The 275,511-nt window shown below is 46.4% G+C and overlaps 12 protein-coding genes, 2 long non-coding RNA genes and 1 pseudogene across 23 annotated transcripts; 9 read left to right on the forward strand and 6 right to left on the reverse strand.

Annotated features, from left to right (window-relative positions):
- The first annotated feature begins 217 nt into the window (after positions 1-217).
- LOC123588002 (cytochrome c oxidase subunit 6A1, mitochondrial) lies at positions 218-2,177 on the forward strand. Its single transcript, XM_045458182.1, has 3 exons — positions 218-470; positions 621-763; positions 1,900-2,177. The coding sequence occupies exons 1-3, from the start codon at positions 368-370 to the stop codon at positions 1,981-1,983; spliced, it is 330 nt and encodes a 109-aa protein (XP_045314138.1). The 5' UTR covers positions 218-367; the 3' UTR covers positions 1,984-2,177.
- A 469-nt stretch (positions 2,178-2,646) lies between these two features.
- TRIAP1 (TP53 regulated inhibitor of apoptosis 1) lies at positions 2,647-5,760 on the reverse strand. Its single transcript, XM_045458185.1, has 2 exons — positions 5,614-5,760; positions 2,647-4,662 (listed from the first exon to the last, which is right to left on the reverse strand). Exons 1-2 carry the CDS (start codon positions 5,758-5,760, stop codon positions 4,579-4,581), a joined length of 231 nt encoding a protein of 76 aa, XP_045314141.1. The 3' UTR covers positions 2,647-4,578.
- Positions 5,761-5,836: 76 nt separating this feature from the next.
- GATC (glutamyl-tRNA amidotransferase subunit C) lies at positions 5,837-14,903 on the forward strand. Its single transcript, XM_045458180.1, has 4 exons — positions 5,837-5,937; positions 6,032-6,204; positions 12,570-12,673; positions 14,618-14,903. Exons 1-4 carry the CDS (start codon positions 5,857-5,859, stop codon positions 14,668-14,670), a joined length of 411 nt encoding a protein of 136 aa, XP_045314136.1. The 5' UTR covers positions 5,837-5,856; the 3' UTR covers positions 14,671-14,903.
- Positions 13,043-13,950, reverse strand: LOC123588005. Its single transcript, XR_006707648.1, has 2 exons — positions 13,420-13,950; positions 13,043-13,158 (listed from the first exon to the last, which is right to left on the reverse strand). It is a non-coding gene; the product is annotated as an uncharacterized LOC123588005 (long non-coding RNA).
- A 1,633-nt stretch (positions 14,904-16,536) lies between the features above and the next one.
- On the reverse strand, positions 16,537-24,143 carry SRSF9 (serine and arginine rich splicing factor 9). The gene is made up of 4 exons (XM_045458179.1): positions 23,831-24,143; positions 20,721-20,881; positions 18,782-18,954; positions 16,537-17,026 (listed from the first exon to the last, which is right to left on the reverse strand). Exons 1-4 carry the CDS (start codon positions 24,016-24,018, stop codon positions 16,883-16,885), a joined length of 666 nt encoding a protein of 221 aa, XP_045314135.1. The 5' UTR covers positions 24,019-24,143; the 3' UTR covers positions 16,537-16,882.
- A 328-nt stretch (positions 24,144-24,471) lies between these two features.
- On the forward strand, positions 24,472-52,080 carry DYNLL1 (dynein light chain LC8-type 1). Of its 2 annotated transcripts, none has more exons than XM_045458184.1 (3): positions 24,472-24,588; positions 49,959-50,096; positions 51,655-52,080. In XM_045458184.1, exons 2-3 carry the CDS (start codon positions 49,965-49,967, stop codon positions 51,790-51,792), a joined length of 270 nt encoding a protein of 89 aa, XP_045314140.1. In that variant the 5' UTR covers positions 24,472-24,588; positions 49,959-49,964; the 3' UTR covers positions 51,793-52,080. The 2 variants fall into 2 exon arrangements, with proteins under 2 accessions (XP_045314140.1, XP_045314139.1); XM_045458183.1 differs by lacking the exon at positions 24,472-24,588 and adding an exon at positions 49,624-49,760 and having other exon boundaries at positions 51,655-51,984.
- Positions 52,081-54,761: 2,681 nt separating this feature from the next.
- On the reverse strand, positions 54,762-72,883 carry COQ5 (coenzyme Q5, methyltransferase). Its single transcript, XM_045458186.1, has 7 exons — positions 72,645-72,883; positions 68,002-68,151; positions 63,425-63,646; positions 59,087-59,193; positions 56,487-56,575; positions 55,614-55,725; positions 54,762-55,533 (listed from the first exon to the last, which is right to left on the reverse strand). Exons 1-7 carry the CDS (start codon positions 72,844-72,846, stop codon positions 55,432-55,434), a joined length of 984 nt encoding a protein of 327 aa, XP_045314142.1. The 5' UTR covers positions 72,847-72,883; the 3' UTR covers positions 54,762-55,431.
- A 3,895-nt stretch (positions 72,884-76,778) lies between these two features.
- On the forward strand, positions 76,779-112,435 carry RNF10 (ring finger protein 10). Of its 4 annotated transcripts, none has more exons than XM_045458187.1 (17): positions 76,779-76,938; positions 88,033-88,229; positions 93,426-93,625; positions 94,567-94,657; positions 96,166-96,350; positions 96,430-96,566; positions 99,619-99,779; positions 101,273-101,398; positions 101,655-101,916; positions 102,130-102,263; positions 103,222-103,339; positions 103,566-103,667; positions 105,460-105,615; positions 107,122-107,222; positions 110,572-110,629; positions 110,702-110,919; positions 111,484-112,435. In XM_045458187.1, exons 1-17 carry the CDS (start codon positions 76,782-76,784, stop codon positions 111,832-111,834), a joined length of 2,754 nt encoding a protein of 917 aa, XP_045314143.1. In that variant the 5' UTR covers positions 76,779-76,781; the 3' UTR covers positions 111,835-112,435. The 4 variants fall into 4 exon arrangements, with proteins under 4 accessions (XP_045314143.1, XP_045314145.1, XP_045314144.1 ...); XM_045458189.1 differs by having other exon boundaries at positions 110,702-110,860; XM_045458188.1 differs by having other exon boundaries at positions 103,566-103,661.
- On the reverse strand, positions 107,661-108,039 carry LOC123588010 (annotated as a pseudogene).
- Positions 112,436-112,596: 161 nt separating the features above from the next.
- On the reverse strand, positions 112,597-115,847 carry POP5 (POP5 homolog, ribonuclease P/MRP subunit). Of its 2 annotated transcripts, none has more exons than XM_045458197.1 (5): positions 115,759-115,847; positions 115,531-115,673; positions 114,228-114,377; positions 113,964-114,047; positions 112,597-112,879 (listed from the first exon to the last, which is right to left on the reverse strand). In XM_045458197.1, exons 1-5 carry the CDS (start codon positions 115,776-115,778, stop codon positions 112,800-112,802), a joined length of 477 nt encoding a protein of 158 aa, XP_045314153.1. In that variant the 5' UTR covers positions 115,779-115,847; the 3' UTR covers positions 112,597-112,799. The 2 variants fall into 2 exon arrangements, with proteins under 2 accessions (XP_045314153.1, XP_045314152.1); XM_045458196.1 differs by lacking the exon at positions 112,597-112,879 and adding an exon at positions 112,935-113,870 and having other exon boundaries at positions 115,759-115,840.
- A 112-nt stretch (positions 115,848-115,959) lies between these two features.
- Positions 115,960-142,877, forward strand: LOC123588011. Its single transcript, XR_006707650.1, has 4 exons — positions 115,960-116,266; positions 135,126-135,211; positions 136,685-136,782; positions 142,461-142,877. It is a non-coding gene; the product is annotated as an uncharacterized LOC123588011 (long non-coding RNA).
- Positions 142,878-151,991: 9,114 nt separating this feature from the next.
- On the forward strand, positions 151,992-172,958 carry CABP1 (calcium binding protein 1). Of its 4 annotated transcripts, none has more exons than XM_045458191.1 (7): positions 151,992-152,745; positions 164,813-164,992; positions 168,019-168,049; positions 168,324-168,467; positions 169,497-169,606; positions 169,832-169,979; positions 172,498-172,958. In XM_045458191.1, exons 1-7 carry the CDS (start codon positions 152,098-152,100, stop codon positions 172,521-172,523), a joined length of 1,287 nt encoding a protein of 428 aa, XP_045314147.1. In that variant the 5' UTR covers positions 151,992-152,097; the 3' UTR covers positions 172,524-172,958. The 4 variants fall into 4 exon arrangements, with proteins under 4 accessions (XP_045314147.1, XP_045314148.1, XP_045314151.1 ...); XM_045458194.1 differs by lacking the exon at positions 151,992-152,745 and adding an exon at positions 157,087-160,230; XM_045458192.1 differs by lacking the exon at positions 164,813-164,992 and having other exon boundaries at positions 151,998-152,745.
- A 13,756-nt stretch (positions 172,959-186,714) lies between these two features.
- Positions 186,715-201,969, forward strand: MLEC (malectin). 2 transcript variants are annotated; one of them, XM_045458199.1, is made up of 5 exons: positions 186,715-186,988; positions 193,846-194,024; positions 194,612-194,788; positions 194,895-194,952; positions 196,363-201,969. In XM_045458199.1, the coding sequence occupies exons 1-5, from the start codon at positions 186,985-186,987 to the stop codon at positions 196,590-196,592; spliced, it is 648 nt and encodes a 215-aa protein (XP_045314155.1). In that variant the 5' UTR covers positions 186,715-186,984; the 3' UTR covers positions 196,593-201,969. The 2 variants fall into 2 exon arrangements, with proteins under 2 accessions (XP_045314155.1, XP_045314154.1); XM_045458198.1 differs by lacking the exon at positions 186,715-186,988 and adding an exon at positions 187,010-187,453.
- Positions 201,970-207,873: 5,904 nt separating this feature from the next.
- UNC119B (unc-119 lipid binding chaperone B) lies at positions 207,874-219,669 on the forward strand. The gene is made up of 5 exons (XM_045458201.1): positions 207,874-208,165; positions 210,607-210,720; positions 213,288-213,399; positions 213,525-213,697; positions 215,861-219,669. Exons 1-5 carry the CDS (start codon positions 207,922-207,924, stop codon positions 215,971-215,973), a joined length of 756 nt encoding a protein of 251 aa, XP_045314157.1. The 5' UTR covers positions 207,874-207,921; the 3' UTR covers positions 215,974-219,669.
- Positions 219,670-221,568: 1,899 nt separating this feature from the next.
- Positions 221,569-233,855, forward strand: ACADS (acyl-CoA dehydrogenase short chain). The gene is made up of 10 exons (XM_045458202.1): positions 221,569-221,698; positions 223,219-223,382; positions 230,582-230,731; positions 230,970-231,081; positions 231,543-231,694; positions 231,995-232,165; positions 232,237-232,374; positions 232,550-232,645; positions 232,846-232,902; positions 233,063-233,855. Exons 1-10 carry the CDS (start codon positions 221,653-221,655, stop codon positions 233,213-233,215), a joined length of 1,239 nt encoding a protein of 412 aa, XP_045314158.1. The 5' UTR covers positions 221,569-221,652; the 3' UTR covers positions 233,216-233,855.
- The last annotated feature ends 41,656 nt before the right edge of the window (positions 233,856-275,511 follow it).

The following is a 275,511-nucleotide window of genomic DNA, read 5'->3' on the forward strand; positions in this document are numbered from 1 at the left end:
CAGGACGGGGAGGAATGGGAACGGCATTTGAGATGGGATGTTCTGAGCTCAGAACTTCCAGTTGCTGTCTACGGACTCCAACGAAGACAGCGCTCCCGGATGCCAGAGCGCGCTTCATAAACCTCTCCCACTTCGCCTCGCTCAGCCTCACCAGGGTGGGGACTGTCGGGAGAGGGGCGTGCACACGGAAAGGTCAGAGCGCATGCTCTCTCAAGATCGGTGGCTCTGAGGATTTTGATAGTACGCAGGCTCCTCCAGTTAAGGCGAGAAGGCTCCGCCCAATAGGTGTTTGCTTTTGAGGTTGTGGTCCCGCCCTCCGGCCCATTTTCTACTTCCGCTTCCGGCTCTGAGGCTGTGCAGGTTGAAAATGGCGGTGGCGGCTGCGTCCCGGTTTTCGCGGCTGCTAGGTCGGTCCGGGGCACAGCTGGGGCGGTCCATGTCGAGTGCCGCCCACGGCGAGGAGGGCTCAGGTACTGGAGTTGCGGTCGGCGTGGGGGGCCTCAGCCCCACTCGAGCGAGGCGGGGCCGGACTGTGACCTTGGCCTGGGGCCTTGGGGGAGGGGGGTGAGAACCGGGGCGGGCGCCACACCAGGCCTGAGCGGTCGTACCCCCTTCTGCAGCTCGCATGTGGAAGGCCCTCACCTACTTCGTAGCTCTTCCTGGCGTGGGAGTGAGCATGCTGAACGTCTTCCTGAAGTCGCATCACGGAGAGCACGAGAGACCCGAGTTCGTCGCCTACCCCCATCTCCGCATCAGGTCCAAGGTACGCTCTTGTAGGCTCTTCGAGTGGCCGTTCTCCTTTTATTATAAATGCCTAGTGCAGGTTCTTCATTCTCTAAAATCCTGTGTGCCTGGCGTGTGCAACAATTTCTCATTGAATGCTCACAAATAAATTTGTATTTTCTCTGGTTTTATGTAAGGGTAACTGAGACTCGGGGGGGCCACATCTGTTTTTCTTCAAGGTCATACAAAAGTGCCCTTAAGTTTTCCTTTTTTTTTTTTTTTTTTTTCTGATTCATCCCACCTCTGTCTTCTATACTGTTCTGAAACTGTGGGTTGTATAAGACTTGGAGGTTTGGGAATCTCCCTTACGGAGGCAAAGTCAGAAGGTGATTCACCTTTCTAGGACCTGGGCATTTGGCAGGGTACTAGCTGCATAATGAAGAGACTAACAGCTTTTCTTATTCTTATTTCTGCTAGTTATCTTCTCAACTGTTTTGTCCTTTGCTATTGATGTAGATGTAATCATTTGTTTTCCATTGTTTGTTGTAAATATTCTTAAAAAAGACCCTTCTGGCACTTTAATAACTGTTACATCACTTAGCCCAGGTAGGGCTGGCTTTATAGAAACTTAAGCTAGAGTCTTACATTCAGAATTTTTGAGTCTGAGCCCCACTCCCACCCGTGTACAGTAGAAGCCATATAGCAGGATTTCTCAACCTCAGTACTGTTGACATTTGGGGCTGGATAGTTCTTGTTGGGGCGAGGGACTATCCTTTGAGACTTAGGATGTTTAACAGCATCCTTGACCTCTACCCACTAGATGCCCTACCCCAGATGTCTCCAGATATTGCCCAATGTCCCTGGAGGGGCAAAATCATCCAGGGTTGGAAACCATGCTTTTCAAAGGGAGCATGCAAAATAATTGAGGAAGGTAGGTTGCAGTTTCCAGTCCAGGGATTTGTTTTATATCTGGAATGAAGCCCAGAAGTCTGCATTTAAATAAGCATCTCCTCCCTCATACTCCTCTTCCATTCTGATACAGGTGATGTGATTCGTAAAGACAGCACTGATAGACTAGTTGCCAGGTATTGTCTGTCACATACCCTGTATCTTAAGCAGTTCATGGCAGTCTCAACTCTTCTCTGGAATTGCCTAATTGACATCTTCACTCCACAGCCCTTTCCCTGGGGAGATGGTAATCATACTCTATTCCATAACTCTCACGTGAATCCACTTCCGACCGGCTATGAAGATGAATAAAGAGAACCTGGACCATAACCCATTGGGGACCACAGCACTGGTTTGGACCATGACTCTGCACCCGGACCAGAAAAGTATATGGGACCTTAAGCTCACCTTCCTTACCTGTATCAAATGATGACCAGTATACTGATCTTCCATCCCTTTGCTATGGCAGGAGATGGCTTAAATAAATAACTTAGATTGGTCCATGAGCTGGAGTTGCATTCTTTGGTGGTGTTTTTCCCTCGGAAATCAGCATTAATGTTATTTCTGTTTCTGCCGTGAAGGTTTATGGCCACCATTTATAGGCCTGTAGAAAGTGTTTATATCAGACTTGTCCTTGGTTTCTTATGCCTGGGGTGGGTAAAGCAAAGGGACCGTGAATGGAGCTGATTTAAGAATTGAGATTGGGTCTTGACAGATTTTGGGTGGCAAAGATACTGAGTGGCCAGTAGAATACCTGCAATTAATATCTGAAAGCAGTATCTTTGATTCTCTAGAGAAAGTGCTTCCTGTGTCCTAGCCTTCTCTTGTCCCATTCCACCAGCATTTGTTGAAGAATACTCCCAATGGATAATTTTCTCCAATGGTGTCAAGTTCTCATCTTGGGGTCATCTCTCAGCACCCTGAAGGCTGAAATGGTCAAACTTTTGGAGAAATGAAGGCAGTATGACACATTTCTGCATATACCATTGGCTTTATTTGTTTCTGGAATTAAAACCTTCTTATAGCACTAAGAATTAAGGAGAAACAATAGTAATAGTAACAAAGTCACCCTTAAAGAGCCATTCATTCTTCCTCAAAATTTAAAATCTCTGAAGTAGCTGAGATAGTTGGAGTCACTTTATGGGGAGGATGAAGTCAAAAAAGAATGAAGAACAATCAGAAAAAAATATTCCCTCAGTAGCAACTACAGTGGAAGAACATGGTTGGCTTGGAGCTGGTTTTATTCTTGAGGCTCAATCAGACAGTTGGGTAGTAAAGAGCAAGAGGCTACCAGGTTTTGGTATTGCACAGTACACATAGTAAACTAGTACTGCAGAGGTGAGGCAAATGGAAACACGAGGCATGAAAGCCATTTACAGTAAGGAAAAAAAGGATCCCTGCTGTCTTTACCATTTTGTGATCTAACCACAGCCTGTGCTTGTGCTTCCAAGTCACTATGGAACTGTTGTACTTGTGGCCAGTCTGAGGTCAGAACAGATGTACTTAACTTTGGCTTGCTGCCTGGCATCCCTCAACCGGGCTCCAATGATCTCTTCTAATCCTTGTATAATGGACTGTAACCAGTCAAAAATATAAATGTAGGATGTCTTGAAATGACATTAAGGACTGGCCATGTTAAATATGAAGTAGTCATTGGTAAATTGGAGAGGATAATAGAATTCTTGCCTTCTGTAAACTGTTTCATACTATATTGGGTATATATGTGTGAACCAAATTACTCAATATATGCAGTTTTGGTGATTACCTGACATTCCAAAGTGTGTAAGTGCTCACCTGATCCTGGCATTTTTTTTTTTTTTTTGTGCAGTTATATAAGCATATTATTTGTGTAGCTTACTGTGGGAATAAACGTCAGAAATCAGTGAGATTTCTAATTGTTATAGCACACTATTTCACTTAGATAAATCTTCACTTTTCACCTTTAAGTTATAAAACAAAACTCTCCCTTAGTGTGCATATGGGATATGTGGGGTAACAGTGTAATAGCTGTTCCCTAAAGTGCACTGAGTTCTCCAGGGGCAAATAATGAAACTAGATGTTACAATTTATTCCATCTTCATGATTACAGACATTCCAGGGCAGGGTGGATACATGAGGCAAATAAAGCAAACTCTTTAACCTTTTAACCAGATGCAGCATTTTGGCAGTTTTAAGATAATACGGGTTGGCTTAATTGACTTGGGTTGAAAACTGGCAACAGCAGATCTTTGCAATTTAGGATGTTCCTCCATAGTTACTCCATGAAATCTTAATTCCTAAACTACACTGTGAGCTCTGAAATGGTTTTTACTGCAATATTCTTCAAGCTTTCACATCTTAATCTGAAATCTGACACCTCTTCTTAAGGCAGGGAACTCTGTTAAAGCTGTTTTCCTATTGGCTAACCCAGTCCACCAGCAATCTTAACAGTTCTATAGAAATAAAGCCATGCTCCCAAGCATTGATTAAAACTTGTGCTGGGATCCCTTTTTCAGAGCATTAGCTCCCTGAGAGAAGAGATCCTAACCAATCGCTTCCATGAATAATCCCAGTACAATGTACCTCATGTCCTTCAGAGCAAAACGTAAGAGGTTAGGCAACCCTGATCATCCTGACAAGTCTATCAGTGTTCACATACAAAGGATACTTAAAGCTTATCCCAGATCATAATCCTAAGAAATCATTCAGTTTTAGCACATGGAGTTCCTGCAAGATGCCAGAGTAAGAAATCCTCAAAGCAAAGAGTGATGGTTCATCCTCTTACACAATTGAGAGGAAATTAAGGAGGAAAGAAAACTCCCTCCTAAACTCATCAAATCGATGGCTATTTTAACAGCCTTAACTGACGAAATCCAGTGTCCTCTATTTCCTGATTCGAGGAGTCCATTTTCAAGGAGACTGTCAAGGTCAAGAAGAGCTTTCAGGCTTTTCTTTGCCATGGCCCATGAATTCCAGTCCTTCAATGGGGATCTCCTTCTCCTTTATTGCTTTCTGATGGAAGGAAAAACACATGAAACAGATCTATATGAAGCTTGAGAACCAAACTTTGTAAATACGATGGCACAAAACTAATAAATCAGATTGGACCAAAACAAAAAACAAACAAAAAAAAACCATGATTCAAGACCTGTACTTTTTAAAACCTGAGTACCATTACGAAGAAATTAAATGTAAGACCAGAGACAGATTGGAAAGGTGGTGTGAGGAATCGTCAAAATTCAAACATGGAATTTAAACAGTATCTCCACTCTACTGTGATGGACACAAACTCAAATCTGCGTTCCAGGACTTATTGGCTATGTGACCTTAAGGAAGCCTCACTTTCCCATCTGTAAATAGGACAAAGATAGCAACTTGGAATTACCCTGTGGACGTTTTAAATTAACTGGGAGTGCTGTGCCCAGTGCCGTGCTTACAATCTAAGTCATTGAACTGGAATGAACATTTCCTAGCTGGCTGGCAGTTCAGAAATCAAACAGGCCAATGAAGGAATTAGAACAACAAAATCAGTCCAGAGACTGACGTCTAACAGGCCAGAGATACTTAACACCGCGCTTCCCCCTCTAACGTAATAGTGGAATAGTGCACTACCGCAAAAATCAGGGAAACGATTCTGGTGAACTTGCACTAATCACTTCCTGTTTGGGGGCGTAAGTGTTCCATGTATAAAATAAGAACTATGCCCACTTTGCAAGTTTAGGATGAGGACCAAATGAACCAAAGGATGCTACTGTGCTCCGTAAGACGTAAAGCACTGCAAAAATACTTAACTTTGTCATTCAGAGAGATACCAGGCAGCCTGGTAGTGATGATGGGGAGACAGCTCCTGCCACTGCCCTCACTGCGGCTTTTCTTCACCCTCCCAACTCCCGCAAGATACTACGCGTGTGGCCCGGGACACCGCAGAGAGGACGAGAGGGCCCTGGCCAACTGAGCGCTCACCTGAACACACTGCTGGTAGCGCTTGAAGAGGTCGGTGCACGGGTCCCCGGAGCCGTCCCCCTTGAGGAACTTCTCGGCAAACCAGCGATTAAAGCACTGGTCGTACTCGCGCTTCATGTCAGTGCAGGCCTCCCCTACGCTGTTCATGGCGGCGGCAGCAGTGGCGGCGCGCTCTGATGTCGTCACTCTTAAGCGCGTCGCTCGACTTTACGTGTGGACGCATTACGGCGGCCGAGGAGAGAAATGTGGGCGCGTGCGGTGTTGCTGGGCCATCGGTCCTGGATGGGCTGGCACCGGGGCTTCACCTCCAAGACGGATCCTCAGGTAAAGGCCGGGGGTGTCTAGGCGGGTGGTGAAGCAGGTCGGGACACGGAGCAGGTCTCACCCATGACCCCCATTCTCCGCCTCATCCGCCCAGGGTAGTGGCCGTGTCACGGCTGAGGTGATCGAGCATCTGGAGCGTCTAGCGCTTGTGGACTTCGGCAGCCAAGAGGCCGTGGCACGACTGGAGAAAGCCATCGCCTTTGCCGACCGGCTCCGCGCCGTGGACACGGACGGGGTGGAGCCCATGGAATCAGTATTGGAGGACAGGTAAAACACTCGAGGCCGCGTACCCCGAAGCCTTGTCTGTTGCGCCTTCGCAGCCATTTGAGGTGGCGATTAGTGTGTCCTTTCACGGAAGGGAAAAAGGCCTTAAGCGAGGTGCAAGAACTTGCCCACGGTCACCCCGCGGGGTAAGTGGTTTCATTCCTTCCCTTGTTCGTTATGGATCCTATCACTCTCGTTTAAAATCCTCCAGGCCTCCCAGTGTAGCAAGAACAGTGTTCGAATTGATAACCACCTTCAAGGCCCTACTTCAGAGTCTCTGCCTACCCCTTGGACATACTGCTCTACTCCAGCTATATTACCTTTCTTACTGTTCCTCCAACATTCCAAATGCGTTCCTTGTGTAGGATCTTTGCGTTTGCTGTTATCTTTTTCTTGGATAGCCTGTCTCTTTGGCATCTCTCCTCTGTAAGTCCTCTCCTTCTCCAAATGTCCTCTCCCTTTCCAATCACTGACTTCCTTGTTGGATTTTCTTCTCTTTCTTGATTATCTTATTTTTGTTGATTTGTCCCTTGTTAGTAGAATGTGAGCCCATATTTGACTTGCTTACTTATTGGATCCCTGTCTCAAAATATGTCCTGTACATATTTTCTGGCCTAGTGATCCCTATGGACATATCTGTAAAAGTGCATCCAGTGTTCAGGGTGTCCAGATCTGTTTATAATACAAAACAACAACAACAAAAGCCAAGAAGAGGCCCCTGGCTGGCTCTATCTGTAGAGTATATGACTCTTGATCTCTGGGGTCGTCAGTTCCAGCCCTATGCTGGGGGTAGAGTTTACTTAAAATAGGTAAATGAATTTTTAAAAAATGTGAGGAGTTCTTGGGTAGCTCAGTTGTTTGGGCATCCGACTTCATCTCCGGTCATGATCTTGTAGTTCATGAGTTCAAGCCCCACATTGGGTTCTCTGCTGTCAGCACAGAGCCCACTTCAGATCCTCTGTCTCCCTCTCTCTCTGCCCCTCCCCCCCCAAAATAAACATTTTTTTAAAAAGTATAAGTTTTTTAAGTTCAAGAAACAAAAAGACAGTCTCTAAGTGTACTTCATGGCTAAATACATCATCATACAATGGGATATTTGACAAATAGTGAAACAGCTATATATACTGACATGGAAAGGTCCCAAGATATATTTAATAAAAAAGGCAAAATTCAGAACATTGTGTATGGGATTATCAATACTTTAATGTGTAATCTATTTGGTATGTTCTGGTATATGCATTAAGTCATGTTTTGTTCCCTCAAAGAGCATGCAAGAAACTTAACAATGATTAGTTTTAAAGAAGGTGGAAATGCAGAGGGAAGTTCTAACTTTTCATTTTATACTGAGGTCCAGGACGTTTACAAATGCATAAAGAAATGGGATAATAACACAAATAGTGAGGTAGTATAGTGTAATGCAATACAGGGGCAGGTCTTTGACAAAGTAGTTTTTATTATATAAAAGGGTACAGCCTCTCTCCACTTCTACCAGTTGTTACCAAATCTTAATATATTTTAAAGATTTAAAAATATATTTAAAAGAAACTGCTCTTTTTTGAAAAGCAGACTTGTTTTGCTGTTTGGGACTACAGTTTCTTGGGAAGGGTGGGTATGTAGCTCATAAAAAGCAGGGAAGTCTACAGTTCTGCCCTCCCCCCGCCCTTTTTTTTTTTTTTTTTTTTTTCAACGTTTATTTATTTTTGGGACAGAGAGAGACAGAGCATGAACGGGGGAGGGGCAGAGAGAGAGGGAGACACAGAATCGGAAACAGGCTCCAGGCTCTGAGCCATCAGCCCAGAGCCTGACGCGGGGCTCGAACTCACGGACCGCGAGATCGTGACCTGGCTGAAGTCGGACGCTTAACCGACTGCGCCACCCAGGCGCCCCATCCCCCCGCCCTTTTTTAAGTTTATTTATTTTGAGGGAGAGAGAGAGAATCCCAAGGAGGCTCCGCACTGTCAACACAGAGCCCAACACAGGGCTTGAACTCATGAGCCATGAGATCATGACCTGAGCCAAAACCACGAGTCGGACCCTTAACTGACTGAGCCACCCAGGTGCCCCTGTCTTACCCTTTTCTTGATGGGATTAAAAAAAATACATTCCTAGTATAGGTGAGAGCAAAAAATGATTAGCTGCCATTAGTGCCAATAGAGAGAGACAGACCTTTTTGTAACCATAACCTCTGTGTAAAGTGCTTGCTAGGCTCCTGTTTTCTCCTCCCACCTTTGTTTCTTTCACATCCTTTCTCTTATTTTGTAATCTGATGATCAGGTCTACAGAAGTCAAACAATTTGCCCACAATTACATAACACTTCAAAATAGTAATCTGATGTCATTCTCTTACCCAAGATTTCAGGCTCTCCAGTGTTCTTTAGGATAAAGACAAAGCTTCACCAGAGCCTACAATGCATCATTTAACCTAGCCCCTGCCTACCTCCAGACAGGGCTGTCACCTTCAGTTCCTTGAGCTTTCCATTCTTTTTCCTTCTTGGAATTCTGGGCCCTTGCCTTTATCCTTACCTCATCCCTCCTACGACTTTCTTTTGCTTAACTTCATTTCCTTTCTTCTTGAGATTTCAACTGCCTCTTCCTCAGGGAGATTTTTCATTTTTCTCTATCAAGTCAGGTTCCCTTTCAGCACCTGTCTCTCATGGTATTCAGTACAGCTATAATTTTACATGTGTTTATACATCCGTTTGAGTAATATTTATTTACTTACTTTAATCTCTACACCCAACATAGGATTTGAACTCATGACACTGAGATCAAGAGTCACGTGCTCTACCAACTGGTCCAGTCAGGCACCCGAATTTGTAATATTTGATTCTCTGCCCCTCTCCTATTGCTTATCCATGTTCCAGGGAGCTTATCTATTATTGCTCATCATATTCTCAGTGTCTAGCACCAAGCACTCAGTAAATATTTGTTGAATGTTCTTTATTAGTATCTTTAGGAAAGGAGCAAATAGAAGAACAAAGAGGAGTCAGAATTTCCCCAATCATCTAAAGGGGAACTATAGAGAAGTGCAACTATTACTCAGGGAAGAATTAATGAAAAGGGGATTTGGATCTGGTAGGTGGAATAGTGACTTGGTATTCAGTGGTCTGCAGTCTTGCCATAAACTTGGAAACCAGTTTGGGTTTGTGATTCCATTTTAGAGATGTAGCACTTGTAAGACTTTCATGTTTTTGAACATAGTGCCTCACTGATGTTTGAAATGGAACCCAGTTAAGGCAAGTATTACACCATTTTACACTAGGTGTAAAAGCACTGAGGCTATTAGAAATCTCTTGGCACATTAATACCTTACCCTATCATTCGAATTGAGCTAAAAAGCATTAGCACGCTTACATGCCAGGTGCTAAGATTTTTTGTGTTATCTCAGTTGTCACATACCAACCTGGAAGGTAAATACTAGTATATGCTTTATAGATGAAGAAACCAAGGCTCAGAAAGCTTATGTAATATGCCCCAGAGTTTCACAGGTTTAGTAAGAGAATCCAGGACTTGGAACTCAGAGCCTCAGCTCTCAAATACTGTTCTAGATACGCCGTCTAGGGGCGCCTGGGTGGCTCAGTCGGTTAAGCGGCCGACTTCGGCTCAGGTCATGATCTCTCGGTCCATGAGTTCGAGCCCCGCGTCAGGCTCTGTGCTGACAGCTCAGAGCCTGGAGCCTGTTTCAGATTCTGTGTCTCCCTCTCTCTGACCATCCCCCGTTCATGCTCGGTCTCTGTCTCAAAAATAAACGTTAAAAAAAAAAAAAAAAAACAGATATGCCATCTAAAGTCAGCCTCTAGAACCTTAATTCTCTCTTATCTCAAGAGGGACTCAGATGATGACAGCTCTGACTGCAGCCAAATACTTCAGTACTTAGGCTGTCCCTCAGAGTCTTATTCAAACTGAAAATTCTTAGCCAAATTGATTAACTCTCATTCCAGTCTGCATCAAATTAGAAATTGATTAGGCAGGAGGGAAAAGACTTATTATAGATGGAAATAGAGTGATGCCCAGAAAAAGGACTTGTGGCAGCCCAACACCAGCAGCAGAACTCTTATCTGGTCAGTCCAAGGGCCGATAGAGGTACTTCTTCGTCAGTGCTGCCATAGTGCTTTCCATTAAACTTTTTATTAGCATCTTCCAGTTACTGGTTAATGTGCCATGTCTATAAACTTTAGAGGGCAAGGATTTCTAGTTCACAGAAGCCTTTCTCAACCAGGATTTTTCATCTGAACCAGAACGCATAAAGATTCAAGTGGCTTTTTTCAGTGCTTCCAAGGAGTACATAATTCATACTAGCCCAGAGACATAGTTGATTTATTATCACATTGGGTGCCCTATAGCATTTGGGCTTAATCCTCTTGTCAAACCCTGAGAAATGAGGTCAGGTAGACATTTAGTCGATCAGTAATTTAGAGGCACCTAAAAATTTCATTGGGTCCCATTTGGATTTTGTGTGTGATTCTGAGATCAAGAAAAGTTAGGTGACTTGCCAAGTGAACTACTGAGGTGCCACCCTCACAGAGACCCTGGGTTCAGTAGTCTAGGATTATGGAAATAGGAAGGTGTGGATTTCTTCTGGAAACAACTCCATCATAATCAGTATTTAGGTAAAAATGGTATTTAAAGGAGTGAATTTCTTCTGGAAACATCACTTACATAGAAAACTGGATTACCAAATGAGCGAATAAATCCATTGCTATTACATCTGTGGGGAAGCAGTAGCTTTTCACCACCTGTTGGTGGTACCAGAGGCTTACTTCATCAGACTCTTTAAGTGCCCCGGGACAATTCAGTCTTCAGTCTGTAGGGACTAGGCAGGCAATGCATGATTACAGCAGGTGAAGTGCATAGGTGTACTGAGTGGTGGGGACTGAGGTGTGCCTGTGTGCACTAACTTTTTCTGAAAGGAGCAGGTGCTATTCGGCACCCACCTCTTACCGTGGTGAAAATGCAGGCCCAGCATTATCAGATCTTCTTTAATATTTACTCTTCCCAGCAACTCTATGAAGCATTCCACAAATAAGGAAACAGGTACATGGAGAGGGTAACTTGCCCATGTGCCATGTGTGGCACTAAGATTTGAATTCAGCTGACTCAGGAGCCCTGAGTCATTTTGTTATACCACCCAACAGAAATATAAACTCCAGAAGGTCCAGTGGTTACCTTTACAGATAATTTTTATTTTGTTCTCCAAGTTTTCTTCAGCCCCTGTATGGTTTAAAAAAAAAAAAAAAAAAATCAAGTGCAACCTTCATTTTTCTGGCAAGAAAGTGAAGGTCTGGAAAGATCATTCTTATTCAAGGCCACACAGTTAAGATAGTGCCAGATCCCGGAACAGACTCCAGCTCTGTCCGGTCCATACCATGTTTATTGTGTCTAGCCCTAGGGTAAGTGCCACAAAAGAAACATAACTAGGCCTTTCCTAGAAGAACCTTATCATGACAACTTAGCCCTCTGCAGCCTTTGCCTGGATGTTCATGTAATGTCCTTGCCCTTTTGTCCTGTTAGGCTTAGCCCTCAATCTACGTCTGGCTCAAAGTGGAACGAGTTTGCCTGCTCCCCTATCAGTGATTGAGCAGAGAGACTGCTTATTTTTCAGCTCAAGTATCTAGAAGCAGACTCAGACATTTTGCCATGCACTTGTAAACCTTCAAACGGCAGCGAAGCCCCATAGATATGTTCAATTCCAGTTTGGTTTCACTAGCTTGCCATTTGGATACTTTAATGAAGCCATGAGGCCCAGAGAACAGTGGGAGATTCTTGAGCTATGTAAGGGCAGATACTTTCATATTCATAAAGGTGGCTACAGTGAAAAAACAACTCATCTTATGGGTACAAGGGGTACAGAACTGTGCTCAGACTCCATCCTGTCACTTAGGAGCTAATATCCTTAAACCACTAATAACCACTCTTGAACAAGTTTCACCTGCCTGGAAGCCCATTTCCCATCCCAACAACCCAGTGGTTTCTTGCCCATCCTTTAGCAGTGACATCACCTATTCTGAATGTCTGTTCCTCACCCAGGCTAGATTAGGTGCCCCTTTCTATTCCCTTGGCAAGCTTTGCTTACCTGTTAGATTTAACACATTTTATTGTAATTGCCTTACCTGTCTTCACCAAAAGCAACTTACCCATGGTTGAACAGATCAGTCCTGAGGAAGAATTATCACTTACCTCACTGAATGGTTGAGAGAATCTATCAACTGCAGATTGTTATTTGGTCTACTGTTGACAAGTCCTCTATCTTTGAACAGTAACCACAACTCAAGAATATGCTGCTCCATTTTTTCCATTCTTGACCCTCTCCACCCATGCTCTAGAAGCCTATTCTCTGAGAAGGTAACCTTGAGCTTCTGGTTTTGTAGATGTCTGTACTTGAGATCTGACAATGTGGTAGAAGGAAACTGTGTTGAAGAACTACTACAAAATGCCCATCGAGTTGTGGAGGAGTATTTTGTGGCTCCCCCAGGTATGTTTTGCCCAAAGTGGTTTAACTGTCTCTCAGTGAACTAAGAACACAGTGGTAGCTGTGAGGCCCAAATTTTGCTACATGAAAGTGTTTTGAAAAGTATAAAGTAGGAACTAGGTGAAGGTGGTCAAAAGATACAAACTTCACTGTAGAACAGAATGACTGTAGTTTACAGTACTGTACTCTGTATTTGAAAGTTGCTAGAGAGTAGATCTTAAAAGTTCTCACCACAAGAAAAAAATCAGAACTATGTGAGATATTAACTAATCTTGTGGTAATCATTCTGCAGTATATACATATATTAAATCATTGTGTTGTACACCTTAAACTTACAGTGTTATGTCAATTATTTCTCAATAAAACTGGAACTAATGAAAAAAACCCGTATTTATTAATAGTGAAAAAAAAAAAAGCATAAATCAAATACAGGTGGTGGCATTAAGGTGGCAGTAGAGTCCAGGGGTCATGTTTCCTTCTAGGGAAGTCTGTAACAGGAATGAACAAAACAGCCCTGTGGCGGGGAGAGGTGTATACAGTGGCACATTTGGAGCTCAAGCTCTGCCTAAAAGGGCATTCACTGCTCCTCATTCAGTGCCAGGCAGTAATGTGAGCCCATATTCCCAGAGAACCTAGACATCTGGCATTTTTGTTGGGGCACCGGGGGGTATTTCCCAAATTTTAAGTATGGGAGCTAATTCAAAGATTTAAAAAACAAACAAACAAAAAAAAAACCACATAAAACATACCTGCAAGCCAGATGCATCCTGGGAACCATCAGTTTGCAACCCTGGTGTTGAGATTTGCATCTTTAAAATTTGCTGTGACTATTATAAATGAAAACTTAAAAATAACTCTGGGCCAATAATAAAATCCAGAATCCTGGGTGGGTTGAACTTTTTAGCTCCTCTACAGATTGGTGGGTCTTCAGAATGCAGAACTGCTGCACCCGTCTGGACATGTGGGAATGTGAGCTTGAGCACTCAGGTAGATGGTTTTCCAAATGCCAGCTTCACAGTCAGGAGATCACCTCAGAGGAGAACCATTCTAAGCAGTCTCAGAGACAAACATCAGTCCCCCAGTGCAAGGATTACCTCTTTGATCAAGACTAGTCAGTCAAGACCAGTCAGTCAAAGGAAAGCGCTGCTTGAAGCCCGTATGGGAAAGAAAGCTTAAAAACTTGTGGGCTTGGGCTTGGAGTGCCTGGCTGGCTCAGTTAGTAGAGCATGTGGCTTTTTTTTTTTTTTTTTTTTTTTTTTTTTGAGAGGGAGAGAATCTTAAGCAGGCTCCACACCCAGTGTGGAGCCCAACATAGGGCCTGATCTCATGACCATGAGATCATGACCTGAGCCAAAATTAAGAGTTGGACACCCAACTGACTGAGCCACTCAGGCACCCTGAGCACATGTGACTCTCGATCTCAGGGTCTTGAGTTCAAACCTCTCATCCAGCGCGGAGCCTACTTAAAAATAATAAAAATTAAAAAAAAAAAAGGTGTGGGCTCAACTCTTAATCAGGCCCCTGGTTCACTACACTACCTCAGATTAACTGAAGAGAAAAAAGATTTTATAATTTATCTCAGAGCCTGATAGTTGTCACTATTTTAACAGACATAGCCATTGATCACATATGTTATTTCTCAAATAGAACTTTGTGTCAGACTTTGCTTTTTGGGAAAGTGAATTTACAATTATTAATGTCCTTCCTTCCACTCCTATGTGCATATTAGCTGGCTAACCTGTCTCTGCTCCTTATTGAAAAGTGTGCATTTATTAGGATTCACTTGTAACTGTTATTCTTTCAGACACTCAGAAATAACAGGGTAGTAGCTACACTTATTTGCATTGCTTATTTTTCATGACAAACCAAGTGATAAGTTAGCTCAGTTGAGTCAGTTGGGAAACAGGCTCAGCTATAACATCCTTTTTTGTTATTGTTTTCAAACAGGTAATATCTCTTTGCCAAAGCAGGATGAACAACAGCCCTTTTCACACAACTGACTAGCTATTCATGGAGGCCCAAAGATAGTGTTTTGTTACCACGAACACAAATATTTCCACTTTCTTCGGTTACCTGAAAAAAAACTGATGTTTAAGTGATTTTTAGTAACTAACTCTCTGAAGACAACATTGGGAAATATCTAGTCAAAACAAGGCAATGAGTTTCTGCTTCTACTGGAAGTAAAAGGTACTGTCACTTTCTGAGGAAATGAATCAAATATTTATTCACACACTGTTCAGTATAGGTTATTCTCCTTTATCTCCTCCCAAAACGGTGGTCTACCGAACTGTACGTAAATCGGTTTTTCTATTTACGTAACTATGAGACAATGTATCTGATCGCCATATGACAACCTGTGTTGTACTTTTCAGTTACTGTTTCTGTCATCTAAGAAACCTTGTATCTTTACCAAACAAACTCAAATTTGTTCCTGGGTACCCACTTTATTCAGAGCAGAAGGCTAACTTTCTCCTAATGTCTGAAGAGTGTTCAAAGTAGATTCTACAGCTTGGGAACTCCTAACCTACAATCATCCACCATCCCACAAAGTCATTACACTCAAAATGGATACTAGCCATAGCTATAGTTTTTCTGAAAAGAACTTACAATAAAAATAGCCCTGGAGGGGCGCCTGGGTGGCGCAGTCGGTTAAGCGTCCGACTTCAGCCAGGTCACGATCTCGCGGTCCGTGAGTTTGAGCCCCGCATCAGGCTCTGGCCTGATGGCTCGGAGCCTGGAGCCTGTTTCCGATTCTGTGTCTCCCTCTCTCTCTGCCCCTCCACGGTTCATGCTCTGTCTCTCTCTGTCCCAAAAATGAATAAACGTTGAAAAAAAAAAAATTAAAAAAAAAAAAATAGCCCTGGAATAGCTAACAGTACTATATCGAACACTAAAAATTTGCTAAGAGGGTAGATACTATATTAAATGTTCTTACCACAAATAAATCTTAAAGAAGTAGGGAGGAGACTTGGGGAGGTGATGGATATGGTTATAGCTTTGACGGTGATCGGTATGCGCTTAACCCCAAACTCATTGATTCGTATACATTAAATAAGTACAGCCTTTTACATATCAATCATACTTCAATAAAGTGGCTTTTTAACAAAAAGACCCAGGTCTGGAACAAAGTAGCCTCCCTGTCCCCACCAGGATTACTGAATTGAGCAGAATCCAAGATACTGGAGTTTTTTGATTTTGTGTTTTAAGAAGGCTCAGATACCAAAGTTAAGTAAAACAGATTGAGGGATAAAAGTGATAGAAGCAAAAATTAAAGAGATTTTTTCCCCCCTCCAAACCGCCAGAGTTGGTTTTAAGAATTTTCCAGTGATCTTTATGCTGCTTCCAACTTTAAAAGGTCTGTTTTATTCTTCTCATTCCTTTGCCCTATCTTAAATGCTCCTTTTTTCTTTAAAGTGGCTTCATTTAGGGGCACCTAAGTGGCTCAGTTGGTTAAGCATCCGATTCTTGGTTTCGGCTCAGGTCGTGATCTCACAGCTTTGTGGTTCAAGCCCCGCATCGGGCTCTGCACTGGCAGCACAGAGCCTGCTTGGGATTCTCTCTCCCTCTTCCACTCACGCTGTGTGCCTCTCTCTCAAAATAAATAAACTTAAAAAAAAATTTTTTTAAATAATAAAGCACCTTCATTTATAAACTTGGCCTTCAATTATAAGCCTGAACCAACTCTTGGGATTGAAATTTTCAAAACCACCATCATAGCAACTATCTTTGTGCCCAAATAAAGTTATCCATTCCTGCTCCTTACCAACTGGGTGCAGCTGCCACTACAACTCAATGACTTTTTTTTTTTTAAAACAGTGTGCCTATTTGGTGAAATCTATTAACTTAATCAAGGACAACCACACATGTCAATTACTAAACGTTTAAAATATATTTCTAAACAGAATGGGCCGACTCAGTCACAGTAACTGCTGATCTCCATAGTAGAGCAACCCACAAAGACACAGCACTGATTTTTTTCCCATAATCAGGGGTGAAAAATATACAACTTATTTCTGAACCAAAACCACAATTTCTGCAGTTTATAATGTTTCACTGCCAATATGGCCCTGGTAGAAATTATGTATTTTATTTCCTTAAAAAAAAAATTAAAAAAATTTCCTAAGACACTAAATCATCAATCTGGAATGTAGATTCTGAGCACAAAGAGCTCAGTTCACCTAAAAAATAAAGAAAAATTTCCCATCACCTGTCTCAGTAGGGCCTGAAAGGAGAGAAGTAGTGTGGGGAACCCCTGCTTTGGTATGGAGAGTCACGGCCCCTTGACCCAGAACGAGACCGTGAGTAGCCATAGCTGGTGCTTCTCTCTGGATAAACTCGGATGTAGGAAGTTTCACCCTGAAATTCAAACAAAGAGTGAAGGAAAAAATAAGACTCGGAGAAATACAGCACACTAAAACTTAACATGGCTGCCTAACAATAATAGTTAAGTACCGAGCACTTACTGTTTGTCTGGCATGATGTCATCTCATTAAACCCTCACAACAATGCTATGCCCTAGGTAGGTTTACCAGCACATTTCAACAATGAGGAAAACAATGTTATAATCTATTCCAGGGTGACACATACAATAAATGACAACTTCACATGTTGTAAATGAGCTGAAATACTAGCTACTACGATTAACATATCTGAATTACTACCACTGACTCCTGAATCTACGAACTGGAAAGGATCTCAGAGGTCATTCAGTTCAATTCCCTGCCACCTCATATATGCGTTTGAGGGTGGGTTCCTATGGAAGAAGCTAACCAGTATTCAACACCTCTCAGGTGTCAGGACCAGGGTTACATACTCGTAAGTTAGCTTCCTGGCAAGTCTTATGAGACAGTGCTATTAATTGTTCCTGTTTTGCATATCGAGGGACCAAAGTTCAGAGAATAACTCTGCTAAGAAATAAATGAGTGAGTGGCAGAGGAGTCATGTCTAGGCTGGTCTGTGTTCAGGCCCTTTGCCCTCAACCAACACTCTCAAAGGATCTAAAGATGCTAAGATGAAAGAAGTCAGATGTGGAATTCCCTAGGTAAAGTCAGTAATTGGATTTATCCTTACTGAGACCGTGCTTTGCACTGTAACTAAGGACCAGATGTTTTGTTTCTGCTCCAAATTCAGTCTGAGTAAAAGCAATGTTAAGCTGTGTACTTTCCAAGCCATAAAATTAGGGAATTATATGAATCCTTAGAAAAAGAAATAGATCCTTGGGGCTCCTGGGTGACTCAGTCAGTTGAGCGGCCAACTCTTGATTTCAGCTTAGGTCATGATGCCAGGGTTGTGGGCTCAAGCCCCAAGTCCATGCTCAGTTTGGAGCCTGCTTAAGATTCTCTCTGCCCCTCTCCCTCACTCGTACTCACTCGCTCTCTCTAAAAAAAGGAAGGAAGGAAGAAAGGAAAGAAAGAAGGAAGGAAAAGGAAATGGACCCAGAAATTCCTATCTCCAGACATCTAAATCCCATAAGTCAGGACAATATAACCAGTAAAAAAAGAATGTCCAGTTGTTCTGCTCTCTGGTCTCAGTGGTATCAAAAGGACAGTCAACATGTGAATCAGATAGAAAGATCCAAAGTAGCAGCTGCCTTCTTGAAAGACATCAAGAACTAAGTCTTGAGGGTAAGGCCATTATAAGAAAATGCCAAGATGGCTAAGGTTTCAAAGAGGATCCTGCACTACTTTGGGAAAGGAAAAATTAAGTGTACAACTTGGCCCAACAGCAGTACCTAGAAAAGCTGAGATGCTGAGGCTGGCTTGCAGAACCCAGACTAGACCCAGAGGAGGGACAACCATAATGATCAGGTTCACAGAGGTACACTGCAGATTAAACCAGCTGTGAAGGGAATGGTATCACAGAATAGCTCACAACATTATGACAGACTGCACCAGTATTCTCTCCGGGTTAAAAATACTATGACTGCAGATTTCTCTGTTATGACCCTGCAGGACTCAGGCATGATGAATTCCTTGGCTTTTCCACTTAAGACAGATCTTTAATGGTACTGTGAGGTCCTCAAATGGCAAATGCATGGTCTGTTGCTACTTCTCTAGATCAGCTTCAGGTGGAGTGGCCTGGGTGCAAGCTCAAAAGAAGGTGGGAACCCACCTCATGAGAGCGGAATTTGGTGTCATCCAGTTTACGGAGGGCATATTCCATGTCTTCTTTTCGGAGATATTCCACCATCCCCATTCCATCCTTCTGCACATCTGCATAACAGACGTCCCCAGCTTCTCTCATGTGATCCTTCAGATCCTGCCAGCTGCCTGATGGAGGAAGTCCTAGGCATGGACAACATAAGAGGCCATATCCTTCAGCCATGTTAACTGACCTGTTAAGAGCCAGCAATACCTAGGGTCCCTTTCCCATCAATCACTCACTACTTTTAAATCCTGAGGATCCCCAAATCATAAACCGTAGGGACATAAATCCAGAAAAGAGTACTAAAGTATGTGTAGTAAACCACTGTAAGAAGCTGGTCCTAGGCTAATTTTCCAGAGACCAAGCCTTTCCAATGGAGCAAGAAGTCTACCCTATTATAGGTTTGATATCTCTGAGAGTCACAGCCTGCCTTTCTTTATCCTTCATATTTAATATCAAACTCCCAAGACTTTGAGTTCTAATTTTTTTCCATTATGAAATTTATCAGTACCAACTGTTTCTTGCTTACTGGGTTCTCAGAACATAGGAATTTTGAAAGTATCCAATGAAGTAATAACCAAGGTGTAGCTGAAGGTAACAACACACCAAAAAATCTAAAGTTTTTCTTGTAGTAGTGAATGACTGACAAATTAAACAAAGTACCTTTTAAAAGATCACCAACATTCTTCAATACAGTGGGGGAAAAAGGTAAGACTCAGACGCTAAAACTAGTCGGGAATTATACAACCCTACCTGATGTCATGAAAGGGAAATGTGCTCCTGCTCTCAAAGGCTGTGTTTACCGCTCACAGCTCAGGACTGCAGCCATTTCCTAATAGTTTTCTAAGCAGGATTTCAGAGCAGCATGGAGAGAAAAAAAGATATGTATGACATCCTGAAGGAGGGAATAGAGTTCTGGGGTTAAATTACAAAGGGACACAAGATAGGCAGATACTGAGGATCACTGTTAAGCACCACGGGAGTCTGTTGTGACAGTGTGAAATTCCTATCTAAGAAAGTGCCAAGTTCTTCAATACATTTCACTCCACCATGGTCTTAAAATGCCCCTGTAATGTGTGGAGGGCCCCAGGTCTTCACCACTGTATTAATATTTTGAAAAGATGCATACACCTCTAAGCTTGCCTCAGATGCATACACCTCTGAGTTTCATCACTTGTGAACATTTCATTTAGACATTTCATTCTATATCATTCTATATTCTGCAAAACAATCCCTAAAACTTAAAGTTGTTTTGTTTTCTCTTTTGTATAATTCCAAAGCCACCACCAAAATCTGGTGTTTTTCACGATCCAAGGCTGAACAGTTATTCAAATCTGGCTCCTGGAATGTCTAGCAAATCTGAAACCTAGTACATTCCAAAAGAAAACATCTATAGAATTCTAGCTCCGGGGTTTTGCCATCATCTTCCCTCTCAACAGTAGGAAACTCCTTTATAAAAAGCAAATTTATGGGGACGCCTGGGTGCCTCAGTTAGTTGAGTGTCTGACTTCAGCTCAGGCCACGATCCCACAGTTCATGACTTCAGGCCCCGCATCAGGCTTTGTACTGAGAGCACAGAGCCTGGAGCCTGCTTTGAGTTCTGTGTCTCCCTCTCTCTCTGCCCCTCCCCTTCATGCTGTCTCTCTCTTAAAAATAAAAATGAACATTAAAAAAAAAAAAAAAAAAAGGCAAATTTATGTTCTACCAAGGCTGTACTACCAATGCAGTTTCATTTGCAAGATACCTGCCTGCCTCACTGGCAAGACTGCGGGGCTTCAGACTGTGCACAGTCTACTGAAAAGAAAGCCTGTGTTCCATGCAAAGTAACAGCTAACATTTCCTGGAGGCCAGACTGTGTGCTAAGTATTTTACATGCATCACCTTATTCGGTTTGAAAAGAACATACCTGACACAAGAACTCGGAAATCAGATCTTCTTGTAGGAGGCCCATTCCTCCCACCGCGGGGCCACCCACCCCGACTGCCATAAGTCCTGGGGAACTCCACACGAAGCCGACACTGGCCATAATCATAACCATTCCTTCCATAAATTGCATCCTCAGCATCTCTGCAAAGAAAAGTTTGTGGAGTTAGTGCTGCTCAGGAGGCTGACTGACTTCCCAGTGAGGGGCATGAGTAACAAGTATAAAAGGGAAACCTAGAATTGAGAAAAACAATCTTGATGCACTACTGCTTTGAAGATACTTCATGGTATTAGATTTAAACTTTACAGCTGTCCCACACAGGGTTTTCTAGATATGAAATGATAATGAAACAGTAAACAGATTACTTATAAGAGGATTCATTCAGAAAAAAGAATTGGCAGATAAGTGATTTCATCAGTATATTTCTCTAACCCTGTTAGCAGTTTCTTAAAATGCCCTCCACACACTAGTCCTTTAACAATTAACAAGGATTGGTACCATCAAATCTATAGAAAGAAAAATCATTTAGGGGCGCCTGGGTGGCTCAGTCGGTTGAACATCCGACTTCGGCTCAGGTCATGATCTCACCGTCTGTGGGTTTGAACCCCGCGTCGGGCTCTGTGCTGACAGCTCAGAGCCTTGGAGCCTGCTTCGGATCCTGTGTCTTCCCCCTCTCTCTGCCCCTCCCCCGCTCTCACTTTGTCTTACTCTGTCTCTCAAAAATAGGGGCGCCTGGGTGGCGCGGTCGGTTGAGCGTCCGACTTCAGCCAGGTCACGATCTCGCGGTCCGTGAGTTCGAGCCCCGCGTCGGGCTCTGGGCTGATGGCTCAGAGCCTGGAGCCTGTTTCCGATTCTGTGTCTCCCTCTCTCTCTGCCCCTCCCCCGTTCATGCTCTGTCTCTCTCTGTCCCAAAAATAAATAAACGTTGAAAAAAAAAAAATTTTTTTTAAAATAAATAAATGTCAAAAAAAAAAAAAAGAAAAAGAAAAATCATTTAAAAAGTAATCAGGCTCTGGGGAGGAGCCTGGGTGGCTCAGTTAAGTGTCTGATTCTTGATTTCGGCTCAGGTCATGATCTCACAGTTGTGGGATTGAGCCCTGTATCCAGCTCTGTCATGAGCGTGTTGCCTGCTTGAGATTCTCTCTCTGCCCCTCTATCCCACTCGGACTCTCTCCCTCTCTCAAAAATAAATTCATAAACTTAAAAAATCAGACTGAAATTAGTATTTTGTGAGGAATATGGAACTCTCTCATGTGTACCTTTTCAGCATGGTTTGGAAAACTAAGTTGTGGAGACCACTCTCTGGGTACAGTTTTGCCAGAGAGGTAAATATTCAATGAAGTCACTTCCAGTCTTCCCTAGGGCTCTAGTAGAACCAAGCTGGTTCTCCAGCACTGGATTGGAGAAAGAATGGCCTCAGTGCTTGGAAGGACAAGCAGAGCCGAAGATGTACTAATGAAGGCATCATTCAGTTGTCACAGCACATAATTGCTTACCACAATTCTAGTCACCGGGCTAAAAGCAAGGACCACAACCAGTGCAAACCTGGCTATATTTATAATGAAGTGAAGGAGAGGCAGAACTGCTAGGGTTGAAGAGCGGATTTCAAAGCAGACTGACCAGTTCCAATCATTACCCTACTTACTAATAGCTGTCTTTGGGTAAGTGCTTTTATCAAGTTTTCATGTCTCTTAAATGTGAACAACATGCCTCCCTCACAGAGTTGTCATAAGGATTAAAGAAGGTACTATGTGTGCAGTGCTCTAATGATATCAAAAGATAGCTTTTCTATTATGAAAGGAGGGAAGAGATGACAATGTAGCACATCACACAGGAAGTTTGTGTTCTAAAGGGCAGCACGGGGGGGGGGGGGTTCAAATCCTACCTTGATCCCTTACTAGCATTCTCTTTTATCAGCAACTCTAAATCCCCAGTTTCTTCATTCATAAGATGTGGCTAACACTACCTCTTTTATAGGTTGTTGAAAACGCTGAAGTGGTACTTGACACATAGTGACTTCAAAAAACACACCGGAACAGTTACAGAGGTGCAACCTCCAGTTTCAGTGTGAAAATGCCCAGTTCCGTTTTTGAGGCAAATGGCAGCTCTGTGGGGATCATCAAAGCCTCAGAGTGCTTCCTACCTCCTCCACAGATGCCCTCCTGGCCCTATACCACTACACCAGGTAGGCAAGACACCCTAAAGACAGTCCTTGCAGCAAAGCCCGCCCGGCGCACACTAGGTAAAGCATTCCCTGGGTCAATGCTGGGAAACACTGGGCTCTCATTTACCCCGGGTGGAGAGACCAGTCCAATGCGGTGGCTTCTGGGAACCACCAACCGCCGTTCTGAAAGTTCCCAGACCTTTTCTGGCCATCAGGCCTACAAAGTTTGCAAAATCAGAAAGACCCCTTTGAGCCAGTTTAGGGATCAAATGCTTGGGGCCCTAAGCATCTAGCGGTGTCTCCCTCAGAGGACTGGAGTGAAATCAGACACTCCCCACCTCCGACCATTTTGGAAGTTCTTCCAAAGCCCTGGTGCTTTTAGAAGGACAAGGCCGGGACCTTGTGAGGAGGGGCGCGCGCAGATGGAGATCTGGGCCATCACAGAGACCCCCTCTCACCCTCCAAAGGCAACCACATCCCCGCAGTCTGTTCCCCGCTAACGGCGAGTTCTGGCTGGGGGGAGGGGTGGGCAGGGAGGGCGCCTGGCCACTTCTGCTCTTCACCGAGTCCGAGTCCTCTCCCGGCTGGTTCCGGGCCCAAGGTGCCCTGGGCCGCTTCCCCTGAAGGCTGCCCCTCCAGCCATGAGGGAGAGAACGGTCGCGTGTACCATCCCCGAGGCCTGTCTGGGCGGGCCTGGGCCCTCCACAGGCCCAGCTTTTGTTTTTTAAATAAAGTAAAAAAATAATCCTAGAGGAAGTGACGACGGAGCAAAGGACGGCCAGAGCGGGCGGTGAGAGGCCTCATCCTCCACCCGGGGGCGCCGTGAGGGGTCTGCGCTGAGGGGGGAGGGGAGGCCCCACAGGGGAGGAGGGAAGGCGGGGGCCCGGGGTCTCGGGCTGGCGGGCGGGCGGGCGGAGCGGGGCCTCACCGGGGGTCCTCGAAGCGCACGAAGGCGAAGGGCACGAGGCCGTGCCGGTTCTTGAGCTCGATCTCGCGGATGCGGCCGTACTTGTAGAACAGGTCCTCCAGGTCCTTCTCGCGCACGTCGGTCGGAAGGTTCCCCACGTAGATGCGCCCGTCTCCCTCGCCGCCGCGCTCGTCCGCCCAGCCCGACATCCGCACCGCCCGACGCCGCGGGCCCGCCGCAGCCCACGTCGCCGCCGCCGCCTCAGCCGGGGTCCCCCCGCAGCGTCCCCGCGGGCTCGGAGGCGCTCAGCCGCACTGCATTGTGGGAACGGCGGAGCGGAAGCGAAGGGGTCGACGGAGGCAAAAAGAATCGTCTTAAAGGGGACGCGCTGCGATGACCGCGCGTGCGCGCAGGCGCCCCCTGTAGGCGCGTGCGGGCTCGAGGGCGACTAGAGAGAGAGATTGGAGTCCCGTGAATTGGGTTCGATTCCCAGAATTCCTTGAAAGCAATTCACTCGCCTAATTAGTGCACTTGGGCAAGTGACTCAGGCTTCCTAGGCCTCAGTTTTCTGCCTCTGTAGCGCCGCCTGCCTCACAGGCTTTTGTGAGCATTCCCTGTGGCGACGCGGGAAGCGGTCGGAAGGGACCCCGCGGACTGTCACTCTGCTTGCGGGGCGCCGGAGGGAGGGAGCCAGGTCCGGGCCGCAGGCCGACCACGCTGCGGTCTGAAGGAGTCCCGGACGGTGGGCTGGGTGGGGCTGTCGCGGCCCTCAGACTCAGGTCAGTAGCCCTCTGGGTGACCCTACCCCCATTTAACACTTGATTAGAACTGAGGTCTAAGAACTGACGGGGAACTAAAGTGGGTGTGAGAGCTGAGATGGCCTCCGGAGCTTGGGCTGTGACATTCAAGGGAGACACGGAGGGAGTATCTCAGCTGTCGTTATAGAGTGCTTTAATCCTCACCGGGGATGGAGGGATTCCAGTGTTACAGGTGAGAAAACTGAGGGGATCAGGATTAGAAGCCGAAGCCGTGCCCCCCACCTGTGGGCCGAGCCTTTCAGGAGCTCGGGTAGACACTCACCTCGGCACTTTTTCACATTTACTTCCCATAGTTCAGGGCACTGAACGTGGGGACGCTCCAGAAATAGAGGCCTTGCATCACAAGAGTCTTGATCGAAAAAGAGCTTTCATATTAAAAACGAAACCTCTGTGGATTGATGCATAATGGACAGATAGGCAAAAGCAAACACAGCGGAATGTTAACTGTGGAATCTAGACGGTGGATGCGTTCAGTCTGTTCAGTGCACCATTCTTTAAACCTTTTTGTATGTCTGGAAATTTGCATAATAAATGGGGCAGGTATGAAACTTGTTAAAAACAAACTCTGGTGTTCGTGTTCTGCCCCGGTCGCCAAAAAAACCAAAACCAAAATAAACCCAACTCTGTTAATGTTAGCAATGAATGGCAACGGAATAAAACCAAACATTTAGGGGCGCCTGGGTGGCTTAGTTGGTTAAGTGTCCGTCTTTGGCTCAGGTCATGATCTCACAGTTGGTGAGTTCCTGCAAGCATCAGGCTATTGCTTTCAGCACAGAGCCTGCTTAAGATCCTCTATCCTCCGACTTCCTCTGCCCTTACCCCACTCTCTCTCAAAAATAAACATTTAAAAAAATTTAATATGAAGGTACAGTAGTTGATTTGTAGTTATACCACCTCTGAGCCTTTTAAAATCAAAACAGAAATTAGGCACTCACGCATAACTACTGAGTGTATATCCTTTTTGAAAGGCAGATTGTGATGGTATACATCAGTCCCTGATAATATACATATACCTTTTGGTCCAGTAATTTCACTTGTAGGATTTCATCATAAGGAAATATGAAAATGTTACAGTAAATTATGTTCATTGCATTTTGTGCAGTTAAAAAAATGGAATGCTTGATAATAAGGGAGTGGTCCAACATAATAATATTGAATGTTACACAATTTTTAAATGATATTTTGAAGGATGCTAAGGTCATGCTAATTTAGTTATAATTAAAATGAATTTAAAATGGTGTTTGGGGCGTCTGGGTGGCTCAGTCAGTTAAACACCCAACTCTTTTTTTTTTTTTTTTTTTTAATTTTTTTTTCAACGTTTATTTATTTTTGGGACAGAGAGAGACAGAGCATGAACGGGGGAGGGGCAGAGAGAGGGAGACACAGAATCAGAAACAGGCTCCAGGCTCTGAGCCATCAGCCCAGAGCCCGACGCGGGGCTCGAACTCACGGACCGTGAGATCGTGACCTGGCTGAAGTCGGACGCTTAACCGACTGCGCCACCCAGGCGCCCCAAGCACCCAACTCTTGATTTCGGCTCAGGTCATGATCTCATAGTTCGGGAGTTTGAGCCCCACATCAGGCTCTGCACTGACGGTGCAGAGCCTGCTTGGGATTCTCTCTCTCTTTCTCTCTCTGCCCCTCCCCTGCTTGCACTCTCTCTCAAAATAAATAAATAAATTTTATTTAAAAAATAAAAATAAAATGGTGTTTAATATGTATGTTATACACATGTAAATATATATTCTCAAGGAATCTATTAAACTGGTTGACACCAGTTGTTTCTAAAGAATGCAATTGTGGGCATTTTCACTTTAGACCTTACACATTTCTGTAAAGCTGAATATAATTACTGCAACTCTGTTTCATTTTTATATTCTGGGAAAAAAAAGTAAACAAAAATTTAAGCAGTGTTGCCCAGTTCTGTTCAAGGGAATACACACACACACACACACACACACACACTGGAGAGGGGAAAAAACATATATGTGTGTGTGTGTGTGTGTGTGTGTGTGTGTATACATATATATACATATATTATATTATACATATTATATTGTATTATATATATATAATGTATATATATGTGTGTGTGTGTGTGTATAATATATGTATACACACACACACACACATATATATATATATATATACATTACTTGGGGTTTTTTTTTTGTTTTTTCTTTAATTTTTTTTTTAAACGTTTATTTATTTTTTGGGACAGAGAGAGACAGGGCATGAACAGGGGAGGGGCAGAGAGAGAGGGAGACACAGAATCGGAAACAGGCTCCAGGCTCTGAGCCATCAGCCCAGAGCCTGACGCGGGGCTCGAAATATATACATTACTTGTAACAAAAAAGCATGGAAGAAAATAACTCCAAATGTTTGTGGAGATACCTTCTTGTTGGAAATGATTTCTATATTTTTATTTATGCTTTTCCGTATTTATCAAATTTGTATTTGGCATGTACTACTTTTATAATTGGAACAAAGCACAATAAATTATTTCTAAAATAAAACAGAACCATCTGTTGTATTCTGGATTATGTAAAGCTTCTAGTTGTTCTTTGCTAGCCTTCAGAAGTCAAGCAGGAAAGAGCCCTGGCCAAATATGATCTTGAGTCTAAGTACAAAGCCTTACTTATAGGAGCTTACATATCCTAAAGGCATCCACAAGTCCAGATGCCTTCCCATTTTGGGGGTATGTTTAGGTGTGTTAATACCTCTTTCTGAGTCCTGCCACTCCTACATGGTTGTTGCCTGGAAAGACCAAACCAAAAAAAAAAAAAAAAAAAAAAAAAGCTATTGGAGTCAGCTAAGTAGCCTACTAGTACTCTAGGTGGAAGATTGCTTATGAATAGTAATGATTCAGCATATATTGTACAAAGTCCTAAGGCATGCAATTCCCAGAGGGATTCATACCTAGCCTAGAAAATGTGCCCTTATGTGGAGATATGGCAACTACAGCCTTCCTAGATTAGAAGGAACACAGCTAAATTTCTAGGGGTCGTTTATGATCATCCATGGAACCCCAAAGGGTAGAGTTTTTTTTCTGTGAATTCAGGTACTAACCTTTGCAGTTTAGAACACAAACGAGGCCAGAATTATAGCTTAATGCTTAAAGGGCTCATGGGTTCAGTTCTCTACTAAGGCCACAGACCCTAGGCAGGGATGCGCTTTTGAGCTTTTGCTTATTTAGTTATTCAGCACCATTGAGTCCATTGCTATAGTTTAGGCCCTGTAGGAGGCCCATGGCATGTGGTAATACAATTCTGTCCTCAAAGTATATTTCAAGTTGTTATTCAAACAGCCATTGAGAGCCCAGTTGCAATAAAGGTAAACTGCTGTGAGACCGCCTAACACAGTCTTCAAGATTATAAGAAAGGCTTGCAGGAGATGTTTAGGTTGAGCCCTGAAAGACAGTAAGAGTTAATCGTAGGGAAAAAGGGGTGGATTTTTCAGGAAAAAAGGACAGCATGACAGATCACCTCCACAGAAGAGAGAACACCACAGGAGTGCCTGTGTGGCTCAGTTGGTTAAGCATGCAACCTAGGCTCAGGTCATGATCTCACATTTCTTCGGTTCAAGCCCTGCATCAGCCTCTGCACTGACAGCACAGAGCCTGTTTCAGATCCTCAATCTCCCTCTTTCTCTGCGCCTCCTCTGCTCACTCTCTCTCAAAAATAAGTAAACATTAAGAACAGAGCACATCAGACCAGGGGCAATCCCCACTGCCCTACGGTATAGCTGAGCAGAGGGTTCAAGTGGGGAAGATGGGGACAAGGAGCTGGCTGGGGCTTGCAAAGCCTAGTAGACCATGTTATAGAGTGTGGACTCTACTGAAAGCAGCGAGTAGCCATGAAGGGTTTTAAGGAGTTATGCTGGGATGAGATCTTTTCAGAAGGAAGTGGCAGTTGAGCAGATTAGAGATATGGAGTAGGAGTTACAGAGTCTCTGGGAGGAGACCAAGAGTTAATTTGACTAGAGGGCAGCTGCAGGATAGTAGGGAAAGGAAAGGGAGTGAAGGAGAGGTGTGGCAATAGCTGCCATAATGGGGGGTGGGGGGAGGAGGAGAATCTTGGGCAGAGATGAGAGACCAGAAGTCTCTGTAGGAAGTATTGCTATGTAATTGCAGTGTAAGCCCCCTCCTGTGACTTCATAGATTCCTTCATTTAAAGCTACATTGTCCACTAATGATTTTGGAGTTGGATTTTTATTGTTCTGGGAAGATATGACAATGTAGTCAGATTAGCCTAAAGGTGAGTATAGGCAAGAACAGGGATAGCCCCAAATGGCCCATTGACTAGCAGGTTACACAGAGAAGTAACATGGGAGACACCAGTTGGGAGACTGTGGCAGTCCTCCAAGCAAGAGATGTCAGTGGCCTGATGTAAGGTGATAGATACTAAGGAGATGGGTTATCTCAAGGAAAAGATATCATAAGGACATGGGAGATGAGATAGGTTGGGTGTGGGGCCTGAGAGAAGAGGAGTCCAGGTTGATTTCCAAGTCTCTGGCTTAGAGAACTGGTTATGCAATAGTAGCATTCTAAAATGGGAATAAAGCAGGAGGTGATCTATAGGGGATGGACGATGATGATGAGTTCAGATGTGTATGGAAAACATAAAGAAGGATAAGAAATGTGATGGCTCTAGGCTCTATGTGTCCACTGAAAACAGAATTCGAGGTGCATGACCTAATGATGGTGGATGGGCATCAGAGTCCTCAGATACATGGGATAGGACTGCTGTTCCCACAGGGATAAGCTTTCACCTAAAATACATAGGAGCTCAATAATGTCAATCATTTGTACCATGAAGATAAGAATGGCACCAATGGAATTATCTTCATCTCGAAGACTTTCATCTTGGCAGACTATGAAGAGTTAATGTATTTCCCACAGCAAGCCGTTCACTCCCTACTAGCGAGTAGGGCAGTGCACCCCAAAAAATAATAAAACAATTATCAGTAGGGATAAAACATTCTGCGAACCAGCCCATCTGGTTTTCTCCCTTTCCCTATGACATCAGTTCCCTCTGGCATGCCAACAAAATGTTTTCTTCTGTGTCAGGCTCAGTCATGAGTTTCTCCCAGACTCTGGTCCTTGGGAGCAGTGGACTGAAGAAGTGATGGGGGAGTAGACCATTGGTGGGAAAATGAGTCATCTGAGAAAAACTGGTCCAAGCTGCCAGGAAGAGCTGTGGGTTGTGTCACTGTGGAACATGTGCCTAGTCACATCACCCAGGGAGCCTTCTCTTTGTTATTCTTTGCCACTGTATTTGTGTGATGGAGTAAAATAAAACATATTCTGCAGAGGTCGCTAATAGAGAAATTTGCTGTGCAGGGGAGGAAGGGGAGAAGCAGCAGCAGACTAGGTTTGGAGAGGGTTTGGATGGGGGTGCAGAGAGCTTTCAGGAAGCAAGTGCCACGTGTGGGAGGATGAGAAGAGGAAAAAGATAGGAAAGATAATTCAAGAAGATTTGCAGTGTGTTGTGAATATTATTCCCCTTTGTTGTCTCCTTAAGAGACTGCAGAAAATCCTTAGTATTTGTTTTTCAATTATTTTTGGATAAGCTGATGTTTCTTTGAATGTGACCATCCAGGTAGGAACCCTGGTTTTACATGAGGAGGTACATTTAAAGCAGTGAGCATGCTGAATTTGTAACAGCTTTGTTGCTTTATTTTTGTCAGCTTGCTCTATTCTGAGATGGAGTGTTCAAATAGCTTATCATATCAGGGCTTCTTTGTCTTGGATTCAGGGGCATCAATGACGACTGCCCCCCCCCACACACACATACACTCAACTCCCACCCCAATCTTTCAACATTGTAAAAGTTGTAAAGTCAGATGTAAAGGATTGCACATTGAAAGAAGAGTCTTTTTTTCTGGGGAGAATAGCCATGTGATGCTGTCCAATCGAACTTTGTATGATGATGGGAACATTTTATATCTAAGTTCTGTGTGGTAACCATTAGCCACATTTGGCTATTGAGCACTTGAAATGTAAGAACTCCAAGTAAGATACTGAACTTTTCATTGTGTTTAATTGTAATTAGTTAATATGACTTTAAATAGCCAAATGTGGCCAGTGGCTACCATATAGGATGGTGCAGTTCATCGTTCTCAAAGGTCACACCCCCCAGAAAAGGTTAAGAACCACTGAGACCAATCACTTCCCTTTACAGCCATGTTATGTTGGCACATAGTAGGTGCTGTTAAATAACAACACAAAAACAAATGTTAAAGATCTAAATGACTTTATTTTTTTAAATTTTTGGTTTTTTAAATTTTATTTTTGAGGGGGGGGGGAGAGAGAGAGAGAGAGAGAGAGAATGAGAGAGAGAATGAGTGGGGAAGGGGCAGAGAGAGAGGGAGACACAGAATCCGAAGCAGACTCCAGGCTCTGAGCTGTCCACACAGAGCCTGACACAGGGCTTGAATCCATGAACTGTGAGATCATGACCAGAGCTGAAGTTGGATGCTTAACCAGCTGAGCCACCCAGGTGCCCCTGACTTTAGTTTTTTAACTTTATTTATTTTTTAGTAATCTCTGCACCCAACGTGGGTCAAACTCAAGACCCCAAGATCAAGAGTCACATGCCACTCTGAGGCAGCCAGACACCTCTCTAATTGGCTTTATTAATCAATTCATGAATCAGGCAGCATCCAGTCTAGCTAGTAAACAAGAATTCCAAAGGGCTATAGAAGAGGAAACATTTTTAAAGGTAGAGAGGGAGTGGAAAAAAGCAAATTATTAGCAAAGAATCCATTGTTTTTAAGCAAAGTCATCCTCCTGAGGGGAACTGAAGGGGGCCTATCAGTAAATTTCCTTGTGTTAACCAGAAAATTCACATGTTGACTGGTTAAAGGTTCCATTTCTGGGGGGGTTGAAACTGCAGTTAGGTTAGGTGTTAAGTCTTGGTTTACTGACTTGGAGCCTTAACCTCAGTGACACTATTTTGGGCCTGTGGTTTTCTTTTTAACAGTGCTTAATAAACACCTGTTGACTTTATTAACTAGTACTTAAAAAAGATTTATTCTAGCTCCAGAAAAGGGGTACTAAGGTACAAAATGACAGACAGACTCTTCAAGTTCACCAAGTTTTGTTTTCTCAGCCCCAAATTCCTTACCCTCAACCCAGAAAATTTCCCTAAACATTCTCCACCCTATCACGTACCTTTGAAACTTATTTCACAGCCGAATTAAACCAGAAACACAAGCAAAGGGTTGAAAGGGTGTGAAATGATTAATGAGAGTGCTAATGATTTTTTTTTGATGCAGCAAGAAGATACATTTATTTAATAGAATCTTTTTTTTTTTAATTTTTTTTTTTTCTTCAACGTTTATTTATTTTTGGGACAGAGAGAGACAGAGCATGAACGGGGGAGGGGCAGAGAGAGAGGGAGACACAGAATCGGAAACAGGCTCCAGGCTCTGAGCCATCAGCCCAGAGCCCGATGCGGGGCTCGAACTCACAGACAGCGAGATCGTGACCTGGCTGAAGTCGGACACTTAACCGACTGCGCCACCCAGGCGCCCCTATTTAATAGAATCTTAATGTTTTTGGACTCAAATCAGTTTTTTACTAAGCAGATTTCTAATGAGCTGTGTCAATATAATTTGGTAATGGCACCTCAAAAATAAAAACACTCCTTAAAGCTAAACAAACAAACAAACAAACAAACAAACAAATATGGGAAATATCTGGAGATTTTATTTAATTTTTATTTATTTATTTTCAATATATGAAATTTATTGTCAAATTGGTTTCCATACAACACCCAGTGCTCATCCCAAAAGGTGCCCTCCTCAATACCCATCACCCACCCTCCCCTCCCTCCCACCCCCCATCAACCCTCAGTTTGTTCTCAGTTTTAAGAGTCTCTTATGCTGGAGATTTTATTTAAGTAAAAAAAAAAAAAAAGAAGAAGGAAGAGCCAAGAAGCCACACATCCCTCTGTGCTAACACATGCACAGTAGCTGAACCTGCTTCTGTCTGGCTGAGGCTGGCTCTCCCCCTCAGTCAGCACATGTGCAGGGCTTCTGTCAATGTCACACTGACAAACATTCCCTGAAGCTAGGCAGCTGGGGACCAGTTTCTTTTGTTATTCCATCCTTTCTCTTGGGTTGCCAGACACACTCCTTGAAGGTACCTGCAGGAAACCAGATTTTTGTCCCATTTTGTCCAGATTTTTGCTTCTTCCCCAGCTCTAAGAGCCTACAGTGGTGCATGTAGCATCTGGGACATTGGTGGCTTCCCCACTGCTTGCCCACTTGACATTTGTTCATTCATTCAACTGATATTTATTGAGCCACAGAACCGCCTGGTCCTGTCATGGGTGCCAGGGACAAAACAGTGAACAAGACCCAAACTTGGGGCTCTTGGCTGGCTCAGTAGAGCGTGCGACTCTTGATCCGGGGGTTGTAAATTCAAACCCTGCGTTGGGTATAGAGATTACTTACAAATAAAATCTTGGGGCACCTGGGTGGTTCGGTCGGTTAAGCATCTGACTTCGGCTCAGGTCATAATCCTGCGGTTCATGACTTCGAGCCCCGTGTCAGGCTCTGTGCTAACAGCTTGGAGCCTGGAGCCTGCTTCAGATTCTGTGTCTCCTTCACTCCCTGCCCTTCCCCCGCTCTCTCTGTCTCTCTGGTGTCTCTCTGTCTTTCTCTCTCAAAAATAAACAAACGATGGGGTGCCTGGGTGGCTCAGTTGGTTGAGCGTCTGACTTCGGCTCAGGTCATGATATCGAGGTCCGTGAGTTTGAGTCCTGCGTCGGGCTCTGTGCTGACAGCTTAGAGCCTGGAGCCTGCTTCGGATTCTGTCTGTCTCTCTCTCTCTCTCTCTCTGCCCCTCCCCGCTCATGCTCTGTCTCTCTCTCTCTCTGTCAAAAATAAATAAACTTTAAATAAATAAATAAATAAACATTAAAAATAGTAAAAAATAAAATAAAATCTTCAAAATAAAACAAAACCGACCAAAAACCGCCAAACTCTGCCCTCACACTGTTCACAAACTACTAAAAAGGAAATTACAGTGAAGTGGGATATGTGCTACAAGAAGTACAGGGTGCTTCTGTAGCTCTTAACCCAGACTGGAGTGGGGTGTTCAGGGAAGGCTTCCGGTGGGGGCAAGGGGCTTGGGAATGGCTTCTAGGACCTGAAGAAGAAGCTGGTGTTAGCCAGACACAAGAGGAGAGGAAAAGGAAAAGCATGTGCAAAGAAAGCTGGGAGGGTCGGAAGAGAGCTGGGTGCTCTGGGGGAAACTAAATAGTTCAGCACAATAAGGCCAAGGGTTGAGGGTGAGGGGTGTTCTTTCTCCTTCTAGAACCACAGGTGACTTAGGGTGAGAAGCCCTAAAGTAAATCAGAGCCAAGCTGGGTTAGAGTATACATTAAGTCCTAAGTATTTCAGCGCTCAATGGAAATCAGTGTGAGTTGCCTTTACCATACAAATGTTTATTGTATATCCCTGAATAGCATGATTGTAAAGGGGAGTTGATGTGCGGGCTGGGGGGAGGAGAAGGCCTGAGGGGAATACAGTCTCACAGTCTCAGAGGGGACCATGAATAGCAAAAGGGTGCTTGTTTGGGAACCAGAAGGAGAGCAGAACAGGACCAAGCAAAAAAAAATCCAATGATCCCTCTTGGCCCTGGGGAGGAAAGGCCACAGGAGGAATCACTGAATACAGGGATCCTGAATACAGGAGAGCTGTATTCAAAATGCTAGGATATTTCTTAATAATAACTATGATTCCCAGGGCGCCTGGGTGGCTCAGTCGGTTAAGTGTCCAACTTCGGCTCAGGTCATGATCTCATGGTTTGTGAGTTCAAGCTCTGGGCTCTGGGCCGAGAGCTTGGAGCCTGGATCCTGCTTCAGATTCTGTGTCTCCCTCTCTCTCCGTGCCCCTCCCCCACTCACACTCTGTTTCTCTCTCTCTCTCTCTCTCTCTCTCTCCCTCTCTCTCTCTCTCTCTCAAAAATAAATAATAATAATAATAATAATAATAATAATAATAAGATTCCCTAATAATAACTGGAAGCAATCTCAAGGTCTATCCAGAGGGGACCTGTCGACCTGTCACATGGGAAATGTGGAAGCCTGAACACTATGCAGAAGTTACAAAAAACAAGTCTGTTTATACAGGTATGAAGAGATCTCCAAGATATTTATAGAACACCTACTGTGTGCACTGGGTTAGTTGCTAGGGACTCAGCAGTGGAGGAGACAAAGTGACTGCCCCCTGGAGAGATACCCTATTTCCACATCCTTATCTTGGCTCTTCATGATGTGCCTCCCCCAGCTTCTCTTCACCTCCCACTGCTCCTCAGCCAGCTTCTCTAGGATCTGCTGTGTCTGAAAGCATACACTTGTTCTTTGTAGGGGCTACCTCTTGAAACACTGATTTCTCCACCTCTGCCTCCCCAGTCTTTTGCCTGGCCAAACCCTCCGCGGCCTCCAGGTCCCTGATTTGGTGACTTGGTATTCAGTGGTGGCAAGAACAGTGTGACCCCAGTCTAGAACTTTCCTCCTAATTTGTACCTCTGGAAGGCTTAGTTCTGTTGCCAATCTGTCTAAGCATAATCTAGCATCTTTCTATCAAGTTCTGTACATCTTATTGGTATTTTAATTGGAATGGTGTTAAATCTACAAATATACACGTGGAAAATTTTTTCATTCATGCTATATTTGGCCTTCCCATCTAGAACCTTGATGTTACTTTCCATTTATTCACATCTTTTTTTTTTAATTCTCTATTTGTGGCTTATAATTTTTATATCAGTTGAAGTCCGTGTATCTAACACTGTGCTAATACTCAGTGATTTCCTCTGGTGTCTTTTTTTTTTTTTTTTTTTTTTTTTGATACGTAATGTGTCATTTTTCCATATCAATTCTCCAATTCTCCCACACCAACTCTGTGTCCAACAATTCAATTCAATTCTGACACTACCCAGAGTTAGTGCAGAACCCCACAGGTTAAGGGCTCAGCCCTGTAAGACTTATCTTTACTTTAGGAGAGGGCTGCAAATGGGGTTCTCAGTTTACCCACAATTTTTTTTCTGGCTGACTACAAATTTGAAGGCTCCAGCAGACTGAATGTTTATGTACCCCCCAAATTCATATGTTGAAACCTGTCCCCCAGTGTGATAGGATTAGGAGGTGGGGCTTTGGAGAAATATTAGGTCATAAGGGTAGAACTCTCATGAATAGGAATATTCTCATGAATAGGCCCTTATAAGAGAGACCTCAGGAAGATCCCCCTACTCCTTCCACCATGTGAGGACACAGGGACGGCCGGCTCTAAACCAGGAAGTGGGCTCTCACCAGAACCTAACTGTGTCAGCATCCTGATCTTGGACTTCCAGCCTCCAGAACTGTGAGAAATGAATTTTGGTTGTTTAGAAGCCATCCAGGTTCTGGTGTTCTGTTATGGCAGCCCAAGCAGACTGAAACAGGAGTCCCAGACATGGAGATGGTTTTTAGAGCCAGGAAAATAGAGACTATGAGAAGTGGCCCAAAGAGTGAAACCGGGGACACTCCTTCCTTCAGAGGTCAGGGACAAGGGGTGGAACAAATAGGTGAAGCTGAGGAGGAGCACCCAGGGAGATAAGAGAACTGTCAGAGTCCAGGGGGTCCTGGAACCTAAGCAAAGAATGAACTTCAGAAAGAAAGAAAGCAGGAGCGCCTGGGTGGCTCAGTCGGTTGAGCCTCTGACTTCGGCTCAGGTCATGATCTCGTGGTTTGTGGGTTTGAGCCCCGCGTCGGGCTCTGTGCTGACAGCTCAGAGCCTGGAGCCTGCTTCAGATTCTGCGTCTCCCTCTCTCTCTGCCCCTCCCCCACTCATGCTCTGTCTCTGTCAAAAAAAGAAATAAAAATTAAAAAAAAAAAAGAAAGGAAGAAAGCAACTGTGACGAATACATCAATGAAAATGCTAAGAACGAGTCACCGGATTTAGCACATGGCGGTCACTGGGCACCTTGATGAGCCGTTTTGGTGCAATGAATGGAGGAGACAATGGACAATGGCAGATGGCTCAGTCCTTTCAGGTTGCTATAACAAAATACCACTCACTGGGTGGCATGTAAACAACCAAAATTCATTTCTCATAGTTCCGAATAGGAGATATTGAGAGAATAATCCTCCAGCCTTATCCGCGGTTCCACTTTCCACCATCTCTGTTACCCGCGGTCTCAGTTACCCACGGTTAACTGAGGTCTGGAAGCAGATGATCCTCCTTCTAACTATGCTCAGAAGGTCACTAGTAGCCTAACACTGTGTCACAATGCCTATGCCATCACCTCAATTCATCCCATCACGTAGGCATTTTATCATATTATCCTCTCACATCGTCACAAGAAGGGGAGTCCAGTACAATAAGGTATTTCGAGAGAGATCATATTGACCCAACTTTTACTACAGTATATTGTTATAATCGTTCTATTTTATTATTGTTGTTAATTGTTGGGCGGAGTCATTGTTGTTAATCTCTTACTCTGCCTGATTAAAAAATTAAACTTTATCATAGGCATGTCCGTATAGTAAAAACATAGTATCTATCTAGGATTCTGTACCATCTGCAGTTTCAGGCATCCACTGGGGTCTTGGAATGCATCCCCCACAGATAAGGGGGGACTAATTATATAGGTAACTCTTTGGAGCTGAATGGGGTGGTAGCTAGAGGAGAATGTATAGTTAAGATAAAGGCATTTATGAAAGATGGAAAATGCTGCAGGATGTGTGTACACTAATAGGAATAATCTAGTAGATGGGAGAAATTAAATGATGTAGAATTTGACCAACTAGCAATCACAGGAGTGAGAGAAGATGGGCTCAGTGCCAGGGAGATGACTTTAGATAGGAGCACTCATGCTTCATGCCTGGTACCTGGAGGGGAGGCAGTAGGTGCATACACCTGAGCGTGGGCAGGTGGAAATGGTGGGAATGTAGGGAAGTTAATTAAAAGAATGAAGCAGATTTATATGTCATGACATGGAAAACTCAGAAGCACCCCATTTTGGTAAAAAGAAGAAAAAAGGCTATTAAATACTTTATAAAAATCTAACTTTAACAGCTGTTATCTTTGAATTGCAAGATTACCAGGAATGTTCTTTTCCAGATTCTAAATTGCTGCGGTGTTTGACTTTCATACAATGAGTACCTATTGCTTCTGAAAGTAGAATAAAACAAAGATTATTTTTAACTTTGAAGGATGTTCATCAGAACAAAGCATTGTTACAATGCTGAGGAATTGAAACAACCCGAGTGTTCAATGATAAGAGCTTGTTTCAAAAAGTTATGGATGGAAAATAGTTACGGATGGATTATTGAGGATCTATGAAAAATTATGTTGTAGAAGTCTTCCAAGGGCATAAATAGCCTTTCAGAGAGAATGGTGGCCTCAGGACAGTCCATGTGTCTTCACCAGGCTCACAAGATGCCAAAGGTCTGGCTGCTGCCCCCTCTTCCAGCTTCATGTCTCCCACTCCCCAGATCACTGCTCTGTAGCCATGTTGGCCTTCCTTCAGTTGCCAGTCTCCTTCGAGCCTTCAGGCCTTTGACTGTGCTATTCCTTCCACCTGAGAAGCTTCTGTACATCCCCTTCTGCACGTTCCTGTTCCTTTAGATTGCTCCTCAACTGTGACTTCCCAGGAAAGCCTTCCTTGCCTCCCAGGCTTGGTCACAGCCCTCATTAACAGAACTCATACTAGCCTACCTTCTCCGTCTTTGCATTTGTCACAACTACACTCACATTATCACATGCATCTTGTTCAACGCCCACCTCCTCCACATATAAAATGTGAACACCATTAGGATGGAGTGATATCTGACTTACTTCCTTTCATGTCCCTAGTGCCTAGATGGGAAACTTGTACAAGTAGGTATTCAATAAGTATCTGTTGAAAAAAGTGAATAAATGACTAAGGGCATGACAGGAACTCTCAATGTTTATCCTTTAAATGGCCAAAGCACTTAGGAAAAATTAATAGAGCGTCTCTTGGGCAGGTGCCTAGGGATATACATCTTTATACCTAGCACCTACCTTAGGGCCTGGCCCATGTTAAAAGCTCAGATAATGTGGCTAGCTGAATAAGCATAACCTCTTCCATCTTCAAGTACTTCTCCCTCAGTGGTGATCTCATCCAGTCCCATGGCTTTAAATGTCATCTATAAGCTGATGACTCCCCAAATTACAGCACCAGCCTGGACCTCTTCCCAGAACTTATATATCCAACTACTTATTTATCCAACTCTCCACTTATATATCCAACTACTTACTTATCCAACTCTCCACTTGGAATGTCTAATAGGCATCTCAAACTTAACATGGCCAAAACAACTTTTTGTTCCTGATTTGGCCAGCCTTCCCCAACCCAATCTATTCTTCTGGTTGCTTAAGCCACAAGTCTTAGAGTCATGCTTGACTCCTCTCTTCCCTCACACCTTGCATTAAATTAATCAGCAAATCTGTCAGCTCCACCCTCAGAATACATCCAGAAGTCAACCACCTCTCATCCTAACTCCTGCCTGGTTCAAGCCATCTGATGCCTGGCCTCTCTGCCTCCACTGGCTTCTGTACACTCTATCCTCCACCCAGTAGCCAGGTCATCAAATCTTGGCTCAAATTGCACCTTATCAGAGAGTCCTTCCCAGAAACCTCTATTTAAAATAAGACTCCTGGGGTGCCTGGGTGGCTCAGTCGGTTGAGCATCCGACTTTGGCTGAGGTCATGATCTCACTGTTCCCGAGTTCGAGCCCCGTGTCGGGCTCTGTGCTGACAGCTCAGAGCCTGGAGCCTGCTTTGGATTCTGTGTCTCCCTCTCTCTCTGCCCCTCCCCCACTCATGCTCTGTCTCTCTCTGTCTCAGAAATAAATAAACATTTAAAAAAATAAATAAAATAAGACTCCTCATCCTGTCACCCTTGGTTCTCTTGTTCTACTATATTATCATCCATTGCACTTATCAGGGTATGACGTATTTTTGCTTGTTTATTATCTTTATTCTCCTGTTAGAATATAAGTTCCATGAAGAAGGGACTTTGTCCATTTTGTTCTCTTGTACATTCCTAATAGGGTTCTGGTCACCAATCACTATATATGGGGAGGATGTTTTCCCTCACACCAACAAGCAATTCTCTGGACACCAGCTGGATGTTCTGTAGTTCAACTCAATTCTGACACTATCTACTTGGAGATAGCATTAGAACCCACAGGTTAAGGGCTCAGTCCTCTAAGACTGCCGCACCCACCCCACTTCAGAAGCCAGTCTCAAGCCCAGGTTGTTACCTGTACTTCTGACTAACTGGCTATAAATCAGAGATTTCCATGCCCCTCTCCTTGGGTTTGATTAATTTGCTCAAGCAACTCGCAGAAACCAGAGAAACATTTTATTTACTAGATCACCAGTTTATTATGAAAGGATATAACTCAGGAACAGCCAGATGGATGAGACACATAGGGCAAGGTATGGGGAGAGGGCTCAGAGCTTCCATGCCCTCTCCCGGCATGTCATTCTCCCCGCATCTCCCCGCACCAACCCAGAAACTCTCCAAACCCTGTCCTTCTAGGGTTTTATGGAGGCTTCATAACATAGGCATGATTGACTAAATCACTGCCCATTAGTGATTGAACTCAACTTCCAGCCCCTCACCCCTCCCCTGGAGGTCAGAGTGGAGCTGAAAGTTCCAACCTTCTGATCACGTGGTTGGCTCCACTGGCAATCAACTCTCCTTAAGTACTTTCCAAAAGTCACTTTATTAACATAAACAGTAGAGAAGGACTTCTTATGATAACAAGACACCCATTTCACCCATTTCAGGAACTGAGACTAGAGACCAAATGTCATGACAAAAATGCTGCCATAGAGATGCAAACTGATTATTTACAAATAAAATGACAGAATAGCTGAGATTTGTTTAAAAAGAAAGAAAAAGCTACTGCCATTTCTGTAACTGCTCAGGAAATTCCAAGATTTTGGGAGCTGTGAGCCAGGAACCTGGTTGAAATATATATTTATATATTATTTATTTATATATATAAAATATACATATATATATAATTTATATATTATATATATATTTCTCATTATAAATCACAATATCATAATTCTCAGCACCCTGAACAATGACTGACATCTAGTTCTCTCAAAAATCTCTCAGCAGTCAGGAATGAAGGTCTGAATGAACTCTTGAGTTCTAGAGAATCAACTTTTCTCCCAGTCAGTGAAAAAGAATGCAGATGCCAGAAATCAGATACCAGCTACCTGTCCCTTTATCTGGGCACTAGAATAATTGAGATTTAACTCAGGCCACTTTGCATAGAATTAAAGAGTAACACTGAGGTCACTAGTGAGTCAGAGGGGGCTGTTAGCTCCTAAAGCAAACCTAGGTCCAGCTTCTTAGTGTTCTCTGGAGGGAACCTGTTCTGTAATTGTTGGATGTCTCATCCTTTCATCTGTAGTAGGCCTACCTGCCTTGTCTTTACACGGGGCTGTGAGTTTGGGATTTGTGACATTTGGACTCAGTCTAGGTTGTTTAGAAGAATAGTTCTCAACTGGGGCCGTGTCACCCACCAGAGGACATTTGGTGCTGTCTACAGACATTTTTGGTTGACAGTGGGTATGAAGTGCACTTGGCATCCAGTAGGTAGAGGCTATGGATGCTGATAACATCCTCCAATGCACAGGATGGCCCCCTAACAAAAAAACTTTCTGGTCCAAAATGTTAGTGGAAAAATCCTGGTTTAGGGTAACAATGATAATTGGTAGCTGGCATTGTTGACTTCTGCCGTGTGCCAAGTCTTGCACTGTATACTTTACACACACCATCTCAATCTCCAAATTGTTCCTAAGAAACAAGGACTATTGCAATCCCCATTTTACAAATGAGAAAACTGAAGCTCAGAGAGGTGGACTTACCTAAGATTACACACCTTAGAAAGGGTAGAGGAAGTTGAGGTGGGCTACTAGTCTTCTCTGGCTGGATGTTCCTGAATTTATCTGCTGCCACCATGGACAGGAGACTGAGCAGTAAGCCTTCAGAGGGGTCTGTCCACTCAGTCAAGGCTTGGCTATTGGCCAGAGAGGAGATTTTTCTTCCCTGAGTTGTCCTAGCCTGCATGGCCTCACTCTCCCTGCACTGCAGTACAGTACTTGGCTCTAAACCTCAGTTCCCCTGCCAGCCCCAGGCTAGTGCCAGCCCTTCTCCATGGGGAAGAAGCTTCTGGATTCAAACCTAGGCCTTATGCATTCTCCCATGAAGCCCATCCTTTCTGGGCAGGAGTCCTTGAATCAACTCTGGGGGCTGCTGCAAGGCCATATCTCACATGTCCTTTCAGGTAGGGAGGGCTAGGGCTGCTAGGTTGGTGACAGAACTGATCCAAGAAAGGGCTTGAGGTCCCAGAAAACCTCGGAAAGTAATTGCTGGACAGGACTGGGGACGGCGTAATCCTGGACAAGTGGTGAGTGGAGGTGGAGCAGGTAGTCACCCTTTCTAGCCTGTTTGTGTGAGGGTAGAGCTCCAAGCCCTGCAAGGAATCCCGCAACCTGCTTATGAACAATCCCAAAGGGCTTTCTGAAGGCCCTGGGAAAGTGTGGTGGCTAAAATATAAAGGTAGTTTTTCCAGAGAAGATCAAGACAGTCAAGGATCAATCTAGGGTCAAGTGTGAGAGGAAGCAATGCTGAATCAGTTTGAAATATCCATCCCTTCTATCCATCCATCCATCCATCCATCCAACATATATGTAGGGGGCTTCTGCCAGGAGCCAGGGATGCTTAAAAGTCTCCAGGAACACCCATCAGCTCATTTTGTCTGGGGAGGTGGGACAGCTCAGAGGTTCCATCTACCATATGTGACTGTGGAGTCAGACCCAGCTCTTTCATTTCTGAGCAGGGTGACTTCTGGCAAGGGACCTCACCTCTCTGACCCTCTTTCCTCCTATGTGTAATGGAGAGACCAGCAGTTCTTGATATCCTTGTCATAGAGTTGTGAAAACTCAGTGAGACAATGTGTCCCAAATGCCTGGCATATAGTAGGGTCTCAATACACAACAGCAATAGCTACCTTTTTTTGTTTTTGTTTTTGTTTTTGTTTTTGTTTTGGACCTTGGTTGGGTCTTTAGACACTTTATTTATTTATTTATTTATTTATTTATTTATTTATTTAAATGTTTATTTAGAGGGGGAGAGAGAGCAAGCAAAAATGAGCAGGGAAGGGGAAGGGAGAGAGGGAGAGAATCACAAGCAGGCTCCACGCTGTCTGCAGAGCCTGACTAGAGGCTTGATCTCACCAACCATGAGATCATGACCTGAAATCAAGAGTCAAGAGTTGAACACTTAACTGAGCTACCTCTGTATGAATTATTTAATACAATCCTTACCACCACCTTATCATGAAGGTATTAACTCCATTTAAAAATCGGGAATGTGCCCCTCTAGAGGTTAACTAACTTGTAGGAGGATGCACAACTTAGGTTTTTCCTAGGCAGATCTGTCTGATCCCAAAGCCTATGTTTGTAGAAATTTTGCCTCCTGTTAATTGTGATTTCCCATGGTAGGAATAGAAAATGCATGTTTTCAGGTTTAGAAGGTTTTTCAAGCAAATTTAGCACCTAGAAGTGGAGTAGAGTGAGTTGCCCAGACTGGTGAAGCTCTGGAACGCCAGGTGGGCCAATTCAGTGGGATCTGGTGAGGGAATTGTGACATTCATTCCAGGAGTTTGGGTTATTCTAGGGCAATTGTTCTTTATCTTCTTTGGGTTCTAAATCCCTTCATACATCTGATGGAAACGATAGATCCTCTCGCTGGAAAATGCCTATGAGCACAACACACATTTTGTGCATAATTCTAGGGGGATTGTAAAACCCAACCATGGACCCCTTCTAAGAACCCTCCTCCACTAGGGCAGCATATCCCAAGTGTGGGACCATATCACTAGTGGTCTCCAAGATCAGTTAAGCAATATGAGGACAAAATGTTTTATATTCAAATATTTATTTTATAGTTACTTACCTTACATTTATAACAAATGAGAGTGGTTTTCCATTTATGGTCATAACATACATTTGCCTTTTAAAACATACTTATTTAAGAAAATAAAAGTTTAATTAAAGAAAAATATGGAATAAATAGTAGTAGAGGTAGGGTGCAGGTTTGGCAAAAATCATGAAGGATGATTTCGGAAACTTCTCTGAGGTTTCTATTTGGTGGCGTCATAGTGGTTTTACTCTGGTGTCATCTGAACTTCCAGAGGACCCTGGAAATGACCTATTCTCAGGCTTTCTAAATCTGATCAGATGGTTCTGATCAGACAAGAATGTGGTTTGTTGAGTCTCTGCTATAATGAGTTGTCCCCTTCCTGCTGCCAATCAAAACTACACCAGATATCATCTTTGTGGGGCTCTAAGTGTAGGCATTTTGGTGCTATATCCATTCATTTATTCAGCATTCATTTAGCAAACCTTATGTGCCAATTAGCAAGCATACACCACACTCCACTCACTCCCAGAAAATATAAAATCCCCAGCACCCAAGGACAAGCCAGTCTGTATGATGTGACAGAATACCAGATTTGGAGTCAGACCAGGTTCCATAAGTAGCTCGCTATGTAATCATGAGCAGGTCCCTTTACTTCTGTAGTATCTTTTTTCCTGACACTGTTTTTCCCCTCACCCCCAACACTAAGTACTTATTTTTCCATACCAATTCTTCAATTCTCCAACATCAACTGGGGGTCCAACAATTCAATTCTGACACTGACTCCCAGAGTTAGCACAGACCCCACAGGCTAAGGGCTCAGTCCCATAAGACTGCCCCCACTTCAGATGTCCCTGCCCATGGGCTTCCCAGGCTACCTTCACTTCACCCAGGAGACTAAAAATTTGGGGATTCTCATGACAGTTTCCTCAGGTGTGATAATTCTCTGGAACAACTCACAAAATTCAAGAAAGCACTCTACTTACAGGAATAGCCAAATGGAGGAGAAGCATATTGGGGGTGGGGGTATTGCAGATTTCCACACCCTCTCCAGGGGCACCACCCTCACAGCACTTCAAGGTTTTGGAGCTTTTATGGAGATCTCATTATATAACATGGACACTGGAGATTCAATGTAATCTCCAGCCCCTCTCCCTTCCCAGGTGAGGAGATGGGGAGGGTCGGGGAAGGGGACATGACTGGGGTGGGAGCAGAAAGTTTCAAACCTCTAATAACAGGGTTATTAGGTTCCTCTTGTGACTAGCTATCTAGATATTTGAAGCTATCCAGCACCCTCCTCACAAAGAGTCCTCATTGGCATCAACTCAGGTATCAGTAGTTAAGAGGGGCTCATTATGAGTAACAAAAGATGCTCTTATCACTCAAAAAATTCTAAGGGTATTTAGAGCTCTGTGTCAGGAATTCTAGACAAAGACTATATGTTTATATATTATACCTTCTCTGAGTCTCCTGAATACAAAAAGAGAGTATTCAACTAGATGAGAAGACCATAGGCCATATCTAGACTGCACTGTATTTTATTTTATTTTTTAATGTATATTTTGAGAGAGAGTGAGCAGGGAATGGGCAGAGTGAGAGAGAGAATGAATCCCAAGCAGGCTCCATGCTGTCAGTATAGAGCCCAAAAAATATTTAAAAAAATTTTTTTTAATATTTTTTAAAATTTTATTTTAGGGAGAGAGAGCACAAGTGAGGGAAAGGGGGAGGGGGAGAGAGAGAGAGACTGACTCCTAAGCAGGCTCATGCTGAGCCTGGAGCCCAAAGTGGAGCTCGATCCCATGACCCTGGGATTATGACCTGAGCCAAAATCAAGAGTGGGACGCTCAACTGACTGAGCCACCCAGGTACACTAAAAACAATATTTATCACAAAAATAATCCAGATCTCTGATCTCTCTTGAAAATCAGAAGATTTTAGGGCGCCTGGGTGGCTCAGTCGGTTAAGCGTCCGACTTCAGCTCAGGTCACGATCTCGCGGTCCGCGAGTTCGAGCCCCGCGTCGGGCTCTGGGCTGATGGCTCAGAGCCTGGAGCCTGTTTCTGATTCTGTGTCTCCCTCTCTCTCTGCCCCTCCCCCGTTCATGCTGTGTCTCTCTCTGTCTCAAAAATAAATAAACGGAAAAAAAAAAAAAAAGAAAATCAGAAGATTTAGCATCACTGGGGCAGCATTCCCAAATGGCAGTATCTGCCTCACACCTTTGAAAGCGTTTTTCTATTTGTCATAGTTCCTACCACTCCCACCTACCTCACCTCACTAAGAGTTAGTGGCTGGGCCCCTGCATTCTGAAGTCCCTTCAAACCCCAAACCTATGATACTAGAAGGTTTAGGTTACTATTGACTAGAAGCTCCTTGAGGATGGGAGTGTAACTGATTCTAGGCACATATTTGAAGCATCCTTACTGCACAGTACATTTCTCTGATAATTAGGGGATACCTCACTGTGGGATGAATAGATAGGAAATAAGAAATAACTGCAAAAGTAAGTGCTAAAGGAATGAAAAAGGCAGCAAGGTTTTTGGTTCCTAGAAACCTAGGAGTTTCCAGGGGTTAAGCATAGCCCAGGAAGGCAAGGGTCTCTGGTAGTACCCTACTTTCCAATTTAAAATAATTAGAGTCGGGGCGCCTGGGTGGCGCAGTCGGTTAAGCGTCCGACTTCAGCCAGGTCACGATCTCGCGGTCCGTGAGTTCGAGCCCCGCGTCGGGCTCTGGGCTGATGGCTCAGAGCCTGGAGCCTGTTTCCGATTCTGTGTCTCCCTCTCTCTGCCCCTCCCCCGTTCATGCTCTGTCTCTCTCTGTCCCAAAAATAAATAAACGTTGAAAAAAAAAAAATTAAAATAATTAGAGTCAAGAGCTGGTTGAGATGAGTGGTACAAACACAGGAGATGCTAGGGAAGGCAGGTGCTACAAATGGAGGGAAAGTTATAGGCATTTATTAAAGAAAATCCTACTCTCTGTTAGAAAACTTTAGGAACACCTGTGTGACTCAGTCGGTTAAGTGTCCGGCTCTTGATTTAGGCTCAGGTCATGATCTTATGGTTTGTGGGATTGAGCCCCTAGTCAGACTCCTTGCTGACAGTGTGGAGCCTGCTTGGGATTCTCTCTCTTCCTCTCTCTTTCTCAAAATAAAAAAATAAGCTTAAAAAAAATAAAATTTTAACATTATCCCATTTTATTTTTAAAAATTTTTTTTCAACGTTTGTTTATTTTTGGGACAGAGAGAGACAAAGCATGAACGGGGGAGGGGCAGAGAGAGAGGGAGACACAGAATCGGAAATAGGCTCCAGGCTCTGAGCCATCAGCCCAGAGCCCGACGCGGGGCTCGAACTCACGGACCGCGAGATCGTGACCTGGCTGAAGTCGGATGCTTAACTGACTGCGCCACCCAGGCGCCCCAACATTATCCCATTTTAAACTCCCTATCTTCAAAGTTATAAATAAGAAAAAGGCAGATTGTCTACTCAGCTAACTATAATAACACTGAAGTTAAAAGAATAGATTTTAGGTCATCCAGACCTAGAACTTATTAACAATGTGACCTTGAGAAAATCAACTTCCTAATCTATTAAATGGGGATATAAGACCTGGTAATTTTAATTCCACACATATTTAATTCAATGCATACTATATATTCAATGCAGACATTGAATTAGATGCTGAAGATACAGCAGTGAACAAGACAGGGATGGAGAGACAATAACCAAGCAAATAAATACATGAGATAATTCTTCTGAAGGAATAAATGCAACAAGTACAATGGAGTAAAAATAAGCGTTGTAGAAAGTCACTGAAGCGTGGTGGTAGAGGGCAGGTAGAGATGGGATGTCAGGGAAGGTGGCATTTGGGCTGTAATCTAAATGAGCAAAGAGGGGGGTGCCTGGGTGGCTCAGTCAGCGAAGCGTCCGACTTCGGCTCAGGTCATGATCTCACAGTCCGTGGGTTTGAGCCCCGCATGGGGCTCCTGTGCTGACAGCTCAGAGCTCAGAGCCTGTTTCAGATTCTTTGTCTCCCTATCTCTCTGCCCCTCCCCAGCTTGTGCTCTCTCTCGCTCTCAAAAATAAATATTAAAAAAAAAAAAAAAAAAGCAAAGAGGAAAACAGGAGGAAAGGGGTCCTAGGTCCAGCTGTTGTGAGGAATAACTGAATGAATGAAAGCACTTGGTGGTAAACAACCACTCAATAAACAGTTGCTATTCTTATTATGGCATATACTTTACTCTCAGCTCCTTCTGTTCAAACAGAAGCTCGCCAAGCCATAGATCAGAGAGATAAATACATATATTTGAAAAAATATATAAGAAAAGTGTGTGTGTGTATATATATATATATATATATATATATATATATATATATATATATATATATACAGGCCCCCAAGACAGATACAGGCTCTGGCATCATGAGATTCCACAGCTCTGAATCATGCACCCAAGTCAGGTAGAAGCAGCAACCCAGCCTCACCCCTATTTCCAGCCCAACTTCTTCCTCAGGAGCAACACCATACAGAATTATTTTAACTCCTGAGACTCATAATCCCTCCATTGGAAACCTGGAACTTGGAAAAGCCTCTTAATTTTACTTAATTGATACGCACATGTGATACCTGAGGCGCTCATTATTCCCATCTGTTTCTCTTTAGAGTTATGTGCCTGTCAGGTCCAACTGTTTTAAGGGGTTCGGGGTTAATGAGAGTGAGTGGTCAAGAAGAAAAACGCAGAAATGTAAACAGAAAGCTTCTGGTTGCACGATGAGTCTGGTAACTTGCTTATGGAAGTTCAAAAACACATCATAGGCATTTAAGGGTTGGTCAAAATCTTGCTTGACTCTTGGGACAGTTCCATCAGCTGATAGTCTTTGATAAGATTCATTGAGCACCTAGTACATGTCACACATTGTGTTGAAGAACTTCAAAGGCATTATTAGTTCCTTCAATATTCCCAACATGCCTATGAAGTGGTTTCCTTTTATATTTAGTCCCCCTTCACAGATAAGAAAACTGACATTCAAACAGCTAGTAAATAACAACGCTGGGATTTAAATCCAGATCTGACCCTGCTCCCCAACCCCCCAAGATCTAGCTTTTTTAACCACATAGTGGTTGGTCTCCCAAAGCCAGAGGAAAATACCTCTGAGGGATGCCTTTCTATCGATTTGGGCACCTCCGCCCTGGAGAAAATCCTCAACCAAGAAACTCCCACACTGGAAAGACTGCCTCATCAAAGCAAGAAGCCCCACCCCAGACACACACACCTGGGATCAGCACTCCCAAATCCACCCAGATGGCCCCCTAGCCCCTTAAAGGAAGTCTCCATTGCCCAGCAGGATAAAGAAACCCTCTCCCATTCCTGAAGACCTCCCCACCTCCCTTGGCCCACTACCCAAATTTCAGAAGAGGAACGGCTATAGAATTTGCAGGACCTACTGCAAAATGAAAATGTGGGATCCCTTGTTAAAAAAAAAAAAAATCAATAATTTCAAGAATTCGAGAGTAGAGCATTAAACCAAACCCTGGGTCCCTTCTTCTGCGACTGCACTGGTCACTTCCTCATAAAGCCGGCCCTGCTTCAGAGATACACTTCCAGTGAAGGGACTGGCTACCTCAGTCAGAATCCCCAAATCCTTGGGACCTGGGGTGGAGGTGAGACACACGTAGGACACCCAACTTCCCAAGATATTCGAGAACACCTTCGCAAATTTGGGACAAACTTCGAAAATTTGAAGGCACTTCTCCTGGCTTGGGCACAAAGCTTCCTCGCACCCCTCTGGTCTCTGGGTGGTCCTTACGACCCCGCCCCAGCTCCACCTTCGGGGTGTGTGGGCCTCAACGCGTGCAGCCCATTGCCGGGGCAACCGACGCCGCGAGAGATGCATTGTGGTCCGCAACAAAATGCAGGAGAAAGATCCTGAGGGAACCATTGAGGTCATGGGCCAATGGGAGAGTCCTGGGGGCTGCGTCAAGCCAATGGGGACGTTCGATGGGGGGCGGGGCCGGCGGGAGCAGGGCGGGGCCTAGGCACTAGGCGGCGGCGGCTGGCGTGGGGCTCCTTAGATGCGCCACGGCTTCGGTAGCGACGGTAGCTCCAGCCGGCTGTGAGCGTCGCCAGCCCCTCCCCCAGGAGACCGTTGCAGTTGGCCACCCCCTGCTCCTCGGTGAGGGACTCGGGGGCTGCGGTCGGCTTCTTCGCCTGGTTACATCCCCCGACAGACTTCTCCCGCCGTTCGGTCCGCGCGGCCCGCGCTTTCTGAGAAGTGGGGTGGGGGGCGGGAGGAGCGGGCTGGGGGAGCTGGCGCCTCAGGCACAACCTGCACCCCAACTTCTTACCCCTTGCCGGGGCCTCGCCCCCCCAGGTAACCATGTGTGACCGAAAGGCCGTGATCAAAAACGCCGACATGTCGGAGGAGATGCAACAGGACTCGGTGGAGTGTGCGACTCAGGCGTTGGAGAAATACAACATAGAGAAGGACATTGCGGCCCATATTAAGAAGGTGAGGACGGGGTGCGGGTGGGGGGCTCGAGCCGTTTGCGCACAGCTGGGGCGAATCACAACTTAGTCCTTCTACCCGATGCTGCGTCCCCAGGGCGCTTGGCAGAGGTCCTTGGAGGCACGCAGGGCGGCTGGGGTGTAGAGGATTCCAGAAAGGACGCAGATGAATTTTGCGCTCCTGATGAGAAGACCAGACCCTCGGCTCCTGAAGTTTTTTTATTACCCAGCTCCGCGGGGGGAAAGCGCCACCTAGCAACGGTTTCTAGGATCATGGAGCAGCGATTCCCCCTTCTGCAGGATTCCTGCGCGGAGGATCCATCTGGGTGTTCCGGAGGGGCGGGGGGGTGCTGCGTGGGTGTTTCCAGCCGGGCCGGAGGGAGATGTTGCCAGCCTTTCAGTGGGGAGTTTAGTCGGCAGTTGAGGGAAAGTGGGTGGTGGTGGTGGTTAGGGGGCTGGGGTGAGGGCTTGGTAAATAGCATTCTGTAGAAAGCTGGCAGGACTGCCAATTTCTCCGAGCTGTGTTTTCTGGAAGGGAAGGAAGCTGGCAGCCTAAGCCGTGGGAGGGTTCCCAGTTGAGAATAGGGAGATGAAAGACTTCAGATGGAACAGAAATACCTTTTTTGACCAACGCAGCAGTGCGTTCATCTAGCTTGTAAGAATGTTATACCAATAGGTCTGAAAGATGTTCATGCTGCATACACTGTATAAGAGCTGACTTTTGTGTAACTCCTCACAGAGACTTGTAAGAATTTTATAGAGAAAGGTTAGCTTTGATCCCTGCCCTACAGTCGCCTAAGTGAAGAAATCACCGGCGTTTTGGTCCTCAGAGCCCCTTTGGGTAAGGAAAACAGGGAAAGTTGTTTCTGCAATTTGCTGTCCTTGTGTACCAGGTGGTAGATGGGCATCATCAGGATAGATGTGGAAGAGAGGGCTACTGAAATTACAATTAAGGATAAAATCTGACCAGGTGGCTGTCGGATTCTGCTGCTAGCATTCTTTCTGTAGGAACAGTGGATTGCTGTGCCCCTTTCAAATTTTCACACAGTGGTTTAGATGTTAATTGAGGCTTTGCCCTTTTGGACATCTTTTTGTTTTCATTGATACTGGAGTGCGCTAAGGAATGGGGTATTTTCGGCTAAATAGTGACCATTTTGGATTTTGTGGTGCATGATCCACAGGAGGATAATTTTGACTTGTTCTGTTTACACATGACTTGATAGACTGACACTGTTATCACCTGCTGTTAATTAACAATATCATAAAAGATACGGAGGTGAAATTACCATGATAACAAAGCGCCCTTTGAGGCTGCCCTTTCTGCCTTTTACCTCCCCAACCCCCATTCTCAGCTTAGCTCAGACTGCAAGTATGTTTGCATTAATGCACTATGTAGGCGACTTGGAGCTGGGGAACATTCTTTCATGCTAAGAATTTGCAGATGCTAACGTTCCTCCTTTCTGCCCCTACAGGCTCTACTTATCTAGGAGGCAAACTCTGACCTCTGGTTTAGCACTGAAATTCTAGTGTTCTCTTTTTCTTCCTCCCTCTCCCCCCACCAGGAGTTTGACAAGAAGTACAACCCCACCTGGCACTGCATCGTGGGGAGGAACTTCGGTAGTTATGTGACACATGAAACCAAACACTTCATCTACTTCTACCTGGGCCAAGTGGCCATTCTTCTGTTCAAATCTGGTTAATCGCATGGACTGTGTCACACACCCAGTGATCCATCCAAAAACAAGGACTGCAGCCTAAATTCCAAATACCAGAGACTGAAATCTTCAGCCTTGCCTAGGGGAACACCTCGATCTTTGAACCTTTATTGTGTTGTTTTGTACAGGGCATTCTCTGTACGAATTTGTTGTGGTTATAAAACAATTAGCAAAACAGCTTACATTTGTATTTATTTTCTATTCCATATCTCTACCCCGTGTTTTTCCTCCTCAAAATCCATTCCTTTCAAAAATAAATCTGTTGGAGAAGTGTGTGTTAGTTACGATTTGTTCAAATCTAGGTTTGAAGATGGCCCATCACTTGATCTTGACTAGGTTAGTGGGAGTCAGTCTTCGAAGTTGGTTTCTGTGGGATTTAATAGACTGGCCTGTGCCTCGTGCTCTTGAGTCTTTCATCTCTCCCATCCTGCAGCTGTTCTGCATGGAAGACCTACTCAGAAGTGCATGTTGAGAAATACATGGCAGAGAAACTTTCGGATTAAATATTATGGCTAATCTGATAAATATTATCCTTAAGTGCTCATTTTGTTAAAAGATGTAGAATGTTCTGGGCCTTGGGAGGTGATGAATGAATGTGTAGAACTTCACCAAAGCTTTCTATGGCTGTAAAATAAGCCAATTACAAAGTTGAGCTAATGAGAAATTTTCTGGGGTGTGGGCTATCCGCGCCCCCCCCACCCTTTTCCTGCCTTGTCCCAAAAGGACACTCAAGATTAAAAGTGGTCTTAAAAAGGAAAATGAAAGTTTCTGAGCAGCAGCCGTCCATGTGATTCTAATAAAGTCTTTGCAGGAATTTAAACGTGTAAGCCTGCTGTGCTGTGCTTTAACTAGCTGTACTTAGAAACCCCATTAACAATTAAATGTGAATTGAGGCTTTCATTAAAAGACCCAATTAAAGCTGTGGATAAGTAACTTTCATTAAAGGTTTCCTGCTATCAATTTTAAGAAGACTTAAGTCGTTTCTATGAAGAAAAACAAATATAGCAGACTTGACTTTTGTAGGTATAAAGGAAATCTGCTGGAGGCTGAAACAACCCACACTCATCTTGGGAAGCTGCAAGGAAAGTCCTGGCTTTCTGGTTTCCCTATATTACTTTTCAGTGTTCACGTGAAGTCAGGCTTTTTATTTTACTTTGGATCTGTGAGATGCAATTAGGATTTCTGAGCAGCTGAGCTGTTGCTAGCACAGAGGGGAGGATAGAGTTGAGAGGACTCCAGCTTAAGAATAGCATTAGGTTGTAATATCTTTGGGAGATTATTATTACCAGAACTTGGGGGTTTTAGGAATTGTAGTGAAATTGAGCTGTGTTAGGATTGGGAAAGTTTCAGGGTAAAGAGGCAAAGCATTGTTTTTCCTGTTTATTACAGTAGTTAAAATGGGAGGATTTTCCCCTTGCTTGCTGCAGGGAAGAATGATGAGGTTCTGTGGAACAATACAACTGAGTTGATTTAGGTTTGTATTTATATAAACAGACTGAAGATGTTCCCATAGTTCATTTTTCTTTTTCTCCTCTTTCTATATTTCCTCTTTTTTCTCCTCTTTCTATATTTCGATTTGAAGCTTTGAAAGCTGTATCAGTCCTGTTCAGTTATCTCTGCTTCCAAATAGTCTGCCGGCAATAGATCCTAGAGCTGGTAGAAGTCCACAAATGGCTGGACACTGGGGAGTTCTAATTTGATCAGGCCCATATCTACTGTCTGAAAGTGGCAGTTTTTAATTATTTTATTTTTAAATGTTTGAGAGAGTATGCAGGTTCAGGGGAGGGGCAGAGAGAGAATCTTAAGCAGTCTCTGGGCTGTCAGCACAGAGCTGCCCAATGTAGGGTCTGATCCCATCAATGGAAAGATCATGACCCAAGCCAAAAATCACGAGTCATGCTTAACTGACTGAGCCACCCAGGTACCCCTATGTTTTTGATTCAGATGTGAGAAAACCACTTTGCCAGGGAGATAGAACTGGGCTGATGGTTTATGAAATTCCTTCCAGTGTCTGCTGCTTGTTAATTGTAATTTCAAAGGCCAGCTGGCTGAGAAAATGTAAGCTAAAAGTTTTTCTAAGGGTTAAGGCTTGTCAAATGTTCTTTTGCTATTCTTTGAGATAGTTGTATATAGATAGCTGTGTGTCTGAAAACTTTATTTATTTTTAATATTAGAGAATGTATACTTGTGAGCCGGGAAGAGGAAGAGAGAGAGAATCGCAAGCAGGCTCCACGCTGTCAGCTTGGAATCCAACATGGGGCTTGATTTCACGAACCGTGAGATCATGACCTGAGCCAAAATGCTGAACTGATTAAGCCACCCAGGTGCCCCTGAAAGCTTTTCAATGACAGGGCAAGATCTTGTGAGTGAAGGTACATAACTGACCCCCACTGTGCTGGATGAAGACGCAGCATGTACCTGAAGGCTTCTGAAATGCCCTTGAACTAAGTTCACCACAATTAATACATGGCCAGCCAAGTCACAGGTTGCTTTCTGCAGTTTCTTACTAAAATCCCTTAAAAACCATAAGCTTCATTCACTTCGCAATATTTATGGCCTCACTTTAACATCAAACAGTAGACTGTACTGAGGAGATGAGTGCTCTGCCCAGCTCTGCCCCTTAGTACTGGGGCGGAGAGGGTGGGTAGGCTAGATAGTTTTCAAACTTTTATAATTTTTTTGGCTATAGAACCCTTCAAATGTATTCTGATAAAGAAGCTCTCGAGGGGTGCCTGGGTGGCTCAGTTAAGTGTCCAACTCTTGATTTTGGCTCTGGTCAAGATCTCAAGGTTGTGAGATTGAGCCCCATGTTGGGCTTGATGCCGGGAGTGGAACCTGCTTGGAATTTTCTCCCTGCTCCTCCCCTTCCTGCTCTCCTGCTTGTGCGCGCGCCCTCTCTCTCAAAAAAAAAAAAAAAAAAAAAAAGCTCTCCATATAAAACACAAAAGCAGGAGTTGGCTGGTACATTTATTCTTTCAACAAGGATTTATTGTTTTCTTCATGACAGGCACTGAGGATACAGTAGTCGTTTTTGGTGGAAGAGGAATGAGTGAGTGTTGACAAAAATGTATTTCCCCTCACTGATCCCTCCCCAAGAAGAAATAACAAATAGTGCACAAATTGTAAACTCCTTTAGTGGTTCAGTTCATAATTCTAGTTGTGATTGTTAACCCTCTGACTTGGGCCCTGGTTTTTGGCCCCGGACTTAGTCCTAGGCTGAAAGGCTGACTCAGGTACAGCTAGGACATTTTCTAGTTCACATAATCATTGGGTTCAAATGATTCATTATCCCTCTGGAAGGCAGCACCAGCAGAGAAGCTACAAATACACTTAAAAAATGAGAAGTTTTACCTCAACTACACACTGCACGGCCAAGAAAAATTAGCAGGAGTTGAGCACAAAAGATAGACCAAATACCTCTGGGAGAAGGCCTGAAGCAGCTCCCAATGAAAGTTGCAACAAAGTGACAGGAATCTGGGTCTTCCACTTGGAGATTGGTCACATCAGAACATGAGTCCAAGGCCCACCTCCTTAAGAGGGGATGTTCTGCTACTGGTCTCACTTCCTTTACTTCCAGGCTTTCGACAGGATGTGACTGGTACACACTCCAGAACAGCAAAGGAGTTACAGTTTGAAGCCAGAATGAATGGCCACGATGCCTGACGTGAGACTTTCGTAAGTCACTTTCTCAAAACCCGCATCCTCTATCATCTCTTTGAACTCCTCCTAAAACACAAAGAAAGATACAGCAAGGATCACCTGGATTTAAACTCTAGGCCCCTTGTTGTAAAATTATGGTTTTGTACCTGAGGTGGGAACTGTCGGATACTCTCTACAAGGTATTGGTAGGACTTCCAATCTCCTGCGATGACTTCTCCCAGGACAGGAATGACCTGGAAGCTATACAGATCATAAAGCCTAAAGAAAAGGATGAAAGATTAAGATTAGAACATGACCCCTGATAAGAAGTTTTAGGCCTGGAGTCATAAATCCAAATGCCTTGTAGGGTCAGTACCTGAAATAAGTGATGCGGGCCAGGTGCAAGACCAATAGGGAGTAACAAGGTACAATTAGGAAGTAGCGTAAAAGTGGAGAAGGCGTGGGGCGCCTGGGTGGCTCAGTTGGTCGAGTGTCTGACTTCGGCTCAGGTCATGATCTTGCAGGTTCATGGGTTCGAGCCCCTGCATTGGGCTCTCTGCTATCAGCGTGGAGCCCACTTTGGATCCTCTGTCCCCATCTCTCTCTGCCCTTTCCCCACTTGTGCTCTGTCTCTCTCAAAATAAGTAAATCTAAAAAAAAGTGGAGAAGGGACAAGCACTACTCAGCTCTGACTACTGCCATGTGGGAATAAGTGCTTTCTCAGTGTTGCCATACATCCGATTTCTCAATTGAAGCTGGAAATTTTCATGTAAAACTTCCTGATTTTTAAATATGAACACCTAAGTCAATGTCTTAAAAATTGATGAGTCAAAATACATCTGTGGGCCAACTTGAGCCTTTGAAATTCTTCTGGCTTAGGTGTTGTCGTTAGAACTGGCTGACCTGAGGTGGCACTGTGTCCCCTAGAGACTCTGAACTATGAGGTTCATGCTTCTAGCTTACTGGCTATTTTCTGTCCATTTGGGGATGGAAAGCCCTTGGCTAGACAAGGAGAATAAAGCCCTGTTAACAGTGCCAACCTGGAAATGAGGGGATTGTTCACTTGGCTAAACTCCAGACAGAGAAACCGTCCTCCTGGCTTCAGGACTCGATGGGCTTCCTGGAGTGCCTGAGCAAGACAAGGAACAAGAGAACATACTCCTCAGCAGAACTCACTCAATTCCATGAGGCCAAGATAGCTCGAGCTTCGGTGGGCATTATAAAAGTTAGCATTTCCCATAGCTCCCTTGTGCATTCTTAGCTGGAAAGCTGTAGTAGCAGAGATAACCCTACACTATTCTAAATTTTATAGGCACGAAGAGAAGGTTACTTGGAGCATTCAGACTGGTATAACCACATGGTGGCCAATTTCACAATTATTATTTATTAAAAGCTTATTTCAGGATTTTTTTTCTTTATTTTTTAATGTTTGTTTATTTTTGAGAGAGACAGAGTATGAGTAGGGGAGGGGCAGAAAGAGAGGGAGACACAGAATCCGAAGCAGGCTCCAGCCTGAGCTGTCAGCACACAGCCCGACATGGGGCTTGAACTCACGGACCTTGAGATTATGACCTGAGCCAAAGTCAGATGCTGAACTGACTGAGCCACCCAGGCACCCCTTTTTTCTTTATTTTTAAAAGTAAACTCTTGGGCACCTGGGTGGTTCGGGTGGTTCAGTTGGTTCAGTGTCCTACTTCGGCTCAGGTCATGATCTCATGGTTCATGGGTTTAAGTCTGGAATCGGGCTTGGTGCTGTCAGCACAGAGCCTGCTTTGGATCCTCTGTATCTCCCCACCTCTCCTCTGCTGCGCTCTCTGTCTCAAAAATAAACATTAAAAAAAAAAAAGTAAACTCTGCCCAACGTGGGGTTCAAACTTACAACCCCAAGATCAAGGGTTACATGCTTTACCAACAGAGCCAGCCAGGCATCCCTACAATTACTTATTTAAATCACAGTGGATATCCTTTTTGATCTAGCAATTTTACTTCAAGGAACCTATCTTATAGAAATGCATCTATTGGGATATGCATAAAATAAATGTTTATTTTTAAGAGAGAGAGAGAGAAAAGAGAGAGAATGTGTGTATGTGAGCAGGGGAGGAGGAGAGGGCGAGAGAGGGGGTCAGAGGATCCGAAGTGGGCTCTGTGCTGATATCAGCTAGCCCAATGCGGGGCTTGAACTCCTGAACCACGAGATCATGACCACGAGTTGAAGTAGGACACTCAACTGACTGAACCACCCAGGTGCCCCTCCAAGATACATATTTAATGGAAAAAAAGCAATGAGCAAAATGTTTCATGTGCTAATATTTGTATAAAAAAAGAAAAAAACAATAAAGACATTGACACAAGTAATTGGTGATTGTCTGGAGGGAGAGGATGCACTGAATGGTTGGGACACATGGATAGGAGGCATACTTTCACTGATACACCTTTTTGTACTTTGAACCTATTCAAAAACATTTTTTTAAATTAAAATAATAAACTGGCTACATACACAAGCAGGTCATAAAAACCAAGCTGAAGTGCATCATAAAGATGTCCCACCAAGGTGGCTGAGTGGCTCAGTCGGTTAAGAGTCCAACTTCAGCTCAGGTCATGATCTTACGGTTCATGAGTTCAAGCCCCATGTCAGGCTCTGTGCTGACAGGTGAGAGCCTGTGTCTTCCTCTCTCTCTGCCCTTCCCCCGCCCACACTGTCTCTCTCTCTCTCAAAAATAAATAAACATTAAAAAAAAAAAAAAAAGTCCCACCGAAAGCAGAGAAACCAGATAACTAGAGCCCCCATTATAGAACCAAAACGTGGCACCTTGCCTATCACCTTCAAATGCTTTGGGATAGAATGTTGAAGTAGAAATAAAGAAGAACTACATCAGGTGGTGCCTGGCTGGCTCAGTCAGTGGAGCATGGGACTCTTGATCTCAGGGTTTTGAGTTTGAGCCCCAAGTTGGGTGCAGAAATTACTTAAAAATAGGGGCGCCTGGGTGGCTCAGTCAGTTAAGCATCTGACTTCGGCTCAGGTGATGATCTCATGGTTTGTGGGTTTGAGCCCAGCATCAGGCTCTGTGCTGGCAGAATGGAGGCTCCTTGGGATTCTCTTCTTCTTCTCTGCCCCTCCCCAAGTCATGCTGTCTCTCCCTCTCTCAAAATAAAAAAACAAATTACTTTAAAATCTTAAAAAAAAGAACAAAAAGCTGTGTCAGATTACAAGCTGAATGTTCCCTTCTCCCTATAGAGGAACCCATTACTCTAGCTACCTTCTGCCAAAATAGTGTTTGCCTTTTTCTGTGTTGGCCTTGGAAATGCCACTGATCTGCAAACTCACAGAGTCAGACAACTTCTCAAATGAGAGGAAACAGATGGAATGCCAGAGCAAGACAGACAGCTCAAAGATGTGAATACCAACCCAAGCAACAAAGGCTTCTATGAGGATCTGCTCTGTGGTCTTGGTCTTTTTCAATTTTGTGAGTAGGAAAATTGGCAACTTCAAGGATTGAAGCCCCTAAGCCTGACATGGTCATTCCACTCAAGAGCTGGTTCGAGTGAAGAATCTCTCCCTCCTTCCTCCTTTTCCGTGGGGCCATCCCAGGAGATCTAATATCGTGAGAGTCACTCAAGCTGAGGATGCAGCCATTCATACCTGATCAATGTGTGTGACATTCCGGATCCCAAAGGCAATAGTGTAAACATCAAACTTGTCATCATCAAAGGGCAGTTCTTCAGCATCTCCCAATACCCAAGCAAGTCCTGAAAGAGAAAATCATTTCTGGTCTCAGTCTGGGTAGCCGTCTCTTCTGCACCCAGTGAATTGTCAAACCTGAGGAGGGCATCATGGGAACCCCCCAATTTGTGTAGTCAGCCAGGCAGAATCATGGGCAGCCTGGACACCCCCTAGATGGCTGACTTCTCAAGTGGGGGGAGTCTTACAGTATGGAGCCTCTAAATCTGTGGAATCTGAGACTAACTCTGGATTAGTCTCAGAATTGAACTGAATCATTGGACACCTACCTAGTTGGTGTGGGAGAAATGGAGAACAGTTTGATGCTGGCAAATACCATACATGTGGTATCAGCAACCATCACACGCCTGCCTTCATCACTGGGTTCCTGGCCACTGTCTTCAAGGTGTCCTATCCCCCTGAGGATTTGATTTCTTGAAGTCAGCAGGAAGTTCTTTCCCCAAGGGTCTCAGAGTAAAACCTGATGAATACTTAGTTATGCCCACCCTCAAGCAACCTTTACCCAACTAAGTGTTTTGTGTAAAGCACCGTGGTTAAGATCCCGGGTCCTGGGGTTAGACTGCCCGGGTTCTAACTCCAGTGTCACCATTTATTAGCTATATAATCTTGAATAAACTACTTTGACTTGGTTTCCTCATCTGTAAAGTGGAGTTAATAAGAGTATCAGAGGAAATGAAACATTAAAAAAAATGTTTTTAAAGGGCACCTGGGTGGCTTAGTCGGTTAAGTGTCTGACTTTGGCTCAAGCCATGATCTCATAGTTCATGGGTTCGGGCCCCAGGTTGGGCTCCATGCTGACAGCTCAGAGCCTGGAGCCTGCTTCGTGGATTCTGTCTCCCTCTCTCTCTGCCCCTCCCCCACTCATATTCTGTCTCTCTCTTGAAAATAAAATGTTAAAAATAATTTTAAAAAATAAAAAAATAAGAGTATCAGAGTGTCATTGGAAGTATTCTAAGTACACAATTTAGCCTAGTTATATTGGTTCTATTGGAGAATTAAAGGGTCAAGACCCAAGTCTGGTCACAAATTCAGAAAACACCCAAGGGAACCCTATAAGGGTGGCTATGTCCTCTAAGGATACTGATTCGGCTTTAGTATTACCCAACTTGCAGTGAATTAGACATAAAATGCGATATAGAAGGAAAGCTCTGTAGAGGACGGTAAATGAAAATAACCTTCCTGGAAAGCAAACTAGCAGTAGTTAACAAGCATAAATAAAATAAAAATAAGCATACCCTTTGACCCAGCTACTTGATTTTTAGGAGGAGGACATTGATGACATCATCATCATCATCATCATCATCATCATTGCAACTGCTCCGACCCCTTGGTGGCAGGGTCTGTATTATCACTTTAAATACATTATCTTATCACATTCTCATACCAACTCCATGGGATAGCTCTTATTATCATCCTCACGTTTTAGATGAGCAAAGCTGAGTATCAGAAAGGTTAAAGCAGCTTACCCAAGGTCATATGGAGGGACTGGAACTCAGGTTGTTTTATCCCAGAGCCTGTGTTTTTCAACAGCTATGGTATATTACCTCCTACTATAAGGTGGTTTTTATTCTCTTTATTTAAAATTTTTTTTTAAGTTTATTTATTTTTGAGAGAGACAGAGACACAGTGTGAGTGAATGAGAGGGTGAGAGAGAGGGAGACACAGAATCCAAAGCAGGCTCCAGGCTCTAACCTGTTAGCACAGCGCTCGATGCAGGGCTTGAACTTACGAACCGCGAGATCATGACCTGAGCTGAAGTCGGCCGCTTAACTGACTGAGCCACCCAGGCGTCCCTATTCTCTCCATTTTATAGATAAAGTAATTGAAATGTAAAGAGTTTAAACAATTGTCCAAGGTTATATAGAAGGTAAAAACATTAACAAATGCATGCAAAAATTTACAAATATGGATGTTACAATGCTGTGCAATGTGCAAAAACACTAGAAAAAAAATGAAAGATCAGTTGGTTATTGGTTATGTAAATTGGTTATGCGAAATCTTCATGATTCACATCCATACAGGAGAATATAATAAATAATGATTTTAAGGAATTTTTAATGACATAGAAAAATCTCATGATACAATGCTGAATTAGGGCAGGATACTAAATTTGTATATACAGGAAGGCTTTAATTTCATAAAAAGGAAATGAAAATGATTTGCAATTATAGGTAACATTTACTTTCTTCTTAATACTTTTCCAAAATCCAAAAGTTCTCCCAAATATACCACTTTTATAACCTATGAAATAATTTGTTTAAAGCTCCAGCCCACAGAGCTTACATTTGGGGAAGAAGTGCTCCACATAAAATACAAATAAACAGCGCTACACATAAATATGCCTTTCACATTAACTTTTACTATTACAAAATAATTTCTAGGATCCTCCTTAGTTTCAACTCTTTTTGCATGAGAGTTTTTACAAAGACATCATTATCGGAGACTGACAAAGCCAGGAGGAAAGATAAAAAACTGTCCTATGCAGCACTTGGTAATTCCTATGCCAGTGGATTTGTCTTGGCAGTTGGGAGAGGCTGAAGGGCAAGCTATGGTATGGAAGAGGTGAATCCAGAAAGGGAACACTGCCTATCATTTCTTTCGTTGTTCTCCATTCTTTACGGCTAAGCACCAGAGGGAAGGGAAACACGTTTTTCAGTAGGAGTAAGGAAACATAGTGCCTTTGTCTAAAAACACTAGGGACTGTCTGCTTTCTGGGCAGCGTTGATGGTTAACAAAAGAGCCCTTCATCTTGTAGGCCAAGTGGGTTGTTCGTCTAGGCAGCTTGTTCTGGGGGTGGGAGGAGGAGGAGGAGGAAGAATTGAACTAAAATAACCATAGATACTCCTGGTGGGGGAAGGGGAGGCCAGGAACGCTGATGTTGACCTGAGGGACTTTATTTTCTTTGTCCTATCTCACTGTCTCACACAGTGGCTGCCTGCAGTGCTTGGCGAGCTGGGAAGAGGGCAGTGCAGCAGCTGTGAAAAGTGAGCTAAACGGTGGTGTGGCTGCCGGATCCTCACTTCTACTTGGAAAAAACTGGGGGAAAGTATTTTAAAATATGAAAACAAACAGAAAGCGAAATGTGAAATCTAGGTCTTTAAGCCAGGGCACAAACTGTCCATTTTCAGGTTGCAGTGGGTTCCCAGAGATGTGCAGTCACTCTCCTGTCTGCTGCTGAGAGTACTGTTTACGGGTGTTTCTTTAACTCTATCAGCTGCGGCCTCTGAAAAGCAGATGCTGATAAAATAATTAAAAAAAAAAAAAGCAAGAAACATGCTGAGATGATGGAGGAGTGCAAATGTTTTGTTTGTTTGTTTGTTTGTTTTGGAGGGGGAGTGCAGAGAACACCCAGGGAAGATAAAAGGAAGAGGAAGCAAGACTGAGCAGAGAAAGCCTACAGATCAATGCAGATCTGATAAAGCCTTAGCCAAGCCAATAGGGAGCTCTGGAGCCCTGCCAGAAAAGAGCCCAACTTGGAAGCTGAGGCAGAGCCTAAAAGTTGTAAGAGCTGGAGGCTGTCAGCTGCTTGCACTCCTTGTGTCTGAAGGACAAGTTTCTGCTTTAGGGGCAAAGCACCTTCTCAGCTACCACATCTGTCAACCCCTTTGAGTACTGATGGGATATGATATGGCTCAAAAACAGGACACTGGGGTCAGCAGGGAGTTGCCGGGAATTGAAAGCAAAACTATCTCAGGGCCTAAGGGCTAAGATGAGAAGATTCAGCTCCAAATTGGGGTCTGCCTATTTAAAAGTTGTGTGACTTGAGTAGGACACTTCAACTTTTTGGGCTTTGGTCCCATGGGGCTGATAATCTAACTCCCTGGGTTGCTGAAATAATGTACATAACAGCATACAAACTGGATTCATGCAAATTATCGTTGATTCCTGCCTATCTGTACGTTTTTGGAAGCTGAAAAATAAAGCTCTTCAACATTTTATATATCTCATTTCATAAACATACAAAAATGGGGCGCCTAGTTGACTCAGTTGGTTAAGTGTCTGACTTCGGCTCAGGTCATAATCTCCTGGTTTGTGGGTTCCAGCCCTGCGTTGGTCTCTGTGCTGACAGCTCAGAGCCTGGAGCTTACTTTGGTTTCTGTGTCTCCCTCTCTGTCTGCCCCTCCTCTGCTCGTGCTCTGTCTCTTTCTGTCTCTCAAAAATAAATGTTAAAAAAAAACCCAAAAAACAAAAAGGACACAAACATTTCTGCAGTGTCTACTTTCTGTAGGACTGACTTACCAGCTTTGTATCCCCAAGCATGGGCTTTCTGCTTTCCAATCTTTAGCATCTCCTTGTTGATGTCACAGACCACAACCCGGGAACCGCCCAAGGGGTCCTCTTCGTTTTGGTACTTTTTGGCAATTTCTTCCCAGGATAAATTTTGCTGGGCCCGTAACTGCCTCTTCTGCTTTCCCTTATGCTGTGCCTGAACATAATTAAGGAACCGGAATGCAATGTCACCTGTGGAAAGCCAACAGGAGGAAAGATGCAAACACAAATACAAACAAAACCCCAGCATTTCCAAAACCCAAACAGAGATACAAAGGGACAAGATTTGAGGAGTGTGCAAAAATTGAAGTTTCTCTTCATTTATATAGTAACTACTAACATCAATTTTTAAAAACTTCATATATATATATATATATATATATATATATATATATATACATTTAAAGCTTACTTATTTAATTTTGAGAGAGAGAAAAAGCAAGCACAAACAGGGGAGGGAGGAGAGAGAGGATCCCAAGCAGGCTCTGTGCTGCCAGAGCAGAGCCTGACATGGGGCTCGAACCCACAAACTGTGAGAACTTGACCTGAACTGGAACCAAGAGTTAGCTGGATGCTTAACCAACTGAACCACCCAGGTGTCCCTTCTAATATATTTTTTAAGATTTCATTTTTTTTTTATTTTTTATTTAAAAAAAAATTTTTTTTTCAACGTTTATTTATTTTTGGGACAGAGAGAGACAGAGCATGAACGGGGGAGGGGCAGAGAGAGAGGGAGACACAGAATCGGAAACAGGCTCCAGGCTCTGAGCCATCAGCCCAGAGCCCGACGCGGGGCTCGAACTCACGGACCGCGAGATCGTGACCTGGCTGAAGTCGGACGCTTAACCGACTGCGCCACCCAGGCGCCCCTCATTTTATTTTTTAATGTTTATTTTATTTATTTTGAGAAAGAGAGCACACACATACACAGGAGTGGCAGAGGGGCAGAGAGAGAGAGAGAGAGAGAGAGAGAGAGAGAGAGACCCAAGCAGGTTCCGTGCTGTCAGCGCAAAGCTCGACATGTCCATCCCATGAACCATGAGATCATGACCTGGGCTGAAATCAAGAGTCAGACACTTGGGACACCTGGGTGGCCCAGTTGTTGAACATCCAACTCTTGATTTTGGCTTAGGTCATGATCCCAGGGTCGTGGGATTGAGTCCCGAGTCGGGTTCTGCGCTGAGTGTAGAGGCTGCTTACGATTCTCTCTCTCTTTCTCTCTCTCTCTCTCTCTCTCTCTCTCTCTCCCTCTGCCTCTCCCCTGCTTGTGCTCTCTCACTCTCTCTCTCTCTAAAATAAAAAATTGAGAAAAAAAGAGTTGCATGTTCTATCAACTGAACCAGCCAGGTTCCCTGTTTACTTCTAATATTCTTAAAAACCTTTTAGGGCGCCTGGGTGGCTCAGTTGGTTGAGCATCCAACTCTTAATTTTAGCTCAGGTCTTGATCTCAGCATCGTGAGTTCAAGCCCCCCACTGGGTTCCACGCTGGGCATCGAGCCTACTTAAAGAAAAACAAAAAACGAAAAACAAAACTTAAAAAAAAAATAGCATAAATAATGCATGGATACGTTCTCACTACAAAAGACTCATCTAAATATTTAGAAGAAAACATAAAAGTTCCATTCTTTCTCCATACCCTCTCCAGACACAACCAGCGTCAAGTGCTTAGTGCGAAGCCCTTCTAGTCTCTAATAATTGTTAGGAAAGCAACATAAGGGTATAGTTACCAGCAATGGTTCCCTGCCCTACCACTTCCCATGCCCAGTTCAGCTCCCCAGAGACCATCTTTCTCCTCTTTCAGCTGTTCCTTCTGTTGGTTCCAGCTCTTTACTTACCGTGCTTATAATGATACCCCGCCCCTCTTCTCTGGTTGCCTCCATCTTCCCAATATATTTGTATCACATTTCATAGTTCCTCACAGATCCCTTTGTAAACTAGAGTAACAGACTAATTAATATTTTATTTCTATTTCATCAGCTACAGATGGTACCTCTTGAACCCCTTCAGCCTTCTATTGTGTGAAGTTTAATGCCGTTGTGACTGGTGACATACATTGTTTGTTCTACCGCTATAATTATGTCTCCTCTGCTTTGTTGGTTAGAGTCTAAAAGCTGAAAATCAAAAGTGTTTATGTTATCGTGACCAGGTAAATACTGTTTGGGCCAAAACAGTGCTTTCTAGGATCGCATTTCCTTTGTTATAAAGTTGTCTTTGTTATCCTTACACTATTTGCAAGAAATATATCTTCTTAAGTTTTTCCAGTCTCTGCAACAAATTAGTCATTCTCTGGTCACTTTTCTATATATTTAAGTACTTTATACGTACTCCTATAAAACAACTTAAAACCTACACAGGGATATTCTACACATAGTTACACAACTTGTTTTCTTTCTCTTCCCACTGAATATGTCCTTGAGAACTTTCCACCAGTATTTATAGCATTCATTTAAATAGCTACATAATATTTCGTAGAAGGGATGTATCTTAATTTAAAACAATTTCTTTACTGAGGCAGAAATAGGTTACTTCCAATTTTTCACTACTACTAAAAATGATGCAGTGAGCATATTTGTAGCTATATATTTTTAAAATGTCTTTTTTAATATATGGGATTACCTCCTAATTACATTTTCTAAATGGGCAGTTGCCAGTATGCAGTAATGTTATGGGTTAAGCCACAGATGTAAGCAGCTCTGACTGAACCCTTTCTATATCTGTATCTTTGTGCAAGTTATTTTTTTCTTTTTTTTAGACTACACATGGAGAATTGGAATTGTAGGATCCTAGACTATAAAGATTCTAGATTTTTAAAAAAGTTTTATTTATTTTTGAGAAAGAGAGCGCACAGGAGCAGGGAACAGGGGGAGAGGGAGAGAAAGAATCCCAAGTAGGCTCCGCACTATCAGTGTGGAGCCTGATGAAGAGCTGGGTCTCATAAGCCTTGAGATCATGACCTGAGCTGAAACCACAAGTCAGATGCTTAACCAACTGAGCCACCCAGGAGCCCCTAAAGATTCTAAATTTTAATAGATTCTGTTAAATTGTCTTCCACTGAACAAGGTGTCTTACTGCTTTCTGAGTTTCCATTGAGGAGAGGACCAGACATAAACATGTTTCACACATGGAAACTGTTCTGTAATTTGTTATTCCATATTATTCAATTGGTATAGATTATGACATTATTACATTGTATGACACATTATTCTAATGTAATTTAACATGTAAATTAACCATTTGATAACATCCCAAGATGCATTTTAGAAACCCGTGACATTTTCTCCCCAAATGCCTAGTGTGCACCAAGTAACAAAGAACCACATATAAACAATTGAGCTTTTGGGGCATTCACTTTCAAACGTCCCCTGTCTGTAAAGAGAGTTTTCCTACAATTCTTTCTAATCTTATATTCTAATAAACTTTTGTCTGCTGCTCAAAAAAAAAAACAAAACACAATTGAGCTTTTGATTTCTGATGTGATAGTGGATTGAGAAAAGGTTGTCTAGAGAGCTTATGAAATATTGTAAAGGGCATCCCCCCCAAAGAAAAAGGGAAAGTGGATTAAAGGTTAAACAGAAAATAAAATGGTCGGGTGCCTGGGTGGCTCAGTCGGTTAAGCATCCGACTTTGGCTGAGGTCGTGATCTCACAGCTTGTGAGTTCGAGCCGCACATCGGGCTCTGTGCTGACAGCTCACAGCTTGGAGCCTGCAGTCTGCTTCAGATTCTGTGTCTCCCTATCTCTATGCCACTTGCCCTGCTCGTGCTCTCTCTCTCAGAAATAAATAAAAAAAGAAAAGAAAATGGTCAAGTAGAGGGTGAGATGTTGCTGGAGTAAAAAGTAATCTATTTACTTTGTAACCTGTGCATTTTCGAAAAATGAGAGGCATAAAGTTGATATTTTGTGCTTTTGAGTGATATTTAGTAAAACGTTTCTTAGAAGTATATTGATTTTGGGGGTGCCTAAGTGGCTCAGTGGGCTAAGCATCCAACTCTTGATCTAGACTCAATTTATGATCTCACAGTTTCATGAATTTGAGCCCTACATCAGGCTCTGTGCTGACAGTGATGTCGATTCTCTCTCTCCTCTCTCTGTGCCCCTCCCCCACTCTCTCTCCTCTCTCTGCCCCTCCCCCATGCACACTGTCTCTCTCTCTCTCTCAAAATAAATAAACATTAAAAAAATTTAAAGTGGGGCGCCTGGGTGGCGCAGTCGGTTAAGCGTCCGACTTCAGCCAGGTCACGATCTCGCGGTCCGCGAGTTCGAGCCCCGCGTCGGGCTCTGGGCTGACGGCTTGGAGCCTGGAGCCTGCTTCCGATTCTGTGTCTCCCTCTCTCTCTGCCCCTCCCCCGTTCATGCTCTGTCTCTCTCTGTCCCAAAAATAAATAAACGTTGAAAAAAAAAAAAAAAAAAAATTTAAAGAAAGAAGTATATTGATTTTCAATTACCATCTTCAGCCTAATGGTAGTTAAGCTAGCTCATTCCAACAAGAAACACTAACTTCCGTAAAATAATGCTCAGGATACTCAAGGATTCTCAACTGGACATTACCTGTGCCTCCAGCAACATCGAGCAGCTGGGTCCCAGGAAACGGGCGCATCTTCCAGAGCAGCAAATCCTTCCAAATACGGTGGATACCAAGGCTCATCATATCATTCATCACATCATACTTCTTGGCCACACTTTCAAACACATGATAGACTGACATAGGAGAAATACAACACAATTAATTGTGCTATTAACAAGATTAACTTGGGGAAGTCCTAAATGAAAGAGGATGAAGCTTTTCTCCCCTGAAGTTGCCTGTCTTTGTTGAAGTTAAGCTATAATGCTTGATGCCCAAATCTACCCCCCCCCTTTTTTTAATGTTTATTTATTTTTGAGAGAGCGCAGCGGGTGCAGAAAGAGGGAGACAGAAAATCCGAAGTGGCTCTGTGTGCTGACAGCAGCAAGCCCAATGTGGGGCTCGAACTCACAAACCGCAAGATCATGACCTGAGCCGAATTCAGACGCTCAACAAACTGAGCCACCCAGGTGCCCCCCTCAATCTACCCCTTAACCTCTTTTTAAAAAGGCTTAAATTATTCTAGGTAGGAAACCAACCTCTTTTCTGCTGTCTTAGTTACCTTTATCTAGGACCAATGCCTCAATAATGCCACACACCTACTTGGGACTAAATAGGTTTCCAGTTCTTAGAGGATGGGGTGGGGGGGGGGGTATGGAATTTTTCTAACGGTTATTATAGTAGAAAAACAACAAAACCATTGGAAAGACATGGCTAATAGATGGGAAGGTCTCAGTTCATCTCTGCTGGGATCACAGAAAAACAACAGGTACAATTTGGGGCCAAGCCACACTGCAGAGGGCCCTCCTAAATTTTCTCCTCATTAATCTAATAGGATCAAGGGTGAATGTGGAATCTGAGCTAACTGGAAAAGGAATTTACTATCCAAAACACTTTAAAGCACAGGCTACATTTAACTGCTTTACACCTGTTTCTCTGCCCATAACATGAAAAACTCAGTGTCAGCTCCCTATCACCCTGCCATAAGGCTAAATTAGGTAATGAAGGAGACACGCTTTGAGTTTCAGATGAAATGTGCTGCATAGATCCAAACCATCACTGTCCTCTGCTGAATCAGCACACTACAGAGCTCCTCCTTTAACTCCACCTTGAGCTCCTTTCTCAACCCCAGGATCTCCAAGCTTGCTTTTTTCTTTTGAACATCTTTTGGGGTACTGAGGGACACTAAGGCTCAACCCCCTCAGTATAAGCAATTTTTGCTTTGCATGGTTCTGATATACATGAATTTCAGTTATGGCGGCTTAGTTAAATAACACCAGTCCCCAAGCAACATCATTCAGTTCCAATGGTATATAAACTGTGAGTAACTGCATACAGTGCAAACTCCGCTGGTAGTTCTTCAGTTCATAAATCAATCTGTAAATAACAGACATATCATGATCAGTAACCAATCTTGTCACTTCTTTAAGTTTGTGGTTGCTAGGTCACTGCACATCAGTCATTCAGTTCACACACAGACAGCAAAGCATGTAGTTGTGTTACCTCCTTATCTCTCAGTTGTAAACACATGCGGCATTTTACAAAACTAGGTAATTCAAAGAGGAAATTGGCCGGGGCGCCTGCATGGCTCAGTCAGTTAAGCGTCTGACTTCAACTCAGGTCTAATCTCACTGTTGTTGAGTCTGAGCCCCATGTTGGGCTCTGTGCTGACAGCTGGGAGCCTGGAGCCTGCTTCAGGTTCTGCGTCTCCCTCTCTCTCTGCCCCACCCCCGCTCATGCCCTGTCTCTCTCTGTCTCTCAAAAATGAATAAATGTTAAAAAAAAAATATTTAAAAAAAAGAGGAAATTGGCCAACGAAAATGAAAGCACCGCAAAGAAGTGAAAAGTGGTAATACTGGAAGCGAAACGTCCACGAGATTATAGGAGAAACAGCTGACAACGTTGATACTCGAGAGACTCTAGCTACGCAGCTGGAAAAACTTTGTGAAGATCAACTTATGGACATAAATGAGGATGTGGTTGTGACAAAAGGTTGAAGATGTCCCAGAGGAAATGATGCCAGTGAAAAAAAATCTCACACTAAAGGAATTCCTGGAGATATTTCATGACCCTTGAAAGTGAAAAGATAAAATGTTACAAGCTGATTGAAACTGAGAAAGGAGTATGGCAATTTGCCAAGGCATAGAGAGGATGCTTGCTCCCTATTGTAAATATATGACCAGAAGGTAGCAAACACCGTTCAAACTACTCTTCATTCATTTTTTTATGAAGGAATAAAACAGCTTAGTGTTTCTAATTTTATTAGAATTTTAACTCAATTGAAAAATTTTAAATTTGAAAATCCTAACTATATTAAATAAGATTTTTTTATGTGTTACATCTTTATAATATTTTTAAATGTTTATTTATTTTTGAGAGAGAGACAGAGTGTGAGCAGGGTAGGGGCAGAGAGCAAGGGAGACACAGAATCCAAAGCAGGCTCCAGGTTCTGAGTTGTCCGCACAGAGCCCGACATGGCGCTCAAGTTCACAAACCGTGAGATTATGACCTGAGCCAAAGTCGGATGCTCAACCCACTGAGCCACCCAGGCGCCCCTACATTAAATAAGTTAAAATTAAACCTAATCTGGGGGCATTTGGCTGGCTCAGTCAGTAGAGCATCTGACTCTTTATCTCAGGGTTGTGTGTTCAAGCCCCAGGTTGGGTGTGTAGCCCACTTAAAAAAAAAAAAAAAAGAATAAAACAAATTAAACCTAATTTTAAATTATAGTGTGTTAAGTAAATATTGACTTTACTATTTGTTTCATTGGCCCTCTACATTTATAATTAACAGTGAGGAAGTTTTTGATGTTCAATAATTAAAAAAAATTTTTTTACATATATTTATTTTTGAGAAACAGAGTGAGACAAAGCATGAGCGGGAGAGGGGCAGAGAGAGAGAAGGAGACACAGAATCTGAAGCAGGCTCCAGGCTCTGAGCAAGCGGTCAGCACAAAGCCTGATGCGGGGCACGAACCCACGAACTGTGAGATCATGACCTGAGCTAAAGTCAGACGCTCAACAGACTGAGCCACCCAGGCGCCCCAGCAATTTTTTTTTAAGTAAGCTCTATGCCCTCATGACCCTGAGGTCAAGAGTCACATGCTCCACCAACTGGGCCAGCCAGGTGACCCTGATGTTCAATAATTTTTAGAGGCCATGGAACAGTTGCAATTTTTCTCATTGATAATTAAGATCATTGTACATGATTTCAGCGTGCATGGTCATTTTTATAGTCCTGCAATAGTGTGCAAGAGGAAGACTGCCTGCACTTCAATGTTGGCTCCCAAGGTGGGAGATCTAGATTTAGCTCAGTGGGTAATTTCTTCCTTGCTTGTCATTGTGTGCGATGTTGTTTATATGTTGTAAAGTACAATACAGAGGTTAGGCATTATCATTTCGGAAGCAACCCACCTGAATTCAAATCCCCAATTTTGCCACTTATTAGCAGAACCTTGGGCAAGTGACGTAACATCTCTGTTTCAACAGTTTCTCCATCTATAATATCCGGCTACTAATCCCTACCTCATAAGGTGGTATTTGTAAGAATTAATGCGAAGTATGTAAAAATGTTTCAAGTCCTTAATAAAAGTTTACTGTCATTTTACTTGGCTCCTCTTATTTCACAAGCAGTTATCAAGCTTTTAATGTGCATCAAGCACTAAGATATAGACATGAATGAGCCACTGTACTAGCTTTCTGGGGATTCACAGTTCTGTGAAATAAATGTTAATTTAAAATAAATATTCAAAGAGTTACTACAGTAAAGCTATGTATTTAGTAAGGCGGAGGTGAGAGGTAAGACAACGAAGTGGTCTTTAGAAGGATGGGACATTCCATTGTGAATTCTTTCTCTTTATTTCCTGGGTGACCATAGGCCAAGTGAAGGAAACTCTCAGAGCCTCACCATACCCATCTGTAAAATGGGCACAATACCTTCCCCATTATAAGTGGTACAGATGGGAGTTTTAAAATAGTTCTTTTCCTTTCCCATGCCTATAGCACAATGGACACAAAGAAAGTGCTCAACAATACCTAACCTTTAGCAGTTATGAAGTGCCAGGCGTTGTTCAAAATACTTTAACTTATGAAGTAATCTAATCCTTATTATAACTCTAAGAGAAAGGTTACTATTATTCCTACATGTAAAACTTGGAAGCTGAGGTCCAGAGAAGTTAGTTTCCTTCTTCCTTTCTAGAAAAAATGGTCCATCCCTTTAGCAAGAGGTGAAAAACATGAGCTGTGTGGTCACACCAAACTGAGTTGGAATGCTGGTTCCACCATGTTAAATTGGGCAAATTGTTGTTTGATCTTTAAGTCTCAGTTTCCTCATGTGTTAACTTGGGCATAACAAAACCCACTGTCGGGAGGTTGAAATGAGAAGTGGAAATAATATCTGCATGGTGCCTGGCACATCATAAACATCCAACTGATGGGATTTAGTGAGAATTATTGTGTTCAATAAGAGGAGGCATCTAAGCTCTGAGGAGTCAGGCTGAGGTGACTCCTTGAAGGTCAGGACTGCACAGGCCACGGCATACGGGTCAACAGGACGTAAAACCAACTCCTAGCTGAGCAGAAGAAACTAGATCGCAAATAGATCCCTCCATCCGCCCTCTCGCCCCTTTCACCTTTGCCCCCCTTCTCCTCCTCCGACACAGTCTCAAATCCGAAGTGTGTTTCCGTTGCCTGCTTCTCTTGGGATAATTGCCGCGCACCCAGCGGACCCCCAGGCCAGGAGCTACGAAGCCCGGGGAGCTCGCAGCACCGCATCAGCCGCGACCACCTACGACCGCAATAGCTCCAGAGAGCGCAGCTCCTGGGGGCCGCCATCTTGGCAGTAGGGTGACAGCAGCCGGACCGTACGTCATGTTGCATCACTAGAGGGTCGACGGCGGCCGGTAGGAGACAGTAGTGATCGAACGCGCCCTGAAACCCTTTACTAGAGAGCTATGCATGATCTCTGGGATCCAGAGGCTAGTCTTTGAGCACCCGAAATCCTTTTTCTTTCTTCCCACGTTGAATATAGAATTTACCAGAAATGAAGGGACCTTAGGAAGAGCCCCCAGTCGCGTCTCAGCGGCCATGTCTCTGAATCTTGTCAACCAGTAGTGTGAATGCTACCTCACAAGATATACAGTAACTCTGGTTTTCTGATGCAGAAGGAGGAAATTGAGATACGGTGTGGTTTCCAAGTAGATTACAAGGTCAATTCTCTAAAACTTTGATGTGCCTAGGAATCACCTGGTTTGATGTTTAAAATGCAGATTCCTGGGCCCCCAATACCAGAGATTTTGAATCTGTAAATCTGGGATGGGTATTGGGAATCTTTATTGAACAAGCTTCTCTGATGATTCTGATGCAAAGAATTCGCAGACCTTTCTTGAGAAACATATGCTAGACTACTCTGAAAAATAAACATATGAAAGGCTGTTCTTTGGTCATTCCATTTTTTGAACTTGGGAAGTTCATAAATGGGAAGGAAAGCTCTGGTGACTGTTTAGCGAGTCAGACACAATCACCACTCACCCTCCCTCTTCTGCTGTCACAAAGCTACACTTTTAGCACCAACTGGCAGAGCGTGGATGTTTACTTCAACCCCAGATTTTCCTGTTCTTTTTTTATGGAAAGGGTAATGTAGACCATCTTGCTCAAAAGAGGATGGAGGTGGTGAGTTTTGCTTGGATTTCTATATGTTTCTGCTTTGATTCTCTTTTTAAATGTATGTTTCCTGTAAATATTTCACAAGGAGAAAGCGCCAAGGACCCTAAGAAACTATTTTGAAAATGAAAAATCTCTTCCTGGTTTAATGTGTAGCCTGACAGATGGACACCCACTGCTTTCTTTTGGAAGAACTGCACAGACTTTTCCTCTTTCCCTCTCTTTTATTTTTAAGAGTGATAGAAGGAATGATTCATCCATGTAATCAGAGTTCTCACATTGTTGTTAAAGGAAATAAAAATTCATCAAGGAACCGTAGTATATCTTCCTTATCTAGTCATATATAAGGATGGAGCTCAGGATTTGGGATTGTTCCTTCTAGACATCAAAGTAAGTTTTCAGACCAACATTATGTACCTGTTCTCTCATTTCAATATGATTTGTGGGGAAAAAACTGCAAAGAGTGAAGCAAGACAAGCATTTTAAGGAAACTTAAAAATATGAGATCAGTACCTAATTTTCTTAATTTCAGTTAAAACTTAATTTCAAGAAATTGATTGATTTATATATACAGTACTTACTAATGTTTTGTATCACATGTGATGATAAATAAGGAGCCAAAAAGGATCCAATTAGGGGAATTCCAGAATTTTGTCTATTTATTTGTTCATATATGACTGCTGAAATTCCACTCATCCTTCCATGCTCAGCTCAAGTGACACCTCTCTGGGAAGCCTTCTTCTACCTGCCCTCACCTCTTTGTACTTCTCTCCTTGGAGCCTTTGCTACAGTCAGCATTTTGTATTAACTTTACTATAGCTCTTTTCTTTTTTAAAGGAATTAGAGGGGTTTTTTTTCTTCAGTTTATTTATTTATTTAGAGAGAGAGCATGCGCATGCGTGCATGTGCAATTTGGGGAGGGGCAGAGAGAGGGAGAGAGAGAATCCCAGGCAGGCACTGTTAGCCTGATGATGCGGGGCTCACAAACCATGAGATCATGACCTAAGCCAAAGTCAGACGCTTAACCCACTGAGCCACCCAGGTGCCCCTATTATAGCTCTTACTACCATTTTCCATTGTAGTTTGCTGGCTGGCTTGCTTGCTTGCTTTCTGTGAATGATATGTTTTTCAGTTAGTTTTGTTTACAAGTGAAACTCGGGGAATTCAAAATTAACATCCTTGCCAGTGAGCTTGTTATAGACAGGAAAAGTTTTACCTTTGTGTTCCACATTGTTCTGCTATGCTTTATCCAAATGAACCTTTATGAGCTGGCTGCCATCCAGTTTCATGTGGACTCTCTTGTGCACGATTTTACTTGGGAAGACTAAGCTCTCCAGGATTGCATCGTGCACAGCTGCCAGAGTGTGGAACACTTGCTTATTTTTTGTACAGCGTTTTTTGAGTTGGCTCAGGCAACTCTGGGCAATAAAGATATCATACTTCCCACTGAACTTTTTCTCCAGTTTACTTACTAGCTGGACTTGGATTTTCTGGAAAGATTTAAGTTGAGGAATGCAAACAAAGATTATAATAGCTTTCTGACCACCACTAACTTAAGTTTTCTTGGCTGTTGTTACATTTGGCTCCCTTAGCTGGGCCTTGAACACGTGCTCATCTGCAGCTCAAATAGAGCCTCGAAGGTGCTGGACTCATCCATAGCCATTCGGCTTCATGATATTTGGGTGCGAACTGAACATGGCCTTGCCCTTGATGAGCACTGGCCTAGCCACTGTAGTTTCTTATTTGCTTAATTCACTTAGGAAACTGTGAATATATTAAAGACCTCAATATGAATATATTTTGGCGTTCCTTGTGCTCAGCACAGTGCCGGGCGTATAATAGGTTTCTAACTAGTTGAGGTTAGTCTGAAAAATTATTTGTTCATCTCTTTAATGATGTTTGTATGTGATCCTTCGAATCTCACTGCTATGGCTGGAAGGAATCATTTATAATTTTCCAAAGTACAGATGGATGTGACAAGATTTTCTAAGTCGCAGTGTCCATATCTGTAAAATAGAGAACCGCTTATCTCATAGGTAGTTGAGAACATCATTTATTAGCCGTGTGATCGTGGGTAATCGATGGAAGCTTTTTAAGCCAGTTTCCTTGTCTTTATATTTGCGTTAATGTGAGGATTAAGTGTGATGATTCATATAACCCACAGTGCAATGCCTGTTAATGACAAGCACTCATAATGTTATTAACAATGAAATGTAATATTAACAATGACTTATATTAATAAATGACTTGTTAACAGTGAAATGAAATTTTGTATGAAGTGTTGTAAAATGATATTACATGTAAGGTTTTGTCATTATTATTATTATTAGGTAAAATAAGGACCATGAATAAATTGATATTAATACTAGAATAAGAACTACAAATTAAATAATGAGTAAATAAAAGGATTTCACAGGTATTCCAATGTTTGGATTCGTTATTAGTAGTGCATATTATTATACACATTCTTAGCGTTCTAAAGCTAAAACCTGAACTACAAGTCCCATCATCTTTTCAGTGGGGGGGGGGGGGGGAAGGGGGGAGGGGGTGGAATCTCTGGGCCCGGATGTAGACAGAAAACTACATTTCCCAGAGGGCTTCACTCCCACATCGCCATTATATATATAGTCCATCCGGGTTCTTCGAGATGCTGTTTGGCGACTCGTCGCCATTCCCGGAGCACCTCGGCCTCGGCCCAGAGGCGAGTGTCGGTCGCTGTGTCGGAGACACCGGTCCCCGACACCAAGACAGCCAGCCCTCTCCCCTGCCCCGCGGCGGGAGAGCGTGTCCGGCCGGCCGGCGGGGCTCGCACACCTTCCCTCGACTCCCCTTCCCCTGTAGCCTCCGCCCCGCCAGGCCCGGCCCGGACCTCCGAGCCCCGGCCTCCTCCTTCTCTGTCACTGCCGCCGCTGCCCCCGGGCTCGACAGCCCCGCCCGCTGCTTCTCTTTCCAGTTTGAGAAGCCGAGGAAGGAAACAGGGAAAAATGTCGCCATGAAGGCCGAGAACCGCTGCCGCCGCCGACCCCCGCCGGCCCCGAACGCCATGAGCCTGGGTCCCCGCCGCGCCCGCTCCGCTCCGACCGCCGCCGCCGCCGAGGCCCCCGTTGATGCCGCAGAGCTCCCCCAACGCCGCCGCCACCGCTTCCGACATGGACAAGAACAGCGGCTCCAGCAGCTCCTCCGCCTCTTCGGGCAGCAGCAAAGGGCAACAGCCGCCCCGCTCCGCCTCGGCGGGGCCGGCCGGCGAGTCTAAACCCAAGAGTGGTAAGGGCGGGCTCCCAGGGCGGTGGGCGGGGGGTGGGGGTGACTGTCCCGAAGGCTGGGGAGGATCCTCGCTCTGGTGTCTGGGTCACCCAGGTACAGCTCCGCTTTCCACTGTCGTTCTTCCCTTGCTCCCGTTTCCTATAGCTCCCATTATTTAAAAATTAACACTAAGAATACTGTACAGCGTGGTTTATGTGAATCCTTGCATTATCCTTGCTTTACTACTCGAAAGAGATTGGTGAACTAAGTGCTACTTTTATCCCCATTTTGCGGATGAGGAAGCTGAGGTTCACAAAAGGTAAGGTCACCCAGCTAGTATGTGCCTCACAGCAGGCCTTACTTAAAACCTGCTTTGTCTGACTCGCCAGTCCACACTCCTAAACCACTAAGTTGTCTTACCCTTTAATGTTGAATTAGCATTGGATAGTGTTCAAGTTTAAACAGGGGAGGGTGGGGCCCAAGGACTTTTGAAACTCAAATTTCATGTTTAATAACCTGGCCCAAGATCCATCCCTCTGTTGAAGAGGAGTCATCCTTGAATGGTTTTGTTCAGTGTGGAGTTGTGGTTACGAGCAGTAGCTGTGATTCAGTTTTTTTAGATTTGCCAGACCTTGAGTGTCTGAATTTCCTTTTTTGTAAAGGTGGAGATAATCAGAATTAAGTAAATTATCTTAGAAAACAAATGAGCTAAGAGCTTGGAAGAGTATCTGACAGCTATTATGCAGCAAACACACATCATGCCTATTTCCTTGTGTTAAGGGAGTGCTAACACTCTAGTGCTAACACACTAGAGTGTGTCCTTTTACAGGGAAGATTCTGTCATTTTTGTAGTCCTGCCTCTCATTATTAAATTATGACCGTCATGATAATAGTTACCATTTATTGAGGGCTCACCATGTGCCAGGTACTGGCTTAGGTTTGTACATCTCTTATCCATACTCCAGTTATTAACCTGTCCAGCAAGGTGGAATTGTTCATCTCTAAAGAAGGAAAACGCTGAGAAGCCAAGAGTTTAGGAGTTGGCAGAGTCGAGTGGAATGTTCTCCATGTGACTTCAAAGCCCGTGTACTAGTCTCTGCTATTTCATGCTATAATGTTATTAGCAGTAATAGGAAGATGTTTTCGGTGGGAGTGGGGATATGTGGCAGACAGGGGAACATTTGGAGTCCCATATGTAGAGTTCCAGTTTAAAACTTTTTAAGATTAAAAAACTGTAAGGCTGACTTGAGTTCAGAGTTGATCTACTGGATAGAGCAAACTTGTTTACCTGGTATGCTGAGGACTTCTAGAAATTGCTTATAGAATTCCGGGTGGAGGCCAGGTGTCTCGATAATAAACGAATGCTTTAAATACCTAAGCAGGGATTAGTGTGGACTTTCAGGCAGTATTATGTAGATTAATTTTGGGGTTTTGTACCCGTGTAGCTTTATCACAGATCCCTCTAGAGAGAGAGAGGGTAGCCAGGCCTCTTGGCTAGTGTTGGAACTACTGGTTTAGTGTAGTCTGAATAGTTCTCAATGTAGTTGATAAAGAACTTTACTTTTGCACTCAATTCCCAGTTGTAAAGTTAAAGATTGTGATTTTCTAGCTATTTGAATTCTCAAGTAGTTTTTCTGGGGCTCCTGTTTAAGCCACTAACATGCAATCATGAGTCTGTTGCAATAAATGCCTTCAGTTTATTCTGTAATGAGGCAGTAGTGAAAGTTGGTGACAATCCAAACAAGGAAACTGAGGTATTTAAGGCATTTACTCATTTTGTCCTCTGAATGTTGATTAGTAGACCTAACTCTGATTATCCAACAGGATGATATAGAATTCTGTTGTAATTTGACCAAGAAAATATTTGTCAGTGTTAAGGTTTCAGATAGATTTGTATAGAATACTTATTGTTGGGTTCATTCTGACTAAAATGATTTTTTTAAACAGTTAAATACTATAACATACTCTTAAAAGCATTTGTTTACCTTCTTAATTGAAAGCTTCTGAGGAAGGAAATAAAAGCTCTTATAAAGGATTTTTGCTAGGTTTTGTAAAATACACAGGGTGCCTCTGGTAACAGTAGTTTTTAATATGTTTGTTAGAAAGCTTGCCATTGCCAGTGTCTACCATTCTGGCTACTGCTATGTATGTTTCCTTAGCGAAAAGGAAGGATAGGTTTGTAGCTAAATAAGTTCATTAGCCATAATCCACGGCATGCATTTAAGAACAAATCAAAGGCAGAGTGGGTAGAGATTGAAAATAGTTTAGGAAACTGTGGATATTGGCTTTTAAGGTTGAACTGAGAGTTAGCATATGCTACCTTAACATTACAGCAAAGATCAATGCTGCCATGACAGATCATTCAGGACCTCTTATGTAGTGATTCTAGATCGTTGTTCTAGCAAAACAGTGGACTCAAATTCAGCATAATTCCATAAAAGCTTTCTGTAGTATTTCAAAAGCTGACTCAATACTTCATACTTGATTTTGCTGGAAGTTGTTGAAAGGACTGAGTTGAAGAAAGGAAATGGAGGGTAAGGTGAAAAGACAACTTTCTTTTGTGAAAGTAGCAAGGACAAGGGTTGCTCAGATTTTAAATATTTAATTTCCCTTTCCTCTCACCCTACCTCACATATGAAAAAAAAATCTGTTTTATTTTCTAAACTGCATGTTATAAATGGTCATTTGCTTCCTATCTACATGTTTAATATACTTGAGTCTTTGTTCCTGCAGTTGGCTTAAGTTTCCTCTTCATGCACACAGGAAATAGGTGAATTTGGCTCCTTGGATTTAATTGATCTTTTTGGCCAGAGTGGCGTACCGCAGTTCCTTTGCCTTGGCTAATTGCTTCAGACATTCACATAACATTCCTTTCCTTGGATATTTTCCTCTAGCTTTGTTCCAGTAGGGCTAAGATGCAGTTCTAAGAACATTTACAGTGAATAGCCCAGAATATAATCCAGAGGAGAAAGGTGTGTTTGGGTTTAGGGAAAGTCATTTAGAAAGAGCAAAGAAAGTAAAAAGAGGCAAGAGAGTAGGCTGTTTATGGACAAACAATGGACCCTGGCCCAGAACCAAGCTCTTGCCCCATTCCTCTGGGTGGGGGATGGTACTACCATGGAGGTTAAGGGAAGGTCAGGTATTATGAAGCAGTTATTTTGAGGTTGGTGATATGAAGCGCTGTCCTGACACACTTCCTCTTATTCCGGTACCAGGAGCCAGGTTACTAGTGGTAATCTGCCTTGAAGAATGCTTCTGGGCTGTAAATGGACCTGGAGGTTTTGATGGCTTTGAAAATTGAGGTGACTTGAATCCTTTAATAAAAACCACTTAGAGAAGTTGCAAGAATTTCCGGGCCTGTTGGCTGGAGTCCTTGGTTTATATGGCTTTGTTGGGAGTCTGGTGGGTGCTCTTTGACAGGAATGATTTAGATTTATTAATAATAGGCTTCCAAATAATAATGGCAGCTTTGTGCCAACCACTGTGGTAGGCATTTTACGGTTTTTTCTTAATCTTCATGACCCGATGAGGCACCCTAGAGATAAGCCCGATTTCACAGACAAGAAAACCCAGGCTTTAAAGGGGTTAGAGTGATTGGTTCAAGTGAATTCCTTTTTTTTTTTTTTTAACTTTTTTTTTTTTTTTTTTTAAGGTTTATTTATTTTCGAGACAGAGAGAGAGAGCATGAACGGGGGAGGGTCAGAGAGAGAGGAAGACACAGAATCTGAAACGGGCCCCAGGCTCTGAGCTGTCAGCACAGAGCCCAACGCGGGGCTCGAACTCACGGACCGTGAGATCATGACCTGAGCCGAAGTCGGACGCTTAACCGACCAAGCCACCCAGGCGCCCCGTTCAAGTGAATTCTTAAGAAGTCCTAGGCAATATTTATAAGTTACCCTTTGTATAAATTAACTTAGCAGACAGGTAACTTGGCACGTGTCATTCTTGATACCACTTCCTTCTTCCTTTCACTCAGAATTACTAATTTCAGCTGAATTCAATTTGTTGTCAGTTGTTTCTATAGTAAGGCCGTATGTTGCCCCTCCAGAGGTGCTTGTCAACCACTCTGAATGATGGGTAAGCAACTTGCACGTGATTACAGCATGAATCAGCAGCAGAAACTTCCTGGTTGGTATTCTGACCTAGGTTGTGCCACCTGTTAGAACTAGAGCTAGAAATGTTGATGATGCTAAATTATTGAAGTGGAAAATTTATGGTCTTTAATTTGGTAATGGAGGGAAGACATTGAGATATATTTACTGTTATTTCATAGAGACCTTTCTGTTAGGGAAATGTGGAAGAACTGAGACACTGGAGTAAGTTTTCAAGTCTCTTGTTGACTCTGGGATCCTGAGTTCTGGATTTGAGCCATTTAACTAGTGGTCTTGTCCATTTTGGAATGTATCTTGACAGTAGTTCTTGGGCAGTTGTTCTCAGCTCTGGCTGTGCATTAGAATCTCCTGAGGAACCTTTTTTTTTTTTTTTTTTTTTTAAGTAGGCTCCACTCCCAGTGTAGAGCCCAATGCCAGGCTTGAACTCATGACCCTGAGATCAAGACCTGAGCTGAGATGGAGTCAGATGCTTAACTGACTGAGCCACCTAAGTGCCCCTCCTGAGGATCTTTTTTAAAAATGGAGATGTATGGAGCTCTTCCTTAAGGATTCTTTCTGATTCTTTCGATCTGAGTTGGGTTCTTGGGCCCTGGCATCCATAGTTTTAAAAGTCTCTGCCAGTGATTTTTTTTTTGTGCAGCCAGGATTAAGAACCACCACTTGGAAACTAAAACTTGAAACCGAGAATGTTTCTCCTAGGAACTTGACTTTTTTGTCTGCTTTTTAAAATCTGAAGCAGATCATCTTATTGCTATCTCCTTTTAGAGAAAGGAGGACAGATTCCACCCCCATGTTATTCACATGTGTATGCTGGCAAGTTATCTACAAGCCATCCCCAAAACAGTACTCTGAATTTTATCTCTCGGTCACAGGCCTGTCTGTACTTTCAATCTTTAGTTGCCTGTTGCCTGGGTCTAGAGATAAGAGCCAGCCTCTCACTTTAAATTCTGTAACTTCATACCATTAGGCAAGTGGAAGACAAGATGAGGGAGTTGATTTAAAAAAAAATTTGGGGGGGGCACCTGGGTGGCTCAGTCGGTTGAGCGTCTGACTTCGGCTCAGGTCATGATCTCACGGTCTGTGGGTTCAAGCCCCGTTTTCGGGCTCTGTGCTGACAGCTCAGAGCCTGGAGCTTCCTTCGGATTCTGTGCCTCCCTCTCTCTCTGCCCCTCCCCCCGCTCATGCTCTGTTCTCCTTCAAAAATAAATAAACGTTAAAAATTTAAAAAAAAATTTTTTTTTGTATTTAAAACAAAAAAAAATTTTTTTAATGTTTATATATTTTTGAGAGACAGAGACAGAGCATGAGCAGGGGAGAGGCAGAAGGAGAAGGAGACACAGAATCCGAAGCAGGCTCCAGGCTCTGAGCTGTCAGCACAGAGCCTGACATGGGACTCGAACCCACAGAATGTGAGATCATGACTTGAGCCGAAGTCAGACGCCCAACCGACTGAGCCACCCAGGTGCCCCGAAGGGGTTGATTTTAATAACTAAAATTGTAGATCCATATGTGGTCGGTTGTTGTAATCTGTTTTAGAAATGGGTAGTTCACTGTCCATCAGAGAGCATTTCTGTAAGCATGATGAAACTGTTTCCTTGTGTGTGTGGTAATAAATGAAGAAATGAAAACTACACCTGCTGAGGGCCAGCTTACTTTCTTGAGCCGTTGAAGTGTAGAATCTGGCTCTACCTAAATCTGTGGAATCTATTAGGTGCTTGTCTTGAAAGTATTAGAGTCAAATGCAGTATCATCTGAAACAGTCTTAGGTAATGAGGTTTGGGGAAAATGTGTTCTCCATTTATGCCTGTTTTCATAAAGCCTCCTCATTTGTTCTCATGGTAAAGTTAGCTTGGACTCTATCCATCTGAATTTTCGGTTTATTTGAAATCTTATTATCAACTAACTCCATAGGTAAGAAAAAATTTCTAAGAGATCTGAAGCTTCACTTTCTGTTACCAGAGATGCTGTGTTTGACAATAGCTGTTGCTAACTGGATTAGTAGGTAAAAGTATAGTTCTTAAATTCTAGTTTCAGATTAAACTCTGGTCACTTTCCCTAACTGGGATTTAAAGGTAACTGGGAGGAATAAACCTAGCTTTGCAGTGTTTCTCTGACCATCTGTTCTCTGTTTGCATTGCTGCCATCTCACGTGACTTATTAGCTCGCCTCCTGGATTGTGGTTTGGTCAGGTTTGGAGAGGATGGCATACCTCTCATTTATCCCATGGTGGTGACAAATCATGGTGAAGTGGTTGCTTTCAAAATTTGGACTTTGATTTGTTAGCTCACGTTTTCCTTTTCTTTGAGGATACACACCACCTTGGATTTATTTAGCTTCCTATAAAATAAGCTAGTCATCTTACCTAAAAATAATTTTTTCTAGGCACTTAATAGTTAAAAAAAAATTTTTTTTTTACATTTATTTATTTTTGAGAAACAGAGTGAGACAAAGTGTGAGCAGGAGAGGGGCAGAGAGAGACAGAATCCGAAGCAGGCTCCAGGCTCTGAGCAAGCTGGTCAGCCCAGAGCTTGATGCGGGGCTCTAACCCATGAACTGTGAGATCATGACCTGAGCCGAGGTTGGACACTCAACTTACTGAGCCACCCAGGCGCCCTGGCATTTAATACTTTTTAAAATTACCCAGACAGTAAGTGTACACAACTTTTTGTATACTTAAAAGTCAGAATCTTAGAGGGTGAGGCCCGAGCATAGGAATCCCTTAAAAGCTCATTTGAGGTATTCAAACTGGCAGGATTGAGAACCACTCGATTAGGTAAAAATGAAGCTCCATTTCCCACAGTTAATTAATGGTCATTAACAGACTGCTGTGTTGCCTTTCCAGACATGTTTCTATGAGTTTTGTTTATATATGTGTGTTTTATAAATTTTATTGAGAATAACAGTTGTACTAACACGCTTTGTGATGGTCAGTGCTTGTTGAAAGATATCTGATATAAAGAAAGCTTAATAAATGACCTTTTTTACATATCTGGGGGGACATTATGGACCTTTTTGTGACGTAGTAACAGATGTGATATCTAGTGTTTCATAAAATTCAGGGGCGCCTGGGTGGCGCAGTCGGTTAAGCGTCCGACTTCAGCCAGGTCACGATCTCGCAGTCCTTGAGTTCGAGCCCCGCGTCAGGCTCTGGGCTGATGGCTCAGAGCCTGGAGCCTGTTTCCGATTCTGTGTCTCCCTTTCTCTCTGCCCCTCCCCCGTTCATGCTCTGTCTCTCTCTGTCCCAAAAATAAAAAATAAAAACGTTGAAAAAAAAAAAAATTAAAAAAAAAAATTTATTTCCAGGTCACCTGGGTGGCTCAGTCAGTTGAGTGTCAAGACTTCAGCTCAGGTCATGATCTCAGGTTCATGAGTTTGAGCCCTGCATCAGGCTCTCTGCTGTCAACGTGGAACCTGCTTGGGATTCTCTGTCCTCCCCTCTCTCTGCTCTCCGGCTTGCCTGCTCTCTCTCAAAAACAAATATTAAAAAAGAAAAAAAAAAATTAAAAAATATTTTCATTAGGTTATGAAACCTAATAATGGAAATGTTAAAAAGTTTTAAAAACAATCCTCACATAGAAGTTTTTTTTGTTTTTTTTTTAGTAGGCTCCACACCCAACATGGGACTGAAACTCATGACCCTGAGAACAGGACTCGCATGCTGTACTGACTGAGCCAGCCAGGTGCCCCTAAAAAAATTTTTTTTAATTAAGTTTTTAATTTTAATTCCGTATAGTTAACATACAGTGTTACAGTAGTTTCAGGTGTACAATATAGTGATTCAACAATTCTTTACATTACTTAGTGCTCATCATGATAAATGTACTCTTTAATCCTTCAGTTCTTTCACCCATCTCCTCACCCACCTCCCCTCTGGTAGCTGTGAGTTTGTTCTTTATAGCTAAGAGTCTGTTTCTTGGTTTGTCTCTCTCTTTATTTTTCTGTGAGTTATATATTTTTATTATTTATGTGTGTATTTTTTTATTTATTTTTTAAATTGTTTTTAGTGTTTATTTTTGAGAGAGAGACAGAGAGACAGCACAAGCAGGAGAGGGGCAGAAGGAGAGGGAGACACAGAATCCGAAGAAGGCTTCAGGCTCTGAGCTGTCAGCACAGAGCCCGATGTGGGGCTCGAACTCACAGAATGTGAGATCATGACCTGAGCCGAAGTCGGATGCCCAACCGACTGAGCCACCCAGGCACCCTGAGTTATATATTTTTAACATGCAGGATTAAGCTATATTTGGGTGGGGAAACTTTGTAGTTTCTGAGGCTCATGGTAGAATCCTCTTGGCTTTGTAAACTATCACCCTTTTAAAGTAAGCTTAATCAGTTTCTTCATTAAAAGTCCCCCAACTTTCATTCTAAGTTTCTGCTTAAAGCCATTAAATTAGTATGCAGACTTGATTTGGTCAAATTTCCATATTGAAATAAAACAACATGGAGTGAATAGACAAATCTAAAACAGGATGGAAATCTTTTTTAAATAAATTTTATTCTGAGGAAAAAAAAAAAAGACAACATGGAATGGGCAAAAGGACAAGAAAGATAAAGTAGTTTTTTTTGTCCAAAGACTAATTTGGGGACCTTTAGTTATTTAGGTGTATATGGTTCTCAGATAGGTTTCATTTTACCATTTTTTTTTTTTTTTTTTTTTTAAGCCAGTAAACTTTGGCACATGTTAGATGTGTCTGGTCAGGAATCTTTGTTCAACTTGGGACAAAATAATCTATGTAGTTCAGCACCTGAATAGAAAAAATGGGGCAAAGAATACAAACAAGTGCTCTTTACACAAAATACAAATGGTTAGCAGACTGGTGCTCATCAGAGAAAGTCAAATTTAAAACAAATAATTTTGACCCTTCAGTTTAATAAAGTGTATTCAACTCTATTTTGTCAACATTGCAGTGACCTAGATGTTCTCTGTTACAGTGTTGTTAGAATATAAATGAATAGGTATAATGGTTCTAGAAAGAAACTTGAGGATGTATAAAAGGTAATGCTGCTGATCATACTTAACCTGCTGATTTCACAATGAGAATTTGACATAATCATACAGGTGTCTGTATAAAGAGGCTAACTAGCAAAAAACTAGAAACCACCTAAATGTACAGCAGTGATTGGTTATGTTATACTGTAAGTATATGATAGACAGTGCAGCCATTAATCATGCTTTTGAAGACTAGAGGTAGAAATGTGTGAAAATGCTCATGGAGTAATAGAAGACAGTATATCCTGTGTGTCTGTCATTTTGTGGGAGACGTGGCAAGTATACAAAAATAGAGAGTAAGAGGAAATTATGCACTGTTTATAAGTTGGTATTCTATGCCTAGTGGCAAATTTATTCTTCCAAATTTAATTTTTTTTTTTTAACGTTTATTTTTGAGACAGAGACAGAGCATGAACGGGGGAGGGTCAGAGAGAGGGAGACACAGAATCTGAAACAGGCTCCAGGCTCTGAGCTGTCAGCACAGAGCCCGACGTGGGGCTCGAACTCACGGACTGCGAGATCATGACCTGAGCCGAAGTCGGCCGCTTAACCAACTGAGCCACCCAGGTGCCCCTATTCTTCCAAATTTCAAAATCAAACATACGTTCTTACAACTGGAGGAAAAAAAGCAAGAAAAATTTTTTAAAAGGACATAATTTATGCTGATCTAATATGCTCGTAGAGCTCAACTTCTTTTGTCAATTTAATGGCTTCTCAGTTTGACCTCTAGAACATATGTAAATACTGCTTTGCTGTTATGCCTCTTGAATATATCTGCTAAGGCCTAGGCGTTGCACTATAGAATCTAGCTGTGTTATAGTAATTCAAGGAGAATAAGGAGAATTTTTTTTTTTTAATTTAAGTTTATTTAGTTTTTTGAGGGAGTCAGAGACAGCGTCAGCAGGGGAGGGGGAGAGAGAGAATCCCAAGCAGGCTCCATACTGTCAGCACAGAGCCCAGTGTGGGGCTTGAATTCATGAAATCAAGAGATTGTTACCTGAGCTGAAACCGAGAGTCGGCACTTAACTGAGCCACCCATGCGCCCGGAGAGTAATATCTTCTATCCTACTTTCAGATGAAATATTTTCCCCTAATACAGATTGGCTGTTCTTTTTTAAAAAATTTTTTTTTTTTTTTTTTAATTTTTTTTTCAACATTTATTTGTTTTTTTGGGACAGAGAGAGACAGAGCATGAACGGGGGAGGGGCAGAGAGAGAGGGAGACACAGAATCGGAAACAGGCTCCAGGCTCTGAGCCATCAGCCCAGAGCCCGACGCGGGGCTCGAACTCCCGGACCGCGAGATCGTGACCTGGCTGAAGTCGGACGCTTAACTGGCTGCGCCACCCAGGCGCCCCTTTTTAAAAAATTTTAAGTAGGCTCAACACCCAAGTAGGGCTCGAAATCATGACCCCCAGATCAAGAGTTGCATGCTGTACAGACAGAGCTAGCCAGGTGCCCCAGGCTGTTCCCTTTTCTATCACTTCATCTAAATGGACTTTTATAAGAGCAGTGGTTAAGTTGCGCAAAAAAGAGAGATACTGTGAACTATTTGGGTGGTTTGACCTGCATTTGTATCCCTCCTGAAGGAGGGACTGTTTAGGCTTCATCATTTAAAAAACAAAAGTAAGGGGCACCTGGTTGCCTCAGTAAGTTAAGCAGCCAGTTTCCGCTCAGGTCATGATCTCGCGGTTTGTGGGTTCGAGCCCCACGTTGGGCTTGATGTGTAGCTTGAACTTAGGATCCCGACATCAAGAGTCACATGCTCTTCTGACTGAGCCACCCAGGATCCCCTATGTTTCCTTCCTTCCTTCCTTCCTTCCTTCCTTCCTTCCTTCCTTCGGGGGAGAGGGAATCCCAAGCAGGCTCCACCCTGCTAGCACAGAGCCCTATGTGGAGCTTGATTTCACAAATTGTGAAATCATGACCTGAGCTGAGTCGGGTGCTCAACTGACTGAGCCACCCAGGCACTCCTATGGGTCATTTCTTAACTAATTCTTTACATTTTTTGCTTTCAGATGGAAAGAACTCAAGTGGATCCAAGCGTTTTAATCGCAAACGTGAACCTTCCTATCCCAAAAATGAAAATTTTAGCAACCAGTCCCGTCGCTCCAATTCACAGAAAAGCAAAACTTTTAACAAGATGCCTCCACAGAGGGGCGGCGGCAGCAGCAAAGTCTTTAGCTCTTCTTTCAATGGTGGAAGACGCGATGAGGTATGGAATTTAGGAATGTCCTTCATAGAACACAAGAAGCATGAACTCTGATTCCCCTGCCTCCCAGTTTATCAGTAGTTGGGGAGGAGGGGAGAAAGAGGTGAAAGAGTAAATAACCAAAGCAGTCTTGAGTAGTTGAGGATTAACTAGGTTTGGAACTTTGCCTCCTTTCTTCTCTTGAAAGTTGTGAAAATTTCTTTGGAGGAAGAAGACATCATCATCATGGGTTGTGAGAAATTATAGCAAGATACTATAAATGTACCCTAGATACTATAGATGGTACCTTTTATTATCATTCTTGAATTAGAGGTGCCTCTTGAATATTTAAGTAATACAATGACTTTAAATAATGACATTAGCTCTGTAGTATCTATAGCAAACTGTAAGATGCTATATACTTAGTCCTAGGTACTCTGATTTTAGGAGTTTCTTAGATATCCTTTTGGAAGTACATAAAGACTTCTGTACAAAGGAGTTCACTGTTGGCATTGTTTGTAGTTGCAGAATCTAGGAAACGACCTAAATTAACAAGGCATTGGTTAAATGAATTATCCTCCTGTTTGAATGTTCTGTACTATGTAACTATTACAAAATAAAGCAGATGTACTCATGGAAGAATTCATTCACCAAAAATTTTGTCCTCTCCTACTGTGCATCAAATACCACATGGGAGTTTGGCATACAATACTGAGTAGAACATTGTAACTTATATTTTAGTTTACGGAGAAAATAGACCATTACACAGTTGACCCTTGAACAATACAGGTTTGAACTGCATTGGGCCACTTATGTGGACTTTTTTTTCTTAATATAAATACAGTGTCATAAATGTGTTTTTTTTTTAAATTTTCTTAAATAACATTTTCTTTTCTCCAGCTTTATTGTAAAAATATACTTTGTAATATATATAACATAAAATATGTGTTAACTGTTATTGGTGAGGCTTCCAGTCAACAGGTTATTAGCAGTTAAGTGTTTTGGGGAGTCAAAAGTTATACATGTATTTTCAGTTGCGCCAGGGGATCAATGCTGCTAATGCCTGTATTGTTCAGGTGTCGATTGTATAATAAATCCAAAGGTAAGTGCTTATTGAATTAACAAAAAGTAGATTGAGAGAATTAAAGGGATAGAGAGTAACAAAGAGTACAGTTTTGGAGGGTGACGAAGGAAGGCTACTTACTCTGAGGAAGTGAATTCTGAGTAGAGTTCTGAACGAAGCAAGGGAGCACACCATACAGTTTTGAGGAGGATGTCTTGGCGAGAAGGAATAACAAGTGCACAAGTGCAAGGAACCAGAGGTGGTAACACTTTTGGTTTGTTTGAGGTCAAACATGTAGGCTACCATGAGTGGAGGAGTAGAGAATGAAGCCAAAGAACAGACAAGAAGGGTCAGATTGTGTTGGGCCTTGCGGGATTTTGGATTTTGTTGAGAGAGATGGGAAGCTATTGGGGGTTTAAGAAGGGAAGTTCTGTAATCTGAGTTGGGAGTTTTAAAGGAGAGAGTGGAACCAGGAGGCTAGTTAGGAGGCTGTTAAGATATTTCTGGTGAGAGTGATGGAAGCTTTGAAACAGTGATAGTGGTGAGATGCATACACATTGGGGTGATGTTTGAAGATAGAGCCAACAGGATTGTTTAATATGTTAGTTGTGGGGTCTGAGCAGAGAAATGAATGACTTTGAAAAAAAATGTTTTCAGTGGGAGCTCAGTTCAGGTACTGTATGCTGAAGTGGGGAAGATTTCAAGAGAAGTAGAAAGTTTGGGGGTGGTGGTGGGGGAAGGAGAGTTGAGATAAAGAACTTCATTTTGGAAATATGCTATTTGTGTGGAGATGCCTGCTGGATCTCTAAGTAGAGATAGACAGTTAATGGAGTCTGGAGTTCAAGGAGGAGACCCAGGCTAGAGAGCCATCTGCAGCTATGGAACTAAGTAAGTGCTGCAGAAAGGGAATAGATTCAAGGACTGAGGTCCGAGTCAGGATCATGAGGCACCAGCAAAAAGGGAGGAAGAGAACTGAAAGCCATTTGGAGAAAGTGGTCAGTTTTGCCCTCTACTGATAGGCTGCAGAAGATTAAGACTGAAAGTGGACTAGTAGATTTGATCATGTGAATATAGGCTGTTGGCTTTGAGCTGCTTTGGTGGAGTGGTGAGGACAAAAACTGGATAGGATAGCTTCAGAGAATGGAAGGATGGGAGGAAGAAACATCAAGTTCAGACAGTACTTTTTAGGGGCTTTGCTCTAAAGGGGAGTGGAGAGGTGATGCAGTAGCTTGAGGGAATGTGAAGTCGAGGATTTTTTTTTTTTTTTTTTTTAGACAGAATGGGAGTGGGTTAGGACAGAGTGATAGGGAGACACAGAATCTGAGGCAGGCCACAGGCTCTGAGCTGTCAGCACAGAGCCTGACACGGGGCTCGAACTCATAAGCCGCAAGATCATGACCTGAGCTGAAGTCGGAAGCCCAACCAAGTGAGCCACCCAGGCGCCCCTGAAGTCGAGAGATTTTAAAGTTAAAGAGATTCATATCTCTGCTAATGGGATTGTCTTGTTAGGGGGCAGACATGCAGAGGAAAGGGCGAGAATTACTGTAACAGTGTCCTTGAGTCCTTGAGGAGTTGTGATCCTACTGTACAAGTGGAGGAGTTGGCTTAAATAGGAGCTTTGCCAGTTCATCCTCAGTAACCAGAAGAAGGCAGAGTACTGGTAGGAGGACATACGAATTCTCTTCTGATTGTTCTTATTGTCTCTGAAATATGGAAGGTGAGCTGAGAGAGGAGCCTTGAAAGCCTTGCAGAATGGCATTGTCTGGGTGACTGGGAGTTAAGTGGGTACAGAAAGGTAACAGGGTTGTGGTAGGGCTGCTTCAGTGAGACTGGTCAGTGTGGTATGGTTGTGTTCTTGTGTGTAACTGTCTGGTGCTGGTGTGGAAATACATAGAGAGTCAGATTAATTAGGGGAAGGTTCTGCTAGGTGAGTACAGATGACAGAGAGAAAGAAAGGGGTTGTGGACCATAGGCTTTAGGTCAAGTAAGGAAAGAAAATGGAAGAGATGGGTTGGATCACTGGTTTGGAGATCCCAGTAGGGGTAAAGAATTGTTGGAATCAGGACTGAAGGGAACAATCTGAAAGGAGGGAGTTGCTGCTTGAATGTTGGGTGCTCAAAATTATGATGGTGGGAGATGTGTGGTTGTTACCCTTATGGTCTAGATTAGCAGTGCTGTCCAGTAGAAATGCAGGCCACATATATAATTTAAAATTTTCTAGGGGCGCCTGGGTGGCTCAGTTGGTTAAGCAGCTGACTTCGGCTCAGGTCATGATCTTGTGGTCCGTGAGTTCGAGCCCCGCATCGGGCTCCGTGCTCGCAACTTGGAGCCTGGAGCCTGTGTCGGATTCTCTGTCTCCCTCTCTCTCTCTGCCCCTTCCCCATTCGCACTCTGTCTCTCTCTTTCAGGAGTGAATAAATGTTTAAAAAAAAAAAAAAAAAAAAAAATTTTTTTTCTAGTTGCCACATTCAAAAAGGAAAATGGTGAAATTAATTTTAATGTTTTTACCCAATATAGCTAAAATGGTATTTCATGATGTGGCATTGGCCACATTTGGCTAGTAGTGGTTGCTGTAAAGGATGGCACAGCTCCAGATGGTATGTCTATGGGGATTGGATTCCTGAAGTAGAGGACAAGCTAATTGGAGGGGGGGGGGGGGTCAAGGAAATGAGAGGTCAGTGTTGGAAGGATAATCAGGAGTTGTGATGGGCAGTATCAGAGTGGTAGTGGCAGCTAGGATAATAGTGGGACAATAGAAGGTTGAGGATGTGGAGGATTTTGTTGAGTGAGCACAAGCTCTTATCTAATTTGGGGGCATTGGGAGTGGAAGACTGATGAGAGGACAGCAGTCCCATGGAGATGATTTTCCAGGGGATAAGAGGCAAGGGATGACCTGGAAGTGGTGAGCTTCCTGTGGTGCGTTACATGAACAGTGTGTGGGGGGGTTGTCTCCCAGGATCTATTGTTGAAATGAAAGGAAATTGTTTAATTGTATGTTTTGCCACTGTATTTAATCATAAGGGTCATATGCTGTGGTCTATATGCATAGGGTATCGCAAGTCATATTTGTTGTCTCTGGGATGGAATGTATCTTTCACCATATCCCTTTTTGTACTCTTTAGCTTCTTTATGATGTCTGTGCGGGTGCTGCTTACTAATTTCTAAATATGACTAAGCAGCAAAAGCCTTAAATTTGTATTTCCTTTGACCCAGTAATTCCTACTATACATTCAAAAGAAACAATGATAGGTGACCAAATATTTGTGCACAAAGATCTATCCCAAAATGTGTTTATCATAACATTATTTTATTACAGTGGACAAGCTACTAACAGTCTGTGTCTGACACAAGGGCATTATAGTATACCTATATGACGTAATGGTATATAGCCATTTAAAGTGACTATGTGTTAATATGACTCACATGGCAAAGTGCTTATGACATTAAATTATAAATTGGGATTAGAAAATGCACTAGCTGACTTATAAGTACTTTCCACTTCAATTTGGAAATGTTAAAAAGCCCCAACGTGATTTTTTCCATCTTTATGTGCAGTGGTATTTCTCCTCTGCTGATTGGGTTTATTTCTGGACACAGAGGTAGTCTGCCTACATGTTCTAATTCTGTCAGTTTTAATTAACAATGAATAGCAGTGTGTGTCTTAGACGGGAGGTCTCTGGCAGGATTCTGAAGCCCGTGGCAGTTAGCAGCTGCTTGCAAGCCGCCTCCAGAGTATAGTTCCACAGACTTGTTTTTGCCAGAAACAAACCAGAGAACAAGTAGCTAACAAGAGTGAAGGTCTAGGAGTCCTATGGGATTGTCAAAAAATTAATCCAGTAAGTAAATCATTGTGCTTCCCAGTAGCTAGACGACTTCATGTTGGGTTTAGTCATTTAATAAATAGTTAATTGCCATTTAGCGGGGCAGGCTAAACAGTTTAAGTAATTATATGTTAAAGGCTCTTGTCCCTCTTTCTGTTCCCATCCAGATCTTAGGTAGACTTTTGTATTCCCCTTTCCTAGGAAGATTGTTTACTTTAAGCTGTGTTTCGTTTAGTTAATATTTTAAACCATGTAGAAGGAGGGCTGTGCTGGTTTCTGCTATCAATCAGTGTCATTCTATTCTGAAATACTCTGATTCATTCTTATTCTCTCTAGGTAGCAGAGGCTCAACGGGCAGAGTTTAGCCCTGCCCAGTTCTCTGGTCCGAAGAAGATCAATCTGAACCACTTGTTGAATTTCACTTTTGAACCCCGTGGCCAGGCGGGTCACTTTGAAGGCAGTGGACATGGCAGCTGGGGAAAGAGGAACAAATGGGGGCATAAGCCTTTTAACAAGGAACTCTTTTTACAGGCCAAGTGAGTATGTCTACTCTTGGGAGGAAAGTGCAGTTGAGCCTCTGGGTGGTTCTTGGTGCTGAGAAGAAGCTTCTTTTAAACTGCTATGGGAGAGAGGCAGAAAGGGAGTTGATCTGGTTCTTTTCCTCCTCTTTTTGAGGGGCAGTGCAGGTGTCGAAAACCAGCTTTTCAAGTGGATGTTCTTGGTGCTTAAGAGAATATAATGCTTAAATAAATACATTGATTAATGCTAAAATTAAATAATGCTTTAATGTCATAATGAGGTAGTAAAAGTATTTGTTTTGGAATTGGACCCACATTTGAATTTATTTTGACCTTCAATCTTGGGTAATTTATTTAGCCAAGGTGAGATTCATCTTCTCCCTATAAAGGAGGAGGATTACTTAAAGGAGAATTGGATGATGGGTTGGAGTGTTTGTCATGGCATACGCTTGCTCAAATACTGATTCCCTTTTATTTCCTTTTGTGTGTCATTAGTTACAATGTAAGATTTGACCTTGGATCTAGACTGAAGTAATTGGTTAGTACTTTATATAAATTGGTAATCAAATGACTGAGCGAGAACAGTCTTTCTTGCTTCCTTGAAGACTAGCTGTGTGCCATGGTTTCTCAGAGGGAGGGAGGAAATCTGCCTTCCTGCTGATTGATAGAGCCGCAGTCTGGGTTAATTTTAGCTCAGGGGAGGCCTGCAGGGCCTTGGCTAGGCTTGGAAGCAGAAGAAACAGAGTTCATGGATTTAGACTCCTACTTGGCAAGTCTTTGGATTCCCTCCAGAGCTGGGGCTCAGAACTGAGGCTGAAGTCCTAGTTCAGTGCTTCACAAACCATGGCTGCTAATGGCCTGTATTTGATTTCTAAGTGAAGGAGTAATGAGTTTCTGCTGAGGGCTTGTTGGTGGCTTCTGAGAGTCTGCCTTTTCCCTGTCCTCTTCCCTGTTTCCAGCTGCCAATTTGTGGTGTCTGAAGACCAAGACTACACAGTTCATTTTGCTGATCCTGATACCTTAGTCAACTGGGACTTTGTGGAACAAGTGGTGAGTAGCTCAGCTAAGCTTATAAACTGTTAGTGGGAGAGAGAACTAAGGAAAGGAACCATGGTGACACAGCAGCTGTTGGCTGGTATCACTGTTGATACCTTTTTTCTGCATGACCTCACTGTAGAGATAAGTCCCCCAGAGATGAGTCCTGGTTTCTCCTGGAGTTCATTTTGTGCTAATTGGCACTAGCCTGCAGGATTGGGGAGTTGGAGGGCTCTCATCAAAGGTTCTGTCTCATCAAAACAGTTCTATCTACGACCTCCTTTCTCCTGGGAAGAAATAACCAGAGAAATACATGAGGCACTCTGGTTACCTTCCTGACCTAGGGTGGGCTCATTGCATGAACATGGCTTCATCGGTAGCCATTTGTAGTAATCAATATCAAATTAGGCCTCAGTCTTGTGGCAGGTGAGGGAGCCACCAGGTACACTACTGTCTAAGCCACTGCTGCATTTTGTTTTCTGTTGAAGTAATGAGTTCTGGGTATTCCTTTGCTGCTCTTAGGTTATAGGGATGTAAATTTTTTTTTTTTTTTTTTTTTTTTTTTTTGAGAACACAAGTGAGCCTGAGTGGGGGTGGGGCAGAGGGAGAGAGAGAATCCTAAGCAGGCTCCATGCCTGGCATGAAGCCTGAAGGGAGCTTGATCATGTCAGTGGGCCTGACATGGAGCTCGATCCCACGACTGTGAGACCGTGACCTGAGCATAAATCAAGAGTTGGATGTTTGACTGAGCCACCCAGGCACCCCATACAATACTTTTCAAAGTGCTAGGTCTCCAAGCCTGGCTACTCATTAACTATGAAAATTGATAAAAACATCAGGGAATGACAAGGCCTATGAAACCTAAGTTCTATATTTATTGGTTAAAAAAAAAAAAGAGATGCATATAAAGTGTAGGTTTGATAGACTTCTCTATTGGAGATTATTGGTACATTACTTTTCGACCTTTTATAAGCCTTCGTGTACGTGTACGTATAAAGTTTCTTTTTATAGGGGCGCCTGGGTGGCGCAGTCGGTTAAGCGTCCGACTTCAGCCAGGTCATGATCTCGCGGTCCGTGAGTTCGAGCCCCGCGTCAGGCTCTGGGCTGATGGCTCGGAGCCTGGAGCCTGTTTCCGATTCTGTGTCTCCCCCTCTCTCTGCTCCTCCCCCGTTCATGCTCTGTCTCTCTCTGTCCCAAAAATAAATAAATGTTGAAAAAAAAAAAAAAAGTTTAATTAAAAAAAAAAAAAAAGTTTCTTTTTATAAATGGGATTATATATTGATTTCTGTTCCTTTTTCCTTTGTGGAACCTCTAAAGTACTTGTTATGTAGTTATTAAACCATTATTGTGATTTCCTTAACGATTTACTTAACGTGTTATTATATACTTGCATTTTGAACAATGCTGTGAAGATGTGTTGAGTAGAGATGTTCAGGGATGGGGGTGGGAGAGGAGAGGCTTTAACTTTGACAATCCCATGTCACTTTGAAAGCAGTGTAACTCGTGGTGCCCTTTTGTTGCAGCGCATTTGTAGCCATGAAGTGCCATCTTGCCCAATATGCCTATATCCACCTACTGCAGCCAAGATAACCCGTTGTGGACACATCTTCTGCTGGGCATGCATTCTGCACTACCTTTCACTGAGTGAGAAGACCTGGAGTAAATGTCCCATCTGTTACAGTTCTGTGCATAAGAAGGATCTCAAGAGGTGAGAAGGAGACATTTACTAGGTTAGACCCCAGTCTGCTAACTTCTTGCTCTTTTACATCTAAATGTCCATGTTACAGTGTTGTTGCCACCGAGTCACGTCAGTATGTTGTTGGTGACACTATTACAATGCAGCTGATGAAGAGGGAGAAAGGGGTGTTGTTGGCCTTGCCCAAATCCAAATGGATGAATGTAGACCATCCTATTCATCTAGGAGGTGAGTTCTGTTAATTTAGGGGGTAATAATCTTGGGTACATCTTTTAAGGCTATCAAATATATCTACTATCAAAATTTGAGCCTTTGGGCAAGCCATTTCTATCATTTGCAGGTCAGTTTTAGGATTCTAGTAGGTTAGAGGGGAGTTTACAGAGAGTGGTTTAACTCTTGGTTTCAGGTGTGGTTTAGTTATGTATTTTTTAATTTTTAATTTTGTTGAAATGGTGCCTGGCATTGTGCCCAGCCTTGAGGATTCCACAGTCAGCCAGACTGGCCACTTGTTGTCAAGGAACTCAGTAGTCTAGTAGAAGACACACAGAGAGGGAGGGAGAGACTCCCAAGTCTGCTGTGTGCTGTCAGCACAGAGTGCGATGCTGGGCTCAATCTCAAACCATGAGATCATGACCTGAGCCGAAGTCAAGAGTCAGACACTTAACTGGCTGAGCCATCTAGGCGCCCCTAAACTTTAAAAAATCTAAAACTCTTAAGAGAACATATAGGATAGTATCTCTGTAAATCCTCAGATAGGCATGGGTTTTTGAACCAGGCTGAAACCGTAGATCCTAGAAAAGAAAAGACAGATACACTTGATTTTATAAGAATGAAATCTGACAAGATTCCTTAAAGTCAGTAGGTGATTAACTAGGGGAAGATTTACACATTTAAGACTAAAGATTAATGTCTGGAATATACAGGTGTTCTATAAGTTAGATTAACAGTCCAGTAGAAGAATGGGCTAAGCATATGAAAGTATTTCCCAGAAAAGGATACTAGAATAACTTCCCAAGAATTAGGTTTAACTTTGCTAAGAGTTATGCAAATCAAAATCCCTATCAGATTGTCACACACACACAAAAAAAAGACATTAGAAGCACCAGGTTTTTGGCAGGGGTAGGAAAATGAATACTGTATACAGGGTGGCAATGTAAGTCAATACAGCTTTTGGTGGGGCGCAATTTGGTAGTATTTAAAATATGCACAACCTTTGGTCCAGCTTTTGTACTTAGTATAAAGAAATTATATGCACCAAGGAATACGTATAAGGAATTTTTGTTACAATGTAATAGAAGCTGTCAATAAGCTAAATAAACGTTCCATAAGGAACTCACTCAGTGTTTGTTATGCTGTGGAACTCAATACAGAAGGTAAAAATAGGATCTCTGTATTAACATATAAAAAAATTTTTTTTTTAACATTTATTTTTGAAAGAGCACGAATGGGGGAGGGGCAGAGAGAGAGAGAGAGGGAAACACAGAATCCGAAGCAGGCTCCAGGCTCTGAGATGTCCGCACAGGGTCTGACACGGGGCTTGAACCCAAGGAACCGTGAGATCATGACCTGAGCCGAAATCGGACACTCAACCAACTGAGCCACCCAGGAACCCCTCTGTATTAATGTTTTGAAAGAATTTAATACAGGTTGGATGAAAAACACAGAACAACTTAAAGTTTATCATTTATGGAAAAACCTTTGTTTTCTTAAGTGATTATGGATTTATAAATGTATAGAAAAAGATTTGGCAAATACGTATCACAATTTGTAAATGGTTATCTCTGGGCAGATACTAGGATTGGAGGGTGGGAAAACAGGGCATTTCAAGAGTTTCCCAAAAGTTAACATTGTCCTAAAGTTTTTAAAAAGTACAGAAAATATGGGGGAGGGAAGTAAAGGAAACAGATCATCCATGGTCCTTTTACTCAGAGATATCCCAAAGTTGTAGATTATTTTTCTACTCATGTATATTTTTGCAAGATTGGGATTAAATTTTCTAGTTTTTGGTGTCTGCTTTATATTCATGTAATGTAGGTATTTCTACATGTCACTAAATGTCATCTCACAAAACCATTTTTATTTAAAAATTTTTAAAGCTTATTTTTTTTATCTTTAAATTTTTTTTATTAAAAAGTTTTTTTTAGTTTATTTATTTTTGAGAGAGAGCACAAGTTGGGGAGGGGCAGAGAGAGAGGGAAACACAGAATCTGAAGCAGGCTCCAGGCTCTGAGCTGTCAGCACAGAGCCTGAGCACAGAGCCTGACGTGGGGCTCAAACCCAAGAATTGTGAGATCGTGATCTGAGCCAAAGTCGAACGCTTAACCAACTGGGCCACCCAGGTGCCCCATTAAATAAACTTTTTTTTTTCTTTTTAACATTCATTTTTGAGAGAGACAGAGTGTGAGTTGGGGAGGGACAGAGAGAGGGAGACACAGAATCCGAAGCAGGCTTCAGGCTCAGAGCCGTCAGAACAGAGCCTGATGTGGGGCTTAAACCCACGAACCACGAGATCATGACCTGAGCTGACGTCAGATGCCTAACAGACTGAGCCAGCCAGGCACCCCTGTTTTGTTTTGTTTTTTTGTTTTGTTTTATTTCAAATATCTCTACACCCATCATTGGGCTCGAACTCACAACCCCGAGATCAAGCGTCGCATGCTCTTCCAACTGAGTCAGCCACGTGCCCCAGAAAACCATTTAAAAAAATTTTTTTTTCAACGTTTTTTATTTATTTTTGGGACAGAGAGAGACAGAGCATGAACGGGGGAGGGGCAGAGAGAGAGGGAGACACGGAATCGGAAACAGGCTCCAGGCTCTGAGCCATCAGCCCAGAGCCTGACGCGGGGCTCAAACTCACGGACCGCGAGATCGTGACCTGGCTGAAGTCGGACGCTTAACCGACTGCACCATCCAGGCGCCCCCAGAAAACCATTTTTAATGTCTGCAGAATTCTCTTTAATGAATATGCCATCATGTCATTAACCGTTTCTTTATTATTGGACTTAACTGGTTGATGTAGCATTTTTTGGTATTATAGACGATAGGGTAATCAATAGTTTGGCTAAAACATTTTTCCTGCGTGTTTGGTTTTCTTGGATTCCTTGTGTTATGGGGTCAGAGTTATAAACCTTTTATTTAAGGTCATTGCTAAATTATTTTTAGAAAATTAGCCTGATTACTCCATCTTCACTTTGGGGGATAAAAGCTGTGTAAATTCCTGTGTAGCCACAAGGTCGCAAAGCTTTGTTGCATTTTTGTGATCTTGCTGGCTTTCTTGTAGATGAACAGCACAGCCAGTACTCCAAGTTGCTGCTGGCCTCTAAGGAGCAGGTGCTGCACCGGGTAGTTCAGGAAGAGAAAATAGCTTTGGAGCAGCAGCTGGCAGAGGAGAAGCACACTCCCGAGTCCTGCTTTATTGAGGCAGCTATCCAGGAACTCAAGGTAGGATGACAGGACAGGATGGTGGGGATAAGTTATCTTGGTCCTGAATTTAAGATAACGCATAGTTAATGGCTAAAATAGCCAGTTTGCTCTGGCCGTTGGTGATGCGAGGGAATGGTTGACCTAGTGGTTTTTAAAGCACTCTCTGCAGCTGAAAGGAACAAATTAAAATCATCTTATAACTAGTTGAGTCACTGGAGTCTCTTAGTCTTAGGTTAGCTATGTTCTTAGTTAAGCAAAGTAGGTTTTTTTCCTAAGGAAACACTTGGATTTATTTTTAGAGATGTTTTATTTGAGGCGCATTTTGAGGAGAGTGTTATGGCCTATCCAGCAGGCCCTAGTAATACCTGCTGAGGATTTTGAAGCAGGAAAAATTACCCAAATAGAGAATTTCCTGTGCTGTGTATCCTTACCAGGCATCAGAATCAGGGCGTTGGCCTCCACCCTGAGATGTGAATTCAGTCAAATATGGGCTCCATAGGCTTAATAATTTGTGTTATAATGAGTTCCAGACTGATTCTTTTTTTTTTTTTTTTTTTAATTTTTTTTTTTTTTTTCAACGTTTATTTATTTTTGGGACAGAGAGAGACAGAGCATGAACGGGGGAGGGGCAGAGAGAGAGGGAGACACAGAATCGGAAACAGGCTCCAGGCTCTGAGCCATCAGCCCAGAGCCCGACGCGGGGCTCGAACTCCCGGACCGCGAGATCGTGACCTGGCTGAAGTCGGACGCTTAACCGACTGCGCCACCCAGGCGCCCCAGACTGATTCTAATGTTCATCCTCAGACCATATTTTGAGAATCACTGATCTGTGTTAGAACAGTGAAAGCCCTTGTATCTTGAGTAATTGGCATGTGACAGGTCCTGTGTTAAGGTACTGTACTTACATTTATGTCACATGAGCTGCATATCCCGGTGTGAACTATCCCCTTTCACGGATGAGGAAATGGAGTCATGGGTTAGGTAATTTGCTTGAGGACATATAACTAATATGAGATGAAGCTAGTATTTGAATTCCTGTCTTTCTGACTTCTGAGTCTTCCTTTAGTAGGTCCTGTGTATTTTGTTTTTAATTAAATGCAGAGCATTCGTTCAAGTGCATTTCAGAGAAGACAAGCTGTATAGAAGTAGAGCTGTCCAGGTTGAGATGGCAGTTGGCCAAATCCCTGCTTCCCGCACTGGGGCTCTTTCTTTAAGAGTAGCTTGTAAAAACTAGAGGACTAGTTCTGTGTTCTTCGATTTTTTGTTCAGGAAACTTTTGTGTAGTATTGTCACTGTCAGATTGTAAGTAGAATACCATCCCATTTGGGTGTCAGGTGCTTTTTGCTCCCTGTTTCCTTGAAGGATTGAGGATTTTAAGTACTTTTCCTATTGGGTCTTGTTGCCTTTTAACTTTTGCTCCTGTTGAGAAAGGCCATTGTAAGCCCTTGCCCTACAAACTAAGTGTGTTTCTAGAAACTTAGCTTTCTCTGGTCTTCTCTCTGGTGGTTTAGACTCGGGAAGAGGCTCTGTCAGGATTGGCTGAAAGCAGAGGGGAGGTCCTTAGTGTTGTGCCTGCTCTGGAACAACTGGTGCTGATGGCTCCCTTGGCGAAGGAGTCCGTTTTTCAACCCAGGAAGGTGAGTGTGACCACGTTACAGACTAAATGGCTGCTGTTCCTCAAGGCTGCTGTTGAGTTGGTAGGTGACATTGTGAAATCTCCTCTTCATGGGAGAGGAGGGGGGACTATGAGTATTTCCCGTGTGCTTATTAGTTCTTTACCTAGGGATGTTAAATCCATGAATGTGACAGCTAAGAAAACCTTCCAGAGAACTTGGTTCATGTGTCTACCTTTGCCACATGTACTTTCTGTTGACCTAGAATTTGTCCCAACAGGGTGTGTTAGACTATCTGTCTGCTTTTGATGAAGAGACCACCGAAGTTTGTTCTCTGGGTTCTCCTCGTCCTCTTGCTCTTCCTCTGGTAGAGGAAGAGGAAGCAGTGTCTGAACCGGAGCCTGAAGCTTGTGATGACTCAGAGTTAGCAGATGACAGTCTTGGAGAGGGGACCATTTGTACTGAGTCCAGCCAGCAGGAACCCATCACCAAGCCAGGCTTCACACACCTGAGTGGCTCTCCTTGTTACTACTTTTACCAAGGTGAGGGTTCCTGAGAGGAGGGGTGGGTTGCCATAGAGATGTTTCAGCAAGGTGGCCTGGCCTCTTAGCAGGAGGAGGTATTGCTGCTAGATGTGGGTGCTTGGGTCTGTTTTGCCTTTGGCCTCGGGGAGGGAGAGGCAGGCCTAGCTGTACGGGGGGCCCTGTCTTGAGGACTGGCCACGACTGTTGTGTGAGAGAGCCGCTTGTCTTCAGCGGAGGACGGGCAGCACATGTTCCTGCACCCTGTGAATGTGCGCTGCCTTGTGAGGGAGTACGGCAGCCTGGAGCAGAGCCCGGAGAAGATCTCGGCAGTAGTGGTGGAGATCGCCGGCTACTCCATGTCTGAGGTAAGGTCCTGCCTGTCCCTGTGGCACGGTTCTGGAGGGTCATCAACCTGATCTCTTTGATATGGGCCTGAGCAGCCCATGCTCACAGTTCTTCAAAGAGCTTAGCTTTTGTATTTAAGTCTATTTTTGTCACTGATTTTGTGCCTGCAAAGATTTTAGAGGTTAAATGGGGCTCTCTTACCATGTCGGGGTTCTGTTAGTCACCCCTTGCTCTCTGTTTTTAGGTTCATTTATTGTGGTTTGGGAACATAGATGTCTCCCACTTTCATTCAAGATGAGTTTGTTTTTCTCTTTTTCCTTATGGCTTGGGAGAAATGTCCAAGGAATCGAAGAGTTATTGGAGGCTCTGTACTAGGTTATACAAGATTGAAACACATTTTCAGCCTAATAGATACCATCAATTATTATCTGATAATTTATATATGCGAGGTTTTGCCCTTTGAGAGTTATCCCTATATTGATCACAAATTTGTTACGCTGTAAACTTTCCATCAAACATGCAGAAAGAGAATGGAAAAGAAAATTAAACTGAAATTGATGGGCTTTTTTTTTTCGTACTGTTTCAGGCCAAGCTTTATTCAGTAGGGAAATCTGCTTTTTCCACCTTCCCAGTTATTAATTGTCAGTGGATCTCAGGTTTTTTGCCAACAAATACTCTTTATCTTCCCCTGTTCTCTCTCCTTAGTTGTGGGCTCCAGAAAATCAGAAACAGCTGATCAGCTTTAAATCATTTATTACCAGGCTTGATTTATTCATGTGCAGCACAAACCTAAAAACTGCTTTTGGTTGATCATTTACCTTATTGAATGTCAATTGACGGTTTCTGTTTGGCTTTGCAAAATGATGATACCTTGAGCACTACTCTTTGAGCCCAAAGAGTTAGCTGTCTGGGATGGGAACCTCTGTCCTCACAGTTCGGCTTGGTGTTAGTTGAGTTTTGGTCCCTTTTCCACGGTAGGATGTTCGGCAGCGTCATAGATACCTCTCTCACCTGCCGCTCACCTGTGAGTTCAGCATCTGTGAACTGGCTCTGCAGCCTCCTGTGGTCTCTAAGGAAACTCTGGAGATATTCTCAGGTAAGAATGCACCCACTCTGCTTCTCTTCATAGTGAAGCTCAGGGTTTCTTCTGATTGGAAACCCAGTATGGGAGGAATTTAGGAGCTCTGTCATGAGTCTCCATACCATACTCCATTCATCCAGTCCAGCTGTCTCCTTTTGTGGCCTTAGTGACTAGTCACCTGGGAGGAGTTAATGGCCAGGCTGTCCTTGGTCTGCCTGCTCACTGTCTGACCATCCCACAGATGACATTGAGAAGAGGAAGCGTCAGCGCCAGAAGAAGGCTCGGGAGGAACGCCGCCGGGAGCGCAGGATTGAGATGGAGGAGAACAAGAAACAGGGCAAGTGTAAGTTCAGGAACTCTATTAGACTAGTACAGCTGTGCATCCTCATGGAGATACTCAGTGCTTGGGCCCAGGAGCCAAACTATTTGGTTCACATCTCAGTTCTGCCACTTGTTTTTTGTTGTTGTTTTTTTTTTTAGCTCTCAAATGTGAATCATGAGAGTACTTCGTTCATAGACTTGAGAATTAAGTGAATTAATGGGGGTCAAAGTTCATAGCTTTTAATAAGGAATGAGATTAAATTTATCCTTGGTATAGTAGGCGAGAAAATCTGTTCTGGGGAAGGCAATTGGAGATCTGCTGAATTTAGGAGATAATTGTCTCCTGTGTGTTCTGAATGGAACATTGATCCCACCGTTGACTCTATTAAAGGAGACCTCTGTATACCGCAAGTCTGCCAAGAGAGTAAGATATAGTAGAAACCTTGACAAACTAGGAAATCTATGCAGGAGGTTAGATTTAAGAGCTCTTTCATGTAAGTACAGAGTCTTTTGATCTGCTTCTTCAACATAAGCTTCATTGAATCCAGGAGATTAGTGTGACATGAGAGTGTACTTACTTATCCTCCAGAAAACAAAGAATCGAGTCCTCAGCCAGGTAAAGGACTTCACTGTGTTGACTACATGTTTATGGTGGTAAACATAAATTTTACTTCTCCAACTGGGATAAGTGTATAGCTGGGGTCCCAATGCTATGTAGCTATTTGGCACATTTCCTAAATAATTGAAAAAAACTGATGTTTCAGGTACAGGGGCTTTTTTAATTTTACCTTCTTTATTATAGAAACACCCAAAGACAAGTACATAGAGTAATATAATTAACCATCGTGTATAATATTTGGCTTCAGTTAAGAACAGAGCAAAGATTTTTTTATTTTTACTTATTTTTTAAGATTTTATTTTAAATGTTTTTTTTTGAGAGAGAGAGGGATGGAGAGAACACGTGCATGAGTGGGGGAGGGGCAGAAAGAGAGGGAGACAAAGATTCCGAAGCAGGCTGACAGTGCAGAGCTTGACGTGGGACTCGAACCCACGAACCGTGAGATCATGACCTGAGCTGAAGTCAGATGCTTAACTGACTGAGCCACCCAGGCGTGCCTAAGATTTTATTTTTAAGTGATCTCTACACCCAGTGTGGGGCTTGAACTTAACCCTGAGATTAAGAGTTGCATGCTCTACCAACTGAGCCAGCCAGGTGCCCTCAAAAAGGGTTTTATTTAAAAAAATTTTTTTTTTTCAATGTTTATTTATTTTTTTTGGGACAGAGAGAGACAGAGCATGAACGGGGGAGGGGCAGAGAGAGAGGGAGACACAGAATCGGAAACAGGCTCCAGGCTCTGAGCCATCAGCCCAGAGCCTGACGCGGGGCTCGAACTCACGGACCGCGAGATCGTGACCTGGCTGAAGTCAGACGCTTAACCGACTGCGCCACCCAGGCGCCCCAATAAGGGTTTTATTTTAAAACAAAAATATAGGGGCTCCTGGGTGGCTCATTTGGTTAAGTGTCAGACTTCAGCTCAGGTCATGATCTCACAGTTTGTGAGTTTAAGCCCCACATCGGGCTTTCTCTCTGCCCCTCCCGTGCTTACGCGTGTGTGTGCACGCTTTCTTTCTCAAAGTAAACATTTAAAAAAATCAACAAAAATATAAAGTGACAATTACTATAAATTTGGGTTTTAAAGCGTGTTTACATACCTTAGAGCCTTGGGGGATTCGTATTGACTATCCACAACTGTTGGAAAATATTTGAGGAATATTCTAAATGGCCCTACTGTACTCTTCTTTTTTCTTTGTAGATCCAGAAGTCCATATTCCCCTAGAGAATCTACAGCAGTTTCCTGCCTTCAATTCCTATACCTGCACCTCTGATTCTGCTTTGGGTCCCACCAGCACCGAGGGCCATGGTGCCCTCTCCCTGTCTCCTCTTAGCAGAAGTCCAGGTTCCCAAGCAGGTAAATGAGTTGGGATTTAAAGAATGAAGTTGCCCACCAGCCACAGACCTTAAGCAAGGCCCTAGTGTCTGAATTTGTAACTCTAACCTACTCAGTATGGTGGGATTTTTAGGTGATTAACCTTACTTTGGGTAGTTAATATATTTCTGGGGTACATCAGATTTTTGCCATTTGATTCACCTTTCTGATTGGCTGTACTGACTACTTTATACCCTGCTGTTTTCTAAAAACCTCAAAACCTCAAGGCAGCTCATATGGCAGGAAAGTTAAACTTAGATTCTTCCCTGTGACCCAGCTGTTTTATTTCTAAAGATTTTTTAAGTGTTTTATTTAATCAATTTATTATTATTATTATTATTATTATTATTACTATTATTATGGAGAGGGAGAGAGCACGTAAGCAGGGGAGAGATTGAGGAGGATAGAGGATCTGAAGCAGGCTCCATGCTGACAGCTGAGAGCCTGATGTGGGGCTCAAACTCATGAAGTGTGAGATCATGACCTGAGCCGAAGTTGGATGCATAACCACCTGAGCCACGCAGGTGCCCCTCTGCCAGCCATTTGAAATAAAATGTCCAAGAGCAGAATATTTAAAGCTCTTGGTGACTGCTATGATCATATGCTTGTCACTTTGCAGATTAGGAGGCTGAGGCAGGGGCTTAGTGACAGGGACTGTGACTATAACCTGCATCTTGAGGGCTGTATACACAACTATTATGCTTTTTAGTCTAAGAAGAGAGCTGAAATACAGAGGAATATGGCAGAACATCAACTACATTATCTGTGATAAAAAATTGGTTGTGTATGTGCTTTCACATACTAGCTTTTTTGAAGGAATGGGCTTTAATGTATTGAAGCAAGAGCAGCTGGATAGTCCTAGGACTGAAAGTACTAAATAGCCCTGGCTGACTGTGGAAGGGTCTGCTACTGGGAGAGTGAATAGAGGCCTCTCCCTTCCAGCCGTGATCAGGGCAGTGGGTAGACCTGTGGGAAATGCCCAACTCTAGGTCAGAAAGGATGGAGAAGACTGTTCCCTGGGGAGTATCGGGGGAAAGCTTGCATCTTCCTGTTGGATACTGTCCATTTGGATGTGTGTTTTGGATACTAACTGAATAGAGCAGGTCATACACATCTGGCTGGAACATAAAGGCTGACCTGGTTAAATTTTATCTTTTTGTTAGAACATTTTCATTCACATAAAACCAGTCCATGACATACCGGTACCTAGGCCTTGAGAGTCAGCTGGTGTGGAAAGGGGTTTTTTTTGGCATGGAAATAGATTCTGCCATGTTTTCTAGTATTACTGTGACCACTAAACTTCTGTTTCCCTAGATCACTAGTATGAATAATAGGCCATGTTCTTGACTTTATAAGAACATGGCAGAATTGAAATTGGATCAAGGTTTGCTTTTTGTGGTGGGGCTGGTAATTATCTAGACCTGATTTAGGGTTCATCTCTTCTCTCTTGGAACGACTTATATAATCAGGTCTCTGGTTTCTTTTCAGACTTTCTGCTGACCCCTCTGTCACCGACTGCCAGTCAGGGCAGTCCTTCATTCTGCGTTGGGAGTCTGGAAGAAGACTCTCCCTTCCCTTCCTTTGCCCAGGTAAATCTTTGTTTGTGAAGCAGTTCACGGGTATTTAACGTGAGCTCTGCTGCTTGTACTTTCTGGAAATCTTTGTGCTGGAGGAGAGACTTCCAGGCTAATGTTGTATTGATGGTAATAATCATGGAAAGCTTTTTTTAAGAGGAAATCTTCTAGATTTAGTTTCAGATGTTATTGTAGACTTCCCAAAGAAAGAGGCCAAGAGTAGCTGAGGGAGAATCAGAGCTTTAGTTTTTTAACAGATCATTAAATACTTGGGTACTAAGTGTTGTTTTAGGGGCTGGGGAGATACCAATTTCAGCTGGTCCCTGGTTCTAGAACTTCTGATTCAGGTGGTATGTACCTGTTACATATAATAAACCATTTCTCTTTGCTTTGGGAAGGGAAAGGTGGTCTTGGTTGTCCTATAACTAGCCAAACTGTCTTCCTTGGGCACCTGAGTTAGAGGAACACTAGGCTAGTGAAACTTGATGTCAGATCTTTTTGTGTTCTGTTTTATTCTTTAAGTGTTTTTATTTTATGTAAAACAAGATGGCATTAAGGTAGGTTTCTTGGATGACCCATTCAAGGAAGTTCACTTAATCCAATTTACTGAAGCCTGTATCCTTTGCAAACCGACGGAAACACTGGTGGCACATAGGCTGTATTTCTGAATCAGACCATGCCGGTTTGGCAGACACAGCAAACCCTGGCCAGATTTCCTCAGCCGGCTCCCATAAAGCTGGTGACCCATCTTGTTCTCTTGGATGCAGCGAGGCAGAGATGTCAGATCATTTTATTAACCTTTAAAATAACAAACACTCAGTATTCCTGCATTAAGATAACTGAGGAGGATGGATGGACAGCTTGCTGAACACCCCCTTTAGAAGTTAGTATTAACCTTTTGGGGCTAGTTTGGGATCATTAGCTTAACAGTTCTTTAGAGCCGGTGATAGTGGAGGTTTCTCACGTTTCTCAGTGTGTGCTGAGATAGAAGCAGGAATTGGACTTTGGTAAGTCGAGTCCTGAAGTCAAGGAGGAAGAAATAATTGAGAGCAATCTTGAGTATTAACTGATAGGTTTCAGAAGTTATAAGCAAGTGGTTCCCAGGAATTATGTCAAATGCTTAAATTTGTTTTTGTTTTTTTAGTGTTTATTTATAGAGAGAGAGTGATCGAGCAGGGGGAGGGGCAGAGAGAGAGGGGAGAGAAAATCCCAAGCAGGCTCCATGCTGTCAGTGTTGAGTCTGATGCGGGGCTTGATCTCACAAACTGTGAGATTATGACCTGAGCCGAAATCAGGAGTTGGACGCTTAACTGACTTGAGCCTACCCATGGACCCCTGAAGTTGTTTTTTTAAACCAAGTTTTATTGCTATTGCTTTTTTCAGCTTTATATGTTTTTTTTTTTTTTTCAACGTTTATTTATTTTTGGGACAGAGAGAGACAGAGCATGAACGGGGGAGGGGTAGAGAGAGAGGGAGACACAGAATCAGAAACAGGCTCCAGGCTCTGAGCCATCAGCCCAGAGCCTGACGCGGGGCTCGAACCCACGGACCGCGAGATCGTGACCTGGCTGAAGTTGGATGCTTAACCGACTGCGCCACCCAGGCACCCCTTCAGCTTTATATGTTGAACAACTTCAAACTTAAAAGTGTTGAAGGAATAGCATAATGAACGCTCATACCTTTCACCTAGGTTCACCCGTTGTTAGCATTTTGCTATATGTGCTTTCTCTTTTTATTGTTATACTGTATTGAAAACGTTAGACCTCCTGAATGAGTTTACCACCAACTGTTTACGAGAGAAGTGCCCCCAAATGATATTCTTCTATATGACCACATTTGTCATGATCACATAAAAGAAATTCAGCTAATTGAGTATCTAATACAGTACTTATTTCTTATTTCTCCGTGTCTCAATGGTCCTGTATTGTTTTCAGTCCGGTCGAAAAAAAAGACTGCTCATTGCATGTGTTTGTCAAGTCTCTTTAGTCTTCTGTTATCTGTAACAGTTTCTCTAGCTTCTCTTTGTTTTCTTCCTGAGGCATGGATATTTTTGAAGCATCCAGGCCAGTTGTTGTATATAGTGTCCTGCAGTTTGGATTTGTCTGTTTATTTTTTCATGAGTGGATTCAGGTTAAACATTTAAATATTTATGGCAAGAATAACACATAGGTGATAGATATTTTAATGGCCTTTTAAGAGTAAGATGATTCAGATTCCATACTCTTTGGACCCCTAACTCCCAAGGACCAAGGGAAAAGATCATCCAAGTGGTACATGATGAAGAAAGGTTATTCAGTGAAATAAACCTCTGCCAACCCAACTCCATTTGAATAATATTGTACCTCACTTCGGGACACATACTTTAGGATGACACATTCTTTTTTTTTTTTTAACGTTTTTTTTAATTTAATTTTATTTTTTATTTATTTTTGAGACAGAGAGAGACAGAGCATGAACGGGGGAGGGGCAGAGAGAGAGGGAGACACAGAATCAGAAGCAGGCACCAGGCTCTGAGCCATCAGCCCAGAGCCCGACACGGGGCTCAAACTCCTGGACCGCGAGATCGTGACCTGAGCTGAAGTCGGACGTTTAACCGACTGAGCCACCCAGGCGCCCCTAGGATGACGCATTCTTATTTGAATCTCATGGGGCTTGTCTCTTGGTAGTTTTCCAGGGATAAAATTCAGCCTGCTTTGAGTTGCACGACACGTGTGGCCCTCAATAATTAAGAAGCTGGCCTTAGCCACCTGAGATGAAAGAATTCCTCATTCAGGGGCAGGAGGGATGGTTCTGATTTTATTGTACGTGGAGGAATCTGGTCTATGATTGGATCTAAAAGTTAATAATTAAGGAGCTATTAGAAAAGCAGAGACTGAAGGGTAATGGCAGCTGTTGGAGCAGTTTTAGGATAAAGTTAAATTGATTTTCTTGGCCTAAAGTAACTGGAGTTCAATAACCAGGTGGTTCGTTTTGCTTATTCCAAGAGGTTTATATTTTAGGGGTCCCAGGAAGAGCAGGAAAAACTTACCAGAAGAAGGGAATGACACAAAGTCAGGATTCCCAGCTTGAGAGTCTGAGTAAGAACCTCTTGTGTAGTCGGTCCATGCACTGTTCTTTATCTGTTTCCTAAGGAACAACACAGGCTTTGGTTTCCCACCTTGGGGGTTTACTGCTAGTTCTCTTGGTCAGGATATAGAGGACATGACTGAAACAGTATGTTAAGGAGAGAAGTACTTGGAAAATCCTTTTTTCTAGAGGTGATAGTTCTTTGTGCCCTTAGCCAGTTAGTGTCAAGACACAAGTCTGGGAAAGAAATTGGATCAGTTGCTTAAATTCTTCTCTCCCTTCTTTCCCACCTTGGCAGATGCTGAGAGTTGGAAAAGCAAAAGCAGATGTGTGGCCCAAAACTGCTCCAAAGAAAGGTGAGAATGGCCCTCTGGTGGAGGGGGAGTTTGGCTCCTTTCAGAAAGTAAATTAACACTGGTATTTTATAGATGAAAACAGCTTAGTTCCTCCTGCTCCTGTGGACAGCGACGGGGAGAGTGATAACTCAGACCGTGTTCCTGTGCCCAGTTTCCAAAATTCCTTCAGCCAAGCTATTGAAGCAGCCTTCATGAAACTGGACACACCAGCTACTTCAGATCCCCTCTCTGGTAAAGGCAAAGAAACGGAGTGCTCAGTACAGAGTTGTCATTCCCACCTGGATCCAGTGGTGGGCATCACTAATTAGTCAGGCACTTTTCTCTTGAGCCCCTAGGCTCACATGCTCATGTCAGCTAATAGTCCATTTAGTATGTCAGCTAGGACGTTTTTGCCACCCCAAATTAATTATTGAGGCCCAGCTGTGAAATTCTGAAGAACTCTATATTTTTTCCCTCTAAGACGTAATGGAGAGTAGATTTTAGAATCCTGAGTTTGGTAGAAGGTGGCCAATAGGTGGAGAAGTCAGGCTTGAAGCCCACGCCACTCTGTAGTATTCAGTTAGACAAGATCACTAGCATTCGTGGTGTGCCTTTGCTGTGCCTACGTAGCCTTGTGCTCATTTTATTCTCCCAACAACCATATTAAATGGGTAGGACTATGTTACAGATGAGGAAACGGGTCTAGGGATGTAAAGTGACTTGCCCAGATACCTGGAGTGTGCAAGGACTGGTATCTGGATCCAGGGGGTCTTCATCCTAGAACCTTAACTGCCACTCTGAGACTCTCGGGGACGAAACTGGCTGGGGTAAGGGGATGGTATTCTAAGCTAAGTTCTTTCTGTGTTTCCATTTAGAAGAGAAAGGAGGAAAGAAAAGAAAAAAACAGAAACAAAAGCTCCTGTTCAGCACCTCAGTCGTCCACACCAAGTGACACTACTGGCCCCGGCTACCTTCTCCATCTGGTTTTCTTTTTCCTGTGCTTTTGTTTTGCTGCTGTAATTTTTAAGTATTTGAGTTTGAACAGATTAGCTCTGGGGGGAGGGGGTTTCCACAGCGTGAGGGGGAACCAAGAAAATTTTAAATACAGTGTATTTTCCAGCTTCCCATCTTTACACCAAAATAAAGTATTGACACACAAGAGATCTCTCTTCCTGCCAAGATTTTTAGTTTGTTACCAGGTTAGTCTTTTTGCCTCATGTAATTAGTTTTTCTCAACCCAAATAAGTTTGAGTTCCTTCAACATCCCGCAGAGCAGCCCAAACCAGAGTGTTCTAGCACTGTTCTACTGACATGTCACGGCATCATGGCTTCAACACACCTATCAGTGTGTCTTTTAAAAACAGTTGAATCTTTCCTGTTTAGTTCTCCTCTTGTTAAAGAAACAGAAGGATGGGAATAAAACAGACTTAGGATACCTAGCCTGAATTGCAGTTTTTCTTCTGAGAAATGGTCAGCTGTGGTGCCAGACCTGGGTTGCTTACATATGTGATGGAGGGTTTTACACCTCTTGAATGTGGCTTCTGTTTGGCAAGGAAAGGTGTAATTGTCACTAAAGAAGGCCTGGGAACTGCCAACTTTTAGGTCAAGCCTGTTAAAAGTGACAGTGGCCTCAGTTGTAGGAGCGGCAGAGTAGGGCAGGTTTGAAAGCGGTGGGGGTACCCACTGCCTCCTTTTGTCTGAAGTGGTCTGTGCCTTGGTTTCAGCTGAATTTGAGTGATGTGAATTATTTCGCTGCTTAATAAAGTGACCTCTAGGTATAGTAGAATGTGAAGGCAAATAGTTGCAATAAATCACTTGCACAAGCAATGCGAACTTTCTGGTTTTTTAAAGTTCATTATAGGTTAGATAGACATACCTCTTAAATAGGTTAAGACTTTTTTTTTTTTAAAGTTTATTCTGAGAGAGTGTGGGAGAGGGGAGAGAGAGAGAGAATCCCCCACGCAGGCCCTGCACTGTCAGCACAGTCCCTGACAGTGGGGGCCCGAACTCACGAACCCTGAGAACATGACTTGAAAAAAATCAAGAGTCAGATGGACGTTTAACTGACTGAGCCACCCAGGCTCCCCCTTAAATAGGTTAAAGTAACAACACTAGAAGTTTGAGCACTCTTATCATGGAGCAGTCTCTCTCCTGGTGTCAGGCCCAAAGGGTTCTTGAGTTGGGCTTGGCTTTAACCCGTCATTCTTAAAAGGAAAAGGTTCAGAAATTCTGGAATAGGAACTCTCCTGGGTGGATGAGGGTGTTTCAGCCCTGAAAATGAGGGGACGTGTTGAAACAAAAACTACAAATCCTTCTGTTAAATGTGTAAGGGACTCCGAATAACATGTTTTATTCAAAAAAACATCCTAGAAATGTCAGTAGGTAGTAGATCAAAACCTTCCTGCTTCTGTGAGTGTGTCAGGGTCACGGGTTTTCAGGTACCTGTCAGGTGAAAGACAGTAGGGAAGGGAGGAATTGCAGAAAACTACTGGAAGTTGGCAGCTGCTGCTTGGCTTTGTAGTGATGTCAGGCAAGGCTAGGTTTTGTTCCCCCTCAAGAAAAGTGCAAAAACTGTGTCATCCTGTTACCTGATTATTATTGGTAAGGAATCTGGCATTTTTAAGGCCCTGTGGGTCAGGACTGAGACCAGCTATAAATTTGTACCAGTTCACTTGCTGTGTCTCACCAATACACTTACTCTGAGTGACTTGGAATACTTAGGGTTCATCCTAGGGATTGGGGCACAGGGCTCAAGTGGGAGGCTATGCATCTGCTATCCTATAGGGGAGCCAGTCTTCCCAGTGAGGCCAGGGGTTGAGAGGGAAGGAGACCTGGCCAAACTTGAACTTAAGTAAGCTAAATGCTACAGAAGCCAAAGACATTTATTAAACCTACTCTCGCCAGGCAATTAGATACAGGGATGTCTGTAACCACAGGGGCTTCACTTGCAGAACCACTTAACCAGGCACTGGTAGGTAAAAGTGACTTCAGTTTAAGTGAACACGTCCTCCCTTTTAAGCTGATAACCTGGCCTCTGGTCAGCAGTCATCCAGTTTGGGAAACCATAGTAGATGCTGCTGCCTCCCAAAATGTCCTGTTCCAACAAGTGGGCCCTGAATCTTGGGCACAGCATAGCCTGCAGAAATTCACTCCGTTGCTTCAGAAGGCTCCTCACTGCCACTATCTGAAAGCTGCTCCTCATCTGACCTCTCCTCTAGTAAACAGCTTCTTGTGACAGACTTCTGGATAGCTTCCCGCTCTCCTGGAAAGGCAGACAGCAGGGATGAAAGAGGTCTTTGGGAGTGACCTCTTACTCAGGTTACTGTTCAGTGGGCACTGGGCTAATGTCGCTTACCTTCATCAGTGCAGTTCTGCAATAACATCAATAGCTGTCTCCTGTTGTAACGAATCAGGAACTTCTGACATGTTCGGATTGTACCTGGCACATGAAAGAGCTTTGTGGTCAACAGCTTGTGAAAGGTGTCTGCTTCAAGTCTTTCCAAGCTAGGTGAAAACGTCTTGTTCTTGGCAGGATAGCAGGAAGACCCACCCGCTGTCAAGACTGAACCCTGAACCTGTTAGTATTAGAAATCAGCAACCATACCATATGCACCCCTACCTCCCACGTGCAAAGTGTTAAGAAAACACGGGTAACGGTGTCCTTTGTTCTCCAAGTATGTGATGAAAGGAAGAGCTGAGCACACGAGTTGGTAGAATTCTTTCCGGCATCGAAGTAGCACTATTCCAGTATAGGCATTGAGGTATCGCACTACAGGGAAAAAAATCATTTTGGGAGATTTTGGATTCACTTAAAAATCTTAAGACTAATTGAGAGTCTACTAGGTGACAGGCAGTGGCACTTGGGATGTATTATCAAGTGGGTAAAAACAAATTCCTAAAGGAAAAGAGCTTTAGAACAGACCTTCATTTATGGAAAGGGGACAAACCACATCCAGTGCTTTGCACACCACTGGGAACTGGTGAATGAATTCAGAATTATAAATGCTCTTCTAAATCACTGATAAGTGAGGTTGGGGCTAGCAGAGATCCACCTCCCTTAGAGAAAACTCTTGGCTGAGAGGTGGTTCTATTGCAACTGGGCTCTGTAGGTCTTGAAGCAGCCAACTGCAAATGACCTGATGTAGGAGAATTGTGCCTGTGTGCATGCATGTGATTCTCCAGTATTCAATTTTGAGCACAGGGTAAAGGAGGGAACGAATTTAAAAAACTTGGTGCTGTGGGAAGAATCCTCTTCCCCATTTACATACACACAATTATGAGTTCTGTACTCTACCTGCCTGTACTATTAAGGGCTTTTTAGAGGTAATTTTGACAATTTTTCGCACCATAGGATGTCAATATAACAAATAGCTTTCTCGGAACTATACACGTCTTCCCCCATTTAACTCATTATCCTGCTTAATTCAATCGCAATCCCCCAATATACTATGTCAAATAGGCAAAGGAGAGTCTTGCCCCAAGTCCCATCGCCTTCTGCTTTTAGCTTTTTTTTCCTTAAAAAAATTTTTTTTACTGCTTATTTTTGGGAGAGCGTGAGCGGGGTAGGGGCAGAGAGAGGGAGACACAGAATCCGAAGCAGGGGCTCCAGGCTCTGAGCTGTCAGCACAAGAGCTCTACCTGGGGCTGGAACTCACTGTCAGATCATGACCTGAGCTGAAGTCCGACGACACTTAACCAATTGAGCCACCCAGGCGCCCCCGCTTTTAGCTTTCTGCCTAACTTCGGACTCGTTCAGACTTCCGGCTCAGGCTTCAAGTGGCCTCAAGAGGACGATATCGTACAGTGAGGATTGTGTATCGAGCTTGGAAGCTCCTGCGGTCACTCCTACCCCTTCCTTCTCCCTTTCCGCCCCCGTTCCCTCCCAAACCCGCCGTCCACCTAGTTCCCCAGCACCCTCGCACCGGCGAAGCCGATGGAGCAGGAGGCGGCGCCGAAAGTCCCGTGCACGCGAGCGATTGTGTCTCGTACGAGGCCGCCCAGCACTCGGTCCTCCAGACTCAGACGGCAGCGGAGGTCATCAGACACGACTTCGCAGAGCAGGTACCTGCGGAGGGCAGCAGGGAAGTGAGCGTGGAGCCGGGGCCGCGAGGACCTAACAGGGCAGGATTTGTCGAGCCGCCGCCGCTTACCTGTGCTTGAATCGCACCATGGCGGTCTCTGCTCCGGCTGCCCTACGCCCAAAGCGGATGTCGGTTTCGCTGACGGCAAATGGGAAATTAGTTTCCGTAATCTTGCAGCCACTCAGAGAGGGAAGCAGGGTAAGAAGGCGGGGCTAGAGTGTTGGGAGGCCGAGCCCAATGTCAGTCTCTCTTAAGCCCCACCTCCCGCAAACGTTTGGAGGACGCATGCGCCCTGCTGGACTGCCTTGTTGAGGTTTAGGTATTCCGTGGTCGAGGTCCGCGGTTCCGTGGTGTATGCTTGCGTTGGGTGGTTCTGCTCCACGCCGGAGTTTGCAAATCTGTGTAGGAGGCAGCTGCTGCATTTGGGACCCTCGGGATGTCTGTTTTCTGTTACCTTGCAATACAGTTGTGTATGCATTTATATTCACTCCCTAGACTAGACGGTGGAATTTAAGAGGGCAAGACCCTGCACTTATACGCCTGGGATTGACACGGGAAATCGGACCCTTAGTTTCAGGTTAGAGCTCAGTTTAATTTTTTTATTACAGCCAAATATGTTATTACTGTTTGGGTCTTTCAACAATGTTATGGAGACGGGTGTACTGTCTTGGTTTTTGTTTGCAAAAACAACCAACCCTTGATCGTTAAATTTTACTTTTTTTTTTTTTTTAATGTTTACTTTTTTTAGAGAGCGCGAGTGGGGGAGGGGCAGGGGGGAGAGAGAGAGAGAGAGAGAGAAAGAGAGATTTTTTCAAAGCAGGCTCTCGGGCTCCAAGCGCTGAGCTGTCAGCACCAAGCCCTACGTGGGGCTTGAACCCTGGAACTGGAGACCATGACCTGAGCCAAAATGGAACACTTAAGGGACTGAGCCACCCACGCGCCCCACATTTTACTTTTTTTAAACAGAAAAGTACAAGAAGCAAATAAAAATAAATTATAACCCCAGCACTGAGAGCGAATAATTTATCATGTAGTGTATTTTCTTCCTGCTCTGTCCCCCTGTGCCAGCAATTCTCAAAGTGAGGTCCAGGGACCACTGGATTTTCTGAGACCCTTTCAGGAGTCCCCAAGGTCAAATTACTTTAATAATAATACTAAGATGTTACTTGCCTTTTTCACTTCTCAGAGTGGACAGTAAGGTTTTCCAGAGACTATGTGACATGTGCTGACATCATTCTGATGGCTAATGGGATTTTGTATTGTTTTAAACATTTCTCAGTTTTATTTTGTTAATATGTACTTGAAATCTTCACATTTCTCAGTTTTAGTATCAATGGTAAGTATTAATATATCCTACAAAAGCAAAAACTCTTCGGGATCCTCAATAAATTTAAGAATGTAAAGGGGTCCTGACACAAAAAACAGAACTGCTGCCCTATGTTAAATTATATTTTTCCTTTTATTTTCTTACTAAGGATAGCATCAAGGGGCAGCCTGCGTGGCTCAGTTAAGCATCTGACTCTTGATTTTGACTCAAGTCACGATCTCACAGTTGTGAGATTGAGTCCCGAGGTGGGCTCTTCTCTGACAGCACAAAACCTGCTTAGGATTCTCTCTCTCTCTCCCTCTCTCCCCACCCTTCCCCTGCTTGTACTCCCTCTCTCTCTCAAAATATATAAACAAACATTTAAAAATCTATGCAAAAAAAAAAAAAGGGGTCGAAGTGTTTAGCACTTTTTATGACTTTTTTTACAACTGTATTATTGAGGTATACCATGTATAATGTACATATTAAGTGTAAAGCTCAATGAATGTTTACATATGTCTAGACTGACTTTTGTAACTACCACCCCGATTAAGAGGGAGCATTTCCATACCTAAGAAATTTCCTTGCTTTCTAAAACCTTCCCAGAAGTAGCCTCTGTTCTGACTTCTCTCATAAGATAAGCTTTGCCCGTACTTGAACTTTATATGGATATCCAACAGCACATGTGTGTGTCTCCTTTTGCTAAACCTAATGTCTTTAAGTTTCAGTCTGTTTGACTATATTTTCATGTCAGCCATTATGCAATGTTATTTTTCAGCTGCACAGTATTGCATTGTTTGGATGTAACAGTGCTAAAATGGTCACTATTCCAATGACAGACATTCAAATTAGTTCCAGACTTTTTTGTCAGACCCGGTACTCTGGTGCACAGCTTTGTACCTTGGTCTTAATACTCATTCCTGTTTGTAGAATTGTGGAACTGGCTGGCCCTGTGAGGTCCGCGGAGGGAGGCCATTTATTTGCAATATCTGGAAGGAATCCTCAGTTTTCCCCATCTCTCAACTCCTCGCCACCTTAAAGGAGGCATGTTGAGGAAGGAAGGGGTGGAGGGGAGGCGAGAGGGCAGTGGCTCTGCTGGGGGACCTGTGTCTACTGCTACCTTTCCTCCTCCAAGAACAACCTGTTTATCCCCAAACGGTCTCGCCAGCGTCCACATTTGGCCAGCAGGGGGCGTCAGAGGCCTGTTGTGCGCTGAATAGAAAAAGAGCCTCAGAGCACCGCCCCCCTCCCGCCCACTCCGCTCGCGTCCCTAAAATAATTCCCCCAATACTTCCTAGCTTTCAATTCACTTAATCCCAACATCACGCCCATTTGATTGATGCAGCTGGGGCTCAGACCAAAGTTACATCCAGGAAGGAGCTAGATTAGAATTCGAACCCAAGGCCATCCGACTCGAGTCCTTGCCTTCGTCTATCCGGCTGCTGTCCGCTGTCCGGTGCACGGTTTTGTCTGTTCCCTCTCCATTTTCCAGCCACGTGCTGCCCGGGAGTTTAATTCATGTCCCTCGACCTCAGTTTCCTCATCTGTGCCACAGGATGACGATGGTTCCTCGCTGTAGGGTGGATATGAGATAAACGAGATAACGTGGGCAAAACGCCTGGCACGGGGGGTGCACACAGTACACGCAATTTTGAGTGAAAATGATCTAGCCTTCCGCCCAGGCGTAGCCCCCGGAGCCGGCACACTGGGGCCGTTCTGGGCCTCCCCTCCTCCGGACCAGGTCCGTTTCCTCTGTCCGCCCCACGAGGGTCCAGACACCGATGGTGGCCCGACGGCGGGGGCGGGCGGCGTGGGCGGTGCAGCCTGCTCCCCGCGGTAATTAGCCCGTGCCGGCTCCGGCTCCGCCAGCCGCTAATTACACGTCTCCTAATGAGGCCGGCGGCTGTTTGCAATCACCCGGGTCCCCGCCGCGCGGCGCGGGAGGCCGCTAGGGAATCCGCCCCCGGAGGCGTGGAGGGCGGCTGCCTCCTCCCGGGCGGCGGATGCGCGGGGCGCGACGCATAGGTGCCCCGGGGGTGCGGGGTGCGGAAGGCCAGCCCGGCAGGGGCGGGGCGCTCACCCGCGGTCTCGCCTCGAATCTCTCCCACAGAGCCAGTATTCTCCCCACTTTACAGGTGAGGAAGGGCGCTGAGGCTCGAACTCCTGGGCACAAAGCTCAGGCCCAAGTAGGCCAATCGTGATTGGACCCCGAACCTGTGCGCTTACCTGATTCAGGTTCTTCCTGGAGCAGTGGGGGTACTTGCTGTTGTTTCCCCGGGGACTTCTCTGAAGAGTAGGTCCCGGACCAGACAAATGAAGGGAAGATGGGGGTGCTTGGGAAACTTTCTCCAAGTGTCTTTTTTTTCCTTCTCATTTGAGAGTTCCCACCCTCATTTTGCCCTTTTGGATCAGACACAAGATGGAATATTAGCTTTGGCAAGAACTTTAAAACTTACTTGGAAACATAAGTCACAAGTCCCATTTCACAGACTAGAGCATCTGGAAGTTCCCTAGGACGTGGGTGAGGCAACTGCTAAAACGCTCTCTTTACATAGGGGATGGGAAGCTACCACTGTGCACGGTGTCCCAGGGGCTTATGGGGTGGGGTCCAGAGTAGCCGCTTTTAGTCTTCCTGGGGATCTTCTGCCCTTGCATGTCTTAGGCTCTCACTGTGTGCCAGGCACCGTGTAAGCACGTCGTGTTTGACTTCATTTAGTCCTCCGGACAACCCTGCGAGGGTGGGTCACGTTCTTCTCTGCGTTCAGGGAGCAAATGACTTGCCCAAGGTCATGCCGTAATTTCAGCAGACTAAAGACCTTTTGTCTTACCCCCACACCTGTGCTCTTAACCCCCTGTTCTCTACCTCTTCTGGGATGTCTGTGACCTAGAAGGATGTTCAGAGAAGGTGAACCCAATCAGGGCGTCGTTCTGAAGGGACTTTGGCATCCAGGGGTCCCTATCAAGAGCCTGGATGCTGCCATGGTGGATAGTGGCAAAGGAAAATTGTATCTGCTTTGACATTTTGTTAAGCAGCTGCTGCTCATTAGGGGCTCCTGCTCCTCTAATCCAATCAACCAATTCCCTGTAAAACCTTTATGGGAACAATCTGGATGAAATTAAACCCTCCATCTGCCTGACCAGGGGCCTAGGGAACTGCTGCATCCTTGAGGCTGCATCCCTCAGACATGGCCCTCTCTGGACCTCAGAGACAGAGCACTGCATTTCACTCCTCGCTCGTCCTCCCTGCCTTGTGGACCATTTCCCCCTCTCCCCTGCCTGCTGCGGGGGCTCACTCATCTAACAATTAATTGAAACTACAAGGGCACTACTGTTTGACCCAGCAGTTTCTCCGCCGGGAATTTATCTCACAGAGATCCTCGCACTTGTGCCAAATGACAGGTGAATGAGGATGCATCTTGCGGCGTTGTTTGTGGTAGCAAAAGCCTATCTCAGTGTCTATCAGAAAGGATCCGCTGTACGTGTATATGTATTGGACATGTGCCAGAGAGTGTTCTAAACACTTTACATAGATTGACTCATTTAACCCCCACAACTGCCCTTTAAACTAGGAACTTAATTTTATTAACTAATTTCCAGGTGAGGAAACTGAGGCCCAGAGAGAACACATAGCTTGCCCATGCTTCACGTGCTTAGTAAGCGGCAGTACCACAGTCCATGTTCTAAATCACTATCCGATAGAACTTCTGTCTTTCTGTGCATGGAGAATTTCCAAAAAGTGATACAAAAGCAATTGATGATGGTGGCCTCTGGGGGGAGGAATTGAATATGTGGAGTAGGAGGGGAACTCCCTTTTTACTGGGACCCCTTTTGTACCAGACTATGTTACCATGTGCATATGTTAGTTTCATAATTCAGAGGAGTTTCTGAGCTGCAGGACTTAAAGTGTGTTATTACTAATCCTTACCTCAACCCTGGAAGTGGATGATATCACCCTCATTTTGCAGGTGAGGACGTTGAACTCACCGCATGGTCTGGCCAGGCTACATGACTGGGAATGACATGGTGGGGGCAGGGGGGTTGGCTCTCAAGCCAGTGCTCTTTCCCCTAATTTATATTTAGCCCCCTGGGCTTGCAAGGTTCAGAGGGAAGAAAAGTGGTTAAAAGCATGAACTCTGGGGCCAGCTTGCCTGTGTTCAAGTCCTGACTCAGCCACTCACCCTCTGTACAACCTTGGGCAAATCACTTACCCTCTCTGAACCTCAGAGATGTTTTCCTCTTTGTGAGGATTAAGTGACTTCCTTCCATGCCAAGTGCTTAGAACAGGGCCTGTCTCATCACGAGCGCTCAAGCAATGCTGGGTAGTTTTATATTATTGCCCCGAACACTGTCTTCCTCAGCTTCAAGCTCAGAGCAGTCCCTTCTCCCAGCTGGTGTGTCCAGCTGTGGCTGCTCCAGTCCTCTCCGCGAAGGGCAAGGCCCAGCCACCCTGTGCTCCAGCCTCTAGCAGAAGTCCTTTGGGATCGGTTCTCCTGGATTATCCCACTCTGGTGGCTGTGATCAGAAGCGATCACATCGCCAGAGCTGGAAAAAGGGGCAGAGCCACAGGGCTGGTGTGGCCCAGATCCAGGGTGAGGCTGCGCCGGGCGGCCTCCTAGTTCGGGATGTTCCCAGCGCCTTCCCACCGCTTATACTTGGAGGGAGAAGGGCCTCAAAATAGCTGTTGCTTCCCCAGCACGGCGCTAGGCCAGGGACAGGAATAGACATCTGGGGGTGGCCGCCTCAGCTTCCCTCAGGGGCCCTGGGGGGGGCAGGAATAAGCAGAGGCCAGACTCCTCCCAATGTGGGGATATAGGGTAGCCACCAGTACGCAGTGACCACCTGTGACAGTCTAGCCCGTGGAAAACGTTGCCCTAGCTGGGGCTGGCTGGACAGCAGGTCACCAGCACCGGCCAGACGCTGGCCAGGGCCTGGATTCTTAGACCGATAGAAAGTGCCCTTCAACATTGTCTCCTACGATTCTCTCTTGGCAGGCGGGGAAACTGAGGCCCAGAGAGAGATTCATGTGTTTGAAATCACAAAGCTGGGTAGAAGCCCAAGCTGACAGGAGAAGCAGACCTTGGGTGTTGAGAGGTAGTCTAGGGTAGCGGTTGAAGGGGGAAAGGACTCAGACCGTCTAGGTTCGATCCAACCTCCACTACTTACCAACACTGCATGTTCTTGGGCCTCAATCTCCTTACCTGTAAAATGTGCAGAATAATAGTCCTACCTCCTTTAGTGGTAGCGAAGATTGGATGAGTTAGAACTTGTGTGCTGTTATGATTGTCATGTTTTCTCACCAGATTCCTTATTCATTTCAGGCTTTGGCTGAACACCTGCCATTTGCCAGGCACAGTGCTGGGCCTTGATCCTCTAGCTTCACAGCGTGGCAAGAACAGACCAATTGACATTTCAAGGAGCCTGCCATGTGCCAGTCACTGTGCTAAGCATTTTAACCTATATCATCTCATTGATCTCTCCCTATGAGGAGCCATTATCATGCTCTGTCTTACAGATGACGGGAGTGCGCTCAGAGAGGTGAAGTCACTTCTTCAGGGTCACACAGCTAGGAGGTAGCAGAGCCAGGATGTGAAACCCGAGCTGCCCACCTGTGTAACTCATTACAAGTAACCACTGCATGTCATTGTCTCTTTACTGGGGAGACAGGCAAGTTGTTCATTTGGTGCAGTAAGGAGCTGGGCACATGGGGGAGGGCTCCACTCTCCCAGCCTTGACATTGATCGCCCCCCAACACAGTCCCATATGAGTTGTGAGGTGGCCCCCAGCCCACACTACCTAATTCCTTTGGGTTTCTCTGGGGACTTACTATGTGCCGAACCTGTGCTAGGCTCTGAGAACACGAAGAAGACTTTGTTCCTACCCTGAAATTGCTCACGGTGTGGTGAGAGACAGGTTGCTAAAATGTCAAGAGCAATTCAGAGGCAGCTACTGTGATGAGGCCAAGAAAGGAGACAAGGTATCATGAGGAGGTACCTAACTCAGTCTGGGAGGTCAGGGAGGGCTTCCTGGAAGTGGTGATGTCCGAGCTGAGGCCCAAGGACAAAAAGAGCCAGGAGAGAAGGGTGGCAGGGAAGAGGGTTGTAGACAGAGCGACAGCTTGTGGTGGTGCTGAGTCACAGGAAGTGTGAGTAGTAGGGGCTGGAGGTGTGGGTGAGGGGGGCCAGAGCTACAGAGATGGATGGGGTCAGGTCATTCCGGGCTTTGCTGCCCACACTAAGGGGCTTGGCTGCTATCTGGAAGGCTGAGAGAATGTGCTTGGGGGCTAGAAGTCCCTCTGGCTTTGGAGGAGGGGGAACCCCAAGAGGCTGAACTGAAGGTGGGGAGACAGTGAGGAGGTGGCTGCCTGGAGGGAGAAGAGAGACTTGGCCTAGGGGTGCTGGGGGTGGGGGTGGAGAGCAATGGGTGGCCTCGTGATGTTTGCAGAAGTGGAATCGGTTATGTGTATCACCCCAAAACTCTGTGGCTTAAAACAACAACTTTTTAAATGATTCTGTGGGGGTGACAGGGCAGTTCTGTCTCATGTGGTGTTGGCTGGGGGCACAGGGGTGCCCCAAGGGCTCCAAAATGGCCTCATCCACATGGCTGGCGGTCGGCGTTGGCTGCTGGCTGGGCATACTGTTGGCTGCGGGGCCTCAGTTCACCTCCATGTGGGCCTCTCCATGGGGCTCGGGCTTCTCACAGAGTAGCAGGTGGCTTCCAAGAAGACGCTGCCATGATTTTTAAGGCCTGGGCTCAAAGTCTCAGAACATTACTTTTGCTGCATCCTAATGGTGAAAACCAGTCCCAAGACTAGCCTGATTCAAGGGCAGGGGAAACAACACTTCTTCCTTTCCTCCTCCTTTTCCTCCTGCACAATTTAGTGGCATTTGATGCATTCACGATGTTTTGCAACCAACATCTCTCCTTAATTTCAACTTCTAAAAAAAAAGCTTATTTATTTCTGAGAGAGAGAGAGAAAACAAGTGGGGGCAGGGCAGAGAGAGAGGGAGACCGAGGATCCGCATTGTCAGTGCAAAGCCTGATGTGGGGCTCAAACTCATTAACCAATAAGCCGAAGTTAAGAGTCTGACGCTTAACTCTCCTCCTTAATTTCAACTTTTTAATCACCTCATAAGAACACTCCATACTCATTATGCCATTACTCCCTGCCTCCCTCCCCAGTCTCTGGGAACCTGCTTTCTGTCCCTGTGGATTTGCCTGTTCTGGGTATTTCATATAAAAGGAATCCTATAAATGTGACTTTTTGTGTCTAGTTTCTTTCACTTAGCGTAATGTCTTCAAGGTTCATCCAAATTGCATGCATGGGTGCTTCATTCCTTTTTATGGCTGAATAATATTCCATTGTATGGATAGACCATAACTTGTTCATTCATCTGTTGAAAGGCATTTGGGTTGTTTCTACCATATTGTGAATAATGTTGCTATGAACATCAGTAAATAATTATCTGTTTGAGTCTCTGGGTTTTTTTTAAATTTATTTTTTATTTAAAAAAATATTTTAAGGTTCTTTTTAAATGTTTATTTATTTTTGAGAGAGAGAGAGCATGAGTGGGGAAGGGGCAGGGGGGGGAGACAGAGGATCTGAAGCAGGGTCTGAATTGACAGCAGCGAACCTGATGCGGGGCTCGAACTCATGAACCGTGAGATTGACCTGAGCCAAAGTTGGATGCTCAACTGAGTGAGCCACCCAGGTGCCCCTTGTTTGTTTGTTTGCTTTTTTAAGTTTATTTATTTATTTTGAGACACAGAGAGAGCATGGGGGAGGGGGAGAGAGACGGGAAGAGAAAGAGAGAAGCCCCAGGAGGCTCCACGCTATCAGTTCAGAGCCCGACAAGGTGCTCGATCTCATGAACCGTGAGATCATGACCTGAGCCCAAATCAAGAGTCAGATGCTTAACTGACTGAGCCACCAGGTACCCCAACTGCCTGTTTTTCATTTTTTTGGGTATATACCTAGCAATGGAATTGTTGGGTCATATGGTGACTCTATGTTTAACTTTTCGAGGAACCACCAAGCTGTTTTCTGCAGTGGCTGAACATTTTACATTCCCACCAGTATGTATGAGGGTTCCTATTTCTCTACATCCTTGCTGACACCTACTGTTGACTGTTTATTTTTATTTTTATTAAAGCCAACCTAATATGGGGCACCTGGGTGGCTTAGTTGGTTAAGTGTCTGACTTCGGCTTAGGTCATGATCTCACGGTTCACAAGTTCGAGCCCTGCGTCGGGCTCTGTGCTGACAGCTCAGAGCCTGGAGCCTGCCTTGGATTCTGTGTCTCCTTCTCTCTCACTGCCTCTTCTCCTCTCTCTCTCTCTCTCTCTCTCTCTCTCTCAAAAAATAAATAAACATTAAATTTTTAAAAAATGAAGCCATCCTAGTAGATGTGAGGCAGTATCTCATTATGGTTTTGATTTGCCTTTGCTTAATTACCAGGGGTGTTGAACATCTTTTCATGTGCTTTTTGGCCTGTTGTATCTCTTCTTTGTCTATTGTTTAGTTGGGTCGTTTGTCTTTTTGTTGTTGAGTTGCTAAGAGTTTTTTATATATTCGGGAACCTAAACCCTTATCAGGGGTTTAGTATCAGAAATGTTTTGTGAACATTTCTTCCCCTTCTGTAGGCTGTCTTTTCACTTTTTATTTATTTTTATTTTTTATTTTTGTAAAATGTTTATTTTTGAGAGAGAGAGAGAGAGAGAGAGAGAGCGAGCATGAGTGGGGGAGGGGCAGAGAGAGAGGGAGACACAGAATCTGAAGCAGGCTCCAGGCTCTGAGCTGTGAGCATAGAGCCCGACACAGGGCTTGAACTCATGAACTGGGAGATCGTGACCTGAGCCGAAGTCAGACGCTTAACTGATTGAGCCACCCAGGCGCCCCCATCTTTTCACTTAAAAATTTTTTTATTTTAAGTAAGCTCCATGTCCAATGTGGGGCTTGAACTCACACCCCTAGATGGAGAGTCACATGCTGTACTGATACAGCCAGCCAGGTGCCCCTTTAACTTTCTTGATAATGTCCTTTGCACACAGATTTTTACTTTTCATAAAATCCCATTTATCTATTTTTCTTTTATTGCTTGTGCTTTTGGTGTCAAATCTAAGAATCCACTGCCAAGTCTGAGGTCATGAATATTTACCCTTATCTTTCCTTCTAATTGTTTTGTAGTGTTAGCTCCTAACATTTAGGACATTGATCCAATGAGTTCATTTTTGTCCATGGAGTGAGACAGGGGTCCAGCTTCATTCTTTTGCATGTGGTTAAGCTCTATCTCGTGACTGCCGGTCAGCATGCCCTTTCAGTGAGGGGAAGGAATTGTTGGGGTCTCTCTTTGGAGAGAGTTTTGGTGGTGGGTTGGCTGTGAGGGCTTGGGGAAGGAGGGCAGAAGAACAGGTGGGCCGAGTGACATTCACATTTCTGATCTGGGCGGATGGGGAAGCCTTGGGGAAGAGCAAGACTCAAGTGAAGGGAAGAGCTCAGTCCTGGATGTGTTAAGTTTGGGCTCCCCTAGCATCCAGTCACCGAGAGCACTGGGAATCACATACGTGATAAATGAAATAGGGAAGGACACTAAAGTTTTCATTCAAGGAATAGTTACAGAACACCTGACACTAATACTAGGTGACATTTACGTGGTGCTAATCGTGGGCCAGGCACTTAGCCCTTTTTAAAAAACTGAGCTATAATGGTCATAGTATAAAATGGACAAACCTACAGGGCACACTTCATTAACTGTTATACATACTACCTCCTAGGTAGAGCTATACAGAACATTTCCAGCCCTCAGAAGCTCCCTCTCAGGCTCATTATATTTAATTCTCAAAGTGACCCTAAGGGGCATTATTCCCAGTTTTTGGATGTAGACACTGAGGCTTCCAGAGGTGAAGCTACTTGACCAAGAGCACATGAGGTGGAATTTGGATTCTAACTCCGGCCTATAGGACTAGGCCAGGCTGAGGAACACTCCACCCTCTTGCTTGGCTTAGACTAGACTCAGGCCTAGGTGATCCCTGAGGGCAGGAGCGAGGCAGTCTGGCCTCTGCTGGGGAACGAGAGGTCCTCATTCGTGTGTCTGCGGGAAGGCCAAGGCCAGGGAGGATGTGGATTTAGGAATGAGAGTGAGGAATGGTGGGGGGAGTCCTTCCGGTCTCCATCAGTCATGGAGGTGGCCGCCTAGTGGAGGTGCGACAGCAGATAAACAGCAGGCAGGCAGGCAGCCCAGCTGGGGCTCTTTCCCAGCAATAGACCCTGGGGGAAGCTCAGCTCTGCCTGGACCAAATTGGCCTGAAGCAGGGAGAGGAGGGTGTCATGCCTGTCGGTGCCACTTTAGACCATGCTTCTCTGCATCCCAGCTGAGAAGATCCTGGGAGCAACCCCTGTGCTTCCTCTCTCCCTCCATGTGTCTGCACTGTACCCCTCTGACCTCTTCTGTCCTCTGCTCCAGCTGAAACTGGCCTCCTTGCGCTCCCTCCAACCTGTTAAGCTCCTAGCTGCCTCAGGGCCTTTGCACTGAGTACAAAGTACTCTTTGTACTCAGTGCACTCAGTGCTCCATCTGGAACCTTCTGTCTCCTGGGCTTCCCATGGCCGGTGTCTTATTATGTGTCTTGGCTCAAATTTTACCACTGTAGAGTGCTTTTCTCTGAATGAATTGCCCTACTTAATGCTCTCCCCACCAGCCAGCACAATGGAGCCAGATGGCCTGGGTTTGAATCTTAGTTCTGTTGCTTCCTGGCTGTGTGGCATTGGGCAAGTTAGGTGCCAGTTTCCTCAGCTGTAAAATCGGGATGATGATAATAGTGTGTACCTCGTAGGATCATAGTAAAAATAACATTATTTAACATCTGCTAACCATGCTTGGCCCCTAGTAGATGCTTTATAGATATTTGCTATTATTCATAGAGCACTGGTCCCATCCTGAAACTATCCTGGTTAGTGGTGTTTACTTGGTTTTTCCATTTCCCCCAATTACAATGTAAGCTCCCCAAAGATGTGGTTTCATCTATGTTGATCTCTGCTGTGTCCCCAGTGCCTAAAACAATGTCTGGCTCAAAGTAATAAACAATGGTTGAATAATCGTATGGACGAATAAACCAGGCTCCTAGATTATCCTGCTTGCAGCTCCCCAGACATGCCATGCCTGCTCTCATTTTCCAACTTTTGCATTTGCTGTTCCCTCTGCCTAGACCCACTCCCCAGAGGAAGCGAAGGGAACATGCAGGGACGACTGCCTTGTAGCTGCCCAGGTCTCTTTCTCAGCCCTGTCCTCACTGCCTCTTGCACCAGGCTCTGGGAGAGAACAGCGAGACAGAACCTAGACTCGCCAGGACTACAATCACCTATTACCACCCCTTTGTCTTGCAACTGGGGAATCAGAGGTCCAGAGAGGGGAAAGGACTCGGCCAAGGTCATACAGTGAGTTGAAGGCAACGTTCTCCCTACTGGACCCCACATGTCTTACCCAGAGGCTGGTTTCCAATGTCCACGCTGGATCTGCTTCCCTACATGGGGCCTGGAAGAGAGGTGGTGGGTGAGGGGCTGGGCCCTGCTTGTAGACTATTGTCCTCCAAGCTGCCAACTAGGCGGGGCCAGGGCAGCTGGGCCTAGTGAACGCACAGGTTTCTGGTGTAGACTGACCTAAATCAGGCTCCTGACACTTATTAACCATGTAGCTTTGGGCTCTCTGAGCCTCAGTTTACCCCTTTGTAAGGTGAGGAGATGGAAGGCTACCACCCCGCTCCCCAAGGTTGCTGGGAGGATTCCTATTAAAAGATCTCATGTACTGAAGGGCGCCTGGGTCCCTATGTCTGTTAAGCGTCCGACTTTGGCTCAGGTCATGATCTCATGGCTCATGAGTTTGGGCCCTGCCTCGGGCTCTGTGCTGACAGCTCAGAGCCCTCTTTGGGTCTTCTGTCTCCCTCTCTTTCTGCCCCTCCCCACCCCTCCCCCACTCTTGTGCATGCTCTCTCTCTCTCAAAAATAAACATTTAGAAAAAAAAAGTTCTCATGCATTGACCTCTTATTCTCACCTATCCTATGGGGCAAGGATGAATTTTATCCCTATTTTCCAGGTAAGGAAACAGGCTCAGAGCAGAGAAAAAGTGACTTGCTCAAGATCACACAGCCAGCAAGAAACAAAGCAGGGATCGATTCAAACCCAGGCAGGCTGACTGCAGAGCTCACATTTTTAGCTGTATGCTATAGCCCTGGGCACACAGTAGGCACTCAACTACTGTTGAGTGAGAGGGGAACCCTAGAAAGACCTTGCCTTCATGTTGGCACCATCTTCTAGGATGACAGCGCTTCACTGCAAACCACATCTTTTGTTAATTTCCCTCCTCTCCAATCCCCGCTTAGAGACGCAAGCCCTCTCAGCAACCTCTCTCTGATGGATTTTTGGATTATCCCTACCTTGATTAGTTCCAGAGCCTCCTGGCAGAAGCGAGAGTTATTTTGGGGCCTTGATGGCTCCCTCTGGCTGCCTCTGACCTCCCACCCCCAGTTGCAAACACCTCTCCTGTCATCTACAGGGTTCATTAGCTACTGTTCCGGCTGCTCCCTCTCTGCCCCCTGCAGCTCTCAGCTCAGACTCCAGCCTCAACACCTGCTCTCTGCTCCTCTCCTCCCCTGCCCCACAGCCATTCCTGCCTTCCCACTCTTTTTTCCAGGTGAAGGATGCCAACCCCTTCCTAATCCTTGGCCCCTGACTTTGCCGTATAGCAGTGACCCTCTCTTTGGTTTGAGGATTTTTCCAGACTTGAGCAAAATCTCACACACCATTTGGACACAAATTTTTTTGGCTGGTGATCTGACTCCCTGTTCCTGCTGGAATTCATTCCCCGATGTCAGTCAGCCTGGGTGGGAGGGGCTCAGAAATTCCCGAGGGTAAATTTTATAGGATGCATATCTTGCCGCAATTAATAAAAAATTCCCAAGGGGGGATGCAAGACCCCTTCCCCCCCCCCCACCACGGTGTTATGTCACAGTGCGTGGGGGTGACGTCACAGGGATGGGGCGTGGGCTCTGCTGTATCTGTTCTCTCTGCTTCTGGCTCTCTCTTCCAGCTCTGCGCTCTGCCAGGGCCGCCCGCAGGCCTTGCTTGCTTTTCAAAAATAACTCTTGAGTCTCACTGAGGTGGGGGGCTGCTTCCTTGGTGTCCCAGGCTGTGTGTTAATCCTTCCAACGCAGGACTTCCTGAAGCCAGCTCTGGGCTGGGCTGGGGAGCTGGTTATCAGTTGTCTGGCTGAAGTAGTTCAGTTGCTGACATCCTGTTTTAGTATCCATAGCCTTCCAGGAAGTAGGGCAAATGAGTCCTTCCTGGTGCCTACCGAGTCATTCATTCACTCATTCATTCATTCATTCAGTCAGTCAGTCAGCAAGTATGTATCAGTGCCCTTTGCCTTCAGAGTGCCCCTCTTGGGTGGCCTCTGTTGCCTTTCCATTTGTTTCGGAGTTATCTCCTTGGTCCTCTTTGGATTTCTACTTCCTTTGTAAAGTAGGGGGATTTTAATTAGGGTGGCCAGTCAGTCCTAGAAGGAAACAGATGGCATACTCAAATTGGATAATTTGAGGAAGGCTGAATAAAGGGACTATTTAGATGTCAGCGGGGTGTCAGGGAATCGCAAAGGGGTAGTTCATTCCTGGGCCAGTTGCAGTGTGAGAGCTCTTACCTCCCTAGGCCTGGCAGTCAAGGGAGCCTTCCAGGGCTCAGAAGGACTCAGTCAAGGGAGCCTTCCAGGGCTCAGAAGGACTCAGTCAAGGGAGCCTTCCAGGGCTCAGAAGGACTCAGAAGGGTATGGAGTGAACCACCTTGAGGGAGAAGCTGTGACCTTCTGTTGAGGGACAGAGCCAGCCTGAGGTGCCCTGCAGGGAGGGAGCAGAGGAAGAAATAGCCTGACCTCTCTCTTCCCTCTCCCTTCCATCTCTTCCTCGGGGCTCCCCATTGGCCAAAAGATATAGGAGTCTGTTGACTCTGAACAGGTCAGTCTCCGTGGGCACAGAGCAGGCTGGGAAAGGATGGAGAGTGGTTCTGGACAGACAAATGGAAGCTATTCTGTTTCTCACCTACTAGTGGTTGTACTAGGTCATGTGGATAAATGCTCAAAAACGTCAGCTCTTATCATTACTGCTTATATCCGTTGTTCATCGGTGCGTAAAAATTCCCCCCAAAACTCAGTGGCTTTAAAAGCCTTATAAACACTTACTACCTTGCACAGTTTCCGTGGGCCAAGAATTGGGAGCAGCTCAGCGGGGGTGGTTTTGACTCCCAGTCTCCCCTGAGGTTGCGGTCAAGCTGTTAGCCAGTCATCGGAAGGGTCCAGCTGGCTCACCTCCATGGCTGGCAAGCTGGCGCTGGCTGTTGGCAGGCGCCCTTTGTTCCTTGCCATCCAGACCTCTCCACAGGGCTGCGTGAAAAGCCTCATGACTTGGTGGCTGGCTTCCCCTAGAAAGAGTGATCCAAGAGCAGCAGGCTCAATGCGTTTTCTGACCTAGTCTCCAAAACCACAGACCATCATTTTGACAATATCCCATTTGTTACACAGATCAGCCTATTTGCTGTGGAGGGGACTCCGAGCGGGCAGGAATCCTCCGATGCCTTCTTAGAGGCTGGCTACCACAGTTCGTAATACATTTGCTCATTTAATCCTTTCAAAAGTCCCATGAGCTTATCTAACAAAACAAATGAAATGAAACAAAAAACCAACCAACAAAAACAAAACAAAACAAAAAAATCCTATGAGGGAAGTATTGTTATTACTGTTGTCACTTCTCTGTTGGGGAAATAGAGGCACAGAAAAATGAAACAATGTGCCCAAGATTATGCAGCTAGTAAGAAGCAAAACCAGGAATTCAACTCAAGTGGCCTTATTTTAGGGGCGCCTGGGTGGCTCAGTCTGTTAAGCGTCCGACTTTGGTTCAGGTCATGATCTCACCGTCTGTGAGTTCGAGCCCCACATCGGGCTCTGTGCTGGCAGCTCGGAGCCTGGAGCCTGCTTCGGATTCTGTGTCTCCCTCCCCCTCTGCCCCTCCCCTAGCTCACATTCTGTCTCTCTCTCTCTCTCTCAAAAATAAATATTAAAAATTAAAATCAATTTTATTGGGACATAATTTACATGTGATAAAAAAACAATAATGAAGTTCTAGAACATTTTTCTTCCCGCAAATTTTCTCATGCCCCTTTGCAGTCATTCCTCCTGGGCCCTGTTCTAGGCAATCCCGGATCTGCTTTGTGTCACTATTGATGGTTTTGTCTGTTTTGAAACTTCATATAAATGAAATGATGCAGTATGTTCCCTTTTCTGTTTTTTAAGTTTATTTATGTATTTTTGAGAGAGAGACAGGGAGGGGGCAGAGAAAGAGAAGGAGAGAGAGAATCCTAAGCAGGCTCCATGCGGTCAGTGCAGAGCCCGGTGTATGGCTCCAACTCACAAACCATGAGATCATGACCTAAACTAAGAGTCTGAGGCTTAACCAACTGAGCCATCCAGGTGCCTCTTGTTTTTGTTTTATTTTGTTTTGTTTGTTTTGGTTTTTTTGAGAGAGAGTGAGGGAGGAGGGGCAGAGGGAAAGGGAGACTCTTAAGCAGGCTCCACGCCTAGTGTGCTTAATGGACTGCGCCACCCAGGCGCCCCTGTTCCCTTCTTTTAAAAAAACGTTTATTTATTTATTCTGAGAGAGAGAGAGAGAAAGAGAGCAAGAGAGCAAGGGCAGGCAGGGGAAGGGCAGAGAGAGGGAGAGGGAGAGAGAATTCCAAGCGGGCTGCTTGCTGTCAGCACAGAGCCTGATGCCTCGGAACTCAATCCCACGAATGAACCGTGAGGTCATGACCTGAGCTGAAATCAAGGGTGAGCCACCCAGGTGCCCCTAAACACCTGCTGAAATTTTGATTAGGATTGCCCTGACTCTGTAGCCTCAGTATGGGGAGAAGGGACATTTTATACATGAACATAGTATATCTCTTCATTTATTTATGTCTTTCCTGTCTTTCCATAAGATTTTGTAGTTTTTGGTGTACAAATCTTGCACGTGTTTTACGAACCGCATCCCTAAATATTTTATTTTTTTGATACTATTAGAAATGTTTTCAAACATTTCGCTTCCCAATTATTCATTGCTAGTATAGAGAAATGCCTTTTCATATATTGATCCTGTATCCTTTCATCTTGCTAAATAACGTGATTAGTTCCAAGAGATTTCTTTCTTTTGTGAATTCCTAGGATATTCTACATGCATAATCATGTCATCTGCAAATAGACGCAATTTAACTTCATCCTTTCCCCCATTTTTTTCTTCCCTTCTTGTCCTGGCTAAGGACCTCCAGTCCAACGTTGCAGAGAAGTGGTGAGAGCAGATATTTTTGCCTCGTTCCCAGTCTTAGGGCTGACAGCGTTCAGACTTTCAGCATATGTTAGCTGTAGGTTTTAAAGATTAAAACAATTTTTTTAAAAAGTAATCTCTTCATGGGGCCCTTCATGGGGCTTGACCCTGAGATCAAGATTGCACGCTGGACAGGGGCGCCTGTGTGGCTCAGTGGGTTAAGTGTCCGACTTCGGCTCAGGTCATGATCTCACGGTTCATGAGTTCGAGCCCCGCATCGGGCTCTGTGCTGACAGCTCAGAGCCTGGAGCCTGCCTAGGATTCTGATTCTGTGTCTTCCTCTCTCTCTGCCCTTTCCCCACTCATGCTCGCTCTCTCTCTCTCTCTCTCTCTCAAAAATAAATAAACCTTAAAAAAAAAATTTAAAAAAAAAAAGATTGCACGCTGGACAGCCTGAGCCAGCCAGGCCCCCCAGCTGCAGGTGTTTTGAAAAATCCCTTCAACAGGTTGAAGAAGTCCTCTTTATTTCGACCCCGCTCACATTTGGTTTTGTTTTTATTTTTTAAATGTTTAGTTATTTAGAGAGACAGAGAGATAAACGATAAATGATCGTTATTGTTACTACTATTGTTATTACAGAGAGAGAGCATGAGCGCAAGCACAGGAGAGGTAGAGAGAGAGGGAGAGGGAATCCCAAGCAGGCTCCATGCTGACAGAGCAGAGCCTGATGCAGGGCTTGATCTCATGAACCATGAGATCATGACCTGAGCGGAAGTCAAGAGTGGGACACTTAGCCGACTGAGCCACCCAGACACCCCAGTTTGTTTTTGTTTTTAAATCATGAATAGGTGTCAATTTTATCAAATGTTTTCTCACATCAATTGACATGACCATGAAGTGGACCCATATATGTCCTTTTAAAAAGAAAATTGGGGTAAGATTCATATAACATACAATTAACCATTTTTATTTTTTAAGTTCATTTATTTATTCTGAGCTGGGTGGGGAGAGAGAGAGAGAGAGAGAGAGAGAGAGAATCCTAAGCAGGCTCTGTGCTGTTAGCGCAGAGCCTGATGAGGGGCTCGATCTCACGAACCATGAGATCATGATCTGAGCCCTGAGCCAAAACCAAGAGTCGGACACTTAACGAACTGAGCCACCCAGGCGCCCCAGAATTAACCATTTTTAAAGTGAACAATTCAGTGGCATTGCACAGCCACCACCTCTATCCAGTTCCAAAAACACCTTTTATCACCCCAAAAGGAGACCTTGCACCCCATTAAGAAGTTACTTCCCATTCTCCCTCACAGCTCCTGGCAGCCATCAATTTGCATTCTTTCTCTATGGATTTACCTATTCTGGATGCTTCATATAAATGGAGTTGTGCAGTATGTGACCTTACACATCTGGCTTCTTTCACTTAGCATAACGTTTTTGAGGTTGATTAACACTATAGCATGTGTTAAGTACTTTATTCCTTTTTATGGAGGAATAGTATTTCATTGTATGGACATAACACAATTTCTTTACCCAGATATATTCTTTTTTTTTTAAGTTCATTTATTTATTTTGATAGGGTGAGCATGGGAGGGGCAGAGAGAGAGAGAGAGAGAGAGAGAATCCCAAGCAGGCTCTGCACTGTCAGCTCAGAGCCCTAGGTGAGGTTTGAACCCATGAACTGTGAGATCATGACCTGAGTCAAAATCAAGAGCCGGATGCTTGATTGACTGAGCCACCCAGGCGCCCCTACCCAGATATATTCTTAACCACTATTTGATGCTGTCTTTCCATGTGCCAGGTGCTGTCTTTAGCTCTACAGATACAGCAGAGAACAAAGGAGAATTGGCCTTGCCCAAGTGGAGCTAAAGTCTCTTCTGGAACCTGGTATGTTCTCTGTCCATTTCTGATCACATTGGAGGCCCCATATGTTCCTGCTCATTCCTCTCCATAGCCCCAGTGTCTAGCCCACTGCTCTTAGCTGACCAGATAGGTTTTAATCTGGGAAGGCTTCATGGAGGAAGCGGCTTTTGAGCGGAGCCTTGAAGTTTGACGAGATGAACAGTTTCCTTGAGCCGACAGTGATTAATAACAATAACTATCATTTATCAAGCACATAGTATGTGTCACACACACTCTAATGAACACGTTAATTTCCCCAGGAGCAGGCAGCTAGTGAGGGGCAGAGGAGAGTTTGGCTTTGAACCAGGACTCACACCCCTAATGACTGCCTTGTACTGACTGCCTTTCCAAGCCTGGTTCCAGATTAGGGTTGGGGGTTTCTCTTCTCTCTATTCTATCTCCCCTGTCTTTCTTCTTCTGGGGACATCTGGATGGGACTAGAGAGTGGGCAAGCCTGGACTTGGGGCACCCCACATCCTGGAAAGGACTCTTCAGATCTTACCCTTCCGGGTCCTTTGGACTTAGCCGAGCCCCGGGCCTCTGGGGGACCCTTCTGTCCTTTGCGGCACCCTTTCCTCCCCCAGCCTCCCCTCTTCTCCTTCCTTAGCCCCTCTAGCTCTTTGGGCTGTGCTGGAGTCTGTGGGGAAAGGAGCAGGATTTCGGCTAAATATAAACCAGGCTGTTCCAGTTTCCAAATAGAACAAAGGAGCAGGGTGTTAAGTTGATTTTTATAAATAAAGAGAGAGGGAGTGAGAGAATATTTTTTCGAGATGTTTAATAAAATCGCCTGTGAGAGGCAGGAAAATCACTGGGCTGCAGTGGGAGGGTTTGGAGGGGGAAGGGGTGAGGGAGGGTGGGGACTACTTTCTCCTTCCTGCTATGATGCTTGCCAGTGTCCTTGTCCTTTTCCTGGGACCAGGGAGAGCCGGTGGGGTCAAGGGGGTTGAGAGGCAGGGGAGGGACACGAGGGTCCCTGGGCGGTGGAGGAAGACAAGGAAGGCTCAGAATCATAACAGTTACTGCGTATCGAGCACCCACTGTATGCCAGGCCCTGTGTAGATGATGCATCATCTCACCAAATGCGCACAAGTGCACAAACTTGGGATGCTCGTCATTAGGCGCTCTGTGATCTAGCCCCTGCCTACCTCTCTGACCTCATCTCCTCACCCTGTCCCCCTGGCTCACTTCACTCCCACCATGCCGGCTCCGACACAAAACCCACTCCCTTCCTGAGGCCCATATGCCTCCTCTCCCCGCTGCCTTGAGGTCTCCCAGCCAGCTCCTTCTCATTATTCAGAAGAATCACCATCACCTCTTCCCTGACCACCTTATCTGATGAAAGAGAGAGAGCTCACCCTCGCCCCCACCTCAGTTATAAGTGCATTGCCTGGTTTCATTGTCTTCATTCACACATCACTTCTGAAATCGTTTGCTTATGTCTCTCCTCTACTCGGCCAGAACGAAAGCCCCCATGAAGACAGAGGTTCTGTCTCTCTCATCCACGGCTCCAGCACCAGGAGCCACAGCAGAGCCTGGTCCATGGTTGACGTTGCTGGGTATGCATTTGCTGAATGAATGGATAAGTGAATGAGGCTCAGAGAGGTAAAGTGACTTGCTTGAGCTCACACAGCAGGGAATGACAGAGCCAGAAGGGAGCCCAGATTTGTCTGACTCCCAAATGCATGCCCTTTCTACTACTTTACAAGGCTTTCAGCATGGAGGAAGAAGGGACTTACAGGGATGTCTCTGGAACCTGGGATTTGCCGGGGTGGGGGAGAGGGTGACCAGACACAATCCTGTAGGATCAAAGTGGGGGTGTCAATGAAGCCAAATTATCACTATTCCCTTCGTCTTTTTTTTTTTTTAAGTTTATTTACTTATTTTGAAAGAGAGAGAGAGAGAGCAAAGGAGGGGCAGAGAGAGAGAGGGAGAGAGAGAATCCCAAGGAGGCTCTGCACTAACAGCCCTGCCGACACGGGGGCTCGATCTCACGAATCATGGGATCGTGACCTGAGCTGAAATCAAGAGCCACACGCTTAACTGACTGAGCCATCCAGGTGCCCCACTGTCACCTTCCTCTTTAAACAATGTGGGTGACATATAAAAATTATTAAACAGACAGATCTTTGGCGAAGCTGTTAGTAGAGAGAGTTTCACTCAATATCACCCAGAGGAGAGCTAGTCTACGCTTTGGGGGGTGGGGTGGCAGAGAGCTTCTCAGCTCAGGAAAGCGGAAGGGATGTCAGAGGAAGCAGAGATATTTTGCACCCCCACCTGCCTGCTCCCCTCCCCCCCACAACAGCGGTATGCAGATATGGGGTGGGCTAGGAACACGTGGCCACCTGCACCCACCACACCCCCCGCCCCGGCCCCTCACCAGGCTATGCCTTTCTGCTGACACCAGATTCCGCCTCACCTGGCATCGGCACCGTGCAGCTTGGACAGTCACACAGCTCTCTCTCTGAGTCTCAGTTCCTTCCTCCGTAAGATGGAGATGGTGCAATGTGCTCGGTTACGAGTATGAGGGATCCTGCAACATGAGTCAGGAACCGAACTTCAAACACATGGTAGATACGCCGCAGAATGACTGAAGCTGCCATTTTCTTACTTATCGTTAACCTTTCTCTGGATTCCAATCTAGTTGAGCACAGGGACTATCATTCCATTAACTGAACAGCTACTATATGCCAGCTTCTGGGCGAAGCGCTCTAGGTGGGGTATCTTGGTGAGTCCCCATACTACTTCCACAAAGTAAGTACTGTCATGATTAGCGTCATCATACTACCATAATATCCTATTATTATCATAATACTATGATTACTATGAATGAGGAAAATGGGGCACCCAAGGGGGAGGTGACTTGCCTAAGGTCACACAGTCAGAAAAGAGAGCGCTGGGCCTGAAATCCGGGTGGGCTCCAGATCTTGGGTGTTTCAACATCATGCGATCCTGCCCCTCGGAACTAAGGAACCAGTGGGCTTCCTAGTGCTCCAGGAGGTACCACCTGGGGTAAGTGGGGAGTGACAGGGTCAGAGGGGGTCCTGGTGAGAAGCAGAGGCCTGGCCTTGACGAAGAGGCCAGTGAGGGAGCCGGGGGTGGGGTGGTGGGGTTAGGGAGTGATGTTGCAGTTTGAGGGGCTGTGGCTCCAAGCTTCTGACTCACTCAGAGCAGCTCGATTCGCAGCGCAGGAGATGCTATTTATAACCCGCAGGTTCTAGCAGCCTCTGGAGCATGGAGCCTTGTAGCTACCTGGGGCCCCTCTGCCCAGGCTGCAGGGCCAGGCGGGGAAGGCAAGTGGTGGGGGGAAGGCCACCAGCTGAGCCTCCTTTCTCTTTGCTCTGGACTCTCTAGTCAGCACAAAATGCACACGCAAGTGCCCCGTGGCTCACTCTGGGGCTGTCCGGCTTGTCACCAGCAGAGTGCCTGGCACCTAGGACATGGCTGAGTGAGTGAATGAAGAGCAGCAGCTCTAGGCTTTTTTATTGGGTCAGATCGTGTCATTTCTCTGCCCCAAACTCTCCAGTGGTTTTTCATCCGGAGTAAAAGCTAAAGTCCTCCTAGTGGCCTACAAAGCTCAGACACCATCTGGATCCTGCTTCCTCTGACTTCCTACCTTCTCTCACGCTTACTTCACTCCAGAAGCCTCTTTGCTGCTCCTAGGAACACACTAGGTATGTTCCTGCCTTGGGGCCACCACTCTCTTTCCTCCTTTTGGGACGCTCTTCCCCCAGAGACCAGCGTGTCTCCCTCCCTCACCTCCTTCAGGCCTTTTTTTTTTTTTTTTTTTTTTAATGTTTATTTATTTTTGAGACAGAGAGAGACAGAGCATGAATGGGGGAGGGTCAGCGAGAGGGAGACACAGAATCTGAAACAGGCTCCAGGCTCTGAGCTGTCAGCACAGAGCCCGACACGGGGCTCAAATTCACAGACCGCGAGATCATGACCTGAGCCGAAGTCGGCCGCTCAACCGACTGAGCCACCCAGGCGCCCCTTCAGGTCTTTGCTTAAATGCCAACTTCTTGTGAGGCCTTCCCTGACCATTCTACTTAAAACTGAGCCCAGGGGAGCTTGGGTAGCTCAGTCGGTTGAGCATCCGACTTCAGCTCAGGTCATGATCTCACAGCCTGTGGGTTCGAGCCCCGCGTCGGGCTCTGTGCTGACGGCTCGGAGTCTGGAGCCTGCTTCGGATTCTGTGTCTCCCTCTCTCTCTGCCCCTCCCCGACTCATGCTCTGTCTCTCTCCATCTCTCAAAAATGAATAAACATTAAGAAAAAAAATTAAAAAAAAAAAAACTGAGCCCGTGCAATACATTCCTTATTGTTTCTCTGCTCATGTTTTTTCTCCATGACAGTTCCATTATCTAACATACTACATGTATTACTAGTTTATCCTTTCATTGTCTCTCTCCTTCTATCAGAATGTCCACTGCAGAGGGTAGGAATTGTTGTCTGTTTTGATCGCTGCCTCACACCTAGTGTCAGGAACAGTGCCTGGTGCATATATAGTGCTCAAAACATTTTTGTTGACTGCATGAGTTCACTGAGATTTTCTTGGACTTGCTGGGTGAGCTTGGGCAGCTAACTTTACCTCTCTGGGCCTCGGTCTATTGGACTCAGTGGCCTCCCAGTTTGGACAGTCCTAGGGCTCTATCCCTTCAGCCTGGCTCCTGAGGATTCTTTTCAGAATACTTGCTAAAAGGAGAGCTCCTCAAGGCCTGGCTTGATATTTTTCTCCCAGACTCGACTTTCCCGTGCAAAGTGTTCAAGCCTGGGAGCGGGTGTGTGCCAGCACTCTCATATCTGTTAGGGGTTCTGAGCAGATGCCTTTGTGTGAATGAGCCTCAACATGTATTTGGGAACCTGGCTGAGATAGGACATTCCAGAAAAATGTCAGCACAGGTCCTAATCCTGTCTTCCTGCTTCTTTTTGGTTTCAATGGAGCAGAAAGTAGAAATTTCCAAGGGCATGGCAGACCCTTCTTGAATCAACTGATAGAAACACCTGCTTCTCTGGAGATGCAAGGAAGAGGCTTGTTGACTGTGAATCCCTATACCTGTAACAGGCTGTTTCCACTTCCCCAGGACCAGCTGTGAGAAACCCACAGTAGAGCTTCCCACCTTCCAATGAGGGAAGCCCACAGAACTGCAAGCTTCAATGGGGATGCCAGGCCCATTTTTAGATCTCATCTGTTCTTAATGGGAGATGGGTCCAAACTCTCCCAGGTTTCTAGAATAATCTCTGGCAGGTCTTCCTCCCTCAGCTCCTCAGGTCTCGGCTCAAATGCCAACTGCTCATGAGGCCTTCCCTGACCATTCTACTTAAACCTGTGCCCATGCAATACATTCCTTATTCCCTTTCCCTGCTCAATTTTTTTTCATGACACTTGCCATTATGTAACCCCCTGTATATATTCTTGATGGGCTTTGGAATTTATTAGCATCTCCTATTGTACACTATCTTTTAATGACATGATCTCTTCTGCTTTGGTACACCCCAGGCCTACCTAGTGCAGTACCTGGCATCTGGTAGGCATGACCAAATTTTTTTCTAGAAAAGTTAATTTTCAGGGCACCCAGGTGGCTCAGTCAGTTAAGCGCTGGACTCTTGACTTCGGCTCAGGTCACGATCCCCAGGTTTGTGAGTTAAAGCCCATGTCGGGCTCTGTGCTGACAGCTTGGAGTCTGCTTGGGAGTCTCTCTCTCTCTCTCTCTCTCTCTCTCTCTCTCTCCCTCTCCCTCTCCCTCTCCCTCTCTCTCTCCCTCTGCCCCTCCCTTGCTGTTGCGTGCACTCTCTCAACATAAATAAATAACCTTAAAAAAAGTTAATTTTCATAAGTAATGGCCAGAGGGCAATACTGTCATCTTACAGATGATGAAACTGAGGCTCAGCGGTGACATGACTTGCCCAAAGTCACACAGCCAGGACATGAATCCCTGAGGTTCAACAGGGAAGGAGAGAGGGCATCCCTCCCTTTACTGTTGAAGGATGATCAAGGACATAAGAAGACTTGGTGTCTGGGAGACAGAAAATGGAGTTCAAATCCGAGGATTGTCATTAGACAAGTCCCTGGTTTTTGCCACACGAGCTTCAGTGTCTCCATCTGTAAAACGGACATTATCAATCCCTACACTACACAAAGCCATTGGGAGTATTCAATGAGATATTTTAGCCCAGTGCCTGCTACTGGGCTATGCGCAGTGCAACCCAACCCCACCTTGACCTCCCAAGTGACCTCGCAAACCCCTCTCCTAATTCTGCCAGCCCTCAAGCGGGCCAGGTTGAAATGCCCCAACATCTGGGCTAGGGCAGAGAGATCCCGTGAGGAACACTTCTCCGGTGCATGAGCAGCTTCTGCATCACGTGGCTGATACAAGAGGGCAGTTGTGAGGCGGGAGGAAGGTCATGACCCTGTTGGGATACGTGGGGCCGTTTTGTTCTCACCTCAGCTAGAGGGTCCTGGAGCGACTGTAGGTCTGCTTGATGGGGAGAGGGAAAGCTAAGACCTTCTTGAAACTCAAAGGAGGTTCTTTTGGCCTTTCCGTTTTTGAGGGAGGATTTGGCAGGCCCCTGGGGCAAAGGCAACCCCCTCCTAGGGAAATGGTAGATCTGGCCCCCATGAGGCTGGGCAGCCCCGCTGGGCAACCCTTCCCCATTCGTTGCGACGGGGCACAAATGAGCGTTCAGCCCTTCTCTGGTGTTCGGCACTAGGGATGCAGTGACATAGGCCCAGCTGGGGGGACAGACATTCCCTGGGAAGTGTAAACTGAGCAGAAACCAGAGGGATGAGTATGAGTGAGCCTGGAAAAGAAGGGAGAAGAAGAGGTTGCAGACAGATGTGGGAACAGAGGTCAAAGGCCTTCAAGTGGGAAGAAGCCTGGCTGGTGGAGAGAACTGAGGCGGGAGCAGTGACAGTGTAAAGAATTTTGGACTTGATCCTAAGCAGTGGGAAGCCAGCGAAGCTGAGGAGTAATATGATCTTTAGAGTCCTGCATTGAATGTTTTTGCTTTGCTTCCTTGTTAAAAAAAAACAAAACTGGATTTTGAATTCATACCTGCCATTCTAATTTTTTTTTTTTTTTTAGAAGTAGAAAATAAGGGAACAATGGAATACGTATATACCTCCAGGATTAAATATGCTAACAGATGCAAACTGCCTGGCATTCTATATGTGGTCTATAAATGGTACTTCCCTTATCTTTCCTCTAAATTCTATTCCACAATTTTTCCTATTCCAGGAGCACGGAAGGAGACCAATCTTCCCTACAGACCAAAGATAAATTTCTTTTGAAGTACTTTGGATGGACAAAAAATCTGTTCAAAAGATCAAAGGGTGATTATTTTACCAAATTATTATTTGAAGGATACGCTCACCATGATCATACAACTATTTTTTGATTTATGGAAATACAATTGGTATTCAACTTTTTAGGAGTATGTTTAGCGTGTAACACAAGAACAAATTGCATGAAGTAAGAGCCCACGTCTGTGTTGTTTCTCACTAAGATCAGCACCTTTCTGGCCACCTAGTAGGCTTTTGAATATCTGTGTGATTGATTTCAATACTGGAATATGTTTTCTGTTAAATCTCAAGGGCATCAGTTCTGCAGTTCTCCCTTTATAGTTGTTAACATGAATTTTGATGACACGAAAAAGCTTGTTCTCCGAATTATATTTAGCTCATACAAACTCTACTGCACAATTATGTTGTAAAGAGGAATTAGGTTTTATCTTTGAGTTGTTATTATAGCCTTGTGAGAAGGTGAACATTGAGAATAAGTACAAAGTAGTAGCATATCGTATTATTAATTTTGCTACTTTTTAAAAACACTGCGGTGCAGGGCCTAGAACAGGCTGACACATGTGGTAGGTGTATCAGTCAGGGTCTGCATAAGAAACAGATGGCACACTCAAAATAGATAATTAGGGGAGGATTTAATAGAGACACTATATGCAAGGGTTGGTAAGGTGTAGGGAAACCATAAGGATAGTGCAGTATCCAAGAGGCTCGTAATAGCTGGGGTCTTTGTCATTTTTTTTTTTAATTTGTTTACTTATTTTGACAGAGACAGAGATGGCCACGCGTGGGGGAGGGCAGTGAGAGAGGGAGACAGAGAATCCCAAGCGGGCTCCGCACTGACACAGGGCTCAAACCCACGAGACCAAACCATGAGATCATGACCTGAAGCCAACACCAAGAGTCGGACGCTTAACCCACTGAGCCACCCAGGCGCCCCAGTCTTTATCATCTCTAGATCTGGAAGTTCAAAGGAGGGAGAAATGACAGAACCCAGGAAGAGAGGGCCACCTTGAGAAGGAGCGGTGGTGAGCTATTATCAATAGCACAACCAACCCGTGGTGATCTGGCAGGGAGGGAACTGGGGGAATAAATACTTTGACCTCACCCTCCTTCTGCCCTCCACGCCTCTGCCGCTGCCTCCCATTGGCTGGAAGCTAAGAGGACTAAGGGGTGAATTGATGTAGGATGGGTAGAAAAGTGGACCTGAAGGGGCAATTGGAAAATACCTGTTATAGAAGACTTCATTTCCTTGTTGAGTGAAGACTTGATGTTTAAATCTTGGTATTTTAGTAAGAAAATGAAACCTTTGGGAATGGCACCTATGGCAGTAAGTTCAGGGTCATTCATTCATTCATTCATTCTTCTACTGACCATACTATAAAAAAGTATTGTGCTGGGCATTTTGAGAGAAGCCCAGCCATGGCAAAAGAATCCTAGACATGCAATGAATTTTCCTTCTCGATGCATGTATTTAAAAGAAATTATTATCAAAGTATAGTTGATATGCAATGTTATATTAGTTTTAGGTGCAACCGCATAGTGATTCAACAATTCTATACATTACTCAGTGCTCTCCAAGATGAGTGGAGTTTTACCATCTGTCACCATACAATGTTACTGACGCGTGTATTTTTAAGAACACATCCCCACTCTATCAAAGCACCTGTCTAGAGCTCTGAATAGTAAACACGACCCCACCGGTCTCAAAATTAGGTACTGCTCCCCCAGAAGCAAGTGAGTTCAGTTCAGGCAAAGCTCAAAGGTTCTGAATCTTGTGGCTGGCCACTGGCAACAGTTAAATTCCTTGCCGTGTTGGTACCTAGGAGGTAGCTGAATAGTCATTTTTCAGGCAAGCAGAGTGGGATTTATCAGTGCAACTCTGGAAATTAGACTTGCTCTTATGAATGGAGTCAATTGTGGTCTCACATGGTCTGAATCTGTGAAATCGTGTCCCTCTTTAATGAGGTCCTCTCAGAGGAGGAGGGAACGGGTCTCCTTTAGTGACATGACTCTGACAAGCAAATCAATTCGTTCCATTTGTTTCCTCTTTGAAAACAGCAATCCTCAAGCGTTACATAATCTAATCTTCATGCCTCGCTGGTTTGTTCTGTCCTCCTGAGGAATTGGCAGATGGTGCCAATGCGGAGACCCGCGCACACGCCTCGCAAGCCTCATGGTAACGGGAGAGATGCTCACAGTGTCTGTCTCTTTGCTGTGGGGTCCCTTGCTGGCATTTGTTTCCCTGGATCGGTTTGCTCTTTAGCATTCCTCAGGCACCACTGGCTTCTTGCCTTGGGCTCTCATTCCAAGATTAATTGGAAATGCTGAAAGCAGATAAAAAGAGAACAGAAAGTGAAGTTGAAAGGGCAGAGAATTTGCCAGATCTTTTCTAAAAGCCCTTCTCCATTAAAGGCTGAGCGTCTTTGGGGTTTTAGCTCCAGACCTTCCTCATCCAGCCTGGTCCCGGTATACATCTTTGTTGCTGGGTTACACATAGCCCAGGGACAGGACGGGGCTGTGTCAGTTCTGGGGGAGCAGAGCTCTGCTTCATAAGGTGTCTCAATTTCTCTCTCTCCCAGTGACTCATTTACCAGCAGGAATGATTGTTCTCCAGATAGGGCAGTTGCCTGGAGCCCACCTTTAGGTCAGTGATGTCAGCCTCGCTAAAGGAAAATTATCTCAGAACTCTGTAAGGCGAGGGGCCTCCCGTCAAGGTCCTGCCGGCCAGAACCGCGATGTTTAGATGTCCGGGCAAAGATGTTGCCTGTACATCTCATCTGCAAACTGGGAAACGGCAGCTTCCGAGAAGGCAGGCGGCTTCTCAGACATCCTGCGGTGGGGATGGTTCTGCTGATGCTCAGGACCAGAAATCAGCTGATGGGTGCTGGTGGTGCCTTTCAATTGTTAAAATACCGAAATACTTCCACATGAGTTGGTAAATAGTTCCATCTGTGAGCTCCCAGTGCCTCCCATCCCTCTGCTCATACTTAAGTGTGTTGAGAGGGTCTTACTTCAGGTAATTTTATGAGTAGCCCGGCCATTCCCCGCAGCAAGGTGAGCTTTCTTTGCTGAACCCACATTGTTTCCAACCTTGCGGTCCGGGGAGGTCTGCTCGGTGTGGGACCGGGCACAATTCCAAGTGCCACAGATGTAACCGCCCTGCTCACAGACTGCACTGTTGGCTGACTCTGATTTTGGATGAAACCTCCAGGCAATTAAAACATAGAACCCTCCTGCCTGTGGCAAAAACATGCCGGGTCCTTAAAGGTCACATGTACTTTTGTGCTGGCTGGTCACTCAGGACCCAGGTTCTATATACGAACAACAGAAATGATCTGTCTGAAAGGGAAAACCAAACCATGCAGAATCATCTTTCAATTCCATTTCCACCCCCTCCGCTGAGTCCAAGCACAGGAGACTCGTCTCTATAAAAACAGCAATGCTTTGCTTCTTTTGATTTGTTACTCCTTCACTAAGTATTAGGTGAACACCTGTAATGTGGCAGTTCCTGTGCTAAGTGCTGGATATCCCGGAGTGACGAAATCAGGCCTGTCTCTGCTTTCATGGAACATACAGTCTAGTGGGAGAGACAGATAATAAAGGAGGCCACGTGGCTGGAGTGTTGTTAGGTCACCCGAACGCGGGTTGCATTTCAGCTAATGGAAACTGCATGGATGTAATGGTAACTTCCAGTGTGTTGTATACTGATGGTATATATCTCCACCAATTGAGTATAGGGGTGTGTGGTATTGTATTAAAGGAGTAAGGCATTGAGGGTGGGAGTGCGGAGTGATCACTCCTGCATCCAATCAAGATCTCAGAGAGGCTAAGAACTGCTCTGGATTAAGGAAGGAAAGTGAGGGGCGCCTGGGTGGCTCAGTCGGTTAAGCGTCCGACTTCAGCTCAGGTCATGATCCAACGGTCTGTGGGTTCGAGCCCCACGTCAGGCTCTGTGCTGACAGCTCAGAGGCTGGAGAATGCTTCACATTCTGTGTCACCCTCCCCAACTCGCGCTCGCTCTCTCTCTCTCTCTCTCTCTCAAACATTAAAAAAAAAAAAAAAAAAAAGAAGGAAAGCGAGGAGCATTCTGAATGAGACTGATGGTGATGATATGTTCTAACATTTGGAGATCTGATATGCTGTTCTTAGAAGAAGATGGTAACCAGTTGTGGAATGAATTAAGTCACAGCACAGGGAATACAGCACAGTGGTACTGTAATGACATTGTCTGGTGACAGATGGCAGCTACACTGGTGATGAGCCCCGCATAATGTACAGAGTTGTCAAATCCCTATGTCGTACACCTGAAACTACTGTAACATAGGGTGTAACTGTACTTCAATAATAATAACAAAAAAGATGGTAACTCCTCACCAGTCATCCATAGGGGACCGAATTTCCCTGCTCTATACTTTCTCTCTCCTTTGCCCTTGAAACCAGGAAACAAATACAGAACTTGCTAGTAGGATGAGTGGTACCAACTGCCCCCACAAAACCGTGGCGAGCAAATGGCCTACATAGGAATCAGCTCGTGACAACCTTGGCCTCACGTCAGAGGCTCTTACTGACTGAGTTTAGCTGCTATTATTTTGAAAAATCATAAGTCACATCCCTAAGACAGTCCAGTAGTTGGTTCTATTTGTCGGTATTATTTTTGCTCTGCCTGTCTTGCTTGTCTGATTTATCTTTTTATTGAGTTATAATGTGTACACGGAGCAGTCTTCCGTGCACAGTGCGGTTTTGGCACATGCATATATGCCTGTAACCCACATCTCTTTTCATTTTATTTTAAAAATCTTGGAATCCTCTTAAGTGATGAACATTTGGGTCCAAAGGCGGATTTCCACAAAGGAATCCCCTATTCAGTCCACTGACTGCCCCTTCCCCACCAAAAAAAAAAAAAAAAAACCAAAAAAAAAAAAAAACCAAAAAAAAACCCCCAAAAACCAAAATCTCATCCAATCCTTTCCTGAGTTCTCCAATCACCACAGAGGACTTAAAGCCATAAGAACATTTTGTAATCCCAGCTTTCTGAAACCTAACAGAGAGATTTTGTCATCTGAAAACAAGGGAGAGATTAAGTGCGGAATCTGATTCTGAAAACAGCAGAAAGGAGCGAGCTAGACGGGAAACGTCATGGAGAATTAATTTAAGCACCACTGTGCAAAGGCTCCACAGCCTTTTTCTAGACTCTAAATATGACACACCGTCCTGGTCAGGAAAGTACAGTTTTTTTAGAGGAGTTTGCTACAGGGACATGACGTTATCAGAGTGACAGGTGTTAAATGAGAGACCCAGGTACATTTTTAAGAATTTTGCCCTGGGACGCCTGGGTGGCTCAGTCGGTTAAGTGACCGACTTGAGCTCAGGTCATGATCTCACAGTTCGTGAGTTCGAGCCCCACATTGGGCTCTGTGCTGACAGCTCAGAGCCTAGAGACTGCTTCAGATTCTGTGTCTCCCTCTCTCTCTGCCCCTCCCTGCTCGTGCTCTCTCAGAAATAAATAAACGTTAAAAAACTAAAAAAAGAAAAGAATTTTGCCTTTCACCCTGCCTGAGTCCTTCTGAATGGATTCTCTTAGAAATTAAGACATACAGACAGCTACACACACTTTTCTCTAGACTGGTGCCGTGGTCTCGGACGTATTATCTCTATTTAACTGCCCTCGTATGCTAGGATGTTTTTCCAGTGCTCCAAAGCAGCTATCCTTTTGCAGAACTTTGGCCAAGGGTTATAGAGTCAAATAATATTACAACATATAATTATTTAATAATTACAATCTGTAAAACACTTAAGGGCAAGTGAGAAATTTTATGTGGAGATGCTCTTAAAGCTATAAAGGGTATATATGTATATATATAATCCATATGGATTATTTAAAAATTATTTCTACATGGCAGGATCCTTTGCAGTAACTATATTCCCATCATATCTCACAATCAGAAAGGCAAGCCAGTCTCATTTTCCACATGCAGAACTTTCCCTGTCTTTATGATGGTACTTCTGAAATATTTCCTGAATCTGACCCAGCCTCTACATTTAGTCCTCTTTTATTTTTATGTTTATTTGAGAGAGAGACAGAGTGTGAGCAGGGAATGGCAGAGAGAGAGAGAGAGAGAGAGAGAGAGACAGACAGACAGACAGAACCCAAAGAGGCTCCAGGCTCTGAGCTGTCAGTACAGAGCCCGATGTGGGGCTCGAACCCACAAACTGTGAGATCATGACCTGAGCTGAAGTTGGATGCTCAACCGACTGAACCACCCAGGCGCCCCCCTACATTTAGTTCTTATTACCTCCCCACCAGACCTAAAATCCATAAAGAAAGGCAGGATGGTCATTTGTTTACTGCTCTCTTCCTGATGCGTAGTGTACATGGTAGGCACTTGCTCATTTTTGTGAAACGAATGAACCGCATTTCCTAAGGTCCTTCCAGTCTACTCCATAATGCATCAGAACACAGCTCTGCCTGTGTCTGGTACCTACTTGTAAAGCCTTCCAGGCCTCTCTACTGTTGATAGAATAAAGGACTTGCTCCTAAATGATGTCACATCCAAATTCCTTCCCAGTCTTGTTCCAACCACTTTTCTGGGCTATCTTCCTTGTCCACCACCCTCCCCCCCACCCGCCGAATGATTCCAAAACACACTGTGCAGCCTCATGCTCCCAAGGCTTCACGTAAGCTGTTCCCCCTGCCTGCAATGACCTTCCTTTTACATCTGGTGGAATTTCACTTCTCCAAACACGGCTCAAATGTCACCTTCTCCAACGCCTTCCCCAACCCCCCTGAAGGTGCTGCTCAACCCAGCCTGTCTTTCCCTTATTGCCTGTTTCCCATTACATTATAGTGGCTTTCATTCTCTCTTGATTTTCCTGTGAATCCCTTGAGAGCAGGGACTGAATCTTACCGTCATTCTTTAAATATCTCCCAAATCTGACCGCTGCTCACCCCTTGCCCCCAATCACTCTAGCTAAACCGCCACCTTCTCCCACCTGTTCCGCGTGACAGCACCTGACTGGATCCATGTTGCCAGACTGCCGTCCAACAGGGGACCTGCCACGAAGCAGCCAATGATCCTTTATAACAATGTAAACAACCACGTGCCACTCCTCTACCACAAGCCTGCAGGCCTGCTGGCTTCCCTTCACACTTAGAAAAAACCCAAAGTCCTTGGCTGTCTGGCCCTTTCTCTCTAATTTCACCTGTACCACCCTCCCCCTCGTTCACTCCAGCTCCATTTGCCTCTTTGCTTCTTCTCGAACATGCCAAGCTGTTCTCTCCCTGGGACTTTTGAATCATCTCCCCTCTGCCAGGAAAGCTCTTCCCCTGGACAGATACGTGGCTTGCTCCCTTACTTCCTTGTGGTCCCTGCTCAAATGTCCCCACCTCAGAGAGGTCCCCCGTAATCACTGTCCAAGAGAACCTCCTCCATTAAGCCCTCCTCTCCTACCTGCTTTATTTCTTTTCACAGCACTAAATGCCACCAGTGTGTCACCATCAACTTTCCATGCATTTCTATGGTTCACTTGTCACTGAGGATAGAGACTGTTTTGTTTAGCACCATGTCTCTGATACCGAGAACAGTGCCCGGCAAATAACAGGCACTCAAGTGTTTGTCGAATACGTGGATGAATCTTGGTATATCAGGTGCCTAACACAGTGCCCGGTTCTAGAAATCTTTAAGTGAACGAACAAATCAGCAAATTTTACAAATGAAATGGAACCTTGGCATATATCCAGGATTCCCCAGGATCTGAGTGCAAGCGTTTTATCCACTGGCTCCATGAACATAATCTTGATTGCTTTTATTTACTCTAATATCATAGGTGATGCAACCAGGTCCCTCACTTTTCCAGAAGTCGGTTGTGGACAGAGGTGTTGGCCAGCAAATTCGGGAATTTCGGAAAGATGACCAAGAGCGGCACAGCAGGGATTCCAAATACCCTTCGTTGCCTCTCATCAGCAACTAAGGGACCCTGATAAGGTATTTTGTCTCCTGTGATTTATGCAGAGTGTGCACTTGCTGTTAATCCTGCTGAACACCGATTATTCTGAGGGCTGGAACAGGTGAGACATTGATTGGTCCCAAACTGTGAGAGGGTGGGCCCTTTAGCCCTTCATATCTGAGTGGATGATGCCTGGGCTGCTGGACCCCAGCTCGCCTCAGTATTTGCGCTTTAGGAGCCCGAGTGGCTTTGATATGCCAATTCAGTCCCTCATAGGTGAGCTGGGGAACAATTTGCCACACTTTCCTTGTTCACTTTGGCCTCTGGCTGTTGCTTTTTCCTGCCCATTCTGTTTGTTTTTTTCTTAATTCCTTGCATATGGGTATGTCAAAGAAGCAGGCAGTGCAGAGTAGGGTGAACCCTTGGCATGAGTGAAGTGTAACATATTCGTAGTCTGTCCATCTATCCTTCTCTTGAGGCTGAGCAGTGATCAGATGTGCCCAATTCTCATGCATGGATGGCATCAGGGCCAGAGACCAGAACAGGGAGACCCTGGGAGGTTCCCATCCCACCCCTTCCCTTCAAATCTCAAGTATCCCATTGCTAAACAAGAGTGGGAGATGGGGCTTCATAAGGTGTAGAGGGAAGGGAACTAGGTTAACTGCACGTGGGCCCTATTCTAAGCCCTCGGCCAGGCCTATTATGTGCATGGCATCATTGGATGTTACCGAGGAGTTGGTTATGATCATTTACCTGCATTTTAGAGAAGAGGGGGGGGGGGGAAACAAGGTCCAAGAGGTTGATGACACTTGTCCAAGTTACCCAGATGGTAAGTGGCAGAGCTGGGATCTGAGATTCAAACCAGGCCTTTGTGACTCCCTGGCTGCCCACCAAGAGCAGGAATTTCTCTAACATCTGGAAAGACACGAAGGCAAGGGGGAGAGGGGCAACAGCTGGAGGGGTAGCAAATGGCTCCTACCTGAGATTTCATCATCACCAGGCCCTGCAAAGTCCAGGTTACACTGATGCCACCTGGCTTCTCTTCTGCTTTGACAACTGAAAACTCTATGGCTGATTTACCAGGGTCATCCTGGTCACACTCCGTGGTACTGGAGTGGATGAAGCGCCCCATAGACGCTCCTTCCAGCGGTGTCCTTCCACGCCATTCTGGCTCCGGTGTCTGTTTACACAGTGCTGTCCTGGAGTGCCTTCACCCTTCTTGGGTCTCCAGTTCATGGCACCTCTCTCTCCTCGTTTCCAAAGTTGTACCCCCTGGGGAGTGCACCCCGCCTGCATTTCTGGAAGTTCCAGCGGTTCCGGGTCACTGTGGGAGCCTCCGGGCGCGTTAAGAGGCACTGCCGCCTACCAAGGTCTGGGTATCTTTGGGGCCATTCGCCGAACCCCTTCCCTAGCGCTCCCGGCGCCGCGCCGCAGTGCCCCCTCCGCCGCCAGAGGCCGCCCGGAAGCGGGGCTCCACGAGCGCGGGGCGGGGAAAGGGGCGGGGCGCGGCGGTACCTGGGCCGCCGAGGAGCCGGGGGTGGGCTCTCCAGGGACAGCCGGCAGCCCCCCCAGATCCGCACCGCCAGCCGCCGGGAAGCTCGGGGCTCCGGGCGTAGAGGCTGCGCTGTCACATGGGCGGCGGCGACGGGGCCGCATTTAAGCGGCCGGGGGACGGCGCCCGCCTCCAGCGCGTCCTCGGGCTTGGTTCCCGCCGGGCGCCCCGCTCTCTGCCCGCCGGGGGCCCCGCGCCGCGCCGCACCGCGCCGCCCCCGCCGGGCCATGCGAGCGCGGGCCCCGCCGCGATGAGCTCGCACATCGCCAAAAGCGAGTCCAAGACATCGCTGCTGAAGGCGGCGGCGGCCAGCGGGGGCAGCCGGGTTCCCCGCCACGGCCCTGCCCGGGAGCCAGGGCTGCCCGGCCGCCGGCTGCCCGGCACCGGCCCGGGCACGCCGCCGCCGTCCGGGGACCCCAGTTCGCGGAGGCCCCTGTGCCGGCCGGCGCCGCGAGAGGAGGGCGCGCGGGGGAGCAGGCGCGGGCTCCCCCAGGCGCACTGCAGGCCCCGGGAGGCGCTGCCGACCGCGGCGTCCCGACCTTCGCCGCCGTCGCCGCTGCCGCCGGCCCGCGGGCGGGATGGGGAGGAACGGGGGCTGTCCCCGGCGCTCGGCCTCCGGGGCTCGCTGCGAGCCCCGGGTCGCGGGGACTCAGCTCCAGCCGCCGCGTCCGAGGCAGACCCGTTCCTCCACCAGCTGCGCCCCATGCTCAGCTCCGCCTTCGGCCAGGTAAGGGCCGCGCCTCCCGTCCGCGCTCCCGGGAAAGGCGCTCGGGACCCTGCCGCGGCTGCGCGCGCCCACAGCCCTCCTCCCGCTGCCCGCGGCCCCCCAGTCACGCTCCCCGTAGTCCTTCCGCAGCCCTGCGCCCTGGCCGGCACTCCGCCTCCCCCGTGCCTGATTCAGCACCCTGTGCGCTGTCCACGCTCCGGGCCTCTTCTGGGCGAGGCACCAGCGCCTCGCCGCCCTCCACCTGCCAGAATAGGCCAGTCCTGGAAGGGAACGACCGCCACAAACCGTCTGGAGATTTTTGCAGGGGTCCGGAGGGGCGCTCCGAGCAGGTGGCGCCAACTCCGGTCTCCAGCCAAGACTGCCAGTGAGCCACCCAAGGGAGCAAAGGGTTTGGAGTCTGGGAGTCAAGAATGGCTACCGCGGGGGCACACAGCCTTGCTTGGGGATGGAAGACACTAGTCATGAGCTGTCGTGGCCCCAGAGACCTGGGAAAAGTTTGGAGAGCTAGATGGAGACTGAAAAATATGAGAAAAGAGAAGGGTCTGGGTGGGCATAGAGGGGCTACACAGAGCTACGGCTCACATCGGAACTTTGGGGAGATTTAAGAAGTTGTCACTCCAGGGATGTCACTAGGATGGCGGGTGGGCAGCTGTCAAGTTGTAGAACGTGGAATAACACCCTGGCCTGAGTTGATGTGCATTCTAGGGTCAGGAAGGTCACTAGGGGGTCACCAGTGGCTACTCTGGTTTCCTCTAGGCCTTTCTGTCAAGGGTCATTGGCAGCTGAGCATCTAGACATCTCACCCTAATCTAGGTCTACAGTTTGGGATGTGCTGCTGGGGAGAGAGGTTCTCAGAAGGGAACTGTGAACTCCTGCGCAAAGCCAGGCTTTCCTCTAGTGCTGAGTCCATAATTAATTCAAACTCATTGGCACAGCGTTGAGGCAGTTCTGCGGCAGCCGAGGAGGGGTGTAATGTAGAGGTCTGATGGGAGAGTTTGCGTGGTGTCTGGAGGAAGAGGGGCCCTGAGTGTTTCTGTGCTAGGATGTAGTGTAGAGAAGCCGTTTCAAGCTCCTGGCTTGCCATGCTGGATCCGAATTCCACGGAGGCCGTGTGTGTTCTGCTTCAGATCTGCACATTCCTTTTCAAAACACTACTCCGTGGTGGCTGATGCCGGCGGAGGTCTGACATGAAGGCAGCTGCAGGTGGATTCGGGTTGCGCGGGGCTGCTGTGTGGTGTGATAGGGCAGCAGCGTATGGCTTTGTTCCTGTGGGGAGCCCTCGTTAGCCGAGTTAGCTGGAAGCAGTTCTCCAGAGTAGAGATTTGGATGCAGGGCTTTGAGAGTTAGTGCAGCGACATGTTGAGGTGGAGTGGGTCTGGGCTGTCGAGTCAGTGACATCTATTCATTTATCCGATATTTGGGGACATCTACTTTGCCCCAGCATTTGCTGGGACCAGGGAGCCAACAGCGGACAAGATAGCTGCGGTGCTGGCTGTTTGGGAGCTCACCATCTAGCAGTGTGGAGGGGTAGGTCACGGGCCCGGAAGCACACATTTTCTGGCTGTTTTGCCAGCACTGTGCCTTCGTTCCTAGAAAAAGAGTCTTTTCTTTTTCCAGTCTTCCAGAATTTGCCTTCATGGGCCCTTTGGGAGCTCAGAGCATTTCAGCTGCCTGCTTTCCATCCTCCTTCTACGTTCTTAGTCATTAATAGTCTCCAGCCCGGTGTTCTGAAATGTCACCAGGGTCACCTGAGTCAGGAAGGGCTGGAAGGTCCCATCAAATATTTACGACCTCCGTGTGGGAGCTCTTGCCTCTGGAGCTGCAGACTTTTTCTCTAAAGCTCAGCACATTCGGTGTGGGCTTCCTGCTGACAGCTTCCTGCTGACATCTGCTTGAACAACAACAGCAATAACAACGGAACCTAGCCCGGGACTTTTGTGTCAGGGTCTCCAGTCTTCTTTGCTTCTCTTTGCTTTGAGATTTCTGTCCTTAGAGACAGGGCCAGGACCAAGAGAAGGGAAATGGGATTCTGAATACAAAAACATTCTGATAGAATCTGTTTAGGGCAAAACATAGTCCCGGGGAGGTCTCTTTCTCACGTCTCCCAAGTTCTGTTATTTTTTTTAACCTTAAGCAAATTGTGTAACCTTGTTAAAGCCTCTGTTTCTTTACCTGCAAAACTGGGGAAATCATAGTACTTCACTGGATTTGGGGGGAGTTAAATGGAACATGGAGATAGATGTGTACAGATCTTGGCCGAGTGCATGGTTCAGAGCAAGGGCACTATCGATATTCGTTATTATTGCTATTGTTGATTAACTGCTAAGTGCTGTCCCGGACCTTCTTCTTTCCATTTGCAATAGAGTCAGGGAGAGCCAGGGCTCAAAGTGACTCTGAAAGGACCAAGCTAGACTCCTACGTTAGGGGGAACAGGAACCAGGATGCTTTCAGTGACCTTCTAGAGCTGCCTGACTGCCTGCAAGGAGATGATGTGGTTTTGAGGTGAAGCCAGGGGATGGTGGTGTGGGAGAAAGAAGAGTCGCCAATTCCAGTCCCAAGTCGGTCACTTCCCGTTGCTGTGACCTTGGGTCTGTTATTCTCTCCCTCTGGTCTGGGTTTCTTCCCCCAGAAATGAGACTGACAAAAACTACCTTGCAGAGCTATGAATGAGGGTCACACAAGATTAAGGATGTCAAAATGCCTGGCTTGAGTAGGTGCTGGGAAAAAAGGGCAGCCTTCATTAATGTTATTGTTCATAGAGTATCTGAATGTGGGCCTGTGTAAGATACTTTGAAAGCTGTCTCTGAGCAGGACAAGAAAGGCCATTAAATGAGCTGAATGACAAGAGACCTTCCCAAGTACCCTCTTTGTGGCCAGCTGAGGACATGCTACCCAGCTGCCTAGAGAGATGCGGCATGAGACATTAACTCAGAATAGGCATGATTTGGGGCAACTCTTGGCATTGGGTTTTGTAAAACTATTTTAAGAACGTTTTTTTTTTTTTTTTTTTTTTTTTTTGTTTTGGTTTGGTTTTTTTTTCTGCTCCTTAGTCTAAGCTGAGGAAGAAACACCCCTAGTAGAGGAGGCAACTGTGTATAAAACCCACAGCTCTGTTCCATCTTTTTCCCTTTTTCTACCCATAGAGGCATCTCTTCTGATTTGACTAGATTAGCCCAATTCCCAAACTGCTTTGCACATAACATGATCACCATATCTAATGAGCAAATGACCAGTATCCCTAGCCTCTGGTCTGCAGAGGTTTCTTAGTTCCTATAGTTCAGATGAGGGAGGGAGACTATATGGAAGCTTGGGTCCTAATAGATTCAGTCGTACTAGGTCTGTGTTCCTAGGATGAGGGCTGTGTATTTTGTTCATTCCTGCCCTGCCCAGTCTCTCCCTACTGCTCTCTCGGAGGGCTGGGATACCCTCTTGCCTTTCATCGGGGGCCTGGGGAAAATGAAAGAGGAAGTCAGCTTGGGGTTAAATATCAATCCTATACAGTCCTCCAGGACATCCACTTTGGCCTTTAGCTGTTTTGGGGAAACAACAAGAGTGGCCTGAGACCTCCGTCAGGAGCTCACTAAACATTTGCCAAAGTATCTTCTCATGATCTTATCTTCACAGCAGTCTGTGAAGGTTGGCATTATCCCCCCCACTCCCCCCACCCCCATTTTAGAGATGAGGAAACAGGCTCGAGAGAGGGGAGTGGCTTGTCCAAAGGTCACACAGTAAGTAAATGGCAGGGCTGTGATCTCTGAAGAACCTGCCTGTGTTGCTCCATGCCAGTTCGGTGGGGAGTCACATAAGTGTGTTTCCTATTTGTCAGAAACATCCACAAAGCACCTCTTAGGTTATGACCCAGCTTTCCCTGAGTGTGTTCTCACCGGGCTGTCATCCAAGCTCAAATGCTGGTGATAGAACTGATCAGGGCTAGAGGCCAGCCTCCCTCCTAATCAGGAATAATCAGCAAAGGGTTTATCCTTCTCATCCCTCTGATCCTATTATTCCATTCCAGAACTCAAAGTGTAGGCTTCTGGAGGCCCAGGGACTGCTGTCCCAGTGAAGAGGGATGGGAAGGTGGGGCCACATGATATGCTCCTTAGAGAAGCCCCCACTGTTCGATCCTTTTATTTTTTTTTTAATGTTTTTATCTATTTTTGAGAGACAGAGAGAGACAGAGCGAGTCGGGGAGGGAGCAGAGAGAGAGAGAGAGAGGGAGACACAGAATCCAAAGCAGGCTCTAGGCTCAGGGCTGTCAGCACAGAGCCCGATGCGATGCGGGCTCCAACTCAGGAGCTGTGAGATCATGACCTGAGCTGAAGGCGGACGCTCAACTGACTGAGCCACCCGGGTGCCCCGATCCTTTTAAAAAATTTCTCCTAAAGGTCAAGCCACCTGCTCCCTCTAGATCACCAGTTATCCTATGGTCACTCAGGACCACCATAACCTGACCTGTCCAGCCCAAAATAGCTTAAGCAAGCTCTGAGTTAGAATCCCTGAATCCCTTGCTGCCTTAAGCCTCAAGCTAGCAGCATCCTTCCCCCTGAAGAAGGATGGGATTTCTTCAAAGTGCATGACTTTTTCCATAGGGGCCTGTTTTTGCCATTTCCCGTCTCCTGTTTCCAAGGACAGGCATATTCCAAGGTTGACAAATGGGGGCTGTGCTCTGGGCTGGCCTGCAGGGGGCAGAAGTCACCAGGTCTGACTGAGTGGGTGTTTTGCTGAGTATGGGGGAAGGGAGCGCACAGCTGGCCCTTTAAGATCAATCCTGGGCAGGGGAAGGGGCACCTTCTAGGTGCCTGGCACTGTGCCAAGCCCTTTGTGTGTGTATTATCTCATTAACTCCTCACAACAGCCCAAGAGGGAAGGGTTATTAGTGTACCCATTTTATAAAGAAACTGAGGCTCAAAGAGATTCACAAGTTTTCAAGGTCATAGAGTTTGCTAGGCAGAAGGGCAAGATTTGAACCAGGTCGGCCGGCCTCTGCTTTCCAAGCTCTTAGCATCCGTGTCAGTGGTCTTCAACACTGGCTGCAGATTACATTTACCTGGAGCACTAAACACCACCAACGTCTGGAGCTTACCTACACCTATTAAACCAGAATCTCTGGGGAGGCTCCCCAGAGATTCTCAGCTTCAGCTAGCATTGAGAATCTCTGCTTGATGCTGTGGCTGCCTTTCCGTGTATCTGCCCAGGTAGTTAATATGAACTGGGTCTGTACCTGGAACCTAACCCAACTTCCCTCTGGGGTCCCTGGTGAGCCCCAGCTTTTCAAGAGTCTGCAGATGGTTGGTGTTCTAGGTTTGACCTCCAAGTCTTTCTGAAACCCCCAGACTAAGTCGGATTCCTCTGTCTCACATTCTCGGAGGTTTTGTGTTTCTCCTTCATAGCATTTACCTGAAATGTAATTAAATAAGTGCCTTCCTAGCTCTTTAATAGCTCTTGCCTGCCTGCTAGAGCGTAAGCTCCCTGAGAGCAGGGACCATGTTTATCTTATTCTCCCCACAGCATTCCCAGAGCCAGGCACAGTGACTGGCACACAAACACTGGACAAATGTTACTTCCTCCTTCCATTTTAATAATTACTCTCTGAGTATTTACCATGCGCCGGGTACTTGCTCACATCTGCTTTAGAAGCAAGATAAGGGGAAACCCCATTTTTCCAGGCAAGGAAACAGAAGCTCTGGAATGTGAGAAGTCACAAGCTGGCAGACCCTTCTCATGCACCTGAGTCTCGTGACCCTGACCCCCCTGCCCCGCAGAGAGGCTGCTTTGTCTTTGGAGGAACACGTCTTTGGAGAAGGCACTTATGTTAGCTGCTCACTCATCTGTTTCATCTCCCCGGTGTTTTTCCTGCCCTTTGGGAGTCAACGCCTCCCCGGTCTCCTCCCTCTGTCCTCAGGGGCTGCCCCTCCTTCTCCGTACCCCCCTCTGGAGGTTTGGCCCAAACAAGGCTGCTGAGTAACTCCCCTGATTAAACCGTTCCATCGTCAGCAGCAGTGCAGACGTCAGGAGCTATCCAGGGACTTCCTCCCCCGGCTCCCTGGGAGCGAGCCTGTGGCACCTTCTGGGCTGCGCCCCACCCACTCCCCTAATGGGGCTTCTGACCAGCCACTCAAGCTGGACAAAAAATCCCTGGGAAAGCAGCCTCCCTGGACTGAAAACTCTTTCAGCGACCCGTGAAAGGGTTTTTGCACCGGGGCCGAGAAAGAGTTCGCCTTCCCAACCTACCTCTGGTGCCCCCTGCTGGGAAAAGCTGGCTGCAGGGGGGAAACAGGGACGCCTCCTCTCTTGGGTCATCGGGCTCCGCCTGTAGGTCTTGAATGTAACATCTGAGGCTTGAGATGAGTTCACATCAAACCTGGAACCCAGAGGGACAAGGAAGAGCCACTCACCTAAAAAAGTTCCAGTCGTGGGACCTCGAAGACCACTCTGACAAGGGCAGCCTCTCAGCTTTGCACCCAGAGGAAGCCTGTGACAGATCGTCACTCAGGATTAGGCGGAGGATGGTTAGAGGGGTCACAGCCCTGGATCACACCTCTACCGGCACTGCCTCCATCATGCCCCCCGCCCTCCCGGTGGTCTCTTGGTTTCCCTTGGGTCGGAGAGACCTGACATAGCAAAGGGAGCGAAGGACCTGATCACTGCTGTTGGCTCAGCTTCCAGCCCCGGAGCCTCATCCCCTTTTGGTAACGAGGCAAGTGTGAAAAATGGAGCGTGATGGGGATGTCACAGGATCTTCCAGGCCTTCAACTGGAACTGCCTGCTCTCAATCCAGCTGTGATTGCCAGGGGGCAATTAGGATGTGTGTCTGTCCCTGAGTTCTTGTGTGTGTGTGTGTGTGTGTGTGTGTATGCAAGCACAAGGCTGAGAGCTGGGAGGCACCCTGGCTTTGGTAGCCCAAACTAGCCTGCTTCCCCTTCTGGGTCTGCTGGCCTAATTCCCAGCTGCAGCTGCCATTCTGGGCCCCCCTCCCTGAAGCAATCTCCCTGCAGATTTGGCAGCAGGAGAGGAGGGGCTGAGGGAAGGGAAATGAACCGGAGAGAGGACTGAGCTCTAATCTGATGTAGATGATCCGGCAGCTTTCCCCAGCTTGCTGCCCTCTGCCATCAGCTCTCCAGGCGATTTTCTCTGTGCCCTGCCCTCTCCCCTCCTGCCTTCATGTCCTTAAGAAAGTGCCCAGAAAGTTAAACCCACACACACAAACATATACACAATCCACAAAAAAAAAAAAAAAAAAAAAAAAAAATCAGAGAGCAGGAGCAGGCAGACGAGTAAGAGAGCACGCGCGCAGGAGAGAGGGCTCAGAACGGTCCAGGAGGAAGAACCGTGCAGGCAGATGGAGGCTGGGGTTGGCCGTGACAGGGACTAAGGTCTCTTAGTCCCCAGGAGTCTCCTTCATGGACCCGGGGATCCTGAGAGGGGCTGCCTCAGCTTAGGATGGGCAACTGTGTCAAGTCTCCACTGAGAAATCTCTCAAGGAAGGTATGTTTCTGGAGTTCCCAAGATCTGGGGCAGGGGAGGGGGCATCTTGCCATCTGTGCCAGAGTTGGGGACGGAGGGGGTGGGCATCTGAAGCTTGCTACCCTTTCCGTGGGTTCTATCTAGAGCTGTTTCCCTGCCTCGATCTCTAGATTCCCTCCGATCCCAGTTTTCTGTGTCTCAGGCTCTGCGCTGAAGTTGGGACTTAACAGCTGCATGGGGGGCTGTGTTTGGGAATTAGCACAAGATTTAGGAAAGAAACCAAAGAGTTCCTGGGCTACAAAAGAAAAAGCACAGATCCACAGCATGTGAGTGACCGGACCTTCCTGGGGCTGGTAGGATCAGAAGAGGGTTGAGCTGGGCTTTGCCTCTGCTGCTGCTGCTGAGGTTCCTTCCCAGCCGTAGGACCAGGGACTCATTCATCTCTTTGAGAGCATCTGGCCCTCTCTCTGGTGGTCTCTAAACCTTCAGAATTGTGGGTTTTGAAGTCAATCCCATTGCTGCTGGGGTATCCCCTGCCACCCTCAATAATTCTTGAATCAGGTTAGAGAATCTCAACTAGGACCAGCTGGTTCAGAGCCCCGGATTGCTTCCACTGAGAAACAGGGTGTTGAGCAAAGGTGTCTGTAAGTCGCTTTGTGTAGTGGATTTATTGCTTATCTACCAGGATGATATCCTTTTGCAAGAATCCCTTTTGGAAAGCAAATCACCACCTCCAAGACATTTTTCATGCAAAGCTGGGCTTACATCTATGGGGTTTTGCTTTAAATGGGCTCTGCTTGTATTTCTAGCCCTCTGTAGCTAAGCCATAGAAGAAACTCATGGATATTATTTAAAGGAAGGAGGAATGATAGGGATGTTTTCTTCCGGTTCTTTCATTTTCCAGATAAGGAACTTGATTGCCACTCAGGTAAAGTGACTTACTGAAGGTCTTAGGTTAACTAATGGCATCTCTGTCCCTAACCCCATACTACCTCCTGGGTCAGTTTGATAGTCTCTTAATTTAGGAAATTTTGAGCCTTTTTGCTCATCATCTTCCTCATTTAGCTAAGCTGCTCACACCGAATTCCCTTTCATCTCCACTGTTCCTTGGATCCTTCCGAGGGTTGACTGTTTCTTCTGTGCACACAGCCCCATCAGCTGTCATCTTAGGAGAGGATTTGGCCTCCACGCAGTTGCAGAGAAGCAGAAACTGACCTGAATTAGTCTAGAGGACCACAGGCTGAAAGCCTCCCCCCCGCCCCGGGTTCTGTCCAAAGCTTAAAGAGGTGAACTTAAGAACAAGATTTATCCCTCTGTTCTTCCTCCCCTCTTCTCCCTGTACACAGCAGAGTGTTTAAGAGCCAGACTTCTCAAATCTGTTCTTTCCAGCCATGTGACTTTGGGCAAGTTACTTGACCTCTCTGGACCTCAATTCCCTTGTCCATCAAGTGGAAATACTAATATTTGCCTCCCAAGGTGATTGTCAGAAGCGAATAAAAGTGCTGTGCACACTGCCCAGAACCGAGTCCTCACTAAATGGTAATTAGTATTATTATCATCATGATCCTAATGTTTCCACTCTGGGTTTTCTTAGAATGGGGATGGAGGATAAAAAGAAAATAGGAGAGGTTTTGAGTCCACAGAATAAGGTAAAAGACAATAAAACTTCTTGCATTCAATTTCATTTTTCTTTTGGTAATAACAGCAGTTGCTTTCTTCTGAAAACCTACAACACGCCCAGCCTCTGTGATCTCGTTTGCTCTTTTCCACCAGGTAGTTCTCTTGGCTCTTTTTTAGAGCAAGGAGCTGGGCTTAAGAGCGTTCCTAAGGTCACACAGCCGAGTGGAAGCGGAGTGGAGGTTTTGGAGACGCTGGTCTGTGTGAATCCATAGCTGGTATTTTATTTTTATTTTTGCCTCTGTGAGGGGCTGCCTCTCTCTCCTGCTGTCAGAAATGTTATTCGTAGATCCCCGCACCTGACCTTCCAGGTCGTCCGGATTCCCACTCACTGCAGCGATTCCTTCCTTCACCTCGCCAAGCGTTTGCTCACTTACTCACTCGCTGCTTGAATACCTTCCAAGTGAGAGGAAGCTTTGACCTGCCTTCTCTTAGCCAGCTCGTGTTGTTAGAAAGCTGTGAGGTCATGAGGCAGGCTGACCCCTCCTGTTGCCATGCTCCTCTCGGGGAGATGTCCCCTCGGTGCCAGGAGACATTGTCAAGCCGCTGCCCACTTGGCTTCCTGAGCGTGGTAGCTGGGGGGCGCGTAATGGGGAGAGGCGGCCTGCTCCCGGCTCCGTGTGGGGCAGGACCAGGCTGTCAGGTGCCATCACTGGCCGGGGGAGAACAGCAGCCTCCCGGGGCGACTTGGTGCCAGGCAGTATTATGATCAAGAGACGCAGTGGAAATTCCCCAGCCACCGCGGGTCCCTTCTTCGTGGGAACACATTCTTCTCCATCCTTCTCAGTTCTTTCCTGATTGGCAAATATTCTCCCACTTCCCCTGGAGCCAGAAGTAAATGCCTTCTGGCTCCCAGCACCTCTTATGTTGCATCTCCATCATCGCCGCCGTTGTCCTTATCATCGTCATTGTCATCCCCATGGAAACTCCATGCATTTGGCTCTTACAGTGCTCAAGGCACTGTGCAATAGCTCATTTATTTCTCACGAGCATCCTGCGAGGGGCCGCGTGGAACCCCGCTGGACTGAGAAGGAACCCAGAGCACAGAGAGGTGCAGTCACTTGCCCAAGGTCACATAGCAAGCAAGGGGCGGGGCCAGAATTTGTCCCCGAGACTGTTGGAGTCCAAAGCCAGGGTACTAAATCTCTTCTCTGAGCTCTGTGCCTCCGCTGTGCTGCCTCCTCCTTCCTGGCTTGTGCTCGCTCTGAGCCAAGTGTACGAGACTCAGCCAGAAACGAAAAGGCGGATTCTCTGCACACATCTCGGGAGCTTGTTTCATGGGGTCGAGCCGCTGTCTACTGCCAACATTCCTCTGAGCCAGCCTCCCAGTTGGGAAGGTCTCTCTGGATTTGCCCTTGCTCTAGCCTGGGTCCTGGGATCCTGTGAGAGTATGGCTGAGGCCCTGAACTCTTTCAGACATTAAACCAGAATGGCCCTCGGTCTGCCTGACCTCTCTGAAATTCTGAGACAAGCAGAGACCCAAACCTATTGCATTCACTGAACTTGGGCTGTGCCCTGAGCATGAATTGCTGCCTCCCCTCTGAGGAACCAGGATACTGCTCCTCCTTCTCTAGGCCTGGGAGAGGCTTAGGAGGTTGGAAGGGAGTCTAGTCTGGAGCCCCAGAGCGCGGGGCTTTGGGGAGAAGATGCACTGGAGGAGAGGGGAGATGATGTAAGCTGGGAGAGACTGTTCAGGTTCTCAGCCTGGGAGGACAGGCCGCCCCCCTACATCACAGGGTCTTCTCCTGGGCATGACCTTCTGTGAGCTGGAGGAACCTGGCAGCAAGGGGGGGTACAGTAGGACAGAGGGTAGGGTGGGCAGCTCTGGGGTTCTTGGGCGAAGATGGCCCTCCAAGTTTCAGCTGCTCTGTTTCTCCTTGAAAGGTTTGCCTCTAAGTCTAAGCTCATCCAAGCTCAGGACTGAAGGCAGAGTGCCCTGGCCTGGATCCTGGGGGGCCTTGGGCATCCTGGGGAGGCCGGGGTGGACTAGAATGTTGTGTCTGGATGCTGTTGTTGTCCTAAGGGGACCGTCTGTGGGCAGTGCTGACTTTTTATAGCTGCATGGGAACTGTCAGGGAGGAGGAGAGAAGGGCCAGGGCCTGAAAGCGCAGCTATATTCGGTAAGCAGAGAGAGGGCCCCTGCCTCAGCCTCTAGAGGCCGGGCAGGCTGGGCCAGGCAGGGAGCCAGAGACAGGAGGGGGAAGAAGGAGAGCTGCTGGGGGCAGAGAGCGTCTAGTCTTGAGGCAGCAAACTGGGTAGGCTCTGACCCTCGGATGGGCTTTGCTCGGCCCAGCTGAAGGTCTGGAAACCTTGGGCTGAGTTAAGTAGCACTGTCCTTCGGAGAGGACAGTCCCCCCTCTTGGTTACGTCGGCTAGGCTCATGTGTTTGCCCCTGCCAGTCCGGCAGCCTACCCGAGCCTGCTCTGTGTGTTCCCAGCTCTGATTGTCGTCACTGCCTTCCAGTGGGGTCTATTGAAGGCAGGGACAAAAGTCAGCTTGGGAACATCTTGGGCAAGGACCGTATTCATTAGTCTCTGAGCGAGCACTTCCCATTGGCTGGCACAGAAGCCTCCCTCTGCCTCCTTCTCTTTCTAATCTTCTGCATGCATGCGAGTGTGTGATTTTGTCCATGTGTGTGTGTTGTGAACACACGTGTGCCCCTGTTCCACACGGCGGGTGTCACAGCCAGCTCTCCCCGGAGCATCCGTTTCAGGCAAGGATCAGAGACTCCATTTCTTGAACCAGTTTCGCTCCTGCCTCCCATGCATCCCGAGAGCTCTCCGAACCCTACTGTCTGACTCTCCGGGGTCTCCTCTTGAGGAGAGCCCCTTCTAGGACCAGCAGCCAGGCTGAGGCCAGGAGGGCCGGTTGGGCAGGGAGGTGACGCCCTTGCCTCTCTTTTGTATTTGCTTGGTGCTGGCTGAAGATGCGCCAGGAGGAGAAGAGCAGCTACACAGTGGTGCAGACGAGCGAGGAGGGGCTGGCGGCCAGCGGCGAGCTCCCAGGACCGCTCCTGATGCTGGCCCAGAACTGCGCGGTCATGCACAACCTGCTGGGCCCTGCCTGCATTTTCCTGCGCAAGGGCTTCGCTGAGAACAGGCAGCCTGTACGTAAGTTGGCCCCAGTGGAGCCTCACTCGACTTGCCTTCAAGGGCATAACGAGGTGCTGGGAAGAAGAGGGGCCCGGTACGCAGCAGCAACCCGTGTCCCCTAATGGACGTACCCCAAACCCTCAACTTGGGAATCTGACCCCCAAAGTTTCCCACCCATGGCTGCAAAGCACTGGTGAGTCTACATCCACCAGCAAGAAGTAATAACAGCAGCTCATGTTTTTTGTTTGTTTGCTTGTTTTTGGTTTTTTGTTTTTTTTGTGTTATTTTTGAGCACTTGCTATGTGCAAGGCACTGTGCTAAGTGCTTTGGTGCATCTCTTCAATTAAGTCTCAGAGCAACCCTGAGAGGTAAGTACTATGATCATCCCCATTTGGCAGATGAGGAAACTGAGTCGGGGAGGTAACTCGAGATGACAGCTAGTGGGAGGCAGAGGTAGGGTTCGAACTTTGGGAGTCTGACGCAAGGGTTTCCTGTACTCTTAACAACCCTCCTGAATACAATGTCCAGTACTTCCTACAATGATGGAAATATTCTATAATTGACGCTGTCCAGTATAGTAGCCACCAGCCACACATGGCCATTGAACTTTTGAAATGTGGCTAGTGCAACTGGGGGACTGAATTGTTAATTCTGTTTGTTTGATTCCAATTCCAATTCCGATAGCCACACGCGGCTACTGTATTGGGCAACCTCCTTTAGGTATCCGAGCAGTCACCGGGAGAGGGTGATAATCATAATGTCACCAATACGAATGTATGAAGGTTCCATTTCTTGAATGCCACACACTAAACACTTTATTTTTTTTACGTTTATTTATTTTTGAGACAGAGACTGTGAGCAGGGGAGGGGCAGAGAGAGAGGGAGGCAGAGAATCCCAAGCATGCTCTGTGCGGTCAGTGCAGAGCCTGACATGGGGCTTGAACCCGTGAACTGCGAGATCATGACCTGAGCCAAAATCAAGAGTCAGATGTTTAACAGACTGAGCCACCCAGACGCCCCCTAAGCACTTTATATATCTTGTCTCACGGGATGCTCACAAAGGTCTTATTAGGTGGGTACCAGTATCAACCCATTTTATTGATGAGACTATGGCTCGGAGAGCTGAAGTGACGTGCCCAAGGCCCCACAGCTAGCAAGTAGCAGATCTGGGCTTTGCACTTGAGTTTGTCCGACGCTAGAGGCCAAGGTCTTCTCCCGGACCACATAAGCTGGGGAGAAAGGGGTATTCGTGTGCTGTATTCCCATCTCACCCCTGGGGATGGTGCTCATGGTTTCCCTGTCACCTCGGTGGGCATCCCTGGCCCTGCTTCACACAGCAGAGTGTGTGATCCAGGGGCCAGCCCCCAGGACTCAGCCAGACCAGCACCACCACAGGCACCTGGAGAGGGGTACCTGGCCTTCCTGCTCCTGGCTCTGGCTGTGCACGAAGCAGAGGGGGCTGCCCTGGGGGTCAGCAGTACCCTATTCCCCTCCAGTCCTACAGAACTGGGTCCTGGAAAAGTGGGAGCCTGCGTGAGGCTTGAAGGGGGGGCGGGGAAAGGACTCATGTCGAAGTGACTTATCCTAGCCAGTGTCCTCTGCGTGCATATGGACACACATACGCTCGCCTACTCGCTCACTTCACTTACCGGGGGCACAGGGCATGGCAAAAATCATCCTTTTCGGCCACCCAAGTTCCAAGTCTGATTAGGAAGAGAGTGACGACAATGCACCGTGACAGGCTTTTCCGGTGGAAGTCCCGACAGTCGTCTTGCAGAGACACGCATACCTTCAGTGAATCCTGCCCTCAGCTAGAAATACTACCTGAGGGCTGGATAGCTTGCAGCCTGCTCAGCCCCGGCTCATGTACACTCTCAACACTGTCCTGCCACATTTAGCCACTCCTGAGCACAGGGTCCTGTGCACCTGGTTGTCTCATAAGGGGTTGTTCAGCAGCCCCTTTCTAGAAGATTCTCAGATTTTCCGGAGCTGGGGTCCCTTGACCCAGGGCCAGTTTACAGTGGGTGGGCAGAAGCTGTCTCTTGCCTGCCCTGACCGTGTGGGCTAGAACAGCCTGCATGCACAGCCGAGATGCCTCACGCTCACTGTGGCCCACCTGCGTGTCTGTGTTCACGATAGGCGTGCCCACACCTGGTATGTGCTTCCTCAGGGGGGCACGCCCTGCCCCACGTTCCTCCTGCCCAAGGACGGAGAGCTGTGACAAGGAGGATGGGCCCAGTGCGCCAGTTTTGGAGCCGATTGAACAGGTCCAGTGGGGCATCAATTTCGTGCCAGTCTGTCTGCCTCCTGGGGAGGCCTAGGGTGACTGGCACCTCACCAGCCAGAGCTTACCCCATGCGTCCTCTGGGCCTGCTCTTTGGAGACCTCGCCGCCATCTGTTCAGATGCCTAGACCCAGGGTTTCCTTGACTCTCCAAGGAGATCTGGGCACTGCTTGAAGCTGGAGATGTGTGCTTTGGACCCTGGCAGCAGCCACTGGCACTGGCGGCCCCCAGGGTCCTATGCTGTGTCCCGTGACAGGGCCAGGTGTAGGATGGGGGTCAAACTGGAGAAGGTGGGCCGTGCCCAAGCAGCAGGGCACAGCCTGAAGTCTACCTCCACACCCTTGGCTCCTCCTCCTCCTCTTCCTCCCTTATGGGCAGCCTGTCTAGTCCCTGCTTTCTGTCCTTCCAGCCCCTCCCTCCTCCCATCGCCTTGCAGATTTCCACACTGTTGTGACCTCCCGCCCACCCTGCTTTATTTACAGGTTTTTGCCTCCAGACCAGCTCTGTTCCCTGACACATCCTTGTGTCTGGAATGGGGACACAGAGGTTCTCTGCCCAGGCTGGATGGGGCTCTGGGGTCCCTGGGCATCTCCCGTGTCTATGGGAGGTGTGGGGCTGCAGCTTTTTCCCTTGAAGACGTGGTCCAGGCATGCGTCCCACTCGGTGCTTGCCGTCCCTTGGATGGCCTCCAGGTTGGGCATTTTGTAACTTCTAGGTCGCTCGCAGCTGCTAATAGGACACTTTCTTTTGTTTCAGGACAGATCGCTGCGGCCAGAGGAGATTGAAGGTAAGACGCAGCCCCTTAGGGGAAAGGGTTGCTCAGCTCTCCAGGCAGTTGAGGGAAGAGAGATTGGTGGGAAGAGAGGCAGAGACACGTTGGCTTCCTGGGGACAAGGCCTGGTACGGGGCTGGGTATCCTCTGTGGAGTCAGCTGTCAGAGGAGCGCCGTCCTGGCAGCTGCAGGGTCTGGCTCTCCGGGCCAGTGGGCACCCGGGCTGCCTCTGATCAGAGGCTCTGTGGATCCCACCCCCAGCCATGCCCACTTTTATTCTGTTCCTCAGAGCTCCGAGAGGCCTTCAGAGAATTTGACAAGGACAAGGATGGCTACATCAACTGCCGGGACCTGGGCAACTGCATGCGTACCATGGGCTACATGCCCACCGAGATGGAACTTATTGAACTTTCTCAGCAGATCAACATGAACCGTGAGTCCCTCCTCCGGGCACCCTCTTCCCTTCCCGTCCCCGCCCTCCAAGTCCTCTGCAGTCACACAGGCCCTGGGCTTAAGTCCTGGGCCCAGCTCTTTCCAGCTCTGTGACTTGGGGCAAACTACTTACCCTCTCTGAGCCTCCTTTTCCTCACCTGTAAACTGTACAATGAGAGGAGCACAGGAAGTCATTGAGAGACTGTCTGCAAAACAACGCTGTACGTGGCACACGGTGATTGTTGAACAGAAGGAAGTTCTCATTACTGTGTTATTCTCTGTCTTAGTTTTGGGGTTCTCCCAGAAGCAGGCCCCGAAACAAGGATTTGAGTGCAAGCAGTTTATTTGGAAGGCGAAGGGAAGCATCAGCAGGGAGTAGGCAAGTGAGACCACAAAGAGAAGGAGCCACCAAGGTTGAACTCTCAAGCCAGCCAGCACCATGAGTGGCCAGAGTCTCATGCTCATTCTGCTAGGCAGCTCAGGGAGTCAGTGTAGCAAGCCCACCTTAAAGTTAGAGCCCTCATCCCTCCAATGGGGAGTTTCAGCAGTCACTGGCTGAAAGCTGCTGTGAGCAGGGGGTGGGGTGGGTGTTGGTTCTCCACCACTCCTACCTGCTGGGGGATCTAGTTGAACTTGAGCTTCCATTTGCACAACAAGAGTAAGGCTTGGGGCAGGTGGGCCAGGCTCTCATAACTTCTGTTTCTCTCTCTGCCTTTCTGCTCTGTCTCTGTCTCTCTGTCTCTCCGTCTCTGACATTCTTTGCCTGTCTCTGACCCAGTGTGTCTTTCGCCCGTATCTTTCTCTCTATCCACCTCCCGACTGGTTCCCTCCATCTAACCCTGGCCACTCCCCTGAGCCATTCTTTGATAAGCCACCTGTCCATGGTCACCTGTGTGTCCTCATTTGGCCTTTGGTTGTACCCTGGACCCAGCACTGGACCAGTCAAGGAGGGGTTCACAGTGCCTTCCTTTGCTTAGTTAGAGGTGGGGAGTGGTTGGATGGATGACCTAGCCCTTTCCTCTGTCTCCAGTGGGTGGCCATGTAGATTTCGATGACTTCGTAGAGCTAATGGGACCTAAACTCCTGGCGGAAACAGCAGATATGATTGGAGTGAAGGAACTTCGAGATGCTTTCCGAGAGGTAAGTGACGACCACTGGACAGGCACGGGCAGGGTGTTGTTAGAATTCCAACCCCGGGACAGTTACTTGAAAAGAGAAACTAGAGCCCCGGATCACAGACCAAGGGAAGGAGCTTGGACAGAGAAGAGTCTCGGGGTAAAGGGGGGGGCAATGATGCTAGAGAAGGGGCCCGACCTTGGGCCCCCCACGTTGTAGCTACCCCTTTCTCCTCCCTGCCCTCTCTAGTTTGACACCAATGGTGATGGAGAGATAAGCACCAGTGAGTTGCGGGAGGCCATGAGGAAACTCCTGGGCCATCAGGTGGGACACCGAGACATAGAGGAAATTATCCGAGATGTGGACCTCAATGGGGATGGACGAGTAGACTTTGAAGGTAGGTGGGGTTTGAACGTGGGAGAGAAGCCAAGGCAGTAGTGGCCATACGTGGAGACTTCCAACTGTGTATCCGTCATGACTCCATCTTTCCATGCCCCTACCCTTCCATTCTTGTACCCCTCCATCTATGCACCCCTGTAATCCACCTTCCCATTCATCCCTTCACCCAACCATCCATTGGTCCATCTTGCCAAATCTACCTCTCCATCTGTTCCATCCATCTCTTCATGTGTCCAGGTGTCTATCCATTCATCCATCTCTAAAAAATTATCCATACAATCATTTATTCATACATATGTATATGTGTATGTCTGTGTGTATATCTGGTTCCTCAGGCTGAATGCCTCTTTTCTGGGCTCTCACAGCACCTCAGGCTCACCCTCATCCTTCACGCGGCCCCCCCACGTGCTAGGTGTACCTCTGCTTGACTGAACTTTTTGAGAAGAACACCATTTTCTTTATCTCTGTATTTCCTCATAATTCAGTACCTGGCACATAGCTAATGCTCAGTAAAAGCTTTTGTTTCTTTTTTTTTTTTTTTTTTTTTTTTTAAGGAATCAGGAATCATTATACTAGTTACCATTTATTGTACATGTATTATGTACCAGTCACCGCACCAAGTACACTTACATATATTATCCCATTTTATTTTCACAACAACTGTCTGGATTGCCACTATTATGGCCTCGTGTTACATATGAGGAAATTAAAGCTCAGAGAAGTCATATGACTTGCTTGAAATTGCCAGACCATTAAGACGCGGAGCTGGATCATAAACCAGGCCTGGGATCTCAACCACTACATATGTAACCCTGCAAGATACTGCTCAAGACAGCTATGGGATCTAGGGCAAAAATACAGTAAAACGTTCACTCTGTGCTCCGGGAACTTGCCTTCTGAGCAGAAAGACAAGATAAACATGTACCAGGATGTAGGATGTGCGTGTGTCCAGAACACAAAAGTTGGAAGGCCTTTCCTGGGGATCACTTAGACTCAAGTTTGAGGAGAGTGTGGCTCTATGGAAAGAAGGCTTTTCTGCCACCAGATCCGAAAATTTCAGGTTGCCCGTGTCCCGGTAGTGCCCCCTCACAGATGACAGCCCTTCCTTGCAAGCCCAGCATCCCCCATCCATTCTGCTCGTATGTATTGCATACATAGTATGTATACCTACTGTGTGTTGAGATCTGCCTTGAGAGCCCAAGACCAGCAAGGAAGGCAGAAGCCAACGCTGTAGTCCCTGCTGTTTTGGGGGAAATACAGTGAGCTGTGGAGTACAGGGGAGAGGCATCTTGCCAAGCTGGAGGGGGGATTAGGGAAGGTTTCCTGGAGGAGGCTATAAATAAATAGAGCTCTAAGAGATGAGTAGGAGCCACCAGGTGAAGCAGAAGGAAAGGGTATTTACCCAAATGAATTGAAACTTACGTCCACACAGAAACCTGCACACAGATGTTTATAGCAGCGTTATTCATAATTGCCCAAACCTGGAAGCAACCAAGATGCCCTTCGGTTGGTGAGTGGATAAAGGGTGACAATGGCATATTATTCACACTAAAAATAAATGAGCCATCAAGCCATGAAAAGACATGGAGAAATCTTAAGTGCATATCGCTAAGTGAAAGAAGTCAATCTGAAAAGGCTACGTAGTGGGTGATTCCAACTGTATGACATTCTTGAAAAGATAAAACTATGGAGACGGTGAAAAGATCAGTGGTTGCTAAGGGTTGTGCGGTGGGGGAGGTATGAACAGGTGGAGCACAGAGGATTTTCAAGGCAGTGAAACCGTTCTGTATGACACTGTAATAGTGGATACACGTCATTATACATTTGCCCCAACCCACAGAATGTGCGGCACGAAGGCTGAACTTGAATGTTACTGTGGCCTCTGGGTGCTAATGCTGTGTCAGCGTGGGTTCATCGATTAGAACAAATGTCCCACTCTGGTGCCGGATGTCGATAGTAGGGGAGGCCGTATGTTGGGATATGCAGGGTGCATATGGGAACTCTGTACTTTCTGCTTAATGTTGCTGTGAACCTAAAACTGCTCTAAAAAAAAAAAAAATCAAGTCTAGTTAAAAGAAAAAGAAGAGAGAGGGGATGAGTGCAGGCAAGCTGAGAGGTGGAGGGAGAGTGAGTGTGCCAGCTGCACCGACAGGGAGATCTGTGTGTGGTTGGAGCGTAATGGATTGGGGGTGAGCTTGTGAGAGCCGCGTCAGCTGGGGCCACAGCTGGGAGGGCCTGGAGGTCACATCAGGATATTGGACGTTATCCAGTGGGGAGCCTGGGAGGTTTCAGAGGGGTCAGGTATGCAGATGAGAAAGCCCCCATCCTGGGGCCCAGCTGCTGTGCGCAAGATGGACTGGGAGAGACCGGAGGGCTGTAGGGGACCAGCCCCCGAGGTAGGAGCTATGTCAATGGAGGGGGGGCGCTCAGATCCGAGGGAGACTTGGAGGCTGTGTCCTGAGCTGGGCCTGACAGGCTCCTTTCTCCCCACCCGGTCCTGTCCTGTGCCCTCCCAGAGTTTGTCCGGATGATGTCCCGCTGAGGCCGTGAGGGCCCCTCCAGGACTGCCAAGCTTCCCCCGGGCGGGAGAAGAGGAGCCAGAGTGCGCCTCACCCCGCCGTAGCCGCCGAGAGCCCAGGATGGACTGGCGGAAGGGGCCTGCCTGCACCCCAGGGAGGTGCCCACCCTGGACCCCCTCCCCTGCGCACTGTGAAAGACTCACAACTCCTGCAACTGGAAAGGGGGGCGCCCGCCGACGAGGAGGCCACAGTGCCAAGCCAGCAGAGGTCACGCCGGGCGCCAAGTGCCATGGACCCAGCCGCTGCCGGTGGGGTGGGCCAGGGAGCCTGCCAGCAGCCCCCCCGCACAGCATGTCCGCCCCAGGGCAAAGCCTCTCGCCGCCCTCCTTAGCTCTGTGCCCGTCCCAGCTCGCCACAGCCCTGTTCTCTCAGAACCAATAAAAATATTTCCAAGACAAGGGCAGCTGTGGGGGTCTTTGCTTCTTGGGCCCGTGCAGATGGCACACATTTCCTGGGTACTGACCGCATGCCCAGAGCTGGCTGAACAGTCCTGTATTTGACATGCATTTATTGAGCACCATCAGGTAGCCCTTCTCATTTCAGAAGCCGGGACCTTATGCCTCTAGCTGAAGGGGAGCCTGGGGGATATAGTGATTTAGCTGGGTACCAGTTGCCCCAAACAAAGTCAGGCTCTCAAAGAAAAGGAGACTAGAAATTGGGTAAGCATCTAGCAGGGTCTGTCCCCTTCCTGTCTTCCTGGAGCATCCGTACTGGTGGGGAGACAGACATGAAATACTTCACCACGTGGTTACAAATTGTGATGCTTTTATTAAGCAAAAAAGCAGGGATCCGTGGTAGGGTATAAGAAGAAGGCCTGGTGTAGTCTGGGGAGGTCAGGAGAGGCTTTCCTGCGGAAGTGATGACAAGGTGTTTGCCACGAAGGAAATCCCAGTGTGTGCGTAAAACAGATGTCGAAATGCTGCTCTGCAGCGTTGGAAGCTGGAGAGTATAGTTGTTTACTTGCTGTGTGGCTTTGGGCCAGTCATGTCCCCTCTCTGAACCTCAGTTTCCTCCTATGTGACAGGGGAATAATAAAGGATAATAAAATCCCCAGCAAGTGCTCTTAGGGCATTGCATTGCATCCCTCCAGGGGCTGCTATTCATATAACTGCCGTGGGAGTGCCCAGCATGGCAGTATTACACAGGATCCGTTTGTAATCACTGTCATTAATTTCTGTCACTGAAGGGTTGAAGGAGTCCAAGGGGGTGTTAGTGGGTGGAAGTTGCCCAGAAGCTTTGACAGGGTGAGGACATGATTGGACAGGTGTGTAGGGTGGACCTGTATACTTCAAGCTTGTGGTTCTCAAACTTTAGCATGTAAGAATCGCCTGGAGATTTTGTTAAGCCACAGATCTGGGCCCCACCCTAGTGCTTCTGATTCAGAGTCTGAAGTGGGGTCCATGAATTTGCATCTCTAATAAGCTCCCAGGGGATGTTCTTGTTGGAGGACGGCAATTTGAGTAACACTGCTGTTAAGTCCCAGACATGGGGGGGGGGGGGGTGGGGGTGGGGGGGGAGGCAAGTGTGTTCCCAGGCAGCGTGGGTGGAGGAGGCTGTGGGCTAAAAGCTGGAAGTGGGTGGTGGGTGGGAAATCCCTGCCCCTGCCCGTGTGCTGCGGCAGAGTCAAGATCCTTGTTCTCAGACTTGGCAGGGAATGTGGGAAGGACTGAGGGCGCCCCCCTCCCCCGCCAGAGGCCTGGGTAATCCCCATGTCCCTGAGGCCAGGGGGGCTGGGAGTTCCAAATTCACTCTCATAATCCAATTCTGAGACTAAGCCCTTGGCTCCGCGCCCCGCAAGGCAGGCCTGCGGTTCTGCCTGCTTTTGTATTGACTTGGCTCTGCCCAGAGACCTCAGATCTACACGGTTGCAGAAGTGCAATGGCCTTGGAGGGCCAGAGGAGCAGTTCATAGAGAGAGGGCTCCTGTGGGCATCTCTGTCAGCTGGTAGGACGAGCCCTTGGTGGCACGAGAGAGGGAAGAAAGTAGAGTTAGGGTGTCATCTAGAACACTTCTTTCCCTGGTGTGGTGGCCTCCTAATCACAGACAGAGTGGCTATGAAAGCGACTTGAATATATAGCTAGGCCAGTGTTCAGAGATACTCTAGTGCTCAGGACGAGGGGAAGCCCTGGGCCTGGACTTCTGTCTCCTCCAGTGCTGAAACTCAAACTCCCCTTCTGGAACTTGTCTTATATTTAGTGGTTCCTAGATTGTTTGAAGAAAAGGTTCTGCTGCATTCGAAGAAGGGGGACTCATTTTTCTAGATGGATCCTAACCCAGGTGGGAGTTCTTTCTGTGACCTGTACCACGCAAATGCTTAATTACCTCCCCTAGTGGGAGCTGGGGCTGTGTCATCTTAGAAGGGCTCTCATTGTCTGAAAGGTCCTTAAATCTGAGCTTAGATTTGCCTCCTTATGACTTGTAAACTCCAATTCATTAATTCATGCATGCATGTGCTCAACAGATACTTAACTGTGCACCTACCATGTCCCAGGTCCGGTGTCAGGGTCCCTGTCTCTAGCAGGGCACACAGTTAAGAAAACAGACAAGTTGGGGCGCCTGGGTGGTTCAGTCGGTTAAGCGTCAGACTTCGGCTCAAGTCATGATCTCACGGTTCCTGGGTTGGAGCCCCACTTCAGATTCTGTCTCCCTCTCTCTCTGCCCCTGCCCTGCTCCTCTCTCTCTCTCTAATACAAATAAACATCAAAAAAAAAAAAAAAAAAAAAAAAAAAGAGAAAACAGACACGTATAATGTGGCATCAGTGCTGCTTACTAGGTTACTTACGAGGTTAGCCTAGGAGAAGTGAGGAGGGTATGTGAAAGGTACCCAATCCAGTCCGGCAGGGTGGGGAGAGGGTGGAAGGGACAGATTTGCTAGGACCTGAAGAATCTGCCATGCTTGGTCAGAGGAGGTAAGGGGAAGAGTGCTTCTGGTTGAGGGAACAGCACGAACAAGGGCCCAGAGGTAAGGGAGAACACAGATCTTTTGGGAAACGAAGCAGAACTCCATCTGCCCGGTGGACTGGGCTGGAGGGAGGAGAGACAGAGATGAGGCTCATCAGGGAGGCCGGGCCCCATCCATCACTGCCACTGGGATGTGGAGAAGCTCAGGTAGGACCTCTGAGGGGCTGCCTTCGTGTGTCAGCCGGGCTCGGAGCAGCAGAAACCGTGGTGCCTATAAAAGGCTTGCTTTTGGAGACAGATATGTCCAGAGGGTGGAGCAAATCACGGAGCAGCTGAGGACACCCGGGAAGCATCCCTATTAGCAATGTGGTTAATAGCATGGGCTCCAATCAAAAGACAGAGGAAAACAGAACTTCCATGCCCCTGATGGAAGAATACCAGCTCCCTCCGCCCCCTCCCTCCCCGGGCCTTGCCAGAAAGATAGAACCTGAGTCCGAGCCTCTAGATCCAGCAGGCAGCTGGCAGGAAACTCAGAGAACAGGGTAACTTGCTGAGCTGTACTGTGACTATATTCCACCAGCGATATCCAGGCTGGGAACCTCGCCTGCTCAAACGACTGAAGCTCTTCAACAGATACATTACAAGAAAAAGAAAGGGGTGGAAGGAGAACTTACAGACTAAAAGGTACCAAGTTTAAAGATGGGCCTGACTTAGGGCATCTGGGTGTCAGTAAAGCGCCTGACTCTTGATCTCAGCTCAGGTCATGATCTCAGGGTTCTTGAATTCAAGCTGCACTGACAGTGCAGAGCCTGCTTCAGATTCTCTCTCTCTCTCTCTCTCTCTCTCTCTCTCTCTCTTCCCCCCACCCCCCCCCCCAAAAAAAAAACAAAACAAAAACAAAACAAACACAAAACTTACACTCAGGAGAAAACATCGTGGACAAACATGGGGAATTCTTCCTATAAAGGTCCGAATAGTGTTTGATTTTAGAGAGAGGCCAGGAGGGGGCTGTGCCTGAGTGGGGAGCACAGACAGGGGCTTCTGGAGTTTCTGGCAAATTTCTGTTTCTTGACCTGTGTGGTACGTACGAGGGTGTTTGCCTCATAATACTTCATTTCACTAATTTATACACTTGTTCTGTAGGTTTTTCTGTGTGTCTTCTTTTCTTTTTTTTTTTTAATGTTTATTTTTGAGAGAGAGAGGGAGAGATCACGAGTAGAGGAGGAGCAGAGAGAGAGGGAAACGGAGACGCAGGCTCCACGCTGTCAGCACAGAGCCTGATGCAGGGCTCCAACTCACGAACCATGAGATCCTGACCTGAGCCAAAATCAAGAGTTCGACACTTAATGGACGGAGCCACCCATGCGCCCCTGTTTGTCTTATTTTCCAATAAAAGGGTTTAAACAAGTGTAAGCTCAGGAGTCAGCCACCTGGGTTCAAATCCCCGCTCTGCCACTTTTTAGCTGTGGGGCGCCGGGGTGGCTCAGTCGGTTGAGCATCTGACTTTGGTTCAGGTCATGATCTCACGGTTTGTGGGTTCAAGCCCCTCATTGGGCTCTGTGCTGACAGCTCAGAACCTGGAGCCTGCTTTGGATTCTGTCTCCCTCTCTCTGCCCCTTCCCCAGTTCCTGCTCTCTCTCTGTCTCAGAAATAAATAAATAAACTTATTAGCTGTGTCATCTTAGGTAAGTTATGGGACCCTCTGGGCCTCGGTTTCCTCACCTGTAAAATGGGGATGATGTTATAGCATGGTTTTGAAGATTAAGCAAGTTAGCGTACTTGAAGCCCTTGGAACAGTACCTGGCACACAGGAAGCACCATCAGAGTTTTCGCTCTTATTATTATTGCGGTGTTATTCCCCATTCCCGACCCCTTTCTCCACTGTGTCCTGATGCCTCCACGATCCTCTCTCAAGGAAAGGGGAAAAGAGGGCCAGCTATGCTATTCTTCAATGGCTTTGGTGGGACCTCTCATTGACAGTGACAAGATAATCAGCTTAAATCTGGGATCTGGCTCCATGACCAGGGAGTGACTGCACAGCATGGTCCTGCAAAGTGGCCCTGATGCTCTTGGCTGTGCCTGTGGCTTAGGCTGCAGGGCCAGAATGTCCCTTCATCCCTCTGGAGGTGCCTGCCACCTGCTCCTGTTCTCTGCCGATGCCTGCCTGTCTTAGAGAGAGGACAAAGGGGCTGAGTACCACGACCGAGGCATGGGCGTTAGTGGTAACGTGAACCCGCATTCGAATCCCAGCTCTGCCACTTAAGGGAGTTAAGGGATGTGTGTGGTCAAGGAGTCTGTCTTACTCTTTGAGCCTCATTATCTATTTTTAACGATAATAATTGCACCTGCCTGTTGGCGGGGGGTTGTGAAGAGATGATCCATGCATAATACTTAGTAGAGGGCCTGGCTCAGGGCCCTCACACATACTGTTCTGTCTAGAATGCTTTTCTTTTCTTCTTAAAAAAATGCTTATTTATTTATTTTTTGAGATAGAGAGTGAGTGGGGGAGGAGCGGAGAGAGAGGGAGAGAGAGAATCTCAGGCGGGCTCTGCGCTGTCAGCGCAGAGCCCCATGTGGGGCTCAATTCCACAAACCGTGAGATCATGATCTGAGCAGAGTCAAGAGTAGGGCGCTTAACCGACTGAACCACCCAGGAGCCCCGGAAATGCTTTCCCTGCCCTTTTCCAAAAGCTGGATCCCTCTCATTTTGGGGGGACTGGGCTTAAATGTCTCCTTGACTTCCTTATTGAAGGAAGGTAGGAAGCCATGGCCACATCCCATTTACGTTATTTAGAGAGAGATGAAATTCATGGCCTGACACATATTTATTTTATTACAATACATTCCCATTTATCTGCTTATTGACAGTCCTTACCCCTCATTAGAATGTAAGATCCACATTGGCAGAGACCATCTGTGCCTTGTTCACTACGGTACCTCCAGTGTCTAGTGGTAGGTACTCAGCAATTATTTATTGAATAAATGAACAAAAAAATCCATGAACGTATAAATATATGTATTTGTTCACTCCTTTACCATCTGTCTTCCCTGACTGGTTTGTGAGAGACCTAAGTGCAGGACCTTATTTGACCTGTTCTCTGTTGGGTCTCCTGAACCCCTTGTACTTGGCTGGGTGGGTAGCGCATGCCCGGCAAATACTTGTCAGACGGATGTGAGACTGGGGGCGCTGAGGGTGGCAGCCATTTGTGACTGCTGCCCTCAGATGCAGGAAGGGCTCCGGGCCCCATGCCCGGTGGTTCTCCTGACCTCAGGTCTTGCTCTGCTCCGGCATTGGGTCTTTTTGGGGATCATTTCTCTGGGCTGCGGGCCTCGAAGTCTAGTGTCATGGAATGGGAAAACAGACCAAGGACTGGGAGTTGCACAGACCTAGATTCTGGTCGTTGGTCCATCATTTATAGTCTGTGGGACCTTGAGCTAGTTGGTGAAGCTTTGATTTTCTCATCTGTTCAAGGGGAAATAAGAACCATAATGACAGCAACAACATATATGCCTGGAAGGGTTTTAGTGTTCAGATCAGGTAGCAGACATGAAGGCCCAATGTGGGGTTGAAGAGCCCCCTACACATGTTCATTGTCACCTGTATTAGTAGCTACAAAGGCCTGAAACAGCCATTGAAAACCAAATCCTAGGGTGAAAATCGAATTCTGGGGAGACACTGCTGGGTGTCCATCAACATTGTTTTCTTTGTCTTCTTTAGTAATAAAACTCTCAAATTTTTTTTTTTTAATTAAAAAAAATTTTTTTTTTCAACGTTTATTTATTTTTGGGACAGAGAGAGACAGAGCATGAACGGGGGAGGGGCAGAGAGAGAGGGAGACACAGAATCGGAAACAGGCTCCAGGCTCTGAGCCGTCAGCCCAGAGCCCGACGCGGGGCTCAAACTCGCGGACCGCGAGATCGTGACCTGGCTGAAGTCGGACGCTTAACCGACTGCGCCACCCAGGCGCCCCAAAACTCTCAATTTTTATGACATTCAGAAGCAAGACTCCATTTCCCAGCCTCCCTTGCAGCTCAGTGTGGCCTTGTGCCCAAGTTCTGGCTGATGGGATAGAAGTGTGTGTAGTTTTGGAGCACCTGGGTGGCTCAGTCATGGCTGAGGTCATGATCTCACAGTTGTGGGATTGAGCCCCACATCGAGCCCTCACTGAACATGGAGACTGCTTGAGATTCTCTCTCCTTCCCTCTCTGTCCCTCTTGCTGCTAGTACTCTCTCTCTCTCTCTCTCTCTGTCTCTCTGTCTCTCTCAAAATAAATAAATAAAAACAAAAAGAAGAAGAAGCAGCAGCAGCAGCAGCAGCAGCTGCGTAGAGGTGCCTCGGTGGCTCAGTCAGTTAAGTGTCAGACTTTGGCTTAGGTCATGATCTTGCGGTTCATGAGTTCCAGCCCCACATCTGGTGAACTCGAGTCTGGCTCTGGGCTCCACACTGTCTCTCCTCTCTCTCTCCCTCTCTCTCTGTACCTCATGGGGTTTTCTGTCTCTGCCCCTCACTCACTTGCATTCTCCCTCTCTCAAAAATAAATGAACAAATAAAAAGCGCGTGTGGTTTCTGGAAAGTGTCCTTAAAAGGAAGACCTGGGTTCCTTTGCCTTTCTTTCTCCTTCTTGCTAGCTGGAATGTGGCCTTGAAGCTTGGAGCTTGAGCAGCCATCTTGGACCATGAGGAAGAAGTCAGTGCTGCAGTGGTGTCAATGGAACAACAAATAAAAGGAGGCTGGATCCCTGACACCTTTCAGGAGCCCTCCTAAAAGCCCTGAAGTTCCTCACTCCAGAGTCCTTCACAAGAGAGAGAAAAAACGTCTGTGTCCTTTAAGCCATTATTACTTCGAAATTTGCTTTCATTTGCAACCATATTTAAATATAACTGATACATTTTCCGAATTCACAGGGCTAGATGGCTTTTATTTTAATTAATGAACATATGTATAAATAACACCAGCTATGTTGCTGACATTCTATGAATACCTTTACAAATATTAACTTGTGAATTCTCATCATAATTCTAGGAGAGAGAAACCACTATTATCCCCATTTTACAGTCTTGGAAACTTCGCGGGAAAGAGGAGAGACGCAGTTCTTGGAATGTTCTCTTTTCAGTTCCTGCTTCTGTTAATTCTTTCGATCAATAAATATAGACTGAGCACATACTTTATGCCAGGTCCTTTGCTAGGAGTTAAGGATATAAGGACAAAAAAGGCGGATCTGATGGCTGGTCTCATGGAACTTACAGCCCAAAGGGGCACTAGGCGGTAGCTACATGTGGCTATTTAAATGTAAATTAATTAACACTAGATAAATGTATAGTTCTCCAAACAAACCAGCCACATTTCACATGTTCCACAGCCACGGGTGGCTAGTGGCTACTGTACCAGATGGTACAGACATAGTATGTTTCCATCATGATAGAAAGTTCTGGACAAAGGGGATAGCTGGCAAGTAAAGTAGCCATTTACAATCCAGTGTGCAAGCTCTGGTTTTCATATTTCTTAATTGCTTCCGTAATTTGCCCAGCTCTAGGGGAGAGAACAGAAAAGATAAAGCAGCGACTTTTTTAATTTATGTGGTATTGTTGGTATATGTTAATATTTTTCATTCATCAATTCACTCCACCTTTACAGTCACCCCATTTTGCAGATGAGGAAACTGAGGTTCAGAGAGAGGATGTGACTTGCCAAGCGGACACCTAGAGTAGATAATAAACACTCTCTGGGGTTCCTGACTCCATAAATTGTGCCCTTGACACAATGGAAAGAATCTGGGAGATAACAGTTAGCTTATGTGGAGCGCTTTCGATGGCCATGGAAGGCATTCTCCCAAAGTCTACTTTCTATAATCCTCATTCCAACCCAGATGCAGAAGGGAAGTGACTTGCCCAAGCTCACCCAGATGGGAAGGCGCTCGCTTTTTCTGTCCATGTCCTAGGCAACTCTAATCCTGCCTGGCTTCTTCCCTGTGACTCATATCCTTCTGGGGGAAGTGAAGAAAAGCCAAGTCCATTCTCCCTCCCCTGAAGTTCAGTTCCAGTGGCTCACTGGGGGCCAGGACAAGGAGACACCATGGGCTGGTTCCTGGACTCTCTGGGAAGATCTGGTCCCCTGGCTGTCTGACTGTTAGAGGCCCTAGGTGAGGAAACTTGGCTTTGGGACCAGACCACACACCTGGCAGGGGGTGCTGAGCAGAAGGCAGGACTGGCCCCCACCCCCTTTCTGTGTTTACCTTTTGAACTTTTATTGTGAGCTTATCTTTAAGGGAAGAATAGTCCATAAACTTAAAATAGGCAAGACTTAATTAATGGCATGCTTTGTTCTTCTGATCCTTATCTGTTCAGGAAGACACACCCCTTTTCAGTTTTGTGGGTCAAGGTGAAACTGCCTCTGGGGGCTTACCAACAGCTGCTCCATTTTCCACTTTTGAACTCTGGTTCCCTTTGGTTTTTCCCTCGTCCTGTGTGTGGGAGGGTTTTTCTCAACTTTTCAGCCTGAGCACTTCACCAGGACCTTTTCTACTTATTCAGTTGCCAATATTGTATAATTATTTATTTTTATATGATAAATAGCTACTGTGCATTGAAGGCCTACGATGGGCCAGGCGCTCTGTTAAGGGTTCCTATCACCCTTGTATGGTGGATCTTCTAATAAGTTCCACTTCACAGATGAGGCAACCAAGGTCCAGAGAGGAGAAATGACTTTCCCAAGTCCACACAGCTCTAAAAAAGTAAAGCTAGGCTTTGAGTCCAGGGCTTTATGCCCCCAAACACCCATGACTAATGTTTATTGAGCATTTAGCTATGGGCTCCAGGGTCCCACCATGCTCACTTTTAAAACATGTCCTTTTTATTTTCCTTGTTTAAAATATATCTTTTTATTTTCTGCAATTCTACAAGATATGTACAATTATTCTCTCCATTTCACAGATAAGGAAACTGAGGCTGATAGAGATAAATTTATTTACCCAAAGTCACATACATGGTAATTAATGGTGGGGCTGTGATTTGCACCAAGTGGTGGCTGAGAGGTAGCCTGGTTCAGAGGCAGATTACTAGATTAGAAGCCAAAAAACACCAGACTTTGGCTCTCACTGTGTGGGCAAATCACCTAACCCTACTGAACTTGAGCTTCTCATCTGCAAAATGGGGGACATTTTTTTCCCCATCTTCTTGAGGTGGTTGTGAGAATAAGTGGGTGGGAACCAATGGCTGTTAAGAACCTGCTCCATCAGGGCCTGAGTTTATATGCCTTATCCCAGTTAGGGATGGAATTATAGTGAATTTTATGTTTTTAAAGTTCTCTTCGGAGTTGTCTGTATTTTCCATAAAAAGTATATCTTTCTTCCATAAACGAATGCTGTCTGTTAAAAAATTTTTTTGTGAGGCGGGCACCTGGGTGGCTCAGTCGGTTAAGCGTCTGACTTCGGCTCGGGTCATGATCTCACAGTTTGTGAGTTCGAGCCCCGCATCGGGCTCTGTGCTGACAGGTCAGAGCCTGGAGCCTACTTCAGATTCTGTGTTTCCCCCTCTCTCTACCCCTCCCCTACTCATGCCTTGTGTCTCTCAATAATGAATAGACGTTAAAAATTTTTTTTTCTTCAATAAAAAAAACTAAAAAAAATTTTTATTTTTCCAATTTTAGTGAGAAATAATTGATGGACACCGTTTTTTTTTTGATGACTATAGCTTTATAGGATAGCTTGAAATCAGGAATTGTGATGCCTCCTGTTTTGTTCTTCTTTCTCAGCATTTCTTTGGCTATTTGGGATCTTTTGTGGTTCCATATAAATTTTAGAAGTGTTCTTTTCTACTTCTGTCAAGAGCTGCCATTGGAATCTTGACAAGGATTGCATTGGGTCTATAGATGGCTTTTGGTAGTATTGACATTTTAACAATATTAGTTCTTCCAATCCATGAACATGGAATATCTTTCATTTATTTGTGTCTTCTTCAATTTCTTTCATCGATGTCTTATAGTTTTCAGAGTAGAGATCTTTCACCTTCTTAGTTAAATGTATTCCCAAGTACTTTACTGTTTTTGATGCTGTTGTAAATGGAATCAATTTCTTTATTTCTTTTTCAGATAATTTATTGGTAGGTGTCTGTTTTAAAATATCTCGTTTTGGGGCGCCTGGGTGGCACAGTCGGTTAAGCGTCCGACTTCAGCTCAGGTCACGATCTCGCGGTCCGTGAGTTCGAGCCCCGCGTCGGGCTCTGGGCTGATGGCTCAGAGCCTGGAGCCTGTTTCCGATTCTGTGTCTCCCTCTCTGTCTGCCCCTCCCCCGTTCATGCTCTGTCTCTCTCTGTCCCAAAAATAAATAAACGTTGAAAAAAAAATTAAAATATCTCGTTTAATCCTTACAACAACTGTGAGGTGGATGACCTTTTGCACTTTAGGAGAGAGGTGATTACAGAGAAAAGGAGTAACAGACATAGCTGGGAAGCCACTGAGAAAGGAACTGAACCCAGTTCTGTCTGACCCCCAAATCTCAGTTCCTATCACTATACGGAAGGCAAGTTCTTCATCCCGAGAGGGTGCTGGTAGGCTTCAAGCAATTTTTTTTTTATTTAAAACAAAATTTTTTTTAACGTTTATTTATTTTTGAGACAGAGAGAGACAGAGCATGAACGGGGGAGGGGCAGAGAGAGAGGGAGACACAGAATCGGAAGCAGGCTCCAGGCTCTGAGCCATCAGCCCAGAGCCCGACGCGGGGCTCGAACTCACGGACCGCGAGATCGTGACCTGAGCTGAAGTCGGACGCTCAACCGACTGAGCCACCCAGGCGCCCCTTCAAGCAATTTTTTAAAACAGATGTTAGCTATCATCCCCCAGCCTCCCTTCCTCCAGCCCCAGACAACTACTAATCTACTTTCTGCCTGTATAGATTTACCTATTCTGGACATTTTATATAAATTCAATAATGCAATTTGTGGCCTTTTATGTCTAGCTTCTTTCACGCAGCGTAATGTTTTCAATGTTCATCCATGTCGTAGTGTGTAACCGTACTTTACTACCTTTTTTTGGTTGAACAATAGTTTATTGTATAAATATACCACATGTTGTGTATCCATTCATCAGTTGATGGACACTTGCGTTGCTTCCACTTTTCAGCTGTTGTGAATAATGCTGCTGTGAACATTCACACACTTTGCGGGGACACATGTCTTCATTTCTCTTGGGTCGAATGGAGTTAAATTGCTGGGTCAAATGGTTGCATTACCTTTTATAAGCCTCAGATCTAGCCTTCAGAGGAGGAACTACTACTATGTCTTTCTCAGTTGCGGAAACTGAAACTCAGAGAGGTAGAACACTTGCCCAAGGCCGGCCACACAGTGAATAAATGGTGGAGCACGGCTTGGAACCCAGGCAATCTAGCTCGGATTCCATGCTCATCCTGCCTCCAGGGTCTCAGAACTTTTATTTTACCTAAGAGGTGGTCTAATTCACCAGATACTGGATCTCAAAAAGCTGGGCCAGACTCCTCTGTACAAAGGTAGCCCAGTCAGGAATGGAATCTGAGGAGCCCAATGGGAGCTAGCCAAGTATCCTATTCATCTCGTGGGGTGACCAAGGATCTGGGGAACCGAGAGAAGGCTTAAGGTTAGGTCTTTTGAGTCCTCCCCAAAGATTTAATCCATTTTTGTGATAGTTTCTCCTGGACTACACTACCTTAAAGGTAAAATAAACAAGAGCTCCTGTAGGTAGTTTAGTGTGTGGCTCTACAGGTCAGCTGCCTGGGAGGGAGGAAGCCTCCATCACCTCTTTGTACCTGTGTTTCCTATTTGCACCATACTCCTGCTCTGAGGGCTATTCGAGCGCTGACTTGTCAGTTTTCTCCAAAGATGAGTTTTCAGAGAAGTGGAGAATGGGATAAGAAACCCTAGTGCAGGACTTCAGAGGTGCCTTGAGACGTTTACATGTCTGAGGGAGCAAGCTAGTCCAGATCCTTGCAAATTATGGAGGGAAAAAGTGGGACCAGGAGGGCGGATACTCTAAAAGTTAACCCTGTGGGGTCTGACCTTGGGGGCTGGGCAAGGAATTATGGTGCATTTCCATATCCCCCATGGATTCTCTCGATTTTGGTATCTCATTGCATTCCTTTATCTCTGTTCTAGCTGAATAATTGAGCTGTGGGTAGTTCAAAGTCTGCAATTCTCATTCAGGACCCTGGGTGTTTTTGTTCACTGCTGCACAAAGTTCATTGCCTGGCACGTAGTAGGTAGGGTTGTTAGGTAAAATGCAAAAAGCCCAGTTAAAATTGGATTTTAAACAAAATATGAATTATTATTTTTTTTTCAACATTTATTCATTTTTGGGACAGAGAGAGACAGAGCATGAACGGGGGAGGGGCAGAGAGAGAGGGAGACACAGAATCGGAAACAGGCTCCAGGCTCTGAGCCATCAGCCCAGAGCCCGACGTGGGGCTCGAACTCACGGACCGCGAGATCGTGACCTGGCTGAAGTCGGACGCTTAACCGACTGCGCCACCCAGGCGCCCCGAATTATTTTTTCATAGTATGTCCCATTTGTTTACCTGAAATTCAAAATTAATTGGGCTTCCTGTATTTTATCTGCTACATCTGCCAACCATACTAGTAGGGTCTCAAAAAATATTTGTGGAATTTGCCCTGGCCCTGCCCTAAACTTGCAGTGTGACCTTTTGGCCAACACTGAGTCCCTCTCTGGGCCTCAGTTTATCTGTCTGAAGAGTGGGGGTTTGGACAGTGACCACAGCGCAGAGATCGCCAATGTAGGAAAGCGCTGGGTGAAATGCCAAAGAGCAGAAAGGGAGCTCGAGTCACGCGTACACCTACAGGCTGGGTACCACGCGCGACTCCGCTCACCGGGGTTGGGGAAGTCCCGATCCCGCCCCTGAGTCGCTGGGACGGACCCAGGCTGTCGCCAAGGATACCTGGGTAGCCAGGAGCCCCTCCCCCACAAGGCCACGCATTTCCGCTGCGTTGGAGCCTTCTGATTGGACGGCCGTCTGGACGCTACCACCAGCCCAGAGCTCGCTAAGGGGTGGGGGCGGGGTCTTGTCCCCGTGGGACTCTCGCCCTGAAGACCTGTGCTAGCAACCTGTCTAGGAGAGGATGGGTTTTTTGCCTCACACAGAGAAAAAGACTGAGGCTCGGGTCGAAAGAGTTTCCACTGCTTCTCCTACTAGAGCTTATGTTCATGCCTCTCCCTGAGAAAAGAGGGGGCGGGAAAGTGGGCAACGCACCCCTACCCGGAGCCTATTCGGTCCCAGGATCTGGAGCACCGGAAGTGTTGGCGACGTGTCAGTGCGCCCTACTCTAAACCTTCCCTCCCAGGCCACCTTTCCTATTCAGCTGCAGGATTCCGGGGCCGCCTGGGCGCTGCACCCCGCCACTTCCGCATTGAACCGCCGCTTCAACCGAACTCCCCACCTCTGCGCGCGCTCCCTCTCGAGCCTGTTGGTTGGGCTGGCTCCTGGGAGTAGCCACGCCCTTTCCCTCGCCCGGAAGCCAATGGACGGGCGTCTCCCGGCTGGGCGATGGGTAATTAATGAGGGCCGGGCGCTGATTGGCTGTAGGGTCGTGGGGGGCTGGGCGGCGGGGTAGGTTGTTCCTGAGGTGGGAGGCGGCACCCGTGGCTGAGAAGGAGGCCTGAGAGCGACATGTCCCCGGCGACTGAAGCTGAGCGGCCCGTGGCGCTGTTTTTCTGAGCCCGGGGCGGCCTGGCGGCCGACTGAGGACGAGGGTCGGCGGAGGCTGCCCCCGCTGTGGTGGCCGCCATGCTGGAGGCCCGGGCGGTTGGGGGAGCCGGCGTGGCGCTCCTGCAACTGCTATTGCTGCTGCTGCTGCCGCCGGCGCTCCGGGGGCCGGGGCTCGGCGTGGTCTGTTCGGCGGGGGCCGGGCTGCCCGAGAGCGTCATTTGGGCCGTCAACGCGGGCGGCGAGGCGCATGTGGACGTGCACGGGATCCACTTCCGCAAGGACCCTTTGGAAGGTCGGGTGGGCCGAGGTGAGAGCCCCTCAGCCGAGCCGTGGGATCCGGGGCCTGCCGTGCTGGGCGCAGTCGACCGAGGGCTGCGGGCTCTGAGCCCCTTCCTCGACCCTGGGGCCACGTCTCCGGAGCCAAGTCCGTCTCTGCGGTTTCCTCAGGGACCCGGTCAGAGCTCAGAGCCTGGCGCGGTCTCGAAGCTACGAAGAGAGATTGAGGCAGAGTTGGCGAGAAGTTATATTTGGACCTCACATCCTGCATTTTCTTAACCCCTCTCTTCCAGCCGATCTGGGAAACTAAAGACGAGGGCGGCTTGTTGCCACCTCGAGGCCTCACGGATCGTAGGTTATCAGTGTCCCAGGCCTGGGTGGTTTTGCTGTGCTGTATTACGACCGTTCCTGCTAGATTCTTGCCATCCCAGAAATCGGCCGCTCTCCTTACCCCTTCTGGAGGAGCGGGGCTTGATTCTTAGCCGGAATAGAAAGGAATCTTCGAAGAAGATGAGCCAGGAAAGTTTGATTGTAGCCTCCTCCTGCTTCCCCCTTTAGAGTGAGGACTATGTGTGCTCAAAAGTAGAAGCTGAGGCCACCCCAGAGGGTGGTTGTACTGAAGCCATCCTGCACGTGAGGCTGGTGGAGTGTCAACTGGGTCAGCCAGTGGAACCATCGGAGTATTCTATCCGAGAGTGTGTAGAGCGTGTAGTGCCTACCCTAAGAAGTCTTGAGGGGTAGGATTCCAGTGTATGGGGAAAATGATTCTGACTTAACTGACCAGCAACAGTAGTTTTCACAGAGCTGCGCAGTTCTCAAAGTTAGTGTAAGAATGGCGGGGTGGGGGTGGGGGGGAGCTGGCTAAAAATGCAGATTCCAGACCTAATAGATTAAACCCACGTTTCTGCACCAGGGGCTTCTGATGTTGGGCATCCTCAGACCAGACTTTGGGAAAATCTGCTCTAGACTCTTTTCTTCTGTTAAGTGGGATTGGACAACAGGTTTAAGAGGGAAGTTCCTTATTTCATGTGTTGGAAGGAGATTTATGTTGTATGCTGGGTTCAGAGGCTGCCAAATTGGCAGTGTGCCATCTCCAGAAAACTAAGAGACAGACTTTCTCTCATTCTTTCCACGATGCCCAGATTTGGCTCTTGCCTTTACGAAAGGGTTTAACTTAGTTCTTCCAAGTTAATTGCAGTGTCCCGGAGTTTGTTGTATTCGAGGGTTTATTGCTTCCGTACATGTGAGGATGTTGGGACACAGGGCTGTTTTCTGAAGTTCTGTGTTTGTCTTGGAATTTACTTGGCCCTGGCATGTAGGTCTCAGTGGCCTGGGTTCAGCTGAGTCAGGGCCCCGGTCTTTAGCAGCTGTAACAGCAGCCAAAGCCAGACTTCACATAAGCACGAGGTCACTGCTGTCTCCATCCTGGACCCTTCCTCTTTCTTCATGGGTGTGGGCAGGGAGGAAGGAGCTCTTGAGGAAACTAGAGACCGTTTGTGGACTTTGCCTCTTGAGATAGGAATGGTGAGGACGCGTGCAGATGGTTTCTTTCACTTGACAGATACCAGGCTTTACATATTACGTGATCCTATTAGGTTTATTGTGCAGAGGAAAAAGCTAAGACCATGCAGGTTCAGTTCCCAGTTCAGAAATCCTGGTTTTAATTTGCTGGTGCAGGTGATTTGCAGGGAGAGGGTGTGGTGCTGGTCAGCAGTCAGCCAGGCTCTCTGTCCTTGGGTTATTGGCTCATGGTTGCAATTTCTTTGGAGGGGTTTATTGTAGCAGGTAAAATTACACGAGACCTACCAAAGCTCGTGTGTACTGGAATCCTGTCTTGGACCCCAGCCTTTGGGGTGCTCTATAAACAGAGGTTCCCTGCTCCACTCTGTCAGAGTGTAACAGACAGGGGCCATGAAGTGTAGCGGTAGGAAGGGGTGGATGGAGAGTGGAGGCTGGTTGTCAACTGTGGCTTGGACCAGCCTGTTGCATCATTGCACTTACTGGGTTCCTGACTGGGTCTTAGATTCGATTCAGATCTTAGATCTGGGTCTTAGATTCGATTCAGCTTCCATTCTCCGGACGCATCTCTGTAGTTTCTGTGCTAAGGAGTCGGTGCCACCAAGGGAAGTGTAGCTGTTCACTCTGCCTTCCCTTCCCTGGCACTGTTTGGGTGGGATGTGCCAGGTATTTGGAGACCCTTGCTCCATGCAGCTATTACGCTAATTGCAGTAGGAGCTGTATGTCTAATTTCTTTTGCCACATGCCGGCGATATTGTTTCCAGCATTGGTCCGTTTTATGTTGAATGGATTTAGGCATTTGTTGCCAAGTTAATCCAGATAAGGGTTTGGCCTGCTTTTGAACTTGATGTTTCTCTATAGTGTCTTTGTAGTTCAGCATTCTTGTAACCGTGAGTGGCTTAGGGCACCTAGTGGCTTTTGCTTTCAAAGGCACTTCATAATGTTTCTTGAATTTCATTTCTGCCTTGAGGGTAGCTAGTGCTCACAGGAGATCCTCATAGCCCGGGAAAGGCTTTTTCAACTTGTGGGCTTCACCAGATGGAAATACCACTATAGAGTGCTCAACCTGGGGCTTTGGCATGCTGCAAATTCCAGGTTCTTGCTCATTCTGGGTTCCTCCTGACGCAGGAGGAAAAGGCCTGGTTATTTGGCCTGAGGGCCCAGGACTTGGCCTGGTTTTAGGAGAGGCTATTTCCTCTTCATAGAAAGATATCTGCCAATCATTTGTATGACCTTGAAGAACAGGCTTTACCTCTCTGGGCCTTGTTTTCCTTTGTACTATAACTTCTCGTGCTCTAGAAATCAGTGACCTGAGTCTGAAAACTCTCTTGCCCAGAGTGGGTTTAAGTGTCTCTATCTTTCTCTGTTCTTGATAACCTTTCACACGAAGTTATAAGTAGGGCAGAACATGGTTCCAGAGGGGAAAAAAGGTGGCTAAGGGCCTGAACCTATTAGATTACTAATTCTGCAGGCCTAAGGAAGACCCTTTTCTGGGCAGCCTTCCTTTTGGCTGGGGAGGGATTTGGCTCTGGGGAGATTAGAGCATGAAAGACGCTGAGGGTCACTGCTGTGTCTGATTTGCTTAAGGCTGTGGGATTTGTTTAGAATTTTCTCTCCATACTTTCACCTAAGAGGCCGGCTTCATCTGCAGGCCCTCTAAGTAGCAGAAGTTCACAGGTAGAGAACTTAGGTAGGCGGTATCCCCATTTTACAGGTTAAAAAAACACCTAGAGATAATAATCTGTTCCAAATCATATAGTAGTTTGCAGAGCCAGGGTTCAAATCCAGGCCTGTCTTACTCTCAAACTGGAGCTGAATTTTTTAAGTCGCCTGGCTCCTCCATTGTCCTGAACTAAGTAAGAAACAGCAGACGTAACGTAGGCCCTTTGGCCCTTCCTTTTTGATTAACCGAATCCTCAAGGTTCCCCGCCTCAGTGCTTTCAGAATAATTCTTTATGGACTCGCCTTGCGTGGGAAGGAAGTGACTGAGAAGAATAAGCTAGCGGTCAGGTGGGAGGCCTAACCTCGGGGTGGCAAGGGTGGGGTGGCAAGGGTGGAGTGCCACAGCAGCTCTGCAGTGGTGGTCTCGTGTAGGACAGCTTCCAGCTCATTCTGGCTTTTTCACTGCTGTGGTTCCTCACTGCAGTTTTCCAATTTTTTATTACTTCCATTTCCACTTGGTCCATTCCCTAAACTCCTGGGAGTGGAGGCATCTTTTTTTTTTTTTTTTTTTTTTCTTTGGTGCTTATTGTGTGCATATGCTTGCCTAGGTGGCATACCTTTATGTCTGTCTGTGTCTCTATGAGGCACTGTATTAAGCTGTTTACAGATCTCCCTACATGCAACCTGTGGGATAGGTGTTATCCCCATTTTATAGGTGAGAAGACAAATCGTTCCACACCACATGGTAGGCGGCGGAGCCAGGATTCAAATCCAGGCCTGGGGATTCAAATCCTCAAACTGGGGCTGAATTTTTCAAACAGCCTGGTTCCTCCATTGTCCCGAACTAAGAAGCAGCAGACATAATGTAGGCCCTTTGGCCCCCTTCCTTTCTGGTTAACTGTCTGAGCTGTATTGTGCCAACTTCAGCAGTGTGCTGACTGTGTACACGTCACTGTATTTTAGAGAGATCTGTTTAGCTGTGAATACCTAAAGTCTAAAGGGGAAAGAAAGAAACCCTTTTTACTGCTGCATCACTTGGGACTTGGACAAATGCAACTTTGCATGTGGCAGATCTCCTGGGAAAGCTACTTGGGCTTTACAGGAAAAATATTTAAAGGTAATTCCAAGGTTGTTAAGTAGTTTTTATTCACATGGCTGAGTTTTGTGAGTTGTGAGACCGCGGATCTTACAGATTACATTACTGTCAGTTTCTCACTTTTTCCGCTCACGAGAAAGAAAGAAAGAAAAAAGATTCCCCACACATGTATAAAATTTCCTGTGTATGTAAAAAGCAAATGTAGTTAATGTTCCAAATTTGTAAGGATCATGGTCCTCTTGGAAGAAGGGAATTCTTAGAGCTCAAGTGGAAGAGAAATAGCAGTCTTTTAACCTTCATGGTATAAGGGTTTGAGCCTGGGAAAGAGCTGAGGCATGTTGGCAGTCCGTCCTTTGTAGTGCTACTTGGCCACCCTTTGATTTCTTGAGAAGAAAGAAAAAGAAAAAAGCATGAAGACAAAATCGCAATAAGTTTCCTGTTGCATTGTCTCATCAGGTCCATCTGATGTCACGGCTAACTGTTCACTTACAGGAACTGTTAACAGTTATGTTTATTTTTTTGAGGGCTTGACCTTAGCCACTGGCTCTTTTAGTTACTCTTTCACCTTCCTTAGAGATAAAAGATCCTGTTGGAGTTGTGGTGATTCAGATGATAAAGCTCCAGGGATGACTGCTCTTGGACATCTCCCAAAGGATCTAGGTGCCAAATGTCTTCAGAGTCATCATGTGAGATTGGAAGGTGGTCTTGAAATCTTAATCCCAGGCTGGAGGAGAGACTAGGCGGGTGTACTGAAATCATTGCTAGTCTGCAGTTTGGAAAGTAGATTATGGAGCACTGGGAAACCTCATTGTGTTTACAGGATAAAGGAGTCAGAGAGGCTACTCTCTGAAGGAGGAAGCGTAGCTATTCATCTCTGAGGCTGGAGTGTGATCAGTGTCTAATATTTGAGGCAAGACCCCAGTTTAATTTGTTATGTGGTGGGGGGAGAAAAACATGTGTAATCTTGTCTCCTACTAAGGTTGGGGGAAGAAGGCTGGGGGCAGTAGAGGTTTTTGACTTTTTGATACTGACTCAAGGTATGTAACTTTTTACCTTTTTTTTTTTTTTTTTTTTTTTTTTTTTAAATGTAAGCTTTACCCTCAGTGTGGGGCATGAACACTCATGACTCTGAGGTTAAGAGTCACATGCTGTATCAACTGAGCCAGCCAGGCACCTCTAACTTTTTACTTTTACCCTGCCTTATTCCTTATCAGTGTGTGAGATGGGAAAGGTGGCTCCCCCAGGACTTGGGCATCTTAGGCCAGAGGTGCCAATAGGACCTTGGCAGATTTTTTTCCTGCGAGGATGGCTTAGCCCTATGGAAAGAATAGCATAGCTTCACTGCTCCTCAGGCACCTCCTTAGTTGCTGTTTGTTGGTTCAGCGAATCATCTTGAGTGCCTATTTATGTGCCAGGGACTTTGTTAGGTGCTGGGGCTACATTAGGAACTTTTTGGTTCTAAACTCTTTTGGATTAACTGGGGATACGTTCAGGAGAGAGTAGGTGAGGTTGAGTTTTGTGAGTTTGTGGGAAGTAAGGTGCTTGCACGTAAAAGAAATTAGTATCACGCCCTTCTTTTTGTGAGCATATTTCTCTGGTATTTACCACCCTTGGAACTTTGTGAATGAAAATTATAAAAAGCAACTAAGCTGGTATCTTATTTGTAGTAAAGACAATGCAGAATGACTTGCCTAACATTTCCTGTTTGTTTTAGACCCTTGAGCTTTTCTGAATGAAAAAAACTCTTTGAACTTAATGGTCTTGCAGAGTTCCTGGCCATCCCCCCCTGTTTTATGAGGTTTGTCTGAAGCTCCCTTCTCAGGGAGCCAGGAGCTGTAGCTTTTGCCTGTTTTCTTCCTGTCACTCTCTGCGGTTGAGGAAAGTCATTTTAACAAGCTTCTAAGAAGTTCTTCTCTGTTGGGGTGATTAGTGTTTGGTTTCTTTCACTTTTTCTTCCTTAGAGCCATTAGGCTCTCTGATGCTTGCCTTTGTGTCTGGTCACTTTAAAGCCAGATGCAGAGGGGGTGGCCCCTTCCCCTGGGAGGGTTACTGGCATTGCCCCAGAAATGACTCTGGCAGTTGTGGGGTGTCTGCAATTTTTGTGTGTCTTGCCTCTGATGTGGTGTCTCTTTGTCTTTTGTCCCCAGCCTCCGACTATGGTATGAAACTGCCAATCCTGCGTTCCAACCCCGAGGACCAGATCCTGTATCAAACAGAGCGGTACAATGAGGAGACTTTTGGCTACGAAGTGCCCATCAAGGAGGAGGGGGACTACGTGCTCGTGTTGAAATTTGCTGAGGTCTACTTTGCACAGTCCCAGCAGAAGGTGAGGCCTGGTCAGTGGGACATTGCCACTCTTGGATAGTCCCCTGCTATGGGCCAGAGAATGTAAGAGCCTCCCCAGAAGGGAGGAACAGGTGAGCTTTGAGGAGAAGCTGGATTCCTTCTGCCCCTCGAGAAGCGATGTCCCATTACTCACAAGGCTGCACTTGCCTTGGGGGTTGGTGACAGAAGGCAATGCCAGAATCTTAGTTCTTGGCAACTAACTGATCCTGGTCGTCTTCCTTACTTGTCAGCACCTTCTTGTTTTTAGCCTTATTCTTTTCCTGTCTCTTCTTATGAATTTCCTTCTTTCCATGTTGAGCTTTTTTTTTTTTTTTTCCCATGTTGAGCTTTTTGTTTATATTCTTTGTTTCCTAAGGCCAGTATGAGACCTTGACCATGAAGGAACATGGCTTTGATTTGGCTCATGTAAAGAACTCTGTACCCTTGACTATATCCAGCTCTTTCATTTTAAAAATTATTTCTGAACTTGAAGCCCAAGCAGGTACATGATGTCCAGCTGCTAAAGGAGTATGAAGCTGATGGTTTTGACATTGTCTCTCTTTCTTTTTTTTTTTTTAATCGTGGAAGGTATTTGATGTGCGACTGAATGGCCATGTCGTGGTGAAGGACTTGGACATCTTTGATCGTGTTGGGCACAGCACAGCTCATGATGAAATCATCCCTATGAGCATCAGAAAGGGAAAGCTGAGTGTCCAAGGGGAGGTGTCCACCTTCACAGGGAAACTCTACATCGAGTTTGTAAAGGTAATGCTCTCCCTCTGCCTTCCCAGCTGAGGAGATGTTTAAAAGAGTGGGGGTGGGGGAATGTTTACTGCTGTGTGGTGCTGACCCTGGTTCTCCCATTTCCCAGGGGTACTATGACAATCCCAAAGTTTGTGCACTCTACATCATGGCTGGGACAGTGGATGGTAAGTGGTGTTTTTAACTTGCTTTTTTGCCTTGGTCTGAAGGATATGATTGAGGAAAGCCTTGGGGGAATAATTTAGCCATTCACTTTTGTATAAACACTTAAAGCCAAATTGTGGGGAATCCAAAGCCAGATGGATGGGGACGGAGTGCAGCATGGTGCTGACCATAGCTTTGGAGTAAGGTCTGTGTTCAGATTTTGTTGCTGCCACTTAATCAGCTGTTTGGTTTTGGACAAATTCCTTTAAGCTCACTGTAAATGGGGCTTAATAATGGTACCTACTGGTGTGCCTTGACCCTTCTAGTCTTGGAATCGCCTAAAACCTGTCCTTATTCTCTTTCTTTGACATCAATTTCCTAGGGGCAGAAAGGGAAAAGGCAAAAGAGGGAGGAGTCTTTCAGCGTTTCGGTGTGCTCTCGGGCATTGCTCAACCGCACTGGACAAAAGTCCACTTCCGAATGTCTCCTTGTCCTTGGGATCCAGCCTTAGGGTATATCACTTTCTCAGCATTGAGATGATCCTGGCTGCCAGCTTCCCAGGCTGATTTTTGCACAGAAAGCTGGTGTCTTAGTGACTTTTCTCTTTCATTCGGCCTCTGTACCCTTTCCCGAAACTCATCCTTAATGCAACAAGGAGCTCATCCTGTTGTCTTGATGTGTCCCAAGATGCTGGTGTTATGACATCTAGGCAGATGTCTTGCCACAAAAACAGATTTGTAGCTTGGGTCCCTAAGGAGCAGGCAGAACAGAGGGGTGGTGTGTGCTGACAACCCAGGGCCCTGTAGCTCAGCTTTTCCTCAGTTGCTGTGTGAATCAGAAGGGCACATGGGATTGTGGAGGCTGCAGAAGGGATTTGAAAAGGTTAAGTTTTGGGTGTCGAGTCATTGCCACTGTTCAGTCCAGTCCTCACGGTTCTGAAGAAGGAGAAAAGGAAGGTGATAGGAAGCCTCCCTGGGGTAGGTCTTTTACTACATTTTAGTTGAATCTAAAAAAGACTGGTGTTTGCGGCCATCTGCTATTCTCTAGGCCAGGAGTTGTTTCTGCTACATCTGTTTTTTTGCTGTAGACCTTGCATAGGTCATAGCATCTCTTTATTGTGGCTCATTTATGGCTCTTAAAGGTCTCACTTAAATGGTGTGAGTCTTGGGGCGCCTGGGTGGCTCAGTCGGTTGAGCATCCGACTTTGGCTCAGGTTGTGATCTCATGGTTTGTGGGTTCGTGCCTTGCGTCAAGCTCTGTGCTGACAGCTCGGAGCCTGGAACCTGCCTTGGATTCTGTGTCTCCCTCTCTGCCCCTCCCCTGCTCGCACTCTGTCTGTCTGTCTCTCTCTCAAAAATAAATAAACATTAAAAAAAAATTTTTTTTTAAATGGTGTGGGTCTTACTTAAAAGATGTCTACTTTCTTGTGTCAGATGTACCAAAGCTGCAGCCTCATCCAGGACTGGAGAAGAAAGAAGAGGAAGAAGAAGAAGAAGAATACGATGAAGGGTCTAATCTCAAAAGACAGACCAATAAGAATCGGGTGCAGTCAGGCCCCCGCACGCCCAACCCCTATGCCTCGGACAACAGCAGCCTCATGTTTCCCATCCTGGTGGCCTTTGGAGTCTTCATTCCAACCCTCTTCTGCCTCTGCCGGTTGTGAGAACAAATACCATCCTGAACAGGGTGAAGGGGTGTGGGAAAGAAACCGAACATGTTGGTTTTGGTTTCTGTATTTTTCACAGTGATTAACAGACAAACAAACAAAACCACACACAAAAATTAAAGGAGAAAAAAAGAGGCAGAGTGGGTAGAGAGCAGCCCTTATCCACCACTGGTCCCAGCCCTGCTTCAGTCCTCGTGCTCTCTTTGTGGCTGGCCCCAGCCGTCTCTTTCCTCTCCAGGGTACTTAAGGTGAAGCAGATCCTCCATGTTCAAGGAGCCCCATCTGCACACCTAGTGGAAAGGACTCTGAACCCAGAGCAGACGTGGTTCCTTTTTTTAGGTTAGAAATTAACAGCAGGGAAATGTCATCTTATTACCTGAGAAGACCAGCGCTGGGAGTTGGGTATGTTCTGAAGTTATGTCCAGATAAGTTTTCAGATGTCCTGGGATTGAAAGTGTGTGTGCTTTGTGTATGTGTGAAGGTGTATCATTTGTATGATAAGACGAAAACAGAAGGGGGATTAAAAAAAAAAAAAAAAAGAAAAGAAAATTAGATACTTCCTTACTTGGAAGCCTTTCTGGTTTCAGCCCAGTGATGGTTCCACCTTAAGTGTTTGCGCTTTGTCATTGCTTGTCTCCCTGACATATGCCAGTTAGAGGACTGTCTGGTATCCAAGACGATTAGTTTATGTCAGGTCCTCAAGTTGCCTCTGACTTGTTACCACAACAAATCATTTTGATTTCAGTGCCTGTTGGGGACTTTGATTTCTTCTCATTTTTTTCCCCCTTTAATCTGGCCCATTTGAAATCTCTTCTCTCTCTCTCAATCATCCCGCTAAATTATTGCCAAGAAGGGAAGGCGACCTGGGGATTTGGGGTTCCCTCTGCTTGAATGTCTTATCCTCTACCACCTCACCTTGTTGGTACCTCCCTCCCTGGATCTCTGAGCCAGCAGCCAGGAGGACCTGACCCAGCAGTTCTTTTACTGGCCCCTTTGTAGGGTCTTGCTGCCAGGGGACAGGGATGCTTTCCAGCCTGCAGCAACAGAACACTTGACCTTAAAAGTCTTCTCTGGTCTTTGGATTAGAAAAGGCTTATGTTAGCATAACTTAAGAGCCACCTCAGAGACTTGAGCCCTACTAAGTGACTGACCACTGTTTAGAGTGTCTATCTAGTATCTGATGTTCATTTATTCCCATGTCCTTCTGTGTCACAAGTCAACCAGTTTTGGTTTATGCCTAGAGCTGCCCCAAGAAATTAGACTCATTGTCTGTATCTGGCCCACTGGCGCCTCTTCCCGATCCTAGCAGTCTGCCCCTTTCCTTTCATTTCCCTGTCTGAGCTGCAGTTGGGTTCTTGGTGTGACGGAGCTGAAAGATTTCTAGTCAGCCATAGTCCTGGCAGCTCTGAAGCCAGCCTTAGCATCAAGTGGCTGTCTTCAATTCCCTGGAAAAACTTGTACAGGAAATGAAGGTTCCCTGTTGCCTTTCTTTCTGGTCACTGTTATTCTTTTCCCAGTTAGAGCAACAATGAGGGAGGACCCAACCAAGCTACACAGAGTTTTGTGGATGGAAAGCAGCAGGGTTAGCTTCCGCTTGGGCTAGAGCAGCATAGAATCTCAGACCAGGCTCATCTTTTTAGAATGTGTTTAATTTTGTCTTTTTTTTTTTTTTAATGTGTTTGAAGAGCTCCACGCATTTGAATTGCTTATGTGACAAAGTAAGTAGCTCTTGGGCTCATGGCCTGGGTTTTGGCTCTTAATGAGTTACTCTGGGCCAGCATTTAGTCCTTTGAGAGTGGGAGCCCTTTATTTTAGCTGTGACTTAGGCCTCAGTAGTAGGGGATTGAGTCAGGCATCTGGATGACTGTGGCCTGAGGCCGCAATAAGAGGAACACTTCCTGGAGTGCTTCACAAAGCTCCCTGCTTTGAAGGATGGCATCCTGTAGCCTTGGTCTGGGGCACCCCTTGCCCAGGGCAATGGACGTCCTGACTAATTGGGCTTCTGACAGTGGCTTTGGTTCCCCTTCCATCAGATCTCCTCAAAGCTGTAGGCCACTGTCAGTGGAGTAGACAAGAGGAGGAAGGAGGACTCGCTGCCTCCATTTTGCCTTGTTTGTTAGTTTGCCTGGGTCTTTGAGGAAGGAGGGGTCCCGCCTACTCACCTCAACCCATCCCTTCAGTGACTCAGAGTCTCAGAAGGAAACCCTGGCTCCTGGGGCCATTTCCTAACGGTACTGTAAGCCAAGCAGCTTTGCTTCCAAGCCCACCCCTGTTTCCAAGCTCACTCCTTTCCCCTGAGCCCAGGGATAGGGATGGGCATTTTCCTCTGCTTGTGTCTGAAAGGAAGGAACATCTTTCTATGGCTCACAAAAACTAAAGAAGAAGTGAGGAAACAGGAAGAAGTATGGTGGGGGGCTGGGGTAGAGTCCCCTGGAGCCAAGTCCACCCAGCTAACAGCTGCCCAGGGCTGGTCACAGCTGGCCCATGATGCTGAACTTGAAAGCTTTTTTTTTGTTCGGGGGGGGGGGGGAGCTCCTTCAAGATGATATAGGTACATGAAGTTTAGGTTAAAGGGGTGGGGTGGGGCACTCTTTATTTTTATTTTTGTATTGTGTACGTCACAAATTACTCTGTTCGTTGTTTGCTTTTTGCACTGTTTGTTCTCCTGCCTGTATTTTGAGCTAGTGCTAGGACCAGGCAGCTATGCTGTAGGGAGTCTGTCTGGGGTTGGGGAGGTGATGAGGGATGCCACTTAGCTCTGGGGAAGGGGAGGCCTGGACTCTTCTACTGGATCCATGCACTGTTCTAGGTTTTCAGATCTCCCTGAGCCCAGCTGGCCAAAGCCAAGAGCAGACGGCCAAGGTGAAACTCCTTTTGCCAGGAATGTGGCTTCGGTTCAGTTTCTGGGTGGACCACATTAAGATGTTCTGCTGGGGATAGACTGAGAGTCTTCAGTGTAGCTCTGATTTGGGTCAGGGGCCAGCTGGCCTTTTTGGGTTTCACTCATGCTGACTGAAACATCCTGCCAGGAAATAATCTGTGGGACTCATGTCCCCTAAACCAGATCCATATTTCTGTAACATCTCCACTATGGAGGAGAAGCTGCTCAGTGGATATCTTGAATTCTGGTGACTTGAAAAATGGTTATCTTCGAGTGTCAGTGGTGTTAGACTCCCGGGTGGTGGGGGTGGGGGCGGCACAGGGCCTGTAGGGTCACTACCGGCTGGTTTGAGAATGTAACCTTTTCTCTTTTTTCCACTGTTTGCCTAAGAGATACTGGCCTGAAATTGGGAGAGCACATTAGAGGTCAATTAGGCTTTGAAGAGATGGGGTGAAGTTCAAGTTAAGTTTACCTGCCCCTTTCTGTGTCTGGAAACTAATCTGGTTTTGGAATTGTGTTTTGACTTCTTTATCTTTTTAGAGAAGCTTCTGTTTTAAGGAATTTCTCTTCCTTCTTATCCTGCTTCTACTTTCTCCTGGGAAGACCTGGCCATGGCTTCTAGAATCTCAGTTGAACTTCAGAAAACAGCAGCAGTATTTTCCCTTTCCTAGCACATATACTCCTTTCTCTAGAAATTGGCTCACCTTGGGAAGACCAGGGAAAGAGTCCACGGGTTCTCTACCCTCCCTGGAGATTGGGGCAGGACCCACCCCGGTCAGCACAGTGCCTTTTCCTCTCCTGCTCTGAGCCAGGGTGGGCATTCCCTTTAGATTCAGGTCTGGGCAGGGGTCTTACAGTCCCTGCCGTGGGGCTGCTTCCCCATCCCTTTCTCCCCCTCCCCTTTGCTGGCCGACTCTAACCTAATTCAAGTGTCTTCTTGCCTCGAGGAGCCTTAATGGCATCAAGTGGCAACATGTAATATTGTCCTCTATGCCTCTCCAAAGGACCTAGGAGAGCAGGTGAACTTTCCAAAGTGAGAGAGTAACAGATGCTCCTGTTCAAAACAAGGGGAGGAGGAGGAGATGCTTGGGCCTCCTTCTGCTGTGGCTCTGGGGGAAAGGAGCCTGGGGTAAGGCTCAGTGATAGTGCGGAAGCAGAACCAGAAACACCCGGGATCTGTTCAGAAATCTTAGAAGTCTGCTTCTCTTCTATGGAAAGATATAATTAGTGATCAAAGAGCTCTAAAAATATTGCAAAGAAGCCTTAATGTTCAAGCTTCAGAGAGATCAGAGTAATTTCTCCCGTTCTGTCCGAGCTAGGACTCTTTCTGTATTTAGACCTCTTCTGGGGCAAGAGGGCTAGATTTCCTCATTTTATTACGAGACCAGATTGGCATCAGTGGGTCAGCTGCCCAGCTAGGGCGGATTTCTTCTTTTTACGTGGGTGGCTTGCTGCCGATCTAGTTTGTCCTTCCCCAGCTGCCTTTTGGGTGGCCTGCCTTCGGCTGCCAAATCATTTTGATAAGAGCAGATAATTTGGGGACTGGCTGGACTGGCAGAAAAAGAGCAGGATGGATCTCTTGGGACAGTCCCCTCCCACCCCCCACCCCCTCCAGGATCATAAAGACAAGGAGCCAGGATTGTGCCGGCAGCCAGGGAAACAGTAGTCCTGTTAGAGTTGGCAGGGAGGGCCCTGGCACCTCTCACATCCAGGCAGTCTTGTGAGGTGGGGGCACACAGCACCAGGAGAAGCAGAACTTCGTTCTCACCTCTATTTTGAGCTTCAGTGCTTTATTTCAGTATGAGGGAAAACAACAACAAACTGAAGTGTGCTTTCCGTCCTTTGAAAGGACAACTGTCAGGAAAGGAGAGCCGAGTTGCCAGGTGGGAGGGGAGAATTGGCAGGGAGAGTCTTTACGGCAAAACCAGGAATGAGGCGTTCTTGACTCCTCTTCCCTGGCGTGTTACGATCCAGGGAATGAAAAGAAATTTGACCCTGGATTAGTTCCCTCTTTGGATCCTCCTTCCATCATGTTCTCACACACTAGGACCAGCTGCCCATTCTGAGCTCAGAGCAGCCTCTTCAACAATTATTGGCCTAACCTGGCTTGTCAGGAAACCACCCCTGTCTCCCTCCCCCCCCCCCCCCCCCATTGGGCCTGGCTGCTCTGTTCTATACCAAGTACTGGAGAAGAGTGGCAAGTTCTTAGTAGGCCTGGTAGCTCCTGGATTCCCATCCTCTCCCTGCCGCGGCGAAACAAACTGTAGCCACAACATGCATTTACAGCAGCACAGTGAGATGTGATTGAGGGGCTTTGAACCTGGCTGGCCCGGGAAAGCAGTGGGGGGTGGATAGAGCTGTCTTTCCTTCTGGGCTGTCTCCATCTGTCCCTACCCCTTACATGCCCCATCCTACTCCCACCAAAAAGTAAAAAAATCAGGATGTTTTTCACTGTCCATTGCTTTGTGTTTTAATAAACAATTTGCAGTGACACTGTTGAGATTGAGTTTGAACTTGATTGCGAAGAGGTGAAGTGATTGGGTGGGAAAAGGGAGACATGGGGGCTCACTTAGCTGCAAAGGGCTCTCCTGGGACAAGACCAGCGGCTTTTGTCCATTTTAGCCTCGTGTCTCTTGCTTTTGTTTTCGCCGGGATGTTTGGTTAAGAGAATGAAGTTCTGTAAAACTGCCTGGCCATTTCAGCCAGCAGTGCATTCAAGGAAAAATAAACAGTTGTTTTGTTTTGTTTCCACTTTCACTGGAATGCCAGGCCATGACTCGACTCTCCCTCCCAATGCACATCTTTCCCTCAGCTTCCATGACAGCCTGTGGACAGACCGAGCCCTCGGACGATTTTCTCTGCTTTCTCCTTTTCAGGTGTGTTGTCAGTGTTGAGTATACATTGGGAAGGATGTATATGCAGAAAGAGCAGGAAGGATTTTTTTCCCCTGTAATGAATCTACCTTGTTCACAGCTGAGGAGCATGAAACTCAAAAAACTTAATTTACCCCAGGCTAGTCAGTAAACAGTGAAGCCAGGGTTCAAATTCAGTCTATCTGCCTGCAAAGCCCCTGTTCTCTCTAAGCTATAAGGATAATTGTAGATATCCCTTAATGGAGCCCTTGAAATGGATGAGGCACAATGCCAAGCACTTTTACAGAAGTTATTTCTGTTTAATCTTCAACAAAACAGTTGGTATTAGCCTTACATAGGTGAAGTGACTTGCCCAAAGCCATAGAGCCAGCCTAGATGGAGCTAGGACTTTACACCAGGATTCTGGCTCATCATTACTCTCTATTACTCTGATTACCTTTCCTTTCCCCACCATGCTATGTGACTGGCTCCAGACTCCAGAACCTACCTGCTGTATTTCTCCAGCAAGAATGGAGGCTGCTGGTACCAGGAGAGTTTGGCCTACTTCCCTCAGTTATCCCTTAAAGGGCAGAATTCATTGCTCAGCTCCAAGAATGAGGCCAGTGTTGATGGCGTCTGTTCTCAGGGCCCAAATAAACCAGGAGGCCCACAGAGCCTCTTTCTTAGCTCGAGCCCACCCATAACTGGAGTTCTTTACTAATTCAGACCTAGCTGTTACTATTTCAAGTAGCTTTCCGCGAGCTGCCAAATGGGGGAAGAGACCTGAAGAAGCCTTGCTCTAGGGAGTTGCAGGGAGGAAAACTGACAGAAGATCTTGGGCCAAGTGCTGGGGGTTGGGTGAAACCGCTCCTTGGGTCCAGATCTTAATCTCGCGAAGGAAATCAGGCTCCCGGTTGGCTGGAGCCGGTGTGTCGGACCTTTCTCCATACTTAGTACCCCACCCCCCCTCCATCCCGTATAGAGGAAGAGAGAGGAGTTTTCTCCACATTTACTGGAAAGCTCGTTGCTATTAGCAGTGGTGAGGGGTCAAGGCAGAGAGGACGTGGAGCAGGGAGGTTCTGCAGTGGGATTGCCTCTGTTCTCTGACAGCCTGAGGTGGTAGGCACCTCACTGCAGGACTCTGGCCCTAGAGTCTTAGTTTTGTTTGTTGCCACCCACTTATATGTTAGTAAAAAATAACCCCACTTGCTCTTTTGGCTTGGCCTTGTGCTAAGACTTGCTGTCCTGGGTCTCCTTGCCGCTGCCACTGGAATCCATGTGTGGCTTCCTCAAGCCTGGTCCCCAGCTCATTTCCCCTCAGCTCTCTTCAGTCACCATGCTCTCCCGTCCAGCTCCACCTCTTCTCCCCATCTGGTGTGCCTGCCCTCTGCTGAGGGGTCCTGGAGAAAGGCCGCTGAAATATATTGGCATCGTGACCACTCACGATTCACGCTCCCTGGTACCAGCATCGTGCTTTCGTTGCTGGTTTTGATCTCTTCACTACATCCAGGGAAGATGTGTGACTAGCTTGACTTATAAAGGAGGAAACAAAGGCTCAGAGGGGATAGATGACCTGCCCGAAGTCACATAGCTGGTAAGTGACAGAGTGAGGAGTGGGACTAACCACACACTCATGCTCTTAATGCCATGATGTGCTGTTCTTTAAAAAACAAAACAAAACAAAAAACAATTAAATGAAGGTAACTGATGATGCTGGGTGATGGTTAAATGGAGGTTTATTATATCATTCCTTTTCTGAAAAAGAAAGTAACTCTTTTAAGATGTAGTGATACAGGAAATACATGAGCATTTTTTTAATTTAAAGTTATATGGATGCAAAATCTGAAAACTTCTCATTCTCATACCTACTCATCTAATCCCTAGAGGAGAATATAGGTGATGGTCTGGTGGATACCTTTCCTTTTATACGTATTTTATATGTACATATATTTATATGTATACGCATATATACATATACACATATTGATACAGAATTTTTTTTTAATGTTTATTTTTGAGACAGAGAGAGACAGTATGAGCGGGGAGGGGCAGAGAGAGAGGGAGACACAGGATCCGAAGCAGGCTCCAGGCTCAAACCGTCTGTGCACAGAGCCCGATGTGGGGCTCGAACTCACAAGCGGTGAGATTCTGACTTGAGTGGAAGTCAGACGGTTAACTGATTGAGCCACCCAGGTGCCCCTACACTGATTCATTCTGCACATGTGCACATGTTTCTTCAGAATCCATTAGGGAATTATTGGGTCAAACATTATATGCATTTAAAAATTTGGAAGTACTGCCCTCCACAAGGCTCCATGAGTTTTCACTCACCAAGCTTGTGCTGTATGACTTGGGAATATGCGAGAAATCCCTTTTGGAAACAGGTGGGATATAAATATAAATTCTTGCTTTGTAAAAACAGCCCTCAGCCAGGGAGATGGTGACTTGGCTACTAGGGAAGTTACCAGTTCTCAGTCCCAGACCACAAGGCATGCCTGCAGTCCCAGCTTTGACCCGCCAATTCGATGCATGCCACCTTTAGGAGGGAGTAGGAAGGAGGACTGAAGTTCCCAGTCTTTGCAGAAAAAGCCCTCTGATGTCTTGCTTACCTTGGTTACACCAGCACCAGGCCCCACCTGCCTGGCCTGGTTTGAGTCAGACTGCCTGGCTACCCTGGGACTGCCCTGGAAAATAGCCACTGTCACACCTCTTACAGCAAGGAAAACAACCAGGAGAGGGACTTGCAGAGCTCAGAGCTGGAGTGAAAGAGTCTGGCCTGTCCATGCTGGCCTTCCCGCATCTAGCCCAGGGAAACCTTGGGTTAAAACTTGCTAATCCGGTAGCTCTGTGTTGTCCTCTTTTCTCCAAACATGGTGTTAGTTTATGTACTTTTCAAAAAACACTTTTTAAAAAAGCCTTTTGATACACCTTAGAAAGATTGGTGAAGAGAAGTAGCGACAGATTGGAGTTTATAGCCCTTATTCTTCCTACTCCTTCCATGTATGTGTGTGTGTGTGTGTGTGTGTGTATGAACAAAGGTTCATAGGTAGTGACCCGAGAGAGTATAGGCCCCAGCTCCAGCTCCCTATGTAGGAGTTTTTATTTAATTTTCTTTTGAACAGGAAAAAGTGATCACATGTGAAGTTGCTTTTAAATTTTAAGAGAAGATAAGGCAACTTTGGTTTAACGTTTTCCTTCCGGGCAAAGATCCTGAGATGTATATGTTTTAAATATATAAGCAACCCATGATCGTATGCTGGTGACAAAATAGTGCATAAGTAGCTCTCATGTCAAAAGTGACTATATTCTCTTTTTAGTTCGTTCCTCCTAATACTGTCTCCTCCCCCAAGGGAACTACGCTTAACACTTTAGTGTATCTCAAGATCTCTTCCTTTGCAGTTACAAATGCAGATCCATATATTCATGTCCTTTTTATTTTATTTATTTTTACTTTCTTTTTTTTAAGTTTATTATTTTGGGAGAGAGAGCATGAGCATGCAAGCGCCAGGGGGTGAAGGACAGAGAAGCCCAAGTAGGCTCTGTGATATCAGCACAGAACCTGTGAAGGGGCTGGAACCCATGAACTGTGAGATCATGATCTGAGCTAAAATCAAGAGTCCATGCTTAACCAATTGAGCCAGCCAGGTGTGCCCCCCGCCCTTTTGTTTTTCATGTCCTTTTTATTTTAAACAAATGGGATTCTGTGCCTTGTCCCCCCTGTCTCCTCCTACCCCCGATATGTCTTTAAGCTCTCTCTATACTGGTACATATAGATGGATCTCATTCTTTTTTTTTTTTTTTTAACGTTTATTTTTGAGAGAGAGCACACATGCGTGAGCACACTTGAGCAAGTCTATGTGCTGACAACAGAGAGCCTGATGTGGGGGCTGGAACTCACAAACCGTGAGATCATGACCTGAGCTGAAATCAAGAGTCAGATGCTTAACAGACCAGCCACCCAGGGGCCTGGGATCTCATTCTTTTTAACAGCTGCGTGACTTGAATGGATGCAACTGTAATTTATTGTAATTTTTCAATGTTGCAAATGGTCCTGTGGTAAACATCTTTGCACTAAACAACTCTGTGCGTAAAAGGGGTAATACATTTGTTACCATCCCTAGAAAGAGAAAAGTGGGGGATCCAGGTAACTATTCTTGAGAACTCTGAGAACAAAGGTTCAGTGAGCAAGTGAGTGGGAAATGGCTGCATTCTGAGCCTCCCTCCTGGTGATTCACAATTAAGTAGCATATTAAAAGTTCTGGAAATTCTTCAGTAACCACTCACTGCTGAGTGGTTTTAAAAGAGTTGTTTGCAAAGGGAAGGACTTTAATTCTTTGTGCACATCTATTACAATTTTCCTGAACGGTTTGGTAAATGCCACCGTGGTAATCTCTCAAAGACAGGACAGTTTTTAGATAGGAACTTGGCCACATACTGTTCCACCAGGCTGGGCAGCTGGGGTGTAGTAAGGTTTGGATTTTGTCCAGGAACGAGGCTAGGTCTGTCAGCCCCTCCCAAGCCCCTTACATAAGGTGAGAAGGACACAGCAAAGCCTGGCATAAATTAAGTATTGAGGCAGACCATGGGGAGAAAGGTGGAGTTTCACTCTGGCCTAAGTCTGGGTAAGATGTGATACCACACTTAGCAGACACACTACATCAGTTGTAGGCCCAGGCCTCCGACACAGAAGACTGTTGATCCAGAATCCCTAGAGAAGGAGCCAACCTGGGGTGTGAGAGGATGGCCTCAACCCACCCTTCACCCACTCAACCCCCTGGCCCACCTCTTCCAATTGGTGAAGTCATGGTTAACTTCCAGGGCTCAGTGCAGATGTTGCCTCTGTGAAGCCTCTTCCCGATTGGCCAGACCACTCCTGTGTGTTCTGGTAGCATCTTTGCTCTACCTCTTTTTAGAGCAGTTGGCCATCTGGCTCCTCTTTGAGTTCATTCATACTTACTGGGTTGGTCAAGAGGAAGGGCCACATAATGAATTATGTATTTCACAGTCTGTCCCAGCAAAGGGGAAGCTCCTTCATAGTGGAGCATTCCTTCACTCACTCACTCATTATTGAGCACCTACTGTGTCAGGCATTAGCTGGACTGCCAGAATACAATAGTGAATAAGGTGGACCCAATCCCAGTCCTCATTCACATTCTTACATTCCCTGTAGTCTAGCACAAGGTCGAGCCCAAAGCCTGGCACAGTAGGATTTAGAAATTGTAATCTGGAAAGGTGCTTTTGCAAGGCAAGCACTTTTAACTTCTGTGCTACAGATTAAAAAACTCTCAAGATGCCTTGTCTACAGTTTATATGACAGAAAGTCATTTGACCGTATGAAATATTTTAAAGACACTTGAGGTGAGGTGACTTTGGGGACCTGATGGAGAGTCTGGGGGGTTGGCACCCCAGCCACCCTTGTGGCTTACCACCTGGCTGGGCCCAAGCAGGCGAGACGGCAGCCGGCCGCTGACCCGCAGGCCCCGCCCCCGCCCCCGCCCCCGCCCCACTCCTCCCCCGGTGCCACCCCGGGCCCCGCCCCCGCTCTCCATAGTTACGGCGCTGCGGAGGCGGCGGCCATCTTGGCGGCGGAGAGATGAGCGGGTCGAACCCGAAGGCTGCGGCCGCGGGGTCAGCGGCTGGGCCGGGGGCGCTGGTGGCCGGCAAAGAGGAGAAGAAGAAGGCAGGCGGCGGTGTCCTGAACCGACTCAAGGCGCGGCGGCAGGCGCCCCCCCACGCGACAGAGGACGGCATCGGGGCGGCGGTCACGGAGCAGGAGCTGCTGGCTCTGGATACCATCCGGCCCGAGCACGTCCTGCGCCTCAGCCGGGTCACCGAGAGTGAGTGCCCGCTCGGCCGCGCCCTGCCCTCGCGCTGGGCCCCGGGCCCCTTGTCGCCTTCAGCGGAGCCGGCCGCTCGCCGCCTGACCGGCCCGGGGGTCCACCCTGTGGCCCCCTCGGTCGGCCAGGCCGCGCCGCCGGCCACTCCGCCGGGCGAGCTCTGCGCCTCCCACCCTCAACTAGCCTAGGTTGGGAAGGGGTTCTCTTTGAGCTTGACTGCGTTCCCCTGCGTCCAGCCACGCCAGGCTTCTCCTGGGCCGGCCGCAGCTGGGCCTCCAGGCCGGCCGTTCTCCTCCTCAGCTGGATCTGTGTGGGTAGGGAGCCCCCCCTTAAGCTTAACTGGATCCTCTTGACCCTGGTAAGTGGGACTGCTGCCCCCTCATCGTGGAAGACCCACAGGTATCAGTGAAGTTCCTGCCGAGCCAGGCTCCCTCAGCCTGCCCACTTCCAGCTTCTGCAGCGTCTGCCTGCCCAGACCCCTACCTTCTTCCTTCGCCTTTCTGTACCCTGCCCCTGACAGCCCCCCTCTCCAGCCTGGCTTGACCGCCCTACCTCTTTTGGTCCCAAGCCTTGTCCCTTTGTGTGCAGGGGCGTTCTTCCTTCCTCAAACAGTGGCATTTCGTGCAGATTTTAAACAGCCACATTAAAAAGTATGTTGATAAAGTTTCAGTTTATGTACACGATCCAAAATGTGATTCCTGCTCTTGACACGTGTTCTAGTGAATTGAGAATGTGTCGTGCAACTATTCTACTACACCTTTTCATGGATGTAGGTACGGGTGGGAAGAAACATATTGCCCACCCCCCTGTCCTGGTTCTCCTTCCTTTCTCTGTTCTCTTCCAAGCGGAGCCCTGACCTGATGCCCTTTGTCTTGCTATTTCTTCCCCAGAGTTTGCAGTCACCTTGTTAGACCCTGCTGCCCTCCACACTTCTAACCCTGCAGCACCCGCACTCCCGCCACGGACCTAAGGCTGCCACAGTGTCCTCTGCTGAACGGCTTTAGCTGTCAGCCTGGGGCCGCTCGGGTGTACTCAGGGAGCTGGTGGCAGCTCCAGTGATGTGGGGATGGGAGTTCAGGCGGTGGGCCTTGGTCCAGCCAGTAGGAAAAGGAATTCCCATCTCTTAAGAGGTTTAACCTGATTCTGGATATTTCCATGTCCCCATTTGCCATCACTGTTTGGGTCGGGCCTGTCCGTTGCATGCCTGAGTATATCTTTAGTAGGTCTTGCTTTTCAGTTCTGACCTAGTTTTCATTCGGGGCCCTGAATGTATAGAAGTGCTCATCACCTGAGCCTTCTAACCTCCTACTTTCTCCTCATACCAAGGGGGAATCAGGCCGTTGTAATGCCTGGCCCTAAGCAGTGTTCTTGGTGGGCAGAGGTCCTGTGTAGGAGCTTGGGATTGGTGCTGTGGCTCAAATTCATGTCAGCAGCCTACTGGAGAAAGCCACAGGTCAGAGCTTGGTGACCTCTGGATTTTGTTAGCCTGTTCCGTTCAGTTGTGTATGGAGTACCCTCTAAAGGTGCAGAACCTTCCTCAGTCTTTTTCAGATTTAGGAAGTAATCAGGAGCTCTTCAGTTTGCCATCATGCGGTCAGGAGTCATCGTAGAAAGAAATCAGCAAAGTTTTCTCTGATCAGTACTGTATTGACCAGCTGCTCAGGTTGTCAGAGGTTCCACGTTACTTTGGCCCAGTACCCTCACCAGCCAGTCTGTCCTGTCACCTGTGTAGATGTGGCCCACTGCCTGATTTGGTACAGCCCACAAGCTGAGAATGGTTTTTACAGTTTTAAATAGTTCGGCGGGGGAGGGGGAGAAATCTTGCCCCGCATGGTTCCCTGCAATTCGTATTTCAGTATCTGTAAATACTTTTATTGGACTACAGCTATGCTCATTCATTTGTGTGTTGTCTGTGGCTGCTTTAGCGCTACAGTGACAAGAGTTGAGTGGTTGTGATAGAGACAGTGTGGCCCCAGAGTCTAAATTATTTATGATCTGGCCCTTTGCAGAAAAAGTTTGCTGCTCTCTGCTTTGTGATACTAATGGCTGGCAAACAAGTACTATATTAGGCATTAGATTAGCATGAATGTTTTTAAATGGATTTCTAAAAAAAAAAAAAAAAAAAAAAAAAAAAAATTCTGTCCTGTTGTGATATTCAAGGGGTTTCCAAAGGAATCCCCTTATACTATCCCTGTTTCTTAAAGTGTTACGATAATCTTTCATGCAAACCAAATCCATGCTCTTTTTTTCTTTCTTTGATCCCCTTATTCTCTTCCTGCAACATTTGCTTTTAACCGTAAGGGGAAATTTTTGAGTGTATTTTAAGTGAGTTGTGTAAGAAAAAAACCTGAGTTTGCTTCAAAACTTGAGGAAGCAATGAATGGTAGTTTTGGATGATTATTTAACAGCATTGGTGTCTCTCTCTCTGTCTCTCATTTCAGATTATTTATGTAAACCTGAAGATAACATCTACAGTATTGATTTCACCCGCTTCAAAATTCGAGATTTGGAGACAGGGACGGTGCTTTTTGAGATTGCCAAACCTTGTGTTTCAGGTAGGCCTCAGTACTGTAGCAGTCACTTCAAAAGGTCCTTGAGGCTCGAATGTGTGTGTACCATTGCATCCTGTGGCATGGACTCCAGCGTGTCCACTTCCTTGCCTCCTCCTGAAGCTTGGGCTGCCAGGTGCTCTGGTTTGCAGCTGCGCTAAGAGGCTGATGTTTGCCGAGCATCTGCTCTTTGCTGGGCGCTGTGTCCCACATGTTTCTGTTTACATCAGGTCATGTGATCCTTACGTCTCTGTGAGGAGCTATTACTCCCATTTTCCAGATAAGGAAACTGAGTCTCAGAATTTCCAAGTGACTTTCCCACGGTCCTGTGCTCATTCCTCTTACCATGTTGCCTCTGTTTAGGAAAGGAAGCCTTGGAATTAAAAGTACAATGAAGAAAGCTCACCTGAGCCGTGTGTCCTGGGGACACTGGAAGGGTCATGCTGGGGGTCCCATTCCAGGCTCACCTGTCTTCTCGCTCGCTTTCCTTTCAACAGTGCCTTCTATTTTCTTGTAAGTCCTAGTTTGGATGTTAATCTCCACCATTTTCTGGAGGAACAGAAAGCCCAGACCTATGAACTCATCTACTTGGGATTCCTTAAATTAGCCTTGAATAGATGCTTCCTGTGTTGTAGTGCACGCAGCTGCAGGGTGGTTCCTCTCTGGCTAGCCAGACCACATCAAAGTCTTTGGAGCTCATCACTGGAGACGGAGCACCCCCTGGAGTTAGTTACTGGAACACCAGCACAGATGACTGCAGTATCCTCTGAATCAAGAATTCTTTTTGCAAAACTCTTCTCATATGATTTGCTACTCAGAAAGAGCCTGTAAATTTGGTAAGGCAGGTGTTAGTAGCCCAGACAGGTCGAAGGGCTTTCCTGAGAAGGTCTCGGCTCAGGTTCATTGCACAGGCAAGGCTAGAGCCCTGGTCTTCTCACCCCACCTGGCATCCTTCATGCTCTCATAATCTAGTGCTGACCAAGGCACCTGAAGGCTCCAGCTTGTGGATACTTAGCTGGTATTGGGAGGATCAGGGCCAGGCAGCCTCCTGGGTCTGTGGTATTCACGTCCCTACGCGAAATGTCCCAGTACTTTGGATGTTTCAAGGACCCCATGGCCATTTCAGATGTGTGGACTTGGACTAGGCTGGGCCCAGAGTAGTCATTTCAGTACAAAACTGAACTGTCTCAAACAGGGAGGCTACAGAACTTGTAAAGACACCTTGATTTTTGGGGCGCCTGGGTGGCTCAGTCGGTTGAGCGTCCAACTTCGGCTCAGGTCATGATCTCACGGTCCGTGAGTTCGAGCCCCGCGTCGGGCTCTGTGCTGACAGCTCAAAGCCTGGAGCCTGTTTCACATTCTGTGTCTCCCTCTCTCTCTCTCTGATCCTCCCCTGTTCATGCTCTGTCTCTCTCTGTCTCAAAAATAAATAAATGTTAAGAAAAAAAAAATTTATATAAAAAAAAAGACACCTTGATTTTCAACTTCTCCAGTCTTTACCTGTAAGGATCTTGATTCACTTAGAATATGCTCACACTGAATCAGTACCCTCCTACTACACTTGTTCTGATGAGTTTGAATCCCTGAGATTTGGTCTGATTCTCTCTGAATCACATTGTTGGAGCGAGGGCTCTAGAGTCTCTGGCTCTGAACGCCTGCTCCGTCTGGTTCCCCATTTGCTCTTGGGCTTGTGATAGGCAGAGGGATGTTTGGGGTTAAAAAAGACAGAAGTTGCACCCACATTCAGCCAATACCTGGAGAAAATTTTTTTGTGGGATACTGGATGGCTACTAGTGGGAACTATCTCCTTGTTCACATTAAAATGGTTCTGTGATTCATTTTACAAAACTTCCATTTCCTGGGCTCAGGAATGGACTAGACTCACCCTCAGTCAGGTCCAGCATGTTGGCTCATTGCTTACCTACCTCACTGTTTCCCAGGTTGTCAGTGTCTGATTTGGCATGGCCTAGGATAGGCGTTACAGTACCCCAAGGCTGTAGGCCCGTGTCTTCCTTTAAATGACAAGATTATGTCTTGGAGCTTGTCTTTGCTGCCTGTCAGAAGGTTTTGTGTTCTCTGAACTCGCCTTTTGCCTATTTTCAACCTTCGTAGGCACGTTCTTTTGGTTAGCAGCTAGCACTGCGATCTGATAACTATGTATAATATAGACCATGCCAGGGACCTAGTACCCAGCCTGTGTTTCAAGCTTCACTCTTAGGATACGGCCCAAGCTACTCAACTACATAAAAGGTAAATAGCTTAATGTTTATAAGAACAAGCTTCAAGTCAGATGGACCTGGGTTCAAATCCCTGTTCCCTCCGTGTGCTGTTTGGGGAAATTTGAACTTGCTGCTTAACCACTCTGGGCTTCTCCATCCTTATCTATAAGATGGAGATAATGATGACTCTCCACAGGGTTGGGAGGATTCTGTGAAATGATCAGCGCAGGGCCTGCTATGTAGCAAGTGCCCAGTAAATATCAGCCATCCTGCCGTTGGTGTTAGTGCTGTTAATTGATTGTGTTGTTTGGTGGCGCTGAGACAGTATGCTCAGGATTCCTTGTGCTCTTTCAGACCAAGAGGAGGAGGAGGAGGAGGAAGGTGGAGATGTGGATATCAGCGCGGGACGTTTTGTCCGCTATCAGTTCACACCGGCATTTCTCCGCCTCCGCACAGTCGGGGCTACGTGAGTACCAGTATTTCTGGAGGGAGAACACTCGTTTGTCCACAAAGAATGTTCTCGGTTGGGTTCTGGGTTGGCTTTAAAGAAGGGAGGAGGCAAAGTAGGGCTCACAGAGATTTATTTTGCAGAGTGGAGTTCACAGTGGGAGACAAACCTGTGTCAAACTTCCGGATGATCGAGCGGCACTATTTCCGGGAACGCTTGCTGAAAAACTTTGACTTTGATTTCGGCTTCTGCATCCCCAGCAGTAGAAACACTTGTGAACATATCTATGAGTTTCCCCAGCTTTCTGAGGATGTCAGTATGTATCCCCTGACTTCTTACCCATCCTAAATTCTTAGGACTAGAAGGAACAAACTTTGGAGTCTATCTGGTCCAACACCCTCATCTGGCAGAGGAGGGAGGTAGTGACATGATGCCTCTCCGGGCATTTGACCTCAGGCTTCTCATTTCCTAGTGCTCCTGTCTAGGGTTTCAAATTCTGCCTGTATGGGAGCATCAGAGGTTTTAATAATGCAGGTCATCTGCTTTGGGTGTCTGCTGCAGGGAAAGGGGGTGACTGAGGAAGAGGAAGAGAGGGCCATGATGATTTCTGGGACTAGGGTTAGCCGGAGCGCCTCTCCGAGCCTCCGTTAGGCTTGCTTTTCCACTGTGTGCTAGTCATTGGCTTCTGCTCGGCGCTCCTTCTTTGCCCTCCCCTTTCTCCTTAGAGGGAGAAGCTAAGCTGGGGACTCAATAGAATCAGAGGTCTGGGGGACTCGTCTTTCCCATTCCCTGCAAGTAGAGGTTGCGTAGATAAACTGTCAGAATAGAGCCACACGAAATAGGGAGCTCTTATAGGGTTTGGAACAGAAGGAATGGCCGGATGGAAGTCACGTGTTAGGAAGAGTAATCCTGTGGTCCTGTGGAAGAAAAGCTGGGGAGGCACCAGAGGGAGGAGCCGAGGCAGGGGAAGAGGTGGACAGGGGAAGAGCAGGCTTTATCAGTTCCCATGACTCTGGTGGAGCTCTCTCAGGCTGGCATTATCTGTTAGTAACCAGGGAAAATGGCTCCAGAACATTGAGAATATGAGCGGGAGCCTGTGAATAGTGTGGGGGTTTGGCTGAGTTGTAGGGAAGGATCTGCATATACTGACTGGTTTTCTCAGAATCCCATGTCCTTAAAATTGTTGTATTCTGAAAGCCAGAATGTTCTTCACTCACATGGCAGTGCTGCTTTTAGGTAAAATGAGGATTGCTGCCTGGGGTGAGCTGTTTATGACAGCATCTGGTCCTGGTTTTAAACCCGCTCCCCAAGCTGTGCCAGGATATGTAGATACTTGCAAGGAAAGATTATGTATAGTAGTACAAGTTTTTACCCAAGGTGGTAGAACTTTTCTTCTTGAGAACACATAAGCTAAAAGAGTGTGGAGGTCAATATTCTGGATATAAACCAAGTAACTTTGGCCTAGGTGGGTCCAAAGGACTTTCAACAGTCAGTTTCATCTTTTGAGACCTGTGGTAAACGAGCGTTTCCTCCAGAGGAACCAAAATAGCTTGTGATCGTTAACTCAGAACTGATCAGAGGTAGTGACTGTTAATTATCTTGACTTTCCAGAATGGTTAAAGAGGCCTGGGCAGCTGCCTGGACAAATGAGATTTAAATCTGGATTCCAAGACAAGCAGACCTTTTGCTGAATCTTTTGCGAGTTAATACCCTGAGCCATCCCCGGAAAAGGCTCCTTGCCCTTTGTCACCCCTCACTCATGTATACCTAGGATTCCTTTGGTTGTCAGGAGTGCCCATGGGAAGTGGGCACAGTGAGGCACAGCTTTTGGAATTTGGACCAGAATGTCTAGAGGTGGGGAACAGACCAGAAGTACTGAATAAACAATGTGCAGTAGTCCATGTTCGGCAAAGGGTAATCCTGTTTTCCTGGGGTTCCAAGTACGAGTCCAGGCTCGAGATGCTCAAGGAGTGCCATGTCAGAGAGAGGATTGCATCCTTGTATTGAAGTGGGTATCATGTTTAAGTTGGGGGCCTCTTTGGTTCTCTCCAGCTCTCTAAGCCTGGCCCCCTCTGTTCTGACCTCATTATTCTAACAGTATACGCACATGTTCTGGAGGGCTGGTCTATGAATTTTAGAGGGGGCACTAATTTTAATTTTTAAAGAGGTTTTTTTTTTTAATTTTTTTTTTTTTTTTTTTTAGAGAGAGAGTGGGGAAGGGGGAGAGAGTGGGGAAGGGGCAAAGATGGGGGGAACAGAGGATTCAAAATGGGCTTTGTGCTGACGTCAGAGAACCTGATACAGGGCTTGAACAGGGCTTGAACTCACAAACTGTGAGATCATGACCTGAGCTGAAGTCTGATGCTTATCAGCTGAGCCACCCAGGTGCCCTTAGAGGGGATACTAAGTTTTCCCCCACCAATTCTGTGGGGCAGACTCACACATAAGTCTTTGCTTTTTCCCTTTCTCTGACCTGCAGTTCGTCTGATGATTGAAAATCCCTATGAGACCCGTTCTGACAGCTTCTACTTTGTTGACAACAAGCTGATAATGCACAACAAGGCCGATTATGCCTATAATGGAGGCCAGTGACCGCTGTGGGAGTGGACGGGGAGGTGCTTTGCTGTGGCCCGAGGTCCTGGCACATGGAGGTGGTTGAACCTGCTGTTCGTCAACACACACCTGGAACCTGGTCCCAGGAAGCCAAGGCTGGGGTGGTGGTTTCCTGTGCTCCAAGAGAGGTGCCAAGCAGTGCTGTGTTTTCTTCCCCAGTACTTTTTCTTCACTTTTCCCCTACCCCTTAGGTTGCAGACGTATTATAGTAATGTGAAGGATTAGGGTAAGGCTACTGGAATCCAGAGAAAAAAGAAAATTTATTTTCACGTAGTCATAGCTGCCTGCTGGTTGTGCTGATGAGCCCGGGCCGCTACGGGCACAGCTGTGTCAGGGTAAGGAGGCTCTGGCCAGCCGGCTTGCCAGTCAGCGGCTTTTCCATAGGTTCCTGGGTGCTGTGAGAAGCTGAACGGTGGGTCTCTTCCAGGCAGCTCGCCCTCTCACTTGCAGTATTGCCGGTGGCACGGTCTGACCTCAGTTTGAGGGTAGTTCGAAAGCAACTGGAAAAAAAGGGGGTGTGTGTGGGTGCCAGAGTGGAGGCACCAGCGGCCGGCAGGGCTGCCAAACTGAAAAGTCCATGTTGTGGAGAGGCCTGCTTCTCTGTCTGACTTCCAGGATCCTCCGCCAGCCCTCCCGGGGATACGACAAGGTTTCAGCCTGGCAGTGCCTTCTGTTCCCGCTTTGGAGGAAAGACGAGCTTGCTCTGCGTGTCCTGCCTCCTGACTTTTGAGTATCTCCTGAAATAGAATGTGGCAGTGTTTGCTCTCGGAGCAGTAGGATCTCTTGAGGCCACATCAGGCCTCGTATTTTGTGTTTTTTGTTTCATTTTTTTATTTCTAGGCTTCTTTTGGAGAGGTTTTATAAGATGTCAGTGGTGTTCCCAGCATATGTGATGTGTGGTTAGACTTCTGATAGTATTAATCAGGTTCCTGGGGCTAATCTGGCTCGTGTTGGGACTGGATATAGTTACGGACCAACAGCTACTTAAAGGAAGGATTTGATTTTTCAACACAGGAGAGCCTGCAGGATTGGCTTTGATGGGGATTTGCGTCTGAAACTCTGTAGATTTCTTATTTAGGAGGATTTTCCTGTCTGCCTTTCTACTGAAGTAGTTTCTGGAACCATCCTGGCAGGTCAGACCTCTAATGCATATTCTGATCCTTCATACTGCTAGTTGGAGTTCTTTTGGTTGTTTGGAAAGGATGAACTAGCCTGAGGTGGCTCTCAAAGGGTGCTCTCAAAAAACCTTCCTTGCACATCCTTGTGGGTTATGTTTGTCCTCAGGCCCTTACTGGATAGACTCTTGCCACCTCAGCTCCGTATGGTTGTCTGACTGTGGGTGGCTTTAGCTGACCCTCTGATAAGATGGTTGCTGTGGCCAGGATTTTGCATCGATAGAAAGGTAGCAGTAGGAAGGGCCCAAGTATGTGGTGATAGTCATTGTGAAGCATCATAGTAACTGACGGAGAGCAGTCTCCCAAGATGCTTGGGACAAAAGCCATGCGGGGCCCAGGATGGAAGGGCCAGCGCTTTGCCACAGAAAGCCCCTGTGCATTCACTAACCAGTGTCTCTCCCTGTTTGGATTCTAGAGCGTGAGTGGCCTTGAACCTTGGCCTAGTAGTGCTCTGTGCCAGGCCAGAATCTGGGCTGTGCCAGGTGCTGGCAGCTTTCTCACTGAGAAAACCCTTACGTGTGTGTGTTGGCACTGGGTCCAACCGCTGAGGAGGGAAGAGACCAGGCACCCTGCAGATGGCTTACTCATCGCCAGGCCGGGTGAATCTTAGAACCGGAGTCCACTACAAATCTAGGTGCCTTATGTGTGGCTCTGTCCCACATGCTGCTGGGGAAAGCTGCATTGGCCTCCTTCCCTCCTCCTCTGTGGACAGACATCAGCACTGCTTCCTTACCTTCGGTTTCTCCTCTAGCATATTTGTGTGTGCATATTGAGCTTGAGAATCGCCCCTTCTCTATGTGACAGTGGCCTAATCAGGAGATTTTCTACTATTTGATATTCACTTAGTATCTAGGATGTGGTTTTTGGAGCTTCCAGAGCTCTGCTCAGTTGAGTATGTCTTGGAAACGTGTCCCAGGATAGATCATGTCTTGTGGACTCGTGGGCTGTCTCTTATATGCAGTGTTAGCCTTTGCCTGGAGGGCAGAGGAGGCAGGCATTCTGGCCTGAATAGTGCTGTATTCTCCTCCCCACTGGCTTGCCTTAGTCTCACTGGGGACGGTTTTGAGGCCATGTGCTCAGTCTGTGCCCACCAGGACAGGGATATGCCATCTTCTGCTCCAGAAGGTCTGTCTGGTATTCTGTACCTGGGAGTCTGGATTCGTATGTCTCTTTACTCAGGAAATCAGAGTTAACCACCCTGGGGTGTTAACCAGGGTGAGTTTCAAATTCAGGTTTTTGTCCTGAACTGGGGAGAGAATTGGAAGTCATGTTTTCTCTGAAAGTAGCTGAAGCAATCAGGAGTTGAATCAGGAGGCCATGTTATTAAGTTATCTGGACTGTTGATAGCACTTGTCTTGGGGTAATCATACCATTGGAGGGGGAGAACGACCTGCACGGGGAGACCCTGCCTTCTGTTCAGAGCTGGTATCTGAGCGGCAGCTCCCGGAGGAATACATTCCAGCAGACCGCCGGGCCCATCTGTTGCCACGGGGCCTGACGCCTGCACCTCTTCCTCTCCTGTCTTGCTCCTGTTCCGCTGCCTTGGAATCTCCAGGAAGAGTATCTCTCTTTTCCTGTGGAGCCTTTGGGCTAAGGTGCCCTTCTTGCTTCTCCAAAGAAGATCCCTGTTGATTTCATTCTGTCCTAAAGAGTACGCGGAAGAAATAACAACTTAAAGTAGCCGTGGCCTAACGTAGGCTTCCCCATCCTGGTATGTTGGCTCGGAGATCTCTTGCAGAGAAAGCAGTTTTCAGGGGCATGCAGACTCCCTGAAGACACCTACGGCCTTTGGGCCATCTGATTCTCAGAGAGGGCCAGTGATTCAGGGAAGCTGGGGCTAACTGTAGACCAGCGATTCTTGAAATGGCAGTGACGGGGAATCTTCAAGGGGAGTGCCTTCAAGGGGCATTCATTTCTGGAATGGATTTCATAGGCTATGTGGACTGGATGAATTAGGTGAGTCTTGCCTTAGTGTCCTGCCACCCCTGTAGACTCCCAGGGCACTCTTTTTTCTCTGTCAAGTCACTTTCTTTTGGTGGCTATTGTCACCACGATGTCAGTGAGGTTTGGGGACTGGAGACAGCCTGCCCCCAGAATCCCAGCATAGATTTCCTTGCCAGGGCATGGGGCAAGGGGTTCCTGTGCAGAGGTGCTGCCGTCCCCAGTGTGAGAGCCTGGTCGTCAAATCATCACTTACATTCCATGTTACAGAACATCTTCGCCACAAGAGGGGTCTGGTGGAGGCGGATTTACCCTTGTTTTACAAAGGATCATGTAAAGTCATTGAAGTTGTGAAAGTCTATTTTTTTTCCCCTGTAAATCTATTTTTCACAGAATATAAGAAACATCAATGACCTGATCTGTCCTTCCTCCTCTTTCCCCTTCACCCAAGATCCTCATTCCAGTTTGTATTGTCTTTGTGTCCAAAGTAAACTAGGTGACTTATTTGTATAAAATGTTATTTTGTCACAAGAGACAGTAATAAAAGATTTTCACAGTACACGCATCCTCTCTTGTGTCCTGAGTGGGCCCTTTGCATTGCTGGGGGGAGCAGGTGTGGGGTGGGAATGGGCTTTGAGTTTCTTTATGTGACCTTTCTGTAAATAATGAGTAGAGGTGGCTTCTAGGGTGAACAGGGAAAAGTGTTTGGCTTTAGATTTTATATTTTTGCTTTGTTTCACTGGGGGACTTAGGGAATTAAACATTTGTGTATTTTAAAGTTAGGCTTATTAAGGTGTACTTTAACTGCAGTAAAATTGACCTGGTTTAAGAGTACAGTTGGATGAGTACACAATCTTATTACCCCATCACAATCTGATATAGGGATTTTGCGTCACCCCAGAAAGTTCCCTCAGGTTCCTGGTGTTGGCAAAGGGCAGTTCCCTCCCTTCACCCAAACCTCCTGGAACCATTGTCTGGTTTCTGTCTCTACTGGGAAATTTGCCTACTTTTAATATAAAACAACATTCTTGTTTAAGGTGAAAATACAATTTTATTTATTTTTTTAAATTAAAAAATTTTTTCAATGTTTGCTTATTCTTAGAGCACAAACAGGGGAGGGGCAGAGAGAGGGAGACACAATCTGAAGCAGGCTCCAGACTCTGAGCTGCCAGCACAGAGCCTGACATGGGGATCGAACTCAGGAGCTGTGAGATCATGACCTGAGCTGAAGTCAGATGCTCAACCAGCTGAGCCACCCAGGAACCCTGAGGTGACAATACAATTGTAAAGTATGTCTGGTTTAGATGGTCTGTGGCACCCAAAGCAATTATCGGCCTCTGTTCACTCACTCATTTCCCCCTCTCCTGCTTTTTCCTGTCTTCTTTCACCCAGGGCTGGCGCTCAGGTGGGCCAATAGAAAGGTGAGGAAGGCCTCAGAGCATTTGCCAACCACAGTCATTCATCTGGCTTTAAAGTATTGTGGATTTAGAGGCTTTCTTTTAAATGAAAGGTAACATATTAAGGACTTTGCCACATCTTTTCATTGATCTCCGGGGATGCAGGGCAAGGCCTTGGTGGAAGGCACATTTTGACCTGCGGGTCAGTGCTGCGGACAGGTGCCTGGCTGAGTTACAGCGGGAGAAAGACAGGGATGGAGGGATGTGTAGGTGCTTCGGAGGGTGTGGAGGTCTGACACACTTGTGCTAAGGGAAGACCCTTGTCAGCAACTGGAATTGCCAGTTTCCTGGGGAGGGTGAAGGCGTCCTGGGGCGGATGCTAAGGACCAAATGCATGGCATCGGGAGCAGTGCCCCACACCTGCGAGTGAGATGGGAACTACAGACGAACAAGGGGGTATCATCCCCCGCCCCCCGCCCCCCACAGCTGCTGGGGGAAGGAGAACTCCCTCCCAGGCAACCTGATTCCCCGGGCCTGAATATTGAGCACCAGAGCAAGACGAGACCCTTGTGCTTCTTGGAGTTCACAGACCAGTGTGAGGACTGGAGAAGATGTCAGATGGTGGGTGCCATGAATAAGGAAAACAAACGCTGGGATGGAGAATGTGTGGTCAGGGCAGGCCTCAGTGAGTCAGGCCTGGATGGAGGGACGGAGTATTCCAGGCAGAGGAACAGGGCTTGCAAAGTCCCGGAGGCAGGAACAAGCCCTGCTGTTGCAGAAAAGCTGCTGCAGAAAAGCTGCCTTGTGCGGCCAGAGCAAAGACAGCGAGGGCCCGGTGGGCATGGTGGGCTTGGGGCGGGAGAAGTGGGCGGGGGGTGGCCATATGGGGCATTTTAGGCTGCGGGCTTGGATTTTAGGAGAGGCGGGCCACCGTCCAAGGGTTTTGAGAACGGACGTCCGTGGACAGCGGAGACCGCGGGACCCCAGGAGAGTGCGGTTTGCGCTAGCTGGAGGGAGGCGGGGCCGGGAAGAGCCGCGGCGGACCCCGCCCCCGGGGCTGGGGCCCGTGACGTCCCGCCTCCGGCCCCGCCCGCGCAGCCCGGAGACCGCGCGCCTGCGGTCGCAGTTTGGCGGTGTTCGCATCCATGGCAGCTGCGCTGCTCGCCCGGGCCTGCGGCCCCAGCCTCCGAGGTGAGTGCGCTCCCGCTCCGCTCAGCGGGGCAGCGGCCCGGGCCGGCCGGGCTCTCCCCGGCAGCGGCGGGAGGGCGGGCGGCGCCCCCTCCGGGAGCGCGCGCGGCCTTTGCCCTAGTTGGGCCGCTGCTGGCGCCTGCGCGGCCCCGGCTCCTGTTCCCGGCTCTCGCAGTCGTATCAGCGCCCCGAGCGTCATTTCCCCACCCCGTCAGGTCCGGGGCGCGTCCCTCCTCCCGAGCCAGGCCTGGGATTGAACCCTGACCCTGGAACTTTGACCTTGGACGAGACGCTCGGCCCGTCCTCCTCATATGGCGGGCGCGTGGGTAAAATGGTCCCGCCAATGTGTTACTGTTCTCAGGGAGTTGTTACAAGGGTCGAATCAGACACAGCCTGTGTAACACACTCAGTTCAGCGCCTGGCATATGGTGTCCAGTGAATGTTAGGTCTTCACACTGCGCTTCACATTGCACCTTTCCCAGCTTCTTTCTCTCCCTCTAGCCGCGGTGACACACGTGGCCAGGGCTTCCTTTGCCTGGCCAGAGACCCAGCTCACCCTGCAGGACTGCAATAAGGGGACCCCCCGCCCCCCATTGAGGTCTGTCTCTGTCAGGCCCTGTGCTGAGTGCTGCAGTCAGGATCTCTTTACCCCTTCCACCCCCAGGAGCTAAGTACTGTTGGCCTCCACATTTTCTGGGAACTGAGACCCAGTGAAGTTAAGATCCTTGCCTAAGGACACAAAGCTGTCTTATTATTACCATTAGTGTCCTAATGGGATAGTTGTGTGCAAAGTGTTTAGTAAGTGGAGAAAGCATTCCGTTGGTGTGCATTTCTGAACAGCACTATTGACATGTTGGGCCGATGATTCTTTTATTTTGTACTTTTTAAAAAAAAATTTGGAGATAGGGAGTGAATGTGAGCTGAGGAGGGGGGCGGAGGGAGAGACGAACTTTTTATTTTCCTATTAAAAAAATTTTTTTTAATGTTTATTTTGAGAGAGTGAGGGAGGGGCAGACACAGAGCCCGATGTGGGGCTCTATCTCAGGAACTGTGAGATCATGACCTGAGCTGAAATCAAGAGTCTAATGCTTAACTGACTGAGCCACTCAGGTGCCCTGAGAAACAGAATCTTTTTTTTTTTTTTTTTTTTTTGAGAAACAATCTTAAGCAGGCTCTACACTCAGCGTGGAGCTGGCCACAGAACTCGATCCCACAACCCTAAGATCATGACCTGAGCCAAAATCAAGAGTCAGATGCTCAACCGACTGAGCCACCCAGACATCCCTGGGCAGATAATCCTTTGTTGTGGGATCTGTCCTGTACATTGCAGGTAGGGTGTTAGTACCCCTGGCCCCTACCCAGTTCACAGCGGTAGCATTTCGCTCTTCAGGTGTAACAACCAGAATTGTTTCCAGACGTTGCTGGATGTCCTTTGGGATATTCCTGGTGGAGGCCCGCCAAGTCATTGGTTTATGATGGTGATGATGATGCAATCCCTTTCCACCACCTGTTCTTGCCGGCAGCTCTGCGTCCTTGGGACTGGCGTCAGTTGCATACTATCTACCAGTCTGTGGAACTTCCCGAGACGCACCAGATGCTGCGTCAGACGTGCCGGGAATTTGCCGAGAAGGAGCTGGTTCCCATTGCCGCCCAGGTGGACAAGGAGCATCGCTTCCCGACAGCCCAGGTGAGAGTTCCAACCTCAGCAGCCCCTGATGGTGGTCTGCCAGCTGCTCCTGGATGTGTGGGGACAGTGACAGCCAGAGGCACCGAGACTCCCAAGCCAGGAACCCTGGGACCCAGAAAATGCTCTGGAGGTTTCCTTCGTTCAGCACGAGGCCTGGATTTAACTTCTGGAATAATAATGGTGCGTGGTCGGCATGCTCACTGTGTGCCAGGCCTTGTGCCTATAGTAAGAGTTAACGCTTGCAGGGTGCTCGGCACGGTTCTGAGGTGTGCCAGCCCATCTGCGTCTCACCGTAGCCCTGTGAGGTGAGGGTACTGGTATCATACATCTGGTTGTGCGGTTGGTGAACCCAGAGGGACTCAAGGGTTCAATAATGGGCCCCAGGTCACGGAGCTCGGGAGTTGCACAACTAGGCCTGGGACCCAGCTCTTCGCCAGACCCGGAGCTCTCAGTGAGAGTGCTCTTTCCCTTGACGTCGGCGCATCTGTAATTTCACGTTTAAGATGTTCCTGCCGGGGCGCCTGGGTGGCGCAGTCGGTTAAGCGTCCGACTTCAGCCAGGTCACGATCTGGCGGTCCGTGAGTTCGAGCCCCGCGTCAGGCTCTGGGCTGATGGCTCAGAGCCTGGAGCCTGTTTCCGGTTCTGTGTCTCCCTCTCTCTCTGCCCCTCCCCCGTTCATGCTCTGTCTCTCTCTCTGTCCCAAAAATAAATAAACGTTGAAAAAAAAAAAAAATAAGATGTTCCTGCCGTAGGGGTGCCTGGGTGACTCAGGAGGTTAAGCGTCCAACTCTTGATTTCAGCTCAGGTCGTGATCTCACGGTTTGTGAGATCAAGCCCCACGTCGGGCTCTGCGCTGACAGCAAGGGCCCTGCTTGGGATTCTCTGTCTCCCTCTCTCTGCCCCCCCCCCCCCCACCTCCAGTAAATAAACTTTAAAAAAAAAAGCTGTTCCTGCTGTATTCCCGGGCCTGGCAAGCCACGTGGCACATGGTATAAATATCCAATAGCTATTTGTTCAGTAAATAACTTGTAAAAGAGGAAACCTTTCTGGCCTCTCCTCTTGGCCTGTTTTTTTCACTCTTAAGGAGTTCAAGAGTTGCCATCCATGTCTTCTGGGCTCTGGGGCCACTTTTCCAGCTTAGAAAATACTGTGCTGATCACAGCATATTGGGCACTGTGCTTAGAACCATGGCAGTCCCTGGGGAGCTCCAGGTATAGTAGAACCTGGCATTCTGGGCACTGGCATCAGGGGGATAACTTCTGAGTTGTTGAGTACTTCATGTGCACCTTCTTAGTCTAGTCCTGAGGACGTCCTCACCTGCAAGTCTAATCTCCATTTTGCTTCTAGAATGCTTACAAGGATTAAGTGGGGTAATGCCTGCCAAATTCTGGTGCCTCCTGGCCCTTGGGAAATGGTAGCTATTATTAATACCATTACGTTGAGAAATTTGAGGCAGAGGTAAAGTGATTTTCCAGGGTTACTGATCTGTGGTGCTAGACTTCATATCCCAAGTCTGGCTGGCTCCAAAACCCTTCTCCATCCACACTATCCACGTGGTTGTTCCAGAAGCCCCGCTGGCAGGCAGGGAAGCCCCCTTCTAGTTGGGAATATTCCCGTCAAAGGTCTAAGCTGCCTTTCTGCCCTCTGTACCCACATGCCCTGTTCTCAGTAACCTTATCTGGCAGTTTCCCTTCATCTTTCAGTGCCATTAATGGAGATGTGAACAAACGCCATCTCTCTGCAGACAGAGGATGGGAGTGAGCGGATGACCATTGACAAGCAGGAGGAGCTCAGAGGCGCTCTCCCCAGAGCGGTTATGTGAGCGTGGCTGTGTGCTGGGGCTTTTCCTACCAAAAGACAGTCGTCTTGATTTACTTTTCCTATCCTATTCCTACATTCCCTCAAATTCTTACTAATATTACAGACAGATTTGCTCTGGGCAAGAAAGCTGGCAATAGAAACAGACTTTTTGACAAGCTCCTCTGAACTAATCCTCTGGCTTTATAATCTCCTCCCTGCTTCCTGGTGCTGGGTATTTTTCAAGCTAACCCTCCGGAATAGGGGCAGACACAGGTATGGAGGGAGGAGACCATGGGCGGCAGGCAGCCTCCTTCCCTCTGGCAGGTGGGGGCAGCTCATCAGGATCTGCTGAATGCACGGCCATGGCTCAGAGTCGCGATGGCATCTGTATTTGGGTCTGTGTTGGTCAGGGTGTTTTCATGTCTGTGATGTCATCAAATTGTCCCGAGTCCTGCTGTTATTATCCCCTTTTCATAGATGACAAAGGAGCCGTTGTTTGAATTGCCTGGGGTTGTAGGGCTAGGAAGGAGTTGTGCTAAATCTTCGGATTTTGCCACCACCCTGCTTGTTTTGGTGGCTGATGGGATTATGGAGGTTAATCAGTACTGGCCTCCCTTGGCCACAGATTGAGGAGGCCTGCCGGGGTTTTGCTTCCTCCCTCTCTGTGTTTCGGGGAGTGGGGGGGTGGTGCTCATCTCCCAGTTGCAGCAGGAAGGCCAGGGCTTAAGCGGGCAGAGGGAACAGAGCTCTAGCCACACAGAGGATATGGCAGGTTGCGGAATTCAAGATAATAATCCCACTAGTGTTTCCAGATAAAATAGACATAGGAACAGGAATAACTATCATTTAGGGGTTACCGTATTCTAGGTGCTTATGCCTTACATCTTCAGCACAACACTCTGGGGGTAGTTACTTAAATTATCTTCGTTTTTTAGATGAAAACGGAAGCCACGGGTTAAGCTTCTTGCTTCCCAGTCACACATATAGAGTCAGTAGGAGCCTATAGTAGATGCTTAGTTAATGATTTCTAATATTTTTTCACCACCGCCCAGAAATGTGGGTTTATGGGGGGAGGGTCAAGGGGAGAAGAATTGGGGGAGGCAGACCAACTATTAGGTGGAAGGCTGGTGCCAATTTCTGGTTACTTGGCTGGTTTGGAAACCTAAGTTCAACTTCATTCTTCCTGGGTCCAAACCAAAAAAAAAGAAAAAAGAAGAAAAAAAGGTGTAAATATAAACTTACAATGTTATTTTGTCATAAAGGGAAGCAAGAAATAAAATGGTGTTTCAACTGATTTTGGACTCACCAAACTTTATGTGTAGAAAACTGAGCCCGGGCGCCTGGCTGGCTCAGTCAGGAGAGCGTGCGACTCTTGATCTCAGGGTCATGAGTTCAAGCCCCCTGTTGGGTGCGGAGCATACAAAACAAAACAAAACTGAGCCCCATTTCTTCTTTACTCAGTGACTGTTTATTGAATAACTTTAGTAGACCAGGTGCAACACCTCGTCTTTTTTATGCCCTGGCAGGTGATGGTGCTACGCTGACCTGGTTAGCCACATAGAAACCTCTAGGGCCCTACCCCATTTTCTTCTTCCTCATAGCCACCGACTCTTGTTAATTCCACCCTGGAAATGTGTCCTGATTGCCGCCTCCCATGTGTCTCAAGCAAACTTCATCGGTCTGTGTTCCGGGAGCATCCCGTTCATAACCCATGATCCTGGCTGTGCTCAGCACATCGCCGGGCGTATGTCTTCCAGCACGGATGTTGCAGGCAGTGAGCTCCTATTTGTGTTTGCACGTCCCTGTGCACACAACACCTTGCTCTCAATGAGTGCTCGACCTTCAGCAGATGGTCGCCCAGCTGTCAGGTAGCCCCCAATGTCCTTGCTGCATCAGCTCGGAGCACCCACGAGCCGACAGCAGACACTAGAGGCGGCGGCCAACGGGGCCTCTTTCCCTCGAATACGCAGCCAATCTCTAACAGGCTGGGAGATTTGATTCTTCTAAGGGGGTTAGTTTGGGCTCTAGTGAGCACACACATACTTAGGATCCATTTGATTTGTAAAAATGTGAGCTCTAGAGGCGACTTGAGGCATTTGACTTTATATGAAGTACCTGCTCAGCGTCTCCCAAACCCAAGGCAGGCGGTGCCAAAGGCTCGTTCCGTCGCAACCAGGAAAGGGGTGTTACTCTTTCTCGTGTCTTAGGAGTTTGGAGACCAGTAGGCCTGGCCTTGTCGGGGCTGGTGCCTCTCTTTGGGTTGCAGGTCTGGCTCACAGACACAAGAGACCGAGAGTGGCCATATGAGTAGCTCCGGGAGGTTCCTCTTGGGACGACTCTGAAGCCCAGGCCCCTCTGCTGGTAGCCGGTGGCCATCTGCGCACTTAGATCGGAAACGATTTCTACCACTGGACACGTGTTCTTTATGTTTCTGCTGCTTTCCATCTTGGCCCTGCTTTCTTTCTCTTTTTGATGATACTGCGTGTTCTTTCCACGGCCCTGCTGGTTCTTTCCCTCGATGCCGGTCTCTTTTCCAGGACACACTTGGGTGAGCGCACCTGGCGGCCATTACTGCTTCTGCCTCCGTGTTGTTCCTAGAACATTCCTGCCTCTGGCTATAGCCTTTTGCCACAGTTCTCATGATCTGCTTCAGAATAGAAAGGTTGGAAAGGGCAGCCCCAGGCCCCAGGCATCCCTGATGAAACTGGGGGAACCCGGTTGTGTGCAGGCTCTGGGCCTGGCGTGGGTGAGTGCCTGCCCTCAAGCATGTTGGGGCTGGAGGTTTTTCAAGCAGACACTGATGGCAGGAGGTGGGGAGGAGGGGACATGGGTGAGACTCTCAAGAGGAATGACCGGTCGGGGGTGCAGTGATCTCCTACAGTGACAGCTGCCTGGATAGCCAGTGGGAGGCGCTGCGGAGGGGAGAGTGCCCGGAACTCTGGCTTCCTTGTAGCGTAGACTTGGCTTGATTCCTTGTGTCCTGGAACCCCACCTGGGATTTGGGTTTCCTTTTTGTTTCCGGGGATGAGGTGGAGTTGTGGGACGTTGGACTAATCTGACCTTTCTTCTGGGCCGAACCCGGAAGGGCTGTGGCATGAGGAGGAGGTTGGGTGGCACTGGTAGGTAGCGTGGGGCAGTTTTGCCAGAGAGAGCCTTCCAGCGGGGTGCCCTTCGAGGCGCACACATGCATCCTGGAGGCCTGCGTGTTTCCGGCACCTAGTGGAGTGTGGCCTGGACTCCTAACCCGGCACCACATGCCTTTAACAAAATGCCGTTTCTCCCCCTGGCATGGGTGAGTTGGCTACCTTCAAGTGTGGGTCCGATGGTTTCTGTTTGGAGGCCACGCTCGTGCTGGCACAGCGTCCTGTGAGGCTCCCCATGGGTTCAGATACAGTGCCGCATAGGTCACTCTGCCTTGAACCCCCGCCCCCCGCCCCCGCTGGGTGCTTCCCACCTGCTGAAGCGATACAGCATCTCCGAGCAGGCCGCCGCCCCCCTCTGACGGCAGGTGTGCGGTCAGCACAGAACATTTGTCTTTTCAGCGGTTCTCGAAATGACACATCCCTGGCGCCTCTGGGTACTTTATCACCGTCTGTTAGTTTCCTCTTGCTGGTGTCCACAGACTAGCGGCTTGAAATGACACCACGTTATTATCTGACAGCTCCTGGAGATCAAAAATCTGATGTGGGACCCGCTGGGCTGAGAGCCGCATGCTGGCCCGGCCGCTTCCTTCTGGAGGCTCCAGAGAAGGGGCCATCTCTGTTCTCCGACCCTCCTGTCTCCCTCTTTCCCTTGTAAGGACCCTGGAGATGACATTGGGTCCCCCTGGGTAATCCAGGGTAACCCCCATCTCACCAGCCTTAATCTCACCTGCAGAGCCTCCCCCCCCATGTCGCCCCCCCGTGGCTGCAGAGCTTCATTGCAGTTGCGGCTCTGCAGCTCACTGCCTTTCGGCAGACACTTGTGGTCTTTCCGGAGTGGCGGAGGGGAGTAAGGTCACCCCAGGTGTGGAGTCTTACAGGAGAGTCTCCCCGGGAGCGGTTCAAGGCAGAATCTGGTGAGAGATTCATAGAGGGGTGCACAGATCGTTATGGAAGTGCCCCTCCTCCCATCCATTCTTGCCAACTTGTCAGCTACTTAATGATAGTAAGTGCCATTCACTGATCAGCTTGTGCCCGGCACTGGGCTCAGCATTTTATATATATTATCTCAGTCCTCAAACAGTTCTGTGACGAAGATCCTATTTGCAGAGGAAGTGTAACAATTTTATAATCATGGAAATAATATTATAGAAAAGTGAGAAGATATTGTGAACATTCTTATGTTTGCTTCTTTTAAGTTAAAATAACGTAAGAACACGGTTGCAAGAATCTAGTGACATAGAGGGGCTCGTGGAAAGCAACGGTGCCCTTCTCCTTCCCCCGCCCCTGCTGCTCCCCACAGTCACTTGGTTTTATTTGCTTCTTTTTGAAGCTCGGTAGGTTTTGTGTGGTCCCCGTTGGCAGAAGGAAAGCAGGCTGAAGGAGGGTAGGCAGTTCGTCCCAGGTCAGAGGGGCGGAGCTGGGTGGTGTGCTGAGCTGGTTATGGCCCTGGGGTCACGGCCCGGGGTGCAGTCCAGCTGCACTGCCTCCGGGCTCTGGCCCCGAGCAGGTTGCTTCATGTGTCTGAGCTCTGGAAAGACTCAGATGCAGAGCTGGGCACGTAGTAGTCACTTGATGGTTGACCGTTACTAGTATTGTTGTCCTGCGTCAGAAATTCCAAACTCTTACCACTTATTCGCTCTTTCACGGGCACTGGGAATAGCACAGTGGGCAGACAGCAGTCTCTGCCGTCATGGGCAGGGAGAAGGATCGTAACCGAAACCAGCAGGGTAATAGGTGTGAACCTGCACCCGCCTAAGCACCGCATTGGAAAGGCGGAGATTCTGGGAGGGCACGCAGTTAGAGGACAGAGACGGCAGCTGGAAGAAGCGAGGCTCGAGCTGAGGTCTGAAAGGAAGGAGGCCGCAACAACTCATTTGCAAATGATCGGAAACAGCATGTGCAAAGACCCTGTGGTGGGGCGGCAGAGTATGTGCGTGGGGCTGAGAAGGTCAGTATGACACTATGCTGCCCTGCTCCTTACCTTGGAGGCCCCTGAAGTTTTCCTGTACCTTCTGCCTGCTCGCTGGCTGTGGCTGCAGACACAGAGGTGAGCCAGTGTGGAGTGTGGGGGCACAACAGCTTCAGTCCACGGTGCTGTCATGCAGACCTCAGCTGAGGCTGTGTCTTCAGTGTCTGGATTCGGGCATCATGGGGTGGGTGGATGGGACCACATGGCCTGTTTGTGCAGACACCGGCTCAGGAGCTAAGGGGTGCTCGCCTGACGGCCCTTGCCATGACATCTTTCCTTGGGGCCAGGTGAAGAAGATGGGCAAGCTCGGGCTTCTGGCCATGGATGTGCCCGAGGAGCTAAATGGTGCCGGCCTTGATTACCTGGCCTATGCCATTGCCATGGAGGAGATCAGTCGGGGCTGTGCCTCTACAGGAGTCATCATGAGTGTCAACAACGTGAGTTCCCTCTCCTGAGTCCCTGGGACACACAGGTGGAGGGGAGGCTCCCGTGGGCAGGTGGGCACCCTGGCTATGTGTCCAGGCACCCTGGGCACAGCCAGGCCTTGGTGCCCAGCCCCCAACCTCCTCTGGGCTTGGTCCTTTTAGGTAGGGCCCTGGAGAGAACAGGTCTTGGGGTGGGGTCCACAGGCAGGCAGGTGGCCTCTGACCGCCTCCCCGTGCCCATCCCCTCCAGTCCCTCTACTTGGGGCCTCTCCTGAAGTTCGGCTCCAAGGAGCAGAAGCAGCTGTGGATTACCCCTTTTACCGGTGGTGACAAAATTGGCTGCTTTGCACTCAGTGAACCAGGTACCACGGTGGGACAGCGGTCGGCCCCCATCCCCTCACCTCAGGGTCAGAGTGACGGACTTGGGTTGGAGCTGGGTTGTCCCCCAGGGCAGAGGCAGGAGGGGCGCCCGCGAGAGGTGAGGGCACAGGTCTTCCGTGCAGGCCGCCTGGGAGCGACCAAGGAGCATGCAGTCACCTCAGCTGAGCCAGTGAAGGATGCCTGGCTCTGGGGTCCCTTTGGGGTGAAGATGCCCTGCTGTGCCACCCCTCCTCCCCTCCTGGACTAGTCTCCGAGGACTCTGGGAGCTGGTGCGACCTGGGAGCTTTCTGTTAGGAGCCAGAACCCTGATTCTTTGGAGGCCAGGTGGCAGGGGCCTCGTGCTCACAAGTGGGGGGTGGGTGGAGCCCGGGTCCCCTGCTTGCTGGTGGCAGCGCCCTTTGCAGGGTGGAGGCGGTGGATTCTGAGTCTGTGCGTGGGGCAGGGAATGGCAGCGACGCAGGAGCCGCCTCCACCACCGCCCGAGCGGAGGGCGACTCGTGGGTCCTGAACGGCACCAAGGCCTGGATCACCAACGCGTGGGAGGCCTCCGCCACCGTGGTCTTTGCCAGCACAGACAGATCCTTGCACAACAAGGTGGGGACCCCAGGGGGAGGGTCGATGAGACCTCCGGGATGCAGACCTTTCGCAGTTTCTTCACCCGAATCCCCTCGGCTCCGTGGAGCTGTTCTGCTCTTGGCCACCTTGGGGCTGCCCCTTCCCCTCTCTGGCCGGTTGTTGGCCTGAGGCTGGAGTCTGCACCGTCCCCAGGGAGGCCAGCAGAGGGCCTCCCGGCCTGAGGTCTGAGGGAGGGAAGGGGCTGCTCAGTGTCTCCTGGGGGATCAAGGGGTGTGGCCTGGGCCAGCCCCTGAGAACCTCGCTGGGTATGCCTCGCAGGGCATCAGTGCCTTCTTGGTTCCCATGCCGACGCCTGGGCTCACGCTGGGGAAGAAGGAAGACAAGCTGGGCATCCGGGCCTCATCCACGGCCAACCTCATCTTTGAGGACTGCCACATCCCCAAGGACAACCTGCTGGGGGAGCTGGGGATGGGCTTCAAGATAGCCATGGTGAGCCCGGCAGTGGGGGCAGGGGCTCTGGGGCCCCGCTGGCCAGCCACTGACCGGGGCCTTCCCCACAGCAAACCCTGGACATGGGGCGCATTGGCATTGCTGCCCAGGCCCTGGGCATCGCCCAGGCCGCCCTCGATTGTGCTGTGAACTATGCCGAGAATCGCAAGGCCTTCGGGGCCCCCCTCACCAAGCTCCAGAGCATCCAGGTAACGAGTGGAGCCTAGCCTGGATGCCGGAGGGAGGGCAGCCCGGCCTTTCCTCTCCGGCTCCGAGGTGAGCTTTTACCTGCTTGCAGGCTCTCCCTCCTCCTCCCTCCTGTCCTGGGAGGGAGGGGTGGGGGGTGGGGCGGCCACTGACTGAGGCGGGGCTGGGTTCTTGCAGTTCAAGCTGGCGGACATGGCCCTGGCCCTGGAGAGTGCCCGGCTGCTGACCTGGCGTGCTGCCATGTTGAAGGATAACAAGAAGCCTTTTACCAAGGTGCCTGTGGCAAGGGGTCCCTGGGCATGGCCCACAGCTTTGGTGTGCCGAGGGAGAAGTCTGGGTGGGGTCCCGCTTCCTTGGGCCTCGTAGGCTTACTGCTTCGAGGGGAGGCTCCCCAGGCCCGGCCTTGCTGAAGAGCCATGAGCTGGGGGCTCCTCCCCAAAGTAGTTTCTGACCCCACCGTCCCCTGTGCTTAGGAAGCAGCAATGGCCAAGCTGGCTGCGTCGGAGGCTGCAACTGCCATCAGCCACCAGGTGAGTGTCCTGGGTGCATGAAGAGGTGCCTGGGTGTGAGGTCCCCAGGACTGAGTAGCTGAAAGTGGGCCGGTTACCCCTTCCTCGCTGGTCCCTTACTGTGGCCGATCCCGCCCCTGACACGGCCTTTTCCCTCCCAATCCCCTGCTTTCCCCTGCAGGCCATCCAGATCCTGGGTGGCATGGGCTACGTGACAGAGATGCCGGCCGAACGGCACTACCGCGACGCGCGCATCACTGAGATTTATGAAGGCACCAGCGAGATCCAGAGGCTGGTGATCGCTGGGCACCTGCTCAAGAGCTACCGGAGCTGAGCCCCACTCAGGTGCCAGGCTGACCTGAGGACCGAGGGGAAGGGGCGGGAGCCATGAGGCCTTAGCCCTGGCTCCCATCAGGGATGCTGGGGCGGGGGGGGGGGGGTGGACAGGCGGAGGGCGTGCCTGCCCTCTGCTGTGGACTCACCTGTTGCCCTCACTCTGCCCGCCCCAGACCAGACTGCCTGGGGGTTAAGTCTGGGAGAAAGGAAAGGCAAGGGGCGGTGGCCAGCGTCGGAGGACACCCATCTTCAGCTCGGTTTTTTGGCTGTGCTTCCTTTTCACAACCGTGCCTTGTTTTCTTCATCTGAGTGGACCTGGCCTCCTGGCGGCTGAGTTACCACCATGGGGCCCCCATTTCCTTTCTCAGGTGGGCCAGGCTCTTGGCAGTGTCTGCTCCTCTCCCTGAGGTCGGGAGTCAGGGGGAGGAGTGGGCTGGGGGCCAGAATGACCGGGCCTCATTGTAGCACAAGTTGTGTTCTCCTCGGGGTTCCCAGGGACATCTCGGGAAGGCTGTGTGGCTGGGTGACTGTGGAGGACCTGGCGCCCCATAACCCTGTACTTTGTGTGGGAAGGGCTTCGAATCACTCTTCGGGACAATTGAGCGTGGAAAGTAATAAAGAATACCTGTGCTCTGGTCCTCACGTCCTTGTCTGGGTGCTGCTGGGGAGATGGCCCGCTGGTGGCCTCTGTTGCCCCGTGTGAGTATGAGTGTGTGTTTGTGTGTGTAAGGCTGACTGCAGGGGCGGCTGGCTGTTTGCACGGGAGAGCTCCGGGACCAGGCAGGGTTAACTCAGTTAAGGAGGATGCAGGGCTGGGGCTGGGGTGAGGGGCTAGGACCGTAGCCGCCAGGTAGGGAGGGCAGGTCAGGGCCTCTGGGCCCATACTTGGGCCCAGCCCCCGAGCAGGAGAAAGGAGGGTGCCTGATGGGTGGGGAAGGGACCAGGGACTGGGCAAAGCTCAACAGGCCTGCAAGCCCGGCTGTGGAAGGGGGAGCCTCAGCAGCATCCTTTGCTCAGGGTGGCCGTGCTGGAGCTGCTGGTGACGGGCCTGGTGTCCCCAGCTTTGAACGACTGCCGCCCAACGTGATGAGGCAGCGGCAAGAAAAACGGAACAGAGACAGATTTCAGAGGAGCCGGGGTCGGCCCTCCCCGTGAGGCCTCTGGAGGGAACTGGAGGCGGAGCCATGACCCATGTGGAGCCCCCATCGCGCGGGCGCCGACCGGCCGGGACCCTTTTGGTGGCGGAAGCTGCCGGGAGCCTGTGGCCCTATTCGCGGGCCCTTCCTTTGCTCCCACACGAGGGGCTAGCTGGGTGCACCGCCCACTGCGGGTCCTGGAGGTCAGGTCAGCTCTGTGTGGCGGAGCGGCGCGCACGCGCTGTGGGGCCAGGCCGCAGGTGTGCGGGCGTCCTGCTACCGAGCTGCACCTGTGGCCGCATGCGTCTTCCCCGCACGCTCTCTAGGTCAGGTTGCGGCCCCGGGTGGGCAGGCGGATGGTGGACATCTGGGTGATCTGCGCCCCCTCCTGCTCCAGGTGAGCGCCCAGGGGCTTGGGTCCTAGCTCACACCCTCTTTGGGGCTCCCAGATCTGCCCCTGTCACCGCCCTGGGCTCAGGTGCGAGCCTGAGGTGGGGGGTGCGGGTGGGATTCGGGGCTTCTCCCCAGCAGCGGCCAAGTTAGACCTACCCCAACCGAAGCAGATGAAGGTCTGTCACTCCCGAGACACCGACCCCACCAACAGCTGGGAAGGGGTGTTCCTATGGCTCCGTGACCCCTTCAGCCAGATGGCACTGGCTCCTGGCCCAGCTGAAGGATGAGGGAACGGGCAGGTGGTTCATGTTGTCTGGGCCATTATTTTAGGTAGGGTGGGGGGTGGGGGGTGAGGGAGTTTAATGATGTTGAGGCCCAGAGGGGAACAGAGGGAGCCCAAACTGAGCCTTAGCCCCAGGCAGGGGTAGTCCAGCTGGAACCCAGCTCTCCTCAGGACTCCGGCCCCTCCTGGTTTGGCTTTAGGCCCACCTGCCCCACCTGCTCCAAAGCGTGTGGGTCTTGAAGGGCCGACGGGCCTCGGGCTGGAGCCGCAGACACTGCTACTGAGTCAAAGGGCTGCACGCCAGGGGATGGGCCTGTTTCCAAGTCCCAGGTGGGTATCTGCTTCTCAGAACCGTCTGGGCCTTTCTGGGAAGACGGTGGGAAGAGCCTCACAGCGTCAGGAAGGGCCGGGAGCTGAGCCAGGGTCCAGTCTGCCCTCTAGTCCTTAAAGGGGCTGGTGGGGGTGGCGGGGGGTGGGGCAGTCAGCTCACCAACCCTTGGCTTTGACAAGGCGCGGGCCTCTGGTAGATGAAGCCAGCTCACGAGTAAGTGCTGAACTGCACCCCTGCGTCTGTTTGGACCTGAACTGTTGGAGGAGGTCTCGGACATCACGTCCCTTTGTGCCCAGCATGTATTTCCTGAGAACAAGGACATTTGCTGATGCACCTACAGGATGGTTACCAAAGGGGCAGCGTCACAGTGGTCAACTGTCATACAGAGACCCCGGTCACAATCTATCCGTTGTCCCATTGTCTTTCTCATTTGTTTTCAAGGTCCAGGGTCACTTGCCGCGTTGAGAGGTCTCTTGTCTCCTTCACTCCAGGACAGTTTCTCAGATGGTGTTTGTTTCTCATGACATTGGCATGTTTGAAGTGTCCAGGCAGGGGTCTAGATTAGTCTGATCATTTCAGGACTGGCTTCATGCTGTGGATTTTTGGCAGTGAGAAGGTGGTGAAGCTATTTTATTGCTGACTTCTGTTGTTGGTAGGTTACCTTCTTCTGAATTAATCTGAGGTTTATCAATGATTTCAGTCTTTCTCTTTTTTTAATGTTTCTTTTTGAGAGAGAGAGAGAGAGCGAGCGCGTGCGTGCGTGTGAGTGGGGGAGGGGCAGAGAGAGAGGGAGACACAGAATCCGAAGCAGGCTCCGGGCTCTGAGCTGCCAGCACAGAGCCCGATGCGGGGCTCGAACTCATGAACTGTGAGATCATGCCCTGAGCTGAAGTCGGACGCTCAGCCGACCGAGCCACCCAGGCGCCCCCTAGCTTCCCTTTGTAAATCTTGATACTGTGTTTTCATTATTTCATTGTTCTGAGTCCCACTGCGCATGCGTTGTCCTTTGACTTACCAGTTATTGAGAAGAGTATTATTTTATTAACATGGGATTTTCCTCGGTATTTTTTGTTACTGACTTTTTTATACACTTGTGGTGAAATACATGTAATGTAAAACTTACCGTTTTTCTTCAAGGTAAATTCAGTGGTATTCAGCACATGTACAGTGTGCAACCATCAACACCATCTCGTTCCAGAACACTTTTGTCAGCCCAAAAGGAAATTCCGCACCCATCGGTATTGATCTTCACCTCAATTGCGATTGTGGTCTCAGAATACTTCCTGATTATTTAAATTCTTTGAAATTTGTTGAGATTTACTTCATGGTCCCTAAGTCACCTTTTCGTAAAAACCAAATCGTGTTTAAGAGATTCTTTTTCCCACTTTGATACGTCGACTGTAGTTCGTTTATTTCGATTCCTGACTGGTGTCTCATTGTATAAATATACTTAGGAAGTTTCGAGTTTTGCACTGTCACAAACTGGTGCAGAGAACATTCTGGAATGTGTCTCCTTGTTCGTGTGTGACAGCTTCTGAGTATTTAAGTAGAAGCGGTCTTTGCTGGACTTTGGACTGTTTCTTCAGCTTTCCCAGATGTTGCCACATTGCCTTCCACAGCAGTTGGATTAGCACGCAGCCTTCTAATAGGGCAGGAGCATGTCTACCCCTTGGTGCCATCAACTTTACACTGTTTCTTCACTCTGATTGTGATTTTAACTCGCGTCTCCTTGGTTATTACTGCACAGCTTTTTCACATGTTTATCGACCCTTGTGGTTTCTGCTGTGAATGGCCATTCCTGTCTTTCGTCCGCTCCTTCCCTTACTGATTTGTAATTGTCTCATGGTTATATTTTGGATGCTAATCATCCGTCAGCTGTCTAGTTGTAAAAAGGCTCATACAGCGTGTGGCTTCCACTTTTTAAAATGGTTTCACATTTTCATGTTCACTCTTTAAAAAGTTGTTTTAGAACTAAGTTTTGTTTTCTGCGAACATTTCAAATACATATTTTGTGGTAAAATGACCATCCCTTCTCAGCAATAGTTCCGGTGCATCATTCCAGACCTTTCCCTGCGCATCTGTGAACATCTCATTTATGTGTCCTGCCCCCACAAGACGCATACTCCATGTATTATTTAGCTTTATTCACTTTACATTTTTTTCACGTCAGTACATTAAAAAAAATTTTTTTAAATTACATTTTAATTTTATTTTTGAGACAGAGCGTGAGGGGGGGAGGGGCAGAGAGAGAGGGAGACAGAATCGGAAGCAGGCTCCAAGCTCCGAGCTGTCAGCACAGAGCCCGACACGGGGCTCGAACTCACAAACCGTGAGATCATGACCTGAGTCGAAGTCGGATGCTCAACCAACCCACTGAGCCACCCAGGCGCTCCCATCTGTTGTAATTATTTTATATTTTGACTGATTTCTGCCATTTTATATTTTCCCTTCTCCATCTTATTTTGCTTTTCATTTTTCTCCCTCTCTGCCTTTGATTGCATGCACTGAAGTTTATTTGTTAAAGTCATGCATTCTAATTGTATTCTTCTGCTGGTTGAGGTAACTTAGGCCAGTAGTTAGACTTAATTTTTCCTATCAATTTATCTAACTTCCATCTACATCCTTTTCCTCAGGTAAGGAATTTTAGCATTTTCTCATCTGGTCTCCTTACTCTTCTGTGCCCCCCTCCGCCCCTCCCCCACCAGCCGCATTCACTTCCAGTGTATTGGTTCAGGGTTGTTTGAGATTTCGCATCCCCTCCCGTTTCCTCCCTCCCCGTCACTGTGAACTACCAAGGTGTTTTGTCACCCTTATTTCCCCAGTGTCTCCACATTCTGCTGCATTTATTAATATTCTTGCTGAAGGACTTTATCCGAGGTTGATTCATTGAGGTCCACTGAGGTCCATACAGAAAATGTTCTGAGAGCAGATCTCTGTCTTCTTGCTTCTGCTGTCACTCTTGAAGAGTCTGACCCTATCTTTTTTCTTTTCTGTTGTAAATTATCTGCTCTTTATCTCTTTTATCTCCAGAAGGCTTTCCATTTTTTTCCCATTGTTTTTCTCCTTATCTTTGAGGTTCTTAAGTTTTATCATAATGTGCTTGGTGGTGGGTGGGGTTTTTATCATTTGGCTTCTATAGCACTCAGTGAGTCTTTGTCTTTATTTGTCTTTATTTATTATTTTTTAACATTTATTTACTTTTGAGAGAGAGGCAGAGCAGAGTGGAGGACAGGGGCAGAGAGAAAGAGAGAGAGAGAATCCCAAGCAGGCTCTGCACTGTCAGCTCAGAGCCCAATGTGGGGCTCGAACTCAGGAGCCACGAGACCATGACCTGAGCCAAAGTCAGATGCTTAACTGACAGAGCCACCCAGGCGCCCCTGCCTATATCTGTCTAATTTTGTAACATTCTTGGACATAACATCATGATTGAGTAGCTATGTATTCTGTGATCTCTTGGGGTATGATGGAACAGATTATCAGATGTTAGAATACTTACCGTTAACATTAGGGCTTATGCTGTGCATCTGGTATCTGTTTTGGAGTCCTGAGCTGTAGTTACCACGGCTAGTCATGTAGCAGGGATGTGCCTAGGTGGGCCTCTCATAAGAGTTCTGGATTCTGAGGCTTGAGCGGCTGCCCCGGGGCAGAGACGTCTCACATCTCTGTGGTTCACAGAGGGCCCCTGGAAGACCGTGCCCAAAGACACAGCCAGTGGGATGTTGAGGAACGGCGGTTGCCTCTCCCGTCGGTCACAACCACCTCCTGTTACCTCCTAGCCGGACCTGGCTTTCCCTGGAGGCTGCCACAGTGGGGAGGTGGCACCTGGGAGGGGCCTGGCTGTGCTCGGCCGGGCTCAGTGTCGGCATCGGGACCCCTCGGCCTCTAGGTGCCCTTGGCTGAGAACTCATGCTCTCACAGGCCACAGAGTGACTGCAGGCCAGGGAAGGAGCGGGACCCCTGAAAACCTTCCGTCCCCCTGCCGTCCTCCCTGCCGCACCCCATTCCCCTGCGGCTCTGTGGATGCTGTTGTGATTACAGTTGGCGTATTGAAGGGGTTTTATATTAAGTATGTTTGGTCTAAAAATAAAAAGCACTTCATCTAAAAAGAAAATCTGTGCAGCCCTTGTAGAGGGTCTGCTCTTGACCTCTCTGGACGTCACCTGTGTGTATCTTTTTCCTGCTGCTTCTGTATTGTATCCTTTGCTTAATAAGCCTTAGTTGTGCTGTAACTTGATCTCAGATTGTCCACATCTTGCTAGTGAATCACCAAGAGTAGAGGATGGTCATTGGACCCCTGGCTTATCTGCTGCATAGCCCCTGTCTCTGCTCTGGGCTGCTGTTGATCCCTCTGCGTTTGGTGTCAACTACCCTCTGTCCCTGGAATTTCACTTGAGTTCCTTAGCGCTGTATGCTCACCTTTAACCTCTGTAGAGCATTCAGGGTTTGGCTAAGGAGGGGACCAGCAACCTAGGCCAGCTTACTGTCTTGCAGGAAACCAGAAATCATCTTATTTACTTACTTATTATCATTTATTTACTTATTATTTATCTATTTATTTATTTGAGCACAAGCAGGGGAGGGGCAGAGAGAGAGAGAGAGAGGGAAGCACAGAATCTGAAGCAGGCTCCAGGCTCTGAGCTGTCAGCACAGAGTGCAATGTGGGGCTCGAACCCACCAACTGTGAGATCATGACCTGAACCGAAGCTGGACGCTCAACTGACTGAACCACCCAAGCGCCCAATCATCCGTTATATTTTTGAAAATTGTTTATTGCTGATGTAGTTAAGTTCTTTTATTTCTGTGTGTTTATCTGGTTATGCTGAAGAGCTTTCTTGCTTGTTCTCTCAATGGATTGCCTACTCAGGAGAGCTAAGTCATCACTGCCAATGATCCGTTCTATATTGTGTCTCATTTCTTTTTCTTATCATGTTGCATTGACACCTGCGTGGCCACCTCTGCTTCATAGGAACGCCTCAGGGGTGTCACTGTTAGGTATGACATCTCTTTGTTACACATTTCTGGGGAGGTAGCCATTAGTGACTTCAGAAAATTTCCATCTGTTTCTAGTTTATGGACAGTTTGTTTTTCTTTTCTTTTTAACGAGGAAAGGGTTGCAGATTTTTAAGATGTGTTTTGAAGGTGATGGCTTTTCTCCAGTTGTAAATGTGTGGAATTACATTAACACTTTTCTCCTGTTTGGTATGGCTGTTATGCTATGAAGCTTAACTGGTCATGGTTTATTATTCTCATATAATGCAGGATTCAGTTTGTTAATATGAGCAGTTTTGCATATATATTCATAAGTAAGATTGATCTGTAAAGTTTTCACTTTTTATTCTGACCACAGGGTTATGCCAAACTTGAAGAAGAGTTAGGTTGTTTCCAACATTTTATATGCCCTGCGATAGTTTAATTAGCAATAAAAGTTTTGTTATAACTCTCAGTAAAACCATCTGGGCCCGATACTTTATTTTTCTAGTAAAAAGAAAAAAGAGGTGTAACTGGTAAGTTCCACAATTTTAAGGGTACAGTTTTATGGATTTTCCTGCATGACTGTCCTGGAATAACCACCATCTAGGTAAGGCTGTGGAACGTTTCCAGCACCCCGCACTTCCCCTCGCGCCTCCTGATGAGTGAGTGGCTCCCGAGGTGACCGCTAATCCAATTTCTACCACCATAGATTAGTTTTGCGTGCATTTCAACTTCACATAACACTGTGATACAGCATGAACTATTTCGATGTCTAACTTTCTTCACTCAACATTACGTCTGTGAGATTCATCCATGATATTGAATTACGGTCACTAGTTCATTTTTTAGAAATAGTTGTCTCTTCACTGTATGAACTTACCCATTCGTTCTACTATTGGGTTGTTGGGTTTCCAGTTTTTGTCTGTTACAAATCAAGCCGATATGAACATTCTTGCCCCTGGCTTTCGGGACACGATCACTCTGTTCTGTCGGATGTAAGCATGGGGGTAGAATTGTTGCTCATAGGGTATGCGTGTGTTCAGTGGCTGCTGCCCAGCCTTTCTCCCCAGCAGTTTTACCAACTTACCCTCTCATCCACGACGAGAGAGTTGCCCCAGATCCCCGCTGACGCCTGCTATGAGATGCCTTTTTAAGGGCAGGGGACAGATTTTTTTTTTTTTTTTTTTTTTTTTTTTTTCAGTTTTCAGACTTTACACGGCAAAATGGGAAGGAAGGTACAGAGAGTTGCCATATGCCTTCTGCCCCTACACATGCACAGCCTCCTCCATTATCAACATCCCCCACCAGAACGGTACATTTGTTACAATCAACGAACCTCACTGATATGTCATTATTACCCCAAGTCCATCGTTTACATTAGAATTCACTCTTGGTTGTACATTCTGTGGATCTGGATAAATGTGTAATGACATATATCCACCATCATAATATCATGCAGAGTATTTGCACTCAGGACAGATGTTTAACTGCTTTTTTAATTTGTTCTAGACTTACTAGTCCATTCGGGTTTTTTTTTTGTCTGCCTTGTCTAGGATCAATTTTGTTAATTTATGTTTTCCTAGACAACAGACTGTTTGCATAGATTTTAAATTTAATCAGCATAATTATTATAGGTTTTGATGTGCAATGTTCCCTTTAAAAAAATTTTTTTTTAAACATTCATTTTTTTGAGAGTGAGAGAAACAGAGCGTGAGCAAGGGAGGGGCAGAGAGAGTGGGAGGCACAGAATCAGAAGCTGTTTCCAGGCTCTGAGCTGTCAGCACAGAGCCCGACCTGGTGCTCAGACTCCCAGGCTGCAAGATCACAACCTGAGCCGAAGTTGGACGCTTAACCGACTGAGCCTCTCAGGCGCCCCTGTAACGTTTTCATTGTATGTTATTTTTCTTTAAAGTAAAAAGTACAGTGGCTCAGTCAGTTAAGCCCCCAACTTTGGCCCAGGTCGTGATCTCACGGTTTGTGAGTTCGAGCCCCGCGTCTGGCTCCGTGCTGACAGCACTGAACCTGGAGTCTGCTTCAGATTCTGTGTCTCCCTCTCTCTCTGCCCCTCCCCCACTTGTGCTCTGTCTCTTTCTCTCTCTCAAAAGGAAACATACATTAAAGTAAAACGTACAAAGATTAAATAGTATTGCAAAGCTGTAACAGACACCTCAGTGCCCTGCCTTTTTCATTTCCTTTTCATTTCCTGGCTCTTTTGGTATATACATATTTATGCTGTTCACTCAATTTCTTGATTTATAATTTGGGATTCTATAGGGTCATGTCCTGCTTATAAAGGCTGCCATTTTAGCTTTTTCCCCAGCCTGCCCTCCCACTTCCCTTCCCCCAACATTCTCAGCCAAGTTATATCATGATTCTTGGCTTAATCAGTATTCAGTGTTGACCTCATTATGACCATGTTACTACTGTTACCACCAAGCCAAGGAGTGATTTCCTCCTCCCCTCCTCCCCTCCTCCCCTCCTCCCCTCCTCCCCTCCTCCCCTCCTCCTCCTCCTCCCCTCCTTCTCCCCTCCCCCTCCTCCTCCCCTCCCCCTCCTCCTCCCTCCCCCTCCTCCTCCCTCCCCCTCCTCCTCCCTCCCCCTCCTCCTCCCTCCCCCTCCTCCTCCCCTCCCCCTCCTCCTCCCCTCCTCCTTCCCCTCCTCCCCTCCTCCTTCCCCTCCTCCCCTCCTTCTCCTCCCCCTCCTCCTTTCCTCCTCCTCCTCCTCCCCCCTCCACCTCCTCCCCCTCCTCCTCCCCCTCCTCCTCTCCTCCTCCTGTCTTCCTCCCCCTCCCCTCCTCTCCTCCTCTCCTCCTCCCCTCCTCCCTTCTCCCCTCCTCCCTTCCTCCTCCCCTCCTCCCTTCCTCCTCCCCCTCCTCCTTTTCCTCCTCTTTCCCTTCTTTCCCCCCCTCCTCCCCTCCTCCTCCTTTCCTCCTCCCCCCTCCACCTCCTCCCCCTCCTCCTCCCCCTCCTCCTCCCCCTCCTCCTGTCTTCCTCCCCCTCCCCTCCTCTCCTCCTCTCCTCCTCCCCTCCTCCCTTCCTCCTCCCCTCCTCCCTTCCTCCTCCCCTCCTCCCTTCCTCCTCCCCCTCCTCCTTTTCCTCCTCTTTCCCTTCTTTCCCCCCCTCCTCCCCTCCTCCTCCTTTCCTCCTCCTCCCCTCCTTCTCCTCTTTTCCTCCTCCCCTCCTCCCCCTCCTCCTCCCCTTCTCCTCCTCCTCCCCCTCTCCTCCTCCCCCTCTCCTCCTCTCCTCCTCCCCTCCTCCCCTCCTCTCCTCCTCTCCTCCTCCCCTCCTCTCCTCCTCCCCTCCTCTCCTCCTCCCCTCTTCCCTCTTCCCTCTCCTCCTCCTCTCCTCCTCCCTACCTCCCCTCCTCCCTCTCCTTCTCCTCCTCCTCCTCCTCCTCTTCCTTCTCCTTCTCATCCAATGTTTTTTTTTCTGGAGTTAGTAATTGTCTCATTTTTCTACTTGCTTATTTCTGTGAATCTGTCATGGATTTCTCCAATCTCTCCAACAAAGTGAAAAACTCCTCTGATTTAATTTTCTACATGTTTACACACATCGTATGTCTTGTAAGTTCCATGTTTTTGTTGGTGCCATTCCTGTAGGAGGCTTCCTGTGTTGGTCTAGGACCTTTAAGAAGTGACACCAAGATGGGATTAAGTATGCAGGGATTTTTTCTTGAGGAAATACCTGTGTGAGAGAAAATGAGGGAGCCAGCCCCAGGCTGGGAGAGCCACGGGACTGAGATGTAATTACACCACGTGGAGGAGAGCAGAAGGGAAGGTCGGGTGGACACATCCTGAGGAAATTTCTGCAAAGCCATCAGGGAGTCTTGAAGCTAAGATTGGCTATCACAGGAGTCCTGGGTCCCCCAGGAATCACCTGCCTCAGTTACCCTGTTGTCCTGGGAGGGGCCCATGGCAGGCGAGGCCTCCGTGCAAACTGGAGGATGGAGTTCAAAACTAGGCCGCGGGGGCTATTGGTCAGCTGTTCGCCCTGATGCTGGAGGTCCGCGAGGCACATTTTCAGTTGTTTCTCTACGTAGGTGTGGGGAGCAGCAGTTCTGTGGTTTCTGTGGGCCTTTCTTCTTCCGGGGAAACTCAGGAGGAAGTCAGTGAGGTGAACTACGGTTCTTTGTGCTGCGTTCGACCTTGGGTTTGCAAATTCCTCCTCACTCTCCTCCACTGTCCGTTCTACATTCATCTTGGCCCCAGCAATCACCTTGTGTTGGTGGTTCTGCCTGGTGGAGTGGCCCAAACCTTCATTTCTGACGGGTCTGAACACTTACCGGCAGACCCTTTTCAGCCTGGGGTTGCTGCACGTGTCCGTCCACGGTGGGAATGGGGCAAAAGAATACCAGAAGGTGCCCAGCGGCATCACCTGGATTCCCTACAGATTGTTCCCATCCTCCTTCCTCCTGATCCGTCGCCTCTGCCAGCACAGTGATTCCCGTTTCCTTCTGCTGCCTCCTGCAGACGTCCACCGTGCCCTGGCAGCGGCCGGAACTTGCAGTGCACCAGGATTCTCTCTGCTCCCCCCTCTGGTGACGGGGACTTCCTATCCTGCCGAGCCCCAGGGTGGTGGCATGGGAGGCACAAAAATGGCAAATGGGGGCAACTCCTGTTCCCACTCCGTTCCAATCGAGAGCCATGTATCCTTCCTATGAGGTCTCAGAACTAGATAGGAGTCTCTGATTTTTTTTTTTAATTTTTTTTTTTCAACTTTTATTTATTTTTGGGACAGAGAGAGACAGAGCATGAACGGGGGAGGGGCAGAGAGAGAGGGAGACACAGAATGGGAAGCAGGCTCCAGGCTCTGAGCCATCAGCCCAGAGCCCGACGCGGGGCTCGAACTCATGGACCGCGAGATCGTGACCTGGCTGAAGTCGGATGCTTAACCGACTGCGCCACCCAGGCGCCCCGAGTCTCTGATTTTTTAAAAAATGTTTTTATTTATTTTTGAGAGACAGAGCACGAGTGGGGGAGGGGCAGAGAGAGAGGGAGACACAGAATCTGAAGCAGGCTCCAGGCTCTGAGCTGTCAGCACAGAGACTGACATGGGGCTCGAACTCAGGGACCGTGAGATCATGGCCTGAGCTCAAGTCGGGCGCTCAACCGACTGAGCCACCCAGGCGCCCCAGAAGTCTCTGATTTAATAAAAACACGGCGTTCTGATCGACAGCACCTATTCTTTGAGAACATTTCCTTAGCTGGCATTTCAGCTGTGCCTTTAGGCCACTGAAGCTTTGGGTGAGGCGGCTTCTGGAAGGCCCAGTGTGTGACACAGCCAGTGGCTCCCCGAATCGTGGGTGCACTTCTACGCCTCCGTCACGACCACATGCTGTGCTTGCTGTTTGGCCCGCAGGCCTGGGCATGAGGCTTTCTATAAGCCCCTGGACAGTGGTGCTGGCTGAGGTTCTGTAGTTGTCTGTCCTCATGAGGACGAACCACCGGCCCTTCCAGGATGGAAAAGGATCAAGGTTGACTTGCTACCAAGTGGTCTTCCCAAGGAATTAGGCCATAATGGGAGCTCGGAGTTGGTCTCTGCTGCTGACCAGCTGGACATCCTGAGGCAGGAGCAAGTAGCTCAGTCTTTTTTTTTGTTTTTTTAATGTTTATTTATTCTTGGGGGGGAGGAAGAGAGAGCACAAGTGCACAAGTGGGGAAGGGTCAGAGAGAGAGAGGGACACAGAATCTGAAGTAGGCTCCGGGCCCCAAGCTGTCAGCACAGAGTCTGACGCAGGGCTCGAACTCGTCAACCTTGAGATCATGACCCGAGCCGAAGTTGGACGCTCAACTGACGGAGCCACCCAGTGCCCCTAGATCAGTCTTGATAGGTGGGAGTCCATGCTGTTGAGGGCATTTGTGGCCTTTCCATCCATGCACCTGCTGTGCCAGTTCTAGGGTGGCTGGTGGTGAACACTGGCCAGTGTTGATCCACTGGGTCATTGTGTCTGCTTGGTTGTGCAGCACCTCTTCCTTAGTGGGTAGCTGCGTGTTTGTGTGCGGGTCTGAGTTTCAGAGGTTTCCGTGTGGACTTCTCTACCATGACAGCCCTCATTCTACACCCAGGGACATAATATGGGCACCATTTCAACTGCCAAGTTTATCAATGCCAATTATACAAGCAGGGACTGGAGCAACGACCTGGATGTAGGTGAATCTACAGACCCACTGAACCCACTGTGAGGTGGCCTCTAGCCAGGATGCCATCTGGGACCTGACCCTGTCAGCCCCCACTCTAAGGAGGGGGGACTTGGGGCGCCTGGGTGGCTCAGTCGGTTAAGCATCCGACTTCTGGTCAAGGCATGATTTCGCAGTTTGTGGATTCAAGCCCCGCGTCGTGCTCTGTGCTGACAGCTCGGAGCCTGGAGCCTGCTTCGGATTCTGCGTCTTCCTCTCTCTCTGCCCCTCCCCCGTTCATGCTCTATCTCTGTCTCTCAAACATAAATAAACGTTAAAAAAATTTAAAAAAGAAAAAAAAGGAGGTCGACTATGATGAAATATTGGGCCTTTGGACATCAGGGTCAACTCAGACCCTGTGTCCAGTGGTTCTTGAAATATCTGGTTAGTCCCTTTCCCCGTGGTCTGCGTTCACCCAAGTAAATGACCCCTCTTCTTTTGGGGAATGACTGAGGGGAATTCTCCTGGTTTATATGCTTGCCATGATGTTACAGGGTCCGTGGTGATGGCTGGGGTGTCTTTGCTTCTCAGGACCTAGCCACTTTTCAGTCCAGGGGTCCCACACCAGTCCCTGTGAAGAGATTAAATCTGTGACTCAGATCCCTGGAGTCACCTCAGCAGAAGCGAGAAATAGAGATGAGATTATCTGGGAAAGATCTGTGGATGGCCCTCTTGTCCACTGGTGTGAATCCTTGTGTGCACGGGTGACCCACAGAGTTCTTGAGAGTTTTATACCACTGCCAGCTTGGACTGAATGGGACAGAGAGAGGGACCAAATGAAAGGAGGCTGTCTTTTAGAATTCTGCAGGCGGGAAACCACCTGAGCAAACATGCCGCATTTCACAAAGAAGGGAGGGTAGAGCCGTGGGCCATGAGGGTTACTCCCAGGCCCTGAAACCTGAGGAGGTTTGCCCAGCTGGATTTCAGAATGGTTTGGGACCATGGTTCCTCTTTTCCTCCACTTTCTTCCCTTTTGAATGTCTGTATACTTGTCATCCTATAGCTTCCTGCTGCCAGATTTTGGGAGAGGATAATTGGTTTTTGAGTTTCACGGGTACACCGTGCTCTGGGATGGAGTCTGCTTGGAGCCTGGCTCACAGCTGACCTAAGTGCTGTGGAAGACGAGATCTGAGGCTTTGAGTTGCTGCTGCAGTGGGTTGAGACTCTTAGAGACCAAAGCAATGGGATGGATGTATTTTGCGTGTGGATGGATATGAATCACTGGGGGCTAGAAGGAGGACTATGGCAGGCAGGTTAATGCCTCCCCACCCCCCAAAGACATCCACATCCTAATTCCTGGGACATGCACAGAGAAAGGGACTTTGTGGGCACGATGAAGGGTTGGACTGTGAGGAGGGGAGAGTGTCCTGGATTCGGAGTGCCTTTCCAGGCTGCAGTTGGAGAGGGAGAGATGGGCTGTAGAGGGGGTGGGCTGTCGGAGATTCATAACATCACTAGCTCTGAGGATAGAGGAAGGGGGCCAGGAGCCCAGGAACACGGGTGGCCTCCAGAAGTTAGCAAAGGCAAGGCAATGGTTTGTCCCCCAGAGCCTCCAGGAAGGAACGTGGCCCCTACTGATGCCGTGATTTTACCCAGTGAGACCAGTGTGGCACTTCTGACCTCCGAAGTTGTAAGGTAACACGTTTGTATTGTCTTAAACCGCTAAGTTGGTTGGTGCAGCAGAAATAGAAAAATAATAGGGACATCATACTCTCTTGACCCCCTCACAGCTCCAGGCTCCCCTGGTCTTCCAGCAGTTGTGCTTTCCAGCTTCTTGCTGTCGGCGCCACCCCTGGACCATGTGATGCGTCACGAGGCCAGCTCTGTGATGGCCTCTCCTATCAGTGCTGGCCCGCAGAGGAGAGCCACCTCTGGACTTCTTAGCGACATGTGCCCCCCCCCCCCCCCCGCCCCACTGTATTCCTGATGGCCTCCTTCTGGCCGTGTGTGAAATATCTATTCCAGCATGCCCACTTAACTTAGGCTCTTTATTCTCTTGCCCAATCATTTCTGGCTTTTCCAGGATTCTAAGAGCTAACCAAGCAGTAAGTTGGCTCCAACTCCTGGGTGCTTGCTTGGGTGTTAAACCCCAATCCCGAAAGAAGTGCAAGCAAGTCAACTGATTATCGTGTATCTCACCTTACGTTCCAGCTTTCTTGCTTCAAGTGCACCCCAGGACCACTGCCCAGGCTCCTGCTGGTGCGTGCCAGCTACTTCTTTAGTGTTGTGGTAGGCATGATTCTACTTTTTAAAAAATGTTTACTTATTTTTGAAAATAAATAATAAAATAAATAAAATAATAAAATAAATAAAAATAAACCGAGAGAGCGAGCAGAGGAAAGGCAGAGAGAGGGGGAGACAGAGGATCTGAAGTGGGCTCCGTGCTGACAGACAGCCTGTTGCAGGGCTCCAACCCACGAACCGTGAGATTGTGACCTGAGCTGAAGTCGGACGCTTAACCGACTGAGCCACCCAGGCGTCCCAACATGCGAGAATTTATTAAGAGGAATGTCTCTGTGATGGAGAACAGGGAGGGAGTTAGAGAAGGCTGGGTGAGCCAACAGCCCCAAGGGAAGGAGAGAAGTTTGGGTGAAAGCATCCTAGGCTTTTGTGCAGCATCAGGAAAGTTCAGCAAAGCCTTCGGGAAGTCTTCCAGCCGAACTGAGCCATCAGGGGAGTCTCACGTCTCCTGGGAAAAGGTCTGCCCTCTTTCCCTGTGGCACTAGTCACTGACTGGGAGCACCTTGTGGGAGGTGGCCTTGGTGCAGATGCCAGCGCGGATTTTAGAGGAAAGCGGCTGAAGTCTTCGGTCAGTTGTATTCCCTGTACTTGGGGGTCTGAGAAGTCCATTTTCATGGCCCCCAACCTCCATCTTCATGTTAATCTGGACCTACTACCCACAGTATCATTCTGGAACTCTCCTTGTCATCCTTCTTGCGTTAGATTCCTTGTTTCTTGGATCCTGGGTCTTTTTTGTTTTATTACGTAGTTTTGATAGAGTATTTTCTCTAGGAGCTTCCTGAGAAAAGATGAGTGAGAGGCAATTTTTTAAAGGCCTTGCATATCGGAAATATTTTTAGTCTATTGTTTATTGAGCCCTTGGTAGCGAGGCAGGGTATAGAATTCTAATTTGGAATTATGATTCTTCGGAATTTCGAAGGCATTGGTCGTCTTTTAGCTTCCAATGTTACCATTTAGAAGTCCAGAGCCATTTTGTTCTCGAATCTTCGTAGGTGACATGTATTTTCTGAGAGTGCGTAGCACCCTCCCCTTGTCTCCAGTGTTCTGAGAGATGTTTTAAGTTTTGTTTTTTTTTTTAAATTCATTTTGAGAGAGAGTGTGCGTAAGCTGGCGAGGGGCAGAGAAAGTGGGAGAGAGAGAGAATCCCAAGCAGGCTCCGAGCTGTCAGTGTAGAGCCCGATGTAGGACTTGAACTCACGAAATGTGAGATCATGACCTGAGCCAAAACCAAGAGCTGGACACTCAACCAACTGAGTCATCGAGGCACTTAAGGCAGTGTGTCCTGATGTGGGTCATTTGCATCCATTTAGCTGAGCGTTTGCTGGGCTTTCTCAAGCTGGAGATTCATATTCTGAGCTTCTGAAATATTACATTATTTCTTTATTCATTTTATTCTCTTTTTGGTTTTCTTTCTAAAACTCCCATGAATCTGATGTTCAGTCTCTTGTTAATTGAAACTCGAATTTTTTCTCTCCTTTTTTCCTTCTTTGTCTCTCTGCCCTACTTTTTGGGGCCCTTTAATTCCATCTTCCTGTTCTTATTTGTTTGACAAACACATATTGAGCACCTGGAATAGGTGTTGGACAGCAGTGAATGAGACAGAGCCCTTGCTGGGTTTTATTTTTCATATTTACTTCTAGTCCTACTGTGCAATAGAGAAAGTGGTCAGTTGTCTTCACTCTTCAGATTTCGAGGTTTGTGAGGATTGCGACTTTCATCAATATTCTGTAAGAACTAAAAAGGTTATGATTTCTAGGATAGTAAATAGGTATTCATAAGATTGATCTAATAAATGCTAGTAATTTGATCCAGATTTGTTCTACTAGTGTTTATTATAGCACCTAGTACATTTGGGATACTGTACAAGCCACTGGGGGAAATAGGAAAAAAACAAAAATTCCTTTTCTTACAGTCCTTCTAGGATAATGGGGGTGGGGATGGGAAGCAGACAGACAAGTAATAGCCTGAATAAATACAGTGCAAGAAAAGAATGGAGTTCTATGAGAGCATAACATAGAGGAATCAGAGCTCGAATGGTAGGTCACAGGCTTCCCTGACAAGGCGACAGGTGAACTGAGATCTGAAAGATGAGATGGCATTAATAAGACAGAGAGCCTGGAGGAGAACAGTCCCAGTCTAGGGAACGGCTTGTGCAAATGTCCTGTGGCGGGAGAGGAGGATGGTCTTTAAGGAATGGAAGGGCATCTTGAGGATGGAGGGAGGGAGCATGGTGTGAAAGGAAGCTGGAGAGGCAGGGAGGACCATGTGGCCCCAGCCCTTTGTGTCACATTACAAATTTCTGCCTTGAGAGCAACAAGAAACCACTGGCCCACTTGACTCAGAGGGGTATATGAGATTATGTCCATTTTGGAAAGACCACTCTGGCTGTGTTGTACAAAGCAGGTAATGGGAGATGGAAGGGGAGGGTGGTCAGAGTGAGTTAGAAGGCTCCTGTAATGATCTAGGGATGAGATGGTATTATCTTGGACCAGGGTGGAGACAGAGGAAATGGAGAGAGATAGATAGATCCCAGGGGCGTTTAGGAGTATAAACGACAGAGGTCAGTGATGGATTGACTGGTCATGGGGGAGAGCACAAGATCTCTTGTAAGGCTCATTACAAGATCTCATTAGGAGCCTTTCTATATACATTCTTTTAAAAATGTTTTTAATGTTTATTTTTGAGTGGAGGGCAGGGGCCGAGAAAGAGGGAGACACAGAATCTGAAGCAGGCTCCAGGCTCTGAGCTGTCAGCACAGAGCCTGATGCGGGGCTCAAACTCACGAACTATGAGATTGTGACCTGAGCTGAAGTTGGATGTCTAATCAACTTAGCCACCTAGGCACCCCTCTGTATATATCTTCAACTACATTTTTATTTCTATCAATTTCTTGTGTTTCATTTTTGCCTATATAATTTGATATGTTTGGCAGTAAAAGTTCATAACAACATCAGATTTTAAGATTTCTATTTTACTATTTTTTTTAGAGAGAGAGAGTGCGCGCACGTGCACGCACAAGTGAGGGGGAGGGGTAGAAGAAAAGAGAGAGAGAGAATCCCAAGCAGGCTTGACACTCAGTGCAGAGCCCAACGTGGGGCTCGATCCTACAACCCTGGGATCACGACCTGAGCTGAAATCAAGAGTCAGATGCTCAACTGACTGAGCCACCCAGGTGCCCCATGATTTTTATATTTAATTGCTGAAATAATAACTGAAAACACTGTCATGAAGCACTCAAAATTATGGGCAGTCCCTATTTATGGCTCCCAGTCCTGTTTCCCTCTCTAAAAGAAACCTTGGCTCACAGCTTGGGTTGGACAATGATAGATTCAGCGTGGATTAGGGTCTCCACCTTTATGAAACTTTTGTTTTGCTTAATTTACCAAAATTCAACTTTGCTGGACCTTTCATGTCCTTTCTTTTCATGTATATTTGTTTGGTACATCTTTGCTTGAACTCTGACTTTGGAAATTTTGAGTCACTTCTCAGTGGTTGGATTTATCTTTTTGGTCAGATTTGAATTTTTTCTTCTAACAAGTGACTTTATCCCACTTATGTCAGTACCAGATTCTTGATCTTTGTTTTCACCTTTTTCACATTGTCCCCTTTTAAATGCTTCCCTGTTATTTTCTTTGCTCATCTTCTGCTGTAGTGTCTTCACCTGGGTAATTTGGAAAATTGACATTTTTAGTTCTCCTAGTTGCTATCTTTAACTTTAGTATATTTAGGTGTATATTTCCAGTTTCTCCTCTTCAGAAATGGGTCAGGATGCTGACTTCTCTGAGGAAGAAGAAATAAGCGTGCATTCCTTCTTTCTTCCCTGCCCTGTACCTCACACATCTGTTGGTGCTTCCCAGTAGATGATTACTGCATCATGTATCATCCGCTTTAGGAATGGTGACAAGTGACATCATTTTGTGATCTTAATTCTCTTCTGTAGGAAAGAAGAGGAGGTGGTCTGTCTTTCTCTTTTTCACCACAGGGAATGACTGGCCTGAGGCACCTCTGCCCCAAGAGGAGGGTGTTTGCGATGGGACGGCGTATGCAGCCTGGTTTGGCCAAGAGCCTGGCCTGTGGCCTGAGTCTGTGGTTAATAGCATGGCTTTCCTTGGGTATACTTGGTGACCCACTGGCTCTTTCCTGCCTCTGGGCCGTGCACTGGCTGTTCCTGCTGCCTGGCCAAACGTTCTTTCAGTGACGTTTTTTTTTTTTTTTTTTTATTACTTAATATAGGCACAAGTTAAAAAACTCAGACAGTACAAAAGTGCCTGCTATAGTGAAGTCAGTCTCCTTCCCATCCCACATCCCCGCAGGGCAGCAGCTATTATCCATCCTTACAACTTCCTGGAGACGTCTGTGTGTGGATGATGGTATCGGTCTGGATCACTTTCGCGTGAACAGGCCCACACTGTTCTGCATCTTGCTTTTTCTAGTTAACAATGTCTCTTGCGGATTACCAGATCTGTACTTGGAGATCTGCCTTGTGCTTGTTAATAACTTCATGGTACTCGCTTTTATGGACGTACCATGATTTAAATCTCCTGATTTGAGGACATTTTTGCCAGTTCTTAGCCACGGTGATTACTGTGCAGAACATCCTTGGCACCTAGTAAACACTGCATGTTAGCTTTGATGACTGTCTTTCTTGTTCTCAGAACAAATGTGAGTGGCAGGCACTGTCCTTTCCACCTGGAATTCCTGGGAGATGCAGTTCGGACCCTCTTGTCCTGTTGTCTATGTTTTATAACCTCTCTTTCACATTGTCATCTGTCTCTGTGTGCTCCCTTCTTGAAAATTTCCTCAGCTGTTTCAGGTTTAGTAATTCAGTCTCCATATTTCAGTCCATCAATTAAATTACTTTGTTGTTGTTGTTTTAGAATTTAGAAGTTTGTTTTCATATCTAAAAGATTTTAAGGATAATTATTAGCACAAGCATGTGCAAACTAAAAAAAAATGTGATGTCAATTATACAGTTGATTAAAGCAGTGCTTGGAGGAATCCTGAGCAAAGTTTAAAACTGACACCCCAAAACAGGGATTCCTGAATTTGCTTTTTTCCTCATACTTCTATTTTCTGCTGATTTCTTTCAATTTAAGTGTGATGGTTTTGTTTTGTTTTGAGTCTATTGATATGAATGACATTGATTGATCTTTGAATCTTAAGCCACACTTGCATTCATGGAATAAACCCATCTTGGTCATGATATATTGTCCTTTCTATATATTGTTGGATTCAATTTGCTAACATTTTGTTGAGAATTTTTATGTCTGGGTTCATAAGGGATACTGATCTGTAGTTTTCTTGTATTGTCTTTCTGGTTTTGCTACAATACTGACCCTGCCCCCACCCCACCCCCCTCCCCAGGAAATATATTTCCTTCTTTTCAATTTTCTGGGAGAATTTTAGAGAATTAGTATTATTTCTTTCTGGAATGTTTGGTAAAACTCACTATTGAGGACATTGGGCCTGGACTTTTCTTTATGTGGAAAGGTTTTAAGCTATAAATTCCATTTAGTAGATTCAGGACTACTCATGTCATCTGTTATTTTTTCACTGGGCTCTGGTAGTTTTTTGTCTTTCAAGAAATTGTTCCATTTCAATTAAATTCTCAAATTTATTGGCAGGAAGTTCATAATATTTTATTAATATCCTTTTCAAAGCTGTAGACTCTGTGGGATGTTCCCAGTCTCATTCCTGGTATTAGTCATTTGTGCCCCTGATCAGTTTGGTTAAATGTTTATGAATTTTATCAATCTTCTCCAAGTATCAGCTTTTGGCTTAACTGATTTTTTTCTCTATTATTTTTCTGTATTTGATTTCATTGCTCTTTCTGCTTTAATCTTTATTATTTCCTCTTGTGCTTACTTTAGGTTTAATTTGGTCTTCACATTTTAGTTTATTAAAGTGAAAGCTTAGGTATTGGAGACTTTTCTTCATTTCAAATATCAACATTTAATGCTATATATTCCATCTAAGCACGGCTTTGGCAGTAATCCCATAGGTTTGAAATATGTTTTCATTTTCTTTCCATTCAAAGAGTCTTTTTTTCCCTAAAATTTCCTGTGATTGCTCCCCTCTCCCTCTTGATCCATGGGTTATTCAGAAGTGAGCAATTTAAGGGGCTCTTGGGGGAGCTCAGTCAATTAAGTGTCCTACTCTTGATTTCAGCTCAGGTCTTGATTTCGTCTTGTGTCATGAGATTGAACACCACATTGGGCGCTGTGCTGAGTGTGGAGCCTGCTTGGGATTCTCTCTCTCCCCCTCTGCCCCTCCCCCGCACTCACATGCTCTCTCTCAAAATGAATAAATAAACATAAAAAAAAAAGAAGTGAGCTACTTAAGTTTCCAAATATTTGAAGATTTTTTTTAGATCTTTGTTAATGATTTTTAATTTAATTTTGTTGTGTAGAGTGTTCTAGAAGTGTTAATAGGTCAAATTAACCTATTAATTGGTTGACTATGTTGTTTGTCCTCATTTTCTATTTACTTACTCTGAATTAGTGAGAGGGATATTGAAATCTCAGCTACAATTTTGAGTTAGACTACTTTTATCTCTATCAGTTTGCTCCATGTATTTTGAAATTGTATTATTAGCTGCATAAACACTCAGAATTTGGGCTTCTGATAAATTAATCACCTTATTATTATGGGATGATCTGCTTTATTCTTGGTAATACCCCTTGTTCTGAAAACTATTTTGATATTAACATAGCCACTCCAGTTTTCTTATGATTTGTGTTAGCATGATATATATTTTCCATTCTCTTACTTTTTATCTATATGTGTCTTTATTCTTAAAATTGGTTTCTCAGATTACATATAACTGGGTCTTGATTTTAAAGTCCTGTCTGAGAATCTGCCTTTTAATTGTGTGTTTAGACCATTTACATTTAATGTGATTATTGATGTTTGGTTTTAAATCTACCATCTTGCAATTGGTTTTCTACTCTTCTCATCTCTTGTTTCTTCCCTTATTTTAGATTATTTTTATGATTACATTTTATCTCATTTGTTGGCTCACTTTCTTATTTTAGGATTTACTCTAGGATTTACAGTATACTTCTTTAATTTGTCTCAGTTTATGTTTAAATATTATACTATCTAACATATAAGAATATTAAAACAGTATATTTCCATTTCCTCTCTTCCAACTTTTGTATGATTGCTGTCATACATTTTACCTTTGTATATCTTATATGTATATATATACGTATATATATATATTATATAATCTTATATATATTATCTTTATATATTATATCTTACTTTTATATATTATATCTTATCCTTTTGCTCCAAACAGCCCATTGTTTTTTAAAGAGATTGAAAATATGAAAGTCTTTTATATTTATCCACATATTTACTATTCCCAGTGCTAATCATTCTTTGGTGTAGATACAGTTTCCATCTGGTATCATCATCCTGCCTGAAGAAATTACTTTAACATTTCTTGTGTTACTGGTCTGATATTGATGAATTCCTTTTGGTTTTGCATACCTGAACTGAAAAAGTCATTATTTCACTTTAACTTAAATAAATTTATTTGTATATGTAAAATATACATGGCATAGTGTTTATCATAATTATTCAGAAGTGTACAATTAAGTGGCATTAAATACATTCACAATGTTGTATAACTGTTACCAGTAGCTATACCCAAAACTTTTTCATCGTCCCCAACAAAAACTCTGTAGTCCTTAAACAATAACTTTCTTCCTTTCCTTCTTCCAGCCTCTGATAACCTCTGTTCTATCTCAATGAATCTGCCTATTTTAGGGACCTCATATAAGAGGAACCATACACTATTTCTCCTTTTGTGTCTGGCTTATTTTTTTAGCGTAATGTTTTCAAACTCTATTCATGTTGTAGCATATATCAAAATTTCATTCCCTTTTCTGGCTAAATAACATTCCATTGTATGTATATACCACATTTTATTTATCCATTCATCTGCTGTTGGACACTTGAGTTGCTTTTACCTTTTGGCTATTGTAAATAATGCTGCTATGAGCATGGGTGCACAAATAATCTGAGTCCAGGCTTTCAGTTCTTTTGGATGTATACCTAGGAGTGGGGTTGCTGGATCATATGGCATTTCTATGTTTAACCTTCTGAGAAACTTCCACATTGTTTTCCACAGTGGCTTTACCATTTTACACTACCATCAGTGATGCACAAGGATTCTAGTTTTCCACATCCTCACCAACACTTGTTTTCTGTGTGTGTGTGTGTGTGTGTGTGTGTGTGTGTGTGTGTGTTTTAATATAATAGCTATCCTAATGAGGGGATGTGAAGTGGTATTGCGTAGGTTTGATGTGTTTCTCTAATGACCAGTGAGATTGAGCATCATTTCATGTGCTTATTGGCCATTTGTATATCTTATTTGGAGAAATGTCTATTCAAATCCTTTACTAAGTTTTTAGATTGGCTTGTTGTTGAGTGGAGGAGTTCTTTATATATTCTAGATATTAACCTCTTATCAGATACATGATTTGAAAATATTTTCTCCCATTCAGTAGGTTGTCTTTAATTTTTTGATAGTATCCTTTGATACAATCTTAATTTTGATGAAATCTAATTTATCTATTTTTTTCTATTGTTGCCTATGTTTTTGGTGTCATATCCTTGAAGTTGTCGCCAAATCCAATGCCATAAAGATTTTCTCCAATCTTTTCTTCTCTTTTTAAAATTTTACTTAAGTTCATGTTAGTTAACACACAGTGTAGTATTGGTTTCAGGAGTAGAGCCCAGTGATTCATTACTTACATATATAACACCCAGTGCTCATCCCAACAAGTGCCCTCCTTAATGCCCATCACCCATTTAGCCTATACCCCTCCCCACCCCAGCAACTCTCAGTTTGTTCTATTTAAGAATCTCTTATGGTTTGCTATAGTTTCATTTGTAAAGTTTAGGACTTTGATCCATTTTGTAAATGGTGTAAAGTAAGGGTCCAATTTCATTCTTTTGCATGTGGATATTTAGTTTTCCTAGGATGGTTTGTTGAAAAGACTGTCCTTTTCCCATTGAATGGCCTTGGTACCCTTGTTGAAAATCAATTTACTATTTGTGTGAAGGTTTATTACTGGACTCTCTATACTATTCCATTGGTCTATATGTCTGTTTTGATGTCATTGTCATACTGTTTTAACTATTATAGCTTTGTAGTAAATTTTCAAAGTTGAGAAGTGTGACTCCTCCAATTTTCTTCTATTTCAAGATTGTTTTGGGAGTTCCATATGAATTTGAGGATTGGCTTTTCTATTTCTACAAAGACTACTGGAATTTTGTTTGTTTTGTTTTTGTTTTTGTTTTTTTCAATATATGAAGTTTATTGTCAAATTGGTTTCCATACAACACCCAGTACTCATCCCAAAAGGTGCCCTCCTCAATACCCATCACCCACCCTCCCCTCACTCCCACCCCCCATCAACCCTCAGTTTGTTCTCAGTTTTTTTTTTTTTTTTTTTCAACGTTTATTTATTTTTGGGACAGAGAGAGACAGAGCATGAACGGGGGAGGGGCAGAGAGAGAGGGAGACACAGAATCGGAAACAGGCTCCAGGCTCTGAGCCATCAGCCCAGAGCCCGACGCGGGGCTCGAACTCCCGGACCGCGAGATCGTGACCTGGCTGAAGTCGGACGCTTAACCGACTGCGCCACCCAGGCGCCCCTGTTCTCAGTTTTTAGGAGTCTCTTATGCTTTGGCTCTCTCCCACTCTAACCTCTTTTTTTTTTTTTTTTCTTTTTTCCTTCCCCTCCCCCATGGGTTTCTGTTAAGTTTCTCAGGATCCACATAAGAGTGAAAACATATGGTAGGGGCGCCTGGGTGGCGCAGTCGGTTGAGCGTCCGACTTCAGCCAGGTCACGATCTCGCGGTCCGTGAGTTCGAGCCCCGCGTCAGGCTCTGGGCTGACGGCTCAGAGCCTGAAGCCTGTTTCCGATTCTGTGTCTCCCTCTCTCTCTGCCCCTCCCCCGTTCATGCTCTGTCTCTCTCTGTCCCAAAAATAAATAAACGTTGAAAAAAAAATTAAAAAAAAAAAAAAAAAAGAGTGAAAACATATGGTATCTGTCTTTCTCTGTATGGCTTATTTCACTTAGCATCACACTCTCCAGTTCCATCCACGTTGCTACAAAGGGCCATATTTCATTCTTTCTCATTGCCACGTAGTACTCCATTGTGTATATAAACCACAATTTCTTTATCCATTCATCAGTTGATGGACATTTAGGCTCTTTCCATAATTTGGCTATTGTTGAGAGTGCTGCTATAAACATTGGGGAACAAGTGCCCCTATGCATCAGCACTCCTGTATCCCTTGGGTAAATTCCTAGCAGTCCTATTGCTGGGTCATAGGGTAGGTCTATTTTTAATTTTTTGAGGAACCTCCACACTGTTTTCCAGAGTGGCTGTACCAATTTGCATTCCCACCAACAGTGCAAGAGGGTTCCCGTTTCTCCACATCCTCTCCAGCATCTATAGTCTCCTGACTTGTTCCTTTAGGCCACTCTGACTGGCGTGAGGTGATATCTGAGTGTGGTTTTGATTTGTATTTCCCTGATGAGGAGCGACATTGAGCATCTTTTCATGTGCCTGTTGGCCATCTGGATAAGACTACTGGAATTTTGATAGGGACTGCATTGAATCTGTAGATTGCTTTGGGTAGTGTTAACATGTAACAGTATTAAGTATTACCCATGAATATGGGATCTTTCTATTTATGTTTTTAATTTCTTTCAGCAATATTTTATAGTTTGTGTACATCTTTCATCTTCTTGGCTAAGTAACTAAGTATTTTATTATTTTTAATGCTATTGTAAATGGAACTGCTTTCATAATTTCCTTTTCAGATTGTTCACTGCTAGTACATAGAAATACAACTGATTTTAATGTGTTGATCTTATACCTTGCAACTTTGCTGACCTTATTAGCTGTAATAGCTTACTTGTGGATTTTGACATTTTCTCTACATAAGATCATGTCATCTGTGAATAGAGATAGTTTTATCTGTTCCTTTCCAATTTGGATGACTTTTATTTCTTGCCTCATAGATTTGGCTAGAACTTCTAGTACAGAGTTGAATAACAGCAGTCAAAGTGGGCATCCGTATCTCATTCCTCATCCTAAAGCTTTCAGGCTTTAATCATTGCATATGAGGTTAACTGTGGAATATTCATAAATACCATTTTTCATGTTAAGAATTTCCCCCCTATTTCTAGTTTTCTAAGAGTCTTTATCATGAGAGGGTGTTGAATTGTCAAATGCCTTTTCTGCACTAATGGAGATGATCATGTCGTGGGGGGGGGGGGGTGTTTTCATTCTGTAAATGTTGATTTTCTTATGTTAAACCACTCTTGCATTCCTGGGATGAATCCCATTTGGTCATGGCAAATAAGCCTTTTAATGTGCTATTGGGTTTGATTTACTAACTTTTTTGTTGAATATTTTTGCATCTGTATTCATAAGGAATATTGGTCTGTAGCTTTCTTGTGATGTCTTTATTTACTTTCATAAAACTTTTAGAAGTTTATTTATTTATTTTTTGAGAGAGAGTGTAAGCAGGGGAGGGGCAGAGAGAGACGGGGATAGAGGATCCGAAGTAGGTTTAGCAGAGAGGCCAATGTGGGGCTCAACCTCAAGAACCCCAAGATCTGAGCTGAAGTCCAAGGCTTAACCGACTGAGCCATCCAGGCGCCCCTCTTGGGATGTCTTTAACTGGCTTTGGTATCAGAGTAATGCTGGCTTCTTAGAATGAGAGAGGAAGTGTTCCCTCCTCTTCAATTTGGGGGAAAATTTGGGAAGGATTGTGTGGGATCCAAGGAATTTAACAAAAATCCCCTACCCCTGGAGAAGCAGAGCAAGACTAACTCCATTTTGTGCTACACCCACCATCTCATGTATAACCCCCACATGACCTGCTTATTGCTTAAGACACTCCCCCACCCTAGTCAAGCCGCTGAGCACACCCTTACTGGAAACCGGCTCAAATACGAATGCGGAACCCCTAACGGCCAAAGAACGTAAACCTTGCCTTTTGCCCGCCAAACTTGCGCGCAAATTCTGACCAGAGTGATAGGCTAGTTCAAACAGTTACTATAGGATAAATTGTAATTCAATTGGCCACTGCGTGTGGACTGGCATGACTATGCAACTTTCTGTGTGTGTTACAATCTCATTGGCCACTGGCCCCTATAAAACTGCTATGCCTTTTAACCTAGGGGTCCAAGTCCCTGCTCCACTGTGTCAGGTATACTTGGGCCCAAGCTCGAGCTTGCAAATAAACCCTCGTGCGTTTGCATCGGTATCGGTTCCTTGGTGGTCTCTTGGATTTGAAATCGGGGGCATTACAGATTGGTGCTAATTCTTTGTTCAATAGAATTCACTGGTGAAGCCATCTGGTCCAGGCCTTTTCTTTATTGGAAGATTTTTCACTACCGATTATGTTGCTTTACTTGTTAGAGGTCTGCTGAGATTTTCTATTTCTTCTTGGGTCAGTTTAAGTAATTTGTGTATTGTAAGAAATTTGTCCATTTTTTATAGATTATATAATTTGTTGGCATTTAGTTTTTATAGTATTCACTTGTAATCCTTTTCATTTCTGTAAGGCCATTATTTAATGTCTTTACTTTCATTTTCAATTTTAACTATTTGTCTCTTTTACTTTGTTGGTCCAGTTAAAGCTTTGTCAATTTCACCTATCTTTTCAAGGAACTTCTGGTCTTATTGATTTTGTTTTTCCATTTTCTACTTTATATCCTAATTTTTATTATTTTCTTCCACATGCTAGCTCTGTGTTTAGCTTGCTCTTCTTTTTCTAGTTGCTTAAGGTGTAAACTGTTACTGATTGGAGATCTTCACTTTTTTAAGTTTATTGATTTATTATTTTGAGAGAGTGCATGAGTAGGGTAGGGACAGACAGAGAGGGAGAGAATCTCAAGCAGGCTCAGCGCAGAGCCTGATACACAGGTCTACTGTGCAAGCCTAATATGGGGCTCAGTCCCCCAAACTGTGAGATCATGACCTGAGCTGAGATCAAGAGCCAGACTCTTAAGCGACTGAGCTACCCAGGTGCCCTGAGATCTTTCTTCATTTTTAATGTAGGTATTTATAAGGATAAATTTCCCTAGAGTACTGCTTTTGTTGTTGCCCATAAGTTTTATGTGTATTTCATCCTCATTAAAAAAAAAAAAATTTTTTTTTTTTTTAAGTTTTAGAGCACAAGCCAGGGAGAGGGGCAAAGGAAAAGAGAGAAAATCTTAAGAGGCTCCATGCTCAGCACAGAGCCCAATGTGGGGTTTGATCCCATGACCCAGGGTTCCTGACCTGAGATGAAGTCAAGAGTCAGATGGTCAACTGAGCCACCCAGGGGCCCCTCATTTTCATTTCTGAAAGGCTTTCTCTTAGAATTATGAGACAATTTGGAATTCCTTAGAATTTTGATCTGGGACTTGTTTATTTCAATACTTTAGAGATGTAGCTCCCCTGTCTCCTGGTTTGAGTTGTTTCTGATGAGAATTTTGCTGTCATTCTCACTTTTGTTCTGTAGTCTCCTCCCCACCCCGCCCTGCCCACCATCACCACATGGCTATTTATAATTTTTTTTTATCATTTTTTTCCAGCAATTTGATAGGAGTTCCTTGGTGTAGTTTTCCTCATGTTTATTCCACTTGGGGTTAATTGAACTTCTTGGATTTTGGGGTTTATAGCTTTCTCCAAAATTGAAAAAAAAAAGCAACCAAACAAATCTGGAGAGTAATTTGGCCATTATTTTTTTAAATGTCTTTTCTATTTTTCATCATTCTCCTCTGACACTCAAATTGCACATATATTAAGCTATTTAATGTTGTCTTATAATTCACTGATGCTGTTTTTCCTTTTTTTCTGTTTTTCATTTGTTGGTAGTTTCTATTGTAGTCTGTCTTTAAGTTCACTGATGTTTTCTTCTGCAATATCCAAAGTACTGTTCATCCCATCCAGTGTATTTTGTATCTCAGACATCATAGTTTTCATTTTTGTAACTGTGATTTAGGTCTTCCTTCTGTCTTCCATTTTTCCTTTCAACATGCTCATGTTTACTTTTTTTGGATATGTAGAATATAATCACTTTTTAAACATTCTTGTCTACTAATTCTATTGCTTACATAATTTTTGGGTCTGTTCCTATTGATGGAATTTTCTCTCCTTTGTGGGTCATATACATATACATATTTTTTACTGGATACCGGACATTGTGTATTTTACACTGTACTTTGTAATGTAAAATGTACATTTTGTGCATTTTGTTGGATATTCTTGAGGTTTGTCCTGTGACAGTTACTTGGAAATAGTTGGATCTTTTTAAGGATTATTTTTATGCTTTATTAGGTGGATCCAGAACATCCTTTCATCTATGGCTAATTTGCCCCTACTTGATACCTGAGAACTCTAATTGCTGCCTCATGTGTTAGGATGTCTTTTTATTCTGATGGCGACAGTATAAAATATTCCTGGCCATGTGTGAGCTCTGTGGATTGTTCTTTCTGCTTCTTTCTTCCAGTTCTTTCCTTGACTTTGATAATTTCTCATACATATGTACTAAAGTCAAAGGTGAGCCTTTGCAGATCTTCAGTGATCTTTTGCTCTCTGAAATTTTCTTCTCTCTTACTCTGTCCCACAATTCTAGGCATTTTGGTCTTACCGAACCATGCACTCTCTTCAACCCAAGGAAACATCTGGGTTCTGTTGTTTTATTTTTATTTATTTTTTTAACATTTTCATTTATTTTTGAGAGACAAAGACAGAGCATGAGTGGAGCAAGGGCAGAGAGAGAGGGAGATGCAGAATCTGAAGCAGGCTCCAGGCTCTGAGCTGTCAGCACAGAGCCCAGTGCGGGGCTTGAACCCGTCAACTGTGAGATCATGACCTGAGACAAAGTTGGACACTTAACTGAGCCACCCAGGTGCCCCTGGGTTCTGTTTTGTTCTCTCTGATTCATGGTCTGGAAACTCTCTACATGTTGTAGGTTGGGGCAATTGTAGGGCTTACTTCATTAGTTTTCCTTCTCTCAAAGATCACTGTCCTGTGCTGCCTGTTGTCTGAGACAGGTCTGAGACCTGTTGTTTCATAGATTTTTATTTTCATAATATCGGATTTTTAAAAAATGTACATAGACTCAGGCCAATTTCTGGGTCTTTGGTAGTACAAAATGTACATAAATATGGAGAATAGCAAGTTTGCATATAACTCAAGCATATAAAGTCATTTCTGGTTGCATGTTCTTAAGAGACGATTCCTTTTCTGGCCCTTCAGAAGTTACCTCCATCTATCTTCCCTCTGTTCCCTATTTCAGTGCTGAGTAAAGCCACTGGCTCTAGAGACTTGCAGACAATTTTCCCAATAGTGTTTCCCCACAATGAGCTCTACCTTTTCTGCCACTTCAAAAGTTCCTTGAGTTTGAAAACGTTCAAACTGCCTGCTATGAAGTATCAGTGTCCGTTTGGCATTGTATACATTCTGGATCTATAATTTTTCTAAAAGCCTTAATAGTCTTTCAAACTCATCCACTATCCTGGAGCACCCCTGTTTCAAGTCCTCAGGGCTCTAATCTTGGAGCTCTCTCTTGATACCTGTTCTTCAGCCTAGTCTCATCATAGACAAGCATTTACACAGAACAGTGATGTAGCAACATTTTAGTTTTGTGTTTTCAAACTCAAAAATTATTATAAATTGACAGATGATTTGGAGTAGGGAAGTATTAAAGGTGTTTTGATGGCAGAGTGGTGACACAGATAATCACTGCATTGGGAGGTAGATTTTTTTGTTTTAATTGTTTAAGGGGAGAGCTTTAATCTCCTTTTTATTCTGTCAGAAATATGTTGTCAGTCCATTATTTTTTTAGTCCATTTAATATTTAATATAATTATTGATATCATTGGTCATTTTGCTATTATCTTCGTTTTCTCTTTTCCTGCCTTTTAAGCAAATAGTTTTTAGTATCCCATTTTAATCCTCTTATTGGCTTTTAAAGTTATTCTTTTGCATTTTATTTTTACTATTCATTTTATTGTTAATTTTTTGGAGAGAGCACACATGAGCAGAAGGAGAGAGGGAGAGAGAGAGACAGAGAGAGAGTCTCAAGCAGACTCCATGCCCAGCACAGAGCCTGATGTGGGGTTTGATCTCATGACTGTGAGTTCATGACCTGAGCCCAAATCAAAAGTTGGACACTTAACTGACTGAGCCACCTCATCTGCATTTTCTTATTTTTTAAGTATTTGCTTTAGGGATTACAATATACATCCTTAACTTTTCACAACTTGCCTAGAGTTACTATTTTACCAGTTCACAAAAATATAAAAATATTGCAACCATATAGGTCCATTTACCTACCACCCACATTTTATTCAATAGTTGTTACAGGTATTATATCTTCATATATTACAAACCTCACTATACAATGTTAAGTTTTTTACTCAGTTATAGGTATATTAATGAAATTTAGAGAAAAGTCTTTTATATTTAATCCATTGCCAATTGTATTAGTTATCTATTGCTGCATAGCAAGTTACCTCATATCTTAGTGACTGAAGACAATGATAAATATTATTGTCCAGTTTCTGAGAGGCAGGAATCAGAATTGGCTTAGCTGGGTGATTCTGTCTTGTGGTTTCTTAGAATGAGATTACAGTCAAAATAATGGCCAGGGTTGCAGTCATCTGAAGGCTTGACTCAAACTGGAGGATCTGTTTCTGAGTTCTCACATTACAGCATATTGATGGCTCAGTTTCTCGCCGTATAGACAGAGCCTCTCTATAGCTGTTTTGAGTGCCCTCATGAATATGGCATCTGACTTCTCCCAGTGTGAATGATCTGAGAAAGATGAAAGTGGCAGGGTTCATTTTTGTGTGCGTGTTTGATAAATTGAGATATGACTCTCATACCATGAAATTCATACTTTTTTTTTTTTTAATTTTTTTTTTCCACGTTTTTATTTATTTTTGGTACAGAGAGAGACAGAGCATGAACGGGGGAGGGGCAGAGAGAGAGGGAGACACAGAATCGGAAACAGGCTCCAGGCTCTGAGCCATCAGCCCAGAGCCCGACGCGGGGCTCGAACTCACGGACCGCGAGATCGTGACCTGGCTGAAGTCGGCCGCTTAACCGACTGCGCCACCCAAGCGCCCCATGAAATTCATACTTTTAAAGTATGCAATATTCACAAAATTATGGAATCACCCCTATGGCTTGATTCCAGGATATTTTCATCATCCCAAAAGGAAAGGCTGCACTTGTTAACTGTTATTCCCATTTCACTCTTCCCCTGGCAAACACTAATCTCCCTTCTGCCCCCATGGATTTGCCTATTTTTGACATTTGATATAAATGAAATACTTTATGTGGTCTTTTGTGTCTGGATTCTTTTATTTAGCATAATGTTTTCGAGACCCATGTTGTATCATGGGTCAGCACTTCATTTCTTACCAAATAACATTCCATTGTATGGACAGTCATCAGCTGAACATTTGGGCCCCACCTTTTGGCTATTATGAATAGTGCTATTGTGAACATTTGTGCACAGGTTTTTGTGCTGATATAGATTTCAAATTCTCTTGTGTATATAACCACTAGTGGAACTGCTAGATCATATGGTCACTCCATGTTTTACGTTTAGTGGAACTGCCAAATTGTCCTCCGAAACAGCTGCACCATTTTACAGTCCCGCTAGCAATGTGGGCGTTCCAATTTCTCCACATCCTTGCTAACTGTTATTGTCTAGCTTTTTAAATTTACTTATTTTTAAAAAATATTTTAAAAATGTTTATTTATTTTGAGAGAGAGAGGGAGAGAGAGAATTGCAGGCAGGCTCCACGCTTAGTGTGGAACCTGACGTGGGGCTCCATCTCCAGATCATGAGATCATGAGATCATGATCTGTGTTGAAATCAAGAGTCAAATGCTTAACAGACTGAGCTGTCCAGGGACCCCCTCCTGCCCTGCTTTTTAAAATTATAGTCATCTCAGAGGATGTGAAGTGCTATCTCATTGACTGATTTGTATTTCTCTGGTGATTAATGATGTTGAGCGTCTTTTCATGTACTTATAGGCCATTTATATATCTTCTTTGGAGAAATGTGTATTCAAATCTTTTGCCCACACAAAGAATTGAATTATATTTTTATTGTTGAGTTGTAAGAGTTCTTTAAATATTCTGGATACTTAATCTTTTTTGGTGATTTACAAATAATTTATCCCATTCCTTGGGCTTTTTATAGTCTTGGTTGTGTCTTTAAAGCATAAATGTTTTAAATTGTGATGAAGTGCAATTACCTATTTTTTTCCTTGGTTGTGTTTTAGGTATCATGTCTAAAAGAATCATGCTTGGGGTGCCTGGGTGGCTCAGTCAGTTAAGCGTTTGACTTTGCCTCAGGTCATGATCTCATGGTTCCTGAGTTCAAATCCTGCATCAGGCTCTGCACTGGCAGTGCTTTAGATCCTCTCTCTCTCTGCCCCTCCCCTGCTCCCACTCTTTCTCTCTCTCAAAAAAAAAAAAACATTAAAAAATATTAAAAGAGGGGCGCCTGGGTGGCGCAGTCGGTTAAGTGTCCGACTTCAGCCAGGTCACGATCTCGCGGTCCGTGAGTTCGAGCCCCGCGTCGGGCTCTGGGCTGATGGCTCAGAGCCTAGAGCCTGTTTCCGATTCTGTGTCTCCCTCTCTCTCTGCCCCTCCCCCGTTCATGCTCTGTCTCTCTCTCTGTCCCAAAAATAAAAATAAACGTTGAAAAAAAAAATTAAAAAAAAAATATTAAAAGAATCATGCTTAATCCAAGGTTATGAAAATTTATGCCTATATCAATGTCTTTAGTGACCTAGCTTTGGAAATCTTACACTATCATTTCACATTCTGTGGTGGCCACACAGACCAGTCCTGATAGTGTGGGAGGGGATGATATAGAGAACATAAATCCCAGGAAGAAAGGATCACTGGAGACCATTTTGAGATTATTAGACTGACTTCTTAATTCCTGTAAATCTGGATTCCCATCTGGGCTCATTTCCCTAGACCTAAAGAACTTTTTAGTAATTCCTGTAAAGTAGGTCTGCTGCTGCTGACTCCTCGTTACAGTTTATCTGAAAATTCAATATTTTACCTGCATTTTGAAGAGTATTTCCACTTGGTGTAGGATTCTGGGTTGACATGTTTTACTTTCACACCTTTAAATATGTTATCTCATTGTCTTCTAGTCCCTGTGACTTCTGATGAGAAGTTTGCAGTATTTCATATAATTGGAATGTGGTTTCTTTGTAAAGCGTCATTTTTATTTTGGTACCTATAAGATTTTCTATTTTTAGTTTCCAGCAATTTGACTATGAAGTTCTTGAGTGCAGCTTTCTTTTTATTTATTCTGTTTGGGGTTTGTTGTGATTCTTGAACTTTCTCCACGTTTGGAAAATTTTGGCCATTATTAAAAAACAAAAAACCTGAAGCACCTGGTTGTAGAGCATGTGACTCTTGATCTCAGGGTCCCGAGTTCAAGCCCCACGTTGGGTGTGGAGCCTACTTAAAAACAAAGAAAAAAAAATCCTCTTTCTACCTAATTCTTTCCCTCTTCTCTTTCCAATTATGTATTTGTATGTTAGACTGTTTGTTGTCCCACAGATCAAAGATGCTCTGACCATTTTTTCAGATAAATTGTTCTGTTCTTCAGATTGGATGTCTATTGTTCTATTTCAGGGTTGAAAAACTGGATCACTCCAGGCCAAATGTGTTTACCCCTATTCATTTACCATAGTTGCTTTCACACTACAATGGCAGAGATGAGTAGTTGTAATGAAGACTTTTGACCCTCAAAGCCAAAAGTATTTACCATGATTCATCCCAGAAAAGTTTTACCAACCCCGCTCTTTTTCAAGCTGAATGATCCTTTAACAGGTCACTGTCAATGTGTTGTTAATCCCACCTACTGAATTTACTTTCAGGTCTTGTATTTTTCAGTTTTATAATTTTTATTTGGTTCATTACTTTTTCTCTGCTGACAATTCCTCCTTGTGCATTCATTATATTTTCCTTTATATTTTTTGGCATCATTGAAATAGTTGATTTAAAAGTTTTAAGTGTTAATTCTAACATTTGGGTCATCTCAAAGGCACTTTCTGTTAGTGCCTCTTCTCTTTGGTACGGATCACATTTTCTTGTTTTTCATTATGTGTAGTGATTTTGAATTCTCTCCTAGATACTGTAGAAGTTCTGAAGACTATTTTGAAAACAGGCAGTTAGGTTGGCTGACCTCAGACTAAAAATTTGATTCCCCTGTGCCGTGCAGCAGCCATTCCTTTTAAGTTCTTCTAGTTGGTTGCTTGGAGTCTGCTAAGTGTGTATTTAGAGATAAAAGATTTAGGCAGAGTTTATACATAGAACATGGACCTCTCTTTCTGGGATTTATTCCCTCATTTTTTAAGGTGCTAGGGTCATTCTAAACCATTTCCTTTGGTGACTGAAGCAATAACCAGGTCCTCTGGCACCTGGGACCTGACCTCAGGCAAAAAGCCATAAACATGGGAACTCACTCCGTGACATTTCCCTCCAACCGTCAACTAACTCCCTTTCAGTTTCTCTCCAGTTTGGTTGCTCTTCACTGCCTTACAGTGGTGGTTTTCTTCATTTTCTTGAGAATTTATAGTTGTCATTTGTGGGAGGGTTGAATGAATACTTCTACCCTTAGCAGAAGCAGAATCTTCTTTACTGCTTTATAGAAGACACTTTCTAGATTTTAAAGTTATTTTTAGCAGGAGGATTGGTTTGAATTACAGCTCACCATTACTGGAGATCATAACAGCAGCTGACAGTTGTTTTCATTTATTTTTATGGTTTGTTGTTTTGTTTTAATGACAGCAATGGGGGATTCATCATTTTAACATTAAAATCTGGTTGCTTCAGATGCCTCAAAGAAAGGTTTTGTTTGGTCCTGGCCCCTCCTTCTAGGGACTCCTGATTTGTACAAGAACAGTCTTTCAGTTAGTCCACACTGCCATAACATTACTGGGAGGAAGGCCTCGCATTATGCCTCTGAACAGCAGCTGGGTCAGAACAGGGCCCCGGGCAGCCCAACTCCAGCTCTTCCCTGCCTAACAGGGTTGGTGGTCACTAACCTCCAACAGGACGCTGTTAGCGCAGTGCCCTGTTTACGGGCCCTCCACCCCCTTTGTTTAAGCCACACAAGTCCTATCTACAAAACCTGGGTGGGACTACTTTCCGATAAGCTGGGCAAGGAGGCAGGAAGATCTGAGGCAAATTATCTGACCTTGAAACTCCTTTTTCTGGTGTGTAAAATGGATAATAAAATCTGTCTTCCCTGTATCATGAGGTTTTATTAAAAATATGAGGTGATTACCATCTTGGCCCCCAGAGGTGGAACATGCGCTGGATTTGGGAAGATCCAGGCAGAGGTGGTTGCAATGATCATTATTGGCTTTGGGCGGTGGTTGGGCTTCAAATGTTTCGCACCCAGTAGGCCAGAGAGCCGTGACAGAGTGTCTAATGACTTAGCTGTATTTTGAGGGTGGGGACTATCTGTAGTTCTGTGCTGGGGAGGAAGTACAGTGGTTAAGGTCACAGGCCAGCGTTTAGAGCAAATTCTGCCACTTGCCGGATCTTGGGGGCTTGGCGAGTTCCTCTGTAAAACTGGTGGTGGTAGTGGCACTCACCTCAGAGGACTCTTGTCAGGCGAGGCGGTCCTCATCTCTGGGGTCTGGCTGTCACTTGCCAGGACTCTCTCCGTCCAATCTCCCGGTGTTTAATGACCTGTCCTGGCCCTCTGAGCTCTGTTTGGATCATGGTTACGTTTCCTCCTCGCTTCATGTCCTCTTCCACTTTGCTAGCCTGGCAGTCGTGTCCTTAGCCACACTGGTGAGAGAAACGTTGGGCGAGGCTCAAGACAAAGACGAGGCCGTTCCTCCCAGTTACTGCCAGGCCATTCCTCTGCTCATTTGGAACAGAGCCATTCAACCAGTTATTAATCCACTACAACAATGACGTATGAGTATCAGTGATACTCAGCCCTGACTTCCCCACCTTGTCCCTGAGGATAATTTCCCAAATGCTTGCTGGCGCAGAGGCGCAGAGAGAGAGAGGCATTCTTACTTTTTACTTACACTGGCTCCTGTTCCCCTTCTATCTTGTGGACTGCAGCCAAGTGGCTTAGAATGACGCTGCTCTTTATTTTAATACAGACTGGAAGTTTGGCCCACTGAGTCTTTTGTTCCAAAGGTGTTCAAGAAAAGCCTACAGAGTTGGGAGCTACTACAAGCCCACAATGACTGAAGGGGTGGTTTCACAGTACAGCGGTTAACTTTTCCCTCAAAACACGTAGCAGGACTCTAAAGTACACCAGTGTAAAAGAGGGCATATGTGGCATTTATTACAGAAAAGAAATGTACTACAAAAAAGTGAAAACGTCACCAGTGGTTGTTTGCAGAATCTGGTTACAGGTTGATACCCTTGGCCTAGGCGGCCAAAATGTTTAAGGACCTATTAGGCACAACCTATCCCAACTGTGTTACTGGAAAGACTAATGTGGGGACACGTCACGTTTCTGTTGTGAGCATTCTGCTCAGTCTGGGCTGCAAAAAATTGAGGCCGAAGCTGCCTCATAATGAATGGCTAAGGGAAGGCTCTAAAGGTTCTGGGAGGCCATTCCTTAAACTTAGCCAGGGAGAGGCATACCGCTGGGTCCCACCCAGACATCCCAGGATATGCAGATGTGGGAAACTGCTACACACTCCCACCCATCATCCCTGCTTTGTATCAAGTCCTTCGGTGCTTACAGGAAAATGTCAAGACCCTGGTCTGGCCTGGTTTTATGGTAAAGATCCTATTACCCACGCAGAATCCATTCTGTTTTGGAAGACTGGACTAGGATTCAAGTGCCAGCTCTCTCTTCACGTCTCAACAGTGGAAAGATAACCAGTTTCTTCAGTGATGAACTGGAAACATTTACAGAAGCTGTGGTTGTTTAGATAATGAAAGTGTGACATCTGTTTAAATAGGGTTATCTTAATTGTATTCTAACTCCATGAAGACTGGTAAATTGTGTGGAATACATGAAAACTCAATAGACCAGTATAGTGCCTAGTATTCATTTAATATTCTATTTTTTAAAAGCTAGATTTTTAAATGTTTGTGAGACAGTGCACATGATTGGGGAAGGGGCAGAGAGAGAAAGACATAGAGGATCTGAAGCAGGCTCTGCACTGTCAGCACAGAGCCTGATGTGGGGCTCAAAGTCACGAATGTGATATCATGACCTGAGCCAAGGTTGGACACTCAACCGACTGAGCCACCCAGGTGCCCCTTTAATACTTTAAATAAGGCATTGTTATCCCCAAGGTTCAGAGGGGCTTTGTCACCAACCCCAGGCCACATGTGGCTATGTGAGGCTAACTGCTGACGATGCTTTACCACACAGAATGTCATGGGAGTCACTCTCCTGCCTCTCACTATTGCCCTCACCTTGGTATTTAAAGCCTCCGGGAATGTATGTTTCTATCTTTAAGACATCCCAGTTCTTTTTTAGCTGCTCTACTGGCTAAACCAGAACTCTTCTCCTTTATCTTTCCTTTCTCTCAGTTCTGGCAAATAGCTGTTCAGGTCAAAAGCTGAGGGGTCTCCTTCTGGTCCCCATCCTCTCCATCCAGTATGGCAGAGGGTTCTTCCCAACCCTTAGTCCCAGCCACCTTGCACCGGGATGGCACAGCAGGGGACCTGCTGGCAGAACAGCTCCGTGAAGACCACGGTGAAGGCCAGACCGGATGGCAGCAGGGGGACACATTAGGTGACATCCAGTGGCACAGGCCCTGATTGCACCTGTGGCTGTTGAAAGGGCCAGGGCAGTGGAGAATGGGGGAGGGTGTCTCTCCATTCCCCGAGCTTCTGGGTAGGGCTGGGGCTCATGGCCCGAGCTGCCAGCAGCCTTGGGGAGGGCAGCACTGTCTCCACCGCTGTCATCCATACAGTGCTTTGTCATCTTGGAGGCCAGCGGTGCTCCTTCCTGTACTAGCAGGTCCTTAACCTCTCTTTTGAATAGCTGTCTACCCTCCCCAGGAAGCTGCGTAAGTGGGCACAGCAGCCCAGGATGTGCTACTGCATACCCACCAACTGAAGTATGAGGAAATCCACTGTCTCTAGGGGAAAAGGTTCAACTACAAAGGCCGTAAGTTAGGTACACGTGCTACCTGCATCTCAAAGTCCAGGCGAGCTGTGTGAACGGTCTCATTAGAAGGTGGATAGGTAGAGGCACCTGGGCGGCTCAGCTGGTTAAGCGCCCAACTTCGGCTCAGGTCATGATCTCGCGGTTCGTGAGTTCGAGCCCCGTATCGGGCTCTGTGCTGACAGCTCGGAGCCCGGAGCCTGCTTCAGTTTCTGTGTCTCCTCTCTCTGCCCCTGCCCTGCTCGCACTCTCTCAAAAAGTGAATAAACGTTAAAAGAAAATTAAAAGAAGGCAGATAGGTAACTTGCTTGGAGCCAGTCTATTCGGCAAGGCAGAGGAACTGGCACTCAGAACCCAGAGGCTGGGATGCTGGCATGTGGCCACCCTGCTGCCCTCTCTCCATCTCTTTGTTCTCTGGACACCCCTTCCTTTCTTTCATTCCTCACGAGGCACAAGCCCACTGGTTGGCATACTTCCCGACTCCCAGTCTCAAGCCTTGTTTCCTCTCCCTAACTTGGTTCCCGTTCCTCAGTCTTGTGGATCTAGTGAGGATCCCAGGACTCAGTGGGGGCTGGAGCAAGCTCACGGACTCCTCTATTTCAGGACCACTGTTCACCTGCGAACCAGCAGAAAGTTACACAGTTCTACCTAACAGGGGATAGACTTCTTGGAACTTAAACAATTGACTATGCAGCATCCAAATGAGAGGAGCCATAAGCCTGAGTCCACCACATGAATTTTTAATAATTCAAGTATCCAAGAGCTCTATAGCACACCAAAGTGCTCACCACTAAAAAGCACTGCAGAAAGCTAGAATTGCCACAAACGAACTGCTGGCTCTTGGTAGTGAGACTTCCAAACCATGCTTCAGAGACAGAATGTGCTCGGTGCTTCCTTCGGCTGTCGTTTATACATTTAGTCAGGAACATGGCTTCTTCTGCACCACGGTTATAACCCTGCTTTCAACTTTGTTAGTTGGGCGCATCCAGTCCCGTGAACAAGCATTCCCAACTATGTCTTTGCTATTTATGGGAAAGCCCAGAGTCCTGGACTGAAAGCTCTAGAATGTACTTGTCAAAGGTGAAATAAAATGGAGCCGGGAGGCCATTAAGGAGGTGGGCCTCAGGCACATCCTCACCAGGTGGGGCCGTGAACTGGGCTAAACTGCAGATACTCCCAAGGACTCTGCTGGGACCTGCAACTTGCTACAGTGACAAGCTTTTGCCTTCCAGGGGACAGCCTTAACAACCCATTATGTTCTGCCAAGATTAGTTGTCTGCCGCCAACACCAATGAGAACTCTTCGTAGACAGTATCTATTCGCTCAAAAAAATCCTCTGGTTTTTGCCCCCTAGTGGGACACTATTTGGGATGCTACCCAAATGGGTGTACCCCGAATTGCAATTCCTTGATCCCAAATAAACACCCCTGCTTATTACTGCCTCCTGACAATTTTAGGTTGACGCACTCTGAAACTCAGCGCTGTGCTGCTGGGTAACCTCATGTGTGGGGACAACGTTCCATGGTTAAGCAGCCCCTGCAGCAGACCACTAGAGTAGGGCATCAGCTGTTGGGTTTTGTTCCCCGGAGCAGCCAGTGCTTGACACAGCTTAAGTTGAAACATGACTGAATTACCACCTATGGGTGGGAAAGGGTTTGAGTTCCAAAGGAAAGGCCAAGGAGGAAACCGATTACATGGCCGAAAAGGAGGAGTGGACAAAGTACTGTTCTGGGAGAGGCTCCATTCACATGAGAAGTTAGACTCCGAACCTGCAGAAGTGAAGAGTTCATTCAGTCTCAGAAACAGGGAGCAGTCTGTAAATTGCACCAGAATAGAAATAACTCCTGGGTAAAAAAGGTCTTACCTGGCTTATCCCTCCTGGAAGAGAGAAGAGCCCGGGTTCTGTGGCCACATCTGCAGGACTTCATACAGACTCCATGGCAAGGCGGACACCTGTGTTAAGAGCCACTGTTCTTGAAGTGGTTTCACGGCTGGAAACTGCCAAGGTGATGTGACGGAGCGAAGGGAGGAGGCCGTGCAGGCCATTGTGCGCTGGAACACCAGAAGTAGGATGCATTGCTTTCCTTTGGAGCCTGTGCGGCCTGGCCTGCCTTGCTTCCATGGAAAAGAACCGCAGTCGATATTCCTGAGGAGTGCGCTTCATGTATATACAAAACGATTACATTCCGAGGCTCTGACGTAAATGTTGGCCTTCACCAAACACAAATGTCTACATACAACGCTGGATCTGGTTAGCAGTAACGTGAGAGCTGCTCTGCAGACACGGCAGAATCTATTTTTAACACTTTGTTGACAAAATAGAACTCCCTTCGCTCCAGCCTCACAGAGAACTAGCCTTTTTTCTTGTAGGTAACATAACTTACCTCTTTAACCAAGGCCTGTGCTGGCATGCTACAAAGGCACCCCCCAAGGCCCCCAGTGCTGATTTGCACCATCCCCACACAAGGCACTGTGTAGCTGTGTAGTTGTCTTATTCAGAAAAACAGAAGCTGTAATAACAGTGATGGAACATACAAGACTTTCGGTAAACTTTGCTGTCTTATCTTCATTAGCTCAAATTAG

The sequence above is a fragment of the Leopardus geoffroyi genome, chromosome D3, assembly GCF_018350155.1.
Source record: "Leopardus geoffroyi isolate Oge1 chromosome D3, O.geoffroyi_Oge1_pat1.0, whole genome shotgun sequence".
Lineage (NCBI taxonomy): Eukaryota > Metazoa > Chordata > Mammalia > Carnivora > Felidae > Leopardus > Leopardus geoffroyi.

Excerpts from the sequence above, each read along its gene's own strand:
- SRSF9 (XM_045458179.1), bottom strand. The coding sequence starts at position 24,018 with ATGTCGGGCTGGGCGGACGAGCGCGGCGGCGAGGGAGACGGGCGCATC. Across the intron at positions 18,955-20,720 it reads TTTCCGAGTTCTTGTGTCAG|GACTTCCTCCATCAGGCAGC; the intron begins GTATGTTCTTTT and ends GTCCATGCCTAG. Across the intron at positions 17,027-18,781 it reads CCAAATTCCGCTCTCATGAG|GGTGAAACTTCCTACATCCG; the intron begins GTGGGTTCCCAC and ends TTTGAATTTCAG.
- RNF10 (XM_045458187.1), top strand. The coding sequence starts at position 76,782 with ATGCCGCAGAGCTCCCCCAACGCCGCCGCCACCGCTTCCGACATGGAC. Across the intron at positions 96,567-99,618 it reads CCATCCTATTCATCTAGGAG|ATGAACAGCACAGCCAGTAC; the intron begins GTGAGTTCTGTT and ends GCTTTCTTGTAG. Across the intron at positions 102,264-103,221 it reads CCGGCTACTCCATGTCTGAG|GATGTTCGGCAGCGTCATAG; the intron begins GTAAGGTCCTGC and ends TTTCCACGGTAG.
- GATC (XM_045458180.1), top strand. The coding sequence starts at position 5,857 with ATGTGGGCGCGTGCGGTGTTGCTGGGCCATCGGTCCTGGATGGGCTGG. Across the intron at positions 5,938-6,031 it reads CCTCCAAGACGGATCCTCAG|GGTAGTGGCCGTGTCACGGC; the intron begins GTAAAGGCCGGG and ends TCATCCGCCCAG. Across the intron at positions 12,674-14,617 it reads GTATTTTGTGGCTCCCCCAG|GTAATATCTCTTTGCCAAAG; the intron begins GTATGTTTTGCC and ends GTTTTCAAACAG.
- LOC123588002 (XM_045458182.1), top strand. The coding sequence starts at position 368 with ATGGCGGTGGCGGCTGCGTCCCGGTTTTCGCGGCTGCTAGGTCGGTCC. Across the intron at positions 471-620 it reads CCACGGCGAGGAGGGCTCAG|CTCGCATGTGGAAGGCCCTC; the intron begins GTACTGGAGTTG and ends CCCCTTCTGCAG. Across the intron at positions 764-1,899 it reads ATCTCCGCATCAGGTCCAAG|CCCTTTCCCTGGGGAGATGG; the intron begins GTACGCTCTTGT and ends TTCACTCCACAG.
- COQ5 (XM_045458186.1), bottom strand. The coding sequence starts at position 72,846 with ATGGCGGCCCCCAGGAGCTGCGCTCTCTGGAGCTATTGCGGTCGTAGG. Across the intron at positions 63,647-68,001 it reads CGATGTTGCTGGAGGCACAG|GTGACATTGCATTCCGGTTC; the intron begins GTAATGTCCAGT and ends GGCTTTCCACAG. Across the intron at positions 59,194-63,424 it reads TGCTTGGGGATACAAAGCTG|GACTTGCTTGGGTATTGGGA; the intron begins GTAAGTCAGTCC and ends TTTCTCTTTCAG.
- POP5 (XM_045458196.1), bottom strand. The coding sequence starts at position 115,778 with ATGGTGCGATTCAAGCACAG. Across the intron at positions 114,378-115,530 it reads CTGCTCCATCGGCTTCGCCG|TGCGATACCTCAATGCCTAT; the intron begins GTGCGAGGGTGC and ends TTTTCCCTGTAG. Across the intron at positions 113,871-113,963 it reads GCAGAACTGCACTGATGAAG|GAGAGCGGGAAGCTATCCAG; the intron begins GTAAGCGACATT and ends CTGCCTTTCCAG.
- DYNLL1 (XM_045458184.1), top strand. The coding sequence starts at position 49,965 with ATGTGTGACCGAAAGGCCGTGATCAAAAACGCCGACATGTCGGAGGAG. Across the intron at positions 50,097-51,654 it reads TTGCGGCCCATATTAAGAAG|GAGTTTGACAAGAAGTACAA; the intron begins GTGAGGACGGGG and ends TCCCCCCACCAG.
- CABP1 (XM_045458191.1), top strand. The coding sequence starts at position 152,098 with ATGGGCGGCGGCGACGGGGCCGCATTTAAGCGGCCGGGGGACGGCGCC. Across the intron at positions 168,468-169,496 it reads TCAGCAGATCAACATGAACC|TGGGTGGCCATGTAGATTTC; the intron begins GTGAGTCCCTCC and ends CTCTGTCTCCAG. Across the intron at positions 169,980-172,497 it reads TGGACGAGTAGACTTTGAAG|AGTTTGTCCGGATGATGTCC; the intron begins GTAGGTGGGGTT and ends GTGCCCTCCCAG.
- MLEC (XM_045458198.1), top strand. The coding sequence starts at position 187,225 with ATGCTGGAGGCCCGGGCGGTTGGGGGAGCCGGCGTGGCGCTCCTGCAA. Across the intron at positions 187,454-193,845 it reads GGAAGGTCGGGTGGGCCGAG|CCTCCGACTATGGTATGAAA; the intron begins GTGAGAGCCCCT and ends TTTTGTCCCCAG. Across the intron at positions 194,953-196,362 it reads CATGGCTGGGACAGTGGATG|ATGTACCAAAGCTGCAGCCT; the intron begins GTAAGTGGTGTT and ends TTCTTGTGTCAG.
- ACADS (XM_045458202.1), top strand. The coding sequence starts at position 221,653 with ATGGCAGCTGCGCTGCTCGCCCGGGCCTGCGGCCCCAGCCTCCGAG. Across the intron at positions 232,166-232,236 it reads TGGGCTTCAAGATAGCCATG|CAAACCCTGGACATGGGGCG; the intron begins GTGAGCCCGGCA and ends CCTTCCCCACAG. Across the intron at positions 232,903-233,062 it reads CAACTGCCATCAGCCACCAG|GCCATCCAGATCCTGGGTGG; the intron begins GTGAGTGTCCTG and ends TTTCCCCTGCAG.
- UNC119B (XM_045458201.1), top strand. The coding sequence starts at position 207,922 with ATGAGCGGGTCGAACCCGAAGGCTGCGGCCGCGGGGTCAGCGGCTGGG. Across the intron at positions 208,166-210,606 it reads CCTCAGCCGGGTCACCGAGA|ATTATTTATGTAAACCTGAA; the intron begins GTGAGTGCCCGC and ends CTCTCATTTCAG. Across the intron at positions 213,698-215,860 it reads CCAGCTTTCTGAGGATGTCA|TTCGTCTGATGATTGAAAAT; the intron begins GTATGTATCCCC and ends TCTGACCTGCAG.
- TRIAP1 (XM_045458185.1), bottom strand. The coding sequence starts at position 5,760 with ATGAACAGCGTAGGGGAGGCCTGCACTGACATGAAGCGCGAGTACGAC. Across the intron at positions 4,663-5,613 it reads GCTACCAGCAGTGTGTTCAG|AAAGCAATAAAGGAGAAGGA; the intron begins GTGAGCGCTCAG and ends TCCTTCCATCAG.